The 236,792-nt window shown below is 29.6% G+C and overlaps 2 protein-coding genes across 7 annotated transcripts; one reads left to right on the top strand and one right to left on the bottom strand.

Moving 5' to 3' along the window:
• Nucleotides 1–8,295: 8,295 nt before the first annotated feature.
• On the bottom strand, nucleotides 8,296–234,658 carry LOC136987867 (complexin-like). Of its 6 annotated transcripts, XM_067285618.1 has the most exons (6): nucleotides 234,553–234,658; nucleotides 192,288–192,372; nucleotides 61,231–61,368; nucleotides 16,709–16,872; nucleotides 13,834–13,972; nucleotides 8,296–13,218 (listed from the first exon to the last, which is right to left on the bottom strand). In XM_067285618.1, exons 3-6 carry the CDS (start codon nucleotides 61,283–61,285, stop codon nucleotides 13,145–13,147), a joined length of 432 nt encoding a protein of 143 aa, XP_067141719.1. In that variant the 5' UTR covers nucleotides 61,286–61,368; nucleotides 192,288–192,372; nucleotides 234,553–234,658; the 3' UTR covers nucleotides 8,296–13,144. The 6 variants fall into 6 exon arrangements, with proteins under 6 accessions (XP_067141719.1, XP_067141720.1, XP_067141718.1 ...); XM_067285619.1 differs by lacking the exon at nucleotides 192,288–192,372 and having other exon boundaries at nucleotides 234,553–234,639; XM_067285617.1 differs by lacking the exons at nucleotides 192,288–192,372; nucleotides 234,553–234,658 and adding an exon at nucleotides 138,205–138,371.
• Nucleotides 196,708–198,517, top strand: LOC136987855 (uncharacterized). The gene is made up of 2 exons (XM_067285606.1): nucleotides 196,708–196,764; nucleotides 198,245–198,517. The coding sequence occupies exons 1-2, from the start codon at nucleotides 196,708–196,710 to the stop codon at nucleotides 198,515–198,517; spliced, it is 330 nt and encodes a 109-aa protein (XP_067141707.1).
• Nucleotides 234,659–236,792: the final 2,134 nt, after the last annotated feature.

Here is a 236,792-nt window from a genome sequence, read left to right as displayed (position 1 = left end):
AAGGTTTATATACAAAATTAAGCCCTTGGCATACCTGCGATATCTTGTTAGTTAATAAGATTCAATTACTTATTGCTAGACTTCAAGCATATTTTTACAAAGTTCATAAAAGGAATAATTACAGGAACGTAAATAGAAAAAGTTCACGTGAAGGATAAAGACAACGTTATTTACAGTTCGAGTCTTCATTGGATTTATCGTAGTGTATGAGGTACAAAGTAATACTGTATTAATATAAAACAAAAACACACATTATCTGTGATAAAGTATTGTGTAAATCTTATATTCGTATAACAGCGATTGTTGCCAGTCGAAATACCTATAGTAGTATGACTAAATTCACCAGATTTTTGCAAAATGATTTAAATTGTGAGCCTGAAAATATCGTGTAAGAAAGATTTCCACGTGTAGTTTCCGCAGTTCCTCTGTGGTTGACCGCTGCTATATTTTAATATTAACGTATAACCGCCTATCTTATAATCTGCACCGTTTTTACGTTGGCATTTAAACATAAGTAATCTGTGAATACAATCACAAAAATACATTCAGTTCTGTCCATATACCTGTTTTATACCCAGGGTCGAATTCTCTGTGGTAGTGTAGCATGTGCCGCATGCTTAAGAGAAAGTTTTGACTGCCAATATACTATATGAGAACTAATCTGCCAATAATAATTTATTCTATCTTGTAAACTCTTTTATCATTTGTTTCCTTTTACATTGATAACTAGCGGCTAGCTGTTTTAAGTCAGTGCGATGCTTGTGGAGGTTTGCCTCAGCAAACAAGTGCATCTGCATGTCGTCATTCTAAGCATGTAATGCGGCCAAATTGTATGGAAAGCTTGCGGTACCCAGTCAGCATGCATGTATTGTGTACTTTCAAATCTAAGTTGTGAATTGTTGTAAGTTACGTACATTATCGTAAGTAGTGGGTTAATTATGGAAAGTGAAGTTTTGTATAATCAGTGACGTTTTACAGAACTGTTTTCTAGAAGAAATGTAGCTGAAAAATTCAAAATTGTGAGAAATCATGCCCTGAGAATCCAAATTTAACTTCCAATCATAAAGACGAGAATGGAAAGTATGTAGGACATTTTACTCGAGTCAGATACTTTTCACAACAAAGGAAACTACATAGAACTTCTCGAGTTTATTCGTCTATATGATTTATCCACTATTAGAGAATTATTTAAAAGAATCAACAGTTTTCCGTGACACCACTTCTGCAATCCAAAATGATTTGGTTATCTCCATATCTTTATCTCGTAGTTGCAGACAGAATAAAACAGGAACTCGAGCAGACTGAGTTTAGGTGAAACCTTCGTCGTGTCACAACTTTCAACTGTTCAAAATGGACAGAATCATTAAAGACTCCTTCACTTCACTGATATTAGCGGCGATCGTTCAGTTACAGCACTTTTAAAGAATGTTAAAATTCTTCTGAATGATTTCAAGTATGGTAGCAAACTTATTGCACAAACCTGTGATGAAGCTGCAGTAATGGCGGGCCAAGTTAACGGTTCAAATGTAAAAGCGAAAGAGCTATATCCCACTGCAGTTTTTGTTCACTGCTACAGCCACATGCTAAATTTAACTCTACAACAATCATCCTCAAAAATCAAGGAATGCAGATTTTCCTTCAAACACTTTCGGGACTTTCAGCATTTTTTTTCTATGGCTTCTAAGAATCCTTGAGTTTTTATGATAGTATCATTATCGTTCAAGGATTCTTGTCTTTTTTGCAAAAGTTTCAGACTTGTTTCTTTATATCTTTTCTCAGGTATTTTCATTTACTGATGTTCTCTTCAATATTATTGAAACAAAAAGTATGGATATTGCATACAGTACTAAAAAAGTAGAAAAAACAACCATGAAACGGGTACACAATTTCAGGAAAACGTTTGAAGATGTAACAGAAACAATGGAAGATGATGAACCACCACTCAAAAAATACACGGTTCATACTACACAGGACGTCACAGAATACAAACGTCTTTTCGTGGAGATCTTAGATAACATAATAATGCAAACAAAGAGTAGGTTTGAGGTCATGGGAAAACGACTATTTCTGCTTACTGAACAGCAACATGTATCTGAGAATGAATTCTCTGTTCTCTATTGTACGCAATAGTTTGAAAATAAGCCTGTTTTTGAGTTAATTAAGCTTATGAGTAAAAATGGCCATCAAATGGGACTAAAGAAAGTGTATAAACTTGTTACATTGATTGCCACAATTCCTACTGCCACTGCTATAGCTGAAAGGACATTTTCTGCATTGCGGAGGATAAACATCCTTCAGGTCAACTAAGGACAAGAAAGACTATCTTCGCTGGCAGTGTCGTCAATTGAGAAAGCTTTACTCGATGATTTCAAAATTCGACCGACTTTTATGATGAAGTGATACAGAAGTTTATCGTGAAGAACAGGAGAGCAGACTTTACCTTCAAGTGAAAGATTGCTACGATGATCACCTTCCATCAAGTACTCTATTACAAATTTGCAAGTAAGCTTTGTATTATTTCATTTACATCAATTTTATGTTTATATAGTGTGTGTGTAGATATAATGGTTTTTATAATAGTCCATACTGTTTTATTCACATCAAATAACGTTTCTGCCTATTGTTTAGTGGTAAAGATTGGCCTATTATTCCTATTATAACTTTCAGCTTGCCCAAAAATTTTGGCCAGGATTCCACCCTGGTTAGGAAATAACTGATTTTACTTAACTTAATATTTTAATAATTATTTTGCAAATAAACGTTTACATTAACTGAAAATTCGAATTGCTGGGGATCAACGGGAATCAAAATCGGATTCCTCAAAACAACAAATGATTTAGTTTCGTCCGTTTAAAAGCCGCATATATTTTTAAAAATTTTATTTAAATTTTGTAAAATGATATTGATAAATTAACATTTATGAGTAATCATTCTTAATTATTGAACAAATTATATTAATTTTTTCCACAATAATACGCTTTACCAAAGTCAAAGCTACGATAAAAGGCTTTGTTAAAGCGTTTTATCGTATTCAAATCAAATCAGAAAATTAGCCAATTTAAATTTTTATTATTAAGGTATTCATTCGTTAAATTTGCACTTATTCATTTGAGTAATTTAATGGAATAAGGCACACAACACTCAAGGAGGCGCTCTGGAAGGACGTGCTACAAGACATTTGACTTTAAGTATTAGGCCCGTTGGTGAGGTGCGAACCCACGACCTTATTGTTCAGTGGTTTTATACACCGGGCCACGGATGAATGCAAACGATACTATTAAGCAAATTCCTTTTATTATCAATTATGTACTGTATACTATATGAGAACTTTTAAAACACCTTCTAAAATACGAAAATTTCACAGAATGGGATAGTTTTATAATTTAAAAATATAAATAACTTAATTTCTCACTAAATGTACTGAAGCATAAAAATTTAATTACGACTCACTCATTAATTATTATTATAATAAATCGGTAACGCAACATCAGTTAACGGATTGCTGTTGTCAAAATTGATGCCACGTCTTATTCATATCATATTTGAGTATAAATATTCATTTTCCAATTAATAAATTGTATCCTTGTACAAGATTGTGTCGTCATATTCCTTTCACCAATATTTTCGTTTTAAAAACAAATATATTGTTAAAATAAACATTTGAATTTTTATTTTAACTTCTTCCCCCGTCAACACCAAGTACTCATAACTGGATAGCATAGTATATATTTATTACAGTTATGGGCTTATTATTGTTAAGTTTGGCCCCATCTGCATGAAATTTCTGACACGGATTCGAACCCGGATTCTGAAGTAGAAAACTGGTTCCTTTATTATCCAATAATAATAATAATAATATAAATTTATCGATTTTGTTTTCGTTTATGAAAAAGTTTATAAAGAACCATATGCTGATATATATAAAAATTATCTTCTGACACCATCAGTGGATTAGACTGGGTTTATGAAATGAGGTAACGAGGACTTTCTATGGGAAACTGCGCCTTATTTAAGTGTTAGACAACCGAATAAAACCCAGAAAATTCCACGCTGTCAGGCCTCTGTTGAGGCACTATCAGTGTTCAGCAGTGTCTACCATGGAATATTTGTATTGTCAAGAAACTAATGTTTAACTGATGCCATCTTCAGACTGAAAATTATCAAATCACTTCATTTTAATTTAAAGCATATTATTATAGCATCATGTTCAGAATATAATTATAACGTGTTAAATGAATAGTAATAATTTGCACTATTGCAACGTTTCTTATAAATAAATATTTTATATACAGATAATAACAGAGTGGATAGATTTACTGGTCCTTGCGCTATGCTCTCAAATAGAGTTAATGTTTCAGGTTGCCGATAGCTGGCATCAGAGTCGCTCTACGGCTAGAAGTTTGCTTATCTATTTGGTTAGTAGGTAGTTTTACCGTTTTCAAGTATTTTTGTAACATTTTTCTACTGTTGTAAAAAAAAATCTTATAAAATTTAAAAAGTGTAATTACGAATATCATGTATATTTAGTTTATAAAACAAAAACAAAATTAATAATATGATAATTTTAAATTACAGATGAGGATGTGGATAAATCGAAAATAATCATGTTTTCGATTTAATTTATCCAGGTTTTAAATAGAGGTCGGTTTAAAATTGTTATATTCCTGCAAATTTTGAATGAAAGTTTTGTACACAATGTTCTGAGTATAATATATCTGTTCAATACCTAGGTAATGGTAAAATAAGTAAATAAATTTGCATTTTATTGTTTTATCTTATTACATATGTATGACATTATAATTAAGAAAACCATCGCTTATCCTCTGATATATTTAAATAAACATAAAAATTTAATCCAGATTTATAAAAAAAAAAAAAACAATTTTTAAAATAATTTATTAACTTTAACAATACATAAGGTGCGCTGTACAATTTTACTTGATTTAGTACAGTGAAAAATAATATTTGGGATGAAATAGTTTTTTATTTTTGACATGAGAAATTACATTTCTTATGACATTCACATTGGCTCTACATATTTTGGTAATTTATATAATATTCTGCATTATCAAAAGTAGAATATGAATGAAGATTTATTGATGGCCTACTACACCTGTCCTTTGTTTATATAGGCCCAAAACATTACTAACATGTCTTTCTTTTAGATTCCATGTCATCACTAATCACTACCATTGCCAATACCTAATAATACTGTCTGAACTCTTGCCATCCTACATTTACCTATTTTATTTGTCAACCTCTAACTCATCATCCTTTAATCATCTCTAAGTTATTATGTGTCTATAAATATGCTGAATACGCTGTCTAAATAGTTGAAATTTTCTCTTTTTCCTCTAACAGCATATATTTGAAATCCAAGAACTAAATCTACTGACTTTTAATCTTCCTCTTTAATAATGTATGTACAGGCTTGACTATACATATATTTAGACTACTTTTTACTTTTTCTTACCCTTAACGAAAACGCCCAAAAAGATTTTAAAATAAACACAAATTGTAAGCAAAACACAGTGTAATCAATTTAAAATCTAAAATCGTGAACGTGATAATTAATAGAAATATAAATATTAACGACATTTACGGATAAATAATGTTCAAAACCGAATTGAATTACTATTTATAAGCAATCCTTTTAAAAACACAAAAGCAATATCTGAATTAAAAACGAGAATATTTCATTTTTAAAAAGAATTTCAAATGTTTACGGCTGACTCTCCCTATACTCAAGCCAAACTTATGCCGTGAAACGATCGAAGCGCTCGAAGTGGCAAAAATATTTATTACTCCGGTATTGTAGCATTAGAGCTATTGGCAGCGCAAGGACCAGTATATCTATCGACTCCGATAATAATAAAGACAGACCATTTTCGTTTTAATTATACCACCGATATATAGTCTTTTTATACTACAAAATCCAAAATAACAAGAGATAATTTATAAACGGAATTTAATAATTCTAAAGCATTTTATTTTGTTAACTTTTAACAAATGCTTTAAAAATTTATCATTTATATTATTATGAAATTGCTCTTAAGAATAAAATTTTATATATATCAAATGCAAAAAAATTATGCTTGTTGAAGGAATTACTTAAAGATTATTGATGTATTTTCATGATAAATATGGATAAGTATAAAAAATTCATCTATCTAGATTTGCCCACCAGTGGTCGCGCAAATGACACCATTGAACGTTGGGTTTGCTCATCATCAACGTGCTGACCATGTGGCATCTTCCGGGATTTCTTCACGTGTTTAATACGTAAACAGAGACTGGCTACACCCCTTTGGCAACTCGCCACGAGTTGTGTTGATCTCATGAATCCAAACCAATCTAATGGAAAACGAAGATCACGTGCTACGGTTCTCTTATGGTAATAATTAAATATGTACTGTATATACAGGAACGCCCGTACATTGAGCACGAGTCCCCCTTTGTTACAGAGTTGCCATTTTCTTAATATTTTGGTTAAGATGTAAATAGTTTGATGCGAGCCATGTTAAAGTTTAGATGCAAAATGGCGGATTGTATATTCAACAGCGCTACATTTCACTCTAGTGGCAAGTAAAGAAAGCATTTTATTTGAATTTTTTGTGCAACAAATCTGTGTTATTTATAGTTAAATAATTACATCGAAATTCGTGTATTTTAAAAAAACGGCAATTTTTATAACGATGCAAATTGTCACACGATTAAAGTAGTTTCTTTTCTTCGTAATTTTTAAAAAAATATTTTTTGTCTTTTTAAATAGAAAATTTAATTTTTTAAAACACTTTTATAAGAATTTTAACGAAAAAATTTTTACGTAAAACAGAAATTATTATTAGTTAAGCATCTAAACACTAGATGGCGGTTTGAATAAAAGCGTCCTCTTTCGTTTCAATTCGCGACACTTAAATTTAAAATTTTCATTTATTTTGTTGTTATTTTTTTAAATAAAAAAAATCCTTAAAATCCGATTTTAAAAATATTAAGAAAAAATAAATAAGTAAAAAATAGGAAGTAATTTTTACGAAAAGACATCAAATATATCGAAAAACGGGATGGATATAAATGAAAAAAATTGTATCTATCACAGGGATTCTTCGGTTGTAGCAACAATTCTAGTTTTTCAATTCGCCGTAGGATTTCCGGACTGAGTAGAAAAACAGATGTGTCATCATCGTCCTTCATCATCCAGCTGTCAGCAACTACTATTCTGTCGCGATTACCGAAAATAACGCTTTCCAAATCTGTTGCACGTTGCTTTACATCAAAAACACTCACTCCAAAGAAAAGAAGAACAAATATAATCAGAAACAGTAAAAATTTCTCTATTTTCTATCAGTTCTATTCAAAATTCTCTACATCTTCCTTCTATCAATATGTCACCGCTCAAAATGTCGCATTGCTTCGCGTGACCATTTTACATTCTCAATTTTTATTTCTAATTAAATAATACATATATATATATATAAATTTTCTAAAAATTATAAATATTTTTTAAGGTTATTTAATTAAATAATAATTAAATTACACACCAAACCTTGAAGCTGGTTGCACGCCGCAACACGTCGCATTTAATTAGGTTGCTCGTGACTTAATATTTGCATATTTAATACAGTTCTATACTTAAAAACGATCTCTATTATTCATTTAATAAAATACAATTAAAAATAAATTTGGAATAAATTATTATTATTTTATTACAAAATACATTTTTAATTAAATGTATAAGTCTATAATTATAAATTTGTCAGAAAATTGTATTTAGTAAGCAGTAACTATTTTGTATCTAACTCGGGAAATAATTAAATTTTAACTTAATGGAGCTGTTTGTGATTTGAATTTTAACGTTTTATATTAATTATAACAAACGTAAATATATATTCGTACAGTCGGATGCTATTTGCGAGCCAACGAAGCGCCGCGATGCGACTTGTCGCTAACGCCATCATAATGCTCACCATTTTATGCATTTTATCAAGTCCCACATAACCTCGATTTTTAATATAAACGAAGGTTTTATAATGTTATCGTATCGTGTAGCGATAAAATCTGTATTTTAAGTGTTGAAAGTGCTCTTGCATAACGGTTTAGACCACTTAGTTACGACGCGACAACATATATCTGTTACCACGCGCATTAGAGTTGCATACACTCTTTTAATACAGTAGAACCTGTAAACGGAGGCCATTTTTGCAGGATGGTTTCAGTTCCAAACAGCAGCCAATTTTTTATGTCTGTTGTACAGAAGTTCGACTGTATGGGAAATAATTGACAAACCTCAAGAAAAACAAAAACATCACATAACTTTATTTTTCAAAATTTATTACAGTTGATTTTTTTTTTCTTTCATTGTTAAGAATATTCTTAATACCACTTTACATAATTTTGTATGCGCTCATGTACCAAGTGCATGATTCAACAATACAATTGTATGTAATAATTCATTCTCGAGACAAATACAGACAACTTTCTCAAAGCTATTTGTTTTAAGTTACAGTCTATTCAGTTGATTTACTCGACACACACGACGTCACTCAAGATTCAAAAAAATAATAAATAAAAATAAAACCCAAAAATATTTAAATAAAATTCCAATATAGAGTCATTTGTATAAATGACATTTAAAGAGACTTTCTTTTATATATATATATATATATATATATATATAATTTTTCCATTAATTATTACTTTTCTTAAGTACACATAATATTAAATACTTTATTTACAAGAAGAATAACAATTACATTATTTACACTGAACTCAATAGAGAAAAATGGCACCTGGTTTTTCAACCCCCATATTTATTTATTTATTATTTTTTACTTTCTTTAAGACAAAATCTCACTCTCACTTAAGCCGCTTCAATTGTTATTTATTAATAATAATGATTTATTTTAAAATTTGTTTTTAAATCTTGAAAACAATGGAGCAGTCGTAAATATTTTATTTATTTATTTATTAAAAAATAAACTTTTATATCCGTATTTTTTTATTTTATTTTTTTCTTAAAGTTTCCGGTATAAAATTTAATATATATATATATTTTTAAAATGTTTAAAAGTTCATTTCTATTTTTTTAAATATCAAATTCCTGATTTATTTATTTAAAGATAAAATAAAATTTAAAAATACATTCAAAAATTTTCTGTTTACAGTTGCATTAAGTGTTGCCAGTTTTACTAAATTTAAAAATATTTTTTTGATACTTAAAGTGTTGCCAGCTTTTCTAATTTAAAAAATTTTTCTGATATTTCAAGTGTTGCCACTTGTATTAATTTTTTATGTATCTAGATTATATATATATATATATTATTTTGATTAAAAAGCATTGCTTAATAATTGTTTTTTAAAATATTATTAAAAATAATTATAGATTTTTATTCTTAAAAAATAATTGAATTATAAAATTCTTTTTATAGTTTATTCAAATTTTTATTTTTTTTCTTTGAAATTTCATAAACAGCAAATACTCTTAATTTTATTATTTATTGTTATTATTATTAATTATTATTATTATTATTATTATTTTATAATGCAATTTTCTTTTAAAAAATCCCGAGCAAATTTCAAAATATGCGCGATCGAATAAACGATCGATCGCGCAACATAATTAATAAAACCCGACTGATATACTGTATTTCTTACATTAGATATCATTCATACAGCTTTAATAATTGATATATTTTTCCCACTTTCGAGTTCAATAAACTGCAATTTATTGTAGCAGAGTGAAGCGAAACTCTGCCAATTCGCTTACTTACGATACTTCATCATTGTTATTATTATTATTATTATTTATAATAAATCTATATAACATTCACCATGGGGATTAGTAAAAGTACAAACTGAAGTAGAACCACAACTCGGTGCACTCTATCACAATTAGGGATTAGTAAAATTAAAAAATGAAAAACATACAATTAGGGTGGATATAGAAGTCGAAATGAAAAATCTACAGTGCTACGCGGTCGTTGTCGAAAACCATAGTTTGATCATTGACGTCAAAGTCGTATCGTGGAAGGTGGTGTGTTAGTGTATAGTACAAGTGACTAACTAAAATGGAGCACTCTACCAAGGCACTTACACCATGCAATTTGGTATGAATACAACAAGAAACTATCTAAGGCTATCTTACTACATTCTATAACACCACGGGACATATAATTGTTTTTTTTTATCTTTTTTATTTTAATAATACAAATATAGCTTCGTTCTATATTCTGTATTTTTTCCCCTTAATGGTTCCAGGAATATTGAGGCGGGATGCCTGTTTTTTTGTGATTTTTTTCCGAGTTTCTTTAGCAGTCTGCATGTTGATGTTAGCAAGACAAAGGCTTCTTTTTCCTGTAGCATTTGAAGTGTTAATTAACTCAAAAAAATAATAATAATAAAAATAAAAAATAATCAAAATGATGAAAGACTTAAAGAGATGATTCGCGATCATTTTTACTTATTATTATATATATATATATATATAATAGCGAGAGTTAAAAGGCAGCTAATGGCTTACCAAACATTTACTTACAGGTACACTAGTGCGCAGAATACCGACACAAAACGGAGGAGAAACATGAAATAACGTCACTGACATCACTACTAACTTGGTTAATATTGAATAAAAAAAAATATATATATATACGTGTATATATATATATATACCTTTTACATAGATTCTACGTAATGTTTAAAATATTTAACGTGCTAAAGGATGAGTAATTTCCTCTTTATGCGTGGATTTAGAGGTGGATACAACCATGTAAACCTTAACCAAAGCGGGTTATTTTCATAACTTTAAAGCTTTTAAAATTAATTTTTTCACTTAAAAAATTATTTTTTACTTAAGTTTATAATTAAACAAAGTTTGGATGACGAAATTAATTTTGTATAAGGTCTTTTCCTTTTAAAAAATACCACGAAAAACATCGAATAAAAATTGTAAAAGCTAATAAATATCCAGAATAAAGTCTAGGTAAGTGGTTAATGAACCTTTTAGAAGAATCACGCTTGTGAAAATTTAATACAAAACTCGTTAATGTTACAGCCGAGTGTGATATTGAATTTCTTATGAAATCAATTTTATCCGTTTGATAAAAATAAAATAAAAAAAGGGGAGACTTATTTTGTACAATAATACTAGAAAGCAATATCGAAAGTACGGAACAGAAAGAAAATTGCAATATTGGACAGTGAGGTGTCAGTATAACTTTGTCTTCCCTCTTTTTTTCCTCTATATTAGAGTGAAACAAGTAAAGAGAACAGAAAAATAATCTTCTAAACAAAGTTTGGCACAAATAGGATAAAACTTTGATTCCAAACTCCAAGTTAAACAGATTGTTTTGAAATGTCGTATGATGGCTTTGGATGTAAACTGAATGATTTCATATATATAAAAAGGAGCTACTGAATTCTTTATTTTACAAGAAACCAATGCATGTATTAAACTTCTCATGCAGAAGAATGTGTTGAAGAGAGAAGAATTGGATCAAAATAAAATTCGCTTCAAAACTAACTTAAATGGGAATTTTTCTACACAATCTTATATAATCGTATTTTAAGGATGCCACACGCTCCTTTGACTTTTTTTTTTATTCGAATTTTATGAAATTTTTAAGCTTTTTCTACTGAGCCCATCGTAATAAACAGATAGAAAAAAAATCTCTCGGTTTTTTTACGCTGCTCTACGAGAGAAAATTGCCGGAAAAAAGGTAAAAAATGAAATTAAATTTAAATGAATTTAAAGCCTTAAACTGTAACATCAACATCCAAGTACTGACTGCGTGTTTGTGTGGATGCTATCGCTGCGCGTACGATCGCGTCGCGTTGCTTGGCGCGCCTATTTATCGGCATATTGATTTTTCTGTCAAGTTTACATTAGCGAATATAACTTTTACGTATCTACGAGTTGATAGCAAAAACACATTCATCTAGCGAGTGTTAGTCGGTTCTCTACCCGACGTCACCATGCGCGCGCGATGCTAAGCGACGTTAGTTAACACACCACGCTTTAAACACAGTTAAGTGTTTAAGTTCTGGATGCATTATAATTTTGTTTTCTTTTTAATAATACACAATTCCTGGGAATGAATTAGTTAAAGTTCTGTTACGTCACCGACTAGATACACGAAGAACGTTCGCGTCGCATCGGCGCGCTACGATGCGAAGCGATGATTTCCTTTCATTTTGTTTCCCACTTATTACACAAACTCACCTTTAACCAGGTCAGTTATATTTTATAAATATATATATATACTCATATTTAATAATATTGAAGCAAATCTCACCCCTGTCATAAAGAAAAAATAATATTATTAAATATACACATATATATCATAATGTTAGCTTACGAAACGAAAAAAAAACAATAGTAACACCTGTTTTTTCGATTAGTAAGCCCACATAATACCATTAAACACCGATATATTTGTATATATATATATATATACGTAGATAGAACATATAGATATAGCGAGATACATTCAGCACATGAAAGATTTCCTTCAATTTTTGGGGGTACTTAATTAATTTTTTCAAGATTTTCGGTGTGTTTTATGGGCATGCTTCACGAGTATTTATATATATATATATATAATAAGTATATATATATATAAACCATATTCGTTGTGTGGATTCTAACGTCAGGAAAATGAAGACAAATCCTTCGAATGGTGAAGACATTTGAAGGAACAACAAAAGAATCGAAAGGAGTTTAAAGATCGTAATATTTTGCCCTTGTTTTTTACGTCACGAGGTGACGTAGAACATATACATGCACATACACACGACAGCTATTTAAGAAATTGTCCTGTTTAGCACACAACAAGTCTACTTCAATTCTCGAGGCATACCACACCAATAAAAGGACTCCTTAAATTGTAAATATGTAGTTTTAGTTTAGTGTTATTTTTTTTAATTTTTTAATTAGAACTGACGACATTTAAGCTTGATTTTTTGACACTTATAATGAAAAAGAATTATTGATATAATGTAGAAGCAGATGACGATGTAGGCCTACTTCTTCACAAGTTGACACTCCAATGCATTGTTAAGTTTATTTTTTTTATTATTTATTTTTATTTTTTATTATTTTTATATATTATTTTTTTTGCATAACGTCGAACAAAATAAGACACATTACTCACTGAATCAAGCATTTACTTTCTATCGTGTTTTTTAGTTCGGCCATTTGTGCTTCTATTGTGTTCTTCCATCCTGGAGATAAATAATAGAAAAAATATAAAGTTTATGAGAGAATATATTGCTTAAGTTACGCGTAACGCCACGTTATGCGTCAGTGAACTTGTTTTATAACTAAAACTTAATGTTTGGGTGGTGTATTTTGCGTTTTTATTCACTGTCGCGCGACGTCGCTCCCCTTCGTGCCGCGCGCTAATTGCATTTATTGAGTAACTAGTGATCTATTTTCTCATTTACATAAAATACGAAAATATTAATTTAGAAAAGTTAATGAAATCGGTGGGTGAAGTAAATAGAATTTTGTTAATTCATATATATTTTCCGAAAAATCGCTCGCGAATCGCGTCGCCGTCGCGCATGGATGGAAGAAGCGACGTCTTAAGGTATATCAATTTTTTTCTAGCCAGAAAAAATCGTTTAGCTTATATTAAATTTTTAAAATAAAACTGTAAGCATTTACTTTAAAAAAATTAACTTACATATTTAATAAAGTAAAATTTTTTAAAAAAATCGTTAGAATCGCGAGTTATTTATAGTCAACGCACGCGAAGTGACGCGGCGAGGCGATTTTTAACACGCCGCTTAAAAAACGACTGTAAACTTTTACAGTAAGCATAATTTATGCCATACTTGTGAAGTCATCTTGTTCTTCTGCTTCTGCTTCAGCCGCTATTTCTGCAGGAGTTTTCTTTCTTCGATTGAGACTACCTTCAGGCATCGGTTGGTTCAATGGATCAATTTCTTTTTCTTCTTTCTTCTTGATGCCGTACTGTAAATAAAAAGCTAAATAATAAAAAATTCAAAGTGAAAAAATCTACACCTTGTCTATTTTTTTATTAAAAATGAAGTTTTTATTTAGGAAAAAAAATCCTTTCAAGTAAATATTCTTTCAACAAACCAGCTTATTGGATCGTCAATAATTAAAAACAGACCTTTTATAATGGATTTAATCTAATTAAAGGATTATCTAAATCTTTAAATTTATGTTTATGTGTATATATACATCCGTGAATATACTGTATTATCTTCATTTTAAATACAAGATGAAAGGTGGTGCGGGTTATATGCCGATTTTTAAATTGCAGTTACAAATTCACGCCTACGAATAGATGGTTGCTCTATAGTCGTGTGTTTTGCAAAGGTTTTATTTATATTCTAGCAATTTTCTGCGGGTTATACGATAAAAGTGCAAATAGTGTACCGATTACGTTAGCTGGGGTCAAAGAAAAACAAGTTTCTAATTGTTAAAATGCTAAAATAGGTGTTTACGAATAGATTGTAATTATATTATTGCTGATATAATTAGATTTTCTGTAAATAGAGTTCTAAAGGTGACCTCTTGGAAAATCGGTGTATCACTACGAAAACGTTCCAAATTTTCGTTTTCCTTAAAGAATACGAAGATAAAATCAATTTTAAATTGATTTTCCTGCACTATTTTGTAATTTATAGTGGTTAATTGTATACAATTGTAAAATGGGAAGTGTAATATAATAATATCAGCAATAATTAAGGCTTTCTCGGGAATTCTACAAACAAAGAGACCGGTTACTAGATAAAGTGCTGTATATGTGTATAAGTAAGACTGGAAGTCAGTTCAACGGTTGTTTTTGTAAGGAAGTAAATTTTGTAAAGATATATTTTAATTTGTGTATTAAATAAGAAGATCGTTTTAACGCTTTTCGCAGCTTTATACAGAGTAGAATTAAGTAAATTGTAAATATATATATACTGTATAATATATACAAATTATGATAATATTTCGAGCTACACAGCTTTTCAATAGAGGATGTTGTTGATGCTCCTGATGCTTTTGATCACCAACAAATTCCATACAGAAAAGCCAGAATCCTAGAATCAATATTACACTTCAATAAATAAATTTTAACATATTTTATATTGAACTTTAAATAGAAAAATAAACGTATATTTTCTTTTTATTTAAAGCCAACTCGTAGATATTCTTTAAATCCTGTTGGCTTATATTCAACTTTAGCGAGTATCGACCTAGAGTAGGAAATCGTTCCATCAAATGGAACGTCGAGCATTTTGCTTATTCTTTTCATTCCTTTGGAAATTTCGTGTGTGTATGTGTGTATGTATGTAGTCGAGTTTTCATCCATATATCTTTCCTCTTGTCAATGGATATTCCATCATGAATACTTGTCATAACAAGAAAACTGATGATAAGGGTAACTTGACATTTACTACTCTTTGCCACTTATCTTTCATAAATATAATAATAGATAAATACTCAAAGTATAATCAAGAATTTTACTTTGCTCAACGACACGTAAAACTTTTCCGAGATTATAAATAATATTTTTTACTTTACTTTTTTTGCTAAGTTACTATTGAGATATCAAAGAAAATGGCGTATAAATCCTTAGTATAGAAGGGGGGATATGAAAAATTATGCTGTGATAGATAACATAAATTTGAATTTTTGTATATTTTATGGTTAAAAGATTTATTGAAGAACCCTTTTTGGTGTTTTTTGTGGCTTATTTCTTATCAAAAAAGTATTTAAATTTTTTTGGGGGAGAGATAAATCATATCTTTCAGGCAGTTATGAATGGCACCAACTTGTTCAAATTTAGATATATTTATCATCTACTTCTTTAAAAATATATATATTTCATGTATAATAGCAGTAAATTTAATGCTATTTTCTTAATTTATTATTATAAATTAAAATATGTAACAGGTATAAACCACGATGCGAATGACGAGTCATCGAGCTATTACGTTTTTATATACTTAATATTACTTAAAGTAGAAAATTAATTGAATATTGTTATTATTTTTTCAAATGTTTAATACTTAATTGTTTTATATTATTGTAAAATACAACGAATTGTTTATTAATGCGGAATACTTAAAAAATATGCTAATCTCCACGTATAAGTAAGAGCAATGCTGAATAGAAATACTCCTCTTGATACTTAGGAGGAGAGATGCTCTTTCTAAGCATCAAGAACATCCTCCTGATGATCCTGATGCTCTTGATTATCATCGACTTCCATATGGAAGAGCCATCATCCTAGTATCAATTAAAAATATACTTTGCTTAGTAAAATGTTTAGAAATTCCTACTTATGCACGGGTATAATATGGTAACGAGTTACAGGTTGCAACTGAAATTACGTAGCTACTTGAGGAAAAAACAATGCAATACTTGAGAGATCTCCAGAAAAACTGACCACTATTTAAGTGTTAGACACGTGAAGAAAACAGAAAAATCCACGTGTATAGCCTGTCCTTTGATAAAACCACTACCAGTGTTTAATAGTTTTATCCACTCGACGAATGGTGGGCCATTTGGTAGAAGTGGAAAGGCCTCTTGTATGCCTTTATACTACTAAATTGTTAAGCTATAGGACCACAAGTCTAATTGTGTTCCCGTTTATGTAAATCTTCATTAAAAACATCCCTTTTCATGTACAATTTTTGAGATTTAATATGTATTTTACAATTGCATAAGAATAGTAGTATAAAAATTTACCTTATCTCTTATTTCTTGTCTCATTCTTTCCCTTTCTTCTTCCAACTTCCTATGCTTTTCTTTTCTCCTTTCTTCGGCTTCACGCAGCGCTTCCAATCTCTCCTGTTCAGCTTCCTCAGCAGCTTCTTTGTCTTCTGTAGATTCTCCATCACCTCCTATCTGACCTGAGATAATTAAAATTAAGATTAGATATTCACAACGTCGTGTTAAGGTCACCTGTTGAGAGAAATTTTTGTATAAGTTACTTTTTTCGATAATTAAACTGTAACTTTTTAAATGATATTACAATGATTTTCGCCTCTCAATTTAATTAACTGTTAAAAATAAGACAAAAAAGGAATTCAAAATACATTTATATCTTATTTTTTATATAAATTAATATTTAAAAAAGTAATTTACCCCTATTATTAATTTCAGCGAGTGATTTGTACTTTCCTAATAGTCATTTTTGTGAGTGAATTTGAGCTTTCCTAATATTCATTTTTGTGAGTGAATTTGAGCTTTCCTAATAGTCATTTTTGTGAGTGAATTTGAGCTTTCCTAATATTCATTTTTGTGAGTGAATTTGAGCTTTCCTAATAGTCATTTTTGTGAGTGAATTTGAGCTTTCCTAATAGTCATTTTTGTGAGTGAATTTGAGCTTTCCTAATAGTCATTTTTGTGAGTGAATTTGAGCTTTCCTAATAGTCATTTTTGTGAGTGAATTTAAGCTTTCCTAATATTCATTTTTGTGAGTGAATTTGAGCTTTCCTAATAGTCATTTTTATGAGTGAATTTGAGCTTTCCTAATAGTCATTTTTGTGAGTGAATTTGAGCTTTCCTAATATTCATTTTTATGAGTGAATTTGAGCTTTCCTAATATTCATGTTTGTGAGTGAATTTGATCTTTCCTAATAGTCATTTTTGTGAGTGAATTTGAGCTTTCCTAATAGTCATTTTTGTAAGTGAATTTGAGCTTTCCTAATATTCATTTTTGTGAGTGAATTTAAGCTTTCCTAATAGTCATTTTTGTGAGTGAATTTAAGCTTTCCTAATAGTCATTTTTGTGAGTGAATTTGAGCTTTCCTAATAGTCATTTTTGTGAGTGAATTTAAGCTTTCCTAATAGTCAATTTTGTGAGTGAATTTGAGCTTTCCTAATAGTCATTTTTGTGAGTGAATTTGAGCTTTCCTAATAGTCATTTTTGTGAGTGAATTTGAGCTTTCCTAATAGTCATTTTTGTGAGTGAATTTAAGCTTTCCTAATAGTCATTTTTGTGAGTGAATTTGAGCTTTCCTAATAGTCATTTTTGTGAGTGAATTTAAGCTTTCCTAATATTCATTTTTGTGAGTGAATTTGAGCTTTCCTAATAGTCATTTTTGTGAGTGAATTTGAGCTTTCCTAATATTCATTTTTGTGAGTGAATTTGAGCTTTCCTAATAGTCATTTTTGTGAGTGAATTTGAGCTTTCCTAATAGTCATTTTTGTGAGTGAATTTGAGCTTTCCTAATAGTCATTTTTGTGAGTGAATTTGAGCTTTCCTAATAGTCATTTTTGTGAGTGAATTTGAGCTTTCCTAATATTCATTTTTGTGAGTGAATTTGAGCTTTCCTAATAGTCATTTTTGTGAGTGAATTTGAGCTTTCCTAATAGTCATTTTTGTGAGTGAATTTGAGCTTTCCTAATAGTCATTTTTGTGAGTGAATTTGAGCTTTCATAATAGTCATTTTTGTGAAGTGAATTTGAGCTTTCCTAATAGTCATTTTTGTGAGTGAATTTGAGCTCTCATAATAGTCATTTTTGTGAGTGAATTTCAGCTTTCATAATAGTCATTTTTGTGAGTGAATTTGAGCTCTCATAATAGTCATTTTTGTGAGTGAATTTGAGCTCTCATAATAGTCATTTTTGTGAGTGAATTTGAGCTCTCATAATAGTCATTTTTGTGAGTGAATTTGAGCTTTCCTAATAGTCATTTTTGTGAGTGAATTTGAGCTTTCCTAATAGTCATTTTTGTGAGTGAATTTGAGCTTTCATAATAGTCATTTTTGTGAGTGAATTTGAGCTGTCATAATAGTCATTTTCGTAAGTGAGTTTGAGCTTTCCTAATAGTCGTTTTTGTGAGTGAATTTGAGCTTTCATAATAGTCATTTTTGTGAGTGAATTTGAGCTCTCATAATAGTCATTTTTGTGAGTGAATTTGAGCTCTCATAATAGTCATTTTTGTGAGTGAATTTGAGCTCTCATAATAGTCATTTTTGTGAGTGAATTTCAGCTCTCATAATAGTCATTTTTGTGAGTGAATTTGAGCTTTCCTAATAGTCATTTTTGTGAGTGAATTTGAGCTTTCCTAATAGTCATTTTTGTGAGTGAATTTGAGCTTTCCTAATATTCATTTTTATGAGTGAATTTGAGCTTTCCTAATAGTCATTTTTGTGAGTGAATTTGAGCTTTCCTAATAGTCATTTTTGTGAGTGAATTTGAGCTCTCATAATAGTCATTTTTGTGAGTGAATTTGAGCTGTCATAATAGTCATTTTTGTGAGTGAATTTGAGCTTTCCTAATAGTCATTTTTGTGAGTGAATTTGAGCTTTCATAATAGTCATTTTTGTGAGTGAATTTGAGCTCTCATAATAGTCATTTTTGTGAGTGAATTTGAGCTTCCATAATAGTAATTCCGGTAAGTGTTTTTGAGCTTTCATAAAAGTAACTTTGTTGAGTAATTTTCAGCTTCCACAAAAAAAGTTTAAATTATTTTTATGAAAGCGTAGTTACTTTTACAGAAGATAAAAGGGTAAATAATCAATTGAATCTTTCTTCTAGACTAATAAATCAATAAATTACTGTCAGAGATTATAAGAAAAATGAATAAATGACACAGTTTATGTAGTGATTGATGACATTGCCGGCATATTCATCGTTCAAAGTCATACATCGCTAACGGGGCTTATTATAAAAATAAAAATATTAATTGCTATTGAATGCTGATACTAAATTTATTTATTTAAAAAGAAATTAAATTTATATGAAAACTTTGAAGGTATATTGCTGAAAAAATATGCAATTTTAAATGGTTTTTAATATAAAATTTCAGTGGAAAAAAGTAAATATTTTGCAATAACGCGTGGAAAAATATGAAATTTTCATACTTTATGAAGTTTAGAAGAAATTGAAGTAAGTATTTTAAAATAATTTTTGAAAATAAATTACTTTTAAGGTAATTAAGGTTTTTAAAGGTATATTAAGGTTATTTTTTAACAGGTAAACTATGAAAAAGATAATCACTCTAATATATTTTTAAAGTAAAGATATAATATAAATAAGCAATTTTTCATAAACAAGCATTCTTTACAAATTTTAAAATAAATCTGTGAAAAAAGAAATAGTTTCATACGATTTTTTAAGACAGAAATTATGAATTTTTCTCAGATTTTTATGCAAATTACCCGAAAAGTCATATACTTTTAAAAATAACATACAAATTTTTCTTTTTTAAATGGCATCTTTTAAAACTTTTTAAATTGTTTTCGTTGAAAGAAGGAAGAGAGGAAAATATTCTTTTTAACAGACGATCTAACAGAATCTTTTAAGAGAAAATTCCTTTAAAAAATCTTGTTTTTGGTTGGTTCTTCTCTTTTTAATAAGAGATCTTCCTTAAAGAAGGGGTTCACTTTGAACACATCTGTTAAGAGCTCTGCCTTAAGGAAGGTCTTCCTTTTTTAAGAAGATCTTCTTCTTTAAGTAAGTCTTCTTCTTTTAAGAAGGGATCTTCTTTTAGGAAGGGATCTTCTATTTAGACAGATATTTTCCTGTTGGTAAGAGATCTTCCTTAAGGAAGTCTTCCCCTGTTAAGAAGGGATCTTCCTTAAGGAAGGGCTTCACCTTACTTAGTTCTTCACCTTCTCCTTGTTTTAAGAAACAGACATTCTCTTCCTTAATACATTATTCTCATTGAAGGAAAATAATTTTTCTTAAAAGTTTAAATTCTTGAAAATTAAAATAATATATTAAAAGGCAAAAAAAATTAACTATTCAGGTGGATAAAAAAATAATAAAAATTACTTAAAGTTTCACAAAAATAATTCAAAATTGCAAAATAAATAACTCAAAGGTATTTAATTACAGAAAAATGACGTAAAGTAAATCAAAAATGATTAATTAATCAAAGTTGATGAAATAATAATAATAAATATCCCATTAAACTTTAGTGCAATTAATGCAATGGAATTAAATTTAAAAAATTCTTTTAAATTTAAATGAGTTAATACAATGAAAAGAATTAATAAAATTTAAATTAATTGACGACAATAATGAATTTAAACGTATTTCAAATAAAGAAAATAACAATTTTATTTACAAATTAAAACAACTATATATATATATTTTTCTTTGTAAATTAAAATAAAATTATTTTTCAAATTTAAATACAATTAAATCTAATTGATATGTAATTTTAAACTCTAGATATTTAATTACTTTAAAAAATTGTAAACACGAAGCTAAAGATAATTAAAAATAATAAAATAATCCTTAAGAATTTAAATAAAATAATAATAATAATAATAATAATAATAAGATCAGGTCATAAATACTAAAAACTACAGAAAACACATACTCAAAGATGCAACACTCACAAATGACACATGCAGAAAATGTCACATCATGCCAGAAACTATACAACACATCACCTCTGGTTGCAAGCTCTTGGCACAAACAGATTATTTACACAGACATAACCAAGTAGCAAATATAATACACCAAGAGCTTGCAAAGAAACACAAATTATTAGACATCCACGAACCATACTACAAATACATCCCACAGACAGTATTGGAAAACAACACGCACAAAATGTACTACGACAGAGCCATAATCACAAATAAAACAATTTACCACAACAGACCAGACATCTCACTCATTGACAAACACAATAAAATCACATACATTATAGACATATCCATTCCAAACACTCACAATATACAAAACGCATGCACTGAAAAAATTAGCAAGTACACAGAACTCGCCCAGGAAATAAGGCATCTGTGGAGGATGGATAGGGTGCTTATTGTACCTGTTGTTCTCTCCTCTACAGGTGTCATACCACACACACTACACAAAAGCCTGGGCACATTACAATTGAGTAGAAACACATACATCACACTGCAGAAGGCCACTATATTGAATACATGTCATATTGTGAGAAAATTCCTGAATACAGACACACACACTGATACACTTCTTTAATTTCTGTTTTGGTTACTATGCCTTGACTTTGGTCCGGCATAGTACACAGCCACCGGTGTTAACCGAGTATATCTCAATAATAATAATAATAATAATAATATGATGAAGGGTGGTGTCGAGATAAGACAAAGAATGAAGGACTAAAAAGGAATGTACGTCAGAGCACAATACACGTTCAAACTGTAGTGAGGACCGGAGTACCACTTCCCCTTAACAGAGTTCACATAACTCCACTCACTCCTCGCATAGCAGAGGACAGGGCGCGACGATTTCAAAGGTAAAGGTCACATTCACAACTTCCTAACACCCTCTCTATCGGTGTGCCCGGGGTCTGCGTATACACTGAAACTAATCATTTGATAATTTTCCTTACAAGCACTCTCGTATCCATTGTGATATATATAAACATATGTATATCAAAGCATATGACGTTCGCTTCTCGGGAGAGCCTTCGTTAGCATATCCGCTTTCAGTTCTGTGGTAGGGATGTATTCTGTTTTAATTTCGCCCTTTTCTTGAGCTTCTCGGAAGAAGTGATACCTGATATCAATGTGTTTACTTCTCCCATGATAAACGATATTTTTGCTCAGCTGAATAGCGCTCTGACTGTCGCAGTGAACTATCGTCGGTGTATTCACATAACTTTCAAATCCCATTTCTCTTAGCATCCTTCTCATATGGATGACTTCCTTGGTCACGTCGGACTCCGCTTCCATCGTCGAAAGCGCAACAGATTTTTGTTTTCTTCATTTCCAACTAATGGTTCCGTTCGCCAGAATTATCATGTTACACGATGAAGACTTCCGGTCGTCAATATCTCCTGCCCCAATCTGAGTCCACATGTGCGCACAGCTTCTGATCGCACTTCTCGTAATTTACAGTTGCTTGAATGTATCGGAGTACTTTTTTGGCCATTTTCCAATGAACGATGCCTGGATTAGAGAAGAAACGGCTTAACACGCTAGCTGCAAATGCCAGATCTGGGCGTGTCGAGTTTGCCAGATAAAAGAGTTCTCTGTACGGTTTTTCATTCATTTCGCTCTATGATTGCGGAGCCATCTCTTTTGTTAATTTTTGATTTGATTCGATCGGTGTTGCAACTGGTCTACATGCTTGCATATTAAATTTTTTTAGGAGATCTTTAGCGTACTTTTCTTCAGTAAGTTCCATCTTTCCGGTAGTCTCCTCTCTTTCTATCCGTATTCCGAGAACTTCACTTGCTACACCCAAATCTTTCACTTTGAATTCTTTCTGAAGAACGTGTTTGATTTTTCTTATCATCTCTAAGTTGCGTGAGGCAAGTAGCATGTCATCAACATAAACTATGATGAAAATGTTGTCTCTGCCTTCATTTTGGGTGTAAGCGCAAGGATCGGAACTTGCTCTCTTCATGCCTATGCTTAGGAGGTAGCTGTCTAATCGCTTGTACCATTCGCATCCTGCTTGTTTTAATCCGTATAAGGGTTTAAGTAATCGGCACACCTTATCTTCTCCTCCTTTTGTTTTGAAATGCTCCTGTTGCTCCATATATGTTTCCTCCGTTAAGTCACCTTGTATGAAAGCCGTAATTACATCCATTTGGTGTACTGTACTGTACATGCATTTCGTTCTCTACGCACCCAGCGAGGAATGCTCGAATCGTTTCATATCTTGCTCCTGAAGAGAATACTTCTTCAAAGTCAATTCCTTCTATCTGTTCATATCCACATGCAACTAACCTGGCTTTATAGCGATCAACGGTGCCATCCTGTTTTCTCTTTATTTTATATACCCATTTATTTGAAATTATTTTTCTGTCCTTTGGGCGTGGGACTAATTTCCATTTATTTTCCATTAAGGACATACTCTGAATCCATGGCATTTAACCATTCCTCTCTATCTTCTCTGCTTAATGCTTTATTTACACTTGTAGGATCTGGCAACTTGTCAGATTATGCGTTATCTGCTACTTCATTATACACCTTCATTGGTCTTCCAGGTTTTCCACTTTTAATTAATCGTGGCGTTTTGGTCGCGGATCTAATGTTTCATCACCATGTGAAGGAATATTTTCGTTTTGCGTATCAGTGGAAGGAACATTACTCTCATCAACTTCAATGTTTTTTATGGTTAAATCTAATGGTGCACTAAACTAGAATGTATTCCTTTCCCTTTGGTTCCATTTTGTTTCTCTTCCGTCCCTTTTGCAGAGCAATTGCTTTGCTACCAAAAATTCTTACAAATCCAACGTAAGGTTTATTTCCAGTTCACAGTTCGAATGTACTTTCTTCTTCTAAGGCTTTGGTGAGACAACGATTTCTTATATAGGCTGCTGCGTTGATAGCCTCTGCCCATAGACTCTGAGGTACCTTGGATTGAATCATCATGCATCTCGCCATCCCAACGAGAGTTCTGTTTGCTCGTTCGGCTGTTCCGTTTTGTTGAGGAGTATGCTCGACTGTCAACTGCCTCCTTATTCCGTTTTCTGCAAGATAATCAGTAAATTCTTTTGATAAGTATTCTTTCGCGTTGTCGGTACGGAGCCTTTTGATTCTCTGACCAGTTTCGTTTTCGATTCTTTCTTTGTATTGTTTAAATGCATTGATTACTTCAGATCGGTGTCTGAGCATTGCTACTTCGACGTAGCGTGTTTTATCGTCAATGAATGTCACAAAATACTCAGAGCCGCCTAGGGATTCCACGCTCATTGGACCACATATGTCAGAATAAACTAATCCCAGTATACTTTTCTCTCTCGTGTTGGACGACTTAAGGGGTAATTGATGAATCTTTCCTTTGTAGCATGTTTCACAATCAATTCTATCTTGGGTTTCTTTCAATGTTATTCCGTCTACTATTTTTTTCCTTGCTAGTTTCTTCAAATCGTTAACGTTTAGATGACCAAGTCGTTGATGCCATCTCAAAAAATCGTCACTTTCTTCCGCATTCAATACTGCGTCAGATCTAGTTTCTACTACATACAGTTGATCTCTTTTCTTTACTATCAAAACGATGGAACCATCTTGGCGAGTAACAGTTGCAGATTCTCTTTCGAATGTGACAGAATATCCATGTTCTGTTATTTTAGGTACAGATATCAAGACGTTTCTCAAATCTGGAACGGCTATCACGTCTTGTAGCTTAATTGTCTTTTTGGTGTTGTTGACACGCACGCTTATATTAATTGATCGAGTTCCAACGGATCTTAATGCATCTTTTCCTGTAGTTTGTATTTCTTTGTGGAAATCTTGATTTATCTCTATAAATTTCATACAGTCGCTACACATATGGCTCCGCTATCAAGACACCAGTCTGTTGAGTTTAGAGGTTGGGCCGTGTGTACTGTGACAGCCATTCTTTTTGCGTGTATTGTTCCTTTGCGAATATCTGTTATTACTTCTACATTCAGCTGCACGGTGGCCTGGTTTACCACATATGTAGCATGTTCCCGTGAATTGTGAAGAAAAACGATTATTTCCTTTTGGGTAGTTTTGTCGGAAAGAACTTTTCTTTTGTTTCGATCCTATGTTCAGTGCACTTTGTTCGACTAAAAACTCTTTCTTCTCTTGCCGTCTTATTTCTTCTTCAATTAATTTTATTTTTAACAATTCAGGCTTCTATATGTCGTCTCTGGACTCAATGACAATTCAAAATGTCTCGTATTCATCGGGCAATGAATTTAGTAACATTATAGATAATAACTTACTTGGAATCGGGATACCCGCTTCTTCTAATTGTTGAGCCTTTTCCATAAATTCACTTACATGTCTCGACATTAATTGTTCAGTTCCCCTTTGCGTCTGATAAAGCTGTCTGTATAGTACTGCCTTTTTAATTGGAACTTTCGATTTATGTATCCTTTCCAATTCATCCCACGCTTCTTTGGAAGTTTCTGCCCTCTTATGTGGCTCAACTGGTTCTGCTTAATGCCTAGTAAGATTAATGCTAAAGCTTTTCAATCTTTTGTTTGCCAATCTATTCGTCCAGGATCGGTGTCTGGTTTTTCTATGGATCCATTTACATACGACCAAAGTTAATTGCAAACAAGTATGTTACGCATCTGTAACTTCCAGGATTCGTAGTTGCCATCATCGAGTTTATCTACATGCTGCTGGGTTATGCCTTTCGTAAGCAAACAAGTATATATCGCTTACATGAATCTTCAATTAGATCCTTTTCATATGGTAAACCTCGATCATTAAACCCTTAAACAACCACGCTCTTCTACCATGTCAGAATGTAGATATGATGAAGGGTGGTGTCGAAGTAAGACAAAGAATGAGAGGACTAAAAAGGAATGTACAGTACGTCAGAGCACAACACACGTTCAAACTGTAGTGAGTATCACTTCCCCTTAACACAGTTAATGTAACTCCACTCACCCCTAGCATAACAGAGGAGAGGGCGCGACGATTTCGAGGGTAAAGGTCACATTCACAACTTCCTAACAATAATTATACTTGTTTATTGCTTAATCATCATCATTATTATTATTTATTAAACAAAATATAAAAGCTTTTAATTAATAACAAAATTAATTAATTAATTTTTAATTTTTAAAGCTTTATACTAATTTTTTACGTGTAAGATGATTATTATTAAATAAATCATTTGTAATCCAGCATTTTATCTTTTGCAATGGTTAAGAACTTTTGGATCACACTCTTATATATAAATACATAAAATTTATATTAATATTATATAAATTAAATCAAAATATGTATATTTTAAGAGGGAATTAATAAGAAATTTTCTTCTTTATGGTTAGTTTAACGATATTTTTATCACCTACACCAGTAAATTGTATGTAATTTAGTAAAGTTATTTTTTATCATGAGAAAAGGGCAATAACTTTTAAATAAAATAGCGCTAGAATATTAAAAAGAACAAGCTAAAAATGGCGAGTAAATAACACAAAAAGTCTATTTTTCTATGCAGGAAAGAAAGAAAAATAGGCACGTTGCAGGAAGTCTGTTTTGGATGTCGTGTGGAGAAGTTGATGACTTTTTGCTGGCAGGAGCAAATCTTTTTGTCACCACGTGATCTCTAGCGGAATTTATCATCGATAAAGTGATGTTTCCTGGACTAAAAATCTGCATCTTAAACTATAAAATGATACATAAAGCATCATTCGCTTCCCAGCATCCCAAATCTTCCGCATCTTAAGATGCTGGAGAAGAAAAAGAGAGATGGTAAGAATTACGAAAAATTCTTCATTTTTTTTTTTAATGAAAATTTAAATTAAATCAAATTTTTCTTCATTGTAAAATTATAAATGAAATAAGATTACAACAGAATAAGCTGACACGAAAACCTTTATGTACGTAATTAATGGTTATAGTGACAAGACCTTCACAATAGATTTCTTAACTAGGTGATAATGAGGATGACTTGTAATTGCATCTCAGGTGCGGTTGCTCATTAATGGAAATAATGTCTTTTTTTGTTTTATTTTACTCTCCCTCTTCCTATACATCAAGCGTGTTTAGAGGCGAGACAATTAGTTTAGATGAGAAAAAAATATTTTTATTGAAAACTTCATTAAGTTAAATTCGTATTTTTCTACAGAATAATTAAAAAATATTATTTTTTATTTAAAATCAACTTTATTATAATCTTTTCTATCGATTTTATTCGTTTTTAATACTTATTTTCCAATTAAAAACAATAGAAATCGGTGAAAGATGGAAACCAAGATCTCCATCTTCGAAGATGGAGAGATTTTTTTACACGCTTTTTACACGAATTTTGAGTGCAAAATTGTATAAAATTCGTAAAATTATAAAGATATACGAGTTAGATAGCGTTATAAATATATTTTCTTCGAAATTTACGGTAAAATACAGTAAATAAACTTGCAACATACACGAATTGTGGGGCAAGATGGCCATTTTATAGAATCCTTTTTAGGTTCTGTTACTTGTGTTACACATGCCCGTGTGTTACACATACCAATGTGCTAAATGTTGTAACATGCGCATATTTAATGTAAATGCTATGAATTTATTAATGTATGTGCATGTATGCATAAATTGCATAGTACGGAGGAGTAGGGTTTAAGATTAGTTAACAGGTCCTCTTTAGTGCGGGTATGTATAATTTATTTACAAATTCTTTTAAAGTTTGAGGTAAAAATCAGGAAAGTTAAACGTGGAATTTTGTATTTTACTTAAGAAATTCAATAGAATATAAATCTCCATCTTTAAAATTCTAGTCAGCAACACACAGGATTTCTATTGCCTTGCACTGTTTGCTCTTTATATATTGCTTTAAATTAATCTGCTGAATTAAATTATTAAATTTAAATTATAATTAAATTCAATATTTTAATTTATAAAAGTGTGTTTTTTCAACTAATTTATCTGAAGTTACGCTCGTAGAAGTTGTTTTATTGTACGTATTACAGTCTTCTATGCAACTCTATTCCTTCCAATCGTTTCCCATTCGTTTAATACGACAGTAAACATGAGGATTTCTTAGAGAAGTTTAATTTTAACTTATACTACCCTATATATTCCACCTTTTTCAATGCTATATGCTAATAGGTTTTCCTCACCATAATAGTGATTCACCATTACTTTGTGAATTACGTGACCTCCCAATAGAGTTACTCCCTTCTTCTTTTGTTATCAAGTTGATTTCACATACATCTTTTCGATCTGAAACGACATTCTAACGATTCACGCTCCCTTTCAGCTACCAAATTGCACTTTCATATACCTTTCAATTTGAATTGATGCTCCAACACATCTTACATTTGACTGCGAAAGTAAGTAATTTTGACAGATTTTTCCTTTCAAATTTCGTTTTAAAATAAGAAATTTCAATTCATTTCATGTTAATTGATAAAATTCTTTAGTTTCTCGCGTAAATTTACTCATTAAAAACGTTTAAATCCCATGTTAGATACAAAGATAAGAGAGATACTTTCTAACGAATATAACTAAATATAATTAAATGCCTCATAATTTAATTATAAAATGCCGAATATAATAACAAATTAATTAATCTTAAGTAGATAATGTGGATAATATACCTTAAAATTGATTAAAAAATTAATTTTTTTAAAGACAGAATCATGAGACCTTCCCAGATTTGAGTTCAGAGAAACGTCTTATATGAGAAAATATAATTAAAATGCTTTAATTAATGCTTAATACTTACCTTTGGGCATAAATTTAGCCCATTAAAATATATAATAACTCTAAAAAATAAACTTTTAAAGAGAGAAATAATCATAAAAAAATCTAAGAATGTTCTCTAGTGTTTCGAAGTTTTAATGGTGTGTTCAATAGAAAAAATAGCATAAATCACTAAAAAATCAATATAAAAAACATATTTATATATAAAATTAAAGAAATAACATTATAATATATATAAAAAATCTAATTTTGATAGAATATACGCTTAGAATTCATATGCATTTATCATACGAATGGGCAAACATGTATAAGAGAAAACATAATTTTCAAAATATTTATCCATTATTTTGGCTTATTTTGAAGAATATTTATACAAAATATTCTTTAAATAAGCTAATAACAGTAAAATTTATAATTATTTTCAATTTATTCTTATTAAAAAGACCATCATCCGATAGCAAGAGAGTGAAAAGTCTGATACATTTTAATTTAATTTAAGTATTGAATAATTGTTAAAACTTCTTAAAATTCTAAAATAAAAAAATGAATATTTTTGAATATTTTATACAGAATTTTTGCGTAAAAAATACATGAAGTTTATACCCTAATCCGAACCAAATAGGGAAAGAGGGTATGCTGAAATGTATTGTTCTGTTATGACCATCATTATCACAAGGTATATGGAAGAATCGTTTAAAAAAAAAAAACTACTATAAATGCTAAAAACCCAAGAAAAATCCGAAAAGTTGTGTTATTCTAAAAAGAAAAATCACAGTTTTACTATAAATGAGTGATTTTATAAATCTTACAGCTATCCTTCCTTTGGTTTCACAGCATTCTTCTTAGGAACATAAAGATCCCCTACAAATGGAGAGATGCTTCTTATGTAGGTGCTTTCATGGCTTTATGTTATATTGGAAACGCTAAATCGTCATTTATACTTCAAGTTAAATTGGTTCTTAAGTTTGAAACATAAATTTTACATGTTACAAGTCAAAAGACCACAAAAGAAACTAGTTCGTTTTACGTTAGAAACTTTAAAAAATCCAGCAACAAATTGTGTAACTTTTCCAGGGAAGAACACTTATGTGTAAGAAACACATTAACAAAATTTAAAATTGTGTGGTATCATGTTATTAGATGCTATTTGAAAAATAGCTTTTATATTATTAATTATGATAAAAATTGTCGTAATTTGAAAGCTTTTTAAAACACGGCTATATCTCCCGAACTACTAATGGTCCGACTTTCCTGAAAATTTTTAGAAACATTCCGTCCTAATTCGCAAACAATCCTACAAAATTTCAGAAATTTTGAACAAAAGAAACAGGAGTTATTAAGTTTCGAATTTGGTGAAAACAATCGTGCCCCCCACACACTTGCATCCATATGTACAGAAAAAACTTAACTTTTATTGTATTTCTGTTTCATGGTCCCCTGAGTCCAAAATGTAAAAATCTTAGGGGTCATTTTTGATTACTTTCCTCTGTTTAAGTCCCTTAACCAAATTAAGAGAACAGGAGCGAAGTTATTAAGAAAAATTGTAAAGAATTTCGAGTCTCTTCCGTCCCGTTTGACCCTCATCAAAGTAATAAACGAGAATCTAATGAAGAAATTAACATAATATATACTAAAATATCCCATTTAGACGATCCGCTTTATCATGGTTTATAACCATATCCACAAGAGACCCAGACGGAGAGAAAATCTTTTTCTATCCCAGGGATTAAGTGAAATCAGACTTCCGGACCTGAAGAGTCACTCAGGCAGTACCTTGTAAGAAGCTTAGAGTTGAATAAGGTAGCTGGGAGGTAAGAGAACTGTTAGCATCTTTGTAGTGTTTTTTCTACAGAGAATAACCTTTGGTGAAGGTAGATTAGTGAGAAGAAAAACCCCCTTCGGTATTGTTAGATACTCCTACTCACTGTGTAAATAGTAGAAAAGAAAGAATGACAACTCCATATCTTTCCCACAAGTAGAAAGAGAAATGTTCAAGAAGTTTATTTTTGTTACAGGATAGACGTGTATCACTTTCTTATATGTCTATAATGTGTTCATTTTAGACAGTAGAAGGTAAAAAAAACAATTTCCTTCAATAAAATAAAGATAGAACAACGTGTTTAAGGTGGAGTGATGCGGAATGAATCTTAAAATTCTGCAAACGAACAGTTGTTTTAACAAAATTAATCACGAAAAAGGAACCACAACTTATCGTCATCATCATATGATGCTATTATAAAATACATTAGCATCATCCTTACAATCATTAACTGTGTCTAATCAGCATGATCCTATTCTGGTGTGGTAAAAAGGAAATTCTCATCAGCATGGTCACATGATGCTGATAAGACAAGATGGATATTAAGAGACAGAAATCTGTATACACTGTATTTACATAATTGTAGCAAAATTTGTCATGTACGATGTGGCAGAAGGCATTGTTGCATTACAGTAATAATGCCTTCTGCCACACAGTTATGAAAATATCGTAAAAGCAATTCGCTAATAAGGAAACGTTTCGCGAATACTCGCGTGGTTTCAATCGCGAATAAGCAAAAGCGCGAATACCAAATAGGCAAATGCGAATATTTCAGTTTAAATATACATTATTATAATTTTACAGGTAAATTTTAAATGAATTTCTGAAAAAGTTCTGAAATTCATTTAATATAAGTAAGAAATAAGATTCCTGAGATCACAATCATTGGCAGAATATCAATTAAGTTTAATTAAAAGATTCACATTTAAATTAATGTTAATATGGAGAGTGTAGGAACGGCCGCCATCTTAAAAATAACGGCGCACGAAGAAAGATTTCATATGACACTTTCCTTTCATAATAAGAGCAATAACATTAAAACAGAAGCCTTAATTTCAAAAATATATGCTTTACAGATAGACATATGAACTATAAATAAACGGTAACAGATCGTTCTTAGAATATATTTTTATAAATTATGAAAGAAATTACAGGAAATATCTCCTGTGATAATAAGAAAAATCTTCTTGTGATATACGTAGATGTAATGTCTTAAAGCAGATTGGCTTAAGAAAAATTAACTTAATGACGATTGGTTTAAAAAAATTTAAATGCAACATCTATAACCAATCGTCATTTAAAACGTAACAGATTCTTTTTGCTTAGTGATCTGTGATTGGTTAAACTCGTTAACGCTTATTATCTAAATATTTCAAAGACGACTGCCTATGTTCATACAACACTTTAATTTGTTTTTTACGTAAAAAATAAAAGAATTAATATAATAAAATATTTATTTTTATACTTTAAAATATCTAAAATAATTTACAATAGATTTTAATAATAAATACTTCAAATATATATTTAAAAAAAAAAAATTTTTTAAATACCTCACTGCATTTATTTCAAAATATTTTATTCTAAAAGTTCTTAAACATTTAATAAATATATATAAAATCGCGAGTTTATTTTCAAATTTCACAGTTTTCTTCAAATAAAATCGCCGTATTTAAAAATAAATAATTATAGAGATTTAACTAAAAAAAATTCTTTAAAATATATTTAAATTATTTTTAATTTTTCAAAATGAATATTTCGTATAGAAATCTTTTTAAAAAAATCTGAAAAATGTATTGACGTGGAGTAACAAATTGATAGTGTTTATAAATACGTCAGTCGAAGCGATTTAGATAAGAGATGAGCAGATAAGGACAACATCAACTATATAACTATAAAGAGGACCAATTTCCTGAGACTAGTGAGGAAACAAAATGAGACATTAACGTTTTCCAAGTAATCAATATCCTGTCCTTTTGTATCTTCAACACCTGTTGAGTACACCTTTCACTCCTTATATAAACCAATCATTTTTCATCTGAATTTTTCGCATTTTCCTCCTTACGTTACCTTTTATTTAATAATAATAATAACAGTTTATTTAATTTTATACTAATATAATCACCTATCTAACGCGTAATTACACCTACAGTAAAAACCTGTCCAAAACGGAAAAATGCCTAAACGGAAAAAAATCATTCGGAACGGAGAGATTTTTCTGTTTTAAAAAACCTGTTCGAGACGGAAAATCGCTAAACCAGGAAAAAATACGTACTTTGAGATTCCGGTTTATACAGGTTTCATAAGTTTTAATAACTGTAGTTTTATAAGTATTGCATGATACTTTTCAATATTTATTACTGGTACTGTATCCTTTTATACACCTGTTCAACGACTGTTTTCTGCATGAGTATTCAATAATTGTTTACTAGACTACGTAATTATTGAACACTATACCAACACAATATGTGAAAAACAATCATTGTTCAATTAGTGTTTCTGCATCAATCAGAATAGAATATAGAGAAATATTGTATAATAATGCATCATAATTGTTCAGTAGATGTTTAATAATATTTCTATTCGATAAACTGCTTGATAATTGTTTATTAGTCAAACAACGAAATAACTGAATGTAATATATTAATGTTTAAAACATTAAAATTAATAAACTTTGGTTAATTACTTGGCCATCCCCACAAAAAAAATATGAAAAATGCAAAATTGTACGTTACAACTATACACTGGTCGTTGTTCAGAGGTTATTTTGTATGCATTTCAAAGAGAAACGTTCCTGAAAAATTGCCGCCATTTACAGGTAGGGGTTGTTAGAAAATGACCATTATTAAAGGTTCGTCTGTATTTTATATATTAAAGTCTTAAATGAAATTCATGCATATTTTAGCTTAAAAATATTTCTGAAATGTAGATTTCCACATTAATTGTAGAAAATCACATTTTCTAGAACGAACCGTGAAAATTCTCACTTAACACTCACTTAACATTATAAGCAAACATTAAACAACTATTCAGTAAAAGATCATTATTATGAATATCAATTAAGGAATTTAATATTTAATGAACATTCTCAAGATGTGTCAATGTTCTTCGTAAAATCCCAATGCCATGCCATATTCTTTGTTCTCTATATTAAATTAATATTATGAAAATTAATACCTGAAAAGTCTTCTTGAATACTAAAAGTTATGTTTGGTTTGTTTATATTTTCTAAATATGAATAAATCTACTTGTTGAAGCAACTGTTCAATGCAACAAGACACTCACTCAATATCCTTTCTGAAATACTATACTTAGAACAGTGTTAAATTATTCATTTATTAAGTAAATTAACGTTTTAAGAGGCTTAATTAATGAAGAAACTATCTTTTCTCTTAATTTAATACTGTTAACAAGGATATTCATTCAATATTTACAAAACGGCGTGAAGTTATTCAAAGTTTAAACGAATCTCTTCATGATTTTTTCAATGATCCGAATTGAAAGACAATTCAATTAATGGTTACTATACATTTTAAATGAGTTTATATTATGGTTGCGATTCTTGGGCGCAATGCTCGTTTACGGTTCTATAATAGTTGCCAACCATTGTGCCCAAAAAATTTTGCAATTCTTTGGGCACAATGGCTGTTTATAGTGCCTAAATGGTTGCAATTCTTTGGAAAAACACATTCTATGCTGCCAGAATTGTTGCAATTATTTGGGCACAAATGCTTGTTTTATGGAGACAGAATTGGTACATTTCTTTGGCCTTTAGGTTTATTCGTACACGGCAACGCGACACATGAATGATCTGCTGAAGGAAGATGCCTGTCGGGTGGACTTTTATGGGAAACTAACCCATATTAAGGATTTAGTAACGTGAAGAAAACCCGGAAAAATCCACGTGGCCAGCTCGTTGGCAGGAAAAAACCCACGACCAACTGACAAAGTCTTATCTTTTAAATAAAAAAATTATTTTCAACACTGTTTTCAACTTTGTCTATCTTTTCCGCTGTATATTTTAAAAATATTCAAACTATAATAATGTATTTGATGTTATTTTTATATAAAAAACGGCAACAAAAACTAATTTTTCATATTATAGAATTTAATAGAAAACCTTATGCCACTGTACAATTTCCACAAGAGCCATTTTGAAAAGATGGCAGCCGCTACAGTGCATAACATACCATTTTGATTAACAAAATTACACTTTATTATCAAAATAAAATACGCATTCAAATAATCTCGAATAATTTATTATTAATTCTGAATTTTGTACTTTGGTACAGCAGCGCCAAATTTCGCCCTAGCGGCTGAATTTCGAAGTAAATTTTTTTTTTCAAAATTCGAAACAACACACTCAGGGCAGCACGTGTACCAAATTTGGTTAAGATTTGCCCAATAGTTCTATCTACAGAGAGTTATGAACACCTATACTTCAATTATAATTAAAAATAAAAATCAGATGTAAAAAGTTTAAGTTTAAAAATATTTTTAAAAAAATTATTAAAAAATAATTTAAAATATTGGTTAATTAAATATATTTTGACGAAGTACAACGAATAAGTAAATAAAAATTTCAATTAATTAGTATTAAAGATTTACAGAAAATTATTTTTTTCTTTATTAAATAAAAATTCAAAATAAATATTTTCAAATAAAATATAAAAATTAATTAATTTAAATTTAAAATATTTTAAAAATATGATTAATAAAGTTATAAACTGTTTATAAATATTTTATAATAAAATTAATTAAAACACTATGCTTTTAATCTATAAAATACTCTCAATTTTTGCTGTTTTTCTACATCATAAAATGAATAGAAATTAATTAGTTTATATCATTAAAGTTAATTAATTAATTAAAATATTCTCTTAACACTCAAAATAAAAGTAAAATACATAAAAATTTTTAAAGTTTATTGTATAATATTACCGCAATTTTTTCTATTTTTATATGTTATAAGATAGATAAAAATCCATCAACGAGTTGCGTAACTTTCCCAGCAAAAAAAATTTAAATTTGTGATGGCGCCATCTGTTATCAGATTTTATTTAAAAATTTTCTTACATTTTTAATTATTATAAAATGGCAAAAAAGCTTAATTTCGAGGGTAGAGATAAGTTTTATGAAAATTGTATATGCTAATAACGAGTAAAATCTTCATTGAGACCGACCCCACTCGCGATACGACACGTCACCCGTTCTATCTCCTCACCCCTTTGACCTTTAACCACCAAAATTTAATAGTATTAATGCCCCTAATGCCTAAATCTCCCTGCAAAATTTCAGATATTTTCGACAAGAAGCACAGGAGTAATTAAGCTTCAAAATGAGTGAACAAAATCGTGTCAAACCCCCCAAATTGTTTTCTATTTCTCGACGTTTCACGGTCTCCGAGTCCAAAACTGTAAAAATTAAATATTATTTAAATAATACACACAAACAAATATATATTACTGTAGTAAACTGTCCATCTTCCTGGAAACATATTTAACAATAGTTAAACCATAGAAACATGTATGCATTGATATATTATGACATTCCTCTTTCAGAGAAATCAGTGTCAGTACGTAAGAAAGAAAGATGATTGAAGAGGGATGCTTTGACACGAAGATTTATTAAAGCATTGATCATCAAGGTGAAGGAAAAAAGAAATAACCTGCATTAGATGTAGAACTTGAAGATGTAGATGAAACTCCATTTGTTATTTGAGTTTTAAGAGTATCGAGTCCTTTACCAATCTCCCCATTCTTCAGTATATAAAAGTAAAAGTGCATCACCTTTGTTACTCTACTTCTTCACCCCCCTGCACTTAATAGTGTCATCACGATGCTCAAAGGTGATGGCAATATATTTATTGCCGGATTTCCGATCGTTACCATCCGGAAGTTAGAGGAGATGGCCTTCTAAGAGATGGACTCTAATCCTTCTCTATAGCTGTAAAACTTTCCTTTGATAGATAAAGATTAAAGTAAGTTTGTCGCTTGATAGTGATTTGACTACGTTTTATGTCCGCTTAAGCTTAAAATTATACGGTCTTTTTTTGATAAAAACAACTTTAAAATTTTGATTTATCTTAATTCTTTTCTTCGGGAGATGAGGAGAAAGGAAGACTGAAGGGAGGATGCAGGAAATCGAATTAATTAAACTGTTATGGGGGATAATGATGTTTTCAATTGCAAAATATGAGATTAAGAGAATAGATTTTGTTAGACAAGAAAGGGGATTTATAGCATTTTTTGACTAAATTATAATTTAAATAAAATTATCATAAATCTTCATCCGCATCACTGATGTATGATGATGCAAACTCTTAAATATCTCCAGGAAATAGAATTAATTAAACTGGTAAGGGTTGTTTTCAATTGCAAAATATGAGATTAAGAAAATCTGTGAGAAAAAGTAGATATTTTATAGTATTTTTAACTAAATTATAATATAATTTAATTAAAATAATCACAAATCATCATCCGCATCACGCAAGTAAGAGAATGAAATTCAAGATGTAAGAAGCTGTTAAAGATGCTTTCGATTGCAAAATATGACAATAGACTTTGTTAGAAAAGATACAGATTTATATTATTTTGGTTAAATTCTATCATAATTTAATTAAATGTATCACAAATCTTCATCCGCATCACGCAACTCGGTAACACGAGAAGCTCACCCGATCTGACAGAATTTTAGAAATTTGAAAGAAACAAAAGCACCCCATTTTCCTTTATTATAAGAGAAAGGAAAGTAAAGATTTAAAGAAGCAAAATATAAGATAAAGTATTTCAAAACAGCATCAGAAAAATTGACTTAACTAAGGTAAAAGAGGTACAACAAAGAAGCGGTATCTTGTTATAGAATATGAGATTAAGTTATATAATTGAAGAGAAATTATAAAAGAATTGAATCTGACACAACAAAGGAGAGAAAAATAAAATAATAATTTACTAATGGGATAATTTAGAACACGTTAATTACGATTATTTAAATTATAAAATTTACTTTAATGAAGCTAAGTTATCTCTTTAATGTATTTAAAACTATTTTCTTTGATAGAGCTTTAAGTAAGAGAAAATTCGGATCTTCAAAGCTTCTAACAGAAGAATTAGCATTTAACTTCTTCCTTTGATTGTTTATCAAGTTACTGTTTGTCTGTATGTCGAGAATTTTCCTCGTTAAATGTCCGCATCCAATAGTACAATTCATCATTTTATCTTCCCAGCTGTTATATATAACAGAGGAAAAGTATGGCGATCGGTCAAAAAATCTTAGAGGGGTCATGACCCCCTCAAATATTTTTACATTTTCGGTCTCAGGAGACCTTGAAACATCGAGAAATGCAAAAAAAATTGAAAGTTTTTTTTGTATGTATGGGTGTTTGCATGTGGGGGGCACGATTTTGTTCATCCGCTTTGAAGCTTAATAACTTGTATGTCTTTTGTTGAAAATTTCTCAAAATTTACAGACAGGTTTGTGTATTAGGGATATTTATGCTGTTAAAATTTCGTGGTTAAAGGTCAAAGGGGTGGGGAAATACAGCGGGATCACTTGTCATACCTCGAGTAGTGTCAGACTTAGTGAACTCGTTATTATCATTTACAATTTTTCATAAAATTCATCTCTACCCTCAAAATTAAGCTTTCTTTTTTAAATTTTATTTTATAATATATTATTGTAAAAAATTTAAAATAAAATCTACATCAGATGGCGCCATACACAATTTTAAAACTTTTGCCTGGAAAGTTACGCAACTCGTTGCTGGACTTTTATCGCTTTTTTATCGTTACCATTATGTAAATTTTGAATTTTTTAGTGTATTTTTATGCCTTTTAAATTCGTTTTCTCGGTGAATATGCGCTTTAAACTTTAAAAAATTCGTGTATAATCTGGCGGGATTTGCGATAAAATTATGCCGTGATATCTTCTCAGTTAGAATTAATTTTAAAATGTATTTACGTCTACAAACATTGATTGAACACTGTAATTATATTAATTGAATGGTTGCAAACTTTTATGAATTGCTCTTAGCTAAATTTACTTTCCCACTGAATGCATTTCAGCTAACGAAATCCTCCAACGATTTATGATTTTAAATATATTCCACTGTATATATTTATGCTAATTTTCGTAATATTCTATTGAATATAAATGAGATAATGAGTAAACAACCTTTGTTTCTCAATAACTAATGAAAATTTCTAATTTAAAATCAAATAAATATTAAAATATGTATAATTTTATGGCATCGGGCGCGATAATTGTCTCGTCGTTTCACGCTGTTATTACTAATAAATTTTTTTAGTAAATTGTTTAAAATTATGCAAATTTTAAGGCATTATAATTATAAGTTAAAGTTAATTCGTATAACGTTTTAATTTAATTAATATATAGTTTAAAAAACCGTGTATAACGCGCATCGCGGCGTGAGAACGTATCGTTAGCTTCTAAATAATGCTTATTCGCTTACAATTTCGATAAGAATTATATTTAATTTTCTTAAAAACTAATTAAGTTTATTATTTTTTTATAATAAACTTAGTTAGTTTTTAGTTAGAACATTAAATACGAGAACATCGAGTTTGCGACTGTTGCGACAGTCGCAGCGAGTTTGCGACTGTTGTCGCAACTCGTTACAAACCGACGAAAATAACATTAAAAGATATAAACATTTTGGTGTTTTATTCCTATTAAAACACTAAAAAAATTATATATATATATATATATTTTAAATACACAATTTAAATTTTAATTTAATTATAATTCAAAAGCGACACGACTTGACAAAGCTCCAAAAAAAGCTCTCCCGCTACGTAAATATGCATAAATGTTTTTGTAAATCACTAAAAAACACTTCTCCAATTAATTTTAATGCATATTTTTACTCAAAATACCACCAAAAATTGATTACTTTTCAGATTAATTCAGACATCAACATAGAAAACATCGCATTTACCTCTTCAGCGGTAGATTTTTTTTTATTTAATATTTTATTACGAGCGAATGCAGATGAAACACAATAGAGATGTTCAATCTGCAACTGTAGAATACAGCGTTATTGAGTTATTCAAGAAGGCCGTGCACAAAATCGAATTTTGTATCCAGTAGCCACGCATTGCAATATTCGAATTACACGAACAATATGTGTATTTGATTAAAAAAAATAGTAGGGAAAAAATGAATTTTTCTTTATTTTCTTCCTGTTTTTTATTATTATTATTTTTTATGCTTTTTTACCATGTTCGGAAACGTATAAATATACAATAAACTGTATACTTGAAGTACAGTACTGTACATACGTAACATGTTTACCACTAACTTCGTATATATAAGGAAGAGAATTGAGTTTTATTTATATTCGGTTTTACGTAATATTTTTTTCGTAAATTTAAATATTCTTTTGGAAAATAATTTAATGATAAATATTAAATTCAGTTGTTTACTTTAATAGTTTGCTTTATTTTAAAAAAATGGTCGTAGTTTCGAACGTTTTCTGCTCGGCCAGCTCGAAAGTTTAAAGGAAGTTCGAGTTCTGAATGTTAATGTTCACTTGTTGGGCTTCTAAACTGAATATTTTTTAAGCAACGTTCATTCGTCAAACGTTAAACCGAGGTTTTAAATAGCATTAAGCGTTAAACTGAGCTTCTGAACAGTCATAAAGCTGCATACTAAGCTTCAAAGTTTAATGCTGAGCTTCTGAACAGTCATAAAGCTGCAAACTGAGCTTCAAAGTTTAATGCTGAGCTTCTGAACAGTCATAAAGCTGCAAACTGAGCTTCAAAGTTTAATGCTGAGCTTCTGAACAGTCATAAAGCTGCAAACTGAGCTTCAAAGTTTAATGCTGAGCTTCTAAACAGTCATAAAGCTGCAACACTGCTTGTATGCTTTAAAGTTCTCATCATGAGATCAAAATGTTCAATATAAACGCCTCAAAGATGCTTTCAGATATTTTATTTAGATCTTATTGCTCAGAATCATGATGCTGCTATGATGTTTCTAAGTGAACTTTAAAGCTTCACTTAGAAAATGCTCAAAGTGAAGATATTCAATATAAACAGCTTTAAGATTGCATTTTTACGGTGTTGAACACTTCAAAACTTTACATTTTAAAGCGCTCAGCACCTCAAAGTCAACGTAACATGCTTAGAGTTAAAGCTTTAAAGTTCTTTTCAGGCTGTTCAGCACTTTAAAAATGAAGTTTTAGTGTTCAACATCACGTAAATTCAGCCATTAATACGTAAAGACAGAGACTTTTTAAGAAATTTCAATGTTGTTATAGCTTTCAAAATATACTTAAGAGATACGCGATATGTCATTGATGGAATAAATCAATAAATAAATAGATTTTTTCTCGTAATATTTTTTTATAAGTTGGGGAAAAAAGTATAGAATTTAAGCTTAAATTTAATTTTAAAAAATTCCAAAGATTCTACTTATAATCATCCTCCTTAAAGTTATACTTCGTTACTTCATTACTCGTATATCGTGTTACTCGTATATCGCTATTTTTAAACTTATTATAAAACAATTTTTACTCAGATTACTCAGATAAAGGGAAAAATTTACGTTTAAATACAATTAATATAAATATAAATTTAATATTTTAATCATCATCATCATCATCATCATCTTCGTAAAACTTGCTACTCTAACATTCATTCTGTGTTAATTGAAACTTAAGTGAATTTAACAAATAAGAATCGACAATAAACTTAGACGTTTTACATATTTATATGATAATAATGATGATTATCAAATTAACTTAATACTTTTATCATCATCATCATCATTATCGTGACGTACGAAACGATTAAAACATTCAGCTTTAGCGTTAATTTTAATGTCTTAAACTGAAAATTAACAAATAAATTTAATGTTTTAATCATCATCCTCGTTATCGTCATCATCATCATCGTTGTCGTCATGCAAATAAGTAAAACATTCGCGTTTAATGTCAATTCTGACACATTAAATGGAAACTTTAAACAAAGGGGACGATTTAACATTTTAAAACCTACAAAATAAGTATAAAAGACATTAATTGACGATGCAAGAAAAACCTTTAGCGATTTGTTTACACCGGAGCAAAATTGTTAAAGAATAAGGGAAGATAATTAACCTAAGCAAAGCTAATTCCGTCTCATGTCCACAAACCCAAGGGATGCAAGAATTGATTCTGTATAGAGACTACACTCAATCATTAACTGCTATCTACAGCAACTAACATGATTAAATATACCAAGATAATTAAAAGATTTCCATTTATTTACAAAATATATTATAAAAAAATATTAAAAACATGATAATTACGCAAAAATGAGGGAGATTTTTTTTACTAATTAAACGCTATTATTTCACTTGCCATCATGTCCACGGATCTTGCAACTCAAATTTCATCCACTTCTAATTAAGTTAGAAACTCTGAAACGTATCCGAGCCCGATGAAGATGCATTTTAATGATGTTTTGAGGGGTGGCCCACTCCACTATCGTCTCCACCCCGAAAAATGATAAAAGTAACCGAGTGTAAAACTTAATCACGGTGTATAGTGATATAGAGGAGTGGGAAACACGGTGAGGCATTATTTAAAGAAACTTCTCAATAAAGATTAAATTTATTCATTAAATACATCGTCTTCTCCAGCATCATTATCGTGATTTTGATCATCATTAGCTGAAAGCCACCTGAAAGAATCCTTATAAATTTACATTATAAATGCCAGCTGAAATAATTACAGTGATGATGATGATGATGATGACGACGATAGAGGTTCATTCAACCGAGTTCTATTTGAATTTACTTAGCCACTCAGCTTACTGATAGATGTTAAATTTAATCATTAAATTATCATCAACATCATCATCATTTGAATATATAAAAATAACATTTAAACACCGCACTGTCTGTAATTACTCTATTGTTGCAATTTTCATTTCTTAACTTTTTGTTTCCTTCCCCACTATCCCCCACCCCGAAGACGTAAAAAGTGACCAATAAAAGCGGTTCTTTTAGATACGTTTAAGTTATTTTAACCAATAGATAAAGCGAGAACGTAATTACAAGTCGACTGAGTTTTTCTGTAGTGGGGTTGACAAAGATAAGTTTAAGCAAAGATCAACATCTCAGAATAAATGGAGGAGGTACACACAGTGTGGTTTATCTCAAGCGTAACCGATACAACTTTCTGACATTAATTCTGAAACGACGCCTGATGGATTGCTAAAGGTCGAACACTCGTTCGGCTCTTCCCCCCTCTCCCCTTTGTGGCATTTAAGCAAGAGTAGAAATCTCCTTCCCTTATCTCCACCCCTCTCTATTTGTTAATTAAGCTAAAATTTGGTGTGTAGTAAACCAAGTGGTTCTGCGGTTTTAATTTTTTCTCCGGTGTAAAAATGTCTGCTGAATTAATGGAAGAGATGATAGGGTTGAAAGAAATTTAGATGATGTAATTAATGAGTAGGAGACCAGACTTAAATTCGAGATTTTAATTGATGATGTTTCATCGTAAATACTTGAAAATGAATTGTGAATTGTGGTGATGATGATGATGATGATGATTCATTTAACATCATCATCACTGTTTCCACATTATTCCGTACCATTCGAAATTCAAATTGCTAATAATGATGATGATTTAGCTGGCTCGAGTTTAATAAGCTATAAACTTATCATCTTTGCCATCATCGTTGTAATTTTTAACGTCGTCATTAGCTGAAAGTCAGATGAACGAATCCTTATAAACTTAAATCATAAATAGGCTGAGTAATGAGTTGAGCATTAGAGTGATGATGATGATGATGATGATGATGATGATGATGATAATTTACTCAATACATTTTATTTAGATAAACTCAGCCAGTCAGCTTACTGGTAAAGGTTAGATTTAACCACTAAATTGTCATCGTCGTCATTTTTATCGTCATCATCATCATTTAAATAAACAAAACAGCGTTTAAACCCTACAAAAAGATATTTAAAGTGAAATTCTGCAATTATTCTGCTGCTGTAATTTCCAATTCACGTCTAACTTAACATTTTGTCTCCATTTTTTTACATCCCTCCTCTCTTAAGAATTTTAATGTGTAAGAAAAATCTTTTCGAAAATATAATTAAAATATCTTCGCACTAAAAAATAAAAACGAAAGATAATTATAATAATAATTATTATTATTATATATATTTTTTTCGAACAACGGGATATTTTAATTTGTAAACATTTTCATCATCTATCCTAATCCTCTTTCCAAGGAGTGATGCTGAGATGCTACTTCTCAACATAAACACACATCTTAATTGAATATTTTGTGTAACTTTAAAGGTTTGCGATTTCATAATGAGATTAAATGTGAGATATTTGCTTAAATGAATTTAATTTAATAATACACATTTAATATATATACGTGTGTATATATATATATATATATATATATATATATATAAATTGAAGGAGTTATCAGTTTGGTGGAGAAATTTATGATGACAAATTACAATAATTCGATAAGTTTTCACGAACTGCTAAGCAAATAATTTATTTTAATCATTTTATTTTTCATAAATAAGAGTTTCCAGTAATTAATAATATATATATAAATCTTTAATTAAAATTCATATTTCTTAAGTGAAATCGTCCGTATAATAGGTTTATTTCCGTTGAAGATAATTGTAAATGAACTTATTTTACACGTCTCGTAATGTTAAGATGTATTAAATATATATTTTTACGGGTAAAAATATAATTTTAATAAAATAAATACATAAAATTGAGTGAATATCGTCAAACGAATGAGGTAAATCGATTAAATCCTAACACTGCTCTTACTTATCCCATGCATGCCAAGGATGCTATCTAGAAAGAGATGCTGCAAATATCTCAAATAATAATATGTATTTATACATTAATAAGTAGTAAAATGCTTGCATACATCTTTCATTGAATAAAAATATTATAATTGCATGCAATTATATAAAAAATCATGCTTTCATACTCATATTTTCAGATATATGAGGCATCTTACCAAATAGGCATCTGTATCTTATTTTATGTAAATTATTATGCATATTACGTTTGTATGCATAAAATATATATATTATTTCATAATTCTAACGATTTACATAAGAATTCCTGTATTAAATTATACTTTACACAAATGATTTTATTAAAACTACTTAAGATAATGAGAAAGAACAAGGTTAAAGGAAGAACAGATACACATTTTCAAAAGGAACGTGTGGAGATTTCTTTGCATCTTCCACAAAACTTAAAGAAATTCTTAAATATTAAAGATTATACAACTAAATACACTTAAATATTTATAAATTTAAGCATTATATACAGAATTTTCAAGAATATTTTAAAGATTTAACACAGAATTTCCACAGAGGGAAAGCATTACGTATGATGAGTTATTGAGATAAATGAGCATCAACAGTTGAAATGAGAATTAATCTTCCAATCTCCAATCGTTAGATAATCTTTGCTTAATTATATCTTATCAAAGAGATTAAGATTTGATCCATTAAGACACGGAAAACAAGGATAACAGAAATGATAATGGGATAAATTATATAAGGTTGAATTGAATCATTTCAATCAACATAACAGATTTAGTTAAACAGAATTAATATATTTCAACGAAGATAAATCAGTAAATACATTTAAAAATCCTTTTCTTCCTTCATAAAATATATTTACTTAAACATAATCAAGTCAGAAACAGGAAAGAATTTTAAATTAGAATTAAGATCCGTCCTTGTTTCTATAAATATAATCAAGGACAGATGTTAATTAAAATTAATTTTCGTCCTTAATTACATTTATATATTTTAAATTGAACCCACTTAACAGATCTATTAACAGTTTAAATAATATAATTTTCTTCGTAATTAACTTAAATTTATTTTGCAAACAAAGATATTTTTAATCGAAATTAACTTAATTAAACATGATTTATCTTCATAAAAACAAAATTAAGTTATTAATGTTTACATTATTTTATAAATATGATATTTATATGTTTAAAATTTTTATTAACCTTTATTTATTTTCATTTTCTGATACCGTCTTCAAGCATTGCCTGGAGTCAGACAAACAGACGTTCGCTGCGAGGTAGGATACACATGCTTAGGTTTACCGTTAGATTTATGAAATTAAAGCCTTCAGAAGCGTTAGGAAGTTAGTTTTTATTTATTAATTAGTTTATTAAATGTATAAATTTTATAAAAATTCGACAAAATTACAGCTAATTGCTCCTACAATTTTCTCGATAATTTGAGCTGGTATTACTCTTTAATTATGATTTAAGGGGATAAAAACAATAAAATGCAATTAGCAGAATGAAGAAATTGTCATTTTTCTAACGAAATTTATCATTATAATAAATATTTCGAGCGAAAGAATTTGATTTAAATCTTTTATACGAACACAATACAAAAGAAAAAGAGATCAATACAATAAATCTAACGACATTTCATTCAAATTCTATCTCGAAAATTCAGGAAAAGGGCAGAAAAATAAATAGATAAAACGATTTCTGGGTAGAAAAATATCCTATTTTATAAAATTAATCTTTCTATAATATATATATAAATGCGTTAAAACCTAGTAAACTTTCAATTTTACGAGACGACTTTTTAATTTATTTTAATACTAGAAACGTCGAATAGATATATTTAAGACAAATTTATAACGTAAACTTAATTATTTTCTAATTATTAAATTAATTAATTAGAATTTAAACGTAATTTCCCCCACTCTTCCGCATCCCTTCCAGAGAGAGATGCTTAAAAGTTTAACTGCTCCACGCAAGATAAAATAGTAAAATAATTGATTTTCTTAATAAAAAAAATGCGGAAAATAAACCCGAATTTTTCACATAAATTTCGAAATATTCGGTAATAAAAATAAAATAAAATAAAATCCTACAAATTAGTAATGAGATTAAACGGAAGCTTACGACTTTTATATAATTAATTTTACTAGGATATATAAAGAATTATCTTAAAAAGTTAGAAAAGTAATTGTTAGATATAACGTGGATTAAATACTTCCTACCTAACAGGTCCATCGCCGCCCTCTCCCTCTTCTTTTCTAACTTTCTCCTTCGTCTAACATGATCGTTAGAAGGAGAAGATGGATTTACAGGCGCCGGACTTCCAGTCGCCTATCCTTACATTCCTCTTCATGATTAGTTCAAACCCATAGCGTTTGCGCCGTATGGGAAAAGGAATTCTGGGTAGCTGAAAGGGCTAATTTTAATAAGGATAATTGTCTTTTAAAATTTATTGTCATTACAAGCCTCAAAACGAAGATGATTCTGCGTAGTTGCGCTTAAATCTTATCTTCAGCTTTAACGATCTTCGATATATTAATTTTAAATGAATAAATAAATAAATAAGTTTCTTAAAATACTATTTTCTACATTTTTAAATAATTATATTATAAATTAAATTAAATTTAAGCGTAGAATAACGTAAAAAAGCGTCACTTCATTTCGATTTTTACGCGTGTTTAAATCATTGGTAGCGTTATAAAAGGGTTTAGTAACGATTATAATACTAAATTATCTACATTATTTTACTTTAATTGTAATTTATTTTTAATAAACGTATTAATTATAAGTGTGTTTTTATATATAAGTTTACTCTTATATTAAACTTTTAAGCAATTTATTAAGCTTATACATAGAAAAAAATCCCAGTTAAAAATAAAAAATTAAATATTTATTTTAAAATTTTACTGTATTTGTGCAATTTAAGCTTTAAATTAACAGAAATTATAATAAAAAAATATAAATTCCTGCACCACCATCTTCCAATTACCCAAGCGCTTGTTTTTCTACTAAATACTGCTATTTTTAAAAAAATATTTTAAAATAAAAATATTAAAATGTACGTTTTAAAATATATTATACGTAAAATACGACGTTAATTTCTTCAAATTTTAATATAAAATAATTAAATTTGAGATTCTACACACGCATTGACATAATCCACACGCGTTAATTAGGCTTGTTTTAATAAAAGAAATATAAGGAAAAAAATGGAATAAAATACATTTAAATACACAAGACTTTATATAAATATATTTAAACACATCTTCTACGGATATTAAATCAAATTTAGAAGTAACTTTTAAGTTCTTTCTCGTGTTTATTTCTCTCTCCAATGCACGATTTTCTCGTAACATGAAACTCCCATTGTGGAATATCTAGAAGCTTTCTTGACAAATTTTATTTAAATAATACTTAAAATATATACTTTCTTATATTTATAACATTTTAATATTTCTTACATTTATATTTCTATAATTTTTTATGCGCTAGATCAACTAGAACATCAATGATGCTGGAGGATAAGTGTGCTGCAGGAAGCTAAATATAATTGATAAGTAAAAAAGAAAAAAAAATGGAGGAAGTTTGTCTATAACATAATCTCTCTAAAGGCTCATTCACTATCTATTTGTCTTTACTCCTTTTGGGAAAAAGGATAAATCCCTTGCTCTGGAACTTCATAGAACTTCGTACTTGACAACAGATGTTCTGATTTTCTACTCTACTCCCTCAATGACTCATTACGTTATATTAGTATTCGTGGAGAGCGAAATATATATATTTAAAAAAAAAATTAATTTTGGAAATTCAAAAAGAAGTTTTCGTATCAAATTCTATAGAGTTTGTCAATACATTTCTTTGAATTTTATAAGCGAAATTCAAGATGGTAATTCGTGAAGAATGGGTGCGTATTAAGGATTTTTATATATTATTCATGTCTCATTTTAAATATTAAGTAGTAAAAATTTTATAAAAATTTTCTTTGCCTGAAAAATTTACAAGAAAATTACAAGAAAATTACAAAATCTAGAAGGAAAATTACAAGAAAATTACAAAATCTAGAAGGAAAATTACAAGAAAATTACAAAATCTAGAAGGAAAATTACAAGAAAATTACAAAATCTAGAAGGAAAATTACAAGAAAATTACAAAATCTAGAAGGAAAATTACAAGAAAATTACAAAATCTAGAAGGAAAATTACAAGAAAATTACAAAATCTAGAAGGAAAATTACAAGAAAATTACAAAATCTAGAAGGAAAATTACAAGAAAATTACAAAATCTAGAAGGAAAATTACAAGAAAATTACAAAATCTAGAAGGAAAATTACAAGAAAATTACAAAATCTAGAAGGAAAATTACAAGAAAATTACAAAATCTAGAAGGAAAATTACAAGAAAATTACAAAATCTAGAAGGAAAATTACAAGAAAATTACAAAATCTAGAAGGAAAATTACAAGAAAATTACAAAATCTAGAAGGAAAATTACAAGAAAATTACAAAATCTAGAAGGAAAATCTAGAAGGAAAATTACAAAATCTAGAAGGAAAATTACAAGAAAATTACAAAATCTAGAAGGAAAATTACAAGAAAATTACAAAATCTAGAAGGAAAATTACAAGAAAATTACAAAATCTAGAAGGAAAATTACAAGAAAATTACAAAATCTAGAAGGAAAATTACAAGAAAATTACAAAATCTAGAAGGAAAATTACAAGAAAATTACAAAATCTAGAAGGAAAATTACAAGAAAATTACAAAATCTAGAAGGAAAATTACAAGAAAATTACAAAATCTAGAAGGAAAATTACAAGAAAATTACAAAATCTAGAAGGAAAATTACAAGAAAATTACAAAATCTAGAAGGAAAATTACAAGAAAATTACAAAATCTAGAAGGAAAATTACAAGAAAATTACAAAATCTAGAAGGAAAATTACAAGAAAATTACAAAATCTAGAAGGAAAATTACAAGAAAATTACAAAATCTAGAAGGAAAATTACAAGAAAATTACAAAATCTAGAAGGAAAATTACAAGAAAATTACAAAATCTAGAAGGAAAATTACAAGAAAATTACAAAATCTAGAAGGAAAATTACAAGAAAATTACAAAATCTAGAAGGAAAATTACAAGAAAATTACAAAATCTAGAAGGAAAATTACAAGAAAATTACAAAATCTAGAAGGAAAATTACAAGAAAATTACAAAATCTAGAAGGAAAATTACAAGAAAATTACAAAATCTAGAAGGAAAATTACAAGAAAATTACAAAATCTAGAAGGAAAATTACAAGAAAATTACAAAATCTAGAAGGAAAATTACAAGAAAATTACAAAATCTAGAAGGAAAATTACAAGAAAATTACAAAATCTAGAAGGAAAATTACAAGAAAATTACAAAATCTAGAAGGAAAATTACAAGAAAATTACAAAATCTAGAAGGAAAATTACAAGAAAATTACAAAATCTAGAAGGAAAATTACAAGAAAATTACAAAATCTAGAAGGAAAATTACAAGAAAATTACAAAATCTAGAAGGAAAATTACAAGAAAATTACAAAATCTAGAAGGAAAATTACAAGAAAATTACAAAATCTAGAAGGAAAATTACAAGAAAATTACAAAATCTAGAAGGAAAATTACAAGAAAATTACAAAATCTAGAAGGAAAATTACAAGAAAATTACAAAATCTAGAAGGAAAATTACAAGAAAATTACAAAATCTAGAAGGAAAATTACAAGAAAATTACAAAATCTAGAAGGAAAATTACAAGAAAATTACAAAATCTAGAAGGAAAATTACAAGAAAATTACAAAATCTAGAAGGAAAATTACAAGAAAATTACAAAATCTAGAAGGAAAATTACAAGAAAATTACAAAATCTAGAAGGAAAATTACAAGAAAATTACAAAATCTAGAAGGAAAATTACAAGAAAATTACAAAATCTAGAAGGAAAATTACAAGAAAATTACAAAATCTAGAAGGAAAATTACAAGAAAATTACAAAATCTAGAAGGAAAATCTAGAAGGAAAATTACAAAATCTAGAAGGAAAATTACAAGAAAATTACAAAATCTAGAAGGAAAATTACAAGAAAATTACAAAATCTAGAAGGAAAATTACAAGAAAATTACAAAATCTAGAAGGAAAATTACAAGAAAATTACAAAATCTAGAAGGAAAATTACAAGAAAATTACAAAATCTAGAAGGAAAATTACAAGAAAATTACAAAATCTAGAAGGAAAATTACAAGAAAATTACAAAATCTAGAAGGAAAATTACAAGAAAATTACAAAATCTAGAAGGAAAATCTAGAAGGAAAATTACAAAATCTAGAAGGAAAATTACAAGAAAATTACAAAATCTAGAAGGAAAATTACAAGAAAATTACAAAATCTAGAAGGAAAATTACAAGAAAATTACAAAATCTAGAAGGAAAATTACAAGAAAATTACAAAATCTAGAAGGAAAATTACAAGAAAATTACAAAATCTAGAAGGAAAATTACAAGAAAATTACAAAATCTAGAAGGAAAATTACAAGAAAATTACAAAATCTAGAAGGAAAATTACAAGAAAATTACAAAATCTAGAAGGAAAATTACAAGAAAATTACAAAATCTAGAAGGAAAATTACAAGAAAATTACAAAATCTAGAAGGAAAATTACAAGAAAATTACAAAATCTAGAAGGAAAATTACAAGAAAATTACAAAATCTAGAAGGAAAATTACAAGAAAATTACAAAATCTAGAAGGAAAATTACAAGAAAATTACAAAATCTAGAAGGAAAATTACAAGAAAATTACAAAATCTAGAAGGAAAATTACAAGAAAATTACAAAATCTAGAAGGAAAATTACAAGAAAATTACAAAATCTAGAAGGAAAATTACAAGAAAATTACAAAATCTAGAAGGAAAATTACAAGAAAATTACAAAATCTAGAAGGAAAATTACAAGAAAATTACAAAATCTAGAAGGAAAATTACAAGAAAATTACAAAATCTAGAAGGAAAATTACAAGAAAATTACAAAATCTAGAAGGAAAATTACAAGAAAATTACAAAATCTAGAAGGAAAATTACAAGAAAATTACAAAATCTAGAAGGAAAATTACAAGAAAATTACAAAATCTAGAAGGAAAATTACAAGAAAATTACAAAATCTAGAAGGAAAATTACAAGAAAATTACAAAATCTAGAAGGAAAATTACAAGAAAATTACAAAATCTAGAAGGAAAATTACAAGAAAATTACAAAATCTAGAAGGAAAATTACAAGAAAATTACAAAATCTAGAAGGAAAATTACAAGAAAATTACAAAATCTAGAAGGAAAATTACAAGAAAATTACAAAATCTAGAAGGAAAATTACAAGAAAATTACAAAATCTAGAAGGAAAATTACAAGAAAATTACAAAATCTAGAAGGAAAATTACAAGAAAATTACAAAATCTAGAAGGAAAATTACAAGAAAATTACAAAATCTAGAAGGAAAATTACAAGAAAATTACAAAATCTAGAAGGAAAATTACAAGAAAATTACAAAATCTAGAAGGAAAATTACAAGAAAATTACAAAATCTAGAAGGAAAATTACAAAAAAATTACAAAATCTAGAAGGAAAATTACAAGGAAATTACAAAAATACAGGAAAAATTACAGAAATTACAAAAAAATAAATTTTTTTTTGCTTAAAAAATTTACAAGAAAAATTACAAGTGAATTACAAAAATTACACTAAAAATAAAATTTTCTTTACTTAAAAACGTATACAAAGACTAAAGAAAAATTACAAAATTAACAAGAATCATAAGAAAATTCACTTCGATAGTAAACAAAATTTAGAAGAGAAATAATTTAACAAAAAATTAAATAAGAAGACAAAAACAAAGTCATAAAGAAAATAAGAGAAGATAATTAAAAAAATTTCTTTCGTAGTTTAATTATTTTAATTTTTATTAATGTTGATTATTTATAAAGTAACATATAATTTTCTTTACTTTTCAACTGATTTCATCCCTTTCTTTTAAAGAATTTCTGAAGACTTTTTCACTTAATAAATTTCACGAAGACAACCAGAAATTAATTTCTTTTGAATTTTCTATGAAAATTTTCGAGAAATTATTCTAGAAATATTTCAAATTAATTTAATTTTAATTGATTCATATATAATTTTTAAAAGAAAAAAAAATATTTAAATATATTTAATATTTTATATAATATTTTAAAAACGTAATAAGTAAAATAATACATAATTATAAATAATTAAAATTGAAAAAATATGTAACTCATTGAGTTAATTATTTATTTTACATTTAAAAAAATGGAGAAATAATTGTAAAAAATAGTAAAAAATTATAAATTCGTTTTTAATTATTTAAATTACAAAAATAATTAAAAATTGAAACCATCAAGTGGATGAAAACAGAGGTTTTTAGGTGGAAATTTAGTAGGAAATTCAGTAAAATTATTAAATGTTTACTTTTAAAAAAATAATAAATATATTAACGTTAAACGTAAAAAAATGATAAATTAAGAAACGTTTTAACTATTTTTAATTCTATTTTACTTATTTATAGAATTGTATTTCTTCCCTCCTCGCTAGAAGATCGATAACAACCTTTAATGAAGTACATAATACATCTGGTTAAAGTAATTGTTTAAATAAGAAATTTCTGAAGGTAAGAAAAGAAGAAAATTGTGGAGAGAAATAAGAAAGAAATGAATAAAAAGGAAAAAAATCAATTCTTCCACAATTGTTTGTTCAATTTATAAAAGTTCTTCCAATTATACGCATCATAAATATTGACATGAGATGACAATTGTTTCGAGTCAACATTGATTCTTTTCATTTGTGAATCACGAATGATGCTGAAATCTTTAAACCAAATTAATTATTTTGCTTAATTGCGTTTAGTTAATTGTGATTTTTCGAGAAAAAATATTCCAAAATTCTTTAGAAATTCTTTTTCCCCCCTCCCTGTTAATAATGACAGTAGAACACTTAAAGAGTAGTGTGATTTCGGTAAGTAACAACTGAAAAAATCAGCGAAAATAACATGAATAAACCGTAAATAATTACGGTTTTTAAGGGTATTTTCAGGGTATAAACCGTAAATAATTACGGTTTTAATGGTATTTTCAGGGTATAAACCGTAAACAATTACGGTTTTTTCAGGGTATTTTCGCTGACTTTTTTTGCGTTTTGCTGATTAATCTGAAGGAATAATTGTTTACTTCTCGGCCAATGACATTTCGTAAATTATATTGCAAAGTTTTAAGCATTTATATTGAAATTTTAATTAAATTTCGGAGTTATATACTTTGACACGTTGCCACTTTGTTAACGTTAAATTCACTTTAAGACGGACGAATTGTGGAAGTCAGTTGCTGAAAGCTTAATGTTATTTTCCGTTTAAGGTGTTCTAAAGTGCGTGTGTGACACATTTCGAGTGGAAATTTTAGCAATATTCTCTTTATTCGGAGCTACTTTCAAACAGCGAGGTCAATTGCCAGAGTGTTCAACGTTTTTCTCTGGTGTTATCTTGATTCAAGAAGTTCACCAATTGAAGAAGTGAGGTTTCCGAGTAGCTTTCTTTATGGCTACTTTTCTTTGTGTGTGTGTTTTGTTCGTTCAACTAAGCCCAATTGATGAGGTCACAACTTTAGATGACATTCTGCTCCCGACTTTGTGTTATTCTTCACACGTTGCAACATTCGAAGGAGCCCTGTTTATATAAGGGCGTGTGTGATTTCGAGTGAATATGGAAGAATATAACGAAACTGTGTTATCTCAGCGTGAATTTTCACGCGAGGATAGTATTTGTAGATAAATTTCTGGAGGATTTTTTAATAAGTTCCACTGCGAAAGCAAGAAAAGGGATAATGGAAAACACACTACAGTACACTACATAAGGTAATTTCAAAATTTAGCAAAGGTTGCAATGCAATAGATTTCTTTAAGATGCAACAACTGTTGCAGTATAAAGGATAATTGTAGGATATAGCTTAACACTCTCTTAACTAACTTTTTGTCCTTATATTACAATACGAATCTATAAGCACTAAGCTTAAGAAAATTAATTATTTTACTTTGCAACAAAAGAAAACTTTACTCACAAGCCAACGATCTAACAAAGGATTTTACACATAAATGAAATAATTACAACGTAAGAAATTCACATTGTCAAGAATCTCTTAGAAAATAACAAGGATTTCCTGATATTTTATTTAAAATATTCCATTGTTAAACAATATTGCTGTAAAATTTTCATTTTACATGATAAATTACTTAATGTTTCTGGAGAAATTCAATTATAAAATCACTTACTTAATGTTTTCATTAACAAAATGATTCTGAAGGATAATTTTGTTAAAGATTCTTTCGTAATTTATTTACTGTTTACGTTGTTAAATACTTAATTAAAAAATATTATTTAATATTGTTAATTGTATACAAACTTTACCGCTTGATATTTGACTTAAAATACGTAAAATTAATATAAAAACTGTATAATTATTTAAAAAATTTTGAAGATTTTAATTAAAAATTGAATTTATTACAGTAAAACTTGTCTAAAACGGAACCCGAGTAAAATGGAACCCTGCCTAAACGGGAAAAATACTTCGGAACACAGCGATTCCGGTTTACGCAGGTTTTACTGTAATTTGTAATGGAAAATTAAATATATTTCCGTGAAAATTTACTTGTTTTCATTAGTATATAGGATTTAAAATTGTTTGATGAGGTGAAAAGTTACATTTTTATCATCGTCATCATCATCATCAGCTGGCATCTCTTCATACATTGAAAACTGATGAATGCGTGAAGAGATGCGGTAAACATGTTAGAGTAGAAGTGAATTTATTTCAATTTAGAGTTGAGAATTATTAATGATCGAAGCGGAAAATACTATCTGAAAGTGCAATGGAGGGACCAAAATTCCAAATTCGATTGAAAAGCTAACGTATTTTCTGTCGCTGACGATTGCATGGGAGTAAGAAGAAGATCTTGGAAAATTGAAGTTCTTTTCTACTAAAGGAATCTTCTTCCACATCATCGATTTTTTGCATCAAAGAGGGTATAAAGATACGAAACTCTCTTGATGTTTAGATGCCAAATATACCCCTCCCCACTACACGATATTAACTCGCTTCTTCTTAAATTATATAATCTAGTGCAGTAAAACCCGTGTAAGCCGGAATTGTGAGGTGGAGAATATTTTCTCCGATTTAGCAGGGGTTTCTTTTCATTTTTAACGGAATGTAGCTCCGTTTCAAGCAATTATTCCGCTTATGAAGGTTTCCCCTTTATTCTGGTTCCATTTTGGACAAGTTTTACTGAAAAACAAAGCATCCTAACTGAAAAACAAGGCTTCTCAACAGGAAAACAAAGCTTCCTTACAGGGAAAACGTAGTAAAATCGAGCTTAAAACGTTAATAAATCAAACAATTTAATTTTTTAATCTTTAAATTACCTATTTCGAAAGGTTATTTAAAGTTTAAAATATGAATTAACCCACGTAATAAGTTCATTATAAACAAGGTAAAATCCCATCATTTGAATATTTTACATTCAAGTGGGGAGGATTACGTGGATACAAAGCCGATTATCTTTGATAAAAATTGAATCGAGTGGCAAAACAATTGATTTTTTTTCCATTGGAAAAAACGTTGTTTTATATTAATATATAACCAAATAAGGAGATAAAATAATACATTTTGTTTTTTTCGAGCTAAGAACTTAATCATCCTCTCCGCATCTCGGATGCTGGAGGATGAAAATTAATGCTTAGTAAATGGATTTTTGCCTCCATCAAAACAAACATATTTTCATTATATTTAAATTAGTTTAAAGCCTTGTAGGATTTAAAACGAACAATTTAAGATGTTATTTTTTTATTATCAAGTATCATCCATCCTCATTGGCGTTTTATTCGACAGTATTTGATGAAAATAAATGTCTAGCAATTGCTTTTACTATTGTTGAATGGATCAACTTTCGTCAGCGTGTATTACGTTCAGTTTATCTTTTGTTGATCCTGACAGATTTGTTTCTGTTGCCAAATGCACCACTTGGATTTCTTTTGTTGTCCCTGTGGAATACATCTACTAAACCTTTTCTTATTACTTAACCATATGAACTTTTATATATCTATATTTATATATGAATGAAAATCGTTTAAGAAGGTTGATGTGATCAGCCATACAGTAAATGCCATTTCCGTCTAAAATACCTATTAAATCTTTATATTTCTTCTTGTTTAGATAAAGGAAGAGATAAACGTAAGTAAATTTATATGAAAGTTTAACAATATTTGTCTTTCGTCGTATAAAAGCGCTTAATCTGAAAGATGGAAAATCAACCTATAGTTCGCGGATACACTCGTACGTTGAAATTCGTATGTTCATTTGTTTCTGTTGCCAAATATACCTCTTAGATTTTTTTCCTGTGGAATACATCAACTAACACGTTTGTTTATTACTAAACTATTTGAAATTTTATGCATCTATAATTATATATAAATTAAAGCCGTTTAAACCTTCTTAAAAAAGGTTGATAAAATAGCCATATAGTAAATGCCATTTATGTCTAAAATACGCATTAATTCTTCATATTTCTGACTTTTTAATATAAAAAAGGATATAAACGTAATTAAATTTGTATAAATATATAATTATGTTTAATAGTCTTCGAATAAATCTGCTTAATTTTACAGAAGACCAAGCAATCTGTCGATCGCGAGCGTATTTAAGATAAAGGTTGAAAAATTTCGAAAATTTTATCTAAATATGGATGGATTTTATACGAATAGTTTATGAATCTTTTATCAAATATAATAGATAAATGGACAAATGCCCGATAAAAGCTTACTCATAAAAATATAAAGAGAAAAAAGATGTAAACAGAAATATATAATCTACGAAAGGATCGAACCCACACCTTTAAAATTATATAAAATATTTTAAAGTAAGATGAAAATTCACAAATTTATGAGCATTTTTATGAAAATACTTAGCAAATTTAACAGGAATATTTATAAATTTTCAGGGATTTAAAGTAATATTTATAGCACAGCTTCTATAGGAATTTATTGTAGAGTCCATAATTACATAAGCTATTTTTATGGTGTGTTTTTAAAGTTTTAATGCTGTTTAATGCCACGCTACTTCGAATTTCAAGCGTCCATTTTAACATGATCCCGAATTTAAAATTGGGATTAATCCTAAATTCGAAATGCTCCTTATATTCTTTGTCGTTTTTCAATAATCTGCATGTAAATTTTACAATATTTTCCGGTTTATTTTACATTTTCTCTTGGTTATAATTTATTTTAAATACATCAGTAACGTTTCCTCACCTCAAAGAAGTCATTTAAACCAGATTTGCAATTAATTATCCATCAATTTTTTTCTAAAAATACCTGAAAATGCCCCTCAAATTCGAAGCATTCTTTGTCATCACTCGGAATTCTTTACGTAAGTCTAATGTTTCCAGTTTATTTTATGTTTAATGTTAATTATAATTTACTTTAAAGATTTTATAAATGAGTAAAAGCATTAATAGTGTATTTTAAACTGGATTTACCCCTTATTTTTACGTTTTAATAGTGGGAATGTGCTCTAAATTCAAATCGATATAGAATAGCCAAACCTCTGAACGACGGACACCGACGGGAACACAAACAATTGCCGTTGTTCGGGGTTATTTTGTATGAATTTATGCTGAAATTCGTACAAATATAACCTCCAAAATGGCCGCCATTTAGAGCTGGCCAAATAAATTATATTTTAAAATATTTTTTAAAAAAAGTTACCAAAAAAGAAAATTATGCTTAAACACGAATTTATTTCAATATAAACCCACTATAAAACTTGTATAAACTGTCGAAAATCCTTAAAAGTAATCAATTAAAGTAAAAACAATAAAATAAAATAATAAAAACCCCTCCAAATTTTCGATTTTTAACTTCAGAAATCAGATATCAAAACACCGAAATTAAATTCTTTTCCCTCTAAAATTATCAATATTTACTAAGATTTTCAACTTTGTCAGGGTAGTAAACATTCGGCAGATGGTCAGGAACCATTAAAAGTTGCAATAAATTTTTTTTTTTTTTTTCGGCAGAGACCCTCACAACACTTAGAGAAGAATTTCTTCTACAAGTTTTCGTTAAAAATTGAACGTTTGTACAGACTCAATGATTGTTTATTTATCGCATCAGAAAAAAGTAACTTATATATATATATAAAGTAAAATAAAGTGCAGATAGGAAACGAATTTCTTAAAAAAATAAAAAGGAAAAGAAATGAAGAGGGGGAAGGAAGCTGCAAAGTAAGCAGCAGATCAAATGAAATCAATGAAGTAAAAATGCTTTGATATCTTTCAGACAGGTTCAATTTCCGAAAATTGAAGACATCCTCTCCATAGAAAACTGTATCTTCTTCCTTTATATATTCTTCTTTAACACATTCTCTGCATAGAGCAGCGGAAGAGATGATGCCGGATGCTTACAAATCGATTTTCCACCCCCTTCAGTAGTGAATCAGACAAGAAAAAAGGGGTCTTGATTTTTACTTGTTTTTGTGTGCAGTTGTGTAATATTTTACTTAGATTAAATTTTATCAGGAAGGTTGTTAAGTAAAAATGCTAAGAAAAATAAAAATCTACAGTTTATTGAACAGAAAAACTAAGTTGGAAGGAAGTGACTTAAGAGGAAACTTTTAAAGAAAGTAAATTACTTCTCTTATTTTATATGCCAGAAAAAAGTTTTGATATAATTTTATATATAAAATTTTTAAATTTTTATATAAATAATATAAATAATGAACTCGGGGACTTTCAAACGTCCTAAAATACAAAATAATTTGGGGGATTTTTCTGTGTGTATGTGGGGGACGGGAATTTGTTCACCCACTTTGAAGCTTAATAACTTTCGTGCCTTTTGTCGAAAATTTCTGAAATTTTTCAGGGAGGTTTCTATATTATGGACATTAATGTGTTTAAATTTTGGGGGTTAAAAGTGAAAGGGGTGAGGAGATAGAATGAGTCACGTGTCGTATCTCAAGCAATGAAGATTTTACTCGTTATTAGCATTTACAATTGTTTATAAAACTCATCTTTACCCTAAAAATTAAGCTTGTCGTGCTAAAAGTCTTATAAATAATAAAATAATACTGTTTTTGGACTTAAAGTGAAATTTAAGTTTAAAATAGAAATATTAAATTGTAATTTACAGTAATTCTTGATGATAATAATTAATCTTAGATTTGTAATTTAATATCTGCATCTCTATATAAATAACAGAAAGTTACGTAGAAAAATAGGTGTGAACAATGGGCAGTGACGAGGATAGGTGAAATGAGTGTGTCCCGCGAGGAATGTATTGACTTGTAGTAATGTATGTCCTGCTAAAAGATAACAGCGATTTTGATATGGATCTGAAACATCTCCATTAATTTTTATTACACGAAATAAAAGCATTATAATTTATATGTACACGTTAATACTTGCCCAAATTACTGATTTTACTTGATTATTACTGTATAAATACAGTAATTGACAATAGAACAGAACCTCTCTTTTTCTTCTCTTATTAGACCACAAATTTGTAGAGAATTTCGAGTATTTACATACAAATTTGTGGTCCACATTCACTCGAAGTATGATCTAAACCTCCCTAAACATTTACAGGATCCGAAACAACGTCGGTTCTGATAGAACAAAGACTCTAACAGCAAAACTAAGAGGGTAAATACTTATCCCAATCTGTTATATTGAAAGTGATAAAACAAATTGAGAGTTTAACCATCATTCTACCTGTTGAAGCTCTAAGAACATTCTAATTTTAATTATATTGTACTATTTTAACAAATTTGTCACAGGTTCAGATCCGATCAAGGTATTTTTGGCTTGTGACAGGATCCGAACCCGTGACATTTGTCCTTACTTTGAATACTTGTATATCGACATGTGTTAATTTGGCATTCCTCACCTGACATCATGCACGCCCAGGAACAAACAGAGCTATTTGGTGCTGTATCAGAACACAGGGTATCTTCAAAATTTAGTTTTTTTTTTTTTGGAGATGTGTAGTGACTTTGTGAATAGCCCCTTCTAAATCTTCTCAACATACATCCATGTATTGATATACTGTATACAGATCTATCTATCGATTATAAGAACATTTTCAGTAATTACGTCGCCGAGTCTATCAAATTATTCCATTACATTTAATAAACATTTTAACTTGTTTACTTTAATAACATGTTTACATATTAGCCGTGTTCATCAACGTTTTACTCGAATTAATAAATCTATTAGAGTTATGAATTCTGAAACAAATTTTAATGGATCTTCAGACAATGTAAATTTATCATTCCTGACTCATTTTTTCCCCAACCTTACCTTCAAAGACTAATTAATCATCACAATAAGAATTTTTCCTCATTGTGAGTTGATAAAAATCAATTTATATGAAAAATTTATATGTAAAATTGTAATTTAATTTAATGCAATTTAATTATTCTTACCTTTAACTGCATTTAATTTGCTTCCCATCATCTGCTTGGCCACGAAAGCTGCCATGTTGTTAGTTGCACCTCTTCAATAATTCTAAACAAATGAGCAGTGAGCAGGGATATTCAAAAGTCAAATCCGTAAGTTTAATTCTGTAACAGGAAAAATTTCTGATTACAGAAGAATCACAAAAAATACTTTTTTCTTATTTAAATTATTGAGAAAAAATTATCTCTATATCAAAGAAACGTTTTTATCCATCCCCTACAAACTAACTATAAAATCATTATATTTATACAACAATGCTTCATTTTGAAATATTTCTCTATTTAGAGCTAATGTAGAGATTTTTTACGATTAGGGATAATGTAGGGATTTTTTTAAGATTAGAGATAATGTAGAGATTTTTTACGATTAGGGATAATGTAGGGATTTTTTATATTAGAGATAATGTAGAGATATTTCACTACTTAGGTATATTGTAGGAACATTTTACAATGTAGGGATAATGTAGGGATTTTTACTATTAGGGATAATGTAGGAATTTTTTACTATTAGGGATAATGTAGGATTTTTTACTATTGAAAATATTTTATTATTAGAGATAATGCAGGGATATTTTACTACTTAGGGATATTGTAGAAACATTTCACGATGTAAGGATATTTCACAATGTAGGGATAATGTAGGGATATTTCACGATGTAGGAATAATGTAAAGATATTTTACAATGTAGGAATAATGTAGGGATATTTTACGATGTAGGGATAATGTAAATATTTTACGATGTAGGGATAATGTACGGATATTTCACTAATCTTACCTTATCACTCTGTATAATATCTACGACTTTTTTTTATGTAGATAGTATACTGTATAAAGTAAGATTGTTGAAATACAATACAATCCTTATTAAACAACTGTATGCAGGTATTACTATAAAGGATTGTAAGGAATGTATTGTATAGTGAAATTATATATAAAAATGACTTTATATTAAATTCTACATAACCCCTTAATAAATTTAGTGACCAATACTTAGTGTTTCAGTATTCCTACAAATCCTCAATGAGTGTTGCATAGAAATATTTCAATAATAATGTCTATCATTCTGTGCACAATACCTATACATAAAAATTATATAAATTACAGAGAGAGATAGAAAGAATGAATTCTCTAATAACTTTTAGAAAAGTCCTTAAACAATAAAAAACATAATAGTAGTTAAAATGTATTATTTTATAATATGGATCGCTTACATAGGGATTTCCCCCTTCCAAATTCATTTTATAAAGAGAAATCCCCAACTTATTAAAGCGGAGATAAAAGAAATTTACACAGAAAATAAATAATTTGGAGAATGTCAAAGAAAAATTAACATATTTGAAAATTAACTGAATCGAATTTTAATTAAAAATTTCATATTTCCTAAAAAATATAAACAATTTTTTAATTATCAATTTAAATTCTTCCCTTAAAAAATGATTAAAAGTTAATACAAGAAGCAATTTCGAATGGTTTAATTTTGATTAAAATTATTTGCAGGGATTTCCTTATAACAGAAATATATCACTAGAAATTTTAAATTTTCCTACAGATATTCATTTACTTCATAAGAATTAGTATTTTTAGATGCAAAAAACAAATTTCCTATGTATAAAAATTCCTGTATAAAACTTACACCACATGGGACTTTTTTCCCTATACACTAACGGAGGGAAATTTTTACTTATGTTGCTATAAATAGGGAAAAATTTTATAAAATTCCAGTATAGATTATTTGCTATCCACCCATTTCAACTCTTATATAAAAAACTCTTATATAAATCCTTTAATATCTGTAAAATATCTTTTTATATATTTTCTATAAAATCTCTAAATAATTTGAATTATTTAGAGATTTTACCCTACAACATTTTCCTTTAAAAATTCTTATTAAATTTGTCTTTGGTATTATTAAATTACATGTACAAAAAGAATTTATAGAAATTCTCCCTAACAAAGATAACGCAAATTGTTACCATTAAGTGTTAGGGATATCCCTTAATTTTAGGGAAATTTAGCTTTATTTTCGAACGAATCTTAACAATTCTTTTCCAAACTACCAATAAAGATGCCCTGGAAGTAAAATGTTGCGAGTGCCTTCTCAATTTTCCAGTTAAGTAAACATAATTGATTCTCGCTAAATCAAATTCTTAGAGAAGTTTAAGAGAGAATATAAAAGCGAATAATTAGAATGAAAATTAAAGGCAAATTTCTTTCTAAATAAGAGAAATTTGGGCGAAATTTTAATGGCAAACTCCGGAGAAAATGCAAAAGATTTAGGTTCTAAACGTGGTGCCATATAAAGTTACGTTGATCTTTGACTGCATCGAAGCCAAAGTATCACAGGTCAAAGGCTCAGAAGAGTTTGTTTAGCAAGTTTTCAGCCATTTAATGACGCTCTATATCATATTAATGATGCTACAGAGCAAGAAAGAGAGAAAGAATGATCTAAATTCGATTAATTACGTAATTATCTTCTCATAATTGTAATTAAAACCATTTTATAGCTTTAGTAAGATAAATGATAAAAGTGCTAAATACAACGTCATGTTTACTAATAACAATTTGTTTAAGCATCTCGTATAATAAATTGTAAATGGTTTCAGCTTCCTCCTACTGTAATTGTCTGAAATTCGAAATATTGCATGTTTCCTGCAATAAATACCTCAATAATTGGATAAAAATTGGATAGCTTTAACATGATCAGTGGCATAAATCTGAGATCACCTAAATTATAGCCGAGTAGAGTGATCGATACGAATAAAATTGGACAAAAGGACAATTACTAATAGTTTCCGAGTATAACCTTTCATTCAGGGAAATTTTCCAATGCGACAGAGAAATAAATACCTCTAACAAATCTACACGAGAAATTGAAAATTAAGAATTACATGCTGTATGAAATAGGGAAATTTCTACAAAACGGTGGAAAAATTACACTGTGAAATTACGGAAATATCCCTCAAAAGTTCGAAGATTTAGGGAATATTTTCCTACACCATATCACATAATATAAAAACTTGATAGGTATCATCTGCTGCATGAAAAATATCCCTAAAAAGTTAGGGATTTTTCAAGATTTTTCCCTACGAGTAGTTTTAGGGAAATTAAGAAATTTGGAAAAATATACTTGTAATTAAGTGTTTTGAGGAAATTAAGAACTATTTGAAGATCTACACTGATACAAATTTTTAAAGAAACCAGCAGAGAAATTTCCCTGAAATTAAAAAATTAGGAAAATACCTCAAATATTAGAATGTATTTTACCCTATAATTGTAATGTTGTCAATATTTTATAGTAAGCTTTTTCTTTTAATAAAATATGTTTTATTAAAATAAATCTTAATAAAAGAAAATAATAATATAGCTACTACTGAATTTTCCCTAATTTTAAGGAATACCTTAAATATAAAAAATAATAAACGAATTCAATAAAGGGAAAATATAACAATTTCGCCAGACAAAAATAAAATGAAATATTAATAAATTTTAAAAAAATATAAAAAAACCAAAGAGTATAACGTTATATTATTTATTTATCTTTATATTTTAAATGTTCTGTTTACTATATTACTTTTCAATTTTAAAAATTCAAAATAAAATAAAGAAATTTTAAGTGCTAGATAATAAAATTTACTTATAAATTTTTAAACGGAGTCTGTTAAGAGCTTTTAAAGGTAAATATTTTAGTTTTGATACAATATTTAGTTTTCAAGATTATAAATAAATTTCTTTTTTACATTCTATTAAGTAAAAATCTAATTGTTTTATTATATTTATTAATTTTTAAATAGAAATAAACACAAGTATAATAATTTTTAGACATTTTAATTGAAAAAAATTTATCAATTGTTGAAAGATCAGAGATCAAACATGTCTCTTTAATTCTTTTTTATAAAAAATTTTAGGTTTTTGAAAAGAATTTTGTTGGAAATAAATCAGAACATTGTTCTGTACGAATAAAAAAACATTTTAGTTTATAATTTTCGAACGTATTTTTCATTTTTCGATAAAATTCAATTCAAAACAAATCTCGACATTGTTCTGAATGAATAAGGAACAATTTATTGCATAATTTTTCACAATTATTTCATTTTTGAACGGAAATTATGCACTGATATTTGAACATAGATTGCTGCTATTAAATATTTAATGCCTTCCAACTTATAATTTCACATAATTTTAAGTTAAAGTATTTTGGGTTTTTAAATAAAAAGTTTAATTATAAACTTCAAAAAAAGTTTACTTAAATTCTAATATATAAATTTTGAACAGAATCACATAAAAAAGTACAGAATAAAGATAGAAAAATTGACTCAATCATCATGCACTAAATCTTTATATCAAAGCACAATCATCATGCACTAAAGCTTTGTATCAAAGCTCAATCATCATGCACTAAAGCTTTGTATCAAGGCACAATCATCATGCACTAAATCTTTATATCAAGGCACAATCATCATGCACTAAAGCTTTGTATCAAGGCACAATCATCATGCACTAAATCTTTATATCAAAGCACAATCATCATGCACTAAAGCTTTGTATCGAAGCTCAATCATCATGCACTAAATCTTTATATCAAAGCACAATCATCATGCACTAAAGCTTTGTATCGAAGCTCAATCATCATGCACTAAATCTTTGTATCAAGGCACAATCATCATGCACTAAAGCTTTGTATCAAGGCACAATCATCATGCACTAAAGCTTTGTATCAAGGCACAATCATCATGCACTAAAGCTTTGTATCAAAGCTCAATCATCATGCACTAAATCTTTGTACCAGAGCCCAATCATCGTGCATTAAAACTGGAACAAAACTTTGATGCAAAGCTTAAAACTTTATATAAAAATAGAATAAAATCTTTGTAAAATTTAATTTATTTCGATTATTTATAATATAAAAACTATGTTTAAAAAGAGAAAAAAACTGTTTACAAATATAATTTGGCATCCATCAAGTAAATTTCATTTCTCAAAAGTGAAAACTCTGCACTTTTCTTAACTTTGCGAGCAAACAAAGAGAAAGAAATCAAAGACAAAGAGAAAGAGAAATATTCGAAAGAATATTCTTAAATAAATTTACCAAGAATCATAAAGTTAATTTAATTAAAAAGACGACTTAATATCATCATCATTTCTGTTAATTATTTTTCTGCAAAGTGTCATGTCGAAAATAAAACCAAAAAATAAATAAATTCCTTAAGAATAAATGTATTAATTAATGTTATTCAATTATGTAAGCTGTTTAGTTAGATATTAAATACATTTAAATAATTATTAATTGATTTTATTAAACGTGATAAGTTGAATTAACAATTCAAATTTTGATTCATATATCTTATAATTAAACTAATTATTTAATAAGATATTTGATATAATTTTAACATTTATATATTTGTTACATATTTCGATTAATTCTGTTTAATAATTTATATAATTTTTCGATTTTTATTGCGTGTAGCAAGTTATATCAATTAGTTATTTTATAGAGATGTTGTGGATACTTCTTATAAGAAATTAACGAAATTTTTAAATATAATCATTTTAAACGCTTATTTATATATTTTAAAGGTAGAATTTAAAGTTTTTAAGAGATTTTATATAATAAAGTATTGATAATTACAGAATAATTGTGAATTAAACGGCTTTAAAAATGAGCATATAAAAACTTATATACTGGAATTTTTCATGTGTCAACAACAAATTAAGTCGTTTCGAGTTAATTTTTAAGGATTTTGAGGACTTTCTTAAGGATTTAGGATTCAGGTACGTCTGTAATTTAAGTGTATTAATCAATTTTTGTATTTTATCACCAAAAATAAATGTTTTACAACATAAACCTAGCACAGGAACAAGATAAGGATATACAAATAAAACATAAAACATTCACATTAAAGCAATTATTTTAAATTTTATTTATTAAAATTTGAATCAGAATTAATTATAATTTATACCTGAATACAAATCAAGAACTTTAAATAATATTTTTATTATATTTTTTACAAAAATCAACATCAAAGAGCGAAAGATAAGTAGACAGAGAGAGACAGAATTATAGTAGTGAATAACTAAGAAAATTATTATTAATGCATATTAACTTTCATTATTTTTAAGGATTTATTACCTAATCTTTAATAGGGATTTGACTAATTCCAATAATATCATATTCAAAATTGTCTCTCGGAATGGGAGATGCCAAACGAACCGTTATGTAAAGACTAATAATTAGTGAGGCATTCAAGACAAAATGAGTAATGTTGAAAAATATTCATGGTGAAATTTACTTTTACAAGTAATATTTTATATAGAATTAACAAACTAATTTTCTTGACAACTTTTAAAGAATTTCCAAACTTATTTTTAATTCATTCATCGAATTTTATTAAAGAATAAATTACGTCTAAAAGTCAAATTTTAACCAATTAAATTCGAGTAGTTTACTTTATAATCATTTTCAAATTTAAAAAAATTAAATTAAGATGTATATATTTAATTATTTTAAAGTGATATATTCTTGTCGATTTTTTCGACCGATGGCGAGATTATTATTAATCAAATTGAAGACAAGTCTGCCCAAGAGGGACCACCATTTATTTTGCGCTCCAGACTAAAAACATACACATATGGCGACAGGCCTTCCTTTTTAGGCTTCATGTCGCCAAAGGTAAAAAAGTCCTTTAAAAAAACACAAACATCCAGTTAAAACTAGGAGTCGGTGACACACAGACGTCTTACTCTTCAACCATCCAGCCAGTGGGTGGATTTGATTGATATATTCTTGTTAAACTATAACAAAAGTTTATAAAATTTCGTCTTAATTTCATACTTATATTTCGTCACAGTTTTCTAACACGTAACTATCTCGTCACAGTTTCTAACACGTCACAATTTCGAACACGTAACTATTTCGTCACAGTTTCTAACACGTCACAATTTCGAACACGTAACTATTTCGTCACAGTTTCTAACACGTCACAATTTCGAACACGTAACTATTTCGTCACAGTTTCTAACACGTCACAATTTCGAACACTTAACAATTTCGTCACAGTTTCTATTACACATAAATATTTCGTCACAACTACTTACATGTGAAGAAGGTAAAATTTTTCAAAGTTCCCTCACAATTTTACGAAATTTTATGCATTTCTAAAACATTTTTAAACATCCGAAAAAACATTTTAAAATCTTTTTAACAATATTAAATTATCAAATAGTTTATTTACACTATATAAACTGTATAAATATGTGTAGCTTGGTTGCACGGTATAAATATTTACTTTATAAAAAAACTCGTTTATGTAGAAAATATATTAAAATGAAAAATGCCTTAATGTCAAACGTGTTCACGATATTAAAATGTAAATTTTTACCAACAGAAATACTTCCTTTTTTTAAAAAATTTAAATATTATAATATATACTTTCAAATGAAGACATTACTTTCTACGTATAATATTTTCTCTACATGAATTTCTTATACGCTTACATACGTAAAATACATGAAAATTTTAATCAATGTAAAGTTATTTATGTGTAATTTTCTCATGTAAGTAAATTTACATGTAAAATGTAGTGTATTATAACATTAATTCTCATATAATCTGAATATTTTACTGGAAGAACTGCATAGCAAGATTTTACAGGTTTAATGATACAATACAGTATATTTAACGATATACTATCGTGTATAATAATATATTATATCATCTATACATGCATTTTGACAAATCATAACGTAGAGAACTTCTGTAGGTATACAGTAAAATATGTCTAGTGTATGTATAGCTCATATACATTCAAATTTCTAACAACAGCCACTGATAGAAATAAAAAAAATAGCCATTCTATCAGGTTCTATAAGTTATATAGAGTGTATGCATACAGGAAAATGTATATGGTGCATTTTAATATATACAGTATATACATATACGTATACATAAACTGTACATATACAAAATTAATACACATGACTAAGTATAAAGAATGTATATTACTATGTACACATATATGTGTGGTCTGTAGATGTGCATATAGGCTATAACAAAGTTACTATACTGTACTTTTATATACACGTTACAGTGCACTATAACTATCCTAATATGTACAGTACAAGCGCATATACGTGTACAAAATACATTATATAGGATTTACATGTATACATAGTTAAACATGAAAGATATAACTGTAATATCTAGACTTGCTACAGTTTAATATATGTAACATATACAGTAAAACCTGTCCAGAACGAAATCTTAATAGAACGGAAATCTGCCAAACCAGAAAAACATTCTGTCCGGTTTACACAGGTTTCACTACATATTATTATTTATAGAGTACACAAGTGTAAAAATGGAGCAATTTTACTATAAAATTACAAGTAGAAAATCAATTTTAACTTAATTAACTGCAAGATTAATAATTAATTAAAAAAGTAAGAATAAAAATAAACTACATATATTATATAAAAGCAGAAATATATTTTGATATCAGCAGGGGGAAGAAAAACCATAACGTTAGCAAAACATTTAGAAAATAAATAAATAAATTCCTAAAATATTTGAAATTTTAGAATACCATATGCGGGACAATAATGTTCCTAAACATATTTCCTTTTTTATTGCCTTTAGGCATCAAGTGCCTATTGCTCGAAATCATACATGCCAAGAGCACTCTTCCATAAATCGATATGCATGCTAGACCACATAATGCGCAGCGATTTTTATTGCTAGAAAGCCACTAAAGAAAAATATGCATCAATATTTAATATTTTGCATTCAATAAAAAGTAAAAAAACAATATTTTCTATATACAAATATCCCTACTTTCTTTGTATTCTCTGATAATAAATCCTAAGTCTTGTATTTTTTTTCCATTATCTGAAAACTTCGTTCTCTTAGAAATCTTGGATCTATGAAAGCAAAGTGCCTTATCTAGTGTTCTTTTCCGTTTTAGAAGGAAATAAATTCAATGGTAAAATGCATAAATTGTATATATATATATATAACTTCTACGTCATAAAGTATAAGGTGATAAACCGATGTTACTTTACTCTTAGGTGTGTAAGAGTAAGAAAGGGAGGAGGTAAGAAAAGGATAATTTGATACGCATTTTCGAATATAAAATTCGGTTTAGAGGGTTTATAAAATGTTAAATCTATATATAAAAATGGTTTCTAGAAAGATTTTTCTTGAATTTTTTTACGCTGAAGAGAATCAGTAAAGGATAAAATTTGAAATTTCACTTATCTCTTTCCTTGTAGATATATGGAAATTAAGGATTAAGATAATAAAATAAGTTGGATTAAAGCTGTTTTCTCGTTGGAATAAATACTTCTCGATAAAATAAAATGTCGGATTTTTAGATAAATTATTCATTTTATTCCTATTTATTTTATTTTATTTTTTACCTTTAAGTTTTCTCTTGTGATTCGCTGAATTATAACGCCAGATAAGCATATAAAATGAGCGATTATTATTATAAAATTTTAATTAGAGATTTTTTAGTCTCATTAAATTAAATTTCTTAAACGAAATTATTTAAATTAATCATTAAAATTATTGATTATTTTAATAAATTATCATTAAAACTTAAAGAACGGTGCGAGTTATACTACGTCACTTTTAATGTATTTAGAATATTTAAATGTTTACTTTAAATATGTACATAATTCATAAATAAAACTTTAAAACTGTATTCAAAAATTATTTTTCCTTCATTTGTTTAATTTTATTTTGATATTTTTAAATTTTATACGCAGTTTTACCTGTTGTATGTTTTAGATGAAAGGAGAACCTTCCTTCTGAAATTGGAGGTTTTTTCCTAAAATCCTCTGAAAATTTAGAACTTTATTGGGAATTCTTTAACATAATATATTAAATACATTATGGAGCATCATAAAAACTCAACTATTATATCCATTCCTTTATAGTTTCATGTATTACGTGTATATATCCTTCATATTACATGCCCCTGGTTATATCGAAAGACAAATAAAAGCGCGATATATCCAAATCCGCGATATAACAAGGGTCAACTGTATTAATATTAGGGAGAAGGGCATAGGATGAAGAAAGGAAAAGAGGAGAGATGAGGAGGAAGAGAAAGATCCTAGTGTATAGGATCAATCATTGATAAACACATAAGCTTGTTTTCTTCGTATCTGTAGATATAGTAACAAAAGAATTTAAATAATATGCATTCAAAATTAACTTTTAGTAGTGTCTAATTAACATAAGATTGCAGTAAATGCGTATAAAGTATATTTTATTAACTCAACTACAAGCTGTCCCCCTCCTAATTTTACCTATTACCTTTTCCTTGAAATTTCCCAAGAAAAAATAATTTAAAATTCTGTTTGTTTATGTTTAAATTATGCTGCACTTAATACAATATAAATTTTATTAAGTGCAGTATAATTTTAATAGGTTATTTTAATTTTAAAAGAATATTTTAATGGGTTTAGTTGATTCTTCGCTGTATTACTAGACAAATATTATCCTCGAGACACCGCCTGTATTTCATAATAAATAAACAAACAAATTTGTGTATCCACACAAAATTCACTCTATATAAAACTTCACCTTCATACAAAATTACATATTCATATGTAATCTTTCTCAATTAACATTCGTAGATAATCAATACTTTAATTAAAAATCGCATAAACTCTACAATATTCAACTCATATATTACGCTCGTAGAAAAAAAGAAAATTCCCTCTCAAAGATACCAGTGAAGCGGATTCAATAGAAAACACTTAGAAACAATACGAAATGGACGATATTGTTTCACTTTTTTCATCTTTTTCTGTATGAATTTTCATTACTCTCCCGAGGAAATAACCCCAGAAACTATCATTGTCTACACTCGTTCAGATTTGTCTCCATTTGAATTTTACTTGCTCACTACATTTAAGAAGTGTATCAATCACGTTGATAAATGCCAAGTGCTTGGAAATGACTAAACATTCTTTATCCGTGATTTATGAGATGGAATGGATGGCTTTTATATAGAAATATATTCACTTTCAGAAGAGGACAAAAGAATAAATAAATATTCAGATTGAAACTATAGAAAGTTCGGTTTTTATTTACTTAAAAGCCTTTCACTTTCCTGGTTGTTATACGTAACGCAGGGAAAGTATGACCATCGGTCAAAAAAATCATGCAAAAAATTGGGATTTTTTTTGTGCGTGTATGGGGGACACGATAATGTTCACTCACTTTAAAGATTAATAACTCGTGTGCCCTTTGCCCAAAATTTCTGATGTTTTGCAGGGAGGTTTACGTGTTACGATAATTAATTCTGTTAAATTTTTGTGGTTATATGTCGAGAGAGTAAGGAGATAGAGGGGGGTCACGAGTGGGATCGGACTTAATATTTTACTCATTACATTTTTTAAAATGAAACTCATCTCTACCCTCAAAATTAAGCTTTTTGCCATATTATAATAATAATTAATATAAAAGGGTTTTTAAATAAAAATATCGTAACAGATAGAGTTACACAATTCAAATTGTTATGCCGGAAAGTAACGCAACTCGTAGGTGAATTATTTCGGTTCTATTGCATCTTTTTCTACCATAAAAAAAACACTAAAATTTGTATAAATTGTGTAAATTTTATAAATAAACAATATATAATTCGCATAAATTGCTGTTATATTAATTTAAAACAATGTTTTAAATCTAAAATTAAAGTTCCATCAATGATTATTAAGGAAGATTAGATAGAGATAAGGTTTAGTCAGCTGAGTTCTGCTCTTCCTTTTCTTCTTTAAACTTTATCTCTAAAGTCTAAACTTATATTTATAGATAGAAGAATATATAAAGAGAAATATAAAGAATATCAAAGAAGGCTACAAGGCTCCTAGTCTCTCTCTTTCTCTCTTGCATGGATATAGGAGACGATACAATCGAGAATGGAAGCATACAGACTCGATATATTATTCTGCAAGATTTGCACATAGATATTGCAACTACGCTCGTAACTGGCATCTCATCTGGTACCAAATGGGTGAGAAATCTACAGACCGGGCAGGCCAAGGAGGAGGACTCAACAGTAAAGATGGGATTGTAGCGGTCACCCCAGATGGCAAGAAATGGCCATTCTGATTTCATCAACTCGATGATATGGCCTTTCGCAAACTTCATCAGCTGGGCGTGATAACTTTACTGTATAGACAGGCCTGATGTCTGAAGGCCTCCAAACAACAGTTACACCGAAAATTCCGTACACAGTAAGCCTCCACGAGCGTTTTTATAGGATAGCAATGTAAAGATTTCAAAGCGCTCTAGTGGCATTACCTGGAGTGCAAGTGGACCGCAACTATAATCATTTACACGCCTATATGTAGAGTTTTGCAAGCATTAAACAAGCTGCACGCTGAATTTTGCGGGCATGAAACAGATTATACGCAAAGTTTTGGAGTAACGTGAGTTATACCTGGGACATAACTATATTGTCTATTAATCTAATTCAATTGTTATGAAGTTAACATTGAATATAGGCCTATACGGGTATAAATTTCCTGAAATTGTAAATATTTTCAATAATGTATATTAAATTCGGCTAGATATTTGCATATGAATAGCCATAAAGAACATCAAAAGAAAACCAGAAGAGAAAGGTTTTATTTATATACATTCTACACATCCTCTTGTTTTCTTACATTAAAAATACGTTTAATATAAGTGTTTTTTTTAATGTTGTATATAAACTAAATATTAATACATATATATATAATTAAAAATTGTAAATATTTACACTAAAATATGCAAAAATTCCACTAAAAATTTACATATGAAAGAACGAATACGAAAATTTTCAAAACTTATTAAACTGTTTAAATAAATGTATACATATAGAAATAAATAAAAATATGTATAAACTAGCAGATAGGCCCGGCGTTGCTCGGGCAAGAGTAATGATAGCGAAGATTAAGATTATTACGTTATAGTCACAGAAGAAAAAGAGTAATTTCATCAACAAACTAAATATTTTTAATAAAAGGTCGAATTTGAAAATCGAATATTCTAATATTGTTCGATTTTCACGACGTGTTCTGATTATATCGTTCGATTTTCATCGAATGGTCTAAAGAAGAAAAGTCGAGAAAAACCGAATTAATCTGTGTAAATTTCAAAATCGAATATGTTCTAACATATTACTTTTTTTTTCCCTCCAGCGCCCGTAAATCTTGCACGTCGCCTTCTCTTGTTTTCCATTGTTACTTAACACTTCTATTAATACTTAACATTTCCATTGTTGATGGAAGTGTTAAGACTTAATCCTGTCCCTCTCCCCCGTGGGGAGGAATTTCGAAAATCCCTTCTTAGTGTGCGTTCTCGTGACGTACCCTAACTGCGTACCAAATTTCAACTTTCAACTCCTAACCGTTTAGGCACGTCTCGATAATGTATATAGAATCTTTAATCCTGTCCCTCTCCCCGTGGAGAAGAATTTCGAAAAATCCCTTCTTAGTGTGCGTTTTCGTGATGTACCCTAACTGTGTACCAAATTTCAACTTTCAACTCCTAACCGTTTGGGCTCTGCGCTGATTATTATTATTATTATTATTATTATTATTATTATTATCAACTCGTCTCGATTATATATATAGATAAGTAATTAATATGATAATAGAACAAGTAAAAAAATCTCCCTTACATAAACGAATAATAATAATAATAATACCTGCATTTGTATGACGTATATTATGTGGAACATTAATTTAAATATCAAAGAGGATAAATATGTAGAAATGTCGAAGTGTGTAGTTGATAAATATACATTCGTATAGAAGATATAAGAAGTAAACAAGAGAAGAAAGCGAATTTTCTAAGCAAGAGTCGATAATCTAATATGGTGGAGTAATGCAACTAGTGTTAGAATACGGACACGTCATTAACTCGTTCAGTGTGAACTCTCTTTGTAAAATTTTAATGCAGAACGTAGGAGACTAATGGATAAGTATTATTAACTTTAAGGGGAAAAAAGGGGAAATTTCGCTCAAAGAAACATTTTAAAAGAATTTAATGAGCTTTTAACGCATTTTTAAATACCTACAACGTTGTAAAATATTGTTAAATTATTGTTTATAAATATAATTTAATTACGGGGATTTTTATGTGGTGATTACTTTACGATTTTTCCAACTAAACTTGCAGAAAATGAAGAAATTTAATTACAAAAAAAAAATCGAAATTACTTCTTGAAATTACATCAAAATGCCGCCGAACTGTAATTTTTTAATCATATTTTTAATTCGTTTAATTCAAAATATGCTAGTGTTTATGAAACCGTCTTGCCCCTGTACATCACACTTTCCCCGATAACAAAAGAACCATGCCGGTCATCTATCTAACTCCGGAGGAAATTTTCGAATTCAATTCACGTGAATTCCGGTACGAACCGGAAATTCGTATACAGTTAATCGAGGACTCCGGCCCTAGCTTTTCACATCTGGTCTCAATTTTTATCTATCTAACTCAGTTCTCGATTATTATATATATATTATTATTGTAAATAAAATGAATTTTATAATATTTAAATTATAGTAAAATTTAGAAAGGATGCAAAATGATGAATAACGATGCTAATTAAGTGGAATTAATAGTAACTTTGTTCAATTGGAACTGTGATTATTCAGATTACATTCAAGTAATTTTAAGCATTATATTGGACATTTGAACATCTCGTAATCAATGATATCGGCTCTGATTTTCAGAATTTCGTGAAAGTGCAGATAATGCAAAGATGAATTTCATTAACATCCAAATTAACTAAAAAGAAATTTCACAAATATACTGTTGAAACAGAGAAATTTCACAAAGATTCAGCTGAAATAGAGAAAAATTTTACAAGGGTGCATTGATAAGAGAAATTTCACAAAGATGCAGATAAGCAAGGATGAATTTCATCCCTACATCATCCCAAAGTAGAACAAAGTTCTGTATGTTTATCTGTTCTAAACGATTTAATTATTCACTTTTAATTAAACTTTAACAAAGATTAATGCACAGATACTCAAATAGATGTGTTGTGATGATAAGGAATGAAAAATAATTTGAAATTCGTACTTAAATCTGATTATTTTCCATGAAATTTATGTGATCAACTGACATAATCGATATTGTTAATTAAAATCATTCTTTCGATTTAAATCTCGAAATTCTTTTAACAATAATCAAATACTCGATAAATTTAACTACAAACTAAAATATAATTGCAGAAATTCCACAATATATGATAAATTTACCAAATAAAAATCTAATCATCTAACACGAATTATTAATTATTTAATTTAAATAATTTTAAAAAGCTGATTAATGATTTATTTCTTTAAGTAAATAAAAAATTCGATAATAAAATTTAATTTGTAAATTAAAAAAAAAATTAAGTATTTGCATTTTTTTTTAGAATTTTAAAATATGCAAATATTTATTTAATTTTTAATTTAAAAAATGCAAAAATATTCATCCTTTTCCGAGATTTTAGGAACCGATATTAAATTAATATATGAAATAAATATTAAATTAAATAATTTCGATTGTTTTATACAATATTTAATGGTTTAATAGCTAAAAGCTGTGATTTTTTTATTTAAAAAATCAATTTTTCTGTATAAAAAAACAGAAAACGGAATGAAAAATGCAAGTTTTTTAAGGATCAATTTTAATTTAATTTATGAAAAAATATATTTAACAAATATTTCAATTGCTTTATTCAATTTTAATGATTTTTCATTGCTAAAAATTTTTAATCAAAATATCAATTTTTTTTCCATATAAAAAGCAAAAGAAGCAAAACACCGTAGTAATACCCAGATGACCAGTGTCAATCCTAAACAGAATGATTTTCTCAAGGGAAGGGAAGTAACTTTATTCGAAGATTTATTCCCAGATTTATCCCTGAACTAAAGTTAAAAGGAAAAATTTCCAGATAACAGAATTAATTCATTTTCTTACATAATTCGTAAAGAAAAATCAATCATAATTAATTAAACAGGAATATTTAAACAGGATTAAAATCGTAAGCTCATAAAAGTAATTTAAAAAAAAACGGCGTGAAAATTTTGTAGGATAAACTTTAAATTAAATAATAATGTAATAAATTACACTTTGAAAATATAAAATTAATAAATATCTCTTTACATGTTTGTTTTTTATTATTAATAATAATTTTTAAAATAATTTTGTAAAGGGTAATTATATATTAAAAAATAATGGAAGAATAATTAAAGAATTTGAAGCAGAATTAAAAGGGTGTATAAAATGTTTATGCGTATGCCATTACATTTCTATGTAAAAATCTCTTCAAAATTTTACCTACATCGTTGTATGTTTTAGAGGAAAATTCCCTAGTAAATTTTACCTACGTCATTGCTTTTTAGGGAAAAATTCCTTCAAAAGTTTTATTGTTGCAAATTTTAGGGAAAATCCTTAAGTTTCATTCCATACGTTGTTGCATATTTTAGGTTAAAATCCCTAAAAAATTACGCACATCATTGCATTTTAGGGGAAAAATCCCTACAAAATTTTTACCTACACTATTGCTTGTTTTTGGGAAAGAATCCCCTGAAAACTTTCATCTATATCATTGAGTTTTAAAGCGAAACCCCCCTCATAAAATTTTCACCTACATGGTTGCCTTTTAAGAAATTGAGAAGGAGTAATAATATAAAATTATTCACTATAAAATGTTGATATTTATAATCTTCCATAAATAATTTTATATTATAATTTTTTAAATATAATTTGTGAATAAAGTTGTTTTTATTTTTACAAAAATAGATTTTTTTTTCGTGGCTTAAATGAAAAAGAAAACATTTTTAATGTTTGTTCTACTTGGAAGTTTGATGGACATTTTGAAAGATTGAACCAGCAATGACTCAAAATGTCAGTCCAAGATACGATCAAACATAAAATTTTGTCGTTTCTTTTAGATTTCATTTCTAAATAAATTAAATTTCATATTTATCTTTGTAATAATTTTCTTAGCTTATGATTTTTCCTCACTGTCTAATTTCCCTAATTAGAGTTTCCACTAATTAATACTGTCGATTTTTGATTTATCCCTTTATAATTTTGTAATGATTTACGTTATTAACGCAATTAAATAAACGAAAATTTTGTAGGGATTTTTCCCTAAAATATACGCAATGAACATTTTACAGGGATTTTTCCCTTAAAACATGCAATGACGTAGATAAAAATTTTCAGGAATTTTCCCTAAAATACGAAATCAGGTGAATTAAATTTTGTAGAGTTTCCCCCTAAAATACGCAATGACGTAACCACTTTGTAGGGATTTTCCCCAAAACACGCAATAACGTGGTTGAGAACTTTTTACAGATTTTTCCCCTAAAAACGCCATAATATCGGTAAAAAATTAGACAGTAAAGAATATAATTCCAACAAATTAACGAAAAACAAATTACATTAAATAATCATAAAATGTTAAAAGAAAATTTTATGAAGTTTTTTTTAAAATTTAAATATAAAATTATTATTATTTTTTTTGTAAGCGAACTTTCAACTTGTTAACATGAAAGTTTTGCGCTTCGCATCACCTGGAGTGTTGAGAAATTTAAACAAGTTTCGACGCAATAATTAAACTCGATATACCTGTATACATTTATATTATTTATTCAATTTGGAATTTAGTTACAAGAATTCATTTCAATTGACTTAAATCTCGAATCCCGAAACTAGTTACTAAGCATTGGAAGCAGGGGCATTAGAAACTAAAGGTCTTATTGTCTAATCAAACTTAACAATATTCTCGATAATCCTACTTGATCTAACTTATAAAACTTTATTTAATATAAGGGAAGTAAATGCTAAAATCCGGGGCTATTATAATGGCAAAGTACAAGAATTCCAGATGCATTATCGAAAGAGGAAATGATTAAAATTACCAACAATTGCGGGATAATTAAGTTCTACTGATAGATAGATGCCAGTAAGCATTGTTTATAATTCAAAGTAGAGTAATCTCCTTCCTATATAATAGAATCCATTTATATTAACGATACAATAAGATAAAAGTAAAGCAAAAGTAATCCCATCAGTAGTTGTACAGCAAGTTAAGATGCTTGATTTAGAATCGTATCACGTATTATAAACATAATATCAATTTACTAAACATCTTTCCTTCATTCATGCATCTCCCTTAATCTATCCTCCTCATCTTCACTTCCTCTCTTCCTCCTTCTTCCATTAATATATATAGACTACGTCTTCATCCTTGGGGTCTTAAATTGTGTTTGATACATCAAGATGTTTCTCGATATGCTTAAATTTTATGTTGTAGAGTGAAGTGTAAGTCATATTTTTTGTCTATAAAATAGTGATTTATATGTTGTTATATTCATATGTGGAGGTAGACATTTAACTCCTTTGCTTCTTAAATATTAAAGGAATATTTCATCTATGTTTAAATGTTTAAAGGGAAGACTCATTTGCAGCTTAAAATCTTATAAAAGAACGACCCTTTGCATCTTGCATTGAAACACTTCCAAGTTAATTAGTGTATATATATATATATATATATATATCTTCGTCACTCTTTGATGTTTAAAACGTTTGAAATCTTTTACATAAAAATAGTGAAAAGAAAAGAAATAAAAAAAAATTGAATAAGATTAAAAAGAATTTATTTTTCTCAATTTTTTTCCTCCGTTATTTTCTTCTATTTCCGGAAGATGTGGCAGAGGAAATGATTTTGTTACCAGATTAAAGTCGAGGAAATAAGTTGGAAGTATTAAGAATAAGATTTTCCATAACATTAACCTTTTATAATAAATTAAAGGTAACATTTCTCTTCTAAAAGATAAGCGATTTCTCCATCTTTTTAAAAAATATTATTAAAAGAAAAACATTTGTAATTTAAATTAAACAGAGGAAAAAAAACCATGTAAAACATAAGGAAAAACTTACAATCCATGCAAAACGTACGCATGTACTTTGCAAATTCATGCAAATTCAATCGAACTTTCAATAGAGACGACCTGTTCTTCAGAAACTTACTTTTTGGGGAGAAACTGCTTATAAAGTAACCTCTAAGTAACAGCAGCACCAAACAACGGCCATTTCTGTTGCTCCCGTAAATGGTCGTCGTTCACAGTTTTGAATGTACATGCTTTTTTATTCGGCAGCAATTTTCAAATTTCAGACCTACAAAATATGCTCTCGATTTTAATCATACTCCCTGTACATCATACTTTTCCTGATAACAGAAGAGTCATGCCGGGCATCTATCTAATTCCGTTCTGAATAAAATATTTTAATTGAAATCACGTGGGTATTAGGCCTGCAAACGTGTAAATTCCCACTGGCATCCGTCTGTTTGTAGGTTCTTCGTTAATCTCGAGAACAGTTACATAAACGAAAGACCACACCAGATATCGAAAGGTTACGGGCAGGAGACCCGACTAACTATATAAAAACTTCCGCTCTACACCGGAAGTCACGTGATTTCAATGCAAAATTTTCTTCAGAATGGAATTACATGACTAGCATGACTCTTTTGCTATAAGAAAAAGTATGATGTACAGGGAGTATGATTAAAATCGAGAGCATATTTTGTGGGTCTGAAATTTGAAAATTGTACAGGGGAAAGACATTACTGAAATCGAGAGCTTATATTTTCAATTAAATAAGTTTAAAAATTACTAATAATTCCACGAAAAAAAACGCAATTTTCATGTGAAAATTGCGTTTTTTTCGTGGAATTTTTAGTAATTTTTATAGCTTTGTTTTTACATTTAAAAAATTTTAAATTTTTAAGAAAAACGAAGCTATAAAAATTTCTAACAAAAGATAGATTAATTAATGAACTTTTTGATCATTTCTTAAATATAATATTACACAAAATTTTAGTATATTTAAATAATCTGTAATTAAAAACAAATAACTTAATAAAATTAAATTAAAATATAGTTACTTATTTACAAATTCAAGAAAAAAATAAATTTACATATTTTATAATTCATTTTGTCAGAAGGTAACTTTAATGATAATCGCACTCTTAAAATTCAAAAAAAAGAAAAAAAATTCGCAATTAGTAAATTTTAATAAAAAAATAAAAAATAAAATAATTTAGTAAAGTATCAACTGATTGATAATCAGATTAAATGTAACAAACTTTTTTAAATATAAAATTAATTTTATTTTTTTTTCATTTTGGAAATTTAATTAAACTTCTAATGTTTTTATAATTAAGTTTGAAAAATTAATAATTTTTATACTCAGAAAAAATTATTATTTTAATTTTAGCATATATTTTTTTTTTTTTTTTTTACTTTCCTGGCTCTTGTATATTGCAGAGGAAAAGTATGGTCATCGGTTGAAAAATGATCCCCCAAAAAATTTTTACATTTTTGGTCTGGAGGAACCTTGAAACGTCCGGAAATGCAAAATAATTTGGGGGTTTTGGGAGTTTTTTTTTTCTGTATATATGGATGATTGTGTGGAGGGAGACCCATGAAACGTCCAGAATGAAAAACAATTTGGGGGTTTTGGAGAGTTTTTCTATATGTATGGATGTTTTTGTGTGCGGAGGAGAACCTTAAAACGTTCAGAATGCAAAATACTTTTGGGGTTTTGGGGATTTTTTCTATATGTATGGATGTTTTTGTGTGCGGAGGAGAACCTTAAAACGTTCAGAATGCAAAATACTTTTGGGGTTTTGGGGATTTTTTTCTGTATGTATGGATGTTTGTGTGCGCGTGTGTGAGGGCACAATTTTGTTTGCCCACTTTGAAGCTTAATAACTCCTGTGCTTTTTGTCCAAAATTTCTGAAATTTTTCACGGTAGTTTGTGCGTTAGGGACACTGATGCTACTAAATTTTGGTGGTTAAGGGTCGAGAAGGTGGCGAGATAGAGATGGTTACGTGTTATATCTCAAGTGGGATCAGACGTAATGAAGATTTTACTCGTTATTAGCATTTATAAATTTTTCTAGAACTCGTCTCTACCCTAAAATTTAACATTTTTAACCACTTTATAATAATATAAACAGTTTTTGAAATAAAATCTCCTAACAGATGGCGCCACACGCAATTTTATCTCTGCCAGGAAAGTTAGGCAACTTATTGCTAGATTTTTTTTTAAACAAATGTTGATTTTAAAATAATATTCGTAAGTTTTTTATATAACTTTTAAAGTTTATTAATAAAATATAAATGTTTTAATAGTATATTTTATTAAGAAATTAGTTATTGTATTTTATTAAAATTAGTTTTGTAAATTAATTTTTCTGTCTATCACGCTCTATAGTATATAGCGTTACTGACAGACAATCGCACTTTTTACGTTCGTAAATCGTTTATGAAAAGCTTGATTATTTTAATTTATTTTATTGATAAATATATTTCTTTCGCAGAATAAATAATTTTTCTGATGCTTCTGTACGTCACATTTTATTGTATTACTGTCTGTCCGTCACGCTCTACATTTTTTATGTAGTGTATTTTATTCCTAAACCGTTTATTGAAAATTTCATTACTTTAATTTACCGAGAAATATATTATACATAGTTCATTTATGTGTTAAAGTGATTTTCTGGTGTTTCTGTCCTTCACGCCCTATATTATAAAGTGCGACAGACATAGGACTACAATGACATTTTGGATACAGTCCTAACTTAAAATTTAATCATTTAACTTCAATTTTTAATGAATTATTTACGATTAATATACATTTATTTATTGTTTTTTCCAATTATAAAATAAGAAATCATCCTTCTGTTAATGATTCTAAAAGGAATTCCATATCAAAATTTAAGCAAAACGAAGTCAATTTTTCACTTTCGATAAAACTGAAAGGACAGACAAACCAACAGACCAAACTAAGTTTTTAATTATTTAAAAATTGCGCCATAAGAGTTATTTTCGTTATTAGTATACTTTTTTTTAATCTATCAAACGGATAAAAATAAAAAGAAGGACAATAGATTCGATAGTGACGAAGAAGTAAAAGCACACCGCACCCATACATATGTTTGCTCCACCCTCTTATTATATTAGAAGGGCGTTTACTAGTTGAATTATCAAGAGAGAACAAATAAAAATCGTTAATTAACAACTTATTAATTGATCAGAAGTGAAAAAATCTTTAGAAAAACACACCAAAACACCACAGATAATATCTCTCTATTGATAAAATGGCTTTCTGTGACGTTTCCGAAATATCACAGAAAGCCATTGTAATATTAAAAAGTATCTTTAAAAACACACTACACACTAAAATCTTCCACGAAAACACCACAAAATCCGCTTTATCGATAGAAAAATACGAATTCTAGAAAGAATCTCATCTGTTTCCAAACAATTTTTCTACAATTTTAAACCGAAACGAGGCCAGGAACACTCATTACGGAAACGCGTAACAAGAGCAAATTAATGAATAAAAGTATTAAAAGAAGAGAACTTTTCATCTTCCATTAAGTAAGTGAAGTGAACAAATTCATTGAACCATGTTTGTCAATAGCTTTTGTTACCGTTTATAATTGGTCTTCACCAGATCTTAGGCGAGTGAAAATTCTTCGTCTAACAATTATAGATGTTTATCGATCCTCATAACTTAAGGAAACAAAGAATCTCATCAAATTCCAATAGCACTTGAAAGGAATATGACGAAGATAATTTACCGTCTTGACTGAGAATTCGTCCTCCCCCGTCCTAGCCCCCTTTTTAGTACTTCAATTCCTCCTCCTAAATTCCTCATTTTCTATTCAATTCATCCAACGTCTTCACATTCCAAACATGCCCCGTGTTAGAGAGGTGCCATTTCGCTCCACCATAAATCACCCCTCTATCAAATAGAATAAATCACAAATTCGAGTTCTCTCTCTCTCTCTCTAAGCGAGATCAGATAATGCTAATATTTTATAACTTTACACGCCGTTGATGGACTTTTCAAAATGAATTTATTAATATTAATAAGTGTTATAATCTCCCGAATTGCTTTATAGGAGGAGGGAAATAATAATAATAATATATGAACAATAATTTAAGTATATTATACAACTTTTTATGGATTCGTAGTTTATTCGTTGAGAGAGATTTGGGAGGTTCGTGATGCTGTTAATGATGATGGAAGAAGAGAAGGAAGATCAGCCTTAAGCTTTCAAGTTGGCTCGCTTATACAATGGTGTAAACAGCAAAGTTGGCTGAATGACCTGTCCTAAACGTCAAATTTTAGCTAAATTTCAAAGGTGAAAACTCACTGATGATGACGATAATATGAATATTTTCCCCTATAAAATTCTACAATAGATAATTATTCGGGTATCTAAAGAGTAAATTAGCTTAAACACGATCAACACAATTACCAACTTTTCCAGCTTAAAGTTTAGTTTAACAAATTAGTAAATGTTTAAAAGGAGATAGCGAAAATGTCATTCAGAATTTTCAGTATATTCCCTAGTGTTATCTAAACTAATAAGTTTCTTCTTAATGACACAACGGGGAGTTGAATTAAGACGTTTTTTTCCTTGTTCTTTTTTTCACTGAAGAAATTAAAACTTCACAAAAATCTTTATGAAAAAAGTCACGAATTTTTTGAAAATCTCAAGAGAAAAACTTTAACGTATCTGGAGAATAGAGATTCTTTAAATACAATTAAAACATAATTTTCTAATACATAAAGTATAGAAGAGTAAAGTGTATCTAACACAAGGCTGCATAAATTGATACAATGCCTTTGATTTTGCAATTTATTTGTTGCATTTAAAAGACTTAAACATCATACAAGCTTCATATCCACACCTCAGCAAACAATAAACTTCATATCCACACCTCATATCTGTCCGTCACGCTTTTTAGTATAGGGCGTGAGAGACAATAACAGCAAAAATCTCACAACAACGTAAATCTTATAAGCAGTGATTGAAAAAATGACCTCGAAACAGAGCAAATATCACACGAAGCACAAACCACAAACCTCCTAACAACGCAAATCACATAAGTAGTGACTGAATAAAACCCCGCAACAACGCAAATCCGAGAAGTAGAAACCACAATCTTCCAAAACTGCATTCAATCGAAATTTTATATTTAGATAAATAAATATTACTTCCTGTTACACCCCAAAGCAAATAATATATCGAAATATTCTGATAAATATATTGTTCTTTTTACAAAAATAAAAAAAAAATAAATAAGTAAAATCAGAAGAAATAATTTCGCTTCAGGTGAGCGACATTACAAAAATTCACTACGAAATAAACAGGAAATGTCAAGTTTGAAATATTGATTCTTCATAAACTAGATGTCACCTCCATTGACTGAAGCGGAAAAAACTTTAAACTTGGTTGGTGCAATCTTTGATGGTCAAAAAACATGACCTTTATATATCTAGTGATTGAGTTGTCGCTGCTACACTTATATACAGGCAGCAGCAATTCCTATCTCCAGCAATTTCATTCCAATTGAATTAGCTTTAACGAATTTTTTTTTTTGCAAATAAAACACTGCAAAAATATTCTCCTCTAGTCACTTTCCATTAATTTGTAATTAATAAATGGAGTAAATTTTATAAAATTGCGAATTTTTTCAAGGGGGGAGGAGTGCTTAAGAGTCAGCGTAGTTGTGTTAACACGGTCGAGTGTTGTTGTTATTCCGGTGAAGAATGCCTAACCGTGTACTAAAATTCGAGATTAATTACGTGATAAAACGATTTATCTTGTAAAATTTGGTGTGAAATTTTGCTTTAATTATGTTAAAAATGCTGTGTCTTTGTTATACAAGTCCAAATTTATAATCGAAATTTACATTAGTACACAATATACATTAATAATAGTATGTAATAATATACAATTGTAAATATCAATAAACACTTCCTTGTCTGTTGATGTGTACTATTGTTAACGTATAGAAAGCTATACGTAATAAATTAACAAGAGTTTCAAGAAAAGTACTCTGAAAACAAGTAATTAATCTGTTATAAGTAATGGCAATTACAGAGCATCTTATATACAAATACAGAATGGCCCAAAAATCGTTAATCTGTACTAGAACACTTGTATTATAGTACGCGGTTCAGTTATTTTTACCTTTACCTATACCTAGAACACGTATACTAGAACACACAAGTATACTAATGTACTAGAACCAGATAATATTAGTGTTCTAAATAATACAGTAGTGTTCTAGTATACCATTTTCGGATTCTAGTCTACTTACGTGTTTCAGTACACGTGTTCTAAATACAGTACTTGTGAATAGATGAAACAAAAAGATAAGTACACTATTCTAGTACACGGTTAACTTATTTTGAGACGTCTTGTACGTATATTAATAAATGGAGATAAAATATAATCTATATATTACTTACAATTGTATTATTTCTACACGAAACAACGCCATTTCTACAGCATGAGTGCAATAAATTTTACATTTTCAGTGTTTATAACCCTATAAAAAAACTTGGAAGCGTTGTAAAATGTTTAAGAACATCAGAAACAACTAAAAACTTTCAACAATCACAACTTTCAACTGGAAGAAACAAGTCAAACAATGCCTTACAACAATAGATAAGTTGGCCATTCTCGACAAAAATACACAAAAGGAAGATAAATTAAAATTAAAAATAATTTATTATAATAATTATAAATATAATCGTAATAATATTTTCGGATTAATTAAACATTTAAAACGTTAAAGGTGGAATAATTTATAGCCAGAGTCTAATGGGCATGTGAAGAATTGGTGGTGTAATGTATTATACCAGGTTGACATTATGATATTGTGTTGACTTAAGTGACCGTTTATCAATGAACATTCGCCAAGAATTATCTCGTTTGACATCGACTAGTGGTTACATAAATAATTACGTCGTCTCCTAAGACGGCTTTAAGGTTAAACAATGTTAAATTATTAACCCGATAAAACATATAATTGCAATTAATTGTTTTAATAAAACAATTAGATGTTGAATTTATGTATACCTATCTGTTATAATTGTACTTTTTTTATATATAGATATGATTATATCTATTGTGTTAAATGTTTATCTATTGTTTATATGTTTCTCTGTGTAATACATGCTGTGTTGTGTGTTTTACTATATCTGTTACGCTTGTGTTTCTATTATGTATAATACAACCTGTGACAAGTGTTATTAAATTATTATCTCGTTCCGTCTTGTGCCTATTTGTATTGTTCCTACTTGTAGTGTGACGTAGTAACAATAGACGAGGTTTCTTTGTATTATGCACTTCTTTTACGTGTGTTATGCGCTTTCTTTATGTTCATTATGTTGTATGCGTATATTGAGCTTGTGTTAATTTGTGTCGAATATATCTGATGTTTGGTGTCTTGTATTGTGCTTATCTGTGTCTTTTGCATCGTTATATGCAGTTCTGACAATGTTATTATGTTTGGTGAGGAAAAAAAACAATGCAAAACAATTGAAAAATTTCAATGTATAAAACAATATTGTTGTGTAATACATAAAGAGTTAATAGACAACATTTAAAACATGCAAAATCGAAGAAGTTACAAAGATACAACCAGACCTCGATATAGCGCCAATCAATGCTAGTAAACGGGACTTCCGCATAACTATTAAATATTAGCATCGTTCGTCATTCGTGAATTACACAATGTAAGATTTCTCATTCTCAAAGGGCATTGTTATGACCAAATCGTGTGAATTTTTAACTCACGAAGTCAAACTCGTGTGCAGATCTCATTACTTTAAATATTAATAACTTTCACTGTTCGGTATTCTTCGGTTTAACGCCACGCTCGATTTCGAAGTGACGCTACAACGAGGTTTGATTGTACTAACAATACGCAACAACAATAACGTATAAAGCAAGAATACAACACAGAGTTTTATTTATATTTTTGAATTTAATTTCGAGAAATCTTCAGGGAGGATTTTATTTTAAGTGCCAGCAGAAGACCTTAATTTAAATTTATAATTAGATGAAGAGTTTTTATTTAATAAATTTGCATATTTATAAAAATATATATATAATTTTTTTTCCATTTTTTTCCGCTCTTGTTTCTCCAGAATAAAGTAAAATAAATCAAGTAAGCCATTACACCGAGTCAATAAAACAAGACATAATGTTACATCATGTTTAATGATACTTGACTATATTATACGATGGTAAAGTAGTTGGATAATGAACTAGTAATTATCTAAAGATAATTTAGAATATTTATTTCGTGCAGTGATGAAGAAAATGGACTAAAATCCATTATTTCCTCTTGTATAAACTAAAAATTTAAAGTTCGATTTGATGGGATAAGGCAAGGCAACACATGGACGAACTTTCAACGAGAATTTTCTATAGGAAATTGGCCTCTAGGTGAAGAAAACCCGAAAGACTTCACGTAACAGCCCACGTTGGTCGGGTGCGAACCCACCACTTGTGTTAAGTGGCTTCTATCTACTCATTCACTATCAAGCAAAGATTTGCCAAAGCAAGGCGTGGGAGATCGGCTAAGGAGGATTTTCTATGAGTAATTCGCCCGTGTTTAGGTGTTATTCACGTGAAGACAACCCGAAAGACTCCACGTAACAGCCCATGTTAGTCGGGTGCGAACCCACGACTTGTGTTCATTGGATTTATCCACTCATCCAGTGAGGGATAAACTAAAGAATTCGCATAAGGTACGTACACTTAAAAAGGGTTCATAAAAAATTTAGCTAATAAAATTTTTAATTTTTTAAAAATAAAATAAAATTCTTTAAAAAATTTTCACAACAATTGCTAAATTAAATAAAATTTCCTAACATTAAAATTGAAAAAAAAGAAAAAAAAGAATTAAATGGTGCACAGAATTCGATAGAAAATTCAATTTGAGCAAACGATCATAAGAAATGAATTAGAATTAAAATCAATAAATTGTAATTAATTTAGCTGATGATATTGCAATTTTAATTATTTTATTTTTTTGTATCTTTTTATATAATTTTTTCACAATAAAGGATAAGAGAAAGATAAAATAAAAAATAAAATAAAATCTCCAATTCTTAAATGAATTTAATCACTTGGGAAATGAATTTTCTCTTACCTTATTAAAGATTAATTACCTTTTAAAATATATTTATATTATTAAAAATAATAAATTATCTCTTAATACTTTAAACATAATCATCAATTGCAAATTAAAAAGTAATTTAAAAAATAATTCAAAGAAATTGTATAAAATGTATCTTTTCTTCGTTTTTCTTCACAATTTGTGCGAATGGAAACTAAATTATTCGTAATTTTTATGTAAAAAAAGAAGCAGTAAAAAAACCTGTCTAAAGCGGAACTCGCCAATTTTCCGTTTTACACAGGGTCGTGTATTGATTAATGCCGAAAAAATGCCACAATTCGTATTTAGAACCGCTTAATACGTCCTTTAAAGACAAGTTGAAAGGTATGCGTATGTCTTAAAAGACAGGTTAAACGACACTAGTTTTTCAAACTGCCTTTGAAGGCCACACTCGCACAGATAGTAAAAAAAAAACTGTATTTAAAAAAAAAACCTGTTTTAATAATGATTTAGAATCAGGCCCGGTTGAAAGTTTTGGGGGCCTCGTGAAGAAGTAGGCCCCGAAATTCATTCAGTTTTATTAGAATTTCGAACGCGTGGACCCCCTCTAAGACGACCCTGTACCGAAAAATTCCGTTTTAGTCAAGTTATGTCATGCAACTTATGGGCAGTCTTCCGTTTCCGCTTTAGACAGGTTCCGGCTTGATAGAAAATCGTTACGTCCGTATTATAGAGGGTCCGTTTTAGACAGGTTTTACTATATTTGGAAAACTTAGTAGTATTCATAGTAGAATTAATAAACTTATGAGGAAATTCAATTTTCTTTCTTTAGTCGAGTGCATTTTTCAAGAAAAAAAAAAAAAAACAGTATATTTGGGTAAACAATAATATTAAATGCAAGCAAACCCAACTCTCTTATGTAAACCAATGCTAAATAAATAATATTTTTACAAATAAACGTTTTTAAATTAAATTTTTTTTTCTTTTTACCTTCCTTTTTTTATGTTATAAAAGATTAGATTAAATTTCAAATAAATAAATAAAGATTTTTAGATCATTATTTTATATATTTTTTTAGCTTTATAAAAAAGTATTTTTTATAATAATAATAATTATTATTATTATTTTTTTTTATATTATTATTATTTGTTTACGTAATTAGATCTGTAAAATATTAATTTCATTTTTTTTAATTAAATTTCGTTTAGAAATTGGAGCTAATTCTTGAGATAAATAAAATTTTCTATTGTTTTATTAATGTGTTTATTTATTTATTTTTTAAAATATAATATGAAAAAATTTATAACTAAGTAAATAAATAAGTTAAAATACATTATATAGTCTATACATAGACATACACACATACACAGGGTGGTCGAAAAGCCAGTTAACAAGGGTATATCTCTTTCGACATTATGGAAGAATAGTTAAAAACGGTTCATTTAAAACAGTTCATAAAACATTGGGCCACCATTTTTATATTTACTTGTGTGTGTGTGTGTGTGTGTATGTTTGTAAACATAGATTAAAATCTCGATTTAGTGCCTCACTCGATTTACCGCCAACAGCATAAGCAAACAAATGGTAGTGGCTGAATCGAAGCTTCACTGTACTGTGTGCACGTGTGTACACGTTTAGAATCTGTGTGTGTGTGTATGTGTGTGTGTGTGTGTGTGTGTGTGTGTACACATACCTACACCTACACAAACACATTGGCCCAAAGCTCAGTTAAGAAATATCTATATCGGCTAACTGAATTATTTATAAACTTAGTATAAATAAATAAATAAATATTTTTCGATAAAACCTGTCTAAAACGGACTGTCTATAAAACAGAAATCTTCCTTAACACGGAACAATTTTTCTTTTTTAATGTTAAATATTACTATTACCTGCGAAAACAGAAAAAACTCTGGTGTGCAATGTCGCGGTCCGTTTTAGACAGGTTTCACTGTATATTCTTCAACGTTTTAAAATTGCAATGTTAATTTTATCTTAAAATTTGGAATATAATTCCTTTTAAATAAATAAAGTTAATTTTATAATAATGTAGAATCAAACCTCGATTTAGCGCTACCTTTTATTTGACTCTGAAATCGGTACTGTATCGAGTGTAACGCTAAACTGAAGAACACAGAGTTATGGAGTCTAAGCAAATGTTGACGTTTGGGAGTGTGTAAGTCACGTGATCTGATGACGACGTTTTGTAACGCAATATGGGGGGATTTATTAATTCACGGTTACAGAAAGGGTTCCCTTCTTAATAATTATGTAGGGGGGAGATCCATCCACAAGTATTCTTAGTCGTTTTACGAGGATGTCGCTATTCGCTATATCGAGGTTGATCGTAATTTGTTTAATAACAACATATTTCATCAGGCGTTACTTAATAGCTTATAAATGTTAAAAACACATAATTTAACCTATATTTTAATTTATTTTTCAAAACCTCGCTACAGTTAAACCTCGCTACAGCGTCGCCATTTGTTGGCCTCCGAAAATGGCACTAAAATCGAGTTAGATGATAAACCGAAGAACCTCGAACACTAAAAAGTTATTTAAATTAATGAGTTTGTTAATCTACCATTTCTTATCCCCCTGGAAATTTCACTAAACCGAGTGTGGCGCTAAACCGAATCCAGTGTGGAGCGCAATTCGACGATAACAATTCCATTTGAAGCGAAATATCCTACACAGGGTAATTCGGGAATAACGACGGACACTGCCATTTAGTAAATATAAAAAAATAACGGCGCTATAACGGGGGTAACGCTATATCGAGGCTTTAATTACAATATTCATTTTTTGAAAAGTAAACGTCCGAAAATTAATTAAAAATATAAAATAAATAGCATTCTTCTCCTCTTTATATTATAAGTTTAAGCTTACGATTCCCTATAAAACAAATCTTTTTTTAAATGTTTACACGGTTTAAAAGAATGCTTTAATCATTATATTTCGTTTTTCTAAAATTTTAAAAGAATAAAATTAACCGTTTCATTAAAATTTATGGAACAGAATGATTAATAAGCTCGTGTAATATTTGGAAAATTGATACCAGCAAATATCTTATATCAAGTCACGTTATAACATTAAACGCGATACAGACTAATAAAGTTAATCGAGGAGTCGAATTAAGCCATATAAATCTTTAAATTATGGTACCAGACCTTTGTTAATACACCATTGTCTAAAATGATGCGAACTAAGTTGACGAATGAGGCTATAAACTCTATAAACGATTAAGCCGTATCAGTTTTTCGTCGCCATCTTTGAAGTCGAGACGTCATTACCGCGCGCGTGTATTTTATTGTATAATAAAAATCCGACGTTCGACCTAATGGTATGGCTTCGAAAACACGATTATCCACACCCGGATACTTAACTAACCGCAACAACATAATAATATATTGACGTTAATTGCGGTTAGTAAATGGCTTTAGTGTAATCATGTTTTACCATTAGCATGAACATTAATGTAATATAAGCCAGAAAAGCTTGAAAATGTTTCCCATTTAAATCAATGAATATTGAATAAATTTATTCAATATTCGTTAATGATATTCGTGGAAATATTTAATTGAATTAAAACATACGAATTAATTTTATTTTTTATTTAAATTTAATGTTCATTTATTATTTATAATTAATTATTTATATCTACAATAAATAAATTATGGAGAAATTAATGGTTTTTGGTAGGGAGTAATTACGAAAATATCATTTTTCTTAAATATTTTATTATTTTTTTTTTTAATGTAAAATTTAATTTAATTGATTATTCTTTTTTAAAGTATTAAAATTTTAATTATTTAAGAAAGTCGAAGAACAACTTTAATATATTCTAAAGCCTATTATTAACGTAAATTTTCTTATTTCTGTGGCATTTTTAATGTCTAAAGTAGGAATTTTTAAGGTTCATATGATTAATAATAGAATTAATACAGAAGAAACAGGCATAAAGGCCTTCTTCTGTACTGAAAGAACTAAAAAAAATGGCTAGAAATGTCATATAATACGCACTAAAATTGATTGACTGATAAATAAGGCGTCGTATACCTTCAAAGGGAGGACTTTCTATTGAAAAATGGCCACTATTTAGATATTAAACACATGAAGAATACAGAAAACTCCACGTGGGGGTCGAACCTTTGACCTGTGTCTAGTGGTCATAAGCAGAAGGCCAAAGGTGGAGTATTATACTTAAAACAGCTGTTGTAATGTAAATAATCGATTTATTGTTATCGACGGTTTAAATTTGAAAAAATATTTTAATAAATAAATAATTTAAAATTTTAATTTCGATATTTCCTACTATATTAGGCCCTTTGCCTCTTTACTGAATAATAATTAATTTTTTAAATGAGAGGTCTTAAGTGATAGCCTCCGTAGTACGAGTCTTGAGCTATATCTTGAGTAGCTTATGTATAAATCAGCCTTGAATATATATATATTTTAATACCCTGTGTATATATTACAATATTATATTAGCATGTAAGAGGCCTTTCCACTCTACTAGATAATAAATTTAAAAGCTGAGATCTTAAGCTATAGATAGCTTATGGTTTAAGCGACGAAGCTTGTTATGAAAGTTTTAAAATTATTATTATTATTTAATAAAGAGAAAGGGCCTCTTATATGTTACGCCTTAATAACATACGTATATTAAAATGAGCGTCGTAGTATATAACATATAAGAGGCCTTTTCCTCTAATAAATAATAATAATATCTGCTTCGAGTGAGGCCCTAATCTACTGCTTAAGGCCTCGAGATTTGAAATTTCTTACTATTTAGTAGCGAGGAAAAGCTTCTTATAGCACGAAGAGGCCCTTCCTCTGTGAAAATTGTTATACAAACCGGAAAATATTCGGTACCTCGCTATTTCTCTATATATTATTAAAGTTTATATTCTGGGCCTGATCTACATGTACGCTAAACAACATAAAACTTAGGAGGCCCTACGAGACTTGAATAAAATAAAATTCGTTTAGATATTCACGTTACAAAGAATGTAATTTCTAAAGAATTTCAGCTTAAAAATAATATTAAAAATAAAGAAAAATTCGATAATCGAATCGCAAAAAATATCTCGTTTGTAGAATTTACTATTTTAAATACAACGTTAGAGAGAATTTGTTTAGACCGTGATTTGAATAATAAAGTAATAAATTGCATTCCTTATTTTATTTTATTTTTTAAATTTTCCTTTAAACATATAATAAATTAAATTTCCAAATCTCTCGGAAGTAGATTTAATTTCAATGATTTCGATCTAGTAAAGAAGTTTTTCCTTAATTTCATCCGAGTAACAATGCGATTAATAATCCAATTTTTGAGTAATAATACGCGTAATTAGTCGATAAAATAATAAAATTACCTGTCTGAGGTATAATTTAAGGTACAAGTAAAGCGTGCGAAACTCCAAAAATCAATTTAGAATTAGTACGTTACGCCCGGGTTGGAACCGAACCCACGCCTTTTGAATTCAAATGTTATTGTGATACGTGTATAGAAGAATTTACAGTAAATTTAAGTGGTATAAGCTATTATATATTGAGATAATTGCTATAAATCTGTAAAATAAATGTTGTAAGGGTAGCCAAAAATCGGTTAACCGAGGAAAGTTTATTTAAGAATATTTAAAATTATCAATATAGGAGTTTGACTGGTAATCCTCATAACAGATAGAATTCCTTAAAATAGGGATTACAAATTCTAAGAACAGATAATAAAATACAATGAGTGCCTTCCGGAAAGACTTCCTATAATAACCCCCCCATTTAAGTGTTAAAGACAAGGGCGTGCCTCTCAGAAGGACTTCCTTTAGTAAAACTAGCCCTAGATATTCGAAAGAAGAACGTGTGGCCATCCCGTTGTTCAGATACGAACCCACGACGTGTGTTCAGTGGTTTTATCCACTTTTCACGTAATTAAATACATTCAAAAATACTAAAATAAACACCGTACTTACATAAAAAGTCCAATTTAAATCAAACTATTCACAATAAAGTCAACGTTAAACAGTTTTTAACTCCGAAAAAGTTTGGTTAAATCGAAGAATAATCAAGCAGGTTTAGTTTGTATAAAGCGAGCGAAACTATCCCGAACATAAAGTAAATGGAGTAACATTTATTGGCATCATCACGTCACGTCATTTGTCCTTTAACTTGTATTCGTAGCCAGAGGTGTTACTGACTTAGTCAATATCCGGGTAGAAACGAAGACGATTTCATTTCCTACAGAATTCAACTTAAACATTCGATAGCAGGAAGTGCACTTTTATAATTACATTCTCTATAAACAAAATTTCGATCGTGATTGAAATTTTTGTATGCATGAATGAAAACAAGTTCCGTAACAAATATACAATTCACTAAAAGTTTATATTAATTTTCCGGTTAATCGAATAAACGAGCTATATATTATTTAACACCATTATCCAGAAATTTTTGAATCGAAATCGCATGAATTCCACGAAGAGAACGGACGGACGGAATTGTGCTGCAATTTTCAAACTGCAGAACAATAATAAATTAACTTTGAAAGTAGACCTTCGAAAGTAAGTTACATTTGTCAATTTTAATTCGCTCGAAATTATAATAATTTTACGCATTCATTTTCAAATTAATTAACGTATCGTTTACTTTTAATTGTTACCTGACGAAAATTCTTTTGTTTAATTTCGAAATATTCTTTAATTTTCTCGGAGGAGCGAGAGGAAAAATGCTAGTAAATCAATCAAGTTTAAAAGAGATTGCATTAACTTTGAAACATTATCTGCACAATTCAATTCAAAATATAAGGCTTTAAAAATTAATAATCCGAGAAAACAGTTCGATAGTTTAACTATGGGATTAGAAAGTCAATCATTCGAGTTCTATTGTTCATTTAAACAGATTTAAATCGCATCAAATTAAGATATTGTCCATCTTATCTACAATCCCTTAACGACTCTGAAAAGCTTGCTTCACCTTTTATCTAGATCTATTTTCTGGGACAGGTCGTATATCTGTAGCCATTATCTTTGCATCGGTTCGAACAGACAAACAAATGTACTAAACTGCAATAAGTTATTCTCTGAAGAATAAGTTCTAAAAGTAAAAATAACAAGTTTTAAGCCTGTTTTCTAAGGAATTTATTTCATAAAGTTGTTTTTTTAGCTTGTTAATCGGTAAGAATTTCCTAGTAAAAAAAAAACCATAAAAAGACGTAAAAGAACCTGTCTAAAACGGAACATAAGTAAACAGAAACCTGCGAAAAAGAAATAAAAATACAGTAGAACCTGCCTAAAACGAAAACGTTCCAATATAATAAAATACAGTAAAACCTGCCTAAAACGAAACCTGACAATACAATAAAATACAGTAAAATATGCCTTAAACGAAAACCTACCAAAAAGAAGAAAGAAATATATAGTAAAACCTGCCAAAACGAAAAAAATACAGTAAAACCTGTCTAAAATGGAAACCTGCAAGACAAAATAATTTAGTACAGTGTGAGTCCAGTTTATACAGGTTTTACTGGACTTATTATTTTATTATGTAAAATGGCGGCTAACACAGTGAAGTCTGTATATCGCACGATACCGAATTATTGTCTTCGTTTTTGGTGGTTTCCGCTTTAGACAAGTTTTACTGTATTTTCATTTAAAAAAATATAAGATCTTAAAACAAAAGATGAATGTTTCAAATTTGCATTAAGTCAGAAATTATTACAGTGAAACCTGCAATAACGGCCACTTCTAAACGGCGGTCATGTTTTCTGCAACGTTTCTTTTTAAAATGGATACAAAATAACCTCCGAGCAACGGACATTTTTGTTTTCATAAGAGGTTTCATTGCTATTGCCGTTAATTACAATTAATTAATAAATTATTCTTCTTATCACATTAAAAATATTCAAAATATCTTTTATTAACATTATTTTAAACTATTATAATTTTATATAGGCTATATATATATATATTATATAATATATTCTAGAAAAATGCAAATTTCTAGAATTTTTATAGCTTATACAGTTTTTTTATTTAAAATTATATACACAAATATATATAATTAAAATTAATTTAAAAAATGTGTAATTTTGGTTTATTTTCCCACAAAACAGAAAAAGAAATTCTAGAAAATTGCATTTTTCAAGAATATAATATACATAAACAAAAGTATTTTCTCCAGAATTTTTAAATAAAGTTTTCTTATTAAAAATTATACTTTTTAAGTCCGGATTTTTATTAAAAGTTTTAAACTTTTAACGATAAAAAAAAAAAAGATTTCTCTAGAATATAATACACTTTCTATAGGAATAAAAGGTGGAACTTTTATGTATATTTCCACGAATATATAAATAAAAAATTGTAGAAAAATATGACGGATAATGCAACTGACTTTTATCACGTAAAGTTTTTTTTAGTAGTGTATATATATATATATGCAGTAAATTTTAAGTATTTAGTAAGATCTGTTATTTTGAGTCTGATGTATTTCTATGTTTCTTTCATCAATCATACTTAAGATTCAAAATGATGGCATCCTTAGCCTTTGAGACGTAAGCAAGGGATTGAAGTATGTACTCTTTGCTGCTGTTGAAATAATCATCTCGTTATTTTAAAGTCGAATATTCTTTTTCTGTTCGGTTGAAAAGACAAAATTTCAAAGTTTTTCTGCTTATTTATATGACCTTTTTTTAAAAGAAAATGCATTAGATTAAATTGAAGTTTATTAGAAGCTGTTTGTTCTTGTATACAATTCTTGGGAATTTTTCTTTTTCACGTGGCAAAAAGAGAGCTTTTATAATAATAATAATAATAATAATAATTTTATTTTGTTAAATTTTTTCTTGTTATTTTCAGTTAGTTTATTATGTATAAATCTGTGAAAATTAATGAACATTCGTTTGTATTATAGGAGAGGAAAGAGGAATTGATACTCTGATAGGGATAATATTCGAAAATATTAATTTGTCTTGTAGAGAAGAGTAATAGAAACAGAAGAAAAAATGGTGAAGAAAACAAGAAGTTACAGAAAATAAAAAGTAGTGTTTAGATCCCATTCATACCTTCGATTTAGAACTAGATTCGAACCTACATCCATTTTCTTTCTTGTTCAAGGATCTGAACTCACGTTCCTACATCCGTGCCCTGTCTTTTCGAAAGCAGATTACTTCTTGAAAGATCCGAACCCACGTTCCTAAATCCATGTCCTATTTTCTTGAAAGTAGAGTACACCTTAAAGGGTCCGAACCCACGTTCCAAGAAACTATACTGTATTTTATTATGATAAGAGATAAGTAATTTTCTGCTACTAACGAGTGAGGCTAATTAATTAATTCCAGCCAACCCGTTTAATATTCTCGTGGAAGAAATAATATTTTGTTAACAAATAAACAGAAAATAACTGAATTATAAATTCACCTAAATCCACGTCTAGCGAAGGTATTATCTTATAATTTACACGTCCAATTCGAAATGAATTTCAAAGACGTGAGTAAAATTAGAAAATTTTAAAGTTATTTTCACACAAATATAGAAATTATTTTTGAATTATAACATTAAATTTTTCAATTGAAGCTTTAAAGCAATTTCACTCCAGCAATACAATTAAAGTCGTGGAACAATTTTAATTTTAAAATAAAATTAAAAGAAAAAAGCTGTTGCAGAAGCCATTTTAAAAAAGTAATGACTTCTCGAGTAATTTTATGTCTTCATAACTTTCAAGGCTACACAATATTGTGTTCATACGATCGCACAAACCGTCAATTGCTCTCAATAAGAATTTGACGAGGCGTCAGTGGTTGGTAGAGAGAAGAAAATAAAAAATAAAAAAAATAAAGAAATTGGGCAGTTCGTGCAGTATTACTACACCTGCAGCTGACACAATCGTGCAGAGACTAAGGGCAAACCAACTATTTTGAAACATGGAAGACATCTGGACGTGAGTTGTGTTAGTAAGACATTTCGACCCCCTATCAGTTCCCCTTTCAAAAAATAAATAAATAAGTAAAATATATATATATATGGAAGAGTTCAGTACATATAACGAAACTAAAATCTTTTAAATCTACTTCTGCTCGAATGAGTTGCCTTTTTTATTTATAAAAAAGCTCAAGAAAAAAAAATTCCTCTTTGAAATTGGTTGCTTAGATGCTTCTTGTATGTCATATGAAGTCCCATGGGATAATAGTTTCCGTCAGCAGTAAAAAGTCTGTAGTATCTAAAAGTCTGTTTCTCATGATTCGTTGGATATGTAGAAGAAAAAAATTGCTGTATATTTTTTTTATGTCTTCTACTTTTACCTGTTGGTAAGTAAGCCTTCAATTCGGTGACACTTTTGGGAGTTGGATTTCCGATAGATGCCAAAAGCTTGACATCTCCTTCCTGGTAAAGCTAAGGACGTATTCAAGTTTGAAATTAAGCAACATCTGCTGAAAATCAATCAACTGAATGGAAAATGGGATGTTCTGTCTCTCTCTCTTCCTCTCTATACAGTTAATTTTCTATAGAATTAAATATTTTCTAAAGAACCGAAAGGTGCTAATCGTAAAGAACAACAATTTAAAAAATTTTTAAGCTAATTTCCAACATTTTTTCACGTACGGGTGTGGGAGTATAAACGATACAGTTGTTGTACGATTGAATGCCAAATAATACCGCTAGAGGGCCTGAAATTGCTATTCCAGGCCCTCCGGTGGCGTTATTTAACATGCAATCGATTTTTGGCCCTCTAGTGGCATTTAATGACACAAAATCCTTTTTTAATACTTATATCTACCATTAGAACTTAATAAATGATAATGTTCTTACTTCAGCTTAAGACGATTGTGGTCTTGGAAAAAGTAAAACGAGGAGAATGAATCCTTATAAGCTGCACGAAATTATTGGTTTTTTTAAGGATAAAAAAAAGGAGAAGCATATTATATAGAAGGTAAGAAAATGTAACAAAATAAAACAAAGCTTTAAATGGATAATTTATCATAAAATACACAGAAAATAATTGGAGAAAATTGCATTAAAAGTAAACTCGTCTTAATGATTATGACATAATTATATTGATAGTCACATTATTTTAATGTTTTTCTTAATCATTATAATGTGTTAATGATAAATATTGAAATATTCTACGCAAAAATTCATTTTTCCCCCTATTTTTACTGCTTTTAAGTTATAAACCAGTGAATTATACAGCAAATGCATGTGTTTATCTATTACATGTTTCGTAGGATTTATGTAAGAAAATATGTATTTAATAATATATAAAATTAAGTCTGAATTTATTAGTTTTAAATTATTTTTAAATAATTAACGAATTAATTTATAAAACAAAAAACAAAACTTTCAGGCATCCAAACTGTTTTCTGTACAATAAAAATCCAGCAACGAGTTGCCTAACTTTCCCGGCAAAAAAGTTAAATTATGAGTTGCACCATCTGTTAAGAGGTTTTATTTTTAAAACTTTTTATATTATTAATTATTATAAAATGGCAAAAAGCTTAATTTCGAGGGTAGAGATAAGTTTTATGAAAATTGTAAATGTAATAACGAGTAAAATCTTCATTAAGACCGACACAACTCGAGATACGACACGTGAGCCGTTCTATCTCCTCACTCCTTTGACCTTTAACCACCAAAATTTATCAGCATTAATGCCCCTAATGCTCAAATCTCCTTGCACAATTTCATAAAGTTTAGACGAAAGACACAGGAGTTATTAATCTTCAAATTGGATGAACAAAATCGTGCCCCCCACACATACATTCATACATGCAGAAAATCACCCAAATTTTTTTGCATTCCTCGACATTTGAAGGTCCCCTGAGTCTAAAAATGCCAAAATTTTATTTTAAAAAGTTCGAAATTTTTGAGAAATGCAGAAAATTTAAATCTGTAGAAAACATTTCTCTTACATAAGATCAAAGCATCTGGTAGATCGTCAACAATTCTTAACGAGATCGATTAATAAAAAGCCTTCATCTTATGATTCTACGAAGCACTTACGAGATTAAAACTTAACTAAGTAGTTATTAAGGCCCCCAATATTAGTGAAGTTTTAATGCTATTAAGTGGATAAAATATCGATTAAAAATAATCAGATTCATCTTTTCTCTTTTCTTAATTGTTTTTCTGTGTAATTCAATTCGCTACTCTCTTTTAATCGGATCTTCAACTCGTTAAAATTGCAAATAAAATCCATTTTAAGTACAGCACTTTTGCTACTTTCTTGCTATTGAATACTTTTAGGATTTATTAACGCTGAGTTGAAGGTTGCAAATGTTTCAATATTTGCAGTTATAATGGGATTTCGTATCGAATATCACCCTATTTTCTTGTGATTTTATTCCTACAAACGTTGCACATTTACTTAAATATATTTCCTCCTCCTCCTCCTCTTCTCTCTTTCCTCCTCCTCTTCTCTCTTTTCTCCTCCTCTTCCTACACTTTTATAAAAGATTCGGTTACAGATGTTAAATTTAAAAGAAATTCTCCATCATTTAATTGAGATTTAGTAGGGTTTTATGTAACATATTACTTGAGAATTACACTAAATGTTTCGAGTTTATTTATTTTTTCAAGAGATGAATTCGTCGTACAGGACAAAGAGAATTATACGAATTCTTTCAAATATTTAGAATTTATATCAAAGAATATATAGAATTTTAAATTTTTTTCTATCATAACTATTTAAATTTTAAAAATATATAAGTGATTCGCTCTTATAATTTAAAAAGTAAGCGAAATTCTTCAGATAATAGCATCGATCTTATTGGATTGTTGGGATTTGGCAACACAAAACAAGATCACTTGCCAAAGGAAATACGCCCAAGAAGTATTTTCTATGTGAAATTTATGAGAAACTTACCCCTATTTAGTTATTAGACATGTGAAGAAAATTTGGAAAACTTCACGCGACTAGCCTACTGGACGGGAGCGAACCCACGACCCACTACATCAATCTGAAGTAATATAATGCTCTTTAATAGAGGAAATGTAATGCTCATCGATGCTACAATTTATGAACAGAAAACGACGTCGCTTAACCATTTGAAGAATTACCCATTACCCACGTACCAAGAAGATTGAATCCACGTGAGACCCTGACATTGCAAGGTGTGTAATGATTGGATCACCCATATGAATCCCGTGTGCAATCACATCAAACATATCATCTGAACAGCCATTTTGCCTACGGTATCTGATATATGGGACACCCCCAAACATAAGAATTAAATTCTGTTGCATTTTTTGAATGTCTAAAAGTCACGTTTTAACGTTAGCGTTACTGTTAAATACGTATGTACAGTACGATACTTGTATATAAGGCTACAAAATACCTAATAAAAATAGAAAATATTTAAGCTTATACGCATTTCTTTTCCAACAAAAAATATAAGACACCAGAACCGAGTAGTTAGTTACATTTATATTCCGACAGGGACGATACGGCTCTATATGTATGAAAAAATATGTTATAAATAAAGCAAGTGAGGAAATGCAATTTGGGAAAACTTCATTAGATTTGGCCATCTCATCTATCGCCAGACTGTGTTGGGTAATCACAAGGGTTTTACTGGATATCTCGCTCGACAAAGGTAATGATGTTACGTGTCTATCATCAACCTCTCTATTTACTATACTAATGGCACCGATCACTTTCACGGGTTTTACAAAACGCTGTCGAGTGAATTACTTCGACCAGATTCAATTACTTTTCATTCACGCTCGAAAACATTCGAAATTTCTCCAACGCAAGACTTGTTAATGGGAAAAAAAATACTTCTGTTAAAGTATGTTAGGTTTGCTTCCAATACTTTGTAAATGTTACGTTTTCCTCCCTTCAAAGTGCGAAAATTCGATCGAAATTACGTTGTAAAATTCGTTTTAACCGGAAAAAATGTAAAACAACAACAACAACAACAACAATAATAATAATAATAATAATAATAATAAATAGAATATAGTGTGTGAGGTGAACGAGACAAACTTTTCTTCTTAAATTTTAAATATAAATGTCAGAGAATATTTTTAACAATTTTTGAAGATTCATAAACAAGAATATTTAATAATTTAAATACTTTTCATAATATTCAGAGATTAATCTTCATTATACTTATATAAATAAAAATAAAGTGAAAGAAGATCCAGAAAGAGAAAATATTATATGACAGTGAAATTATGTGATGATAAAGCATGGAAACACTGGCTAATCTGACCCTACAATTTGTAGGAACAGATGATGATGATGATGAAGAGAAGGAAGAGAATAATGATGAGGAGAATAAAAATGACGAGGAGGAGGAGGAGCAGGAGGAAAATAAAGATGGGGGAAAATGAAGAGAAGAAGAATAACGATGAGAAGATGAAGAGGATGACGAGAAGGAAAAGGAGGAGAATAAAGATGATAACGAGGAAAATAATGAAGATGATGATGAGAAAGAGAAGGGAAATAAAGAAGAAGAAGAAGAAGACGACGACGATGATGATAATGAGGAGGGAGGAGGAGGAGGAGGAGGAGGAGAGTAATGTTGATGAAATGGAGAATGTTAATGGTGAGTAGGAGGTGTAGGAAAAAATAAAGACGGGAAGGAGGAAGAAGAGGAGGTAGATGACGACAATGAGAATGGCGATAGAAATGAGAAAGATCAGGAGAAGGATGATGACGATGATAAAACAAATTTTATTTATTTGTTATTTAAAACATTTTATAATATTCCAGATTATTTTAAACTTTGTAAACATTTTAGATCAATTAATTTGATTAATAATTTTATTTATGAACACCAAAAAAGCTTATTTTTTTAATAATCAACACCTCATAAATTTATTTGCAGAGAATGAAAATGTACACAACTTACAGATTTAATTTTAATAATTTCTTGACTTTATGACTTATTTTAAACTGGTTCCAAATCAAAATTTACCAAAGAATATTGCTCTTAATTTTAATATACATTAATTATAATTAAGGATAGCTATAAAAATTATTTTTAGATTAAATCTATTGCTAGAAAAACTAATTAAAAACAAACTGGAGAAGAGCAAAAATGGAAGTAGACTCTAAGAGATTAATAAAGTTCTATATAAGTGTCATTCCTCTGAAACTACTCTTTCTTTAACCCTTGACTATATGTAGCTTTTCCTATAATGATTTACTTGTTCTTAATAAGGAAAATACCAAACAAATACAGGAAAAAATAAGATATTAATACGAAAATATATAGGGAAAAAAACTACAAATTTTAACACAATGATGTGCTAATTAATACCCTAAGAATAATTGTGATATTCAAACGGGAATAGAATAAATCTATAGCATGATTGTACGTGATTATTCGGTTATGTAATGCAGATAATGGTCCGGTAAGTTAAAATTTTCCGATTTACTGGTCAAGTATTTTCGAATTTATTCTATGCTTTACATAATAATGCTTCTAAAGAGGTGTTAAGTGGTATTTTAGAGATTTCATCACAACGCTACAATGATGAAACAATGAGTAAAAAAACACGTGGCTTGGGAAAAAAATCTGGAATTTCGTCTCTAAAAGCGGTTCCATACTTACGCAAGCCGTGTTCTTGCTAAAAAACCATTTTAGAAAATAAAATTCCCGACATTTCCTATAAAAAATCGAGAATTTCGTCTTTAAAAATAGCACTACTCTTACGAGAGTCATCATCTTACAAGTGAACGAAGTCAAATCCCTGATCTTACTGGAAGAAATTCGGGAATTCGGTTTCTAAAAAACTGTTCCATACGCATAAAAGTCATTATTTTAGAAGGAAAACAATTTTATGTAACCAAATCCTTTACAACTTCCCAAAAAAGGAATTAAATTTCAAGTGATTCTCCTCATTAATGACAATAAATCGTTTTTATATCAATAAATCCCATCGATAATCAGGATAAAAGTAATTGTAATAAACTTCAAACTTAATAATTAACAATTAAAACTAATTATTGAAATTTTATGGTAATTAAGAATTCGGAAAATGTGGATTATTAAACTCTAAATCCCTTCTGTAATCATCAATACCTAACGACGTTTCACCTTAATAAGGTAAAGTTTTCTGCAAAGCATTCTAATAATAATAATTTAAAAAAAATATATTAAATTAATTAATGTTTAATTATTTGCATGGCGTGGATATTGCATCAAAATTGATTGATGATATCTCTCTTTCACATCGGATCACTCTTTAAAAGATGCTGCTAAATATTCATGAAGTTCATTAAGGAGATCCGATTTGCATGCCTTATATTGTCGGATGTAAGAACGATACTAAGGCTTTTTATACGCCTTTAAAGATAATAATGAATAAATTTTTAAGAGAAAATATCGCTAATAGTTTATACTAAAATTTAATTTTAAAAATTCTAAAATCTTTTTAACCTATGTAGGGCTTTAATCCATCAGTGGACGAATGGATAAAAACTACAGAACATTAATCGTGGGTTCGCACCTCTCCAACGTGGAATTTTCTTCACGTTTGTAACACTTAAACAGGGGCCAGTTTCTCTTAAAAAACCCTCCAGGGAGGCATCCCAACGAACATCATCCACGTGTCTTATATAAACAAAAGTAGAGCTTAAATATTTAAAAATTATTTATTTAAGTTGATTATAATTAAAAATCAAACAAATAAATCTATATAAATTGTGTAAGATAGAAGGCGTGACAGGATTGGCTAAAACGTCGTTATTTTAAAATTTCCAACCAATCGCTGTTAATGTAAATAGCCTTAAATAACGCTGATTGGTTAGAGAACCCAAACTATGTATATTACGTATATTGCAGTGTACGGCATATATTCATTTAAATATTTTAATTTAATTTTTTCTCGTTAAACACATTCGAAATCTCCTATTCATACCGAAAGAGTAAATTCGTTTCTTTTTATTCTGTTTACAATTTGATACTTTTATAGGCGTATTTTAAAAATAAAATTGATGTGACGTTCAGAATCGCTCTTTCTACTCCATTAAATCTCTACAATATTTCACACTTGATTGACTCATAAGAATATTTATATTAAGAATTTTTCAACTTATAAAATATTCATTTTATTATATAAATTTTCAAAAAAGTTTATTATTTATTTAAAACGAGCGCTTCAAAATTTATAAAATATTTACACGATTAATAAATATTATAGCAATTTTTAAAGCAAAGAGTCAAATATTTTATTAAGATCTTCTTTAACATACCGAAGTTTTCTCAATTAACGAGTTGAAAAAGTTAGGTAAAGCTGGAATTTTTAAGTAAAATAATTAATAAAATACGAATTAAATTAAAAGGTTATATTTCTGAGCCATTAGCGGAAAGAAAAATAAGCCACAATCTTTATAAAAGTTTGCTTTAGGATAAAAGATTTCGTGACAAGTTACCTTTATCCAAACGTATAGAAGAAAAAGAGTGTGAACGATATTCTTTTTAACAAGAGTACTAACAACTGAGTTTCGAGAACTTTCTTATGACACGACTGTAGTGTGTGTGTGTTTGTGTGTGTGTGGCCATATCGATCGGAAAAAATCTTTCAACACCTGAGCAATCTTATCTCCAGGCCAAGTGCGACTAGGACAAAACATGGCATTGGTTTTCGACACGTTTAAGTTCTGTCCAGAAGTCACGAAGTGTTACCCTGTGGGTAAAAATCGCCAGAGTTCTTCAACTACCTGATCTATAAGAATTGAAGAGGAATGCTTTAAGAGTTGTAAAGTTAAAGTCCTATCCCCTTAGGTATGCATATATATTGAATGATTTCCATTTTTTTATGTGTGTATACAGATAAAACACGTGTCTAAGTATGGAAATTATATAAATATGTATGTTTTTAAAACTAATTTCCTTCGAGTAAATATACTTATAAAATTTTTATAAGTTAAACTGCATAAAAAGTGAAAAAAATTATCGAAAACTTTTCCACAGATTTCGTGTTTTTAAATAGAAAATTCCGTTTTTTTTAAATAAAATTTTAAGTTAATTTTTAATTATTAATGTATATAATAAGGTGTAACAGTTTGATCTGTTAACATAGATTTTATCTCATATTTCTTGGTAATTATATTAATTTTCACTTAAAATTTCTATATATATATCGTTATCTGTAAAATTAAATTTATAAAAATATCTAAATTTTATAACTTCCAAACGAAATTTAATATCAAAATTTCAAAAGAATAAATGAAATTTCTGTCTTAAAACTTGTTATAGTTGCCTCTTTTACTTATTAAGATAATAAAATTTAAAATAATTTAACTCTTGTGGCATATATTATTACACAGTTTTACTCAAGCTTAATATATAATTTGGCTCATTAATAGATAAACAAAGCAAATTTTGACTTCAATTCACAACTTAAAGACGGTTAAAAGGAATTTTTCTAACAGTTTTATTTAATTATATCCAAGAAAAATATTGTTTTTAGCCTAATTTTTGCTAAAATATTTATATTCTGTCAAAATTTCTGATTAAAAATCGATAAAATTTTCGATTGGAATTAAATTTTGATTCGAATCTAGACACATCCCAATAAAAACCACTCCAGATATAAGAAAAGGCTAACAAAATTTCGTTTTCTTAACTTTCTGTAACTTAATATCGTGAATCAGTTGAGCAATGCCTTCTGGCATTTAACTGACTTTTATTATTATTTTTTTAATATAACTCATAATACACCGATCTTAAATTTCATATAACACTTGCTTCAACTTAGCCCTGTATAAACTATTTATTCATACAACAGACTATTGTAATTATAAATTAATACCTAGCATTAATTAGTACATAGTATGGATTAGTATAGGCCTATAAACTTTGATAAATATTAAAAACAAAAACAAAATTAAACTAATAAAAAATAATTGCGAACATAAGTAGTCTTCTGCTAGATATAAACGATATTTGCGAGATTACGTTTCAAAGATCTTTGATATTGATTGGTTAACGATAAGCATATCTGAACGACTATTGGTAGAAAGATTAAAAACGGGCGTATATCTTAATTTTATAAGATTTTTCTCTCTCTTTTAAATTCTCACGAACTTATAAATTTAATTATACAATATATTTAACTAAAATTATTATACTAAATATAATAAAAGTCAAACTAAACATTCATTTTTAACAAATTAAGAATCTGGATAGTGTAATTATAAAGTTTCTGCAATAATATCCTTATTATTGAAGTTTCAACGTCTGGTAATTTTCCTAGCAACTCCTTAACTGAAACAATTAACTACTATCTGAGAATATTCAACTCATTATACGCTTAGAGATACACTTAAGTATTAACAATTTCGAAATGTGGTATAGACTTACCACTAATGCCTTACAGAAACGTGATAAAGTAAATTTACTTTTAAACAAATGGAAAAATGCTCTCGAGATTCTCGTTTTATCGCAGTTTGTGGTTCGTCATTTCCAGTTTGGTTTTGGTATGTGCAATTTTATTGCTTGAATTCGATAAAATATATATATCATACGTACAGTACTATACATATTCGATTGATGTATCTTTCTGTATATTCTAAACCAATAAAAGAAAGAAAGCAAAGCATTTCTAAACATTACTTCTATGTCACAGCCTTCTTTTTAAGGCTTGTTTATACAAGAAAATTGCGATTGAATATTAAAAATATGCCAAGAAATCGCGAGAAAATTGAAAATATTTACATATTCTTCTATTATTTTATGAGATTATTATGGTTTAGCGTGTAAATGTATACAGAACAGGCTGAAACTACAATTAAATAATCTAATTTACACCATTTTCATAAATATTTAACCAGTTATTTATATTAAATTATTTAATATTAAGCTTATAAAAGAGAATATAAACATTTTTCAATAAAAAACTGAAGATTTATATTATTATATTCTTCAAAAGAAATCGATCTAAAATCCTTTTACAGTAAATGTAACCATTGACAATCAATTGAATTTAAAATTTAATAAGTAATAACAAAATTTATAAATCATTTTAAAAATAGAAAATCGATTTTTCTCATTATAAAAGTTATAAATCTATAACTAAGTTTCCTAATTAGTAGAATTTTATATCTGCAAAAACAAAGGATTATTGTTCTACTTTTTCTTCTTATTATTATTATAAAATCGATCATTTAGTTGAAGAAAGAAGCATCTTTAATAATTATACATAAATTTTGAACGTAATTTTATGTATTATTTTTTTAAAAACTTGCATTAAAGGAAGGTTTTAAGGTACGAATTTGCAGTAAAATATATCTAAAAATAAGTATTTTAGTACAGTTTAATCCAGTGATATCCAAAGAGGGCGCTATCATCGCAATTCAGAGTAGTAGAAGACTCAAGAGGGCGCTGCAAAGCAGGGGCGCCTTGAAGCGCCCTCTTGGGACGGGAAGACAAGAGGTGAAAAAAATGTATACAGTAAAACGGGGTGGCAGTTCTGAACAGTTTTGGGGCGGTTTAAACGATAACAGCAGAAAAATGATAGTGATTCCGATATAACGATGTTCATAACCCATCAAGCAACGTTAAGGAATTCACCCATTGGCTAGATGCACAATAGATTGATTTTTTCATCTGGAAAATTTGGTATCGAATCCTTAGGCCCATTTCTCAAAATTTTTCTAAGGTTAGTCGATTAAATCCGTAAAGGATTGAATCGATTCCATTGACATATATATATATATGGCAGGTTAATAATGGACATTTCACCATCGCACAGACGTTGGAATCTTTTGAAGTATTAAATAATATTACAAAACTACTACTTAATATCATAAAATACATATAAAATCTCGAAATTTAAGTAAGGAATTTATGAAAAATTAAGTGGCTGACTACTGGAACTAGATTAAATTGAAGTTGAATTTTAATCCTTAGGATTATTCGACGGGTTTAACGTTGTAGAAATGCAGCATCAGCCACGCGTAATTGTGTAAGTGAGGCTAGTAAATTTAAAAATTTTAATTAAAATCATTTTTAATTGTGTTTCTATGCAAATGAAGTTCTAGAAAACCCTCGAGGATGCGAGGAAAAAATTATCGTTAACGAAAAGAATTTTCTTCAAATCGATATTATATTGATATTTGTAATTAGAAGGGGTTTTCGATATAGTGAACAGTTTTGTCTTTCTTGCTATTCTTTATGTATATAGTGAACTCTTAATACAGTGAATGATCTACTCTATTGGGCGATCACTTTATTGAATCTTATACCGCAAGATCTACTTCATCGAGAGTCTACCACGTAGGGATTCTACTATATCGAAGGAGTTTACTGTATAAGGAATGTAGTATAGCGAGTCTACTATATCGAGAGTGCATTATATTTATAGATACGATATTTAAGTAAAATTTCGTTGAGTATACAAGTTATTTTTATAATTATCTCATTAAATAATACATCAGAAATTCTAGAATGTCAACGCCAATGTAAATTGAAGTGAAATTTGTATTTAGATAATACTAATAATAATAATTATCAAAGCTGCTACGATAAGAAAAAGATTAGAGGAAAGAAATTCTGGAAATTATTTTTATTCTTGAATTTTTAACGTGTGAAAACTTAATTACATCTTATCTTCACTAGAGAGAAATATGATGCTAAGTAGCACGTGTCGTGTTATAGAGAAGCGATAAGATGACCTTTTAAAAGATCTGTTAAAAGAATATACTTAAATATTCTATAATCGTTATAAGCAGATAATTTACAACAATTCGATATTTTCAATTATTTAAACGTAATTTATACGATATGTACTCACTTTACGACTAGTATAAATTTTCTGTATTTAAGTGCAGTATTTTTTACCATCTTTAAGTGCAGAGATGCGCGTAAGAATTATGGTCCTCTAACCAAAATTTTGATTCAATAGTGAAGTCTACAGTACAATTCTGACCATAGATCATCTGTTTCCCCACACGATTTCTTCTAGTTCTTCCTGTGTGTTATTGGACACGGTGGCCAAACTGCGGCTCTTCTAGACCCTTTCTCGTATATTAGACTCCCATCCCTTATTAATTAGGGGTAGAGGTACTGCTTTGGTGCTATTTCTATGTATATACACACATGCACCAAACACACAAACACACGTGTGTATGTGTGCTTCTTCTTTGCAGATTTACAAATACGTAGTAAAAATCTTAAGCAAATATATTTTTAAAATGTTGAATAAATAAGGAATACTCAATTAAAACTCCTAAAATTTAGAAGAGGCATCATCACTAATGCCTCTTCTATAATGGATTTCATACATACGACTTTTATAATTCTGGTTTTTATGACCATGCGTACAATGCTAAGCTCTACTTTCTGTACTCTCTTACAGTACAACAGATCTCAAATTCTCTTAACTTTTTTATTATACAATACTATATCCTGTTGGCTTATCCCGTCCACGTGATTACTTCAATAAAGAGCAGTACCCTATTATCTTCGCTTGGTTACATCAAAGAAAAGGGAAAGCCATCAAGCGGTATCAATCGTCTAGCCCTATTGACCAATAGCAATATTTCTTGTAAAGGGTGTCAAGGGGTCGAAGTGGGGGAGGTTAAACCTATTTCCTGATCGACAAGAAAAGAAACTTTTTAAAGATACCCAGTCAATTTATAGGCGAACAAAATAACTTAACTTATATAATTCGACTTCTAGAAATTTTACAGTCGATTTATAAGTGAATTAAAGCGGTAAATTATATTATTTTTAAGATTATATTATGATAATTACATAAAATTTTAAATTTCTTAATGTGTATTAACCGTCCCTGTGAGTATTTGCTTATTTCTCTTTGTGTTTATGTATAAACACAAAGACAAATAAGCAAATAACCACACGATAAGTACAGTACATGCACACACATAAGCTGAAATGTGTAAACAAATATACGCACATGAACATGAATATATTTATGTGCTCAAGTTTCTGAGTGTTTAATTTTTTGTGTTTGTGATTGTACGGATATTAGGTATTTGTCTGTGTATTTCTGTGTAGTTATTTGTTCCTTTCTGTTTGTATAATATATATTATATAAGAATGCAAACACCAAAACAATTACAAATACAGAAAAATAAATACTCAGAAACTAAATGAATATATATATATATATAATCGATGTTTGAGCCTGCCCTGAGTTTACAGTTTACATATAAATATATATATATATATATGTATATGTAAACTGTAAACTCAGGGCAGGCTCAAACATCGATTTTTCGGGCCTCAGATCGAGGATCCTCTCTCAGAAGGGCCCCACACTTTCAAATTTCTAAGAAAACCTGACAAAAAAAATTCGATTTGGAAAATATTTGGAGGCCCCACCAATAACTTTTTTCGAGGCCCCCAAAACCTGTAGCCGGCCCGGTAAAAACTGATACATACTGTACACTAAACTATATGTTATCATCAAAATTACACATGAAAAACTAAATTCGAATACATTTATAAATGCATACTGGCAAGGCCCATCTCAACTGATTTATATATTAAATTAAATTCCTATTAAAATTGTAATTAATAAAATACTACAAATAATAAAATTCTAAATATATCCATGCGAATATTTAATCTCCCAGGACGTTATAATTGAAACGTTCCTGTTTATTATTCCCAACATTTAAGTCAATGTAAATACATCTGAAATGTAAGAAAAATCTAAATAAATAAATTCTCCCTAAATGTTTAATTAATTAAATCATATATTTTTCTTGTGTAACCAAATCTATAAGCTTACTAAGTATACACGAAACTACAAATTTCAACTGTACAGATCGATAGAAGTTAGAGATTTGCTTAAGGTAATATTAATAATATTCCTTTCTGTTCAACGTCGTCTTTGTAATTATGATGACGAATAAATCTCTATCAAAATTAATAATTATAAATAAAATTCCCATGCTTTTATTTGCACTCTACTTAATGACATCAAGATAAACCTTCCCCTTTGCAATCCCAGATATTGAATTTCTGATATACATCTTTGTTAATTTAATATCTTCGAGCAAACACACAGAACTCACTCGTCACACTGAATATTAAATAGGAGTCATCTGGTCAAAATTCAGATTCTTTAATTGAATCACTAGTTAAATATTGACCCCACTAATTAATAGATTGGAGTAAGTTCGAATTAAAAATCGATTTTTCTCAATTTAAATGTGATAAATCTCTTTAGTTTTTTCTATGTATCTGTCTGTCTGTCTGCCTGCCTGCGTTACAAACGTGTCCAATATAATGCGAAATTTTGTGACATAAACTTAGTAATTCCTCAATTAATTCTTTGAAAATAGATAATGAAGATATTACAGTATCGTTCCACACATAGTGGATTCTCGATATAGTAAACTATCAAAAGAATTCACTATATCGAGGGTATGCTAAACGTTCATAACTCTGAGCTAACTTATACTGTGCACATAAAGAGTATCGAAAATTCACTATATCGAGAGTCAACTGTACGCTACGCATGAATTTTCATAAAAATCACGTCACAAAAACTTATTTGACATCATTTCAAACTTCTCTAGACTTGATTAAGGTGTGTTAAAAGTAGTAAAGTAGGGTACTAACAGATAAATATGTAAAGTATGTGACATGAATCATCACTCAGTGATAAAGAAAATACTTTGAAAGTTTTTCAGAGTTTTATGATGGAATGGTTACTAAAAATAATATCACGCGACAGATATTAAGCTATAACGAATATTACTTCAATATTGATTAGGAATGATATATACTATTTCTTCAGATATTCAATATCAAGAGGATAAAACATCGTCTACACCTTGGAATCGGGATAACAGTTTGAATTTCAAATCAATATAATAAATTTCGTCAATAAATAATTAACATTTAAAAGATCTGACAACACTGTAGCTGGACTTTTCCGGCATTCTTTATTTTGTTTTCATCCTTAATGATGGCCCTATCATATTTAATACTTAAGATTGGTTCGGATATATTAAGGGATTGGGGCCATATCTCCCAAACCAGTGGTCCGATTTTCCTGAAAATTTCTAGAAACGTTTTCCCCTAATACACGAACCTTCTTGTGAAATTTTAGAGATTTTTGACAGAAGGCACGCGAGTTATTAAGCTTTAAAGTAGGAGAATAAAATCGTGCCCTTCACATACTAGCATCCGTACGTATTTTAAAACTCCCAACTTTTTTGCATTTCTCAATGTTTTAAGAGGTCTCGACTCCAAAAATGTAAAAATATATTTTCGGGGGTAATTTTTTCACCGATCGCCTTACTTTTCCTGCGTTATAAAACAGCCAGTGAAATAAAGATACAGCTTGAAAAAATCTGTTTCTGTTTATCTTATCGCTTATTTTCTAATTATTAATGATGATTTTAATTTAATTATATTTCTAATTCTAATTATCTAAGTAGAAGTTTTTTATAATTAATTTATTTATCGATCCAAACCCATAATTATGATCGGTATTATATTATTTACATTCATATCTAAATTTCTACAACGGTGCTTTATTTCATTACAGATTTTATATATTAATTTAAAAATTAACTAATATTAAAAAGTTATTTTAATACTTACAGAAACCAAAAATAAAGTAATTTAAATTAATAACTAGTCCACTGCTAAATACGTTAGATAAATGATTCAAAACATTAAGCTACAAAGATTGGTTGGTAATAGAGTTTAACTTAACGCTGATTGGTTGGAGGGGAGAAAAAGGTGGATTTATATTTACATCTACCAATAATATTTTTCTTTACTTTAAGTATTTTATCCTATTATTTAACATAAAATACTTAAAAGTAAATAAAAGTATTATTGTAATGCTTAAAATTTAAAAAAAAATAATGCAGAAAAATAATAAAAATCAGGCTATAAGTCGGTATACAATCAGTTAAAAGCAATTTTAAAATTTTTTTCATTTTGTCTGTAGGCGTCAAGAGGGCCTTTTTAAATCATATGTTCGACAGGCCCACATGGAGACTTTCCGGTCAAAGATAAGGCCCAACAGATCCCCGGGGTTCACTAGGATTCGATCTCAGATCCCCAGAGCTATAGCCAGAGACTTGTCTCTTTCGTCCTAAAGGCACGAAAAAGGCCTTTACAATCATATCTGTGAGTTGAGCAGGCCCACATGTGATCTTGCCGATCAGGAATAGGGGGTAACACCTGGGACAGAATCCCCCCGAAATATTCCTGGATTTCACTGGGATTCGATTCCGAATCCCCAGAGCGATAAAAGACTACTTTAACAACCTCGGAGGTAAATTTTAGAGTTTATTTACACACCTTTTATAAAATAAAAATAAAAAAAAACACAAAATCTTTCTTTATTTCTCCCCCAAAAAAATATCGATTCAGAAATCGATTCGATTAAGAAATCGATTTGTAACGTCTGATTCGACTTAAAAATTAAATATCGATTCCCTTCTGGGGCATTTGTTTTCTTAGCAAACCGCGCGTTTTCTATTGAGCAAAACTTCTCCCCCTTCCTTTTCCCCCCTTATAAAATATACAACTTTCTGTGGGTATTCTTAGATTGCATAATAAGCGTTCTATACAAGGGCATACGCCATTTCAGATGGCAAATGATTACAAAGCTTCCTCCTTTGTGAATTATTCAACCCGAAACCAAAACGTTCTGGATCAATGCGGGGTCACGTGTACAGATCGGTAAAGATACAAACAAAACAATAGGATTTTTTTCAGAGCCATTTTAAAGCATTACGATCTCATTTTTCGCAAGTTGTGCCATAAAATCTGACCATGATTTAGCAGATGAGTGTGCATATAATGTAAAATAAGTAGAACCCGCTTTCAATATAACCGATTTCAATCAAGTTGTATCAAATATCTTAAGAAAACAGCAATTTCGGGGAAAAGAAATACTCTGTTTTCATATTGCCACCCTCCCGTACTGCGACATAAGACACTGCAATTTAGGTTAGGTTAGGTAATACAGCAAAAGAAAAAAAAAAAAAGCTCAGCATTCTGTCTAAGAGCATAACCGTCGAAGCGGTTATAAATTTTATGCTCAATTAAGATACATTAAAGAAGAATATTCACTTACATAACATGTTCTTTCCATTATCGCTGCACGATTTCTATTCATCTATCAAGTGAAATGTTCGATATCTTTTAATAGAAATCTTGGAAGAGTAGGAAGAGGTTTCTGTTGCCAGGAATGGACTCACTTTATTAATGATGTCATTTATTTGTCGGCGATTATTCATTATCGTGAATATGATTATTTACGATTACAAACACCTTTGATTTATGTACTTATTACTCATTATAGATTGCTATTCTATAATAATGGATATTTTTTAATTATATATCTATATGTTAAGAATAATTTTGAATGATTAGAATAAAGTACAGGCATACGGACAGCTCTGGAATTTCTGGAGATTTAAACATTAAATTGAAAGTATGATATGCTTATAAGGTAAAATTTTAGGATAATTCCTTATTTCCTGTGTCTAATGCTTCAAAATTAAATTGTTTTAACAGTGACGTTGCGCGCTGCTGCGCGTCGTAACGCGTACTTCGCGTATGAAATTGTTTAAACATTGATTAAAACATAGTTGTAAAACAAAAATATAATTATTTTTGTTACAGAACTGTTCAAATATAAATATAAATTACAAGAAGCGTAATAAATCTTCCTTAGATTAATGATACATCGACTCAAGTAACGTCGCCAAAACGGCGATGTTTCAACAACTATACTTAGTAAAAATAACAGTATTAATTGAATTTCCTTTATATACACCAATAAAAATGATTCTAAACTTTACCTGCACCTATAAAAATGAAATAATCGTTATTTAAAACCCGTTTTCAACGATGCGACGAAGCAGCGTAACGTACGAGATACACGCATAAAAAACACATACGTAACAGGATAAAATATAAAAAGTACATATCTAAAATTAATAATAAAGTGCATAAGATGAATATACATAAAAACCTGTTTACAACGGATACCTGCCAAATCGGAAAGTATCGATAATATTCGGTAGCGTGCGATTCCGGCTTACGCAGGTTTCACTGTATATTAAAATAACTTAATATATAGATTTGTATAAACTTTTATAAATATTTAATACTAGAATGATATAAAAGTAAATGATTCCAAATGATTCACAAGAGATTTCAGAATCATTCCCAAAGGGGCTTATAAATAATTCACTCAGAAAGAGCACCCTTTAACACATCGAAGAATTTACATCAGAACAGATATATTTTCGATGAAGATACGAAGAGAAGGGGGCGAAAAAGATCAAATAAATTTAGTTTTTGGAAGAAATTCCAATGAATATTATTGGAAGAAGATTGTGAGAAACTTGTTGTTTATCTGGAAATTTTCGAAGCGTGAAGAAGAACTTGCAACAAACATGTAAACATGATCCTTTACAGATCGATGGGTTCCACATCATCATCATCTCCCAAGTGTGTTCAAGTTGATTTTCTAAGTGAGCCAGAAGAGTTTTTATGTAGATTACACCAGCTCACGAATTCTTACATACATAAATTTTATTTTAAAATATTTTAGTTAATAATTTTAATAATTTATTTGTAAAATTTCAAAATACTACAGCATACACGTTACTAAATTGTAGGGAGATTATAAATGTTTATCTAAAAAATTAAAGATTTATCTTTTTTTCTAATCGTTAAATGGAGGAATTTCTGTTTGCAGTGCTTTGTAATTATTTTATAAATAAAATAATACTATAAATATATTTATAATCAGTTGAAGGATTTATAGAATTTACAAGCGAAATTGAGGAGGAACCCCAAGAGTTGAGGCTTATTTACATATTTTATGTCTTCTTATAAAGTTAAGAGAAAGTTTACAATTTTTAGAAGAAAAAACACATTATTTACTTTTTATAAAGACCCATTATTGAGCATTGAGAAGAGTCTCCAACGTCTTAAATTCGCTATTGAATTTGTCCCTGTTCCTTCAGTACAACTGAATTAAACAAGGTATTATTTACCAAAACGTGTACATAACTGAATGTTGAACAGTTAATGGTTAATTTAAATGATTAAGTTGTAAATAAGTTCGGTAAACGTTAAGTTTGTCGGACTGTAAAGGAGGGAACAGTATGACAAAAATAAGTAAAAAATTCTTCCATTGTCGTGATTAAAATATACGAAGATACGAAAGATTTAGTAGAGATTAATTCAGAAATTAGTTGTTTCTAACAGTAATTTTTATGATATAAACAGTGAAACGTCGATATAGAGACACCCTCGTAAAGCGCCAATGAATCGTCCCTCATAAATATTAAAATAGAGAACTTTATTACTATACCATACGTCTTTCAAACACACACACTCGAGTTTAGACACCTATTAAGATACTTCAGTTTAGCGCCATACTCAATTTAGTAATAATTTTAGGGGCTAAATAGTGACGCTAAATCATATAGAGAGCATTCACAATACAGTAAAACTTGTACAAACGGAACCTGAATAAAACCTGCCCAACCAGAAAAAATACCGTGCGATTCCGGTTTACACAGGTTTCACTGTAGTTCATTATGCTACGGCTTTAACTCTCAAGGTATTTAATCAGGCATAATTTATACTGATTTTTATTATAATATCATAAATATTGATTCTTTAAATGAATAATTAAATAGTAAATAAACATAACGAATTAAATATTAAATATTTCCTACTTCATTACGTAAAGCTACGTATAAATTATAAATTAATACAAAACTAAATTAATATTTTAATACAGTCGAACCTCCCAACAACGGCCATTTCGGCCGTTGTTGGGGGGTTCGACTTCTGTATATTAAAATTTTAAAGAAGAAAAAAGCTTAAATTAGTCATTAAAAACTTCAATAATATTTATTTAATTTTCATTTCAGTTAAATGAGAAAATTTTAATGCAAATTAATGTAAAAATCTGAATTAAATTTTATCATTTAAGCTAGAATTTCATAAAAAAATATTTACAATGAAAATTTTACTTTAATAAATTTTATACATTTTAATAATTTAAAATATTGTTAAGCAAATAAAAAACTATAAATATTTGAATTATTTCTTTATTTATTAAAATAATTTTTTAAATTAATTATTTTTAAAATTAAAAATAGGTTTGAAATAAAAAAAATGAATATGAAACTTGGCAGTCCTCTGCGAAATATGAAAGCAAAACTAAGTTGAATATACTTACGAGCGATTGGTTGAAACATGTAACTAACTCGAGGGCGATTGGCTGAAGAAAAAAATGGGAGTGAACCCTGTCTGCTACAGCCAATCGTCTGTCTGCCTTCTGGGAGGTTTTTTTTAAGGGAAACTGGCTCCTATTTAGATGGGGAAAACCAGAAAAACACCACGTGGCCAGCCCGTCCGAGCGAGGCGCGAACCCACGACCGAATTCCCAGTGTTCAGGGAACAAAGACCGCTTGGCCACTGGTGGGCTCGAAGTTCAAGTTACTGTAACTTAGGTAGCCTGTCAAAAAATGGCTGGCCATGTTGGTCAGGTGCGAACCCGTAACCTGTGTTCAATGGCTTTTAACCACTCGTTCACTAGTGGGCTGTATCAACTAAAGATCCGGTTTGATTTGTTGGAATACGGCAAGGCGTGGACGATCTGTCAAGGGAGGACTTTCCGTAAGAAGCTGACCCCCATTTAAGTGTTACGATGTGAAGTAAATCCGGAAAACTGCACGTGGCCAATCATTGGCTAGGAAACGTTCGGTGGTTTCATCTACTCGACCACTGATGGACGAAGTTCCTCACACTGTAGCAAATGGTCCACGTGTCGCGCGGCCTTATCGTACAGAAACCAAATTATTTAACCTCATACACGAAAGATAAATGGAAATTTATATTTCAGATTTCAACAGAGGAAAAAAGGTAGAAAATATAGAAGAAAATACTTAACTACTCATTACATAAATTGAACGGAAGAGGGGGGAGTGGACGACTGAATTAAAATTTCAAATGTATAAATAAAAATCAAAATACGAAATTTTCGATCAATATTCCTTTAATCTGAAAAAGAAAATTTAATAATCTAAGATGCAACATTCGAATCTTCCATTAAATCGAACAGAATGGAATTTCTCAGCCCATCTCTTACTCCCATATCTCTTTCATAAACATCATAATAAGATGTCAGTGAAGCACTTCCTAGGGCTTTTAAGATGGTCTCTTTAGACTTGATTTCAAAACCTAGACAGGCATTTTCACAAACCTTGGGCTATGTTTTCAATTCAGTCCAATGGAAATGGAGTAATTCGCCTCTGGCAATTTACTGTTTCAAATTACGGTATTGTCAAGAGGATGCTCAATTACAATATTAAGACGATACCATCTTTCGCTTCCAAAAGTTATTTTTCGGTCATTTTCTTTAATTAATTCGCTTCCATCGATTAATTCGTATATTTATTTAATAACTTCAGATTATTATTTCTAATACAGTAAACCGGAATCGCGAAATACCAAATATTTTTTCCGGTTTATTAAGTTTCCGTCTTAAAGAGGTTTTTTTAAAACATAGAAAATCGCTCCGTTCCGAAAAATTTTGTCCGTTGTAGACAGGTTTTGCTGTACTTATGAAATTACTGTTTAATTGATCACATTGCAAATTTGGATTTCGAGTGAGACACTTCTCTCGTATGTTTCTTAATATTTAAGGTAATTTATTTTCATTATAAACCGGAAATAATGTGATTTAAACCCCCAAGAATTTGGTAAACCTTAATTTTTTATTCCAAAATCTTTGTGATCCGTCTCAACGTGACTTTGTTAACACAGCTAATTGTTAACAGACCAATCCCGAGAAGCGTTTTGAAAGCTCTAATTGCACTTCACTTTGTGCTTTGATGTCTTTGGAAATAATTTCGAGAAACTGGAAACTAAATCGGCAACTAATAAAGGCATGTCCAAAAGTCACAATTACTCTTGATAACTGTTATCTAGCATTAACAGCACGTCATCATAACGAGATGACTGCGAGGCAACTATTGAAATCATTGTTCCTGTGGCTATCGAATGTCTTCGTTTTGACAGTGATAGGACCAATGATTTCAAGAGAAATTATGTACTAGAAAAGTTAGGATAGCGGCTTATAATTAACCGAACTGATATTGATTTACGTTACTTCACGTGCAAGCCTAAGAGGAACCATTCGATTTAAAGTTGGATTGGATTGGTGGAATTAAGCAATGCAACACAGGCGATCTTCCAAGGGGTAAGGAGCCTTCCGGGTGGAATTTTACGGGAAATTGGAATCAATTTACGGGTGAAAAACCCGGAAAACTGGCAAGTCGTTGTTGAGGAGCGAACCCACTACTAATACTAATAATTTGATACATGGCGAAATTATTTTGTTTATCCAGAGTTCCTCTAGTGTCAATTCAGAGCCTTCACAGTTACGTATTGTTAGTAGAAGTATGAAAATTCTCAGCACTATAGTGAACCTTGCGCTTAACTTTCTTAGAATGCCATTACAGATTTCATACTCGTGAAAAATAATGCATGGCCGCACGGAATACAATTTGTTTCAAGCGGAGGACACTTAAATCTTCACTCTTTATTTCCAACTCCACTTTGCAAGAGAATGTTTTGGGAGTGACAACCTCCAGCTTCCTCCGATAAATCTTAAAGATTTCAAAACTACAGTCTTATGAGATTGGGATTTATTGCTCACTAACTTGATTATCAATCTCATAAACAAGAGCAACAACAGCAATCTGTTAGATTATACTTATTACTAATGTATTTTTCTCCAGAAAGCAGTTCTCCAATTTAAAATGATTACTATTTTTTAAATTAAATTAAATTAAATTATTGTTTTTTGTATAATTTATAAAAAAGGATTATTTGTTAATATATTAATAAATATTTTAAACAATTACTTTAATAAATTATCTTAAAATACCTATAATTGTATGATAAAAGCTGTATGAATCGTACAGTTTTGGATTGGATTGATGGAATGGACACCACTTGGAAGATCGCCAAGAGGGATACAACTCGGGTCTTTATATGAGAAACTGGCCCCTATTTAGGTTACACACGTGAATAAAACCGGAAAAACACGTTGGTGAGACACGAACCCACGACCATTATTCACTAGTTTTACCCAGTCGGCCACTGATGGATGATGCTCAATTTTGGACATCTGAAATACCAACCAGAAGGACTTTCTATGAGAAAATGACCCCTGTTTAGGTGTTACACACGTGAAGAAAACCCGGTAAACTCCAAGTGGCCGACACACTGGCCAGACACCAGTTTTCAGTGGTGTTTATCTACTTACTAGTGGGCCTTAGGATTAATCAATTATCGAAACTATAAATGATTTTTTTCTAAATATAAAGCTTCTCTTAGAATCGATTTAATTTTTTACATAGTGTTTACCCTTTTATCGACTTGAATTATTTAATTGAAAAGGAAGATAAATTTAATTGTTTACAGTAAAAATTCGCGATTATTTTTAAATTATTTATTTATTTTCACAAGTATACTCAGGCCAAAAATAACAATACATTCGAGAATATATTTGTATCGTAATGAAACTAAATCGATATTATACGCAGAAACGAATATAATAATAGGTTAGGTGTTCAATATTTGATGCATTCTAACTACACTGGGATTATATGGACGAATGGTAAAATATGTATCATAAGTTTGTTAGTGAAAGCCGCTTGGGGAGAAACCTGTTACAGATTCAAACATAAATTCTCTGCTTATCTGAATACATAAGAACCACACTCGTACGTAACACTATAGCGAGTGTATTGCACAAAACCACGGGAATATGAAAGCTAATAAAACTATTTCACGTGATTTTTAAAATATTTAAGTAAGATAAACTCGAAATAAAGTATACAAACGTGTTAATACTCATAAAATTTATATACAGATACCACAGTAACCATACTGTGGTGTGTTTAGTATTGGCAGCATCTGTGCTATATGCTATGGCTAATTGGTTTGGTTATGGCGATCTGTCGAGGGGGAATGCCACCCGGGTGAACTTTTATAGGTAACTGGCCCCTTCTTAGTGTTAAAAATGCAAAGAAAACCCGAGAAACTCCATGTGGCAAGGCGCAAACCCACGACTAACTACCACTGTTCAATGGTTTTATCCACTCGGCCACTGGTGGGGTCTGTGGTTAGTATAAACTACAGATGCTTTTATACAACTTAAAGTATAAAGTATAATTATAACTACTTTAGGAAAATTGCAGAAATAGTTTGAATTTTTAAGAAGAGCAAGATATTCTTAACGTGGTTCTGCTTAGAAATAGAGAAGTGAGATAGGGATCATCCAGTCGCAAATTCTTTATGGGCTCACTCTTCTCCTAAAGCCATAAAAACATAATTAAATCATAAAGCAAACGTAAAGTTATCGGAAGAAACCCTTTCGTATAGTGTATTTTACTACAAAAGACTAAATTTCAGACTCTCTTTGCCTGGAAATTGAACAAAATAACTCTATTCACTCCCTTTCTCTAAGAGCACCAATATCATTTGGATAAATAGTCAAGAATAAGAGAAAATTTAAAGTTTACTATCGGTTCAATATCAAAGAAAGTTGCCCACAAATGGCTGAATGTATAAAATCAATCAAAAGTAGTAGGTCGCGGGTTCGAACCCGATCAACAGGCTGGCCACGTGAAGTTTTCTGGGGTTTATTTATGTGTCATAGCTTCTGGGAGGTACAGTACCTCCTCTGTTGTACTAATTTATTCCATTAATTGCATCAATCAAAAACTTTTCTGTAATCAATTATTTTTCTAGTTTTTCTTAATATCTATTCAAATCTATTAAATAAAACGATTTAATGAGTATTAAAATGTTTAAATTTTAAATATTTTAAGCAAAAATTGTCTTTAAACCAATTTCCCATATCACAAAGATAAATATTTAAATAAATTGATCATTAATGAAAATTAACGACGAAAGAAAATATTTAGATTTAATTAATTTTAACGTTTGAAAAATAAATTTCCGTTTGAAATTTTAATTAATTAATATGTCTCTAATTAAATTTTACCTAGTAAAATTTAAACTAAATTTTGATATTATTTTATCTTCGATAAAACGTAAAATATTCTCCTTAATACGAAAAATTTACTTGTAAACTCGACACGAATACGTGGATAAAATGCAATTATGAGAAAGTTGATTATTTTACATCTATAATTATTAGTAAATATAACAGATTTGAAATAATATATGGTAGCCCAAAAATAGGGGGAGGCGCCCCACTCTAAATAGAGTGGTGCGCCTCCCTCTCCCTCCTCCACTCTAAATAGAGTGGAGCACCTCTCCCTATTTAGGTGTTAGACACGTGAACAAACCCCAGAAAAATTCACGTGACTAGCTCGTTGGTGAGGTGCGAACCCGCGACCAACTACTATTGGGAACAGATGTTATTGCTGTTAAATCACTGGCTTAATTAGAAGTGATTTATACTTTCAGGCAACCCTGTACAACTGTTAACTTAAGAATTCGTATGCTGACAGATATAGGTAAAATATGCATATTTATGTACTGAAATCTTTTGTTTTAATGCATAAACCTGTGGGTATATGGCAGATGAATGGAACAATTATACTGATTATCATCTTCTGAAATTGTAGCATACATTCATTGTTAAAAGTAGGAATGAATTTCCATATTGTTAATGGAGATGTGGGTTGTTACATAGGAATTATGTTGTGTTTTAAAGCATTACACTTCGCAAGACTTTAATATACTAGCATTTAGACTTGAGAATACCCATTAAACTGCAAAAGAAACCAAGCTCAAACACGTAAAACATACGAAGAAACTTCAAGAATTCAATCACAATGCAGTAATTATTACAGAATTTATCTAATATTTAGCATTTACATCGATTCCGGGACTGAACTGTGTGTGAATAGACAGGGGTGGATGTTTTGTGTATTAAAAATCAAATTATACATATAAAAATAAAGATAAAATATAGAGAATGTAATTCCAAACAAGAAAAAAACAAGTTTATATAAAAAAATAGTGGATGAAAGTGGATAAAACACGACGCGAATGAGAAAAAATAGAGAATGTGAGGCTCATCCTCTCTGAAAGACAATGAAATAATCTACGTCCAAATACGGCCAAAACCTCTGAATAACGGCCACTGACGGAAACTTTTCTGTAAACCAACTCATAACTATGGTAAGCCATATTTTACGAGTCTACATTTGCGTATGAAGACACGAAACAGCAAGAAACATAAGTAAACATAAGTCATACTTTACATAAGATTTCATGTGTTAAAGGATAAAATTCTTTGGTTATCCGCAGACTTGCAAGGTCCTTTTTTATATATGCTTATGTAACGTCATAAATATCACGTGATATAGATTACAAGTGAAAGATTAGTACAGGACCAAGTGATTTCGAGACTCTTAAACGCTCCCTAAATGAGCTTGAGAGGCCTCTTATATTCTTTTTTAATCACGGAAAGCCCTATCACGTGATGGTTGATGCTATAAGATTGTAAATACATCTATATAGAGGCAAATTTCTCATAGAATGTCATCTCTGAGGTGGCACCCTTTGGCATGTGTTACCACCAATCCAATTCGATTATGCATAGAGTTATCTTACGCCTGTGTTACGCACTATGCGCTATGTTTTAATGATTATTCAGTATATAGATATACAGTAACCCCCTTTATATCGAGCATGTAGTTGACACAAACCAAATGAGCGATATTCATCATTGGATATCGCTCATGAATTTGTATCTCATGCGATATATCCGAATCAGCGTTATAACGAGAAGCGATGTAACAAGGGACAATTGTATTGTTATAAAACTTCGCTTCTGTTACTGTTTCCAGTGTATTTTGACATTTTATGATAATCAAATTATTTAAACAATAATAAATTAACCATTAAAAGAATTTTTGTCCTTCAGATCTTACCGAAAATCTTATTTAATATTCTTAAAGCAACTAATTGTTTAACTTGCCTTGTTTAAAAATACATGTACAGTACACGTGTGATGTTTATCTTAGTACATACTTTAGTAATTTCCTTTGATGTTTACATAGTTTTAATTTTAAAATAATAATATCTTCAGTGACTTTTAGCCTTTAAATTCTTCCTTCTCTACGCTTCTTTTTTTTCACTAAATATACAGAAGGGATTTCATATTTCATCTAAATATAACCGCTTGAAATACAGGAAAATACATCATACGATATGACACATAATTTCAAGAAAATATTGGAAACATATATCTTAAATATTAAACATTTATTAAATTATTTCTACTTCCTCTTCGATGTTCAATATATACGTTTATATTGGCTTACGTGAAATATCGATGCCACGATTTCGATTGATATACATATTACGATATCTAAGGTGGTACCCCTTTGGCATGTGTTACGTTTCCTTATTCCATGTACTCGTACACGTACATGTACATGATTTCACTGCATTTTATACGGTATCCTCCTGAATGCCAATACAGTTTGTAACAGAGTTTTAACGTTACACACTTAAAATATTTTAATAATATAACTTATATACATAATTTTTTTATATTATTTAGTTTGATTTATACTATTATTCATAAAGTTTTCTCACTTTATGTGTTTCATAATTGAAAACCAATTTCGGTTTAGTGCAACAAATCAATGTGTGTTAGGTGCATTACATTAATGGGTCATAAAAGTTCAACGTCGTAAATTTTACGTTTAATGAATGAATTTTCATTTTAAACTTATTATTTTAATACAATTTTGCATTAAAATTCATTTTAATTTACCATTTTTTCGAGTAATCGGACGTGTTTTTTAATGATGATGATGATGATGATGATGACGATGCCATGAAAAGTTGCTTGCTATAAACCTTATATTAATTTATAACTTAAATTATAATTAACTTTAAATAATGTAATATACGCTTTTAATTTTATTACGGTACTTAATTATAATTAATAATTAAAATTTAAATGATTAATAAATATAAAAGTGATCTTCTGCCCGCTGTAAGGTGTAAATTCGAATTTAAAAAAGAAAAAAAACAAAACCTCACAACAAATAATTAAAATGTAATAATGTTAAATGATTTTTCTATTGATAATTATATTTATTATATTAATTAACTTTTAAATAAATAGGAATTAATTGAAATCAAATCAATTTTTAGAACAGAGAAAATTAATTAACAATTTAAATTTTTCTTAATTGTTATTAATTACTTCCTACTGAAAAATTTAATAAGAGAAATGTGAAGGGAGAGCCAAAAATTCGGTTATCCGCTGTCTCGCTGGCATTATTTATTTGCGGTAAAGTCGCAAAATTTCTCTCGAAACAAGCGGTTTACCCGAATAATGGTTTGGGCCCCCCCTTTGTTATGCATTATTTTTCTTAATAATTTCTCACAATAATTTTAAAGACATATTTAATAAATGATAAGTCATTTTCACAATTAAATAATTTAAAAAATATAAAATAAATGAGGAGAAATGACAGATTTAAAGAGAAAAGAAACAACATCTTTCTGAATTAAGATCCGAACCAAAGCTTCTTAATAAAATATCGAGTCATTTAAATTAGATTAAAATCTGCTTTCTAATGAAATTCTTAACTCTTCGAATAGTTAATTTATCTAATAGTTGATCAATTTAACTGTTTCCTACATTAAATTTCCCATTAGAATACGTAATAATTGTGTACTTAACGAGAGCATTCTAATGGGATCTGAACCCCCATCTTTTAATTTACTAAAGGGGTTAGAATCTACACAATTATACAAACGATTTCTTTTCGGATCTTCGTTTACAAAAATTTAAAATGTAGCTACAAAAATAAAGCCAAACCTCGATATAGCGCTACTCTCGTAAATCCCTAATCTCTCCGATAGATGTTATGTAGGGATTTCTTTGGCATCTGTGAATGCCAAGTGATATTTTTACACTATATATAATTCTTATTGTTTTGAAAAACTTCGGTTTAGCGCTACACTCGATTTAGCGACAATTTCATAGGCGAGCAAATGGCGGTGCTAAATAGAAGTAAAAAAATTACGAAAGAAGGTAATTCATATATATACACGTGAAGCGTATGAGAATTGATTTATGGATTAGTTAACTCAAGACCATTAAGCCATAAACATGGATTGATGGCCTAATATGCCCCATTATGGGGTACTTGATCTTCGATGATGCCATTTAACACGAGCGAGATATGAGGAATCACACTGACCAATACTATCCATGATAAAACAAATATAAGGATCTGAACTGGATCCAAAACTAAATCCATAAAGGTATGAAGAATTAGTGGGGTAAGGCAGAACAACACATAGACAGTTAGCCAAGGGTTCCTCCCGGAAAGTATTTCTACGAGAATCTAGCCCCTGTTTAGGTGTTAAGCACGTGAAGAAAACCCGGAAAACCCCACATGACCAGCCTGCAGTCGGGTCGAACCCACGACAGTGTTCTGTTTTCATCCACTAACCACTGTGGGTTGCATTGAGGTCTACAAAGATGGAAAGTGTATTTTTCGCGCTGTTTAAGGGGACGTTATATCGAGGATTGTCTGTATTTTCGATGAATACAAAGATTAAATTAATTTACAACTATTTTTAGATGAACAAACTAACTTTATTAAATGAAATCCACGAGAAATATGCCTGACTCGAACCCGGAACCACAGCGAAATACATCTGATTATAAATTTCATAATGGTTTTAAATTCATTATAAACATAATTAAGCATTAAAATAATCTTTTCTGATTAAAAAATTTCATGAAAAAATCAACACAATTGCTTAAATCTTTAATTAAACATTAATTAAAATTCAGATTTAAATATTTCAGGTAAACACGAGAAAAGTTCAAACTGGAAAACAATTTCCTAAATTAAAACTTAATAAAAATCACAAACGTGAATAATTTTTAATTGTAATTAATTTAAAATAATTACTTTTAACTCGAACAATAATCATCAGATATTACAATCTTTGGCGATTTTACAATAATTAAAGGAAATTAATCTTCATTGTAAGACTTCTTAATCAGATTTAATTTTCAAGGATAATTTAGAAGGAAAAATAAAAATTAAATTAAATTAAAATTATTCCTTTTAAATTGATTCAAATTGATAAATGAAAGGCAACATTTTTATTTAATTTTAATTAAAAATCGAGCTTAAAAACATATTTAAAACAACAAGAAGAAGTAAATTTTCGTTAAGTTTACAATAATAAAAATTGTAACGACGACGACAAATTAATTAAAATTAAAAATTTAAAGGATTTAGAAGTGAATAAAAAGCAAAAAATTCACAATTAAAAACACGATTACAATTTTAAAAAAATTAATGACGTTTCACGCCAAATTCATTAAAATTAAATCTTCTGTAAGAAAAGCAAAAAAAAAAAAAAAACAGTTAAAAAATTGATAAATTTCATGCCAAATTAATTAAAATGAATGCATTTAAAGCCCAAAAAACATTAAATACAAACGAAAAAACTAAATTACGTTCACAAAAATTAATTAAAATTAATTATACAGCGTGTTTATAGTTGCAAAAACTATAAATGATATCCGTTGTAATGTTATTTATTTAAAAAAATATAATAATAATAATAAACTAAATTAAATGAAATTTTAGCAGGTCAATTAGGAATTTCTGCATACAGAAAATAAGAATTTATTTAATTACAATGGTTGTAAACGTTGCCCAATAAATATTTATTTCCCAAAAGGTGACGTCGTCATTTAACTGTTCTTACCTGCGAATGAAGGTTAATTATGTTTGTAGGTTGGAAAAAATAGGGGGAAGAGGGGGAAAAACCGAAAAATCTCATTTCCTACGCGATGTCAGAATTACACTGAAGGATAATAGCCAAGGGACAAGCCATCTGTACGTCATAAAAGTATTAAAACAATTTCCAAAGTATGCGATCGCTCATAAAGAAAGGACTTACATTAATGAAGATATGCGTAAAACATCGCATTAAACCAATAAAATTACGCATGTACACGAAAATTTCAACACTTTTCTAACATTTAGCACATTAAAATCTGCATAAACAAGCAAAATATTATTGTAATATTGATTTACGAAGTTGTTTACGTGTTGATTTTATCAGTACTCCCGAGCTTAAATCTGATTAAAGTGAGAAAACAAAGTGTATAATAAATAAATTTTTATAAAATATTGTAATGTAGCATCGAAAATATCAATTCTAATATAGAATCTTTTTTGGATATTTATCAATTTTTACGAGTGTTCTGAATCTTAACACTTGTCCTGAGTACGAGTTTTCGAATTTTAAAAATCGAATTTTACTTCAAAATTCAGACGCTAGGGGAAAATTGGCGTAACTTTCCACTGAAAATCTCCAAAATACAATAGAATCATGACCCATATAGAAGTATTTATGTCAAATTTTAAAAGTTTTAGACTGTGAGGTGTATGTTTTAAGTGCTTTGGTGTCTCTGTATAGGTGTTCTGGTGTATTTATGTGTTTCGTTAGGTATGTTTATTTGTGTGTATAAGCTTTAATAAGTATCTAAATTTGCATGTTAAGAAGTAAACAAGAAACAAAAAGGTAATGAAAACTGAAAGATTAATGCGAAAACTCGTATAGAAAGAAAGAGGGGGGGGAAATAAAAAGTAATGAAAATTTTGATAAGTCCTTTTTTTCAATTAATTAAAAGAAGGAAAATAATAATAAGAAGCAGAAAAAACGTAAAAAAGCAATGATTAAAACTTGGGAAAAACAAAAAGAAAACAATGAAGTAAGAGAATCTACAAGTTTTCAACAGAAATATTCAAATAGACAGATGGAAATATACGCTAATTAGCCCATAATTATATTTAAAGCGAGAAAAATATGTATACTAAATTGCTAAGAAAAGAATTTTTTTTAAAATTGTAAATAAAATAAAACTTATTGTAAGAATATAGATAATATAAGATGAGATGATTGCTTCTAAAGCTTGATTTCAGTAAATTAGTATTTATTGTAAGAAGAATTAAAGTACATAATAAATTATATTATCAGAAGAAAATATACATACTTTTTAAATTCATATAAGGCTAATTAAATATATACGCCTATATATATATAATGTGTTTATTTTTAAGATTTTTCTCCATTTATTCTGCTTGATTTTCAGTAACTTTCTTCACTATTTTCATATATCTTTATATAAGTTTATAAATACAGTAAAACCTGTCTACGGCGACCACCCACGGTTCCTTCAAAAAGTGGTCTTTTAGACAGGTGGTCGTCCGATACAGGTGCTGCTGTAATATCGTATTTCACACGTATCTTTTGCACAGATATGGCTAAAATCCATATATACAGTACTAAGTAAAACTGCAGGTGAGCAAAAATAAGCGAATTTTTTCAACGATAGAACTATATTGGTACAGTAGACCCCTATAACACGGTAGATAAGTTCCGTGTTATATGAATCCGTGCTGTACGAGTCACTTAATACATGAGCCAATCACCGTGTGCCGGGGCTGTGATTGGCTCATGTATTTAAGTGACTCGTATAACACGGAACGTATCTACCGTGTTATAGGGGGGTCTATTGTACTGTATTTTATTCTTATCCGATAACTCGATTAACAGAAGTCGTGGTGATTTTATAAGAACTTATTTTTACAGTCACAGAAAGTATTTATTGCACACGTACTGTACACGAGGTTCAAAAAAATAAAATAAATTTCTTTAAACGATGAGATCAGCCGATTAATTGTATCACGTATACAATATTTGATACCCCTAAGTACGTTTACGGTAAAATAAGTACGTTGTTGAGATGGGTTCGAACGACAGTTTAGTGGAAGTGGTCCTCATTACAGTTTTTGTATGTTCTTCCGGACCAAAAATCGATGCCCGCGGTCGCGTTACACGGGTGGTCGTTTAATACGGGTAACTTATACGAAGACTCTATGCATAAACTATTCCGTGCCAGAAATTTTTGTCCGTTTTGACAGATGCCCGTCGAATGCAGGTGATCGCCTAAGCAGTTTTTACTGTATATATTTTATTAAATAAGTATATTGAATAAATATAATAAATATTAAATAATACTCCTCTATTCTGTATGAAAATTTAAGGTAAGAAGGTACAAACATGCAGTTACATAAAATGACAGCTATAAATGAGTAAAAAGATATATATATATATATATATTTCCATATTTTCTATAAAATGGTTAAATATAATATATATATATATATTTTTTTTTTCAATTTATATAAGGATATGAATGTAGAGAACCTTCCTTTGCTTGCTAATCTACTTCCTTATATATCCTCTTATGCTTCCATCTATAGGATAGAAGCAAAGGAAAGATCTACTTCTATATATGTATATATCCTTCCCCCCTTTGCCTGCATCTACAGGATTGAAACAAAGGAAAAATCTACTTCATTACATATCCCTTCCCTTATGTTTCCATGTATAAAATGGAAGCAAAAGGAGGAGCTTCTTCCTATAGATAAAGGAAAAAAAGGAAGGATATATATATATAATAAATTGCTAAAAATCAATCAGAATAAATAAAGAAAAATCTTAGAAATGATGATTTAGAAATATATATATATATATATATATGTGTGTTATAGAAAAAAATCAAAGAAGGAAAGAAAAATAAGAACTCATATGGAGTGGAAAGGTGTAGACAATCGTGCGTTAAAATAAAATGTGAAACAATGAAGTAGAAAAAGAAGAAATCCTGTGGAAAGATGTGTTTTTAAGTCTATAATAAATCTAAAAAAAATCTAGCTTTAAAGCTTTTCTATAGGTCTACAATAAATTCGAATTATAACGAATAGTAGAAAGGAAAATTGAATAACAAGATAATTATTATATAATATATTCCCAGGACAATTTTATAATGTATAAAATTCCCTTTATGTCAGATGCTTTAATTAGGTTTTCTTGAAGTTCTTTGCACAATAAAGTCGGCTTACGTGTGATCTTTTTAATGTTAGAGTTAGCAGCGGGTGAATGGTTGTTACCTTTTCTACTAAACGTGACTTTATAATAGTAGAAAATTAATTGCTTAAACTCGAAAAAGATATGCCACTTTGATATCGAGAGATTAACATCAAAGAAATTGTTATTCGAACAAATTACTCTTTCTCGTTTATACATTTTAAAGATGTATGGCTCATTTTCTGTCCTCGTATTAATTAATTATTGATTTTTCCCGATCTCACGAGCAAAATCGAATTTTTCCGTACGTTTTATTAACATTTAAAAAAATATATATTTTTCCTTTAATTTTCCTAGTAAAAAAACATAACAATTTATAAATTTAAATGCCTTAAAAAATGAAAAAATTCATTAAACTGTAAAATCATTCAGCGAAAGAAGCACTTGAAGTGCTCTAAAAATGTTTAAAAAAATAATAAGTTGAGGGAAAAAACGTGAATAATTTAAAATAAAATAGGAATATTTAAAGATTTATTTAGAAATTTAATAAAAATATCAAAAATTTCGATAAATTTTGATAAATATTTGCATTTCTAGGTGTCCTTCGAACACCTAGCAATACAAATATATATATATATATATATCAATATATTTTGCAATTTTATTCACCCAATTTGAAGCTTAATAACTCGCGTGCCCTCTGTGCAAAACTTCTGAAATTTTTCAGGGAGGTCCTGTGTTAGAGGCATTAATGCTGTTAAATTTTGGTGGTTAAAGGTCGACGGGGAGGAAAGATAGAGGGGGTTTAAAAATGATAAAAAGTATATAGTTGTAAGGAGAATATCCCAAAAATGAGCTAAACGTACGAAGGTTAAATTCCAATTAATCGAAGTAAATTAAATAAAATTCAATTAACTTTTAAACAGCGTTTTTTAAATGCATTTACCTTTTTTAATTGGTGGGAACGTCATTAAAATCACGCTCCCATCAATTAAAAACGGGGCAATTCAACACAAGAAACGATTAATGAATTTTGAGCTAATATATATTGTGTATGTATGTATTTATATGCTGTAGACTGGCCCTATAATCATTTAATTCAACTTCTTTAGTTAAAAGATTAAAAAGAATCTAGCAACGAGTTGCATAACTTTCCCGGCAAAAACATTTAAAATTGCGTATGGCGCCATCTGTTATAATATTTTATTTATAAAGTTTATATATATTTTTAATTATTATAAAACAGCAGAAAGCTTAATTGTGAAGATAGGCGTGGTTTTTATAATAAATAAATAAATAAATAAATAAAAATTGCAAATACTAATAACAAGTAAAACCTTCATTAAGTTCGATCCGACATATGACCTTCCACTATCTCCCCACCCACTTGACCTTTCACCACCAAAATTTACTTGCGTAAGTGGCCCTAACATACAAACCTCCGTGCGAAATTTCAGAAATTTTGCACAGTGGGCACGCGAGTTATTAAGCTTCAAATTGTTTGAATAAAATTGTGTATAACACACAAACATACAGTAAAAATCCCAATTTTTTTTTTATGCATTCCTTCAACGTAAAGGTCCTCGAATCCAAAAATTTCAAAATTTTCGGCTCATGTTTTCACCTACGGTCATACTTTCTTTGTGTTACATATAACAGCCGAGAAAGTGTGACGAAAAAACACTTCAAAATAATGAAGATAAGTAAGGAAAATGAGTTTCGAAATAAATGAAAATAGGGAATAAATCTAGAATATATATATATATATATATAGTTTTTAAAATATATAAAGTTTTATCCTCTATAAAATAAAAAAATATAAAAAAAACCTGCTGTATACTTTACGTGAAAGAAGTGTTATCGGACATTATATGAAGCAATAAGCAATAAATATCGCAGAATCAATCTTTATGTATCATATACGATAACTCCAAAGTGCATTTTTGGTAAAGAGCATTTTTTGAGCATTAAAACTTTGACTCGAAAATAACTATAAATATAATTTTCTGCTCCCGGGATAAAAAAAAGGGCTATAAATAAAACTTCGTATAATATAAACGAATAAAGGAAAACGGGGATAAACTTATTATATTTTTTATATTTTTATTTTTAGAGAAATTTCGTTTTATTTCGAAGAAATTAATACTTTAAAACCGTTCTCTTAGTACTTAATGCAATTTAAATCGTTAAAATTGGCAATTACGCTGAATTCTCGATATAGTGAAATAACTAAATCGATAGTCTATTATAATATATATACTATGGGGTCTCAATATAACGAATTCGCATAAGGCTAGTTAAAGCATTCATTATATCGAGAGTCATTGTAATACGTATGATAATTGTTCACTGTATCGGGTGATCACTGTAGTATAGTGTAGTTACTTCGTGATACTCTGTACATACAATTTAACTCGGTCCTTTTAGCATTCACTATACCGAGAGTCTACTGTGTATGTGTTTTATATATATATATATATATATACTCATTTGAATTTATAATTCGTAGAGTGTGTATTTATTATATTTAATGCACTCTCGATATAGCGTATCCTCGAGAAACCGAGCTAAATTATTCGCTATATTAAGAATTGACTATGTACTATTTACTTTATGATTCAAAAAAACTTGTTCACTATATCGGGTGATTGTTCCCCCGATATAGTGAATTTCCCATAACGCGATATTCCCTTATATATCGTTACATTTAATTATTAATTACAAAATTTATAAAAATTTTAACTTTCTTTGAACAAAATTTCATACAAAATAACTTCCAAACAAACACCACCTCCCAACAATAGCCATATTTATGTTCCCGTCGGTGGCCGTTGTTTACAGGTTTATTGTATTATGAATTTCATTTAATTTACTTCCTGGATGTTATATACAGCGATTAGTCAAAAAATGAACCCCAAATTCTTACACTTTTGACTCAAGGTCCTTCGAACACCTAGAAATGCAAATATATACATCAATATATTATGCAATTTTATTCACCCAATTTGAAGCTTAATAACTCGCGTGCCCTCTATGCAAAATTTCTGAAATTTTGCAGGGAGGTCCGTGTGTTAGAGGCATTAATGCTGTTAAATTTTGGTGGTTAAAGGTCGACGGGGTGGAAAGATAGAGGGGGTCATATCTCGGATGGAGTAGGACTTAATAAAGATTTTACTAGTTATTAGCATCTGCACTTTATTATTATTATTATAAAACCCTTATATACCCAAAAATTACACTTTTTGCCATCTTGTAATAATTAAAAATATAAGAAGTTTTTAAATAAAATCTCCTTTAACAGATGGCGCAACATGCAATTTTACTTTTTTTTTTTTTTTTGGCCGGGAAAGTTACACAACTCGTTGCCGGATTTTTACTTAAATATTTCGCGAAGTTTTATACAAATGTAAATAAATTGCTTACACGTATACATAAATTATTCTTCATTAAAGATAAGATAAATGCTGGCGAAATTTTGCACGATCCTTCATTCTAGACATGAAATATAGAGCAATTCCTATTCTTTATCGCTAGAATATGTGCCTACACACAAAAATTTCATGAAATTTTTGAATAATTAAACGCAGATAAGTTATTTTTACATAAATATAAATCGGTTGTCGTTGTAAAATACAGAAAAAATCGAGCAATTTCGCTGCGAAATTTCTGTATATATTTCATGTTATAAAGGTGAAATATACGTGTTAAGTGGACAAAAATTATGTATATTTGTAATTTAATTGCGTCCTCTTCGTACAGAATTGATATTACACGTTTCTTTATTGATTAACTCGACAGTATCATCAGTTATAAACTCCATTAGTTTATAGAATAATGAATGTTCAGGATGATAGGTGATGTGTTCAGTATGTGAATCGTTCAATCGAGAAGATGACTTGATTATTTTTAATGGACGAAACAAACCAAGTTAATTGAAGAATTAATTATATTTAAAACTTTATTTTGTACACAAACTACGCAGCAATAGCTTTAGTTATACATTTATATCAATAGCGCAATGAAATTATTGATCTTTGAATGGTATTTTAATGATGATGTACAGTACAGTAGGCTGGTGGTTAATGCTAATATAGCTTTACGAGTGCGTACTTTAATGATGATGTAGGCTGTACATTTAATGCTGATATAGTTTTATGAGTGCGTATTTTAATTGCAACATTTCTACAATAAAGTGTGCTGAATACGCAAATGAAGTTGCTACACTTTTACTTGACTTATTTGGGAGCGAAATAGCACTCAAATCACTCAATTAGTCGGGTATTGTCACCAATTGTTAATGTGATTATCCGGTCGACATCATTCGCTTCTGACGTCAGTCAAGTTGTTGCATTCTTCGTCGAATGATCGCTTTTCCTCATAGCAACTGTGACGTCATAGGGATGTTTACCCAAAGTCTACAAGTCTATTTACTGAGAGGGCAATCAAACGAAATTATACTTTTTAACAAAGGCCACTTCTGTTAAGCTACTATTACATTAACGAGATGTATGCAATTCTCTATATTATATCGCATTGTTGCATCAATTCCTTAATGGAAACCGTACGCAAACTTCATATTATATACTTAATTACGTTCCTACTTAATTAATTTGTTATAATTTAGTTAATTAATCGAACACTTTTATTAATTATCTTACTAAAAAAATCACCTATACAAAATGATTAATGGAGATATTTTTATTGAAATTTACAGCAGAATTAAGTGTTTTTAAGACGTAGTTTAATGGTAATTAAATAGATAATTTTAATTTTAATTAATTTATCCTTGTAACTAAAATAGTAATAAAGAATTTTCGAAATTTCGTAAGGACATGTGCAATACTTTTACCCTCCAAGGACACAAACTTCCTTTTAAATCTATCAAACTAGACAACCTGTTGCCATTAAAAAACACTTTAAACACCTTTAATTTAGTATATTTTTATTAGAATTAAACTTATAAACCATTAAAAAAAATTTAACCCGTATTTATTATAAATATGCGAAATTTTTAAGTAATTTACTCACCAGAATGTAAACACTAAATGATACACGTCGAAGGCATTTTTAAATACGATAAAAGTTGGCTCGCATTCAATAAATGGAAATTAAACTGTAGAGCGTTTGGACAGATGTTTGGCCAGTTGTTACTATAGCGAGGGAGATCAAACGCTAAATGAACACACTCCCTTTTAGTCTACTACAAATATACTAAAAATGGAGGAAGTGGCGTGTCTCAACGAACCAATCAATACGCTAGCGCGCAACACGTGCGTTTTGTTATTGCGCGAATACATACAGACTTTGAGAATACATTTATGCAACGTCACACGTAACACCTGTCTAGCGCCATTTTATAAACAATTTTTCTTCATTTATGGCATATGAAGATGAAATCAGGACTTTATTTGTTGCGCATTCGTGCCTACATTAAGTACCAACACTGAGAATGGCACTAAATCGAGTGTGGCGCTAAACCGAAGCGCCTCAAAATATGTTTGGTAACACAGGTTTGAAGCGTGCTAAACATGATACTTATTGACTGGCGCTTTAAGAGGGTAGAGATATTAAGGAGAGTGCTATATCGAGATTCGTATCTCACACGAGATTAAACACGTATATCGATCTGAACCCATTACATCTGACACTCCCAACAAATAAACTATTAAGGATCAAATTTAATATTAATTATAGTAAACACGTGCTTCAATCTAAGATGACGTAGAAAAATGCAGTTAGCTCCATGCAGGATCCGAACCCACGACCATAATGCAAAACAAACTTATTATTCATCTTATGATATAATAAAGAATGAATATAGACGATATATATATTCAATAAATAATAAAAAAGTAACAATACTTAATAAATAATTAAAATAATAATTAATATATTATGAAAATCATGACAAACACGCAAGCAATATCTACCAAATCACAGCAACAATAATTCATTATCATAAATCATAATATTAAAATATATTAACAAACATCTTTAATTATAATTAAAATTTCGTAATTAAAAAAGAAATTCGAAATATGAAGCGCATAATTTTAATAGATTGGAAGCTAAAGTCAGACATACGAACATACTAAGTAACTTTTTTTTTGTTGGTCGTAAACAATATTTTATAAGAATTAAAGTATAACGCTGTAATATAGCGAGTGATAAGTACTGTATATACTGAAATATAGAGGTATATTACGTAATATTACGTGTTATACACATATCTATAAAGGTTATTTTACGTTCAACTTCCGTTTCCCGTTCGTTTTAACACGAAAATCACGAGTACTTACGTATCTAATTCTCAATTTGGAAGGATTGTCGCAGCAGGTATACAAACACACCCACTTACTCCTACACTATAAATCACACAAACAAATATCCAAGTATAAACAAATAAACACTGTAAGAATCATACAAACCATTTAAAATACCTTAAAACAGTGTTCGTGACTCAAATATAGGGTTTTGAAATGACACGAGAGTCTCGGTATAAGAACACATTCTTGTATCGAGAATGTAATTTAAATCGAGTGCAAAAAAAAAATACAGTTAAACATAAATATTCGAATGTTAAGTGTGTAATGCGATGCTTTATAAAGAACCACAACCAAAGAGAATGCGTTACAACGAGGTTTCTGCCTTGATCACGGTTGGTTTACCGATAAAATCGCGTATTAAAAATAATATATAATACATTAAAATCATCCGATTAATTAGCGTAACACGCGCACAAACCTTTAATATAATTTATCCACACGTTACGTAAATTGTATCCATAGTAGTGAGCTACAACGTGACAGAATTCAATTTGTCAGCGTAACCCTCTATTAATGTTTAAGTGATTAAACGGATATTAAGTTGACAAGACGGTTTATAATAAATCTACAGGTTTAATAATTATTTTAATGAATATACACATACAACAATTAATATATAAAACTTTTCAGAAATTATTGTTTAAACTGTGACGTAACAATCTACGTAATTTAGATATCGGCTCTGCTTGCAGTTTTTGCTGTTACGCTGCTAGCTTTGAAGTAGATAATAGTGTTGCTGTAAGAGTGTGTTACTACACTATTATTACTCTACACTAATAGTCTCGGCCGAGTACTTCCTTTATTGAATTTCCCACCCCCACACATACACACACAAAAAAAAAAACGTCGTAACTTTGAATGGTATTAAAGTGATGTATTGGAACATTGTAGACATGTTTATTTGCGCACAGAAGTAGTGATGCATTAGTTTTACTTACATACAACGTATTGTGTGAATATACGGCATGTACTGTACTGTACATAACAAAGATTTGTTAAAGTTTAAATCTTGCGTTAAAAGTAATAATATTTTTTTTCGCTTGATACGTTCGCTTGTCTGACTGTATATATATAAATTCTTTCACGTTATTAAACCGACCAGCTTTCGTACACACGAAAAAATAATACGGTTACAATCAGACAAACGAACGTATCTTCATATATTCCTGATTTAATGAAAAACTAATCTAATTTTTTTGAATTTGTCAACTTGTTTTGATTTGAATCCTTTGTTAAGTCGAAACTTCTTAGTAGTTAATACATTGCTTCGAATTTAAAAAATGCTTCACCCCCCAAAATTTTAGAAAATTTGGAGGGTGAGACTTAATTTCTCACCTACAAAATTCAGGTGAGAAATTCGTAAATTCCAACCTCCAAATGGTGGTCTTTTTCGGCTACGTTTCTTCTTGAATTGCATACAGAATGACCTGTAAATAACGGCCTCTTTTACGTTTCACTCGGTGGTCGTTGTTTACAGGTTTGGTTGTATTTTTTACTTAATTTTAAATTATCGCCAAATTGTCCTGAAAATCTTTTATAAATTGGGGGTGCTTCTTATGTTAGATGCATGAAATACGGTAAATTTTACAGCATTTACACGTGTCGATTTATATTAATAGCTATATTTAAAAGTGATTAGAGATAGACCTGTATTAAATTTACATAAAATAGAGTAAACTCCAATTATTCGAACCACGATCATCCGAATTTCTAGTATTTTTCCGCACAAAGAATGTTCCTGATATATTCCCCAGGCAATGGGAACAGTAAATGAGCACTGCTGTGTCACAACACGCGTAAACAAAGGATACCAATAAAAGAGTCACTCGCCCGCAAACAAAGGATAGTAAACAGACAAAGAAATCGAAAAATATAAAAGAACAGAGAGATCTTCAGAAGAACGACACGAGATACTTGGAGATCATACAAGAAGGAAAGTGTACCTTCAAGAACCATTAATGAGGTGTGTACTGCTTTTGGGCGCTGTTTGCGGACATTGCGGCAACCTCTTTTGAGATCCCACATTACGCTTTATATAAAAAGAAGCGTAATGTACTAATAAAAGAATGAAAACTAGAAATCAACTGTCTAAACAAAGGAGAAAACAGAAGCTCTAAGAGCACTTAATTTGTGGTTCCGTCAAAGAAAAAACAATGGGAAAAGGTCCTTTCTTATATAAAAAGGCGCTACAAACAGTCATTTGGGACCTTTGATTTCAAACTCAGCAATGGTTGGCTCACAAACTTCAAATCACGACATTGAGTACGAAAATTTCGCATTGAGTCGTCGTCCTGCAACATGACAAATGCCAACGAATTCGAGAAAAGTTTATGAAAATTATGGAACACATACCCCCAAAAAAAGATGTTCACAATGCAGATAAAACAGGGATAAACTGAAAAGAGATGCCCCGAAAGTCACTGGCTTCACAACAAGGATCTGTGGCTCGTTGGCTTTAAAGCTAGCAAAGAGAATTGTGTAATCACGTAGTTGGCGCAAACACCGGTGGTACTCATGAATCGCCATTGCTGATGATTTTCCAATCACCAGCAATGGTAATGCAGGAATCTAAAAAACCTTAATGGCAATGTACCAGTCTAAGGAACGTCATTGTTTCAATTATGTTGGCTGTAAACCTCCGTTCACAAGGCACGAAAAATAATGAATGAACTCTGATTTTTTTTTTTTTCTTTTTTGTAAATGGGCTACTGAAGATCTTATATCGAGCGAAGAAAAACAGGGCAAAGTGTTGATGCTGCTCGACATCTCACCATGCCATTAATCAACTAACGTGCTAAATGCAATTGACGATGACTTTCAGATGATTTATCATCAATCAATTGTCAGAGCATTAGTTCAACCGATGGATCGAGGCGCCATCAGAGACTGGAGAGGATGTACAGTACAGGAAATAAATTCTATGGCAGAACATGACAAGAAAATTGCTTCATTTTCTAAAAACCTTAATCTGAAGGACTTTTGCTACACGTTAGTTAAAGCTTGGGAGCATCTTGTTTCAAACTTATTCACAAAGATGGAGAAACAGTGGGCACTTGCAGATTAATGGTGGTGAGTGACTCAGATACTAATGGCGATTTTTTAGTCAGATGACGATGCGATTGTAGTTTGAGTAAAACTAGTGAACCTGTCGAAAATGAAACGAGCAAGAACAAGAGCAAAACGCATGCTGAATCATTAACTACGTGAGAGACAGCAATCGTGTTTGATCTGATGGCATAGAGCACAACAGGTGGACAATCTGCCAAGGGTTATGCTTCCAGGAGGACTTTTCATGAGAAAGTAGCCCTTATTTAGGGGTTAGGACACGCGAATAAAACTCAAAAAACTCCGTTTGAGCAATTCTTCGGTGAGACATGAACCCGCGATCAATCGTTTTCCATGGTTTCATCTACTTGCCACTAATGGGTACTCAATTGTTTCTACTCAAACGGATCGGGGATGCAGCAGCAAAGAAACGAAGTTATACCTTTGTGCGAAGGAAAGTAATCAAATAAAGGTAAACCTTAAAGTATTGTGATTAACCTTAGTGTAAAATTATAAGATCAAAGATTATCTTCAACAGAGAATCACGAATGGAAAATTCGGATTTGTAATGCCCAGCTTGCTCTGCTGTTATATACAGTATAACAGAGAAAAAGTATAGCCTTCGGTCAAAAAATGACTCCCAAAAGTTTTACATTTCTGCAATCAGGGGTCCTTGAAACGTCTAGAAATGCAAAAAAACAGTTTGGGGGTTTCTGTATGTATCGATGTTAGTGTGTCCCCATACACTAACATTCTATACATACAGAAAAACACATTTCTTTTGTCAAAAATTTCTAAAATTTTGCAGACTGTTTTGTCTGTTAGGGCCATCGATGTTGTTAAATTTTGGTGGTTAAAGGTCGAGAGGGTAAGGAGATAGAGGAAAGTCACGTGCCGCGTATAGAGTGGAGTCGGATTAATGATTTTATTCGTTATTAGCCTTTACAATTTTTAAAAAGCTCATCTCTACCCTCAAAATTAAGCTTTTTGCCATTTTATAATAATTAATAATATGAAACGTCTCGCCACATGCAATTTTAACCTTTTTTGCCGGAAAAGTTACGCAACTCGTTGTTGGTATTTTATATGTTTAATTCAATCCTGTAATGGTGTTCAGTTACGTTGAACATTAGGTTAACATACAAAGTAAGGTATATTTAACCACGCACACAAGTCAAATGTCCTGATATCCATATATTCGTTTGTAATTAGTAGTCTCTTGATGAACATAAATTCATTAGGCGACTGCTAATGAGATAATTTTGAAAGGTTCCTTTGAATGTATGGAAATCTTTTTGTATGTACTAACATTAGAATAATTGAGTTTTGCAGAAAAGCTCAATTTCTTTTGATCGTGGTTTTAACCATCATCAAAGGAGGAGGAGGACAGAATAACCAATAAATCAATTACTGATTTAAAAGCAAATAATTAACTTAGAAAGTATTATAGTTCCTGTAATTATCACCTGATTAGTTAGTTTCACTAAATTATTCATTAATACAGTATATATATGTAATTTCATATTGATGATGAGACAATATAACGTTAATCTATTGAATTTCTGATCATTCTCTACACTTGAACAGAGTAATGAGATGGGCCTGAATCAATATACTCTATGTGATTTCTCTCATGCCCTTATGAACAACAATCAAATTAATCTATCGAGCTGTTTCAAATCACCCTCTTCGAGTGATTAAAACTTGAGAGGAGCGAGATGAGGATCCTAAATCACTCACACGTCTGACCCTATTCCTCTCAGAAACCTGATAATATATATGTAAATAAGGAAAACAACGGCTTTTTTACACTTCTGAATATGATATAAATAAAATATTTTACAGAAAATTTGTCTCCTCTATCTTGGTATTGCCTGTAATTAATTCATAAACATTAAAAAGTAACTTCGTGAATATTAAATTTAATTAACAGGGTATCAAGTTAATTAAAAGATAATTTAAAAAAAAATTAAATGCTGTTGATACACAAATTTCCGATTTGTACCGGAAGACACGTGATTTCAATTCGAATATTTTCCCCTGGAAAAAGTTACATACATGACAGCATGACTCCGTTGCTAGCAGGAAAAGTATGATGTACAGGGGCAAGACATTACTAATTTAAGGTGGAAAGCATATATTTTAAATGAAATAAATGAAAAATATGATTAAAAATTGCCGCCTGGAATTGTGAGCTACAATATATATGACACAGAATTAAGGTTACAATAGATATAAGGCTGAAAATGGAGCCATGTATATTTTAACCTTAATATTAAGGCTACAAACTATAAACAAAAAATTTAAAAGACAATAATGTTTAAAAAGTATTCTATATTATTATTACGTGTTATAAACTAGAGAAATTTGCATTTTTATAATGAAATTTTTTTTAAAAATTTATAATAAACCGACTATAAAAAACCGAAATAAAATTTATTTGATTTTATTTATTTAATTACACTTTGAAAAAATAAACGTAAGTGAATAAATTTGATTTATTTTTCAACTTTAAAAATTACAATTCACTCGAGAAAACACATTATATTAATTTTCTGGATTAAAATTATTCCTGTTTTTATTATAATATATATATTTTTTTTTTCCTGAAGAGCAAAGAATAAATTTACAGAAATACAAATATTTATTTTTAATTTTCTTATCATTAAATTCTGAGTTAATACTTTTAAAAAATTATTTTATTTCGTGTAATATTTTTTATAATGATTTTATATTAAAATTACAAAATAAAATTAAGCTTTTTTCCCCTTTTTTTGATAAAACAAATGTTTAAAATATTAGTTTAAATTTAAATTATAAAGAACATTGTAAAATTATTAATACAAAATACAGATGTATCACGTGAGTGATGCCTCCTGGAAGGAATTTTATGAGAAACTGGGCCGTGTCAGTCAGTCCGTCTGTCCATAATTTGAAAATTTCAGCCTAAAAACACTAACGAAATATTTAAGGTCTGAGTAAATCGATTGGAAATTTATTGGCACGTGTGCAAATGTTTTAAGTAAAGAAAGAAGGAGAAGAAAAAACATTACTGCTGGAATAGAATCAAAGGAATATAATGTCTGCTTTATTTATCTAAGGTGTTGTCATTCTATTCCTCCAGTTAATGTATTTACTTAGAATTAAAACAAACTTCTTTTATACTGAACTAAGTACTTATCAATTCCTACATCATTTTGCATTTTAATAATTCTATAAAATAATTTTCTTCTTAATTTTTCTCTTCTGTAAAGGTAAAACGACTAAGAAAATACAGAGAAGAAATTCTTAAAATATTCTTTATAAATTCCTTAAAAAAATATATACATATATATCTTATAAGAGAGATATTTAAGTATCTTTGACCAGTACTTTTGCATTTTAAAATATATTTTTTTATCTTTCTTTAAAGAAAATTTTGTGTTTTATAAAGAAAAAAGTCGCCGTCTTCTTCATGAATTCCTTTTAAAATATTTACTTGTGTTTTAAAGAATTATTGTGAAAAGTAGAGTATGGTGTGTGTTCTCTTTATAATATATAAAGTCGAACCTCCAAAGACGGTCACCTCTAAACAGCGGCCATTCTTTTCAGGAAACCTTGAAATAAAAAATCACCTCAAAGCAACGAACACGCTCGAACAAGGCTCTTTTTTTATGTTCTGGTCAGTGGACGTTGTTGACAGGTTTTCAAAAAAATAAAAAAAAAACTTTTATATAATATTTTTTCAAATTTAATAAATATTACATAAAAGCTTTGAATAAAACTCGACTCTCCAAGTATTTAGAGAGTCGAGTTTTATCTCAAAGAGAAACTTGTAATGGCTGCTTTATTACATGAGATATAGACTTTATTTTAGTGCTTATGTAGATCTATCTCAGTTATTTATCGTGGTCCTTAACATTAAATATGAATTTATGAATCAATTAAATACCAAAAATATGCGTGGAAGTTTACAACTGTATCTGTGTAAGGATACACAATTTATGGATAATGTATCATTTAAATTACTAATATATGTTCCTCGTAATGTCTATATATTAATATTTTAACAATTATGTAGAATATTCGGCTTTTATGTCCTTTCTTTGCTATGCCTTAAGGCAATTTTAAGGTCGTTTAAGAATAATGCTTTAAAAAAAGGGAAAATTCCCTTCCTTTAAGAATATTTAGGTAAATTTAATTAAGTTTAATGAATAATATTAAATTAGTCGATTATTAAAGTACTAAACACAGTAAAACTGATAAAGAATAACAAAGAAATTAATAAATATTTGAATTATTAATAGCAAACAGATGGAATCTTCGTTTTATAAATAAAGATGCTGACGATGATGAAGTGGAAACATCCTTAAAAATATCTGCTGAAGATGCTGGAGTGAGAATATTCTTAATTAAACAGGGTCTCCGCTTCCTAAGCTAAGGATTTTAGTGATATCTTTCCCCCTGTACATCACACTTCTCCTGATAACAATAGAGTTCTATCCAATTCTTGTCGAAAAAATCGTGGACTGAAATCAGATGACTTCCGGTCCAGATCGGAAATTCGTATATAGTTTCATATCTGGTCTCGATTTTCATCTATCTAACTCTGTTCTTGGATGTTATAACAGTAGTTTACGATGTCGTAAAATAATTTAGAGGGGGGCCAAATCTTCTCTCCCTAGGAGATCAAAAAAGTCTTAATCCCACTGACTAGATACGGAGTTTCTGGAAACGATATCAGAATTTTTAATATTACGAATATTCAGGCATATCATTAATACCCGGATATCATAAACAAGGCACCCGAATACCTAATAATAGGAATATCTGGTAATAATAATAAGATATCAAAAATTCTAATATCAGCTCACTAATTATAATTTTTGATATTTGGGTATATCGAAAAGACATCAACGGATGCCCAAGATAGCCTTAGTATCTGGAATTCAGATAACAATAGCAAGATATCAGGATATCAAGTTACTGATTAGGGATATTTGGGCATATCAATAGCACATGGACAATATCAACGAGCCATCAGTAGCACTAGTATCATCTGGATATCGGGTCTTTTAAGTCGATAAGATATCAGGATTTGTGGCGTGCAGGACCAACAAAATATTAAGATTCGTGATTTCGGTTGATGATGTCCAGATCTTCGCCTGCGCTTCCTCAAATTCAAAGATTAAATAAGTAAAATCGACTTTTTTTACATGGAACTTTTGGATTTTTTCCCCACAAAACTACGGACTTTATCAATATTTATACACACAAAAACTCTCAATACAGTATTACAAAACTTAAAAAATAACCGAAATTAAATAAATATAGGTTGGTATCATGTATAGGAAGTTGCTGTATATACATATTCTGCCATAATAACCTATACCACAAATGTAAATAGATCTGAATATATAAAAAAACACGCGGTACGATTGAAATATTTTCATTTTATTATTAAATTTAAAAAAAAATGTTTCGAAATAGCAGAAAAAATATTAGATTTTTCTAAAGCCGAGTTAAGAAATATAAAAACTTTCAGAAGGAAAAAGAAATAATCTATCTGCAATAAATCCTGCAATGTTCCTCATACAGACAAGTTAAAATATAATAAATTTTTCAGAAAACATTTTAAAAATGCGTTGACTGTAGACCTATTATATATATATATATATTTTATTGATAAAAACATTTTCCTTTTCTATTATTTATTTATTTATTTTACAGCAATCTATCAAATTCGTCAAATATTGTACATCAGAAAATTTAGAAACTGCAAAATGGCAATTCGAAAAATTTTAATTTGACAACGATAAAACTGTGAGAAAGTATGCTTTATCACAGCTTTAAAGTAGGCCCACCGGTATGGTTAAAAGCGCCGAACACTGGTGCTTTGATCGTGGGTTCGAACCTCAGCAATGTGGAATTTTCCGGTTTTTCTTCGCGTTAGTAACACCTAAATAAAACACCATTGTATCATGTTGTCGTATACGAATAAACCTTAATAATAAACAAGTTTATATTCATTATAATATATATATATATATATATATATATATATATATATAATCGAATATCCAGTAAAAGCCACCTCTTTACAACGGTCATCTCCAAACGGTGCATTTTTATACTCGTATCAGTTTGAATGTATATCATATCAATATCGTTCTCTATCATTAAAAATTCATTTTTAATGGTAACAAAAGAAATTTAACTTAAAAATAGTAATAAATCAGCGTTTATAAATTAAAATTTCTTTGCGGTATTTGCTGGGTACAACAATCCAATAATAAATTCCAAAGCAGTGCAACAAGTTTAAGATATATTTTCGGTCATGTAATTCCACGAACAGTTAAGACCCTTTTAAGTTGATAGGCTATACATCGCCGTTAATTGGTTACAAGCTAACCAATCAGTGAAGAGAACGATAAACAAGACGTCAATTACTTCGTAATTATTCGAAGAGAAATTACACCAATCGCAACGTCGCCACGCCTTATTTTTTCAATTTCAACCAATCAGCGAAACGAACGTACATCATTTTTAAAATACCTTAACTTACAGAACAGCACGACCGAAAAACTTCTTTTAAATTAATTTTTAACGTAATTTATGTGTTTAAAAAAGTAAAAAATAACAATAAATTCTTCTACATTCGAATATTTTACTTTATTTATTTATTTCTCAATGTATTTTACAGAAAAAACGTCGGTAAAGACATTTTTTTTAAATCTTTATCTCGCTTCTTTAATATACCCGAGAATGTTTTCATTCTGTAACCTATTTTTCACTTTTTAGCGTGTTTTCTCGAATTCCTTTTTTAAATTCCTGATGTTTCTTCTAATTTTGGATCCATTTCGAATTCTTTTTTTTTTTTTCGTTTCCTCTCATTCTTTTTAGATTTAACTCCCTTGCAATTCGATTTTCTCTTTCCTGTTATTTCCTCCTCCTAGCTCTTCCGTTTTTGATACGATTCTCTTCAAATTCTGTTACCAATTTTATGCTTGCTTTTCTTTTAACATCCTAAAAATCCACTCCTATAATTTGCGTTGGTATTTTCCTTGCAGTTTATTTAAAATTTTCATCTATAGATTTTTTCAATTTTATTCTGATTCTATCGTTTTAATATACAATTATATAAAGAAAAATTGTTGATATTCGTGATAATTTGCTGAATAATTTACATTTTATTACCCAGAATATGGAGTTAATTTTTAAAACGCTGACAACATTGTTGATAGACTTTTCTGGCATTTTTTATGTTTCCATCCCTAATAATTGTTACCATTCTTGAAATTGGTTCGAGGATCATTAAGGGAATGGGGCAATATCTCTCGAACCAATGGTCCGATTTTCCTGAAAATTTCGTGAAATATTTGTCCTTAATACAGAAATCTCTCTGTAAAATTTCAGAAAATTTCGACAAGAGGAATAGGAGTTATGAACCTTTAAAATGGGTGAATAAAATCGTGTCCCCACATAAAACCATCCATACGTACAGAAAAAACCCTAAATGTTTTGCATTTCTGGACATTTCAAGGTTCCCGAGTACACTAGAATATAACGAATATTCAACAAATAAAGCAAAAACTCCTTAAAATATTTTTCTCGTCAATAATAAATGGCTATTTCTTGACGTCCAGTAAATATTCTTAGTAACTAAGATTAATAAATGATAAAGATTAGTTAGAAAAAATAGCATTTAAGCTAATAATAATAACAGTAATAGCGTCTAATGATTATAGAGGTTAGTAATAGATAATTGTATAAGTTAGTAGTCCTACAGATTATTAATAGTTAGTAGTAATGGATAGGAACATTAGAAGTTAGTAATTATATAAATTATTAATGCTACAGTCTAATAGTTAATTATAGCATCCAGGAAGTAATATAATAGAAGAATTTGAGTCAGAAGAATAAGAATGATCAGCTCTCTAGAAGTACACAATTGATCATATATAAGAATTGAAAATGCATTAATAATTTTTAATGATATAGAACAGTGCTATATAAAATAATATAGAGTAAAATATTTCAAAACTAGTGGCACAATTAATTTATTCTGGAATAACGAGCCAGTACACATTAAAGATGCTCTTATACAGTAGTATTCAGTTGCATCACTTTTCCGGCAAAAAAAAGTTAAAATTGTGTGTGGTGCCATCTGTACTTAATATAATTAATTATTATAAATGGCCAAGGGTTTGATTTTGTAGGTAGAGATGAGTTATTCAAAAATCTAAATGCTAATAACGAGTAAAATATTCATTAATCCCGACCCCACTCCAGATATGACACGTCATCCCCTCTATCTCGATAACCCCTCGACCTTTAACCACCAAAATTTAATATCATCAAGCCTTCTAATACTAAAACCTCCCTGCAAAATTACAGAAATTTTCGACGAGAGACACACGAGTTATTAAGCTTTAAATTGGGCAAACAATATCGTATTAGGGGGGTTATGTTTTAACCGATCCTCTGTTATATATAACACCGGGTAATTTAAAAATTCGAAAAACACTTAGTATCTTTGGAAATTTTGTGGTGCTGTTAAGAGAAATTCGTGAAATATCAGTTTAAAATGAGAACAATAGGACATTACTATTGACTTTAGGATAGTCAATAGAGTAATGCAAAGTTAATAAAGATTTAATTAGTACAATTATCATGACGTTACATATACACGTAACTGTCCGGACTGGTTAAGCTATTCATAAATTTTATACTTAGGAATATAATGTTACTACTGAATTAAATCTTCTACCTAAATTATTAATTTAGAGGAAATAAGATTTCCCCTAAAATTAGAGAATATCTAAATTCAAGGGAGGAAATTTCTCTTTCAAATTAAATAAAAAAAGTAACATTTCCCCCAGTTTAAATATAAATAATTTTTATATTTATTTTCACCCCACGAAGCTATAAAAAAGGACACATAAACGACGTAAAAACTCCCGAAACATTGACATTTTTCGTACTTGAACTTAATTTAAACCCGAAGAATTACATTTATTTATTTATTTATTCGAGTAAAAGGAGGAATTTGATATTAAAATTTGTAAAATTATTTTAGTGCCAACCTTGTACTTAACGATTTACAAATTTGTCGTTCAATAATATCAACTAAGAATGTAGGAGAGAACTTAATTTAGTTGCGGTTGACATGTTCCGACACATCCCTCTTCACCGCTTGAAAAGGCTTCCTTTAATTATCTTACATCACTAAACCAAATTATCGGGGTTTACATTTTGGTTTGACGTCCGTAACGACCAAACGAATTATTAAAACTTGGGCCAAGTCAACTTAAACACGAATCTTCTAGGAAAATGTCATCTCGTAGACGAGCTTAATACTGTTAAACGACTGAAAGAAAATTAAACGTGTCACGTGAGGAAAAAAATTCTTAAGAGTGACAAAATGTTAATAAATAATAACATTTTTAATCAATTTATCCATATAAAATTATATATTTTAGATGTTTTTTAAAAAGAATTTCTAGTAAATTAAATTTTGTTATTATTAAAAGTTTTAAGTGTGCACTTAAAACTGGCGATTTTTTTTAATTGTTTTTTTTTTTAAATTCCTTTCTTTACTTATACATAACACGTCGAAAGGTCAAAAATTAACCTCATATCCGAAATTTTTACATTTTTTGGACTGGGGCAAAAAAATTTGGGGTTTTTTTTCTCTGTTTGTATGTAAGGTATAACACGATTTCCTTCACCCCCTTTGAAGCTTAATAACTCCTGTGCCTTTTGTCGAAAATTTATGAAATTTCGCGGTGTGGTTTGTGTTAGTGAGATTGATGCTGTTAAATTTTGGTAGTTAAAGGTCGACGGGGTGAGGAGATAGAAGGGTATATTGTGACGTATCTCGAGTGGGGTGAGAGTTTATGGAAAACTTTACTGGTTATTAGCCTCATCTCTACCATCAAAATTAAGCTTTATGCTGTTTTATAATTATGAATTTTAATAAAATATCATAACAGATGGCGGCACACGCAATTTTAACCTTTTTTTCGCCGGGAAAGTTACGTAACTCGTTGTTGGATTTTCTTTCTTTTTTTTTTATCTTTGATTCGGGTGATATGTTTTCAGCTGTTTAATATCTACCGAACCAACAGTCTAATTTTTCCGAAAATTTCTGCAAAAATTTCCGTTTAATATATAAACCACCCTGAAAAATTTCATGAATTTTTGACGAAAACTACACGAGTTATTAAGCTTCAAACTGGATGAATAAAGTCGTCCCTCACACACTAACGTCCACACAGACAAGAAAAATCTCTAAATTTCCTTGCATTTCAAGGTCTTCCGAATCCAAAAATGTAAAAGTCTCGATGACCAAACAGCCAAAAAAAAACTGACCAGATTCATTTAAAACAGTAATCGTAAGCTAGAACACAAATAAAACTTGTAAAATAAAAGGAAATTTATTGATTTCTGCACGAAATATAACGGCTATTTTTTTTAGAAAATGGCGAAGAATAACTTTATATTATCGTTTATCCATCAAACTTTAAGCGATAATACGAGATACAAATCTATTTAGAATATATTCAAAATGTCTTGGATGTAGTTAGATGTAAAATTTTCAATTTATATTTAGATTATCAATGATCAAAACTTACCTTTCAAGCGAACATAAAAGGGAATTCTCGCCAGAATTCTGTTTCAGTTAATAGCTTTGACAAGACACGTGAATGCTATTTTTAGCTTTTTTTTTTTTATGTATTTTTTCTTTAAACAAATCTAAAGGACATTTAAATATAAATCGAACTTCCTTTTTAATACTTTTTGCTAATCTTTGTTCGAGTTTTTGACGTTTCTCATTTTCTTAAGAATGATTTCCATTATACTACGCAGGACAAGTATTTGCATTTTATTAAAAAAACGGAATTTTATATAAAAACAGTTAAATATCCGTTAGAAAAAGTTCGATTTTATTGCTAAAAACCTTAAAAAAAAACAAAAAAATTTCAATTGTATGACGTATAAATTCACACATTTCTGCAATTTCCATGCTAATTTTCCCCAATAAGAAGTTTGGAATATAAATTTTTCGAAAAAGAAAGTACCGCAACGAGTTGCATAATTTCCCGGCTAAGAGTTGAAATTGCGTATAGCGCCATCTGTCGTGAAATTTTTATTATAAAATGACCAAAAACAAGTCTTAATTTTCACGGTAGAAATTAGTGTTATAAAAATTTCAAAATGATAATTACGCATTAAGAGCGACCACACTCCAGATATATAAAAATATTCCCCTCTATCTCTCCACCCTCTCGACCTTTAGTTATCAAAATTTGACAGAATCGACCACCCTATAACACGAACCTCCCTGCAAAATTTCAGAAATTTTGGACAAAAGTCACGCGAGTTATTAAGCTTAATATTGGGTGAACATAATCGCGCCATCTACAAAAACTGTACATACAAGAAAAAAAAACCTCTAAAACCCCCAATTTTTTCACTTCTCCAAGTATGAAGGTCCTCCGAGTCTAAAGAATTGGGAGGGGTCATTTAGAGAAAGTTTTAGGGGAGTTTAACTGATCGCCATACTGTGTAAATATGGCACTTTCACAGCTGTATTTTATACAATAAAGGGAAAATACAGCCGTAAAAGTGAAAGTAATTTATAAATTGAAAAAAAAACATAAAAGTTTTAAGTAAAACTGCAGGAAAATTTACAGAAGAGAAAGAAAGATTATGTGAAAAATAACTAATTAAATAACCATAGACTTAAGCCATTAAATTAAAGCAACAAGTTTTATCAATAGAAAGTTAATTTCATTTTAAACAGTTTATCTTATTCTAAATGCCACAATCCTTATGCTAATAAGAGTTCTACATTAATTAACTCATTATTAAGTTATAGAACCAATGCATAGAAAGTGAATAGCTGCAGGCAACAAATATGGCGACTGATTTCCTCATTAACGACCGAACAGGTAAAGTGACATTCTCAACACAAACACACAGATAATTATCTTCCGTAAACCTAATTATTAACTAACTTGATTCTAATTAGCAATAGTAATTACAACAGAAGCTAATCAGTTAATAATTGGCAGGCAGAGAGAGTTCAGTTCCTGTTCTTGTTGAATATTATTGACTAATTCTAATCCAGATTACACACTCGCGTCAACAATCCAACAGGAATTTCGAAATTTACTTGCGGTTTTTATATAAGGATTTATATATTTTTAGCGTGTTTAACATCATTTATACAATTTAATTAACTAAATTAATAATTAAATTAGATATTGTGAGGGTTACTCTACTTATAATAGCCACCCACCCCTTAATGTTCTGTAAGTTGAAAGGGATGTAGGACACTAAAAACGTAGACTTTCCTTATAAAAATGAATATACAGTAAAACCTGTTTAAAACAGAACCTGAGTAAAACGGAAACCTGTCTAATCGGAGCGAGTTTCTATAATAGAAAAACCTGTTCAAAACGGACTGGCGCGGCACCGGATATTTTTCCGGTTTCAACAGGTTAACATAGAAAATCGCCACGTTCCTTAGAATTTTTTCTGTTTAGGCAGGTTTCCGTCTTATTAAGGTTCCACTTTGGACAGGATTTACTGTATTTTATAATAATGAATCCACGTAATAAGAAAATAAAGCTAAGTTACTTTTAATGTTTTAAATAAATAAATAAATAAAAAGAATCCAATTCGATTTATTATATTCTTAAAAGGTTTTATTGAGATGAATGGATTCTTTCATTAAAGTCTAATTTTCAAGCTTTTATTTCCAAAATATAATGGTTCCTTTTTGTTTCCAAGTTAAAAAATTAATTAATTTTCGATTCCCTTTAAGTTATTTTATACGTAAATAGATTAAAACACCTGAATAGAGCGGAAACTTGCCTAAACGGAAAAATTATTCGGTACCGCGCAATTCCGGTTTACACAGGTTTACACTGTAAAATAATTACATTTAGTTCTATCAAATCTAAATTGAAGTAACTCTTTATTAATAATATATTATCTGTAATAAAATTTTTAAAAATTTATATACAATTTTATAAAATTAAGTTTTCTTAAAATAAATAATATATATATATATATATATTATTTTTTAATTTATAAATAAAAAATTATTGATAAGTTCATACATCGATTGGTTGTTTGCGTGCTTTGAATGCTATGTTTATAGAAAGGAAACTAAGTTATTAATACTTGTTTTTTGTTTTCTTACTTTAATAAATAATAATTTATTTATTAATAATATAAAATACACAATGTACATGTACATTTTTAGCAAGAAATTAAAACCTGTTGAAAACGGAACCTTAATAAAACGGAAACCTGCTTAGAGAAGAAAACTTCTTCGAAACGAGACGATTTTCTATGTTAAAAAAAACCTGTTCGAAGCGGAAAAGATATTCGATACTGCGCGTGTCCGCTTTAAGCAGGTTTCACTATATTTGTATTTGTTTCATTGTAAAACTTATACGCTGGCGGTGCTTCAGTTCTGGAATATGACAACAAGTAAAGGTTAATTTTAAATATATAAAATGACAGAAATAGTTGAACCTCGATATAACGTCTTGCTAAATAGTTCTATTAGAAACACTAAATTGAATGACTTTCAAGTTCCGAAACTTGTGTAACACCTCAGTAATACGTTGTTTAAGATCTTCAGTTTAACGCCACAGAAACAAATTTCTGAGGCTAATAAATGATGGCCCTAAATCGAAGTTTGACTGTATGTATACGTGTATATATACAGTACAACCTGTCTAAAATGAAACCTGAATAAAAGGAAAATATGCCTAAAGAGGAAAGAAAAAATGTCCAAAGAAATTATTTGATGTTTTTTACTATTAAATGCATTTTATCGATTCGGTAAAGAAATTCTAAATAAGCAGATTTATAAAAAAAATACACCTGTACAAAACGGACACCTGTCAAACCGGGAAATGAAAATACATTCGGTTTACACAGGTTTTACCGCATATATATTATAACGATTTCATACATCCACGCGACATAATCCACCGGGAAGTTACGAGACGTCACACAACATTCTTGTAGTATTGTTTTTCAATACTGTCCATTTCAGTCGAGTGTCTTGGTAAGATCCAACAGCTCGATTTAAAGTGCCGAACTGTCTAGCACGAATAGCATTTTCCCTAATACTTTTTTTTTTTTAAAACATCCTTCAGGATCTATAAATCGTCACACAAGACTCAATCCTCAATCTAACACTACTACAAACTTCCCTTTTTTTTTGCTGTGTAAAAATATACACAGGTTTAAACCGGCAAACAAGGAAGCTATTGTAATACCGTATTAAAAAATCGGGAAGTTTTGTTTAAACAGGTTAATGGCAAATATTACACTCGAATTGAACACTAATGAAGATGCCTTCTAGTATAAACAAAGTGGAGCAGTTGTCAAACATTCCCAATTTTCTAGTGTTAGAAGAGGAAAGCCAGACTTAACAGGGGCGTATATTGGAACAAATCAGGCTGATAGATTCCTATCAACCGCTGACTGTCCACTTCTTCCATCTCTTATCAGTGAAGCAATTTCCTCTTTGCAATCACACAAGAGAGGAAGACAGAAGCCAAGCAATTTCGCTTCACTTACTTACAAATGTTTAGTTTATAATTAAAATGCCAGGCGGAGTATAGCACTTGTTGAAATTAACGTACAGACAAACAAACGTACGCTACATAAAATTAAATATTAATTTAATATACAGTTATACCTGTGTAAACCTGAGTTTCCGTTTTGAACAGGGTTAATTTTTTTAACGTAGAAAAATCGCTCCGTTTCGAACAACTGTTTTCCGTTTTAGGCAGGTTTTACTGTATTTACAGCAGCAAAAATGGAGAATTAAAGTGTATTGTTTTGCTAATCTTTATTTAATAATTACTTTTAAAAAACGATACAGTAAACCTGTGTAAACCGGAATCGCGTGATATCGAATATATATATATATATATTTACTTTGATTTGGCAGGTTTTCGTGTTAAACAGGTTTTTTTCTAACATCGAAAATAACTGCGCTCCGAAGAATTTTCCGGTTTAGGCAGGTTTCCGGTTTATTAAAAACGTGGCCGTTATCGGAGGTTCGACTGTATTTATGTAACTTCTATAAATAAAATTTATTTTTAAAAGTTTATTGAAAAAAATAGAAAAGAGCTGAAAATGAATTTATAAAATTTCAAAAAATATAATAAAAAATAGAAAAATTTCTAAACAATGGTGAGAAATTTTTTGTTTTTTATAAATATTTTTCAAATTTTATAAAATACATTTTCACTTTCCTAGGGTTTTGTAACCTGTTCTTGAGGTTTTTGAGATTTATTTACAGGGATTTATATATATATATAATATATATATAATATACCTTTTTTATATAAATTCCCGCATTGTTTTAGTCGTTTTTAAAGTAACTATTTATTAAATTTTAATAAAAAATGCTTTAAAAATAATTTCCAATGAAACCTGTGTAAACCGTAATCAAATGGCGTCTATTAGCGTAGAAAAAAACATTCTTTCCTAAGAATTTTTTCCGCTTTATTCAGGCTCCGTTTATGACAGGTTTCACTGTATGTTCGTGAATATTTTAAGCAAAGACTTTTAAATAATATTATAATAAAAACCTGTCAAAACGGAACCATAACAACGGCCAATTTTCCAGAATTATTACTGTATTATTATTTTTTTTAACGAAAATGTACATATAATAACGGAAATATACAATAAAACCTTTCCAAAACGGAACCTGAATAAAACGGAAAAATATTTGATACCGCGTGATTCTGGCTTACACAGGTTTTATAGTATGAAAATATTACAAATCATTAAATATTCATTAATACAAAAAACTTTTTAAAAAAATAAGCAAGTATTTATAATTTAAGCTAAACAAAACCTGTATAACACGGAAACCTACGAAAACTGAAAAAAAATTCTTCGAAACGGAGCGATTTTCTACGTTTAAAAAAACCTGTTCAAACCGGACAACGTTATTCGGACCCATGCGATTCCGGCTTACACAGGTTTTACCATATTAAAATATAAATAATTAATTAATATAGAAAATTTAAGAAAAAAAAAATAAGGAAAACTATCCATTCTGTTTTTAAATCGATTTATAGGTAAATTTTCGACTTAAATTACAGTTCATTTAATATAAGAGAAGTTGCAGATTTATGCAAAGTGAAGTTCAAAATTACAGATTTTCTTCTTTGTGGGGAGGGATCGACGTACAAATTCTTCTTCCAACAGGAAAAAAAGAAGAAAAAAAAAAGATCTATTGAATTGTACGTAACACGACTTCTGTCATCTGTCACGACAATTACGTGACATAACACGTAGCAATTTACTGCGTTCAGAAACTCTCAGAGAATAGAAAGTGCAATTCTATCGACAGACAAAGACCAGATAGGTTTGTGACGTCACAATAAAAACCTTTATTTTTACTTTATAAATTTGACTTTACTCGGTTTTTATATCGTTAAAATTAGGAATAATTTTGATATATTTCGAGTTTAAAATAATTATTTTAATATTATATTACGACTAGATCTGTTATGCCAATAACAGACGTGGGTTCGGATCCCGTTTGGATCCGAACCCACGTCTTTAAACATGGTATGCATGAAATTCTGACTGTATCATTTTAATGTAGCAAAGCCTGTAGATACGCTACGGCAATTAAATTCTCTAAAACTTAGAGATTATGTATAATTTACGTATTAGAATAAAATAATAAATTCAGTTTGAAGCTATCATTCAATACAAATCTGTATAATGTAGTTGTTTATCAGATAAAAATTTTGTCCTATTTTTATTGCTGTATTTCTTATCTGAAATGGAAGTAAATAAGAAAGTAATAATAAAAGTTTTATTTTATACAATAGATATAATGATGAAAAACAAAACTATAAAAGTTCGATGAATATTTTACAGATTAAATAAGAATTAAATGCCAAGCTATAACATGTAAAAAATTGAAAGACGTGGGTTCGGACCTACTTTGAATCGACTACTAACGTTTAAATTTTGTGATATTCTAAAGAAATTCGCGTGATTTATATACTAAACATCCAATACTCTAGCTTATAAGAGATTAATTACATAATTACGTAATTTTTTCAACAGATAATATTACAAATTAAATAAATAATAATTAGAATTATGTAGCGATTACGATAAAAATAAATCTGTGAATTTTATCCACAGATTTAATTTTATCTGAAAAAGTGTACAAAGATTGGCATCTGAATTTTAGCTGAAAAATTTGCAGATTTACAGCTTCAAAATATAACTATTCACATCGTAAAATTATATTTAAAGAGAAAAAAAAGTTATTTATTGTAACATAGTCACAATGCCGGCTGCAAATTTTAAATCACATTTTAAATTTATTCAATTTAAAATATATGCTTTCCACCTCAAATTAGTAGTGTCTTGCCCCTGTAAATCACACTTTTCCTTTAACAAAAGACACCTTAAAAATGTTTCAATTGAAAATTGCAGACTTCTAATTTGTCGCGGACGTTCTTTTATTAGTTAATCAGTGCCTCGTGCCTCAATGGTTTCCATATCTGTTCTCGTTTTTCATCTCTCTAACTCCGTTCTTGAGATTAAGGAAAGACAGATGGACAGACGATGGGAATTTATCGATGTATTTTTTTTAAATTGCAGCCCAATTGATTATACACATACTTTCATTGACAAAAGCGGACAAAATGCAACGACAACCCCTCAAAAATTATTAAATCATAAATAAAAAATTACAGAACAACCCGATTTACATTTAAACCATATCATAAATATCGACCATCGAATTAAGTTCAAATATACAGATTTCAAATTGATACCAGTAAAACAAAACGAGATAGAAGAGAAATAAGAACCCAAAAATTGGAAGTAAATTAATATCATAAGCCAAAAAAGGGGTAAGAAAAAAATCAGGAATTGATGCAAGACAGAGGAAAGCACGTTGCTTGGTTTCATCCATAATGTACCACAATGTATTTAGACACACTATCGCTTTACAGACGATGCTAGATGTCCATCAAATCCAATGAACCACATTTTGTTTCCTGCTATGAAAAATAGATAACACTTCATTTATTCATTGCTATCCAGATGCATCTATATGATAGAATCTTATCCTTTTTCCCCCTCCTTATATTTAACAAAAATCAAAAATAAAATCTAAATTCAATTTTGTAGAATTTATCGTATAAATTAAATTAAATGTTGCTTAAATTTAAAATAATATTTTATTTTATAAAAATAAATAAGAGATGCATTTTTATGCTTTGACGACTCAAAGCATTATAATTATTTATTTTCACGTCGCTGCAATTTTTTAATCGCCATTTCATTTAAAAAATCGCGTGACTTTCGGTCCAGACTGGAAGTTCGGGTATAGTTAATCAGGGGTTTTGGCTGTAAGCTTTCCATATCTGGTCTGGATTTTAGTATGTCTTGCCCCTAGCTTTCCATATCTGGTCTGGATTTTAGTAGTCTTGCCCCTAGCTTTCCATATCTGGTCTGGATTTTAGTAGTCTTGTCCCTAGCTTTCCATATCTGGTCTGGATTTTAGTAGTCTTGTCCCTAGCTTTCCATATCTGGTCTGGATTTAAGTAGTCTTGTCCCTAGCTTTCCATATCTGGTCTGGATTTTAGTAGTCTTGTCCCTAGCTTTCCATATCTGGTCTGGATTTTAGTAGTCTTGTCCCTAGCTTTCCATATCTGGTCTGGATTTTAGTAGTCTTGTCCCTAGCTTTCCATATCTGGTCTGGATTTTAGTAGTCTTGTCCCTAGCTTTCCATATCTGGTCTGGATTTTAGTAGTCTTGTCCCTAGCTTTCCATATCTGGTCTGGATTTTAGTAGTCTTGTCCCTAGCTTTCCATATCTGGTCTGGATTTTAGTAGTCTTGTCCCTAGCTTTCCATATCTGGTCTGGATTTTAGTAGTCTTGTCCCTAGCTTTCCATATCTGGTCTGGATTTAAGTAGTCTTGTCCCTAGCTTCCGATATCTTGTCTGGATTTTAGTAGTCTTGTCCCTAGCTTTCCATATCTGGTCTGGATTTAAGTAGTCTTGTCCCTAGCTTTCCATATCTGGTCTGGATTTTAGTAGTCTTGTCCCTAGCTTTCCATATCTGGTCTGGATTTTAGTAGTCTTGTCCCTAGCTTTCCATATCTGGTCTGGATTTTAGTAGTCTTGCCCCTAGCTTTCCATATCTGGTCTGGATTTTAGTAGTCTTGCCCCTAGCTTTCCATATCTGGTCTGAAATTTAGTAGTCTTACCCCTTATCTTTCTATATCTGGTCTTGATTTTTATCTAGCAAACTCCGTTCTCGACATTAACGAAAGACAGACAGCTGGACAGACGACAGTGCGAATGTACAGGTCTGAAGTTTGAAAACTGCAGCCTAATTATGAGAGTGCTGCAATTTTTCTTTTGTATTTTTGAAAAAAAAACAAAAAACATTATTATATCGATTTTCCGGGCGTAGTAATTAATACATCTCGATTTATTTTATCATTTACACTCATTTTTTGCTATTTTCTTCTACTTTTACTCGTCAATTATTAAATTAAGCATCAAAAATGCTCGAAAACCGCGTATAACGCGCATAGAAAATGCTGTAATTTCTGAAAAGTTCGCTTTAATTATACGAATTTAAAAGTGAATTATTTCTTTATATATACATACTTTTTGAAAAATTATACATAATTTTATATCCTTTTTAAGATAAAGAAAACATTCGTTTGTAATTTTATAGTTACGTTAGCAATTGGACATCATCTGATGGCAACGAATGTCGTTACGAAGCTACATCACTTGAAAGCAATCATTTTAATGTGGAATTTTTATGACTCGGTTAAAATGAGTCATTTGGGAATTTCAAAAGCTTTCGATTTTTGTAAAATTCTCTGAGATTTTGTATTTTTATTTGCGTGTTTTGTTTAAATTTGCTAAACTTCTAACAGACGATAAACATCTGTCGTAATTCGGAATTTTTCCATTCGACTTATCCTAAATTTAACAATACTAAAAGGATGATGGAGAGCTGTTAGCAAGCAATAACAATATGACGTAAGAAATGAGTCAAAGGTTTTCATACTCTTTTATAACTTTTATTAAATTATTTTGGTTTTTTGGCCCCCACCGAAAAAATAGAAGAATAAATGATTTTGCGGAATGACAAATCGCATGATCGATGTGAAAGCAACACACACACACACACACACACACAAAGAAACACACAAACACAAACACACACACAAACACACATGTATTCGTTTTGGTGGCGTTTATATCAATATGTAATGCTTAATTTTCGAATTTTATGATGGAATAGTGTAGAATAAAGTTTGAGTTTTGTGTATATTCTTTAAAATATTTTAAAATTTGACTGTATTTTTTTGAAAATGTGGAAAAGTAGAAGTTAGAGCTGTAATTGGGTCTACAGATTCCTAAAGTGGGAGCTACAGCTCTCTTGGGGAGTCATAGAAGTCAAAGTAGTACTAACAGTGTTGGAAGACAAGGGAGCAAAAGTTCGTTTTGATTCCAAAAGTGGGCCCCCTGCCCCCTTGAGGAGCCATAGAAGAGTCAAAGGACTGATAGGGATGTTGAAGAAAAGGGGGGCAAAAATTCATTTTGAAACAAACAAATATATATAAGAAAAATGTACTGAAAAGTCCAAATAGTTTGTGAAACTCTGATCTACATTCTTAAATATAATTTATATATTTTTAACTAAAATTAAATAATGTACTATATTAAGAAAATTAATTAGAAAATTTAAAAAATTTCCTTAATTTACCAAAACATTTACATAATCTACGAAAGAATCCTATCCATAATTTACAGTGACAATTACTTGAAACAGTCGCCATTTTATTTATTTAAATTGAAACATTCTGAAATTTATGATAATTTAAAGAAAACAATTCAAAATTATCACGAAGTTAACACTTTAATAATTCATTAAAACTGTGTGTTAAAGTAAAAACCACAAATAAATGCGAAGACGAATTCGCAAAAATAAATATCAATATAATACAATACAACACAATGCCTTATTAGTTATATATTAATTGTATATATATTTGAATAGTGAATTAATTAAAATATATTGAAGCAATTCGCAGCTAGAATAATCAATAAAATTCGTAAGTATACCTCTAACATCTCTCGAAAATATCAGCTCTTATGCCCTATATAAACTAATATTTACTGTTCTTCCTCTTAAAAAAAAAAAGACAAAAAAAATACAATATCCTGCTCTTAAATAACGAAAAAAATATCCTTTTATTCTTAAATAATAAATATATTCACTATTCTCTACTGAATAATCAATAAAATTCCAGTATTTTGTCTGAATTAAAATGAAGAGAAACAAAGATAATAAAGAGGAGGAAGGATGCTATCATAGAAAATACTTAGATAAAAATATTTTCTGACTTCATTACAAGATAAATATTAAAATAATCACTAAATATTAATTAAATTTAAGTGAATTATTCGATTTTAATTAATAAAATTCCTAAAAATCATCATAAAGTTCACTTATTAATTATTAAATCGAGAATAAAATTTCAACTTCACCACCGATAAATATATAAACAAATAATATATAAATCTATTTTAAAAAACTTAAATTTTAAGTGTAAAATTTGAATTTTTACTTAATCGAGGAAAATTAATAAATTTGACTGAAATTATTATAATATTGTAAAATGTCTGCTTGAAGCACGTGGCATCAAATCACCACTTGACTTAATGATTATAGCTATAAATGCTGTAAAATAAATAGTAAAATACCTAAATTTATAAAATTTATGTCGTAAAGATGATATACTTTATTACCTTAAGGCATAAATATATTTTGTCTCAATGAATTTTAGTTAAAAATATATATATATATTGTAAGTAGAAATTACAAGAAAAAACTCCCAAGTTAGATATAATCAATATGCTTAAAGTTAATGATTTTTAGAGTAAATAAATAATAAAAACAATAGAAAATTTTTAAATATTTGTTGTTTTTATATAAGAAAATCCAACACGTGTGGATAAAATTCTCATTATCTGAATGATAGAGGAATGTCTCCATCAATGGATCTAGTGCTAAATATAGAGATGTATTGATGACTGCAATATTAAAGAAACTACAACTATGTGCTTAGAAAACTAAGTCGTATTGCTTTCTACAAGTCTTGAGCTATGTATCCACTAGAACACTTCGAGCCTTAAACTGTCTATCAAGTACAAGTTCAAGATTTAAACTGCTATAGGGTTGAATATCTACTTAATAATATACTTATAAACTCGAAATTCTACTCGATAAACTTGAACATTTACTTCATAGACTTATAGACTTGAACTCCTATTCAATGGACTTAAACTTGAACTTCTATTTAATAGAAAAATGTGCAATAGTAGAAGATTTCAAGCCTTCTACAATTGAACATAACTCATAGGAACGTCTTCTGTCAATCAGTAATTCAAAGATTTTCAAAGAAAGGAAACGAAATTATTATTTCTATACACGATTTATACATTTTTCAAACATATTCGCAACTTTTTACAGTATAATCACTGTATGTATTAAGAGAATATTCATTATACAGATGATTTTACAGTATCCCCTTGCTCCTCCTCAAAAATCTTGGTAAAAACTGAAAAAATTTCAATTCAAATTAAATATTCAGCTTCATTAATTATTTAAATACGTGAATATATGTATATATATCATTTATTACTATTATTTTTTTAATTTTAATAAAATAAAATATAGATTTTCATCTTGAAATTCAACATTACTAGCAAGTTCAGCTTCACTGCAATACACAGATCCCTATTTTAAATTGAAGAGAGTTTTATATTTTTATTATCAAATTATAGATAAATTTTATATATTTTTACCCAACAATTTCAGTAATTTTTACTTATTTTGTACTCTAATTACAATTATTTATTTATTCATTGTAAAGTACCTGTACTAGAGATACACAAGATAATCCTACGAATACATTCCATTCTCCGGTTGAAATTTCAAGAAACTTTTGAATTTTTTCGAATAAATATTGCATATTATTGTCTTAAAAACTGCATTTTTTGCAAATTATAATTAATAAATTCCTTTTAAAAAATAACAACATTAAATATATATATATATATACAATAATTAAAATTAATTATCATAAACAATTAACTACGTTAATATGAAAAATCATTCGAGTAAATTCATAAAAATATTTAAAATGCTTTATTAAGGAGTATAGAAGGAAATTCTTCGAATTTAATTAAGAATTAATTACGATTAATTAAGTCATTTATTAATTAGGGATTCTTAAGTGATTAACGATCGAATTCTCCATTTCATTCCTTTTTTTTTCCATCCTTTATTTCATTGTTACTCAAATGTTCTTTCAGCAGACAAAGAGTAAAAAAAGGGAATATTTGTGATTAATTTCTGTTATAAAATATAACCAATTTCATAGTTAATTGTTTCATAAATGTGTAATTTTATAATAAAATTATACTTTTTAAAATTGCCCGAAATTATTATTTTTTTCTGCTTTAAAATCGTAAAATATTCTTCACAGAATGAACTGACAGTGCATTTTTGTAAAGAATGAAAGTAAATATTCAATTCTATACAGAATATTCTATGTAAAATACACCTGAGTATTCATTTTTGTACAGAATATTCCGTACAGAATGAACGTAGATACAACTTTAATATGTAAAAATTAGAATTTTACACTGTAATAAGAAAAATCATCCACTCTAATGACGAAGTGGATGATGAACGACTTAAAATCATCCATCATCGACTTCTTAGAAAATGTCTACATAATAATTAATTTATTTTATAAAACGAATATAAACATAATTTTTTTTCCTTAGATTATTCAAATAATATTATTAAAAAATATAATAAATTTCTTTAAATATTCTCACAATAAAAAAAAAGCCATTAATATAAAATAAACGTCTTTTACGTTGTTCGGAAGACTGTTTAATGCTCGAAATGATGATAAATTCATTAAAAAATCGTTTAAAATTTTTTAAATATTTTTCTACCAAGTAATTTTCATCGTTTAAGATCGAAATTTTTCGAAAATTTGCAGTAAAATACAAGAGAATTAAGTCTAAAATTGAACGAAATTATGAAAATTCGAATTTACACGAGTATTATATATTTATAAAGCTTATAATAAGAGATTTTTAATAAAAATTTCATGTAAAGAATGACTTTTTAATGAGAATTATTTGTAAAAAACGCGTCATTTTAAAAATTTCACTGAAAACGAAACAATATTTTACGAGAATTTAATGCAAAAAAAGGGATAATTTATATTTAAATTTACGTAAAAGAAGACTTTCAACGAGAATTTATACAAGACATAGCTCCTCGCAACGTTAAAAATATTTAATAATTCTCAGAAAGTTATTAAATAACAAAGGACAGACCTTCGTGCTACTCAAGTAAACACACTACATAAATTTTAAACAACAAGAAACGTCTAAAGAAAACAAGAACTTAAATGTTCAACATCATCTTAAACACATTTGCTACCAACTAAATTTAACTACTTAACAACCTAATTAATCGATTAAACAGTAAAATAACACACTTCTTCCGACTTAAAACTGACTTTAAACGCAATTAACAATCCACTAATTACCTTCGTTAATAAGTAAGTTAGTGAAAAGACGTTACGAGTAAGTTTCTCATACGAAAACGCGGCTTTTTTAAAATTAAACTAAGTTAGTAACGTAATTATACCACACTAAATAACAATAGAGAAAGATCGTTTTAATTGTTATTAGCAAAAATAACGGTGTAACGAGTGTCGAATATTTGTAATTCACTCTCAAACATGGCATTACATGTAAATTCCACATACAAAAACACTGCTTTACTAATTAAACCATGTTAGTTACGTAATTAGAACAGACTTCGTAACAATGAAAGAAGATTATATTAATTGTCATTAGCAAAAATAATGGTGTAACGAGCTTTGTATAATTGTAATTCACTCAGATACACAAGCGCGCGCTCTTTCACCAGGAAATTAGCATAAGCAAATAATGCCAGAGCCTTTATTATTAAAGGTAATCTTTAATTTTAGGTGATAGAAAACCGTAGAACATGTTTACTTTTCTTAACGCTACTTACCTAGATTATTGAAAATATTTAAATAAGATGCAAAGCGATAGTTATTACGCATCACCCTGTCATACGAAACTCGTGCAATTAACTTAATCAGCTTAAAGTCTTATTTATTATAAGTTGCACTTGTGTACGTGTGTGAAAATGTGTAATTACCAACGGGCTATACAATGAAGGAAGCGTTAAATGTCAAGGTTAGTTGTAATATTTCTCCACCAATCATTAAAGGGCGTTAAATAGATGAATGGCGAAACTGATGGGACGAAATTACCTTTAGTTTTAATGAAACTAGTGTCGTTACGTCGTTTACAGTTGCATTGTACTCGCTGATTGAATATTTTACGTCATATTAAATGTACCAATAACGTTGTGTGTTACTTTAGAGGCTTTACTGTATGATGCGGTTTAAACGGGTTTTATTGTTTTGCATGGAAATTTGTTTGTATATCTGAAGAGGGGAGAGCTTACTACAAAAAACTGCACCCTATTTAGGTTGAAGAGGAAGAAAATCCCGAAAATCCAACGTAACTTGCAGTTGGTTAAATACGAACCCACGACCAACTCTAGTGTTCGGTGTTTCATTAAATAGGCTGTACATGTTCCAGAAATCCCACGTGGGCTGTCCGTTGGCCAGGTGAGAACCCACTACCACTGTTCAATGGTTTCATCCATTCTGACGCAGGTAGGCTTTACTTTTCCCGAAAAACCCCACGTGGTCTGTCTATTGGAAAGGTACGAACCCATGACCAACTCGTGTTCGGTGGTGTTAGTGGGCGACGTTTAACTTGTTATTCTTTCACAATAATTACGTACAAAATAGTGAAATTACGTATGAAAACTGTAATTAACGAAGTATTTTTTATCTTTTATATTATTTAACGGTGAAAAATCTTGACTTTTAGTGAAATTTTTGTGTATTTAATTAGTTTAATAAGATAATTTCGTGTAAATTATTTATAAAGTTAGCTATAAAAGCAAAAACATTTCACTAATGTACGCTTCAGTTTTTTGAGAAATGGCTGCGAAATGCAATATTTTAATGAAATCATGTTGAAATTTTCTTCCTTTTCATTGACATAACTAGAAATTTTGATAGGAACAGAGAAGATTGAGTATGGTCAAGCCACAGACGAGAAGATCACTCCTTTCCAAGAGGCCCACCAGTGTTAAGTGTTTTTCCACTAAACACTGGTCGTGGGTTCGAGCCTGAGCAACGTGTTAATCACGTGAGGTTTACCGGGTTTACTTCACCTTCCTTACACTCAAATTGGGGCCCGTTTCCCTTAGCCGAGTCATCCCGAAAGGTACACCCTTTATCTGCACTTTTACCATAAACTACATGTGAAATAGCGCAAAAAAGTTCAAAATGAAAATTAAGATTTTCTGATGGAAAAAATTTAGGAATTATTAAAAACAATTAAGTACAATAAAACCTGTCTTAAAGGGAAGTTATATAAAACGGAAACCTGTCAAAACAGAAAAAATCCGGTGCGATCGATTCCGGTTTACACAGATTTTACTGCATTATACACACCTAAACAACGGTTTCTGGATTTCAGCAAATGCATCAATTACAGTGAAAACTGTGTAAACCGGACTTGTACAGTGCCGTATATTTTTTCCGGCTTGACAGGTTACCGTTCAGAATAAGTTTTTTAACACGGAAACTCGCTGTGTTACTAAGGATTTTTCCCGTTTAGGCAGGTTTGTTTTATGAAGGTTCTGCTTTGGACAGGTTATACTGTATACGCAAAAAAAAGATGAAATCCTACATGAAATTAGCTATTACTTTTCATGAAATTGCAACTGTTATAACTAGTTGCAGTAAACCCTCGATATAACGAACAATGAGTACGGTGAAATTTCAATATAATGAACAATTTTGTTGGCATTTTCTATTCTTCAAATTTAGCATAAAATAACAAAATTGTTCTTTATATCGAAATATCACTATATTGAGTATTCGCTACATCGAGGTTCTACTGCAACAAGTTATAATGTTATAACACAAACTTCATACAACAAATTTAATGCCCCTTTACTTATTTTAAAACTGTTACAACGATATAAGTAGTTGCAATAGATCCATCATATATCGACCCCTCTATATAATGAAATTTTGATATAACGAACAGTTTGGTTGGTCTTTGCTATTCTTCAAAATCATCAGATTTAATACCTTTTACTCATTAAAACGGTTATAATGTTATAACTAGAAACAGTTACAGTAGACCCTCGATGTAGCAACCACCCCGATATAATGAAATTTCGATATAACGAACAATTTTTTTTATTCTTTCGAATAGCCAGACTCGGTATCACAGATATAGTACCTTCACTCATTTTAAAGCTGTTATGACGTTATAACGGGGTGTAGAAGCTTGAATAGTAAGAAATACGTAATAATTTAAGATAAAATTTTATAATAATATAATGTAAGTCGAACAACAATGTTGAAATTCTAGAAATTTACGGTTAAACAAGCAAACGTGTTGACATAATTAACTAGAAGGTAACAATGTTGAAATATTGCATATTTAATTAACATATTGAATATGACAAAATTATAAGTCATTAACGCCAAATTGAACAGAACTCTGGTGAAATAATAATGAGGAAACATGAACATTTCAACTTGTACACGAATTACTCCAACCCTGTACAAACTTTAATTAAATATTTAAATTATTTCTGCCAAACACAAGGGTCCTGATTAAAAAACACTGCAGTTCCTTTCACGATTTGTACGCTAAAATCGACACGGTTGCCCTCAATATAGCGTACACCCGAAGTAATGAGCTAAATCCGTCACCGTAGACAGGTAAATAAATTATAGCAAATGACAACAAAATGTTCGCTATATCGAAGTTTCACTATATCGGGTGTCGCTAAATCGAGGTCCTACTGCAACCGGTTATGACGTTAGTGAGTAATAAGGCATTAAATCAGTGTTATCGAGTGTGATGATTATAAAGAATAACAGAGACTAACGAAATTATTCATTACATCAGATTTCATTAAATCGGGTGGTCGCTAAATCAAGGGTTTACCAATTTTATGTCAATTCTACGTCATTCTTACACGTTCTGTAATGAATATGTGCAGAAAATTACGTCAATCTGATGCAAAAGCATAAGTATGTCACTGCAGTGAAACCTCCGAATAAAAGACACTAACGAGAGAACATAAAAGTTGGACATTATTGGGTGTTGTCCGTCGTTTGGAGGTCGTTTTGTACGCGCTTTTGTTCAACGAAATGACCTCCAAATAGCGTTTTTTTTTTTGTTCAGTTTCTGGAAAAAAAAATGGACGTTACTTAGAGGTGAACGTTATGTAAAATTTATTTATAAACACGCGTGAGTAAGTTGAAATATAGATGAAACGGTTGTACAGACAAACGGACTCATCGCTAGTCAAGGAAATAAGTACAAAAATAAAATAGGAAGTGATCAGCAGAAAGTTTCTTGGCGACACATCTGAATGCGCATGATGATTTCTCTTGTAAGTGTGGATGTAATGCTGATGCCAGGCGATCGATGACGTATAAAATCGATAGTTAATCAATAGATTTCATCGAGCAGCCATGATAAATTATCTTTTATATAAAGAAAATTTCATATTTTTCACGATAATCACACTAGAAACTAAGAAGAAATTTTAAAAAGACACAAGATTTCGCCATTCTCTTTACTGCTTAAAAGTAATTGAGGGTGATTTACCGTGTCTACAGGGTGGCCTAAAAGTCACCGATTTTGACTCTAGTTAAACCTGTCCGGACCAGACAGGTGTTAAGTATAATTTAAAAGATTTCGTGCCTCGTCCCGTATTATACACAAGAATTTAAGGCGCACCCCTACACTTCTAATGAGGAATTTTTCGGGAAAATATTCGATCACGAATAGGTAATTTAGAAGGTAAATATACGGGTAAAACCTGTGTAAACCGGAATCGCGCGGTAACAAATATTTTTTCCCGGTTTGGAAGGTTTCCGTTTCGAACAGGTTTTTACTGTAAAAGTTAATGATGTTTTCTTTTGTATTATTAAAAATGAATTATAAACGGGAAATACAGTAAAACCTGTCTAAACGGAACGCGACGGTATCGTCAGAATTTCCATTTTTTGCAATTTTATTTTCAGATTAATAACCCAAAAAAAAATGTTATACAATTCAGATTTAAAACTGCTTAGTTCCGCGCTAGACAGGTTTCCAGTATGTAGCAATATTTTATATTGATATTCGCGATTTCTTTTCCGTTTAGGCAGGTTTTCGTTTTGTAGCTTACAGGAGTTTTGCTGTATTAAACATGTTTGAAAGACAGAGATGAGAAAAACCTGTGTTAAAAGACCCTTGAAATGGTTGATGTAAATTGTTACGTCAGAAAATTCCGTTTTACGCGGGTTTTGTTACGCAACTGGCGTCCAAAAAGTGCTTCCGTTTCCGCGCTAGACAGGTTTCCAGCCTGTACAGTAAATCGCACGATACCTTATATTCATTTCGGTTTGGCAGGTTTCCGTTTCGAACAGGTTTTACTCTAATAATATTTTACACTGAAAATCGTTCCGTTCCGAGATTGCTTTCCCGTTTAGGCAGGTTTTTTTAGTGGTTCCGCTTTAGACAGATTTTAATGTACTAAAAAAATTTCAGACTTGAATAACGTATGCAGATTGCCTTCCGTTTCCGCCTAAGACAGGTTTCCGGTAGTAATATTATATACAGTAAATCATACTGTTCCGAGATTTCTTTTCCATTTTGGCAGGTTTACGAAGGTTTGGGGTGTCCGCATTAGACAGGTTATACTATACAAACGAAATATGAAAAGAATAATAATTTTCAGCTTAAAATTTAAGGAAAACAATATGATTTTAGTGCGACAATAAGAAGAAAATGGGGAAAAAAATCAGCGAAAAATTTGCTGAGATACGAGAAAATTGCTGAAGTTTCAGCAAAACTAAAACCTTTCCCCCCACTACCAAATTTAATCATCGATATTAAGTAATTTAGATATTATAAAAATTGTTTAAAGTATTTTAAAAAAAAGATTTAAGACGTCAGTTAATAATTAAAATTAAATTTTAAAAATATAAATTTTAAAAAATGCGGCTTAAAAAGGTAAGGAGGAGAAGATTTTGTGGCAGTTTGTAATCCTTTATTTTATTTTATTTACATGAAAAAATCTTTTTATGTAGAGTAATTTTATGAGAAATTTACTACTTTATCTGATTGGTTTCCATCTCTCTAACATTTGCTCTTCTTGTTCCTCTCTTACATCCACGGAGCTTGTTGCCATGGCAACTTGACTAATCCCACTTGCTGTTTAAATGCTGACTGATAAACTGAAGTTCGAGAAGAATAATTAAACTATTTAATATTCGAAATTTTATATTATTTAAATTTTAAATAAGTAATAAATACAGTCTAAAAGATAATAATAATAATAAAAAAATCTTCGGAACGGAGCGATTTTCTATGCTAAAAACCTGTTCAAAACGGAAAAGCTACCAAACCGGAAAGATATTCGGTACCGTGCCATTCCGCTTTACACAGGTTTACTTTAAATAATTATGTATTACGATATAATTCGTCTAAACCGGACTTGCACGGTGCCGAATATATTCCTGCTTTGGCAGGTTTCCGTTTTGAAGAGGTTTCTTTTTTAAACGCAGAAAATCGCTCCGTTCCGAAAAATTTCTTCCCGTTTAGGCAGGTTTTGCCGTATACGAGTTTCGAAACAGAATATTCTAAACATGATTAACTATATTAAATATATTTAAGGTAATTAAATTAGTATAAGTTATGAAACAATTTTATAATAATTATAAAAAATGCCAAATTTTGCGTGAAACAAACTCAAAATTTGAAAGAATTTCATTAATTTTTCAAGCCGAAACACAATTCATTCTGATTAGTTTATCGTAGACGAAGGGTTATGCTGTTAACCGGTTTAAAAAACGCGAACAGACACGCAGACGAACGACAGAAAACGAGTATTTTTGATGCATAAAAGAGCATAAAATCGAGACGAATTTTGTTTTTGTTCTTTTAAAATTCTAATTAAGTTTCTTTTTTTAAAAAATAATAATTATAATTGACAGCAAACTTTATGAAATTCTTTGATCTCTGACGAAACGAAATTAGATCCTTTTTGTCAAACAAGACATCGTTCTTCTTTCCAGGAGCCTCATGGACATTAATGAGAGTAAACTAATGGAATTAGGCGTTGTCATGACTACAGAATGGATAGAGGGGGGTTAGGGAATGGTATCCAAAACCCTAATATCATTCTAGTCGTCATGGGATCCATGACTTTCAATGAATTATTGGTGCCCTGAGTAACATGATTCCGTTCGTAAATTTTCAACACGTTACTCCTGAGGATCAATGAGAATTTTTCAGTATAGGCTGGAGGGGAGGGGAAAATACCTGGGGGGAAACAAGAAAAACACCGTAAAGGGAAGGGCAACATCTGCTTTATATCGTTATTTCGATGGATGACAAAATACATCGATGCTTTAAAACATTACTGGCATAAATATGCGAATCGTTTTTTCAATGGCATCCAAAATATTCGCCATTGTTTTTTTTAATGATTTGAACCCCCAATATTTTCGGAAATGTTTAATATTTACATAAAACTAGCAATAATTTCGAATTGGTAAAAGAAATTTTAAATATTCTAGTATAGAATGAAGCTCAATAGCTCATAAATGGTCCACATTTTGTATTATATAGTCAAACCTGTGAACAACGGCCAGTACACGGAAATGTAAAGAAAAGGTCCTTGCTCGGAGGTTATTTTGTACGCATTTCAAAACGAAACGTTCCTGAAAACCAGGATAATCCACGTGGCCGGGCTGGCCACGTGGATTATCCTGGTCGGGAATTATCCTGGCCGAGCTGGCCACGTGGATTATCCTGGTCGGGAATTATCCTGGCCGGGCTGGCCACGTTGGTCAGACACGAATCCACGACCAGTGTTTAGTGGTTTTACTACTTGGCCACTGATGGAGTCTTAAATGCAAGAGAATTTCGATGATATTCAAGAAAATTCACCAGTGGCCGAGTAGACAAAACCACTAAACATTGGTGGCAAATTCGAGCCTCACCACTTGGAGTTACCGTGTTTTCTTCTCCTGTCTAACACCTAAATAAGGCCAGTTTCTCATAGAAAGTCCACTCGGGAGGCGCACCTCTTGGGAAATCTCCCAAGTGTTGAGTTGCCTTATTCCATCAATCCAATTCAAGAAACCATTTTTTTTTTTTGTTTTGTTTTTTAGTTTATGTTGCGAACACTCATTAGGAACCATTCAAGGAACCGTTCACAATTCAAGGAACCATTTTTTTTCCTCGAGGGAATTCGAGGAAAAAATATAAATTACTAACTAAAATATTGGCATCTCTTCTTCGAGGCATCTCACCAGGCAAAGCACCAAATTCGTAACCCTATCTCTAAGTAGGATCCCCGCTTATTTCGCTAAAGAAGTGTTGCAGACTAGCGTTAAATGGAGTAAATACTTCATAATGTTGCCATCGATTCGTGGAACTCTGTGAAAAGTGAGTGGATTTTCATTCTTGCTATCCATGAAGAATCCATGCATCCCAATTTAAAATCTCCTTTTATTGAACACTATTTTGAGTTCGAATTACGTTCTTCTTTATGTTTAGATTGAAAGTAATGGCAAACAATAGAAGAAAAAACATAAAGCTATCTGGCATGACCTCAGAATCCATAGAACCCACGAGAGATGAAATGCAAGCATTAGAAATATTTTGGGTCCCACAAACTACTTTTATGAGGTGATACAACACTGAAAATGATGCTGTCTGCATGTTTTGTGGAAGACGATCATCAGATTGGCTCGGTAAACTGTAGGCGAGATGCGTACAGTACATTGATGGTCCATGAAGAATATTCATGATATACTCGCGAATTTTGCCAATATTTCCATTCCTCGATGCATAAACGTGTTTAAATAAAGCATTTTATGCTCTAATTTATACTGTTTTCTTACCTTTTTTCCATAAAATACCATTTATTTTTGAAATTGGTGCACTTCCTCCACCTTTTATGGCGTAATTCCATCACAAACACCGAAAAAAGTGATATTTTTATTGACAAACATCAAAATCACGAGTGAAAAATTAAAGCAAATCGCATGCCAATTCTAATAAAGTTGAAATTTCATAAATAATACTAAAATATAACCTACATGTGTACACGAATTGGATTTGCAATACAATTAATCCCTAAGGACTGAACTAAAGCATTCATTATGTCAAGAGTTTACAATATAAGTCGTATATTTATATACATATTACGAAAATATATTGTTTGTACAATATACATTATATTTAGAATGAATTTTGTACAATACATAAACAAATATAATGATAGTATAGTATTCTTATAAGTATAATACACGTATAAGCTTCTGTCTTTTGTACTCGCGTGCAGTCATAAATCTTAAATGTATGTTTTATTTATGTGTGTACGTGTTTATGTTGGATGTGAACATAATTAAAAAGTCGGTGTTTAGAGCTCTCTGTAGGACATATCTTAAGCAAATTTTCGGGAAATTTTTACTTCAAAATTGAGCTGCTAGGGCAAAATTTGGCGCTGCTGTCTCAGTAATACCTATTAAGAACATATTACGTCAGCTTTCTAATAAATTTCGGAAATTTAGAACAAAATTTAATAATTTTATTGATCGAAGTATTGCAAAAAACGTTTCGCAATCGAAATTCGTTTTAAAAAAAAACGTACGTTATACGCACATTAAGGAAACAACAGCGCCAAATCTTACCCAAGCGACAGAATGTTCAACTAAAACTTTTTCCCTAAAATCTAATACAGTTTGCATACCAAATATAGTTAAGATACTTTAAGCTCAGAACACCTCTTTAATTATAATCAGCCGCGTTACACGTCTGCCTGTCCGTCCTGCTCGTTTAACCTGTTTCTATTTGTGTTTATCTCCCCGGCTTTTATCGATTTTGTTTGTTTTTTTTAAATTAAATACATCACCGACAGCAAAAATATAAATCAAGAACGAAACTAAATTCGATAAATATTTACATTCTTATGAAATATTAATTAATAGTTAAGAAAGCCAAGATAGTGTCCTTTTTTCCAGCCAAAATGTTGAAAATTTATTCATTTATTATTTCATTACGGTTGATTTTTGGTTAAATAAGTTTATTCCTCGGGGGTGAAAGTAAAACAAAAGTCATATTAACAAGGTACAAATAAATTACGAATTCAAGCATGTAACAAAGATAAACATCTCTTGTTCCATTAAATCTTTCTAATCAAATCTCTGCAGAAAGACTTTGTTTGCGTTGAAGTTAAGGAGAACGACAGATTCTAAAGTTTACCTTCCAGCTATAATTACGAATCAACTCATGGTTTGGTCAATTTCAATGGTTTAAGTGAAATTCGTGCCAAAAAACTAATAATAATAATAATAATAATAATAATAATAATAAATATAATACAATGCTTATTTAATTAACAGGCTTATTTAATTAACCAAAATGTATTCGGTTTTACTGGGCCCTTATCAATTGGATGTCATACAAGAAACAGAATATATTATAAATTATTACATACGCCTTATTAATAGGATTCTAAATTAACACTAGGACAGTAACATAATAATACTAAACGAGTCCAGTAAAAACCCTGTGAATAGTCCTTCTGTCTTCTTCATGGTTGTGGTAATTTTCGGTTAATGTTACCTATGGTTCCAAGATGGCGGCTCGTCTCTGATTCCAGCAAATAGAAGAAAGGAAACAGTGGGGACGCACGTTCTAACCTAACCTAACCTATTCTAATAAATTACCATAATTATTACCAACAAAATTATTAGAATAGGTTAGGTTAGAACGTGCGTCCCCACTGTTTCCTTTCTTCTATTTGCTGGAATCAGAGACGAGCCGCCATCTTGGAACCATAGGAAACATTAACCTAATTTTCTATTCTTCTATGTCCACCACATTTATTGAGTACATTTTCCATTACGATTATGGATGATTTGATTGTGATTTACAGATTCATACGTTAGTTTAATCAACACTTCGAATACACTGCAACATGTGTTTAAAGTTTCCACCACTAGATCTTGGTTGCTTGCTGTTCTCTTTACTAAATGTATTTTCTTAGCATAAGGTTGCCGTTGAGAACAAATCACACAGGAACACTTTTAGTGGAAAAAGGTTGGTTTATTGATAGGGAAGGGTATGCATTTCGGGCTTAATGCCCCTCTTCAGTTCTATTATAACAGATTTATCAGGAAAATTATTACATAGTTAAAGATTTACCGATTGTATTGAAATATTTAGGATACGTGTACAAACGTTTATACAATAAAACATAATTACCTGAGATTATAGTGACTGTTAGAACAACACGACTCGTGAGAAAACATAGGTGAAAAAGGAGCAGAAACTAGTTTTACTGCTTGTTTCTAATTCGTTAACACAAAACAATTTGTAATAATTGTACTATTAACGTATAATGCAATGTTGGCATTTGTCACCATACATTCTGTTTCTTGTATGACTTCCAATTGATGAGGGCCAGTAAAAGCCGAAATGCATTTCGATTAAGTCAATTAAATAAGCTTGGTGCATAATAAGCCTGTTCATTAGTCATAGTAACTAAATAATACAAGCAAGAAGCTTTTTAATATATATATATATTATTTGATTTATTTATTTTGAATTAAGCAAAACGTAATAAAATTTTCATCCTTTGATTGGATGAGTAATTTGTTCGTTGGAGAAGTGAGAGTTGCTAAAATATTTAAAAAATTCCAGAATTTTATTTAAAAAGTTACGTAGAAATCATCGTTATCATCAACATCATCATCAATAATGTCGGTAGTCTTCATTATATAAATAGAAAACAATAGCGAAAACGTTAACATAATCATGATCAAGGAAGACATCATCATCCAGAATAACTCCGTCGTAGTCTTCATTATACGAATATATAACGACAATATCGACAATCATCATCGTCATCATTAACGTCTACAGTCGTAATCATCAATGTTAATTCGTCGTGATCATCATCATCAATTCCGGTGTATCAAAAATATTTCTCTTCAAATTATCAATACTTTCGTGTCAAAGGAAGGGAGAAGTACGGATATTTAAAAAATGGTGACGCTAATTACGCCAGTTTCAAATGTTAGAATGTTTTTTTTCCTGTTTTATTATTTAAAACATTCGAAAAAATTAATTAAAAACGAGGAAATATTGTTAAGTCATATTCTCACTTCACAGTAACAAATTCTGTTTAATTAAATAAATAAATTATAATATATATATTTTAATATTTAAAATATAAATAAAAACTTTTATTCGTATTCTGAATTTTTGGAGGGTTTCCTCTCCCCTTATTATTAAATTCATAAATTTAAGAAACACGAAAAATTAAGAAATAAAGTACTGCAGAAATTCATTTCTAGAAAGAATACGTTTATTTCCCGAGTCTTTGTCGTTGTTGTTGTGGCTGAAGACATGAAAGTATTCGCTAATAGTTATTTTTAGATCTTTGACTTGTAATACAATATTGAAAGCAATAACAATTTTTGGCACAAACAGCAGCAGGAACAATTTTTGGCACAAATAACAGAAGCAACAATTTTGGCACAAACAACAAAAAGAAAAATTCTTGCCACAAGCACCAGCAGGAGCAATTTTAGGCACAAGCAACAGTAGGAGCAATTTCTGGCACAAATAACAACAAGAACAATTTTTGGCACAAGCAGCAACAGGAGCAATTTTGTCACGGGCAACAACAGGAACAATTTTTGACACAAGCACCAACAGGAGCAATTTTAGACACAAGCAACAGTAGGAGCAATTTCTGGCACAAATAACAACAAGAACAATTTTTGACACAAGCAACAACAGGAAGCAATTTTTGGCACAAGCAGCAACAGGAACAATTTTGTCACGAGCAACAACAGGAACAATTTTTGGCACAAGCACCAACAGGAGCAATTTTGGCACAAATAACAACAAGGAACAATTTTGGCACAAACAAGCAACAAGAACAATTTTTGGCACAAACAACAACAGGAGCAATTTTGCACAAGCAACAACAGGAACAATTTCTGGCACAAGCAACAACAAGAACAATTTTTGACACAAGCAACAACAGGAGCAATTTTTGGCACAAGCAGCAACAGGAACAATTTTGTCACGAGCAACAACAGGAACAATTTTGGCACGAGCAGCAACAGGAACAATTTTGTCACGAGCAACAACAGGAACAATTTTGGCACGAGCAACAACAGGAACAATTTTTGGCACAAGCACCAGCAGGAGCAATTTTTGGCACAAGCAATAATAGGAACAGCAAATTTTGCCTTTCATAATGTCCCACATACACATTGTAAACTTTGGAAAAGGCTATATCATATCAAATCTCCATCATCCACGAAATTTGTCTTCCAGATAGTACAAGGGCGTCAAAATTACGAACACAATCAACGCCAACGACTGGTTCCAACCAACTGCCCTTTCTGGCCTTGACAACGGACGAAGATGATTGGTTGAACCTGTCTTCCATGCCATCGCTCGTGTGTCTCGGTCTTAACTGTGGATTTGCTTTGTTACCACAATTTACACTTTTACCTCAATCTGACGTTATTCCTAATTTTCTGTAATGAAAAATTGTGAAAATGACATCGAATTGACGTGAAAGCTTGCACTATTCTAACAAAATTCACAGACAACGGGAACTGTTTAGCAGTGTACAGAAGCTACAAATTAGGTTTAAGTATTAGCCATGTAACGAAGATGAAATAAAGTGTAATGGTTAAAGAACTGAAAAATATTAGCGTTAAAATACCTTTCCTAGATTGTGTTTTGTATATTTGTAGGGAAAAAAATCGGCTATTCAACATGATAAAGTGGTGTAATTTTAAAGAAATGCTATTTTCTGAGGGTACTCCTGTAAAACTAATATAGTAACAGCAGTTCATTGCACTCAATTTCTAGTACCAAAGTAATGCTGCACACAGAAATCTTGTACTATCAATCAATGATTATCTGCTCCATAAATTTCTGCAAACTTTATGACGCTAACAGATGATTAAATATTCTTAATTTTGCTCCTTATTTTCTTCTTAAAATGTATGTAAATTAAGGTCATAATAATCTTTGAATATGCTGGAATTTCTTGGGACGTGCTTCATTACGTACATTAGAAGAACTTCACATATTCTGACATTTCATTAATATATTCGTAAAACGTGTGTATTGTGTAGTGAAATTTATTATATTTTTTTAATAATGAATTTCATGAAATTTGCAAGATGCCACGAGTTTCTCCTCCACTTCAAAGAATCTCATTCTTTCGGCAAGTTTTGAGATTTATCATGCATATTTACACCTTAATTACGTTGGAAAAATATGAAGGAATCAAAATTATATATTTATCATTAAGATAATTTCTTTAAATATCACTTTTCTTTCAATTATGGCTTCCAAAAGAGGAACTTAAAGCAAACCAGACAATCAATTGCCTTTACAATTACATCTTGAGGCTGTCATTTTGTCAGACTTGTGTACACTTTTACGTCAATTCGACGTCATTCCTGTATTACTTTATACTGGGGAATTGAAGTATGACGTCAAATTGATGTAATAGGTAAATTATTCCGACGAAACGGGTGATTCCATCTAGTGAAAGCTTTAAAGAAATGTTAAAATTTTCAAAAAACTTAGCAGAGGTTTACCTCAAACTTCACAGACCACTTCAAATTCATCTCCTTTACAGATCAACTGATGAAAAAACAAGTGCGATAAAGAGCAACACATGGTCAATCTGCCAAGAGGAGTATGTCCAAGAAGACTTTCTGTAAGGAAACTGGTCCCTATTTAGATGTTAGACACGCGAAGAACGTCTAGAATACTCCACATGGTCATCCCTTTGTTAAGATGCGAACCCGAGACCTTACCAGAGATAGAAGAGGACCACAAGTTCAGTTGTGAAAACCTACTCAAGATTGAGAGGTAAAGTACGTAGAAACTTAATGGAGTCGTACATAAAATCATTTAAATCTTTTATCATCTTCTTATTCACAAAATCCTGTGAATAAATGAATAAATAACACAAATATTAAGTGAAAAACAAGAGTTGCACACAAAAGAATATGAATAATTTGAACAGAAATGGCCATCAAAGACTAAAAGTTGCAAATAACTTAGAATATTTTGAAAAGTTCCGTGTAAGAGCACCTGCAAAATTGATTTAAATTAATTTAATTATAAGAATAAGAAAAGGAACAAGTTAAGAAAATTAAATCAATAAGATGAAAAGACGAAAATCACGTACAGTAATACCAATTTGAATATATTTGATTACTTTAAAAAGAGAATCTTCAGATATTTCATGCTTACTAATTCCATTATTATTATCAATTTAAATGATATTAAGTATGACTTTAATATTTTATAACCCCTTTAACATACCCCATAATACGTATAGACAGACGAGTGACCGCAAATAGAATAAATATGCAAATTTCTGTTCCTCCTCCTAAATATGCAAAGCACGTTCAGATTTAAATCGTTATAGCTTGTGCCAATAGCATTTGTTTTAGTTGGAGTTGGATCGTAATCGTAAATTGTAGTTAGAAAAATGCAATGATCATCCTAAATAAAGTAGAAATATACTAAAACCCCTACACTTTGCGTCATTCAGTGGTTCCGTGCAAATTAGTGATGTGAATGAATCGAGTCCTCCTGCTTAGTAAGTTATCACCAGCGGTGTGTTTCCTGATGGCTTTGAAGCTTAAACTTTTCTAAATTAAAATACATATATAGTAGGCTCTATATATAAAGTGAAACCCATCTAAAATACCACTCTTCCAAAGCGACCATCCCGCATATTTTTATGTAGGATGGTCGATCTGGAGGGGTGGTTTTTTATGTAATATGATCCCTCTGGAGGGGATGATCTTTTTACGTGGAGTGGTCACTTTTCAGGGGATCTTTTTATATGGGCAAGTCGCTTCGAGGTTTCATTTTATATACAAGTATTTTATTTAAAAAAAGCTCAAGCTGCAAAGCCATTAAGAAACACACGTCGCTGGTAAATTACTAAGCACATCATACATAATTTTGGATGTAATTTGACAATATGAAGTGAAATTTGTGCTTAATTTTTTTATTACGAAAGTATAAAATTTACAAACGAGTGATAAAGTGAGATAAAACATTCGTTGAAACCTGCTTATAAGAGAGCGAAAACAAGTTTCTTGGAAGATGAAAATTAGTTCTAGGTGCAGAAAGTATTGGAAATCTCATACTAGCAAGGAATATAAACACAGCTGAAAGTCAGTAAATAAAATATTAAAGACGAAAAGTACAGTATTGACGTGTAGTTCAAGAGGAGACACATTTGGATCGAATTATCTAACTTAACACCAAACCCCGACATTGAGAAATTTAGCTAAAAATCAACAGATACGACGAATGAACTTGTCGAATAAAAATATAAACACAGTAGAAACTCGATTTAACGACTTTCGAAAACCGGTGAAAAATACGTTAAATCGTGGAATACCGTATAATCAAAGAACGTTAAATCGAGTTTATACTGCGTAAAGTATTTTAATCTGTTAAATATTGTTAAAAAACAATAAAAATGTCTTAAAAACTCGTGAGTAACAATGGTTTAAATGAAAGAAAACTTCGACATTTTTGACTGATTGATTGATTTTTCTGAACTTCACATTGAATTTTTCAACATTTATACATTACCGATTTGATTTATTCTTATTTTATTTTACAAATTACTTCAAATTATCGAGAAAGATTACGATCAATCGTATCAATTTTACTTCTACTTTCTTGAGATAGGGATGCAGACAAACCAACTGCATTATCTAAAATCGGAGTCAATAGAGGAAATTCCTTTATATTAAAGAAAAATTCGACACGATATTATCATTTTGGGTTTCAATTTGAACAAAATTAGGGCCTATACACCTATAAATTCCCACTGTCTTCCGTTCGTATGTCTGTCTTCCCTTAATCTCGAGATAGGTGAGAAACGAGACCAGATATGGAAACCTTAAGGGCAGGATTTAAGAGTTTTTAGCCTGAAAGATATTAGATTATCGGTACGACTGTGTTACTAAAGGAAAAGCATGAAATTCGAGGCAAGCCACCACTAATTTGAGGTGGAGAGCATATATTTTAAATTAAATATCCGTGTTTTAATTGGTGTATAATTGTTCAAAATAAATATTTTCCCTTCAAAATATATATCTTATCTTCAAACAAAAACTACAAATTCCAAGTAAACAAAGCAATATTTCAGAGAAATTGCTAATTTATCAGATGAAGTGATATACTCTACATCAAACAAGTGAATGAGTCAATTTATATCCTACGTGTGAAATATATAGAATCTGCACGTAAACATTCAATAAAGTACTATAATTTAATGAGTTATCATTTAAACTAATCCCTTTATATTTATTTTAATTAACGCTTGATGACATTAAAAGATTTCCAATTCTAATTTGTAAATCTGAGAAACGAAATTATAATTCAAATACGTTAAAATTATCAAGTTTTAGGCTCTAATGGATTTTTTTCGGGTAAAAAAATTTGAAAATTTTCCCTAAAAATTCCGATAATTTACGTTAAACTCACTCTAATAATTAGAATTTCGAATATTTTTTTTTTTAAAGAAAAACTCGCAGTTTCTACGTTACATGACTTAAAAATATTCGAAGATTTACAGGTCATTTTTTAAATAATTATTTATTATAATAAATATAACGATTAAAATGATAAATTATTCGTTGAGAAATTTATCAAATTTCGATTTATTTATTAAAAATTAAGCAGAAAGGAAGACATTTTTCAATAAACTAATCGACATTTTGACATGTCGGACGTCGAGTTAAGAGGTTAAAAAGGTTATTGTCGTAAGCAGAAATGCATTTTACACACTTCAAACTTTTTAAATGCCCTCTTTTGTACGTAAATTTAATTATTTTTCAATATTAATACTTGAAAATTTTGTATGAGGTCCTAGAAACAATGTTACAATAGAGGTAATCGTCGGTCTAGCGCTCGCTTTATGCATAAAGCAAGCGCTAAAGGTTCTCTAGAGCCTTCTCTATAAGCTGTTCTAGGCATACAGCAAGCTATAAAGGTTCTCTAGAACCTACTTTAAGCATAGAGCTAATGCTGAAGGTTTTCTAAAGCCTTCTCTGGAGCCTATTCTAGGCATAGAGCAAGCGATAAAGGTTCTTTAGAGCTTACTTTACGCACAAATCTATAGATTCGTTGCATAATTTTAATATGAATTATTGAATTATGAATTATGAATATTAACAAAATGAATTAATCACTTTATCTGTTTACATCATCTCGCTATGCGACATCCCTTGGTTTAAACGATGGCAAATTAACTCGTCTACAGAAGTTATACGCCAAGTAATTTCGTGACCCCTTTAATGTTCCATTTAGCATTTATAAATGCAATTCAATATACAATTACTTCTACTTCAAGCCTCTTAATCTCACAACTCCAAGCGAGCGCTTAATTACAATCAAATTGAATTAAACAGTTTTGTCTAAATTTCGAAAGGCAAAGATTTGGCGCACACATTTTTGATAATTTACATGAGAATTTATATATATATATTTTTATCCGAAAACAATACTAATTCCGCCGTACAATATATCGTCGAACCCGTGAACAACGGACACTGACGGGAACGTAAAAAGTGGCCGTTATTCGGAGGTTAATTTGTATGCATTTCTGTTGAAAAGTAAATTAAAGTTCTTGAAAAAATGGCCGTTATTCGGAGGTGGCTGTTGTTTGAAGGTTATATATAGGGAAATCAATATATATATATATATATATATATATATATATATATAGATTTCACTGTATATACATATATACTTTATACAGTGAAACCTCTGAACAACGGCTACTTAAAAACATTTCTAAAAACGGCTATTATTCAAAGTTAGTCGTTGATTAGAGGTTCTTTTTTATGCATTTTTGTTTAAAAATATTCCCGAAGAAAAAAGAATGTCCGTTGTTGAGAGGTGTCCGCTATTTGGATATTATTTTGTATACGTTTTTGTTCAATATTCCTGAAAAAAAATACCCGCTGTATAGAGGTGTCCGTTGTAAAGAGGTGACTGTTTTTTTGGCAGTTACTTTGTATACATTTTTACAAGTATTTAAAGGCGAGCTCTGTTTACAGTTGGCCGTTTTTGGAGGTTCGACTGTATATGAATTTCAAGCTCAAACGTTGCTAATAACGCGAATTATATTGAGAAATTACGCGAATATTTCGAGTTAAAAACATTAAAAACTTTTCATATCGATTAGAAAATATACATTTAGTGATATTATACAATAAATAAATAAAATAAATAAGTATAAAGTTTTAAAAGAGAAGATATTTTAAGGATAAAATGGCGTAGATGGGCCTTTTTATAACGAACACGGCTTAACATCCGATCAATATAATGATTTATAAAAGAAAATTAAAGCAGAAAATATTTTAAAAAATTCAATTAAATTGTTTATTTTCTAAATAGTAAACTTTTAACTTTTCTATTTTATTATAAAAATATTTTTTAAAAATTCTTGTTTGGAGAGGAGCAGCAGATGTTTTAACTCTTTACCTTTAGGACCAGTCGTAAATATTTCGTTTCTAATTTAATAATTTCGCGATATTTTAATAATTTATTTGAATTATTTTTTTCAAAATATATTTTAAAACTGAATTTTTTAATAAATTATTCGCATTCATTTTAATATATTAAAAATCTAATATATTAAATTTTCCTTATTAACAAGTAATTGATGCTTAGAAAATTTCGATTTTTATCTTCGAAAGTGGAAATTTCTCTTGTTTTTTTTTTAGTTTAATTAATTAGTTTTAATTTTTTTTTCTTGTAGAAATTCAAGGAAAAGCAATTTTATTTGCTTAAAATTATAGATTTTTTTTTAATAAATTATTTTGTTATCAACAGAAATTTATTTCTATTGCAAGCCCTTAACTAGAAAATAAATCTTTGTATCAAATTTAAAATCCTATATTCAATGAGGAAACAGGAATTTAATTATAAAACAAGACTTAATAAGGGTGCGATTATTGTCCCTATAAAACAGGAAACCTGTTTAAGGAGAACAGAATCGTGTCTCCGTTTAAAAAGGAACAGATTCAACGGAAAATGCTATTGTTTCCTTATTCAGAACAGAGTTTTAATTCAGAGGAATGAAACACTTTAATAAGGGGAAAAGAACTGTCTCTGAAATACAGTAGAATGAGTTCATTCCTATTCAAAAACCTGTTTAAAGAGAACAGATCCAATAAGAAATGATATTTCATCAAAATGTATTCTGACGTAAAAAATCAGATTTTGTAGACAGAATCCTTTACAATAAGTAATACACGCCTTGTTTTCGGAGCTTTTATCACTTTCTACGTAAAACGAGAGAAAGATTTCCTCAATATAAATGATGATAATTAAATTATCAGTCTTTCTCGTGACTTAAAACCAAGAAAAAAATGAATTCTGCAATTATTTTAAATCATATTTTTAAATTTATTTCATTTAAAATATATGCTATCGATCTGAAATTAGTAGTGTCTTGCCCCTGTACATCATACTTTTCCTGATAGCAATACAGAATGCTTTCATTACGTGGCTTAAAATGAATAAAATAAGAAAATTAGACAAATAAAACACGTTTAAACTAAGAAAATTCACCAGAATATTCGTATTTTCACTGATAAAAATCGGTGAAAGTACGAATATTCTGATGAAATTTTAAGCGGAAAAATTCAGACCACACGCAAGAAATTAATCTTTTTACCTTCTAGTTTTTGAAATTTCCTCGTGTATTATAGTCTTTAATATTACATTCTACTTTAAAGTATAATTCCTAATTATAAAATTGCATGTCCAATTTCACCTAGACACCGAATATTTCATCAAAACTGCCAATGTAATTACCCATCTATCATATCAATAATCATCGGGTGAGTCACTTTATCCCACGAATATCCTTTCAGGATCGAAATATATACGTAAATATCTTATTTTACAATAAAAATATAGTTATTTTCTATCATTTTAAGTAAGAAAAACTGAGTTTAGATACTTATTTTTCTATACTTTTTGTAAGAAAAACGATACTTTTGTTTCCAACTTCTGTATCACTGATATAATATATATCGAGAGAAGAAAGGAAATGTACTTTATACAACATATATAAAGTACTCTTTTAGGAAGCTTAAAATATTTGAAAGGAGATATTTTGAATGAAATCTCGTTGCAAAAAATAAGAAAGAAAAAAAAAAACTTGGATGAATTGCAACTTTAAAGGGCTCCAAACAAGAAAGAATTTGTGTCTTGTTTTTTTTTTCTTCCTTGTATTTTTGATTTATAAAATTTAAAATTCCGAAGAGAGTTTCTGATGACATAAAGCTGCATTTTCTTTTTTTTTCCGTCGTCTTTTTTTTTATTTTTTTAAACTTGATAAACGAGTAAAATTTAAGTGACTTGGCAACAAAATTTTCATCGAATTCCATCAGGTACTTTTGCCATTTTCTACTTTATAAAATGCAACAGAACTTGCTGCAGTATCGTCGCAAATATAAGGAAATAATACAAGAAAAATGCTTCGCTGTATGAAAAGTAATATATAAAATGCACCCCTTTTTTCTTTGTAGGATAAAATGAATATTCATATATTTCTTTTAAAGTTGCGTAGATTTGTTTTATTGTTTTAATCCATTAAAATTCGCTTAACTTTAGGCAATTAGACCTGATAAAAGTAGTTATTTTTCGTATGATTTTAGCCAATTTTTCTCGTTTTACAGTCGCTTTTTTGAATTTAGAATTACTTCCTTTTAATCTAAGGATTTATTCTAATCATTTCGAATGTTAATAAAACATTTAAACAGCAGAACAGCCGAATCTTCACCCTCATTTTAAGGCAGATTTATAACATCTTCAGCATCGTCAATAATTATGATACAAGGCTCGGGTTCTTGTATTAAATATGTATAAATTCAATAACAATTCCGGTTTCTGTTTATTTGTCTTGTATGTTCAACAATTGAAGGCTTGGTAAGGGGAGGATCGATAAAATGTTTAAAATTCTGTATGATCTAATTTAAAATGCATGATAAACGTCGCATTAACGACCCGGAGGTATAATAAGAGAGAAACTTCAATCGACGTCACAGATAAATTTATAATTATTTTACATTGTAAACGTAATCATTTACGAATTGAATCAATTTTCTGATTAAATGGCGATTCGAAAAGTTTCTACTTTTTATTTCTTTCTTTAAATTATTGATCTTCGTTAAAAATTTGATTGGAATCTTTCCTGTATTTTCTGCTTTGGTTCAATTTGACTTTGATCTATTTTTCAAGCGGTTTTATTCATGCTTTAAACGTTAATCTTGCAGATTGACGTTTAAAACATGAGCGAGTACACGTTTTCTTATTTTTATTTACGTTAAAAGTACGTTTGTACGTGTTTGTACTCGTTTATTTAACTCTCCGTGTCCTTATCTCTATGTTTTATAGTATTGTATTGTATTTGTATGTTCCTATACGTGTCTATAAGAGGGTATATATAAATATTTTCTTTTCTGTGTGTGTATGTGCTTGTATGTAGTCTACATCTCTTGTACACACGAGCATACATACAAGCGCTACACAAAACGCACAGAATTGTACGTATAGGAACATACAAATACAATATAATACTATAAAACATACAGGCATGCAACAGATAAAGATACAGAGAAAAAACACACGTTAAATAAACGTGTACAAACATGTACAAACGGGAAATATATATATATTTATATTTGCCCACGTGTCTGCTTGTGTATGTGTATTGTATACGACTATATAAATACAACAGCTTACTACTACTCGATTTTCAATTAGTGCCTTACGACAAGTATAAATTTCCTTCCATAAATATATGAAACTGCATATTTAAGTACCATACGCTTTTCTTGATCATTTCGGTGTAGTATTATGTAATTCAAAGTTTTAGATTCTCATAGAACCGAGAATAAATTCCCAATTTATGTCAGAGCCTATGGGAAATTAGGTTTTGATTTATGACCTACTTGCTTAACGACATTTTCCAAAAACCAATTAAGTCATAAAAGCGAGAGTCTATCGTAATCTGCACTCGTTCTGTATTGATGTACAGTCTATACACACGAACGTATGTAAAGTTTCTAATGTATTTTCATAGATCCTCGTAGTTTTTATACAGCTAAACACAGATTTGCATGTATATAATAAGTTGACTTCTTACATTCTAATACAAGAAGCATAAAAAGCACAGGAACAAAAATACATACAGGAAATAAGTACAGGAACAGAAACACATACAGGATGTACAGGAACAGAAACATACAGGATGTACAGGAACAGAAACATACAGGATGTACAGGAACAGAAACATACAGAAAGTACAGGAACAGAAACACATACAGTAAGTAAATACATACAGGAAGCACAGAAAATAAGTACAGAACATAAACAGGAAGTATAGGAACACATAAGAGAAGTAGTAACATATAAATATAATACAACGAATATTCATGAGTCCATGAGTCTAAGCGCACATAGACAGATGCTCATAGATGCATATTCATCTTGGAAGTAAATCGTTTGTACAGTACAGTATATTTGAAATCGAACATCACCAAGTAAAAATGTTCAAAAATTAATTTATAAAATGCGATTTTTCTAATTGCTTAATCATTATTTCAATTTAAAAACATGCGTAATTAGTATATTAATTTAATTTGTAGTTCTTTTTTATGAATATAAGAGAAAATTCGATTAAATCTTAACAAAGCATTAGCCTTAATATATAAGAAAGCGCACGAATATAATACATAAAATGTTAATTTTGTATAAACAGAAATTATTAAAACACGATTACACCATTCTAAAAATAAGATTTTAATATCCATTTTACAAAATGGCGCATCAACAGGAGCATTCACCATTACAACGGAGTTAAAGAAGTGCATTAAATTTCTGAAAGATTAATACGTAAGTAATCTATAAAGAAGATTGGCATATTCAAAAATTACACATATTTTTTACAACGGTGCATCGTGTCTCGTACTTTGACTGGGTGCCTGTGACGTAACAGGCGAGTCAACACGACTGCCTTTGACACCTGTAAGCGCTTACAGCAAAGGTTCAACGTCATCCGGTGCTCACTCCGTGTATATAATGCAACTAAGCCAAAATAAACGGCTTAATCGTCACACCTCGTGGATGGTGGGCCTTTGCAGATCGGCTTACACCACGAGGATTATGTCGCAGTCATTAATGGAGAAATGTGCAAGCTATGACAGATAAATATGACGTAGATAATCTGTTTACTTAAGTATTAGTTACTTCACTCGTATCCCCCTTATCTTTCTATCCAGCAACTTCTTAATTGCCCTTATTAGTTTCCTAATGAATTTCTTAATTATAATTGAACTGTTTAAACATTTACAGTTGGATCTTAGATACGTATTTAATTATCCTTTTCTTTTAAATTTCTCTGTTGAATATACATACAGTATTTTAATGGTAAAGTTTTAAACAAACAGTTGCAAGAAGAAATGTGAAGAGAATTCATTATTAATGTATGGTGGGTATTCCAGACGTATGAGACTAAATGAAGAAAGATTGAAGTGCCAAAGGTAAACTCAGACAGGATATAGGAGGAGGAAGAGCAGCAGAAGGAGGTAGTTTTCTAGTATTCATAGAGTAAAAAAAAATAAGAGAAATAACGTAATAAAGTAGTAGAATAGTGTAAAATAGAAAGAAGGGGTAAGTTCAGGAACAATAACAGAATTACAAACAGAGCATCCCGCATCAGATGAGACGTACGATAACGTTTCTTTCAATCTACAAAGATTAATACATAAACGAATTACGTACGAGGGAATTTTTCCAGAAAATAATGACGACATAATGGAGTAGCATTTAAAGAAAACACGAGATCAGTTTGATACAGACAAACAAAGAAAGGGAATATCCAGAGATACACATCAATAGAGAATAATGACAAACGGAAGGGAATTGTATTGAAGACAATTAATGTTAGAAAATAAAAAGTTTAAAATAAATAAATAATACTTTTTTTCTCTTCTGATAATTGAGAGTTATAATAGTTTCATTTTTATTAAACGTAATAATAAATAAAATTAAACATTAAGAATTCTCGTAAGAAACGGAATATTTTCACGTTTCTTCTTTAATAAAACGAATATTAAAATAATTTTACAACATAAAACAATAATAATAATAAAATTATTAATGATTAAAGCTTAAATTTACAGATTTAAAAAAATTCAGAATATGCAAAAAGGAAAAAAGAATTCAACAAAAGATGCAACTAAACAAAAGAATTCTGAATAATGACAACAATTTAAAGGTTTAAAAATTATCAAAAATTCAACTTGGATTTCTACATAATTGAAGATTTTTCATCATTACTAAAATAATTGCGAATACCTGAGAGATGGAAAAGATCTTCAGACTTCGGTTACCATGGTTACTGCCTCTGTTGTCACCTACAACGATTTTGCCAACACTGTTTCTATAAATAAATTTAAATTGAAATAAATTTCCATCGTTACTTGTATTTCGTGTATATATCTGCGTGCGTGCTTGTATGTCTGTGTGTGTATGTGTGTGTGTGTGTGTGTGTGCGTACGGAAGTTTGATTCTTGTTATTTCTATTTGCAAATAATTATATATTCTACCTTCATTTAGTATAAGAATGTAGAGAAATTAACTCGTATATTTATGTTTTTATGCATAATATTTATTCGAAATAAAGATGACCTCGATATAGTGAAATCCTAAAGTTATTAAGCTGAATCATTCGCTATATTAAGTGTTTAATACATGAATAAAGCGGTTTTTTTAGCTGATTATTATTCATATTTTGAATTTTTATAGGAAATTTTTTAAATGTTAAATATATTTCTATCGAATAAATAGTGCAAATAGTTCGGTAGAAATTCAATAGTGCAGTTTCTAAGTTGCACTTTTAAAGAATAGAAACTGCGGTTATACAGTAAAGACTTGCACTTTTAGAGATGTAAACTGCAATTTAGAGAATAGAGATTGCATTTTTACGTAGAAAACTCACGTAAAACTTAGTAATAAAAACACTTTAATACTTAATTTTTAATTATTTAAGAATTTGTGAAACAGAAAATTGAAAACAAAAATATTCGAAAAAACATTATTCATAATAACATAGAGTAAAAATAAAACTTTTTTTTCCACAAATATTGAATTTAGATCTTATGCTTCACTTTCTTTTTATCATAAAGAATTTCTCCAGATTCTCATTGCTACTTTCACGATGCGATACGTTATCTGTGAGGCGGGTGGATGATGAACGAGTTTAATAATAATGTATCATTAATTTTACTTAAGTTCACGCCAACCACGCTTGAAAATATTATTATATATTTTCGTCTTTCTTTGCTGTTTTACTTTTTAATTAAATAAATATATTATTAAATATCTAAATTTTTTAATTGATAAACTTTAAAAAAAAATCTTTTTTTCGACTGAGATTTAGACGTTTATAACTTATTTCATTTGGTAAAGAAATAAAATATTACTTACAAAATAATTGTGCAGAATTTTTTATAGAAAAATAATGCAAAACATACATAAATATTATACAATAAATGTTGCGCGAAAATTATACAAAATATTTTACAGAAAATCCGTACGTCTTATGCGAAATATTTTATATAGAAACTACAGGAAAGCATAAAAATTATACAGAAAACCTGCACAAAAATATATAAAAATTATACGGGAAAGCTGCACAAAAATACATAAAAATTATACAGGAAGGCTGTACAAAAATATTAAAAATAATATGGGAAAGCTGCACAAAAATATATAATTACACAGAAAATCTGCACAAAAATACATAAAAATTATACAGAAAATCTGCACAAAAATACATAAAAATTATACAGAAAACCTGCACAAAAGTACAGAAAAAATTATATAGATTCTCCACAAAATATATAAGAATTATAAAGGAAAAGCTAGACAAAAAATACGTAAAACTATACAGAAATTTTTACTAAAAGTTAGGCACAAATACTGTATATAAAATAGATATTTTAAAAACTTATATATAACATTTCCAAATACTTCAATAAAAGCCTGAGAATTAATATATAAATAAATATATATTTCCTAAATCAAAACGAAAAGTTTCAGATTGATTTTACTGGAAGAAAATGCGAGAAAATTGAGAAATATAAAAAAGATTTCCATAAAGAAATTCCGAAATAAAATATAGAAAAACAAAAATATATATATATTTCCTTGATATTGAAAAATATATTAAATAATAAAATATTTTAAATAAAAATTAATAAAGTTACGATGATAAAAATTAGGAGAAATTCGTAAAATTTCTGAAGAATATGCATAATAAGTCACACATCATCCTAGGAGAGAAATATTTAAAGATTTATCATCATTTATCTTTATTTATCTTGTAAAGTTTTTAATTTGTGGAAATCTTAAGATCTCCAGAAAGTAATTTATCAAAGAAAAAATTAATTTCTAAAGATCTTGGTAATTTTCTTATGAAATTTTTTGTCGTGGCAAGAAAATAAAAAGAAAAAACTTCTAAGAAAGTTATTTGAAAATACCTGAATTTTTATCATCAAACGGGGAAAAAATGAACTAGAAAATTAATTTTTTTAATGGTTCTTTAATACATTTTATATTAAAAATAATAAATTAAGCATATATTCAGTGGAACCTGTGTAAGCCGGAATAGCGCGGTACCGAATATTCTTTCTGGTTTGGTAGGTTTCCGCTTTAAACGGGTATTTTTTAACGTAGAAAATGGAAGAATTTTTCAGAACAGTTTTTACTATATTTTAATTTTAAATAAATACATAAATATACAAAATATATTAATAATATCGCTTTTTATAAATAAATTATTAATTTTGATTAAATTTCTGTATTATTCACAGTTAAACCTGTCTAAAACGGAACCTGGATGAAACGGACACTTACCTAAACGGAAAAATTCTTCAAAACGCGCAGAGATTTTCTATGTTAAAAAACGTTTTTAAATTGGAAACCTGCCAAACCAGAAAACATTATTCGGTAATCTGCAATTCCAGTTTACACAGGTTTTACTGTTTATGTATATTATATAAGAAAAAGAAGAGGTTTTGTGCACCACTTCCTAGGAAGACAACACACATAATATATATATATATTACAGTTAAACCTGTTTAAACCGGAATCGCACGACACCCGGTATATTTAAACGGTTTGATGGGTTTCCGCTTTGAACGGGTATTTTTTGTAATCTAGAAAACTGCTCCGTTCTAAGGAACATTTTCCGTTTTATTCAGGTTTACGTTACTGTAAAACATATAATTACATATAAAAATTTAGTATGTAGTAGAGTATATATATTATATAAAAAATAATACACACTACTACAGTAAAACCTGTCCGGAACGGAACCTGAGCAAACGGAAAACCTACCAAAAAGGAAAAAAAATATTCGGTACTGGACCATTCCGGTTTACACAGGTTTTATTGTACGTACGAACTTTTTATGTACTGTACAATTCTATGAGAAAAAAATAACATAATTCTCACTTAATGAAAAATTGAATTTTATGGAAAAATTCCATTTCTAATATTTAAAAATATATATATATATTTTCAAAAGTAGAATTTCTTATCGTTTTCGAACAGAAACTAGAATTATTACCTGAAAAGTAGCGAGCAGATTAAGCCGATCCTCCAAAAAATAATTTTTTTAAGGCAAATAAAAATGTTTTTCCTAACCTTAAATACTTTAAGAAACATTTTAAAATATTAATAAAATTTCCGAAAATAATATGCAATTTTGTACAAGTGTATTGTTAAAAAAAATCCACAAAATTATTGTGACAACGTCGCCATTCCGGGCTCCAACTCTCAAGATTTCCATATACGCTCTCGATTTTAATACTATCGTCCCCTGTACATCATACTTCTCCTCGTAACAATCGATTTACGACAATCTAACTCCGTTCTCGAGATTAAAGAAGGACAGACGGACGGACGGACGAACGACAGTCAGAATTTATATGTCTTCAATTTGAAAACTGCAGCCAAATCATCTTAAAAAATTAATTTTAACGTTCTAATAAAGACGATCTTATACAGGGATGATCATTTGATAGAAGAAGTGGAAGAAGATGGCATTTTTAAACTGTTATCTCCTCTTCCTCCTCCTCGGATGATAACGTGTAATGAAGTTAATAAAATATTTAAATATTATAAATTATAAATGAAAATTGATTTACTAAAAATGATCGGTCCAACAAGCACTGAAGAGAAATTATAAACGTGTAAGGCTGAAAGTCAGTTTCAGTTGTTATATTTGATGATGATGATGATGATGATGACGACGATGATGATGAAATATTGTATTCGTTTTTAATTTAATAATGCTATAAATCTGTGTAATTTTCAACCAATTCCATTCGAATCAATCATCGTAACGAGTAACCGAGTAACACACAAACACACACATACACATACACACACACGTATATATATAAGAAATCCGACCAGAAGCAATTTTAACATCTAAATTTATTCTAAATACATTCTACAGCCCGAGAAGGATTCACACGTTCTTACGTAACACTCGAACCGACAGACAACCAGACGTGAATTCGAAGTAGCCTATATCATTTCCAGGACTATCCTGAATATATGTACAAATTTTCGTACATATCGGTTCAGCCGTTCTTACGTGATACTCGAACTAACGGGCAGACATAAAGACGGACGAGAATTCAATTTTATATGTACAGATTTTAAGATTATTGAGAGAAAAGGATGAGGAAAACAGAGCGAGACGATGAAAATTTTAGTGAAAATTCAATTAGATGATGATGATGATGATGATGATGATGATGTATGATGATGAAGGGATGAAATTATCGATGCGTACTTTCTATTTCTAATTCAATGAAAATGGGTTTAAATCATTGTCTTCATAATTCTAAAAATAGAAATTTTGTTTCGATCAAACATCTGTTTCGGACGTTATCGATCATTCACTTAATAAATGACGAATAATACCAACAACAATCATAAAAAATAAATTTTTAGTAGATTTATGCAAATTATTTTCTTTTAGGACCCGCGCAAAACGTGTGTCTTTAGCAGACACTTCACTCAATTGGTGCTTTGTAAGGTGACGTCGAACACGGTGAGAGATTATTCACCTGTATTAGGGGAGTACAGGCTGAAGAAAGGGGGTGGGAAGATGAAGATGATGAGAAGATCTCACTAGATAGGGGGATGATAAAGTATAAAAATTAAGCACATTGTAATTACATAAAGTAACAGCATCACTATAGGAAAGTATAGTGAAGGGCAATACAAATCCTAATTAGTATTTACAAGCATCATGGAGGATAGAAAACAATAAAGCCACTCGCTTCCTGTGACAAAATAGAAATTGATATACAAGAGGTATTAACACTCAGGATGATGTAAGAACAATTTCCAACAGCTACTGTAATAATTATAATTGGATGGATTGTAGGGATACAATTTTCCAATTGCAAGGCCTATAAATTTCCATAGTCGTCCGTCTGTCCGTCTGTCCTTCCTTAATCTCGAGAACAAAGTTAGATAAATGGAAATTTTCCTCGTGAAGAGCTTAACTATAAAGGTACTATTTTACTCTTCTTAAACTTATAAAATTTAAGTAAAAGGGTTAATTTTAGATATGAAAAGCTGTATAGATGTTTAGTATGTTGGAAAGTGTACTAAACTTCATTATAAACAGTAACAGGAAGCATTAAAGAATTATTATTATAGCTGCACGTTCTCCTTCATTTTCCTATCTGTCAATTATTCAGTGAAAGAAAGTGACGTACCTAATCATAATTACATTTTTTTTTATTCTAAAAATTGCATAAAAATTTATATTAAAAAAGTAAAACTTTGATCTATAGAAAAGTTAAAACAAACATTAAAAATAGAAATATCCCTTTATAAAAAAAATTAATTAATTAGTTCATTCTAATCATTAGAGTTATGAGGGGATTTTATTTATTAAAATAAATTAATTTTTAAATTAAAACTTAAAAATTTATATTTTTATTCATTTTTTTTTAATATTTAAGAGTTTTAAATTATTTTCTCAAATCGTATTTCTTCAATAGGCAATTATAAATTATACTAAGATATTGTCTTCTGTTAATGGAAAATGTTAGAATTAAAATATTTTTTATGTCTTTTTACGATTGATTTTAATGTTAAAAGCTATTGGAGTATATGAATTAAGACTGTAAAAATTAATATAAATTATTCTTTTTTTATCGTCATTTTTTTTCATTATAAAAATCGAGATATAAAGATATGTATTAATATAATAATTAAAGGTAACACAATACAAGTTTCTACTGAAATTTCTTAAAAATTTCAAAGAAGAAGAAAAAGAAGAAGAAGAAGATGATGAGGAAGAAGATGAAGATGAAGAAGATGAAGAAGAAAAAGATGATGATGATGATGATGATGTGATGAGAAGAGTGAGAAAAGTCGGAGAAGAAGTAAGAGAAGCAGGAGGAGGAAAAGAGAAAGGGGATGAAGAGGAAAGAAAAAAAAAGGAAGAAGTGAAAGAGGATGAAAAGGAAGAAAAGAAGAGAAAGAAGTAAAAAAATGGAAGAGAAAGAAAAAAAAGAAGAGAGGAAGAGAAAGAAGAGGAAAAAGTCAGAGGAGGAGCAGGAGAAAGAGAAGAAGAAGAAAAAGAAAGAGGAGGAGAAAAAGAAGGAGAAAGAGGAACAAGGGGAACACAGAAAAAAGAGGAAAAAACGAAGAGAGAGAGAGAGAGAAAAGAGAAAAGAAAAATAAAGAGAACGAGAAGGAAGAGAAGAAAAAAACAAAGAGCGAAAAATAGCAAATTTCAGAAAATTAATTTATGTAAAATATAAAAGCTTGATATTAGTTTGTTATTAAATCAATCGACGTCAAAAAATTTTTCCTGCTCAACTTATTATTTTCAAGTTAAATTTCTTTTTACAATTTTCATTCATAAATCACATAATAATAATAAGAATAATATTTTTAAATTTACGTATTCGTTTTGCCTGAAGAAAGGGAGAGAGGGGGGAAAAAGACATCACAGACAATCGTTTAACAAGATGATTTAGATTTTACAAAGATCTATCGAAAACGAGCTTTAGTCGGACGAAATTTGAAATAAAATTAAAAATTAAAAATAGAATAATGATTTGATATTTAAACTTTAATTATAATCATGAGATTTTTATTAATATATATATATATATAATGATTTATGATTTAAAAATGTATTCAGTTTTGATTCGAAGTGTGGACAGAGATCGATCGATTTTGGATTTTATTTGTTATATCAAAACTACGATTTATCATCTTTTATTGTTTCCACGTAGTAAAAATTTCAAAAAATCATCATTGATGATAAAAATCTTCTTAAACAAACAAATCAGGAAATTAAAAAAATATATATATATTGTTGATAAAATTGGTTATTTTTATATGACAAATAGAATTATAATGAAGTAAAGTTTGCAAAGAAGCAATCTGTAAGTGAGAAAGGGTGGAAAAGAAGGAGAGAGGGGAAGAAGGAAGAGGAAGAAGTAAGAGTGGGTAAAGGAAAAGGGAAGAGGAGGGAGCAGGAAGAAGTATGGAAGAAAGGAGGAAAATAAGGAGGAAAAGAAACAGAAGAAGAGAGAGAGAGCACGAAGAGAAGAGAGGGAAGAAGAAGGGGGAGAAGGAGAAGGAGAGGGAGAGAGAGAGAGCAGAACGAGAATAGGGATTAGAAGAAAAGAGAGAAGAAAAAGCAGGAAACAGAGCAATAAGGGAAAAGGGAAAGGGGAGGAAAGAGCAGGAAGAAAATAGGGAGAAGCGAGGGAAGGAGGAGAAGTGAGAGAAGAAGATGCAGGAACAAAGGAAGGAAGATTCAGAATATATGCATACGTTATATATTCATATGCATTCAAGAAACATTTTAAATCTCTTCAGTGTCGATGAAGTACTAGCCTACCTAATCATTAAACTACTTTTCCTCTTAATATGAAATAAATTACTTAAAGATGATCTATAAAAAAAATCACATTAGTTATAAAATATCGTTTTCTTTATTATAAAATGTCTTTTTGATAGTTTCCATACCAAAAAAGTATTTAATTTAATTTAATTACACACACTAAATTTAATAATAAAGAAGAGAAAATGCACACGACCCAACATCAAGACGGCAAATACAGAATCAACTGAACTAAAATAAAGATGAAAGAATGCCAACAGTGTTCGAATTTATTACACTACATAGTGTTTAAGCAACAAAGAAGAATTACGAAACGGTTTCAGATTATCAAAACAATTTAATAACATTGTATACAATTTTATTAATTAAGAATAGGTATAAAGAATAGGTTTCAGAATCGCTTCTATGTACAGAAATAATTAAATTACATGATAAATAAGACGAGAAACGATGATAAAATTAGGCAATATCTTTACAAAATAATAATAAATCCCATCATAAATTGTTGAGATCCTGAATTCTTAGCACAGGAAACCATAGAGAGAAACCATTGGTTGATCTTACAAAATAATCATAATTTTCAGGTAAAAATTTCTATTTTTAAAATGTAAGATTGATGTTATTGTTTAAACATTACTGATTTACCAAATCAATCTTGTGGGAATCAAGCAAAGGTGATAGAACAATGGGAATCGATCCAAAACCTCTTCTAATGGAACATTAGTGTGATAACGCTTGGCCATCAGAATGGGCTTTCAGAAGCTAAGATAAAATGAATATTATTCTAGATAATGATGATATTTTTCAAAATTTTTCACTCTTAACGATAGATAAAGGGTACAAAAAACATGGCAGACAACATATAGATGGACTAATAAATTACATCTCGAGCCATAAATTTTATTACATGATGTAAGAATTACATATATTCTCACTCTTACGTTTCTAAATTATATATTAATATAGGTATATACGTCGTATACTTTTATTAAGGTGTGTCGTGGGTTCGGTCCTCAGATAAGAAGATACTGAATGAAGTCTTAACATAGAGTACGTTAGATTTTAATCATCGAATACCATAATCGAACTTAACGTATGTCGTGGTTAACGTTCGGTTATCATCTGTGGTTATAACGTGGTTAACTTAACGTTCGGTTATCATCTGAGAACCGAACCCACGACATATGTTATGTAAGCTCGATTATGTAACCAAACGTGGAAATACATAAACAGCGCTAATTCAGTTTTATTAACAGGTTTTAATGGGCTGAATTTTTAAATTGCATACCTACACATTCCAATTGTCTGTCTGTCCTTCCTTAATCTAGAAAACGGAGTTAGATGGATAAAAATCGAGACTACATATCCATATCCGATCTCGATTTTCATCGTGAATAGCTAGAGATCCTCATCATCCTTCATCCTTCATCCTTCATTCTAGAGAGCTTGGAGATGAAGACCCCGATTACTATATATAAAATTCCAGTCTGGACCGGAAGTCAGGTGAATTTTTTTTTTAAGTTAAATGAAGATTAAAGTAATTTATTCAATTATTTCATTACTATAAATTCTCTTTTCGACATTAAAATCGATTCGAACCTCTTGATATAGCCTTGTGTACGTTAACACAAGAGTTTTTAATGCTTAAAAATTAAAGGAAATTTTAAAAAAACGAAATGTTAATTAGTGCATTAGTTGAATGTGGAGCCAGGATATTTATTTCTTCAGCATAATAACAGCGTTGTATCGGGAATGACAAGCAGATTCCATTCGTTTCTTCGAGCATGAAGAGAAAATGGAGATGGGAGAAGATACTACACGTTTTTCCCATTTGTATCGTCTTGGGAAATGCCTAGTCTCAGCATCTAATGACTTGTTTGACACTTGTCTATCAACGACATTCTTTGTTTAATCCACTCACAAATTTCTCAAAGACATCAAACACTTCTAAAAAATTTCGTTGGATGAATATGTTAAGTTTTTATCAAATATTCTCGATTTTCTTTAATTATCCGCTTATTTTCTTGCTTTTTTAAATTTCTTTCTTACAAGAAGTTTCCTTCTTCAGCAATTAAGCAAATAAATTTGCTTTTAATCTTTGGGGGTGCCTCATCAAAGGTGCCTCATCATGAGGTACTTACTGCCTTGCATCAGTTAATTTAGATAAATATTTTAAAATTGCATTTATTAAGTTATAACTTTATTATTATCGGATGCAATCTTGGATTAATGTATAGAACCACTGTGGCTCGCGAACCGCAGGAGGCACTCTAAATCCTTATTACGGCTCCCGTATATCGAATCCTCTACACCTTATTACTTAGAAGTGGGGGGTCAGAATTTGGTGCTATATATAATAAGACTAAAATCCGACTCCCCTCTACACATATAATAAAAATACGTGAGAGCCCAGTATGGAGTCTCTCACGTATTTCCGATTCGTATGGTTCCTAACAAGATTTGGCACCCCCGATACAAAAAAATACCCATCTGTGATCATCTGCAACCTTATAAACTGTAAATCTTTACACAGAAATCTTAAAAAGATTAAGATTTTTCTCGAATTTTTATCAAGAAAAGAAGAAAGAAATTCTCATTCTTTCATTAATTTATGAATCATAACATTGAGATAATGTCTCCTTTTAGGGGTTTTTATTAGGTAAACAAGGAATTTAAAGGAAATTTTATTAAGCAATATACCTTAAATTAAATTAAAGAAGAAAAAAGATTCTATCCAATAAACATAAAGTATAAAAGACTTAAATTCCGTGGCACGCTTGAAGATAACACAAAATATATGTACAACTCGCCTATATCTGACATTATAATGGATAAAACTACAATAAATATAATTATGCAGTTGTTACGGACCATTTCGTAAATTATTAACACATTCAGAAATTAGTTTGCATACATATTTATAGATTTTTCTTTAATTAGTCAATGAGAAAATCAGTCACGAAATTTTAACGGCATCGTTTAATTAGAACGAAACGTTTCGTGATGTGTTTATCAAGTTATACAGCTTTATAAAGTGCTCGATTTTCGAATTTCGTATAAAAAAGTAATAAATTCTATTCGAAATTTACGAATTTCAACAATAAAATTTATTGAAATAACCACGAAACTAGAACATAATAGTGTTAAATTGATAATTATTTATATAGAATTCCTCACTGGTGAGAATTAAATGTTGTGTGATTCCAAGGACAATAGATTTTTTTTTTAAGATAAAGTACTTACAGACAATCGAACGAACTAAAAATATACCAGCTTTTCGGGAGTAATATAGTTAATTCTCTTATATAAAACTTCAACACTGACGAAAATTAAATGAACTTACAAGATTCTAATATAAAATACGTACAGACAATCGAACGAACTAATAAAAAAAATTTCCTTATATAAAAATAACAACTAATTTTTCCATATATTATTATTATTAATAAAAACTCAATTTTATCTCGCTGGTTTTATATAGAAAACCATAGAAATTGGTAGAAATACCCGTAAATTTTTGTATTTGGATTTTTTTTTCTAATGCTGTACTCAATGAGTGTGTAGTTTATTCTTCGAATCAAAAACATAGTTGTTTTTCAGCGAGACATGGCCTCTACAACATGATAACATTTCGTGTTATCGATTACACTGGAAACGTATCCTTTCAGTGACAATGCTTCCATATCGTCTACTACACGAAAAAGCATGGTCCTATGTGACTTCCACATCTTTTCACAACCGGATACCATACAAATAACATAATTTTCCCTCCACTGATGCCGAAGAAAGGGGGAAAACGGTAGAAATAACACCGTTTTGTATCTACGATTGCTGAAAAACTCTCACTTATTCAAATTTTCCTGTATTTTTTTTTTTTTAACCTTTCCTCTTATTGGCTCAGCAGATTTAGGATTAAATCAAATGAAAATAATATTTCTTCTTGGTCGATCTTCTCGAAAAGGAATGGCAGTTCTTGAAGAAAATAATGGGTTTTTTTTAAAAAAACACTGCACGAAAATTTAATCAATAGAAGATATTTATGCGAATTTTTCATGATAAATCTTCTATTTGGCATCTTAAATTTGTATTATGTATCATAAAATAATGTATTTTTCTACATAAAGTGATTGAAAACTAAATTATTCAATGAAATTGAATGTAGAATCGAGAATTTGCTTATTTTGTAAGGTATTTTTATCCCTAAATTTCATATAATATAGGAATTATATTTAAAAAAAGAAACAAAGATGTAGGGATTTTTCCACAATTTTCTAACAAACTTTAAACTGATTTCTGAAATATTCCTAAATTCACTTTTCTTTACGTAGTAAATTACTTTGATAGACTGAACGTTTGGTTCAGTTTTTTAAGAATTCACTATATCGAGAATCCAGTATGAATTTACATACACTGACTCAAACTGTACATAAATAACCATATAAATATAAAATTTAGTAAATTATCGATATAGCGAGGTAAATCATCCACTTATATATAAAGAACAGCAAGGATCAACAAAATTGTTCGCTATATCGAGTGGCAAGTTCATACTGTACTGATCATTCGATATGACGAAGAACTTTATGAGCCATTGCTATTCTATAGTCAGTGGTTTAGCTTAGACTTTTGAGAGTTCACTATATCGAGATTCTGCTATATATTGAACAATTACGGAAGAAATTATATATAAATGTCTGATAAAATAACTCACTTTATTGAGGAAATAAAGAGTATAAACTCTTTCAATTTGGTCATATTTATATACATAGAAACAGCTTATGAAGTGATCCTGCGAATGCTTATGATGAGGTCCTTTTGTATTTGAGAACAAAACGTCCTGAGTTTAAGAATAAATCCTGTATTTGAGAAGAAAGGATCCTGCATTTGAGAGGAAGACATCCTGTATTTGAGAAGAAAGGATCCTGCATTTGAGAGGAAGAGATCCTGTATTTGAGAAGAAAGGATCCTGCATTTGAGAGGAAGACATCCTGTATTTGAGAAGAAAGGATCCTGCATTTGAGAGGAAGACATCCTGTATTTGAGAAGAAAGGATCCTGCATTTGAGAGGAAGACATCCTGTATTTGAGAAGAAAGGATCCTGCATTTGAGAGGAAGACATCCTGTATTTGAGAAGAAAGGATCCTGCATTTGAGAGGAAGACATCCTGTATTTGAGAAGAAAGGATCCTGCATTTGAGAGGAAGAGATCCTGTATTTGAGAAGAAAGGATCCTGCATTTGAGAGGAAGAGATCCTGTATTTGAGAGGAAGAGATCCTGTATTTGAGAGGAAGACATCCTGTATTTGAGAGGAAGACATCTTGCATTTGAGAGGAAGAGATCCTGTATTTCAGAGGAAGAGATCCTGTATTTCAGAAGAAAGGATCCAGTATTTGAGAGGAAGAAATCCTGTATTTGAGAGGAAGACATCCTGTATTTGAGAGGAAGACATCCTGTATTTGAGAGGAAGACATCTTGCATTTGAGAGGAAGAGATCCTGTATTTCAGAAGAAAGGATCCAGTATTTGAGAGGAAGAAATCCTGTATTTGAGAGAAAGACATCCTATATTTCAGAGAAAGAGATCCTGTATTTCAGAGGAAGAGATCCTGCATTTGAGAGGAAGAAATCCTGCATTTGAGAGGAAGAGATCCTGCATTTGAGAGGAAGAGATCTTACATTTGAGAGGAAGAAATCCTGCATTTCAGAGAAAGAGATCCTGCATTTGAGAAGAAGAGATCCTGCATTTGAGAAAAAGAAATCCTGCATTTGAGAGGAAGAGATCCTGTATTTCAGAAAAAACCTATATCTGATAAGAGACCCTGCATATCAGAAAAAGAGATTCTGTATTTGTTTCTTATCATCTCTAATCTGAAATGTACAAAAATTATTTATCATGATAGATACAAAGAGGGGGAGAGAGGAAAAAAAAGAGAGAGAGAGAGAGAGAAAGAAAGTACACCACATGTTACCATGACAACGATCTGGGAATATCTGGAAAATTTCGACGTTTACCACATTTACATTTGTTTACGCAACACGATATCTCCCCTTTCTTTCTTTCCTCCCCTTTTTCGTCATCCCATAGATCAATACGAGTTTGTCATTTCTGCCAAATAGTTGAAATGTACTCTGCTGGCTTTAGGGGTAAAGAGATTCGACCTCTCAGTAACGTTTTCCCGGATTAAACATTTCGTGAGAGCAAAAATGACTAATTCCTTCATTCGATAAATAAGTTTTATTGGTCTGATTTTAGAAATTTTCGTACAATCTGTGTAAAAATATGTATTTTCGTGTGTGTCGCGTTCCATCGCGTCGCGTTGCGTACGTGACATACACGAATTAATGGCTAATATTTAGATAAAAACGAAAATTTATATATGTATATCGTAATTATTTTAATTTTCCTAAGTGTTATATATATATATATTATTAAAAATATGGAAATATAATAGAGAAATGCCTTATTGAATGAGCGACGCGACTAGCTCAGATGTCACTTCAACAATTGACAAAAATGAAAATAAAAAGAAAATTATTAATTACTTTTATTGTAGAAATTATTCTGAAAATATCGCATTCCTTTTATATAATAAATCAAATATGTTGGTATTAAGAAACACTCGAAATAACGACACGATCGTAATCACTCATCTTCAGCGAGTCGCATCGCGTCGCGCGTGTATTACTAATTAACATCGCTATTTTTTTCTTTCACCCCTTATAAAGACGTTATTTCTACATTTATTTCCACTAAAACCGCGCAAAATATTTAAATTTTCCCGTTTACAACGTAAAATTTCACCTACATTAAATAAAATTTCGCGAAATAACGAGTGGAAGCGACACGACGCGACACGACGCGACGCGCCGAAAAAAAAATTACAGCAACTTCGTGACGAAATATCGAAGTAAACATGATTATTTCTTGTTATAAACGTTATTACGAGGTACACACACACCCATAAAAGTTATTATTTATGACTAATTTCGATAAGATTTTAGCGTATTGACCTTTAATGACTCGCTTTATTAAAATTACAATTTTTCATCAGAAATAGGGGGAAGAGAATTAATAACAGGGGGTTTTGTTGCATAATAGGAGGACAGACATACATTACTTATGATAAAATAAGCCATTGTAAACTACTCGATCAATTATTCATGAATTTAAATTATGAAAATTCATTCTGTTGGCGTAAACGTAGGCCATGTCTATGATACTTTATTGATTTATAAACAAGTAAACATGTTTCCCCCCGCGTAAACGCACGAGGAAACACTACATCACTTTTCCAATTTTCAGTTCCATATATATATATATATATTTATTTCATTTTTTTCTCCCTTACGCAACGAAAAATTAATTCATTTTTCTTCGCTTCTATGTGCTCAATACACGTTGCTACCATTCAATTGTCTATGTTCTCTGATAAAATTATCGACGAATTAAAAGAGCGTAAGTCTGCCTGTCTGTAGAGCTAAAATTATTATTATTAACAGCATGAGTTTCTGTGCAAATTTCGCGTATATTAATACAGGGTTATGTGTTTCTTAAATCATTTTTTATGGGAATAATTTATGAGATATTTATTGATTTTATTGCTTCGTACTCCTGTCTGCCTGTCTGTCTGTGGAAGATATTTTAAGACTTTGTAGCAAATACTTGGTCTCTTATAATCTAAATTGATAAGATTGTTGCCGAGTTAAATGTGAATTAAACACACTCATCTGTCTGCATGTCTGTCTGTAAGTATTATTAAGAATGTAGTATGTTTCTACGCGATTTTAGTATATTTTAAACATCTTAAAGACGTAATTTTAAGTGTTTATACGTGTAATTTATTATAGAATTTAATAAATGTATAGATAAGTAAATCGTTCGTTCGTAAGTCTGTCTGTCTGTCTTTCAAGCGTGTTTGAATGGTTGAAAAATAAAGTTTTTTGTTTTTAAATTCAGATATGAATTATTTATCACGTAAATTGATAAAATTATCGATTAAATAAACGTACGTTCGCATGTCTGTTTGTAAAACTGGCATATAATATTAATGATATTTATTCTTACGAACAGTTTTGTTATTTTTAATTTCTTAATCATATTCGTTAAGTATTTATGTGAGGAATTTAAGCTAATGAATTTATTGATAAATCGTTCGTTCGTCGGTTTGTCTGTCGATCGTGTTTAAAAATTTCATATCGCAATTATTCGATATAAACGTAAATTATTTATCATCTAAATTGATAAGATTATTGATGAATTAAACGTACAGTACGTTCGTGTGCCTGTCCGTCAAACCAAAACAAATAACGTTAATGATGTTTATACCAAAGCATGTATCGTGTATATTTATTAATTATTTACACCGTTATATACGCTTATAAATCGTTAGTACGTCTGCCCATCTGTACGGGGCTTTAAAAACAATCGATAGTAATCATATATTAATTAGTTTTTAAAAAATCGATAAATTAATGGTACGTCCGTTTGTCCGGTTGTAAATTATACAGAAATATAAATAATTTTTTTAAAAATTTAATTAAAACTTTTGATATTTACGAGGAAATATCGAATAGAAGGGGCATTAATCTATATTCTTTAACTGGAATGCAAGTGATGAAGAAGAGGAAGAAGTTGAAAGAAATTGCAAAAGATCAATAGGAGAAAGGATTTTTGGAGAGTGAACATTAACTTAGTCTTGAGGAGTGAGATAACATTTTGTATATGATGCGAAAGGACGTTATCATCTACTAATATATGAGAAGTTTCGCACCTGGAATCACATCCAGACAGGTGACACGATAAGGGAAAGATTTACAACATCTGTATTACTGAAAAGGGCAATTTGTCTTTTTCAACACGGTTTTAATTACCGATTTTTTCTTTGCATTTTCCTCTGTTTTAAATATATTAAATAATTAATTTAAAAAAATTAAAATAATTATTCGATTTTTGAAGATGTCAAACGAACAGAAAATGCGTGTTTTCACCCCCTCTTTGAGAATACAAGAAGAAATTCTCGTGAAGGAACACGCGAGAGAAAAATATTCTCTTATACTTTTTACAGAAAGAAATTCTCACAGAAAAACACGTAGAAAAAGAGTTCTCCTGGAGAAACACACAAAATTAAAATTCTCGTATACTTTTTAGACATGGGAAAAAAATTCTCCTGAAGAAGCACACAAGAGAAAAAATTCTCGTGAAGCATAAAAGAGAAATAATTCTCGTGAAGTACACAAGACAAGAAATTCTCGTGAAGCACGCAAGACAAGAAATTCTCGAGAAGCAGCATACAAGAGAAAAAATTCTCGTGAAGCATAAAAGAGAAGAAATTCTCGTGAAGTACACAAGACAAGAAATTCTCGTGAAGCACGCAAGACAAGAAATTCTCGAGAAGCAGCATACAAGAGAAGAAATTCTCGAGAAGCAGCATACAAAAGAAAAAATTCTCGTGAAGCATAAAAGAGTAAAAATTCTCGTGAAGTACACAAGACAAGAAATTCTCGTGAAGCACGCAAGACAAGAAATTCTCGAGAAGCAGCATACAAGAGAAGAAATTCTCGAGAAGAAACACACAAGAGAAGAAATTCTCGTGAAGCATACAAGAGAAGAAATTCTCGTGAAGCATAAAAGAGAAAAAATTCTCGTGAAGCATAAAAGAGAAGAAATTCTCGTGTACACAAGACAAGAAATTCTCGTGAAGCACGCAAGACAAGAAATTCTCGAGAAGCAGCATACAAGAGAAAAAATTCTCGTGAAGCATAAAAGAGAAAAATTCTCGTGAAGTACACAAGACAAGAAATTCTCGTGAAACACACAAGAGAAGAAATTCTCGTGAAGCATACAAGAGAAGAAATTCTCGTGAAGCACACAAGACAAGAAATTCTCGTGAAACACACAAGAGAAGAAATTCTCGCGAAGCACACAAGACAAGAAATTCTCGAGAAGCAGCATACAAGAGAAGAAATTTTCCTGAAGAAGCATACAAGAGAAGAAATTCTCGTGAAGCACACAATAAAAGAAATTTTCGAGAAGAAACACATTTTAGAGAAAGAAAAAAAACTCTCGTGAAGAAACACAGAAGAGAAGAAATTCTTGTGAATGAACACACAAGAAAAAAAATCTCGTATACTTTTAACAGAGAGGAAGAAATTCACGCAGAGAAACACGTAAAAAAAAAAAGCTCGTGAAGAAACACACGAGAAGTAATACTCCTCTGTTTTAAAAACAAACAAAAGAAACACAAGGAGAAATTCTAATTAATAACGTAATCGTTCTTAATATTAATTAATTAATTTTTTAAAACACATTTATAATTGTTTAAACATCGTCATAATTAAATTTTCATCCTTAATAATTAATAAAGTTCTAAATAATAATAATAAAAAATTTAAAGAATAAAATAAATTTTTTCTTTTGTAAATTTATTGAAGTTAGAAGAATAGACAGGTCGATGTAAATACTTGGAAAAGTCGATTTTATATATTCAATGGTTAGAAATAAATACGATGAAAAGTACTTGAAGTTTGAATAGTCATTCAGCCACTCCATTCACAATACACAAGTGAATATTCACTTTATATTCTCTTTAAATATTCTACAAATATTTTCGAAACTTTTCAACTTCCGACATGGAAATTTACCTCGAAAGTAACTAAATAATCTCGAATAAAGCAGAAAAATACGAAAATATTTTTTATCAATTATTAAAATACTAACCTTTATTTATATAAAACTCCCTATTTTATTAAAATTAATATAATTTTTTTTAATTTAATTTAATTTTTTAAACTAATTTCCTGAAGGCCCTTCTTCGCTGGAAGTGCTGAAACCTTCATAATTTTCGCCATTTTCAATGCGTTGTAATAATATTTTGCTCTTAATTTTAATGATAATTAATAGAATTTAATGTATATAACAATATTTATTATTATAATCATTATAAAATATTATAATTTTAATTTTTTTTATCAGATTTAACACGTTGATACAACCCGAAACTTGTAAATTAGGAAAGAATAGCTTGACTTTTTGGGTCTTTCGACGCCAAAATTTTCATATTAATAAAAAATTTTTGTGCGATAAAGAATTTTAAAATGTCTGAAAGTACTTTAGTGTATAAAAAATTAAAAATTTTACTCAAAAAATACGAATTTTTAACGATTTTCTACAGTAGAAATGCACGTAAAAAATGCCCGAGCGAGGAAGTAATTTGATAATTTAAATACCTGGAAGAGTTCTAAAAACATGGCATTTTTAATAGATTTCTCGACAATTTAAAAGGTTTATTTTCTAGATAAATAGGATATTAACCATGTTAAGGTATCGAAAAAATTCGATTCAACTAAATCAAGTATAAAACAAAAATATCCACCCATCAAGGACGAGGAGGAGGAGGAGAACTGGGTATTATAATTTGTAAATAATTTCCTTTCAGAAGTTATTTAGAAAAACAAGAAAAAAGCAATTATTTGTAAGAGAAAAAGTAGTAATAATAAGAAAAACAATATAGCATTTACTTAAATTTGTTATCAGACACAAGGGCTTATATTCCTTTCACTTAATTTTATGAATTTCTCAGATGCCAAGAGGCGTAAAGAACAAGATAAATCTTATCACTTCTCGTGAAGAAATTTTATTTTTCCTTTTTTATATTTCTAATTTAATGTCTTACTCGTTTTAAATCTCGTTTCAAAACATATATTTACAGTCCAACCTCCTATAACGGACCCTCTAAACACCGACCCATTTTTCAGGATTTTTTTTCCCCCATGGACAAAGTTCAAGATACAAAATAACCTGCAAACAACCCGACCACGTTTTATGCCCCTGGCTGTCGTTCACAGGTTTTACTCAAATTATTATACGAGTGAACCTCCGATAACGGACACCTCTAAACGGGATACATTTTTTCAGGTCTTTTTTCTTTTTTCCTTGAATAAAAATGTATACAAAATAACCCGTAGAAAACGGACGTTTTTACTGTCCCCGTCGGTGGCCGTTGTTCGCAGGTTTGACTGAAATTAATATAAGTGCATTTTATCGATTTTTATAAACGTTTTCGTTAGTTTGTTTAATTATTTAAGGTGAAATATTTAACAATGTAAACACGAATGATACAAAAAAAAGTAATGATAGAGAAGCGAGTGGAGTCAAAAATAATGAAAGTCAAGGATCTAATTATCTCGGCTCCCGTTGTAACACGTCTAGGACAGACCTTATTCTGTATATGAAGGTTGTAATAACTCTATACATAAACTGGGAGCGAAGTATTAGAATTTATGGTTAATGTTACCTATGGTAGCCAAGATGGCGACGGGGAAATTTTAGAGGCCGACGGGGAAATTCTAGAGCGCTGTGGGGAAATTTTTTCACTCTCGTTTCCAGATGGCGACCGGGATTTCGTCATGATTTCGTCATCAACTAAAGATATCCGTAGAGGGCGCTTTGATTCTTCGAATTGCGTGTTATCGGAAAAATTATGCAAATTTTTCATCCGAGTAGGAGTGGGCGTGTTGTCGTGCCGAGAGATTTCGTGGATTTTTTCTTACTTTTGGAATTTTTCTATTACGAGGTAATTTGTAATGTCGTTAATTTTATTTGCGAATTTCGGCTTTTGGAAAAGTTGTTTATATCGAAAAGTTGGCTAAGCGTTTTCTGTGATTTTTGGAATAGATATTTCGCAACCGAGTTGTGGCAGATTGTGATTTAGAATCGGACGGATTTTGGAAACAGTGTACTGGACGACGTTTTTATCAGTTAATCGAAGCGGAGTAATCCGAGTTGGGATTAGACGAAAGAATTGATGGCGGACTGAAATTCGCCGTAAAATCAGGCCTCCAACACGCCGAGGAAGTTTGCGAGGAATGCGGCCGAACATGCAAATTGATTTATCGCAGCGACCGGAATTCCTGCGCGATGCGTTGCCGAAAATGCAGGCGGAATAGTTCGGCTTTCGATGGAACGTTCGAAGGGAAATGCGGCAATGTTTCGTGGGCCAATCTGTTGGTATTCATATGGCACTATATTGGTTTAGAGTGCACGACGAGTAATTCGGCAATTTCCTCGGGTGTTATTCTAAAAAGGTATGAATAGACTGGGCTAACCACGTACGTTTCGTTCTGTTAGTGTCCTTACACAATACGACATCGTTTAAAATAGGAGGCGTCGGCAAAACAGTGGCCGCTCGCTGTCCGCTCCCGCACCTATTGCCAAGAAGAAAAAGGTGGAAAAAAACGACAACATTGTTAAAAGAAAAGCGCAAAAGAGATCCTCTTCTCATGCCGGAGAATCAAGTTCAGTCGACGGGAAACGAAGAAAAAGAGGAAATGCTCAAAGTAACAAAGTAAGTGCTCATGTTTTTTCGGTCGTGTTTTTTAGTATTCTTAATATAGACCGTCGGGTAGAAATAACTTTCCCGTCGCCGTTTAAATGTACGGTAGAAAGAAAAAAATTCGCGGTCGCCGCGTGCAATAGACGGGCGGGGGAAAAAATCCCTACCGCCGTCTAGACTGTAGGGTAGAAAAATTTCCCCGTCGCCATCTTGGATACCATAGGTAACATTAACCGAATTTATGAAGCGAGAGAGAGCTCAGAAATCTATTTTATCTCTATAAAATCTTCTAAGACGTTTAGGACAGACGTTATCGAGTTTAAAATTCGCAAGTACACTAACAAAGGCTTCTTGACACCAAGAAAAAATAAAAAATAAAATAAAATATCTAATTACTCGGATCACCTTTATCATTTCTGTGCGTATAGTGTTCAGGACAGACGTTAATCTGAATGGTATATTATACAGACGTTATTGGCGTACAATTCTGTACACGTCAATGGAATATTAACAAAGATATTTGGGGGGATTAGAGGCTTGATTATTCGAACTCTTTCTTTGTAAAGTTGTAAAGCGTTTGGACAGACGTCGAGACGTATATTACGTGAATTTATATGCGAACTACAAGTAAAATCCAAGATATTTGAAGAATTTATACTGTAAATTATAGGGGAAAACAGAGTTTAGAACGTTACAAAAGCCGGAAGCTAATTCAAAGTACATTAAAAGAATACAGAAGCTTTAAACAGAAGAGGAAAAATAAGAAGAAATCTTCATAAGGTCACGTTAAGATCAATAAAGATGAATGAAAATGAAAGCGGGAAAGACAATGGCTTAAGTTTAAACAAACTGAAAGTGGCAGATATGGGGATATTACGATTAATAACTGGAGTCGTCGGATGCAGACAATAGCCAGAAAAGATATCAAACAGAGATATTAAAAATAACCTAAGTGCTAATAGAATAAGTGACTGCAGCAGACAATTTTGGGTTAAGATGATAGAGATTGTAAAAGAAGGGCGAGTAATGAAAATCCCTAAAAATCTACTTTACAAAATACGAGAACAAGATGGAGGAGTGGTAGTAAAATAAGACATTAATGTCCGAGTTAGGCAGGAATAATATGAAAGTGAGAAAAGCGATAAAAGTTTTTTTTTATCATGTATCTATCTATCTTTTTAGATCTGTACAGATATATAACAGACCTACATAGTATAGTGTATTGTGAAGTATGTAACGTAGTGTATAGTGTACTGTGTAGTGCAGTTTATAGTGTAGCTTATTACTGAAAGGCGTGGGTTCGGACCCGATTTTTGTATACGGATTTAAAAATTAATAAGATCAATTTTAGTGTAAATATAAGGGATGCGCGTCAGACTGTAAATGAAGAAATTATCACTTGGAATGCATTTTAAAAATTCAAATCTTCTATTCTTTAATACGAATTTTAGATACAGCCAAACGAACAGACAAGAAAAATATCACGGAAAAAACTTGCATATTTCATTTCATTTGCCGTTGAAAACAATGCTCCGAGAAAAATTTAACGAAGGAGAATCTACCATTTTTATTTTATTTTATTTTATTTTTTTCATTTTAAAGCGCTTAATAATGCAATGTTCTGAAAATAAACAATTGTTTAGAACACTCAAGAAGATAGCTTTCGTCACTTTGACTCTTTCTAACCTCTCAAAATAGATTTTTCTCTTGCCTCTTACGAATAAAACACGTAAAAATATCTCCATTTATAAATATATTTTGCATACTTATCTCCATATTTGTTAAATTTGTAACTTTCCTCGTCTAAATAAACGAAATTTTATTAATTTACTACTAAATCTAGAAGAATTTATAACAGAATCCATAAACGAGATGAATAACTTTCCTGGAGAAAAAAGTTAAAATTGCGTATGGCGCCATCTATTATTAGATTTTTTATTCAAAAACATATTATTATAAAGTGGCAAAACAGCTTAAATTTTGAGGGTAGACATGAGTTTATTAAAAAAAAAATTGTAACGAGTAAAATCTTCATTAAACCCGACCCCGCTCGAGACAAGACACGTTACCCGCTCTATCTCCTCACCCTCTCGACCTTTAGCCACCAAAATTTAACAGCATCAACCACCTTAATACACGAACCCCACTGCAAAATTTCAGAAATTTTCGACAAGTAGTACACGAGTTATTACGCTTCGAATTGGGTATACAGAAACTCTCCCCCATCCTCATTTTTTTGCATTTCTCGACGTTTCAAGGTCCCTCGAGTCCAAAAATGCAAAAATCTTGGGACGATTGTTTGACCTATCGCCATACTAGATACTATAAATTCATATTTAAATATTGAATTATTCGATAATCCGCCAAACGTGTTAGAATTATAACAGATAAATCAGCTCTTTTTTTCCTCCTTTCCGAATTCCATTTAGGATCACACAATAATGGCGATGGAACCTAATAAAAGCTACTTTGTTGAGCAATAAAGAAAACTACGCTAGTCCATTAGTTTTAACAAGTCCATAAGCTTTCATGGTAACATAAAACTCAATTTAGTAACCATTGTCGATGATGGATAAGAAGAAACCGGTGTAACTCGCGTTTTAAGCGTGCTAAAAGGCACAGGGGGGTGATGAGAATTGCACGACAAGTTGGAATGTGGAAAGTGAAGTCTTAAGTGAGGATTAATTTAATTGTTTAGGTCATCCATTGTGTAATTTATATGAATTCCATTACTAAAAATGATGCCCTTAGCTTTCGCTTCGGTAATCCTCTTAACTGGGATCAGGTTTCGTGTAATCTGAGCTTTGTGAATATGATATACAGAATTTAACACTAGATTACATGAAAATTTTCGTGTAAGCGCTGGGAATTTTATCAGTTTCTCTCAGATATTATGTTAATTTGAAGAGATTTACGTAAATAATTAGCGATTATAACAGTGTAGTGTACAAGAATGCACACGTGTCTGCATGTCTTGTATGTGTAAACATGTATGTATCTGTTTATGTGTTTCTACGTGTGAATAGAACTTACATACAGGGATACTTACACCGTAAAGAAACATGTATATAAACAAATAGATCACATTATTATGGTGGCACAACGATACATCACACGACACACACATATAATAACACATTCGTACCTTCTTACACACTAATATTAAGAATAAGACACAATAAAAACAGTTACAGAAAGTATACAGTATAGTGCAGGTATACACACTTATATAAACAGAATCATATATTTCTAGACAGACACACGCTAACACACAAATTATCAAGAATCTTCCGTCTTTCCTAATTAAACAAATTAAAAAGAGGACAAAGTATTGTAAGAATCTTATCGGACAATTTATCAAATGGAATTTTCTCATCGTCCTCCTCCTTCCTGTATGCATAAACCCAATGAATTTAACGGAATACAATTACTACAAGAGGAAGAACAGAAGAAAAAGCCAGTTCCTTTATAATTCTTAATCCGAAAATTGAATTTATGACGGCATAAACTTGGCTTTTTACACGGTTAAAAGAGGGGAAAAAAGTCACAATTGCAGATGTGCTATAAACTTGGAAAAAGGAAGAAGAAAACATAAATTTTTTGGATGTAAAGAAGCACATGTCGCTACATTTTTCTCCATTACCTCTGCAGAAGGTCTGCATTATTCAATAATATTTGATATCTGACATCTCCGTTCAAACGAGGCAATTTATCTTACTTATGCCTGATAGTCGGCAGTGCATTTTGACTGATTTTTAAATGAAAATCCGATCATTTTCTTACATTAGAAAATTAGAAAATAAATTCGGATTAACCGATGATAATTCATCGTTTATTTTCGTGTGAAAATCTTTCCCTTGGCGTATTTTTCACGCGAAATAACGTCACAAAAAGCTTCTGTTGAGGCACCCGAAAACGTTGTTACATTAGTTTCGTGTGTGTAAATCACTCCAAACTCTTGAAAAACATGCGAAATTTTTGTCCATATTTTCTAAAATCGCGAAAATTCTGTACGTAATTTAGATTTTTCATTCATCTATCGCAATTTTTCGCATCGGATGCCAGAAGATACGTTTGCTGGAAGGGACGATTGCCGATAATGAATCGCATCTTTCATGTGGAAAGTTTGCAAAATTCCCACTTAAAATATGTTGTAGAGAAGATTAAAAAACGTAAAACACTTCCAGAATTTCGATATCTTTATTTATTTTTTAAATATTCCATCAATTTCTGCAAAAAAAGAGCAATTTCCCGGGGCCCCAAACCAATCTTTTAAATGAAAACGTTCCCCAAAAACATCCTCGAAGGAAAAGGCACGAAGTCAACACTATGTGTAGGGTCCCCTAATTCAAATCTGCCAGGGCCCCTGCTAACTATAAGGTGCCCCAGGAAACTATAATGTGAAATATCTACTCTAATCTATTGCGATACATGTAAGATATGTCCGTTTGTCTCCTGATTATCCTAACTCCTAAGACACGAAATAAACGGCTGAAGATGCATTTTAGTGCATAAAAACTTGACCGAAAATGATAAAAATCACTTAAATATCCCTAAAAATTTAATAGATAATGAGAATTTATCAGCTAACGTTAGCAATTTACAGAAGAAATGGATAACGAGTGTTGCCGAGAAAGAGATTAGTCAGGAGATAGTCGAGTCACGTATCACAATTGTCAAAATGGTTGAAAAGACATAAAGTGGACATTCTGAACACGTTTCATCTGAAACGTTGCTCTTTTGTATGATCAAAAGCTATTTTTAGAGCTTCACTTTTGGACATAACGACTCGAATAACAAGAGTTTTTATAGAAGAATCAAAGCCATCGAAGCTGTCACATCCAACCTGTTTATAATACATAATTTCACTTTACTTCTCAGAAAATTCATGCAAATTCTTAATTTAAATTCTACGGGGTGAACGTCTGTGGAGATGACATTATGACCGTTTAGCCCGGGCCTTCGAGATGCCAAAATTTAGTTTTATTGTATGTATATACTACACGACGCGATAGTAGTTTCAATTGAAATTTCTGTCGATAAGCGATGAAAAATCTAGTTTTTATTGATTTTTATTCATATATTTCTATGAGTTTATTACAGAGATGGTTTCCTGTATTTGTTAATGACACGAGAACCGTCTACCCCCTGTCGAGGAGCGCCTGTCTGTCAGCCAGTCTAAAGGTATAAACGTAAATGAACTATTATAATTTGCAGCACAATTTACATTGTAAAATTCAAAAATCATATATATATATATATATATATATATCAAGAAAATGTTTATAACTTAAACAGTATTAAAAATTATTGTGTGTCTGTCAGTCTGTCCGCTTATTTGTTAAAAAACTTAAAAAACATATGACTTTTTTTCAGTTTTAATAACCTCGGGAACGTGATTTCCAACGATTTATATGAGTGACTTTACCACTTCTTCCAACAAAAATTGCCATTTTTATTTATTTTATCATATTTTAAATATTTAAAACTTAAAAAAAAACAAAATAAAGATTTTATCAATTCGAAAAAATCAAATAAAATTTGCATATTTTAAAGAAAAAAAAGAAAGAAAAGATCGATTCCTCAAAGTAACAACGATGATTTCCATTCGTCGAATCTTCTACAAATAAATAAATAAATAAAATTCTACTGTATAATTTACTGTATACTTTATATTTACAAAGTATACGTTATGAGGATTAGGAACAGATAAAATAAACACGTTATCTATTGTGGTGGGGGGAAAAAATCAAATTTAAAAGGAAACTGGAGTCGATCGATAAGTAAGTACGAAATCCTTCTTGACTAATGCAGATGGAATTTTATCGCTTGCAGATTTTTTTAAACTTGGACTCTATTATCCTTTTACTGAGAAAATAGCACTCTGGTAAAGAGCTACGAACTAGAAAAGGAGAAAAATGTCAAAAAGTGTTACTGCAACAACAGTAAATTGTAGAAAGAGATTGGCTAGACAACCCACCACCACCCGTTGTCAACATCTGTTAGGTTTCTAAAGGAGTCGAAAATTCTTCTTTTTTATTAGGAGACAAGGAGTAAATTTCGATTCTTATTCAGTGTTTAAAAAGTATGCATTTCAATTCTTATTTTTTGTGTGTGTGTGTGTGTTTTTATACTCGCTACAATTGCAGTAAACAAATCCCTACCTCCACATTTAAACGGCTACTAACAACGCGGTTTAAATGTGAAGGTAGGGATTTTTTGTTTTTATCGTCATTTTCGGCATATTCTACCGTTTCCAATTATGGTGTAGCCTCCCTTATATAATCTTTCTTCATTAGTGCCCATGTTTGCCTATCATTTGCCATTCTCCACTATGTTCTGCCTGCTTCTTTCTTTATGTCATAGTCCCATCTTAAGTGTGGATCTCTTGACTCCTCGTGATAATTCTCTTCAGTCCTTCTCGCTACTTGTCCTGTCCGTTGCCATTTTAGATATTTAATTCTATGGATCACACCAGTTACTTGGGTTTTTTGCCTAATCCACTTTATCCTTTTGTCATATAATACAGGGAAAGCATGGAGTTCGAAAAATGACCCCCATGTGTTATGGTGTAACAGAGAGAAAGTGTGACGATTGGTCAAAAAATCACCCACAAAATTTCTGCATTTTTGGACTGGAGACCTTCAAACGTCCAGAAATGCAAAAATTTGGAGGGTTTTTTCCTTTATGTAGGGATATTGTTCACCCACTTTAAAGCTTAATAACTCGCGTGCCCTTCCTCGAAAATTTCTGAAATTATGCAAGGAGGTTTGTGTATTAGGGAGGTTGATGCTGTTAAATTTTGGTGGTTAAAGATCAAAGGGGTGAGGAGATAATCACGTGTCTTACCTCGAGTGGGATCGGATTTAATAGACTTTACTCGTTATTAGCATTTTGAATTGTTTATAAAACTGATCTCTACCCACAAAATTAAGCTTTTTTTGTCATTTTATAATAATTAATAATATAAACAGTTTTTTTTAAATAAAATCTCCTAACAGATGGCGCCACACGCAATTTTAAGTTTTTTTTCTTGCGGGGATAGTTGCTAGATTTTTTGTGAAGATTTTCTTTATCGTTTAAGTGTAATTTATAAATGTGAGAACGTCCTGAAGTGTATTGCTTTATGCTTCAGCAATTTAAAAGATGGCAATTATGCTTTGTAGATCAGCATCTTCGTTAAAGTTAATAACGTCTCCTAAAAGGGGAATGAGGTCCTTTTTAAGATTTAATTAATTAAATTTTCAATTAAATATTTTTTAAGGTAAGAAATTTCCTTCAAAGTTAAATTTTATCAATTTAAAATAACTTTTTATCCGTATCTTATCGATAAAAAAAAAAGTAATTCAGTTTGTAACTTGTAATAATGCAATTTCACTTCGTATAGAAATATTTATAAACAATTTTTTAACAATTTCATCTCGAATTTTTTCCAATTTTCTTTCTTTCTACTTCAATATATCAATTTTATAAACTTAACTAAATATATCTCGTATCGTTTACAGAGTCGGTACGTTTGTATATACGTCTCTAAATCATCAAAACATGGAACACACGCTACAATATTTAAGCTAAATTTGGTAATTGTAACGCGTGTATAAAGGTCATTTGTATGTAAAATAGCCTTCTTTTTTAAGCCATAAAAAATAAGAAATGAAGTGAACTCGTGTAGGAGAGGTCCTTTTTTTTTATCTTAGTTTCATTCAATCTTCTGAAAAGAATATGTGTGCTACTGGCTAAATGGCTGTTTCTGCTATATTGAAGATCGTTTCTGGTCGATTGCTCGAACTACAAATGTCTGTTGTACATCAAAGACTGCACAGGGTGCACCTAAATCACATACATGCCACTTCCGTCATCTTTCATTTGAACATGTTCCAAATAACTATAAAAGATATTTGTAGAAATTACTCACATAATCACAGTTTCCATACCGGAATAATGATGTGTAAGTACACGAAAATAGATAATTACTCTACATAAATTACACTCTTTGTCGATAGAAATACATCAAAAAATGTGATTTTTCTACGCGCCATGTGAAATTGTTTAATGTGAAATTGCATTAGACACATAAGAATTGAATTTACATTAAATAATTTATACAAAAAAGAGGAAACTTTTTTTTTTCTAATAATGTTATCATCATCCTTGCAGAAATTACCTTAATTTTCGCCTTAATAATATTCAAATAAAAGAAAAAGAAGGAGAGTATTCACCGTCCCTCATTAAAAAGTGGAAAAGCATTGACGTCGATTCATTGTCGCTTCTTAAATTTCCTCCTTTTATCTTATAAAAACATCCAACTTTGTCCATTTTGTTTCCAAGTTTTTCCAGAATAATTTATTTAGCAAACAAAGACGACTTTTCTTTTATTTATTATCGTATTTTCCTTTCGACGTATTTGTTTTGGAAGTTTTGAAAAATTCATATCATTCTACGTCCTTATCATATCCAGAAACATCCAAGATTTTTGTGAATTAATTCGTCTTTCAACTTACAAAAATCTTAATTAATATGTGAGAAATTTAGGACACTCGAAAGACTATACAAGTGATTAACATGCTAAAACATACAAACATTCAACCAAGTTGGCAATGTTGTTGCTTGACTTTCCCGGCCGTATCTCCAGAACCAATAGTCCAATTTTCCTGAAAATTTATAGAAACATTACCTTCTAATATACAAACCTACCTACAAAATTTCAGAAATTTTCACCAAAAGGCACAGGAATTATTAAGCTTCAAAGTGGATGAACCCCACTAGCATCCGTACATACAGAAAAGAAACCCCGATTTGTTTTACATTCCCGGACGTTTCAAGTCCAAAAGTGTATAAATCTTGGAGAACATTTTTGGCCCATCGGCATAATTTCTCTTTGTTATAAAATAAAACGAAATGATTAATTATAATCCGAGTCTTATATTTACAGAACCACGTATCTGTGTAGAAACAACAACGTGACTTGCCTTGCGATCTTCAATATAAATTTGCCTCCATGTAATCACATGACCATATTTTACTACCTTTCTCGTAATAAGACTGCTGAACTTGACCATTATTTCCCTTATAAGTATCTGATGTTCTATTACTTTCCTAATAATGTATTATCGGGGAGGTAATAAAATAGTTTATAAAGCGGGAAGAAAAAAACCAAAGCATTATTACTCACGTAAGAAAACTTTATTAATTCCTCTAAACTCGTATAAAAACAGTTAAATTTTTTAAAAAATATGGTTTTTTATTACGTAATATAAAGTATTATTACGTGCAAATAAATTGCCGCGAGCGTTGTTATATTTAGAAAATACGAAATAAATAAAACTAAATTTTAAAAATGTTAATTTAAACGTAAGTGGTCCTCTGCAGAATATTTTAAATATCGTAAATTACAAATTACTATGATGATTGGTTAAATATGTAATTTAATCAACACTGATTGGTTGCTATAGAAGTAGGCGTAATTTGTCGATTACCGTATCCAATCATCGTTAAGAAAACGACAACTATACAATACGTTATTAATTATATATTATGAAGAGGACCTCTTATGTTCAGATAAGCATTTCTTATTTAAATTCATCTTCATTTTTAAATGATTATAAGGTAAAGAAGGCTTATTTAAAAGCCTTAAAAAGACTTTTTATTTGATTCGCTACCGAATATTCGAAATACACTGCTGAATATAATCATTTTGTTAATTAACTCTGGCTGTTTTAAAAATCGAAACAAATAACCAATCGCTGTTAAGGAAATGAACACGTCATTAAAATCTATTAATTAATAACGTATATTCCGAAGAGTACCGCCTATACTCAAATAATCATTTTTCCTTATTATTTCTAACATTTCTCGCGATACTGTAAACACTATCGATTCGTTAAGTATAATTAATTAAATTCTCGATTTTATACAGCATACTTCATTAATAATGAAACTGTACTAGTTATTTTCGTTAGAAAAAGGTGAGAAAGATATAAAATTATCGCTTCCCTTATCACATTAAGAACATTTTACCCATAAAACTGTAACAGGACATCAACAAAAAAGTTCGTGACAACGATAAGCCTTCATGTGATTGCTCCATCTTGAGCAAACACGAGATCGTGTGATAAGTGGAAAAGGGAGGAGGACGTAACAAAAATCAAGAAAAGAAAATAAGAAAAAGAAACAGAAAATCTGACAAAACAGTTACAAATAAAGCATTTGATTTGTGTTTACTCACGATATCCAAAGAATCAAACCAGCTTGAAACGTATCAAAAAATCAAAAGCTAATTATACGAAATCAAGCCTTAACTTCCTTATTTAAAACGAGTTAAATAATTGTTTCCCTGGCAATATCTTAGCGTCGTTACATGCTGTTTAATGGATATTTTATATGCTAATTTAGTGGAATGGCACCAACGTTACCGAATGCTCATTTGAATACAGAACGAATGCTTGGACGTCGATACGACAGACAAACAATATGGACAAACTTTAATTAACCGAATAATTTGATCATATTATCTCATTTAATAACCTGAAAATAAAACTGGGAATATAAATTTTTATTTTATGAGTTCGTGATAAGGTTCGTTTTATTGTAGTGATAGGTAATTATTTAGGACGTTGTAACTTATACAGTAAATTCCACACAAATTACAACGTTAAAATTTACCAAAATTCTTATTATTAAAAACGCGATTTTTCGTAAGTTAATATGCAAAAATAAAAGCTGGCAACATTGTTGCAGGACTTATTTGTTTACATCTTCAGATTGATTCCGGAGTTATTTACGGAATGGGGTCATATCTCTCGAACAAATTGCCCGAGTACCTTGAAAATTTGTACAAAAACTTCCACCTAATACATAATCTTTTCTGCAAAATCTCAAAAATTTTCGACTAAAGGCACGCGAGTTATTAAGCTTTAAAGTGATTGAAAAATCATGTCCCTCACAAGCACATTAACATTCACGCATATAGAAAAAACCCTCCAAATTTTTGCATTTTGTATTTATGTATTTTCATGTCTAAATGCCCTTTTATCCTTAATTAAGTAAGGTTTTTAGGGGTTTATAACACATAAATAATTCCTTTATATATACCTATAAAGGATATTTAAAAAGTGTCTCTCTTTTTTTTATTACATAAGTTACACTTTAAATAATTTTTTCTCGATTAATTGTAGTGTTCAAGTTAATTTTTCTACCAAATTTCTCTAGAATTAACCATGAAATATGAGTAAATTAACACTTTTAATCTCAAAAATACTGCATTTGTAATGGGGTGCGCCTTATATGCTAGCAATTACAGTATACTTTCTAACTAAACTAAACTTAATTGTTATCATAAAAATAAGGATATTTAAATTATTCACTTATAAAAATACATTAACTTACAAAATTTTACAGGGAAAAAAGCATACAAAACTTTATATAACTCGACCATTTAATCAACAGAGATGGTTATTTAATTGAATAAAATTTCGAAACTTGTTATTTAATTACTTAAAGTGCTTAATTAAAAGTAATTTTTAAAGCTAAATATACAAAACGAATGAGAAACGATAGGATTTAATTATTTAAATAAGTAATATTCTGATTAAAATTAAATAAATGAAGAATATTTTCCAACAATGTATCAAGTTATTCCAAAGAATATTTTATTTGAAGTAAAGACTTCTTGTTTTTTTTTTCTACTGATTTAATAACTAAATTTATTAAAAATTAATTTTATAATTATTATAAGTAGTATAATATTGTAAACAATTATTATCCGAGGTTTTATATTATAATTTTCAATAATTAAATGTAAATTCTGTTAATTAAAAATGAGATAAGAAATGTAATTATAAACGCAGAGATTTAAAAAAAAAAAATTGAAACTAAAATCCAATTTCTGTATATTTCATTTATTTCATATTTAATTTTTAAAAATTTATTGGTGATTATATGTTTTTCCATGGAAAAATACTTCGTGTGATTATAAGTAGTCCTTACTACAGTTGTACATTAAAAGCGCTTTAAAAAAACAATGATTTGTTGACGAAGTCCGTCTAGCTCCACCCACTTTTACTTCTCAGACCAATCGCCATCCAGACAACTTTCTAACCAACCAATCGCCGTTAAATTCTTTGATAACTTCTAAGCATTGCTTCTCATAAATATGGCTAAGGACTTCCTATATTTATAAGAACTATTATTTCACTTTTTCTACATTTTTTTTCAATATTAAACTTTATTATTTCAAATAAACGATTACATTTTAAATTCCATAACGATAGAGTCGTGTATAATTAAATAATTTTTTTTTTACCTTCTATTTTTAAACTAGCTTAGATAAACCTTATAAAATTTTAATTATTTAAATAAATATTTATTTAAAAGATGTAACTTTTGACATTAAATACAAGTTTAATCGATTTAAATGAAAATAAATAAATTTTATAATTACAGAACCATTATAAATCATTTAAGAAACTTTTCTAACTTTTAAAATTACATTTTATCGATGAGTCAATGCATTTGAATGCATCTTAAAGACTAATAGATGCAGCATTACTAGTGCTTAATTCCTTACTTCATCATTTCTTATACCCTTTTTATAAGCCAATATTTCCTATCAGACTTCTTTAACAACGTATTTAATATAATAGAAGCCATATAAATTTATATAAATCAGTCATAAAACGTATCAAAATAGCTCAACTCTATATAAATCTACAACGAAAGCAGAGAAAAATCCAGCAAGGAGTTCCTAACTTCCCCGGAAAAAAAAGTTAAAATTACGTATAGCGCTATCTATTATGATATTGTTATTTAAAAAAACATATTCTTAATTATTATAAAATGTCAAAAAAACTTAATTTTGAAAATAGAGATGAGTTTCATAAAAATTGTAACCAGTAAAATCTTCATGAAATCTGACTCCACTCGAGATACGACACGTTATCCGCTCTATCTCCTCACCTCCTCGACCTTTAACCACCAAAATTTAACAGCATCAACTCCCCTAATATACGAACCTCCCTGCAAAATTTCGGAAATTTTTGATAAGAGGCAGATGAGTTATTACGCTTCAAATTGGGTGTACAATATCGTGTCCCCACACACACGTGCACTAATATCCCTACATACATGAAAAATACCCCCAATTTTTTGCATTTCTGAATGTTTTTATGGTTTCCCCAGTTCAAAATGTAAAAATATTTAAGGTTGAAGGTCATTTATTTGATTGATGGCCTTACTTTCCCTGTATTGTATTATATAACAGCCGGGAAAGTAACATAGATTTTTGAATATTCAAAAAAATTTTGTATGATTAACTTCAACTATTATACTGTAAGCTCAGGTTAAACCAATCATTTTGGCATTAAGATATTCCAGTTTCAGGAAAGAAGGGGAGGAATAGGATGACTAAAAATAGCATCAGTTTCAAAAAGTGTATAGAAGAAGATAGCAAAACCGTTGGGTTTGACATTTAATTTCACAGAAAATCTACCGAAATTTCAGGTAAAAATTCTTTTAGAATCATTCTACAAAATTCTAATTATTAATAAAAATAATAAACACAATTTAAATATAAACAAATAGGATTTTTTGAAGCATCCTCGCCATTTCAATCGCTTGATTAGCTTTATCTTTTCAAGCAGAACGTGAAGTTCAATGTAAATAATTGCTTATAATTAAATTAAAACATTAAATATTTAAAAAACGAAAATATAAACAACTAAAAAACAAATTAATAAAGGATTTTTATGGAATATTTTCCTTATTTTTCTTATAAATTAATTGGTTTGCTGGAAAAAAACACGAAATTTTTCCGTTTTCTTGTGAATTTTTACGCGAAATATTTAAATTTTCGCTAAAATATCGTATAAATTCTGTAAATAATACATAAATTTATATATGCAATGTATATATATATACATATATATACATTCTATGACGTCAACATAAACATTTATCCACGAGACGTGTATAAATCTTCCTTCTTTCACATATAAATAAATTATCTGTAATATATATTCTTCAACTTTCCTCGATAAATATACACAATTTCCTTAAAATTACGTACGAAATTCCTCATCAATTTGGTGGTAATTCTCTTTAAATTATAGAAACATTAATTTACGTCTGACATATTTATAGAAAATTACTTTATTTGATAATTTTTCATACGAATATTCTCTCATTTACCTCACTGATAATGTAAATATTGCTGAGATAAATTATCTCGAGAGTGTACATTAAGCGTATCTGCAAAAAATATTATATAAATTTTTCAATTTTCCTCGATAAATATACACAATTTCCTCAAAACTACGTCCGAACTTTCATTAGAGATTTTCAATTTGCTAATTTTCATTGAAAACTTCCCTCGTTTCCCTCGCGAAGATGTTCAGAATTGCGAAATTTCTTTGCTATTTTCCTAATTAGTTTGAATATTTACACGAATATAAATTAATTTTGTGAGTAGAAAAATTAATTTTCACAATAGAATTTTACCCCCGGAGGTCATACATTCGAAAATGTATCGGGGATTCAGCATTTCAATAAAAATTTACAAATATTGCACATGCTACTAGAGTAATAAATAACCGTCCAACATGCTAAATAATTCATTGCGCGCATTAAATATAGGAAAAGTATCATTTTTTGAAAGGTCAAAGTTGAAAATTCGATATACACTTTCCTCTTTTCCCCTTAGAAGGAACTTAGACAATTAAGTTTTCGCCAGAAATAATAGGAGGAAAAAAAAGAGGAGGAGGAGAAGGATGAGGTAGAAGAGGAGGAGGAGAAATCCATCAAAAAATTTATCGTCTCGCGAATGAGGTAAAACGTAAAGAGGGAGAAGAAAATTCCACGAAATTTGAGGAAAAGGGTTGAGTTAGGAATGGGGTGAAGTTTTCCTCAGCTGATCAAACATGATGGAGTTTTTCTCTCCTCTTTATTCCTAGCTTCCTTCCCCTTGATTTCATCACTTGGTTCTACCCAGCATGTTATCAATCAATACGGGGTTGCTCTACTCGTGTTTGACGGTTGCCAAGCAACCATCTTGTACTTTTCCCGATAGAAGCACGTGCATTTTCTTCTCACAATACTTCTTCCACTCCGTACGGTTTTTAATATCGAATTAATGAGTTCAAATATGTGTACACGTGCTATCTCGTTAAATATTATCTCGGATGATTCCGAGACCTAGAAAATGAATACTTTGATGAAATGTGCAACGTCTTGAGAGATTTTTCACGTGAAATTTCTTTTCTTTCGTGAAATGTAAACAATATTAAGTGGCGAGATGTAAACAGATGTTATTTCGTGAAAATTTTAGTTCTATAAACACGTTTTCTTAAATGCAGCGAGATCCGTGCATTTTTCTATGAAATTTATGTAAATAAAGACATTATTTGCATGTAAAATTTCGATATATGGTCATATTACTTAAAATACAACATAAAAACCATTAAAATTTGAAGCTTGAGAACGTTTCTCGCCACCTAACACACGATAAACCATCCTACTCAGGTAAGAAAACGTGAAAATATACAGAATTAACGTGTATAAACTAAGGCAGAAAAAGTGAAATTAATCGCCATTAACACCCATTCCATATCGGAATCCAATAAAAGTACGACACGTTTCCCGGTCACTCACGTGACGAAGGTGAAGAGCCCAGCGTAGAAAACACGTCCCTTCACCACCTTCAACAAAGAGTTATTGAATAAAATAAGTAGGAGTAGACTTTATCGAAATGACTTTAACAATTAAGGTAACGAAGCGTTGCTTGACGAAATTTGACAGGCGAGAAGTAACAAACCAACATTGATGTAGCCAAGCTCTACTGATAGCAGAATCAATGCAGTAATGATGCTGATTGAGAGAAGAAGAAGAAGAGGAGGAGGAGGAGGAGGAGGAAGAAGAGAGCGATTTTTGAAGGATGGATTACAGTACAAGGAAATTAATGCCTTCATCTTATGATTAATTATCATCATCTAAGGCATTATAAAATAATAATGTTTACTCTTTCTTTCAAGAGGTATCATCATTCAACATCCCTGTTAAATCTTTAGCTTTTCTTATCGATTTTTTAAAGCTAAGAAATAAAGCAAACGTTTCCTGTGTCCCTCCTTTCTTATCTATATTTGAACTTATAGCATCTTATAATAAATAACCTCATAAAATCTTGATTTACAACGAAGCTACATCCAGAAAATGTGCCATTTCTGTAATTAATTTATATGTAAATTATTATTTTTTTTTATACAAAATAAAAATTTACATAAAAATTAATTTGTATCTCTTCTTTTATGGAAATTGCTCATTTATTCTTCCTGAAAATTGAATTTTTTTTTATGTAGTATTATTATTATTATCACGTAAATAATGTTTTTAATATGAAAATTCTTTATTTAAATATTTTTTAGAATATTTTTCCTTTTAAAAAGATATAATTTGAGTGATTTATTTTAGCAAGTTGACGAAAAAAATCGTTTGGAAAAACAGAGATGAAGAGGAGAAGCTCTTAAATGATGCTCATGGAGAGGAGAAAATTGTAATTATCTTAATAAAATTTGTAAATTGTAATTAAAATTAAACAATAAAAAAACAATGAAAGTTTTCCAAAAAAAACTTTACGAATTTCTTCTTCTTTTTTAAAATAATTAAGCTTTTAATTGCTCAAATTTCGTCAGAACGTGGAGAAATTCGGCTTAAACGATGCATTTTCTATACATAAATTCCGTGTTTTTCTATTTAAAAAAAACACCCATTAATTCACCCATTTTTCTAGATTAATTCTAGAATTTTAGAATTAATTGACCTTTGATTAATTGTTAGTGTACGCATTTTTCTAGATAAATTCTAGAACTAATTATTATTTGATTAATTGTTAATGCAGTCATTTTCTAAATAAACAATAATAAATTCCAGAATTTATCTAGAAAATGAGTGCATCAGCAATTAATCAAAGAATAATTAAAGTTCTAGAATTTATCTATAAAAGTAGATATAGTAATAATTAATTAAAGAATAATAAATTCTAGAATTTAATTGATGATTAGTACATCTATTTTTCTAGATAAATTCTAGAACTTTAATTATTCTTTGATTAATTGCTGATGCACTGATTTTCTAGACAAATCCTATAATAAACTGTCCTTTGATTAATAGTCAACGCACTCATTTTTCTAGATTATTTCTAAAATTCTAGAACTTATTATTCTCTGATTAATTGTTATTTCGCCCATTTTTCTACAATAAATTCTAAAATTAATTACTCTTTGATTAATTATTAATTCACTCGTTTTTCTAGAATAATTCTAAAATTAATTGTTAATTCACTCATTTTTAATGATTATAGAAATTTGGTATGAAAATTTAACTTAAAAACTCTAGAATTAATCGAGAAAAAATTATTTAAAGTAAAATTTTATGAAGTAAAAAAAAGAAAAGAAAGAGAGAATTTCTAGACACTTTCATACATAAATATATATATATATATATAAATTTATTTATGTCCTAAACATCGGTAGAAAAACCTTATTTACTTAAGGATAGAAGGGCATTGAAAGAAAGACGTGAAAATATATAAATACATAACTTTCGTACACGATCATTGAGGAGAAACTGTGAATGATTCCGAGTAGAATACGCACTTACACGTTGAAATCCAAGTAATAATATACATTTAAGTGTAAAAAATGGCATTTAAGTTAGCGAAAGATGAAGAAAATTAGTGAAATATAAGGAGAGAACCAAACTTTGCAATTAGTTTCATCAAAATTTCATGAAGGTGTGACCCGAAACACTAGAGACTATCGGATGTTGGCCATTCTAAACGTATCATATTAAAGCCTTTTGCTTTAACAATTTTAAAAATTAATAAGTGTAAAAAATAATAATAATAAATTACTTTGGCTTTAAAATTTATAAATATTTTTTTATTTTTTTTTAATTGAAATTTTCTGTATCATTATTTCATTACTAATATTTTAATTATTCAAAGGTTAGAGTTATTAATAGAAATGTGCGAAAAGAGATGAGAAAATGTCGATTCAGCACATTAAATTTCATTAATTATCAAAGTTTAATTTGTTAATTATTCATTCTACGACATTTTAAAACTTGAAACGTAACTGGATTTTCATTACTTTCCCGGCTGTCGTGGTGTGTAACAGAGGGAAAGTGTGGCGATTGGTCAAAAAAATCACCCCCAAAATTTCTGCATTTTTGAATCGAGAAGTCCGGAAATGTAAATTTTTTTTTTTTCCCCCTGTATGTAGGGATGTCACTGTGTGTAGAGATGTCATGTATGTAGGGGAAATTCTTCACCTACTTTAAAGCTTAATAACTCGCGTACCCTCTGTCGAAAATTTCTGAAATTTTGCAGGGTGGTTCCTGTATTAGGGGCATTGCGGCTGTCAAATTTTGGTGGTTAAAGGTCGACGGGGTGGAGAGATATAGAAGGTCACGTGTCGTATGTCAAGTCGAGTCAGACTTAATGAAGATTTTACTCTTTACAATTTCTTTTATAAAACTCGTCTCCACCGTTAAAAGTGAGCTTTTTGCCATTTTATAATAATTAATAATTTTAAAAACGTTTTAATAAAATCTCCTAACAGATGGCGCCATAAGCAATTTTAACTTTTCTGCCGAGAAAGTTAGGCAACCCGTTGTAGGATTTTTTCCACAATTTTAAAGTTGTTAACTTAAATGTTTCCCTGGACTTTTTTTAGTTAAAAGATGTTTTATTTTATTTAAATTTTTTAAAAAATAAAACGAAATTTAATTAATTTATTAATTATTTTATTAAATAATTAGTAAATTGGTTGTTTAAAAGTGAAAGAATTGCGGCTGAATATTGAAAGAAATCAGGCAATTTACTCGCTTAAAACGTTATTAATTCGCAATTACTTAATTAATAAATCAAGTTTTTATCATTAAAATATATATTTAAAGTATTTTACGATGTAAAAAACGTATTTTACTTAATAAATCACATATATTTAATTATAAATACGTAAAAGATGTGAAGAACAATGTATAAACCCCCATAAAACATTAACCAATAGACAAATATTCGATTTATAAAAGCGAAACTCGCATCAGTTACCAATAAAAGAGAGGATTAAAGAAAGGATATGAAGAATAACGTATAAACCCGCATATAACGCAGCTAACATAATTAACCAGCGGCCAAATTCGATTTATAAGAACGAAACTCGCATCAGTTACCGATAAGAGAGAGAATTAAACGAAGGAATTATATAGGAAATAATAAGAATACATTGATTTATAATAACGGGTTATCGTACAATACATAGAAAAGGATGTTAGGTAAGAGTCGAATGGAAGAGGAAGATGAGCAAGAATTGCATCCTCTTGTACAACGGATGTGACCAAAAACCACACTCCACAAATGCTACGGTCTGCATCTTTTATTTCTCCATCTTCATCTCTCTCTTATTTTTCTATTGTTCATTCAACATCGATCCCAAAAAATCCGAAAAAAAAAAATTGCAGAGGTTCTTGCAGCACATTGAAAACGAAGAAGTTGAATTCGAAATAAAGCGTTGTCAATGGAAAGAACTTTCAGCTTCCTTCTTCTTATCTTCTTTTTTTTGGGGGTTGGATCGATGTAGTTTAAGCTCCCTTCTACTGTTTTTTCTTCCTCCCCCCTCCTGTTTGGTTTAGAGAAGAAATGGTTTGCTTAAATTGGATATCAAATCTCTTTCTCTCTCTTAATCAAATTTTGGAGCTCTTTAACTAATAAACTTACGCCGTTTTAAAAGGGTTTTGCGGTTAAGCGAACGTGTTCTACAAGAAATTATGAAGTTTGTGCTGCGAAATTATGAGGTTTATGACGTAAATACGCGTGCTCTTTTTTTTAAATCTCTCTTAAATTTGCATAAGTTTTTGCGAAGGAAACGTCACTAAAACTTATGCAAATATCGCAGGATTTTTCTGGGTGTTTCTCGTTTTTTACAGGTTTTTAGGGATTTTTCTGTGTTTCTTGTTTTTTTTTATTTTTAGTTTTTTTTCTGAGTTTTTCGTTTTTTAGGGAATTGTGGGGATTTTTCTGAGTTTCTCGTTTTTTAGGAAATTGTGGGGATTTTTCTGAGTTTCTCGTTTTTTAGGGAATTGTGGGGATTTTTCTGAGAATCTCTCTCAAAAAATGCTTTTAGAGTTATTTTTTATATAGAATTTATGACATTGAATAATTTTTTACATGAAAGTTTCGGTCTAAAATCGCGCGTAAAGCCTAATTTATAAGACGAATACGCATAGAATTGGATGGATTTAGAGATTAATGCTTCAAAAAATAAAACAAATAAGGTAAAAAATAATTAATTTTTCTAGAATTTCAGCTTATTAATTAAATTTAATAAATATTTACGATTTTTAACACACATTTTCAACTAAATTTAGGCACACAAGCATAAAGAATAATGGAAATTTTAATAGTTAATTCACGAATTAAGAAGAAAAAAACAAGTTGAGGAATAATAAATTATTGGGAGTTAATTAAACTGAAGAAAAATTCTTAATAATTCCCACGAAAATTAATCTAAATTTAGTAAATTATTACTACAAAACCACGCTTCTAAGTATAGAACAAAGTAGAAATTTGAAATTTGCACGAGTTTAGGAAGCATTAATGAAAATAACTAAGCATTAATTTGTAAAATTTCGTGTAATTTTTAATTGATAAACTTATTATTTTTATGATAAATGATAGGAACAATTCCCACAGGATGACATTGGCCTACATCGTTTGGCTGGATGCCAGGCATTTCAATATTCAACAGGTTCCGTTGCTCCCTATATCCTGGCTTGGTTCCAGAAATCAAGTCAACATGTGGTTGGCAATGGTCCCAAATTTACACCGCTAGATGCAACAGATTTTGGAGATATTTAAAGAGCCACGCCATTAAAAAACATAAATAAATACGTAAGCAATTTATACAAGATGCTATAAGCGGGTAAGGGATTTTTTAAAGGAATTTTTTACTGCCGTATCCCGAGTAGGAGAGGTCAGATTTAGGTTCATAAAAATGCGCTTAAGTCCTATTGATTGTATTCTTAAGGCTATCTGGAGTCTAGAGATCAAGACGTGAAGAAACTGGCGATATATACGGGTGAAATGGAGGAAAAAATAATGGAATTGGGATGCTCGGGATCGAATTTTATAGCTCAATTTCTGAAATCGACTAATTTCTTTTTTTATTTAAGTGTTCAACCTCGTGCTTGTGTGTCTCGTGTAAACGGTCGAAATTGGCGATTTTATCTTATATATTATCTTCGATTGACAGCTTAGATAATAAGGTAAAAGTAGGGATTACATACCTGACCTGAAGAGATGTTCCATGAGGTGTATTCTCTTACTCTGTGTAAAGGTAGATGTGCATACCTTGTGCCCAGCTGCCTCTACACGTCGATCGACGTTGCTTAACACCATCTAGCGACCGTTTTACGAAACTGTTATCATCATGAAAATCATCTCTATGATTTCCATTCAAATAATCATCTTCGTAATATTAAATTAATAATATGTATTTATTTTAGTAAATTATAATTATATTTTTGTATTTTTTTTCTTTGTAGTTGTTTAAGGCGGTTAATTTAATGCGTTTAATTCTTTTTTCGGAAGTGTCGCTCGTTTAATGCGTTTTTTTTAAACGTTGAATTTAATTTTTTGATGTTATTTTTATGTCTTAAATGTTGGCAAATTGTATTTATTGTTCTTATATTTTCCAAAGTTTCTGATGGTAATTTTCAGCGTTGCATTAGTAGACATACGCGGATCGATCGCTTCGCGATGCCCGCTATTAAAACAGTTTCCTATATTTATCGACTGTTTTATTTTATTTTATTTTTTTCTTTAACTCGCCTCCGTTCGAAAATGTTATTTTAATGTATATTTTTATATCTTCGACAGAACAAGCGGCTTAGGCTATCATTTCTGAGCGAAGAGATGCGGCGCAACGCGACGCGACGCGCGACTTTTAGTATTGTTCTGGGAAAATTAAATGGTTCTCTTGAATTTCAACACAAATCTAGCTTATTTATTTATTTAAAATCTGGGCTAAATTCTTCTTTTAATGCCTTATTCATTGCTAATTGTAATATTTTAGTAAATTATTTAGTAAAGAGGAGCTACTTTTATCTGTGTACTGTACATTTTTAAGGTTAATATCAATTAAATGCATGATTTATATTGTTCGCTATATAGTAGTTTATGTTAATATGAATAATAGTGTATGTCATTATGATATCGTATACTGGAGTATATGGAGAATGAGTACAGGACATATGCTCTGTACATGTGTAAATAACAGTCTATACTGGACAGTAGTCCCTATAAACTACCATTTACTTTATATACAGAGGATAGCTTCTATATACTGCAAATGGAATGTACTGTATTTCATCACATACTACAGTGCACAATATCATAATGACATGTGGAGCCTAAGTACATTACAGGACATACTACTATATACATTATTCAAGTAGAAGCTATCATGAGATATGCTATCTGTATTGTACATAAAGTAAATGGCAGTTTGTACAGCCTACTGTACAGTATGTATGCTATTTACACCATTTACACTGTGTACAGAAAGCATTGTGATAGTCTCTACATACTAATACATGTATTTACATACTGTAAATGTTAGTTTGTTTATATGTACTGTATAAAATACTGATAATTTACTGTATTATATACATAACTTATACACAAGTAGTAACGATATTAATACATCGTGAACAAAGTTGTGTACATAAAATTAAATGGTAATTATGGTGTAGAGCAACTGTAAATATCAAACTGTACCGTGTTTATATCCTGTACTTGATTTGTAAGGTGTTACACTCTAAAAGAACAATTAATTGTTATATTTTACATTAAATTAATGCAATGCAAACATTGCTCAATTGTTTTTCTTTTATTAACAAGTTTTATATACAAGAACTGATTGCACCCAAAAATCACATTTTCACGAGTATGTACAGTAATCAGCATTTTCTGATAATTTATAATTTATATATAAATCATCATAATTCATACATTCAAATGCACATTGTTTTTTATATAAGAGTACACAATATATATATAATTCTTTATATATACATACATACACACACACACACACAAAATCTAAGTCTTGTGGAATACAAATGTCGCAGGTTGTAACAATTCTTCTAACAATAAATCCGTTGTAGATTCTTTCGAGTGTTAACAAATTCCTTTTCACCAGAAAAATGTTTAAAAGCTTCGGACACGAACGAAATTCAGACGCATTCTTTGATACAAAAACAGTAGACAAATTTACAAGTTTTCAGAATTCCCCCATTCACCGCACATTTCTACAAAAATATCCGCGTCGTTACGGGAAATAAATGCAGATTAAGGCGAGCAAAAAAACATATTCTTTTTGGTAACTGGCATAATCACTAGTTAAAGAATGTCTCCGCTCTCAATACGATATTTTGGCATATTTTTCTTTCTGAATATTGTTTAATTTGTACTTTTAATTTTAAGTCACATATATATTTATATTAAAATGTACTGTACGATTACC

Source organism: Centruroides vittatus, unplaced genomic scaffold, assembly GCF_030686945.1.
Source record: "Centruroides vittatus isolate TY-2023 unplaced genomic scaffold, ASM3068694v2 scaffold_2802, whole genome shotgun sequence".
Classification (NCBI taxonomy): Eukaryota; Metazoa; Arthropoda; class Arachnida; order Scorpiones; family Buthidae; genus Centruroides; species Centruroides vittatus.
The sequence above is the reverse complement of the archived record's forward strand: the minus strand, read 5'-3'. Positions and strand labels throughout refer to the sequence as shown.

What these genes read in the sequence shown, in the direction of transcription:
- LOC136987867 (XM_067285618.1), bottom strand. Translation starts at nt 61,285, where the DNA reads ATGGCAGCTTTCGTGGCCAAGCAGATGATGGGAAGCAAATTAAATGCA. An exon ending in CAAATTAAATGCAGTTAAAG is followed by an intron (nt 16,873 to 61,230) that starts GTAAGAATAATT and finishes TAATTATCTCAG; the next exon opens with GTCAGATAGGAGGTGATGGA. An exon ending in GACAAGAAATAAGAGATAAG is followed by an intron (nt 13,973 to 16,708) that starts GTAAATTTTTAT and finishes TTTTATTTACAG; the next exon opens with TACGGCATCAAGAAGAAAGA.
- LOC136987855 (XM_067285606.1), top strand. Translation starts at nt 196,708, where the DNA reads ATGAAAATTTTAGTGAAAATTCAATTAGATGATGATGATGATGATGAT. An exon ending in ATGATGATGATGATGATGAT is followed by an intron (nt 196,765 to 198,244) that starts GTATGATGATGA and finishes TAATAATTAAAG; the next exon opens with GTAACACAATACAAGTTTCT.